The 243,793-nt window shown below is 37.1% G+C and overlaps 1 long non-coding RNA gene across 2 annotated transcripts; it reads right to left on the bottom strand.

Moving 5' to 3' along the window:
- Positions 1 to 1,261: 1,261 nt before the first annotated feature.
- Positions 1,262 to 173,085, bottom strand: LOC110598836 (uncharacterized). 2 transcript variants are annotated; one of them, XR_005737887.2, is made up of 3 exons: positions 172,940 to 173,085; positions 172,594 to 172,718; positions 1,262 to 1,340 (listed from the first exon to the last, which is right to left on the bottom strand). It is a non-coding gene; the product is annotated as an uncharacterized LOC110598836 (long non-coding RNA). The 2 variants fall into 2 exon arrangements; XR_013423999.1 differs by lacking the exon at positions 1,262 to 1,340 and adding an exon at positions 135,431 to 135,538.
- Positions 173,086 to 243,793: the final 70,708 nt, after the last annotated feature.

The raw sequence follows: 243,793 nt of genomic DNA, 5'->3' as shown, positions 1-243,793 counted from the left end.
TATTTACACAATTAACCATTTAATTTTGCTCTGGTTCTGCATAACATTATAAGTAATGGTAACTAAATTTTGTCTCAGGGCAAGCATGAATTCACTCATATAGAAATTGGACACACATATATATATAACAGACCTGAAAAAGGATTTAGATGAGGTTTTTACACAGTGGCATTTAGCCATGCTTTTTTTTTTTTTTTTTTGAGGTTTTGAAAAACCTCAAAATTTAGGAAATTTAGTTAAACTAATTGTGTAATTTTTAATTTTGGAAGAAGTAAAAAAAATGAACCACAAAAATTTTCATACTTTTTTTGTAAAATAGTAATGTCCATGTTTTTCATGGAATTACCATGTATAGCTGTTCATTACAATAATATCAATATATATTCCACTTTAGCAAACCAAAAAAACATATTTAAGAATATTTAGATAACATGTATTTAGTGCAGATATCTCCAGGGACTTTGTATTTACACTATATAAGTGAAATAAATTTAAGTGTTCTGATGTAAAAAGCTACTTTATTATTATACTTTATTCAACTTAAATAAGTTACTAATAAAACTTTGAAAGCTTGAACATTTTTGTGAGTCAATGAAATCTTTCTATAGATACAAAATCTACGACATCAGAAACTCTTAGCAATAATACCCTAACAAAGTTATGTCTTAAATGTATAAGTCAAAACTTATCAGAATAGTGATTCCTTGCAATCCAATTCTGAAAAGTTACAGGGAATAAATTATCACCTGAAAACTTATAAATTTGGTACAAAATTTGGCAAAACAATACTTAATACTTATAAAGAAATCCAGATATTCAGAGCTCACTGAATAGAATTTTATCTTTTAAGATTAAACATTCAGCAAAAAACTAGGTCAAGTTTCTTTATATAGGTAATAAAATAAATAAAATATTTTCCAATAATGTCTACAAAGAAAAAAATATATTCTTAATTCATAGTTTGAATGAAAATAAATAATTTAAGCCAAAAACTTATTAAGTAAATCTCAATAGGGTAAAAAATAAAAATTATAACTAAAAATGAGGAATAAACCCCAAGATCTCAATAGTTATTGAACTTTCATATAATTACTTAAATTATAGATTTTAATTTTTTAACTTAAATGAAATTAAATATTTCTGCTTATAGAAAGTTTACTGGAATTCTAATATCCTCTTTTGATAACTACCAATTAAACTCTGCATAAAAGTCAATTTAATCACATATACTTAATATACATTTAATGTTTGTAACATGTTACCTCAGCCTTGATATGAGCCCGCAGCCAGATAAAATGGAATTGACACAACCTTCAAGGAATCTCACAAAATATGGGGCTCTGAAAGTGAAAACAGAAGAGAGAATTCTGTATTGGTAGAAGCAAATCATAGGAAGTGTGCACCATGATACTGGCATGTCTGTTTACTGTCTCAAACTCTAAGGGCAAATTCAGAAAACCAAACATGTATACCAGGGGCTTTGCAACCTTACATTATTTAATTTTCATATAATTTATAAAGCAAAATGTATTTCCCACTTTCACTCTTGGCCCCCATCAAACAGACCAGGAAACTGAGGATCAGAAAAGTTAAAGAACTTATCCAAGGTCACAGATTAAGTGAAAGAACTTGGTTTCAAACATGAGAACTCGAGAAGGGACTTTGTGTCACTCATATGGCACTTGTAACAACTGCCTTATTCTCTAGAATATGTTTTATTGCTCTCGTTAAATGGTGGATTCTTAGGTATAGGAAAAGTTCCAATATTGCCATAGCACTTACTACAGTCCTTTGAACCAAGTAGTTTTAATACTCATTTATTAAATAAATGAATTGAAATAAAAGTTCAGTAATAGAAAGTTTTTTTTCTATCAATACAAATCAAAATTTTCAAATTTCTTTAAAGAAGTAAGCTATACAACAAATAAAACCAGGTGAATTTTCTTACACTAAACAACAACACAACAAAAACCTTTCAAATACAAGACTAGAAAACTAGTTTGCATAAACCAAAAGTAATGATCTGTGCCCTTTAATCTTAATTACAACACAGTGCTGTTTTGTTTTGAAGAATAACAATTATGTTTTTGTGAAAGTGAGTCCACTCTGTTTTATCCACAGAGGTGCAACTTACTGACTTAGGTCAAGTTTGTACACTCTTTGCTGTATCAGTGAGAATGGGAAAAAGATATTTATAGCCATTCAAATGGACTGTGTGTTTTCTGAAACATTCTCTCCTGCATTAACAGGATGAACACTAGCAACTACAGACAAATAAATTATAACACACAAGGTTCAGATTAAAAATGTTCAGCATAGAAAGATAAACTAATATATTTATAATGCCCAAAAGAGTAAACTAGTTGCATAACTCTGCCCTAAACTAATATTGTTAGGTAGCAATTGTAGCGATTTTCAGATGGCTTGCTATTCCATGACTCCTAAAGGCATGAGGATGGGATGACATTAGAAAGATCTCAAATTAGTAAAATCAAAATACATCTTCCCCACAGAGATTTCACTTGAAATGAACAAGGCACTATTTATGCTATCTTCTTTATGAAATTTATTTCCTTGTGAAATCCATTATGAAAAGAATACTTCAGAGTTTGAAATATATATTGTACACTATTCACACACACAGAAAGTCCTAAACACATTTTATAAGTAAAAACAATGTTGGGAACACATTTGAAAGAGCAAAAGTACTTCAAGACAAAAATGGTAAAGTACGTGACCTCTGATCACCCAGACTATATCATGAACCTATATTATGAATCTCTCATGAATATTAATGAGCTATTTATTCTGTATCAAAATATTTCCGTATACTTATATAAATAAAAATGTTCCACTGTAAAGAATGCAAGTTAGCAAACTGATTTCTATATAATAGACTTTTAATTCATGAACAGATGATTATAAATGCCGTTTTAATATCAAATGACAGTGCCTTCAAAAATTGAATCTTGATGATATTATGAATACATCTATTTGAAACACCACAATTAGGATAACAATACTTTTTTAATGTTTTCAATGAGATTGTCAAGAGTTTATTAAACCGCTGACAACCCACTTAGCTGACAGTTCTTAGAATAAAATATTTAATTTACCTGAATGTCTTGTGACAAAATCATCCTCTCTTGAACTAAACATCCTCAGAACACACACATCTAAGGCAGACAGACATTTCAGCAAGGCAAATAAGACTTTCTGGCAACTTCCTGCTGCCATATTTCTCTAAAAGGATCCTGCAATGTTACACTTCAATACTGCAAATGCATTTTTTCCAAGGGAAACAGCCAATGCTGCTTCAGTGTCAGATAGCTTTGATTTTTCCCCAAGTACAGCAAGCAAATAACCACTAATCCTATTCAATATTACAGACTCACAGCAATGATTTTATTTCCAGATTTGAGAGGACCGAAATACACGAGGAAATGAAGAGCTTTTATTTTCTTGTTTTGTGGTGTTTGATTGATTGATTTTTAAGATACTGATCAAGGAAATGGCTGTCCCATATAGGATGTTAAATATCTATGAGAGGCTGGGACAATTTTATATCATCAAGGATGAACTTCACTGTGTACATTCATGCCCTCCGTTTCCACTATCTTTTATAAGCAGTAGGACAAACTAAAATCAAAGTTGCCTCATGCATTTGAAAGTTTTCAAACCTGAACCCACACCTGATAGTAGTTATTTGTGAAGCCTTCTTTCTCCCACAAATAGCCTACATGTCAAATTCATGTTCTCCTAGCCTTTTGGGTACACTTGACTTGAAATTTACAAACTTTTGTGAATCGGCAAAACAAAACAACAATACCAACAGAATAAGAACACTGATCACTGAAGCAGTATTTCCAAAAGTGATAGCAAAATCCCTTCATCCTGACCTACTTGTCGAGAAAGGGACTTTCGGCCCCACGGTTAGGCTAAGATTTGTTCTACTTTCTCCCTAGGGCTTAATTGCCAGACTGACTTACCGGTGCCTCCTAGCCTTTGTTCTGCCTCTCACGCTGACATCAGGGAAGCAGTGATGTAGAATAAAGCAGGGTGGGCTAGGTTAGTCCAGTGTTTGTGTCGTTGTGTGGTGTGCAGGGACACTCTGTGATACTCTAGTGAGCTGTAAGCTTTTTTTGTAGGCTTTGTGTCATTTACTTAACGACCAATCTCATTAGCTGCCAGGGTACAATGGGCTGATGCATTTTCTATGTACATACTCCACACAGTGACCCTCAAGGTTGCCGAAGGTCTATTTAATCAGTCAAATGCTGAATATATTTGCAGTAAATCACTAAAAAAAAAAATAAAAAAATATGGGACTACCGAGGTATCTTACAGACTTAATATTTACTCGTGGTTATTCACAGGTAATAAAATGCATGCATATTTAGTCAAAACAAGTGTACAGCAGGTGGAGAGAAATTGTCTACTTTGCACTGATGACCTTAATTTTAGGAAACTTTCAGAATCAGAGGTATTTTCTTTTAACTAGGGATCCAAAAGGGGGTTTAAATTTAATTTCTGTCTTAGTTTAATCATATTAAGCACAACAGGAAGAAAAAAAAAAGCATCGTTTCCCTGAGCAGTTTTCCTTGCTCCTAACTCTCCCCCCCCCCACCTCAGTGCTACCCCCTGCCCAAAGCAGCATCAGAACTGGCAAAGTTACATTTCTGCCCCCTTTGAGTTCCAAGGTAAAAACCCTTTTAACTCCTATGAAAAATGAAATGCTGAGAGCACTATGAATGACGACAGCTGTCCATAAGTATCAGGGAGAGTTCTATTGTCCAGCTTGTCCCTGGATAAAATGAATACTTTACAGCAGAGGCTGTTCAGCTTGGCTAAAGAGTGTGGGGAGAAGGGGAGGAGGTCACTGGAGATTTCGCACACTAATTTAATCTGGGAAAAGGACAGGCTCTGCATCTCCCTTGAACAGACTGGCAGCAATCTGGGCCCCCACAGAACTATCTCCTTTTGCCTGTGCTCTATTTATTCCTTATCTCTGTTTACCAACCGCTAGGTCCCTTTCATTCACACCACGAGGCCGTTTTCCTACTATCAGTCAGCAGCTGACACTGTGGAAGAGCCTCAAAGGCAAAAAAAAAAAAAAAAAAAAAAGAAAGAAAAAAAAAGATCAAAACTAAACCAAAGCTGTCTAAACAATGCAACAGTACAAGTAAATGCATAAACCCTGATTCTTAACCCAACCCACAGGGTGCAAACAGAACCTTTATAGTAAATCCAACAAACCCACCACCGGTGAGCTGTGGGCCACAGAGAAAGAAAAGTCAAAACACCATTCATGAAATCACCATCCAAAAAAGAATGGCTAAAATGTACACATGCTACTGAAGCCTTGCTCTCGGGGATATTCTTATCTCTATCACAGATCAATTAACTGGCAACCAGGAAACATTTACCTTGCTAGGAAAGGTGAGCTATACATTTCTAAAGGAAACCTCACTCCAATTAAAATGCTAGCAGTTAAAACATTTCAGTGACATGATTACAAGTTTTTAAAGGGGATACAACAGCATCAACTTTCTGATCCCTCATCACATTGATTGAATGTAAGTGACTCAAGAAACTTGGCATCCAACCTCCATTATATTTATATAAAGACACTAAAAAGCCCTGTACAATCCAGCCAATTAAATATTTTTTTCCATGACTTATGAACTGTCCCTTCTTATGCCAAAACGCTTGTAGCAGAGGTATTGGGAAAACATTACTTCAGGTACAACTTTTTAATAATTTGAAACACTCTGCAGGGTGTGACTGAAAAGAGACTGGGCAAAGACTATGCAGTGTAGAAAGGGGAGAAAACCAAACCAGGGTAATTTGTACCTTATAACCTTTGAGTAAATATAAATTTTGAATCTAAGATATGATTTACTTGTATTAATGCTAATTTTTAAATAATGTTGACGATTTCAACAAATGGGAGAGGATATCTACCTAATATAAACGAAGTGAATATATATACATATATATGTATGCACATGTACAAATTATAAGCACAGATACACAAACTGTCTCTCTATATAACATACGCCAAATGAGAATGTGCATAATTTCTAATGCTTAGAAATTAGTTCCCTAGATTAAAAACTGAGACTTTAAATTTCCCTGAGTTTTTTTTATCATTGAAATGATTGAAAATGATTGGTTATTGTCATAAAAATCAGCACCGTATTGACTCAATCACTAAGACCTTTACCAAAAAAGGCAAGACAATGTAGCTCATTATCTGGGATGATCAATTGGACCAGATTTCAGTTTGTGTTTTCACCTATATGCATTATGAGCAATGAAGTCTTTACTACTTGGATCCTTTTTTCCAAATGAATTAATGAATTAAATTTATCCTTTCACCAGCTGCTAGGCAGCAGATGGAACCATTTCTGAAGCCTTGTTGAATTCAATCCATAAAACTCATTTCCTAGGATTAGCAGTCCAAAGTTTCTTTTAATGTTTATATACCGCTTGGGATTTTGAATTTCATGATGTTAAACTTTCAATTTAACAATTCTTTTTGCATTTCATATCAAACAATTATGATCTTTTGGATTTCTATAGCAGACATGGCAGGTCACGTAAGGACAAGAATTAATTTCAAGAGCAATAAAGTCAAGCAAGTTACATTTTTTCGATATGTTTGTTCACATTGCTCTACTACCATAGAGACTATTTGCACTGTGCTTTTATATTAATGTCAACCTAAAGAGTTATGTATTTAACAGCTATGAATTTTGTTTATTTACACGTAAATAGTTTAAAGCTGCAACCAGGAATTCCCATTAACATGAAAATTTAAAGTTTTGCTAGGTTTTGCAATTTGATTCTAACTAAGAGTAAGATTCTTACATTATCTGTGAATAACTGCTATATCTTCCAGGTTAATTTATCTAATAAGAATTTAATCTTGACCTTTAAAAATGGTGATAAAAACAATTACACATAGCATGTAGATGTGCATTTTATTACAGTTAACTTTTAAGGAGTGGGCTACCATGGACAGCTCCAAACATTTGTATTTTTTTCTAGGTCACTTGCAGTTGTTTAATGTAAGAAAAACCACAAAACTTTAAAATCTTGCTGGTTAATGTTGTAGCAGAATAGCAAGAGCCGCTCTTAAAAAAAAAAAAAAGTCTCCTTTAAGCCTAACTAAATGAGATTCTCATAAAAAGTTCCAGTGTACTTTGCCATGTTTAAAATAAAGCTTCCCCTACTCTCTAAGGTACAGTATATCCAAATTTAAAATATAAAAGCTTTTAAGCTTAAAATGATGCTCTTGCTGTAACATAAATATGACTAAAAAAGAGTGAATCACTCTTATGTGCAACAGTGATTTCCGCTAATTTGGCACAAGAAATCTATATTAATCTAATATTGTAGTAAGCCAAGAAGGCCACATAATAATCACCACTGAGTAATTGAATATTTAGAAGAAGGAGAAAAGAGAACATTGATAATCTTAAGTTACAAACATAAAAGTAGAATTCTATGTGTATAATATCTGCAAGAAAATTTTAAAAGTTATGGAAAGTCTAATTTCACTCCTTCTTTAGAAATCTAATGATTTCCTAGAATATATTTATTCCTGCATTATCTCTTTATATTAAAGATTTGTCCTTTATTTTTTAATTTACCAGATTTGGTAATGCTATTTGTTGTATAAGATGACTTGATGTAACTATTTGTGACATTAAACCATTTTTCTTTTAAAAAAATCATGATTAGAGAAGTTACATGACATAGTTTGCCTATTAATACTTTGTACTTTGATATATAAAAAGAGACCATTACACCCCTTTAGAAAACTTTGATTATTCCCATGTATATTAACACAAGAATCTTTAATAAATGCTTTACACAAAAGAAATATGAGGCAAAGTATTGTTTATCAAGGTATTTAAACTTTTTCTGTGTCCCTAAAGTATATTTTTTCCCAAAGTAATATTTCATTGAAATCATCTTTCTGCAAAATTTTGTCAAGGTTAGTATTAAGTCTTTTCTCATTCTTCAGCCTTTCCTAATATTACTCTTTAACTTTCTGAAGAGTCTACTGACAACTACATCTATCAAAAATGAACAGTATCATTTTTTAAGGAGACTGCTCTTATTCAATGTTCTAAATATTTAAATACAAGATTTTATATACCATACTCATCAATTTCCATTTTGGAGGGACTTCCCACAAACTCTTTCCAGGATTTCAACTTTTAAAAAAAAAAAAAAACCAGAAAACTTCTTTTTAACAATGACTGTTTATGTAAAATTTATTAATAACCTATCCCTTCAACCCTCCCTGCAGGATCTCAATTCTAGAGAGATGTCAGACTTGGGATCTCATTGTTAAATTTTGTGATTTCAGAAATTAGTTCTACTTTACTTTTTTTTTTTCAGAGGAAAAAAGTGTACCAAGTCCCATATCAAATACACTCTGTTGCAAATTCACACATTTCAAAAATGTATATCAACAAAAGCGTTACTGATGCAGTATAAATGCAATTGCACCATGACATTTTATTCTGAAATCCTTCTCAAAACAGATACAATAACATTTTTTTCCAGAGACAGAGAGAGAGAGAGAGAGAGAGAGAGAGAGAGAGAGAGAGAGAGAGAGAGAGAGAAAATGAATAACATTTAAAATAATGTCAAGTATACAACACAGCAGAGAGCAAAAACAGAAGTTCAAAATAAACATCAGAGAAACCATCCACACACTTCTGAACTTCAACCTTTGGTAACAACCCACCCCATCCCTCCCCCTCGAGAAACAAAAGTAACTGTTAGGACTCAAGCCATGAAAACTTGCCCACAGTCGGAGTGATCTAAACACCAGCATTAATAGTATGCAGTTCAAAAGTTTTAAACTTACTTTTTTGTGTGTTTCCAAAACTTATATTTCTCTCCTCCCTTGTGTGCTGGAAGGAAACACTAAAGCTCTTTCTTTGAAAGGTAGTTCCCATGATATGACATCCAGGGCCTTTGACTGCTTAGAGATAAGCACCTGCGTGTAGCCCTCCTTACGTCACACCTCCCTATTCAGACCTTCTCAATATGATTCACATTTGCACATCAACAGCCTCATGCGCATACACAGATTTTTTTCGGCTCTGGGCCCAAAACTTTCACTTTAATTTTCATCACATGATTGCTGTGGCATATGTCCTTCCAAACCGCCCATATATCAGTCATCATGCAAATGAGATGGAATATCACTCCTCTGCAGCAGATGGCCAGGGATGATAACAATGGCTCAACAGAGGAGATTCAATGTCCCTGACTTTATCGCCACGGCAACAACAACCTAAAATATATGTAATGGAAGTGGTGCTTATTAATTTTGCAGGCTCGAGTGTTCTGATTTTGTGAGTGAATGGGCTGAGTTAAAAAGGGGGCTGTGTCCTCCTGCCTCTAGAAGACTATCTATAAAAGCCAGGGACCTGGAAATTATTTTCAGTGACTAAGAAGGCAACAGCCTAGCAATTATTTGAGTAATTAGGTGTAATTCCTCCCTGTAGGCCTTGTACCCTCCTGTGCTTGCTTCACAGAAGCTCACGAATTAGACAGGCACAGATACTGAAAAGAAAAGTGCCTCAAGATACAGCGGGAGAGCTTGCAGGAGTCCTGTCACTTGGCCTCCACCAGGCTTGGTAAACACAAGCCCCAAGCTATAAGTAAATAGAGGCCCCACTTCACAAACACAGACCAATTAAAATGACAAAGGCAACCACACTTCGGGGTGGAGCTTCAGAAAGCTTTATTCTGCACTGGGCTCCATGTGAGTTGCACACAGAATGGGCTCTCAGTTCAGGGCACCTAATGCTGTTTCTATCACTAGCTGTCGCGATTGGACAGGAGCGCACACATCCCTTTGCAGGTTGTGCCATTTTCACTGGGGATCCCCCCCACCCCCACCCCATGGGTCTACTTTTATACCTGACTCCAAGAGGATATTATTAGATTACAATACTCCCAATGATTTTTTTATATTAAAAAATGGAAAAAACAACCAATCTTTCAAAATTTGCAACAAGCCCTTTTATGTTTTAAATAACTAGCCCACTGCCAGGACCAGTGGGAGCTTTTATGAAACATTACAAGGATGAAAAATGGAGTGAAAAATTTTGTCTCCAAATATTTTCCTGGAAACTCTTTTGAAAACACTCCTTTACAACATTTTTGTAAACAATTGAAAATCATTTTTTTCCTGTAGGGCTGAATTACATATTAACATTGTTTGAAGTTTGAATCTACTTATTTTTCACAGCTTTTAAGAAAAGCCATTTTGGAAGTATCATCTTATAAGACCAAACTAAATTCTAGGTCTATAATGGGGAAAAATAAGTAGACATTCAGAAGAACTTATTGCCTTAAAAGAGGACAGTTGTAAAAAAGAGAAAGTAAAAGGAATTAGACCCTTATCCTTCTCACATCTTTTCAGCATTCAACAAACCTCAGACCCAGTACAAGGCTCTCTGTACAGATGAAGAATATAAGATAAAAGATCTTAGTCCTCTCTCCTAAATAAATGCTTCAATCTCCTTCACCCCCTCCCCTGTTGTTCTCTTGCAATGCGTTGGTTTTTTGAGAGGTGCCCCCACACAGGATGATCACAAGGATAGGAAATTCCCTATCCTGGGATGCTGATGCCCTCCAAGTCTATACTGATAAAAAACAAACTACTTCTTTCTTAAATTGCATACGTGATTAGATGCTTTACAACCTGACTTTAAAAATAGTTGCATTTCTCAAGTGAGGGGGTGTATACACTGACACTCACTTTCCTTCCTAACATTTGGGTTAGTATCAATTCATCAATGTTTTGCAATACATTTGGCATCATAAATAATAACTTGCCTAGTGCAAAATTTCATTGTGCTATTTAAAGGTAAAACTCCAACGCAAGGATAAATTGGGAGAAGCAAATATCCAATGTGAAAATTCCCACACTAGAAATGTACAGAGAACAAACTCCACTCTATTGAACTCCCATCCTGAGTTCTCAACTAAAGCTTTAGTGAGCTTGTACAAGATGCACATGTTGTTACTACAGGTACAGTGTAGCAATAACACAATTTCTAGCAAATAGTCCAGTCACTTGATTAAATTCAGTAACTTAAAAAAAAACTTTTTTTATTTGCAGATGGACACAATACCTTTATTTTGTTTATTTTTATGTGGTGCTGAGGATCAAACCCAGTGCCTCACACATGGGAGGCAAGCACTCTATTGTTGAGCCACAACCCCAGCCCCTAAATTCAGAAACTTTAATGCACATTATTATAACTGAAATAAACAGTTACTTATTATCAGGAATTTTAAAACAGTAACTTTTTTGAGACATAAATAACATACCATACTATTCATCTATTTAAAGTGTACAATTTGGTAATTTCTAGTATATCCATAGAGTTGTATAACTATTACCAAAATTTTAGACAGTTTTCATCACCCCCTAAAATAAGTCATATCTATTAGTAGTCACTCCCCATCCACAACCCTCCTACTTCCTAATTTCTCCCCTCAGGCCCAGGCAAACACTGATCTACTTTCTATCTCTATAAATTTACCTATCTGGGATTTTATAATAATAGAATAATACAATATGTTGCCCATTATTACTGTCCATGTTCACTTACTACAGTATTTTCAAGGTTCATTCATATTGTAGCATATATCAGTATTTCATTCATTTTATTACTGGTTAGTATCTTGTAGTATAAGACTATATCCCATTTTATTTATCCATTTATCAGTTGATGAGTATTTGTGAATAATGCTGCTAAAAATATCCATGTACAAATATTTTGTGGACATGTCTTTATTTATCTTGAGTGTATACTTAGGAATAAAAGTGCTGGATTTTTTGGTAATCCTCATGTTTACCTGTTTGAGAAACTTCCAATTTTTTTTAAAAGTGTCTGCACAATTTACATTACTATCAGCAGTGTATGAGTAATCCAGTGTCTCCACCACCACTTGTTACTGTCTATCCTTATTATTGGAGAACATTTTAGTATGGAGTGGTATCTCAGTGTGGTTTGATTAGCATCTCCCTAATGAGAAATGATACTGAGCATCTTCTGATGTGCTTATTGGTCAAATACCTGTCTTCATATTTCCCCCCTATCTTCAAATTGAATTATTTTATTTTTATTATCAGATTGTAGGAGTTCATAAAGAACCCAGGGGTGCTTTATCACTGAACAACATGGCTAGTTCTCTTAATTTTATTTTTAGTATTTTATTTAATTAATTAATTTATTTTTGTTTTGAGACAGGGTCTTGCTAAGTTGCCAAAGCTGGCCTTGAATGTGTGATTCTCCTGCCTCAGTCTCCCAATCACTGAGATTACAGGCTTGCACCACTGGGCCCAGCAGAGTTTTTTTTTTTTTTTTAAACATTTATGTTTTAGTTGTAGTTGGACACAATACCTTTATTTTATTTACTTACTTATTTTTATGTGGTGCTGAGGATTGAACCCAGGGCCTTGCACGTGCTAGGTGAGTGCTCTACCACTGAGCCACCACTCCAGCCCCTCCAGCAGAGTTCTTTACTCATGTATTCTAGATATAAGTTTCTTAACAGATACAAAATGTTATTGCAAAATGTTTCTCCCATTGTGTTAATTGCCTTTTAATTTCCTTGATTTTTGTCCTTTAAAACACCAAAGGTTTTAATTTTAATAAAGTGCAATTTATCTATGTTTCTTGGTTAATTGTGCTTAGGTGTCACATCTAAGAAACTGTTACCAAATTTGTGGTTACAAAGATTACATCGACATTTTCTTCCAAGAGTTTTGTGGGTTGTTTTACATTTATGTAAAACTTTGTTTTATGTTGAGTTAATTTTGAATATAGTGTGAGGTAGGGATTCCACTGCACTCTTTTAACCTGTGAACACTCAGTGGTCCTTGCACCATTAGTTGAAAAGAGGGTTCTTTCCCCACTGAATTGTTTTGGCATGCTTATAGAAACTCAGTTGATCATTGACATAGGATTTATTTCTAGACATTCAATTCTATTACATTGATCTATATGTCCAACTACACGCCAATACCACACTATCTTGATTATTGGGACTTTGTGGTAAATTTTGAAATTAAGATGTGTGAGTCCTCCAACTTTGTTCTTTGTCAAGATGGCTTTTGCTATTATGATTTTCTTGTCTTTTCACGATGAATTTTATAATCAATTTGTCAATTTTTGTAAAGAATCCATCTGGGACTTTGACAGAGAAGGCATTGGGTTGATATATCATTTTGATTAGAGTTATGGTTTGGATACAAGGTGTCCCCAAAAACCCCTATGGTTAATGCAGGGATATTCAGAGGTAAAATGATTGGATTGTGAGAGCTATAACCTAATCAATCCATTGTAATTTGAATGGACTAACTGTGTGGTAACTGAAGGCAGGTGGGGTGTGGCTGCAAAAGGTGGATCACCCTCTCTCAGTTTCCTGGCTGCCTTGAGCTTAGTAGCTTTGTCTCCTGCTCTCTTCTGCTATGATAGTCCACCTTACCTTGGGCCTGGAGCAATGGAACTGCCCAACCATGGACTAAAACCTCTAAAACTGTGAGTCCCAAATAAACTTTTACTCCTATAAATTGTTTTTGTCAGATATTTTGGTTGCAGCAACAAAAAGCTAACATAGTTTGCACTGCAATGGCAACAATTTTACAACTATTAATTCATGAACATGTTTTCCATTTATTTAAAATTCTTTAATTTCTTTCAATAATGTTTTACACATTTAACATTTATCTTGTGAAATTTCATAAGTATTTTATTTTTTGAAGTTATTGAAAATAAAATCTGAGTTTTACTGTTTCATTCGCACACTGCTATTGTATAGAAATACAGTTGATTTCTATATGTTGATTTTGTAACCTGCCATCTTGCTGAACTTGTTTCTTAGCTCTGATAGCATTTTGGGTGGATTTCTTGGGATTTCTAAATATGCACCTATAGCAAAGATTATGTCATCAGCAAATGGAGATAGTTTTACTATTTTCTTGCCAACCCAAGTGACTTACATTTCATTTTTCTCATCTAGCTACCCTGAATAAAATAGAAGTGGCAAGAGAAGATATTTTATTCCTGATTTTAGAGGGAAAAAATTCATTCTCTCACTACCAAGCACGATGTCAGCTAATTTTGAAAGTTCAGTGTAAAAGCATTTTTAACTTAAAAGCTAATTGCTGCTTAGCACAATAACCTGCCCTCTGTTGGTATAACCCCCTAGGGATGCCAGAAAGAAATCCTCTACTCTTTAAATTTTTACAAGTAGCTGGTATGGTTTCTCTTATGGTATTAGCCAGACTTTCTCCCTAAAGGGATAGCTTCATCCCTAGCTGTCCCTCTAAGAACTACTGAGATATGGATAGAATATTCTGATGCAGGGAATTCACTATCTCTAGATTAGGCTGCTTTGGTGGCTTGAAGTATACTTGAGAAAATCAGTATAGCCTATCAGAACTAAATGACAGAGTTTTCCTTTGAATATTTCAAGTTCTGGAATTACAGGTCAGCTAGACCCCAAGACAAGTGATGCTACAGAGATCAAACTACAGGTTGGATTTGTAGGTCTTCCATTTTCACACCAACATTTATGAGCATGCTCTGTCAGGATCATGTTTAGACAACACACCTAGATTCCATCTATATCTTCAGGTTAAGTCAAATAAGCTTAAGGCACAAGGGTATTGCCTATCCAGCTGACATTTTCCATATTTAATCTCTATGTGAATTCTGGATATTTCTAGTATCTATTTGCAAAAGTAGTTATGTTTATAACTACTAAGATGCAGAAAAATGAAATTAGATAGTAGAAAAATTGTAAAATCAGATGACTTTTTTTTTTAAGAGAGAGAGAGAGAGTGGGAGAGAGAGAGAGAGAATTTTTTAATATTATTTTTTAGTTCTCGGCAGACACAACATTCCTGTTGGTACGTGGTGCTGAGGATCGAACCCGGGCTGCACGCATGCCAGGCGAGCACGCTACGGCTTGAGCCACATCCCCAGCCCCAGATGACATTTTTGATTAATAAAACACTGCTTCTTTTTATTATATTCATTCAGTTCCATATAACAATTACTTGAAAATTCTCTTGAAATATAAAAAATTGACATTTTTATAATGAATGAAAGAAGAGATATCTCTGATGCAGGCATATAATAGATCAGATATTTCCTATAATAAAGATGACAAGAATAATGATGATATTATCAATAGTAATGATAGCTAACACTTATTTTAGAGCAAATCTTATGCAAGGCATTGTTCTAAGTGCTTTTCGTAGATTAATTTGGAAGCAGAGGCACTAATGTCTAGCTAATTTTTCCCAAGTACATATATATTGCTAGTAAAAGTTATCAAGGTAAGATCCAAGATTAGTTGATCTGCCTGAAAACTCCATGCTCAACTTTGAAATACTGTAGTGAAATACTGCAAATTTCACTTACAGATGTATATCATAACAGATCACTAAAAACTGTCATCCATTTCATAAGGACACTCTATTGAATTTTTCAGTTAATATTTTTCTTTAGTCCTTTGTTACTCTTACACAGAATTGATACTAGTGATAAGTGGTTTCTAATGTTATCTCTTCTAAATTTTTCCAAATCTGTCATCATTCATAAAGGGAGGTTTTCTTCAACTTGATTACATCAGTAAAAGTGTTAAATAGCTTTCTTTTATCAGGTCACAGGGGGAGCATGCCTGTACTCCCAGCAGCTCTGGAAACTGAGGCAGGAGTTTGGTGAGTTCAAAGCCAGCCTCTGCAACTTAATGAGGCCCTAAACAACTCTGTGAGACCCTGTCTCTAAGTAAAAAATAAAAGAAGGGCTGGGGAATGTGCCTCAGTGGTTAAGTGTCCCTGGGATCAATCCCTAGTATCAAAAAAACACAAACAAATGAACAAACAAACAAAAAACCCCCCACATGAACTCTAAAATAAATAGTATATTATAGTAAGGAGTAAAATATTTGCCAAGAAGTCTGGGGTAGCTATTTTAATTTCTGTACATCCATACTTATAACTATACTTACATTTATATCTATACTTGTCTCTAGATCTATTGTATCTAAATCTGTTATGTCTCTATACATTCAACATGGTCTCGATATCAGTTGGGTGAAGATTTTGTCCTCCAATAAGCAGCTGAATTATACATAGTACGTGCATTGTTGACATCTGTTCACTAGCACTACCTGCCTGATTCTCATTTACCAGGCAAAGCATGGTGTCACATAAAATCTGTATTAAGATCCCTTTGCACACTTTACAGGTATGGTGAAATGGAGGCTATGGATTAGGGAGTGGTAGGTGATTAGAAAGGGTCACCAGGTAATATGCTTATCTGCTTCATCCCTCAGCACTCTTGATCCTGCTGGATCATATTTCCATAGCTGAAAGCCCAGCTCTGGCCATACATTGAGCATGTGTGAAGTCATTCAAGCTACAGAGGACCTTAATGTATCATTTCTCTGCACACTCCCTTCTACACCCACACATAGACAGACAGAGAGAGAGACAGAAGAAGGGTGGGGTGGGAGGGAGAGTGAGCACAATTTACTCTACTTAGATCCATTTGTGCTTAAACTAGGTTTATTCCTATTTTCATAGGGAAGCAAGTAAGGCCTATTAAGACCCCACTTAGCAAAAAACTCCACATTTTCTGGACAATAATTTGAGTTCCAGGTGGCCTTCTAGCTGTGATTTGACATAGTAAGCCATAGTGTCTCAAACAAAACATTCTCTGCAGTTTCAACAATTAGTTTTGTAAAACCTGTTTTTTTAAAAAAAAAGTCTTCATGATGGAATTGTTAGCATTTAAACAACAAAAAGAAAACACAGGAGAGAAAGAGAAAGGATGGTTTCAAAATGGCCCAAGCAAAACGAACAAGCCTGTTGGCCGACACAAATGTTCTGGGATTGGAGGTGAGGATGACATGGTGCTCTGCATTCTCAGTCACTGCCCCTGACTTTTAAAGAGGTGAGAAAACAAAACACATCTAAATAAATCATTCACAGAGACTTTAAAAATGGGCAACATGTTTGCAGAGATCACACAATATTTTTCTTACACTTTGCTGAACAGACAACATGACCAGAGGCTATTTTGGACCAACTCCCAGGAAACAGGCAAAGAGGACAAATGATGTGATTTGGGGGCTTTTCTCGGATTTGGTGAATCTCCTGTCACTCAGTATTCGTGTCTGATCTGCACCATAGTCAAGGGCCCTCAACAATGTGGCAAAGTCCAATTCATTGATGAGGTTGCTCAGTCATTTTGATGGTCTAGGATTCAGGGGTACTTTTTTCATTTTCATTGTTGGTTCCATGATGAGTTAACCCCAAAACCTAAACTTCCTCAAGCTTTGGAGCAAGTTCATATTTTAAAGTCCTAGTCCTAATGAGTCACTGGCAGGTCACCTTGCTGAGAATTACTTCACATGCTTCCTATGTTGTCTGTAAAACATACACCATGTGCAGGACACCATGCCCAAACAAAGCCTCTACTATGGTCGACCTTGCCAAGACCCTTCACAGACCCCTTTAACTATGTCTTTCCAACCCTATTTCCAAGGCCTTGTTCCAAGGTCTCAATCTCCATTATCTGGGATCTTAATATACTCTAGGATTTGATCTCTCTGAAGTGCGCAAAAAAAAAAAAAAGTGCTTCCTTCCAGCCCCCCGTATTTTTATTTATAATGCCAATCAAAATCACAGCTACTCAGGAAGCTAAGGCCAAACGATCATGAGTTCAAGGCCAGACTGAGCAACAAAGTGATACTCTATACCAAATCCAGAACAAAACAAAAATCTATTTCTACTACAAAGCAATCTAGCCATGTCCATCCTTATGGATTTCTTATGGATTTCTTTTCTTCCTGGACAAACAGCCAGACTCTGTTCTCACCCTCTTTTGAAGTTAGGTGTGGCTGTGTACCAATACTGGGTAGCAGTATGCTATATCTGTCGCTTCTGTTCTGGCCCAAAGGAACCTCCCAAACCAATCTCCAAGCCTTGTTCCTTCTGCCAACTGCACAGAAATGGCCTCCAAAGTCACATGCTGGAGATGGTAGAGCCCCCATTAGTCTGAGCCCTGAATGACTGTGTGGACTGAAGCACCAAACTTCCCTCGAAAAATAAAAAAATTTAAGACATTTAAATGATCAAAAATTAAACTGCTCTTGTATCAGAGTCACTGTGCATTTTTGTGCTGATAAAGCTAAAGTTATCCTAATAAATATAACTTCTACCTAAAAGTCTGTGTTATGTATAGATTAAGTTTCAATTTCCTGGTGCTACTTAGTCTTTCTCAAATTTGTCCCAGAATGCTTTGTGGGATTACCTGATAATTACCTGATAATTTCTCCATACTTAATAGCTAACTTCTCACCATTTACTATAGGTAGCATGTTCTTTGTGCCTAGGAATGTCTTTGTTTCATCTCTAGACATCATTGGAGAGGCATCAAATGTGTCTGTTTTTCAGAACATTCCTCTCAAAAGGAGCCAACACCTTTCCTACTGCTCTACACAGCCTATAATGATAGTTTCTATTCTTCTCCACATCTACTAGTTGGGCTTCTAGTTGCCCCAGTTTGGTACTGTCACAACTTGCAGTTTAAATAATGTGCTGGAGTCATGTGTTTTCTCTCATATGCAGAAGCTAGAGAGAATAAAGAGAAGAAAAGGGACCTTATGAAAATACAAGTGAGACCAGTATAGTAGAAAAAGCAGTCAGTGGGAGAGAGAAGGGGAGGATGAGGGGATATACAGGAAAATAAAATAGACCAATTTATGCTGTGTACATGTATGAATATATCACAATGTATATCACAATATACAATAATACGCACTACTATATATCACTCTATATTATTAACATAATATTAATATACTATAATGATGCACTATTTATGCAATTACAATGCACCAATAAAAAGTTTTTTTTAAATTATCTAGAACCAAATGGAAGTTTGGTTCACAAAGTTTTTTTTATAACTTCTGCCACGTAGAGACCTAGAAATTCCACTTAATAAAATAATGTCTATAAAACAAACAAATAAAATCTATACTGTGCTGGTTGCCATTTCCTCCACACAACCAGAGTAGGAGCACACTCCAATTTGGGTAGAACAGATTCTTCTATCACAAAAGACAGAAGTGTGGTTGTTGCTGGTGCTCCCCCATCTAGATTTTCTCCTAGGTAGATATATAGGTAACTCAAAATAAATTCTGACTTTGTAGAGAAAACAAACTAAATCAAGCAATCTAAATTTATGATGGATTTTTAATTATTATGATGAGTAAATTTGGTGTTAACATTTGTCAGTGCATATAGAATCCTTCTAATTTCAGATAATATTGTGTAGATTCTTAGAAGTAAAATCACTATAGTTTTCTACACTTTTTTTTTTTAAAAACAGTGATGTTTTCTAACTGAATTTATGTCCAAGTACTTTGGGTGGGGATGTCTTGTTTTTTGAACATTAGAAAGCAAGATATTAAGGAAATTGATAGTCTTAAGACATTTATAAACAATAAATCTCCACAATGTCTTCATCAGTGGAGAAGGGAACATTCATCAAAGTGATCATTCCCATTAGGTCTATAACATTAAAAGTTTAAAATTTCAAATCTACTGATCCAAAAGGAACAAATGAAATATAACACTTGCTGAACTTCTAGTGGGAAACTATTTTTAAAATTTTTAATATAACTTGATTTTCAGAGCATTTTTAAATTCACAATGAAATTTGGAGGAAGGTACAGAGGTGTCCCGCATACCTCCTGTTTCCGCACATGCATAGCCTTCCCAATTATGAACAGCTCCTGCTAGAGTAGAGTGGTAGCTCTTTTTTACAACTGATGAATCTGTAAGGACACATCACTAATCACCTGAAGTCAACAGATTACACTGGGGTTCAATCCTGGCATTATACATTCTATTAATTTGGACAAATATATAATGGCATGTACACATCATTAAGTGTCAACTGGTAGTTTCACTGCCCTAAAAATCATTTATGTTCTACATATTCATCCCTACTCTCCCCACCCCCCACTTCTGACAACCACTGATCTTTTTATTGTCTCCATAGTTTGCCCTTTTCAGAATGCCATGTAGTTGGAATTATACAGTATACATGATGTAGAGTTTTCAGATTGACTTCTTTCACTTAGTAACATTCATTAAAGTTTCCACCATGTCATCTTGTGGATAGTTAGCTCATTTCTTTTTAGTACTGAATATTCCAATGTTTGGATGTACCACCGTTCACTTTTCCATTCACATACTGGAGAATGTCTTAGTTGCTTCCAAGTTTTAGCAATTAAGAAATATATGCACTGTAAGTATCCATGTGCAGGTTTTTATGTAGACATAAAGTTTTCAGCTCCTTTGGATAAATTTTAAGGAGTGTGACTGGTGGATAAAATGATAAGAATGTTTAATTTTGTAAGAAACTGCCAAATTGTGTTCCAGAGTGGCTCTGTTGTCTTTCACTGACAACAGCAATGAATGAGAATTCCTATTGCTACACATCATCTCTAGTATTTGGTGTTAGTGTTCTGAATATTTTCAATTTTTTAATTGCTAAATGTTTGATTGCTTACAAACATCTAAGTTTCAGTGAAATCCAGGTCTTTAAGTCAACAGACTTAAATATGTGTAGGTATATATCTAATCTAGTTTATGTTTTATTTCATTTGCTATCATCTTGTCATCAAAGTAATAGTATAAATTATATTAGATGTAAGCATTACGAATAAACTGTATGTAAATATTACAAACTTTTGATGTTCCTAATGTCACTTATCACAAAAATACTGAGAACTGTGTATTCCAATCTTCATCACACTTGTAAGAATCTGAAGTTTCACATGGAAGAGAAAATGTTTGTTCAAAGAGAGTAATCTCTTCACTAGGTTGAATCAAAATAAAAAAAACAGGGGCCTAGCTTTGGTAGTCAATCAATAGATGAAATTCAACCAGGCTTTGCCCTTAGTTTTGGGTTCTATAATTGAGGTAAACAAATGGAGAGTGCAAGATATAGATGAAATAAAAGCAAAAAAAATAAAAAAATAAAAATCAACAATTTTCAGGATTGTCAAAGGAATTTCTAGGTTTTAAGACAAGTTAGATTCAGCCTAATTTTCTTTCCTCATCACATATTTATCATTGAAATGGACTTTAAGAAGAATAGCAGAGGCTGGGGTTTTGTGAGGCTGGGTTCAGTGATAGAGTGCTTGCCTAGCATGTGTGAGGCACTGGGTTTGATTCTCAGCACTGCATATAAATAAATAAAATAAAGGTCCATTGTCAAAAAAAAAAAAAAGAATAGCAGGATAACATTATGCCTCTCAGGGGGTCAGAAGTGGGAGGTGCCACCAATATGCACTTCTCACAGTTGCCATCTCAGGCTTAGAACAGAGTTGGAGCAACAACACTCAAGCCAGACACCATGGAACAAGTCTCAGCAAAGTTGCATATATTCAAACATGTACTGTTTTATCCTCCCAGAATGACTGACATTTTTATATGGAATTTTTCTTTTAACCATAGAAATGCCTTATTTTTATATTTTATATTTATAAAATATAAAAATATTTTATATTTTCTTGTGTGGAAATCACTGCAAAATCATAAAATTTCACACTTAGGATTGGAATAAATAGTTATGTTGACCAGTTAAAACATTTTGGACTTGAACTCTGAGAAACCAAACCTTAGTCCTTCATGGGTGGTTGAGATATAAATCTGAAGCTGGAGAAGAAATGAAATATAGCTGAAAATAATGAAACTTGTTGACACAAGACAGAGGCAGAAAGGACATTTTATTTTTTCCTGAAACCCAAATAACATTCCTGTCCTGCCTACAAGATGCTACTTTTGCTCTCAGGGTTTGAGTTATATTTTTGTTAGCATGAACAAGAGTCCTTATGCCTACACAGCATTCATTTTGTGGACAAGAAACTAAGTAACGTTCAAGAATAGCTTTCAAAAATGAGAGAATTAACACGAATATTTTAAGAGTAGAGTATTAAGGATAAATCTAGATGCCCAGAGTATCTGATTTTAAAAGTGCTCAAAGAAGTAAGACACTGAATAGAGCTGAGAATCTGGTTCAGGGAGGATGTGAGAGGGTAGCTTTCAAACATGAATGATGTGGGTGGATTATCATCTATAACTGTTCATTTTCCAGAAAACACTTTTATCTGGCCCAGATCCTCTTTAATCTCTCAATGGAGAATGAGACAAGGCACCTGCCATCATGAAGCCTAAATTCTAGAATAAACATGAAAGCAAATAAGTACAGATGATGGCCATGCATGAAATAATGCAGTTGGTAAAACAAAGTCAATCTATCAAGAGGGGATAGTCAACCTACCCCCTATTAAGAGTGGGATTAATTGTGGAAGGATCACTGGAATACAGTGGTTGAGATGTAAAAGTTTAAGGAGAGGTGGCAAGCAGAAGATCTGAGGGAAGAAAGCTAAGCAGGGCACAAGGCAAGGACAAAGACCTAAGGAGACAAGGAACACAGCAGATTTGAAACAAAATAGGAAGGGCCTATGAGGAACAGAGTGAGCAAATGGGAGAACAGCAGATGAGGTAAGAGTCATGGCAAAGGTCACACGATTCAGGGTTCAAGGCCATGGCAAGGTGTTTAGAGTTACTGTAAGTGCAATGAAAAGTTACTGGAGGTCTCTGGCTAGTGAAGAGGCATAATTTGACTTGAAATTAAATACCACTGAACTAATGCAGGGAGCCATATGGTAGCTCTTGTTCTGGAAGGGTTGCTGTAGAGATGGAGAAACATGATCAGATTCAGGAAACAGTTTGGAAATAGAATGCATAGAATTCGTGAGGTTGGACTTCTTATCTGGGGCTTGAGTCACTGTAAGAAAACAAGTTCATTTGATGACAAAGGGAAACTAAAAGGAACAAGTCTTGGTGGGGCCAGGGAAATACAGAGTCCTCTTTGGTCACATTAATATTAAAACCTCCATTGGGAATAATTCTGGACTCTAATGGAAAGTCCAATTTAGAAGACATAACTATGAGAATCATAGCTGTGTGGGTAGTACTTAAAGCCAGAAGGATTGGGCAAAATTAGATAGAGTAAGTATAGCTGAAGAAGACTAGAAATCTAAGGACCATGACATAGAATTGTCAAATATTTAGGATCAAGAAAAGAAGACAAGGCAGTAGAGTAGACTGAAGAGCTGATGTCACAGAAGTCAAGAGAAAGGGGTTAAGAAGGGACATGTGGTCAACGATATCAAGTACTAGTGAATGTCAAATGAAGACAGAAAAGGCTACTCAACTGGCAACTGGAGGTCAATAGTGACCATTAAGAGTAATTTTCTGAAAAGTTAGAACAAAATAGCATGGACTTAGGAGAAAATGGGATACATGGAAATGGTGACTCATGTGTAGACCAATCTATCAAGATGTGTTTAGATTGACAGGGACAGAAGCAGTTGCATCTGGGGGTCTCCAGTGCAATACAATGAAGATGGAGAAGATGGCCAGGTCACTTTCAATGAAATGTCCTGAGGAACTGTGATGCATGTAGCTTGTAAAAGAGAGGACAGTAATTACTGTAGATCCTTGAGAAAAGCAGTCCTTGTATGACAATAAGGTCACAGGTATGACATTAAGGATGATTCCTGAGGTGGGGAGGATAGAGGAAAAGATCACTGGAAGTGAGTAGGATGAGAAAATAAGAGGCCAAGGTATTGAAGGGTGAGCATGTTGCCAAGAATAGATTGTGTTAAAGAGGAAGATCACTGCCTAGGACTGAAATCATCCATGGATATACTGGAATGGCAATGAGGAGCAGAAAAAGGTAGTTAAGAAGATGTGAACCTCCAAGAAAACTGGAATTTTGGAAATTTGAAGAAGAAAAAATAGACTGTTAAGTAGAAATAGAAAGAGAGACCATCCACTCTCCCTTCAAACTCAGAGGTAAGTAGAGACAATGATAAAAATAAACTTAGGGATGACAGTGTTCTTGGAAGATGGTATATTAGAGGTCCCATGTCCCCAAGGGTTTTTTTTTAAATGAGTGGGAAAATACATACATATTATTAACCAACCAAAAAAAAAGTCATGTAGAATAATTACTATGCAGGCTGTATTTAAGATGGGTTACACATTTTCTTTGCTGCATACAAATATTAAGCAGGTTATGCATGTCAACACACCTCACCTGGGAATCCAGAGGTAACACATGGCTGTCAGGCTCACTGGAAAAAAGAAGAAACATCGTCTGGCTGCCAGGCCCTGAGCTGATCTTGGATGCACTCTCTTGGGGATTTCCTTTACTGCTGTCTCATTCCTGCCTTTCATCCCCGTATCTAATTCACCTAGGGATAGACATCTGAGATCAAAGTGAGATTCAAAGCCAAAATAGGGAAGCAAATTAAGTGTAATTTTCATAGCTCCCCCTCTAAATATAAACTTGGCAACTCATTCTAATCTGTAAGTTTCCTTTTGGGCATAATAGGAAATATTAAGAATCTCACTAGCTATCTGCTGATTATGACAATATTCAAATGCTGAGAAATATCAGAGACCATTTTGGTCCAGTGTGAATGTGTGCATGTGTTTGTACATCCTAAAACAAATAGGCAGGGGATATGGCTGAAGAATGCAGAGTATAGAGTCCTAGTCTCTTGCTGTAGTTAGTCCAGCAAGGATTCTATAAGCCTCCAAGCAGGCAGTGTGTAGGGCCAACAATTACCTAGCTCACAGTCCTTAGGAGATCACAGCAGACCCACTGCACAGGAGAAGTGCAGCAACTAATGGTATGAAGTCCTCTGGACATCTGCCTAACACAATGGAGAGTGTACTCAAAAGCATCCTCAAGGTACCCACAATGACCTGATTTTGCTGCCCTTCAGTGTGATTTGCTGACATCAAGCTAGAGTGCATGGAATCCAAACTGAATTGAGTTTTACTGCTATTAATTCAATGTAGGCAAAAATTTCATAATATCTAAGATATTCCTTCAAAATACCACTAAAGATTGTTTATATCAGAGGTTTCAACCAATGTTGGGGGATGATGACTTGAACACTTGAATAAATGACCAACCTTCCTCCATTTGTATGTGAACTAAAAATTTATACCTATGAAAACTTTCTGATGAACTTTAATGCACAGATGAATGGGTGAATCATTCTTATATTTGAATTTGATGAGTTTTCTCTGGAAAATGGTGAAGTCAGGTATAAACAGATACCCAATTCTAGGGGGTGTGATTAGCGTAGTTGTGGGGAGACCAGGCTTATGGAAGATGTGAAGGCTGTCACTTAATAGGATGTTAAAACTACATATACACACTATCTGTATCACTACCAAAGACATTCCTGAGAAAATATCAACTGTCTTTTTAGGCCACTGACCATGGGGTTGGGTATATGTTCCATAAGAATAAGGTTGGTTCAATGCAACTAGAGACCTTATGTTGTAGTGATGTTTGGGAAAACTGGAGTACATTATGAAACTGCATGATTCTCCTCTGAGTGACTGTTCCATCCAGAGTTTCGGTGAAAGTGTCTTGTGTATCTGGAGGAGAGGGACCTTTTCCCCTGCACTGACAATATCAGGGTGGAATCATGTTATAAAAATGGGTGATGTTTAAAGGTTCTGAGAATTCTCTGAGCACAGTTCTTCATTTTACAGAGAGGAAATGAACAGAAGTTGGTTTTAGCCAAATTCTAAACTATGTATTGGATCTTTAGAACTTCTTTCTTCCAAATCCAGTGATGGAGACTATCAACTGAGTTGTTACAGGCTCTTAAAAACTTTTATCATCGTCATGGCAAAACCACAGCTTTTTCTCATAACTGATCTGTATTGTTAATTGTAATGGTTAATTTGAATTGTCAACTTGACTGGATTAAGAGAAGCTGATGATTAAGAGAAGCTGATGATAAAGAGGCTTATGGGTGTGTCAATGAGGGTATATCTAGAAATGATTGGCATGTGGGATGGCCAACTGAAATGGAGACCTTCCCTAAGCATGGGAAGCACCATTCTATAGGATAATGGCTTGGATGGAATAAAAATTGGAAGAACAAGGAAGCAGCAGCAGATGCAAGCTCAGTTCTTCTTGAACAGTTTCTTGATTGCTGCTGTGATCCTCTGAGGATCTTGGGCTCTCACTTCTTCACTCTTCCAAAGCAGATTCTGCCAGTGATTCTCCAGAAGCCCTTGGTCTCAGACTAGGGTAGCACCATTGATCCCTCTTGTTCTGGGGATTCAACCTCTTGGACTGTGCAGCTATTGGTTTTTCCAGTTCCCCGGCCTGCAGACGGCCATTAGTTTGGCTTACGCAACCAGCTTCTGGTTGCGTAAGCCAAACTAATAAATCCTCTTTTTATAATTATACTTCCTATTGATTCTGTTCCTCTAGAGAACCCTAATACATTAATGTTTGTTTTTCTCCTCCACACATGTAATATGTGTCTAGAGAAAATTTGAAAAATAAAAAATGTAAAAGAACAATAACAATTTGTTTTATTTTCCTCTAGAATTTTTCCCATGGAGAAAAATGTTTATTTCTTATTTTACATTATTATGATGATATTGCATATGTACAATTTTGTCCCTTAATAATTTCACTCAACTTCATAGCATAAGTATTTTATAAATCTTCTAAATTCTTTGTAAAAATCATTTGAGTTAATGAAGTTAACAGACTTAATTTCATCACATTTATTCCATGATATGTTTCATCATTCCTCTGCTGTATGACAAGGACTTCTGTGGTTCTTCATTATAAACAATGCTGTGGTGAACATCCTTATACAAACACCCTTTTCTCTTTTTTTGTGTGTGGTGAAAACACTTAAGATCCATACTCTAAGAAAATTTCAGGCATATAGTAAAATATTGTTACCTAAAGTCACCATATTAAATATGAGATTTCCAAAACTGGTTACTAGGTGAGGAGATAGGTATTTTAATTAGCTTGATTATTGTGACTGTTTCACAATGCATATACCACATTATCAAGTTGTACACTTCAAATATACACAATAAAAAGTACACACCCTCCAGAAAAGAAAAAGAAAGAGAGTGGTTGTTTAGGGTAAGGGGTTGATAGTTAAAGGGTACAAACTTTCTTTTTAAGATGAAAATGGTCTAAAATTAGAGTGATAGGTTACGCAACTGAGCTATACTGTTTCAGGAGGCAAAGTATATGGTATGTGAATATAGCTCAATACAGTTGCTACTGTTTCAAGTCTTTCATTACCTTAGTTAAGGTTTTTAACTCAGAAAAGAGTCTCAAAAATAAAAATATACCAAAATGTTTGCACTTACTTAAAGCATTTGATACCTTCTTCTAGCAAGATCACTTTCCACTACAGTAGTAGCATTAATTCAAGAGAGCCCCTTTCCATTTTATGTTTCCAATAGTCAGTCAGTAGTGCTGTTGAATATTTCTTGAATTTCACCAAGACTTGGCTTACCAATATATACTCAGATTTACCACTTAATATCTCTTTCTTCAACTGTCTGTCCTTGAAATCTCAAGGAATCATGAAGTCTAAGGTTTTTATAGGAATCAGATCTTACCAAAATCAAATGAATAAGTACTCACAAATTTTATAGCAATACTTACCCTTTTAGGGTCTCTGTTCTACATCAGCACATTATTAATAAGACTATTCTTTTGCTATTTATCTTTCTTTTATAGCCTGTTTTTCATTAAGTTATATTCTTTCTGAAAATAGGAACTACCTTCTACACAAATGTAGAGCTTAGTACAGTGTATAATACTGAGCAAGTATTTGTGGAATATAACAAATATTTGTGGAATACACAAATAATTGAACAAATGCTTTCTTAATTGTTACAAAAATGTTAAAATAATCTTTTGGTCTGTTAACTTCTTAAATGCTAAATTTAGCTTTACAAATTCAGGCGTAAAATGGAAGGGAGATAAAAGGACATGCCTAAAGTTCTACAAATTAAGTCAGGAAAATATAATAAATCTTTTAATACATGATTTATAACTTCAGAATTATCTAGAGACACCACACCCAAAAATCAACTTAAAAATCTACTACTTTACCGATTGATCTTCTTTCAAGCTGCAGTGTGTGGACAATGCTTAATCAGTGTATACATCAGAAAATAAACATAATCCTAAACATAATCATAAAAGGTATTAAAAATTTAAAGTAAGACCAGAAACTGTACAATTCCTAGAAGAAGGCATAGGGAAAAGCTTCATAGCACTGAACTTAGCATTAATGTCATGGATATGACACCCAAAACAGGCAAAAACAAAAAACAAACAAACAAAAACCCCTAAAATGAGTAGGTGGGATGATATCAGACTAAAATTTTTCTGCATAGCTCAACAGAATGAAAAGGAAACACAGAATTGGAGAAAATATTTAAGGAACTCCTAGAACTCAATAGTTAAGGGGGAAAAAACCCTAATAGCTTGATTTTTTAAGTGGGCTAAGAACTTAAACAGACATTCTTCCAAAGAAGATACACAAGTGACCAACAGATATATATAAAAATGTTCAACATTGCTAATCAACAGGGAAATACAAATTAAACAATTAGATATTATCTCACAACTGTTAGGATGGCCATAATATTAAGAAGAAAAGACAATTATTGGCAAAGATGTGGAGAAAACAGAACTCATGTACACTGTCAGTGGAAATATAAATTTGAACAGCCATTATGGAAAACAGCATGGTGGTTCCTCAAAAAGTTTTTTTAAAATACTGTATTATCCAGCAATCCACCTCTGGACATTTATACAAAAAATTGAAATCACAATCTCTAAGAGCATTCCTGTGTTCACTGCGTTAAGTGTGGATTCAGTTTGACATGACTGCAGCCATCTTGAGTCTTAACTGATATGATTGCCCCTAAGTAATACTAGCCCATTTTTTCTGCATAGTTCTCAGCATACTATAAGTAGATGAAATTATCAGAGGGTGTGTGGAGCTTTATAACCATACCTTGGCTCTAGGAATATGCCTGTTTGACCTAGCCCAAGATAACGAGGTACAATTCCAACTAGGATAAAGTCACTTTTGTCCTAACCCATTAAGTACATTCCTCTTTCTGACCCAAACTGCAGTGATGCAACTGGTCTTGATGCTGCCCAAGATCACACTTTCATCAGAAAGATCCTCAATAAAGTGTACTCTGTGTAATCCTAAGATGTGTGTCTTTCTTCAGTCTCACGGGTACCTTGGGGCTGGTCATTACACACTAGGGCTGTGGGTTGTTCTGAAAAATAATAAAAACTAAGATGGAGTAACAACCTAAATGTCCATCAACAGAAGAATAGATAAAGGAAATGTGGTATATGATACACACACACACACACACACACACACACGATACTGCTCAGTTTTAAAAAGAAAATCCTGCAACAAATGAGTAAGGAGGACATTATGCTAAGTGAAATAAGCCAGTCACAGAAAAGCAAACACTGTATTTCATTTATGTGAGGTTCTCTAGAATAGTTAAATTCTTAGAATCAAGGGATGGTTAGTTGGCGGGGGTGGGGTGGGGTGGGGGTAGAAATGAGGAATTACTAATCCATGGTGTAAAGTTGCAGTCAAGCAGGATGAATATACTCTAGAGATCTGCTTTATAACACTATCTAAGGTCAAGGATAATGTATTGTACGCTATAAATCTATTGAAGAGGGTAAGTCTCAGGTGAAGTGTTCTCAACACAATATTTTTTTAAAAAGAGATGATCTATATATGTTTTCATAAAAACACTGGTAATGTTCTAAAAAGACCCCAAAAGTCTATCTGAACTTCTCATACAACATCCACATCTAAGTGAAGCTGTAGTGTGATTCCTTCTGTGACATCCATCTGACACCAGCTTGAGCTGAAATCTAATCTGGGAATTATGGAGAAAGAGGACAGGCTGAGCCCAATTTATATTAACACATGGTCAATAAGTATTTATTGGAATCAATTTAATTTAAATATAAAAGAGAACTATCTGGAGAATTTTAACAAAACAGAATAAAATCCACAAAACTTGTAATCCATAGGAGATTGTAATGAAAACACTGAAACCTGGCACTGACTCTCCCGAATGCCATAAAAGCATAATGAGTTACATTTTTAGAGCACAATAGAAAGATTTAACTCAAAATACTCCACAATTCCTTATGCCTAAGAGTTATAGTTGCCTCTGACATCATATGCATTCAGATTTTTAATCACAAAAGGATATAAGGACCTATCACCAGAAGTCCTTTTCTTACGAGAACACTGTTTATAATGTGACACTGGCTGCTCCAGCAAAATGGGTTCTATTAGAACTAATTTAATTGTACATAAGTTGATCTATTTGCATTTGAGTCCCCAGTTAGATGACTAGGTACTACTTTACAGATTGATCTTGTTTCAAGCTGCAGTGTGTGGACAATGCTTAATCAGTGTGTACATCAGAAAATAAACATAATCATCAAGTACACTAATTAAGCCTAGAAAATGTTGCAACATGCATACAGTGTATGGATTAACAAGGCAATTCATTAAAATCTTAATTAGGAATACTATATTTCTCATACATTTTATTCCACAATGCTTCAGATGAGGTCAGCAGTTCTATCACCTATTGACACTACTCTCTTAAGTGAATTTCTTTTAAATCGTGACACATCTGTGTATCCTCTCTATAGAAATAACAGTTCTTGACTTAAACCAGATTACTTGAAGTCCTTTCTTGAAGCCCAAGAAGAGTAAGTCAACTATTAGTAGCATATGTTGAAAATTATTTACATTAAAATATGGAAATGTATCAATCACACTAAGTAGCTGATTCTACACATTCACTCCTGAAAGGTAATGATTAATACTTCCCTGCTAGACAACATTCCTTTAGAAGAAAATGTATCAAAAAAGATTAACTTAAAATATGTGGATAAAACATATATTTGTGTATATGTGTATTAAAAATATATATGTATGCATGTAAAATATTTAATTATATGTAAAATATATACTTTCTTTACCTGCAAACTTAGCTTCCAAGATGTTAATTATTTCTCAAATAAAAGTCCATTAATTAGTTTAACAGAAATAGAAAAGAAAAGAGTTTTGTGCAGTTTCAGTAGCAAAATCTTTTTTATTCTGTAAAAAAATAAGTCATTTTCCAATATTATTAATAAATGGGAGATGGGAGGGATGGAGTTAAATTTGCTTGATTTTCTTCAACACCTTTACTATAAACTGATCTGGTCTCACAGTCATATTGAGTTAATGTGGGAGGTCCTTTGAGATTGAACATGCAGTTTTGGTATATAATAAATCAATTTCTAAGAAACCTCCACATTAACAAATAACAAGCCAAGTTTTAAAATTTGTCCAGACTTCAGCCATGCTTTGAAGTGTGTAAAAGACAGATAATCTCATGATCTAATAATTGGCCTTTTTCTCTTTCCCTAATTTTTTACTTCATAGAAACTATTTACCAAAGAATGATACTTTGTTTAAATTTTATATTCTTACTTGTCTAAGTGTGGGAAATACATCAAAAATTGTTTACATTTTTACCTTTAGTCAAGCCCAAACACAGAGTTTTATAATATTTTAACCCTGATGTTCTTTTATTGAACATGTTATGTATTCCTCCAGATTGAAAATTTGCCAGCATTGGCAGGTTTGGTTTCTGTGTGATACATACAAGGTCAACACCTATATGTATGTTAACTGATATAAAATTTAAATGACAATAAATTCAAATACTAAAAAATAATTTAATGAGAGATGTGTCTTTTTTTCTTACAAATAAAAAATTAAAATAAACCCTGATATTGATCCAGGAATCAGGGAAATTGTATGGTTAAATAACAGCTTGTTGACCTCGTGAATAGGAACTGCATTATTTTCCACAGCCTAGATTACAATGTAGTCTATTTTATCCTTTTAAAAACGTAAATTATAACTTAAATGAGACAGATGACTTTTGCTAAAGTTCAGTTCAAGTTTAAATTCATTTGTTTCAGTTTATCAACTTCGAAGCCATTTACTTCAGCACATTTGGTATGTCATATCATCAAGCTTTGCCAAATTCAATCCATCACAGCTGAAGTCCAAACAATAATCATTTCTTCATTACTGAAATGCAAGTACAGTGCAAGTAGATGTTTATCGGAGGTAAGTTATTATCCTTCTAACTAAAAAGTTGGAGGGGTTTAGAAAATATGCTGTGATTTCTAGAAACTAAGCAGACTTATCTGTAAGATGAGATTGTTCTAATAAATCACTTAATATTTTTAGGAGGAGGGCATCACAAACCATTTTGTGAAGCTGATAAAAGCTCTGAACCTTGTTCAAGAGCAAATCCATATATATGAATTCACGAACACTACAAAACACATATACACACCACACTGGTGTATGTAGGGATGCATACATACCTACCACATGTACACACACCGACACATATACCCATACACACGCATACCACAGACATACTCACATATCATACCACACACACTGAACCACACACACATACCAAAACATGCACAGACACCACACCACACTACACATAGCTTATATATATACCAACTCACACACATACCTACAACATATACACAAACACCACACATGCATGTATATACATGCCATTTGCACACAAGGGACACAGCACATGCACACCATACCACATACCCAAACACCACACCACAATGTACATAACCACACATGCACACACATATCACACACTCACACACATATTGCACACCACACATACTATACACTTCATAAATATACATAGATGCTATATGCCACGTAAACCACACACACATATGTGTAATACATACACTCACATCCCTCTAAAAACAATGACCTCCAAGAAACCCCCAAACAAAGCTATTTTCCCAGTTATTTTGGGTAAATCATGCTCCACTTTCCAGGATCCTACATTTTGTGGCAGGCAACCAAGGCTCTGCCCCAGTTCAGACCTGCACTTTCCCTGGTCCCTCCTCCAGGTTCTCTCTCACACAGTGCACCTCCAAGGCCACCATAATTGTCAGCTCAGATCCTACCAGCAAAACCAAACCACACCCTTTACCCCATAGGGAATTACTAATCTATTCTGAGAGTGGACAACAAATGGTCATTATGTCTAAAGCTATAAAATTTCTGATGTGTGGCTATATTGGAGGCCTTTTAGATCAGAGAGCATCTGAATGAGCAATGAAGGTAGAGAGAAGTGAGGGACAGAGCTTCACTGGAAGAGCAGCTTAACTTTATATTCTTACTTATCTAAGTGTGGGAAATACATCAAAAATTGTTTACATTTTTACCTTTAGTCAAGCCCAAACACAGAGTTTTATAATATTCTAATCCTGATGTTCTTTTTATTGAATATGTGATGTATTCCATACATATACTCCATACGTATTTCATAAGTTCTACGTATGAAAAGGAGGTTAGCAGAAGACACATCAGATTTCTTTCCTGCTCACCCTGAGTCAGGTTTCTCAGCAAATTGCAACCCAACTGAGTTCCTTCTGCTTGGAGCCCTTAAAACCATGGAAATCATGGATTTTTGTTTATCCTAATATAAAATAATAACCATAACAGCAGAATGTAGTACTTTCTTCCACGCAATGTAAAAATTTCAAACTGAGAAAAGGATGCCCCATTTCATAAAGTTCTTAAACTTCAGAACAAATGTATCAAATATCATTTTATTTATGCTTGTGGTTTTGAGTATACATAGAATGAGTATATATATGAGTTGGAAACAGTAATGAATATGATTTTAAAACATGTTAAATGAATAAAACATTATATTCACCAAGATTAAACTAGCAAGTTAGAACTTCAAAACAGAAACAAAATTAGTAGATGATTAATCTGATGAGGAGGTACATTCTTGTAATTCCAGCTACCTGGGCGACTGAGGCAAGAGAATTGGAAGTTTGAGGTCATTCTGAGCAACTTAGTGAGATTCTGTCTTAAAGCAAAAAGGGCTAGGGAATGTAGCTCAGAAGTAGAATACTCCTTGGTTCAATCATCAGTACCATACATGTAAAAAATATCAGTAGATGCTTAGCCACACCATCAGTGATATATAGCGATACTCAGAATACATAAAATCCATAGCAATTCCATTATTGAGACCAACTATAATGTACAGAGCAGATAGTTGAAGTGAATATAACACAACACTGGGTTTTGTACAATATATAGACTCAAAATATTATCAAATTGATTATTTTTGTAAAGATACAATATGTTCTAGGAGATAGACTTCATCTGCTAATGACTGTGACTTCTATAAATTTTGGATTACTTATTTTGAGGTCCATGATATAGATTTTTATCTAAATGCTGATTGCATTCTGATTTCAGGGCAAGAATAAGCATAATAATTGTTCCCTGGCTTCATAAGTTCTGGAAAGAATTTTTTTCATCAAAGAAGATAAGGTTTAATGGTTATTTCATATGCTGTCAGTATGTTGAGTCAATGGTGCAAAAAAATAACACCTTACCATTCAAAAGGAAAATATGGAATATTTTAAACAAAGACAAAATGATCAAATGGCAAATAAGTAGCATATACATGTAAGTAAGAGAGGATGTTAACCAGACATGCTGAGGACATTTGCCAATTTCTGATTCTCTGAAGCTCTGATTTTAGTCAGCCATGCAAAGAGAACGAAAACAAAGCTCAAGCCTACGCCATTTGGATATACCACCTCCTGCCCTTTGGGAAGCCTAGGGCCATGGCAAGAAAGGCCCGTGATGAAGAGAGAATTAAAAAGAATGGCAACCAAGGATAACTGAAAGAAACTTGCATGCCTTGGGGAGAATATGGAATGTCACCTACCTAGATGAGCAGGGGGGAAATACCATCTTCAAATGATAATAGTAACTTGTAATAACAGTTAGCCCCTCACATGGAACCAGCACTAGAATTCACCTGTATTGTGGGGACTAAAAAAGCCAAGTTTAGTTGAAAGTGGTCTGGGTTTCCTTCTGGTGGAAGCAAACACAAATCTTCTGGAAAGAACAGACCTTCCATTAATCCTCAAAGGGTCCAATGCATATGCACATATCATCCTTTAAACACAATAAAATGAATGAGGAAATACTATGTTTTAAACGAACAAATGAGCTTGGCGCAGTGGGGCAGCAGCTTGGGAGGTTGAAGCACGAGGATCACAAGTTTGAGACCAGCCTCAGCAACCAAGGGAGACCCTGTCTCAAAATAAAAAATAAAAAGGGCTGGCAAAAATATAGCTTAATGGTGGAGCACCCCCTTGGTTAAATCACCAGTACCCACCTTCTGCAAAGAAAAATGAACAATGAGTGAGAGATCGTAACAGAAGAAAAAGACAACAGCATCAGACACATAAAGATTGCAAATTTATAAAAATAATTATTATAAAAATATAAAAAATATTTAGCATAATTTAGGCAATAAATAAATACATCTAATCTATAAAAAACTACCAGTTAGATTTGATAAAGACTTAAGAATAATACGATGGAATGAAAAATATTACAAATAAAATAAGAACCTTGGTACATTTGAAGAATTAGGAGACAGACCTGAAGAAATTACTCGGACTGTAGCACACAGAAAGATTAAAATATTATAGTGATTGAAAGAGATGGAGGATAGAATGGGAAAGCCTAACATACAACTAATAGAAATCCAAAAAGGAACTACTAGAAAGAATCTGGGACTGCAACATTTAGTGAGATACTGAATGAACATTTTTCCTCATATTTCTGAATAACAATAAATTCCAGCAGGAATAAATAAAACAAGATCTATGCCTTCATATAGTACGGCAAAGATAGAAAATACTTGGTAAATAAACAGTAATTACTGTTTGAATTTGAAATTTGAAAAACAGAGATTACTTGAAAGGAAATATAGTGCATTGATATGTGCCTTTTTTTCCACCAAAAAAGTCTGGCAGGGGTTGGTCAGAAGATTAGCATCTCCTAAGAAAGGAGAAATTAAGAGAAAACAGTTATTAAGCTAGTGACATACGATGAGCAAGTCCATCTTCAAAAATGGCAAGAAAAGTAAACCAGTTTCAGATAAACACAAGCTGAAAGATCACTAGAAATATGTCCTCCCAAATGGAGGCTTCTCAAAAATGCATTTCAGAAAGAAACCAAGCATCCAAAATGAATGACATACAAAAGCCAGGATATAGAGAAGAGGGGTGACATGCATTAAATAGACACTGATATGTTAAAGCAAAAAGAAGACCCTTTGATTTGGAGAAGTACTAACCTTTAAAAAACAGTCTTAGGAGTCAGGAGAGGTACAGTTGAGTTAAACAGGCTCACAGTTGTATTTCTAGAGAATACTGCAGGTATTGACTCATTTTAAACTCATTAAGTAAAATATATACACGAACATTTCTAGAGTAACCACTAAAAAGAAATGAAATATTGATAGAAAAATAACTTGGTTCAAAAAAAGACAACAAAGGAGATGAAAAGAAGCTAAGCAAAGTCAAATTACAAGATTAACAAAAATAAATTCAAATACATAATTATTAATGATCTTATTGGGGTCCTTATAGAATGGTAAAAAAGTGGTTTAACAGGAGCATATAACAATTCTTGACTTATAAGCATCTAGTATAATCTCTAATGTAATCTCAAAACATGTAAAGCAAAAATTAGGAGAACTTAATAAAATGGGCTAATCTGCTATCAAAAAATTGATTTCCTCAATAACTGACTGATAAATCAGACAAAAATCAATAAGGTTGCAGATGATATAAGAGTATACAAACTTAACCTAAAAGATATATTGAACCCAGCAGTCATTAAAAACATACATAGCCAGGTGGGGTGGTGCATGCCTGTAATCCCAGTGGCTTGGTAGGCTGAGTCAAGAGGTGGCAAGTTCAAAGCCAGCCTCAGAAATGTGAGCACTAAGCAACTCAGTGAGACCCTGTTTCTAAATAAAAAAAAAATAGGGCTGAGGATGTTGCTCAGTGGTTGAGTACCCCTGAGTTCAATCCCTAGTACCTACCCCAAAGTTTTTAAAAAAATTTTAAAAAGGGCTGAGAATGTGACTGACTGATTAAGCACCCATAGGTTCAATTTCTGTTACCATAAATAAATAAATGGATTTATGAAAATGACTGTATATTGCTAATAATTTCAAACAACACCATAGAGACCATGCTCTCTAAGCCAAAGTTAAGTTAGAAATCAATAACCAAGAGTAACTTAAAAGGAAAACATAACCTAGAAAATTAAGAGTTAAAATGCTTAAATGACTTAAGAGTTTATGACAATCAGAATATTTTTACAAAAAGATAACAAAAACATTAGGCATTAAAACCTGTGGGATATAGACAATGCTCATCTGCTTAGATATCATGCAGAGCCTTAAATATATATACATAAGTTTTATTAAAAAAAAACAAGAAAATCTGAAAAATAATAAGTAAACAGGCAATTTAAGAAATTACAAAACAAGAGAATAATCATAAAGCAAATTTAAGTACTGGGCATAGTGGCACACACCTACAATCCCAGAGGCTACAGAGGCTGAGGGAGGAGGATTAAAAGTTCAAGGCCAGCTTCAGCAACTTAGTGAGGCCCTAAGCAACATAGGGCCTTGTTTCAATAAATAAATAAAATGGGATGGGGTTGTGGCTCAGAGGTTAAGCACCTCTGGGTTCACTCCCTGGTACCATAAATAAATAAATAAATAAATAAATAAATAAATAAATAAATAAATAAATAAATAAATAAATAAATAAATAAATAAGTTAAGGAGCTAATAAGCAAATGAAAACCACAGTAAAATTGAGGGGTATGACCAAGTCCAAAAAAGGTTCAAAAGGACTCACATAAAAAGATAAAAAAAGAGCCGGGCACAGAAGTATGTGTCTAATCCCAGTGGCTTAGGAGGCTGAGGCAGGAGGACTGCAAGCTCAAAGCTAAGATCATAATTTAGCAAGTCTCTGAATAACTTAGTGAAACCCTGTCTCAAAATAAAAAATAAAAAAAGACTGGGATGTGGTTCGGTGTTTAAGAGCTCTGGGTTCAATCTGTGGTATATATATAAAAAAGACAATAAAAGAGATAAAAGTTAGGAGAAAAGAATCAAAAAAGAAAAGTATAAGTAATCATTATTAGAAATGAAAAAGGGGAACTACTCATAGAAACAATGGGAATATGTAATAGGAAAAAATTTACATGTGAAGAATGAAGGAACAAACAAGTTCCTCTGAAAACAAAGATTTAGCCCAACTCAGAATAATATAAATTTTCTGATGGTCTCAGATCATTAATTAAATTGAAATGGTACATAAAATTTTCTCCTGTAAAACAAACAAGTAGTTTCAGAAGGTTTAAGGAATGAATGCTAGCAGAGCATTCACAGACAGATGATTCCAATCATATGCAAACTCACATGAGAACAAAGAAGGAACACTGGAATTCGTTTTATGAAATCAGAATGAATGATAACAAAATGAGTCAGAAAAAAGAAAAAAAAACTGGACAAATTCCAGAATAATCTTACTTGTGAATATAGGAGCAAAATTGTACACAAAATATTAGTAAATTTATTTAATCATGTTTTAGTCAGCTTTTTTTGCTGCTGTGACTAAAAGACCCAATAAGAACAATTTTAGGATAGGAAAAGTTTATTTGGGGTCTCATGGTTTCAGAGGTCTCAATCCATAGACAGAGAGCTTCATTCCTCAGGGCTCAAGGTGAGGCAGAACCTCATGGCTGAAGAATGGCAGAGGGAATGGGTCACATGGTGATCAGAAAGCAGAGAGAAAGTCTCTACTTGCCAAATACAAAATATATACCCCAAAGGCACACCCCAAATGACCCAGGTCCTCCAGCCACACCCTTCCTACCTACAGCTACCATTCAGGTTAAGGCTCTCATAACCCAATCATTCTCCTTTGAACTTTCTTGCATTATCACACATAAGCTTTTGGGGTACACCTCACACCCAAACCATAACTAACATTTCCCCCCTGGCTACCAAAAGCTCATGACCATCTCATAAAACAAAATACATTTAGTCCATTTCCAAGAGTCCCCACAGTCTCAATAGTTTCAAGATTGCCCAAAAATTCAAGTCCACAATCTCCTCTGAGACTCAGGGCAAGTTCATACCATGAGCTGCTGTAAAAATCAAAAGCAATTTACAAGTATCCAATGTATAATGTACAGAGTAAACATTTCCATTCACAAAAATAGGGGCATAGAAAGAAGGCATGGGACCAAAGCAAGACAAACCAGCTGGGCAAACAAGTCCTGTAGTTCTGTGTCTGGCATCTGGAGCACACGGCATCGTGATATTCTCTCCAAAGGGCTTGTATAGTTCCACCCATGTGGCCTTAATGACTGCAGCCCAAATGGCCTTTGTAATAGCTGGTTTCTGGTCAATTCCTACAGCTTTCCTAGTATGATGTCCCAAGTTACTGGCAGTTCTTAATGTTGGGGGTCTCCACTGCAGCTTTGGCTTGTCCTCACATCTCCAGACTTTGTCCTCTCAGGAACTGCCTGCAGGGACTCAGACCCTGCTACACTTTGTCTAGCCTCCCAGGCCTCTCTTTGAAATCTTAGTGGAAGCCTCGGTGACCTCCTAACTCCACCATCTTGCATTCCTGCATAACCAGCACCATGTGATTGACACCAAGGCCTGCCACCATCTCTAGTAGTAGCCAAGCCTCCAATGACCAGAGTTATAGCAACCTCTTGAGTTCCTAGATGGCTGAGCATTTTGATAAAACTTCTTAGGCCCCCTTGGGCAAGAAAGGTGCCCCACAGGTCTCTTCTCAGGATAATTTTTACGTTTACTCCCCTGAGCCTGAGAGGGGTATGGTTTTGCCAATTCCTGAGATGCCCTCAAGCCATCTTTCCTATTGTCTCTAGGCAAAGTATTTAGCATTTATTTAGTGGCAGTAATTTCTTTAACAACTGCAACTTCCTTAGCTCCAGTTTTATTCCTGCCTTTCAAGTCCAAGTTTTTCAAACCTTTGCTCTGCTTTCTGCTCCTGATTATCACAATAAATTTGGCTAAAAGCCTCCAGCAGTATCCGAGCCACGACCTGAATGCTATGCTGTCTAGAAATTTATTCTGCTAGATTAAGAAATCTATTGCTTTTAAAATGAGCCTCACAGAAAGTCTCAGGACATGGGCAAAATGTAGACAACTTCTTAGCCAGAATATAACATAAATGGCCTCTATTCCAAATTCTAATAGAGTCCTTCTTTTTTGAACCCTCCTGAGCCCTGTCTTTACTGTCCACAGTATTACTGGCATTCTGGTCTTCTGAGTTCTTACCAAAATTGGGCATTAAGTCCTAGTTACAACAATATAAAGTATTTCCAGCTTGCACTGCTACACATCTCAAAATTCCTCCAACCAATTCCAAAAAGCTCCAAAAGCTTCTTGACCACATGGTCAGGTTAGTCACAGCAATGACCCTACCCTTGGTCCCAATTTCTGTTTTAGTAAGCTTTTTTTACTGCTGTGACTAAAAGACCCAACAAGAACAATTTTAGGATAGGAAAAGTTTATTTGGGGCCTCATGGTTTCAGAGGTCTCAATCCATAGACAGGCAGCTCCATTCCTCAGGAGTTAAGGTGAGGCAGAACATCATGGCTGAAGAATGCCAGAGGGAATGGCTCACATGATGATCAGAAATCAGGGAAAGAGGTTCCCACTTGTCAAATAGAAAATATGTTCCCCAAAAGCACACCCCAAATGACCCAGCTCCTCCAGCCTCACCCTGCCTACCTACAGTTATCACTCAGTTACTCCCATCAGGGGATTAATGCACTGATTGGGTGAAGCTTCTCATAATCCAATCAGTTATCCTCTGATCTTGCTTGCATTGTCTCACACATGAACCTCTGGGAACACTTCACATCCACACCATAACAAATAATCTACCAAAAAGATAATCCTGATATCCCAAAACCATCCTCCAGAGCTTAGTGGGTGGCTCTGGGGGGGTTCATTCTCAGGTGAGCATGGGGCTCCTACATCATCTGCCATATAGACAGGAGAGCAGCAAGCAAAGACACTTTGAGAAAGCAATGTGTGTGGTGTGTCTGGGGTTGTGGATAGGTGGATGAGGTGTAAGGCCTGGGGTTGTAAGAAATTGGCCTTTACATCCAAAGAGATGGTAAATCTGGTTAGGAGACTGGGCATATTTAATGTATGCTTTAAAAAAGGGCTCTGGCTACTAAGCTGTGAAAATTCTGTAAGAAAATAACAGAAAAAGCAGGAAGACTGATTTAAAGGGTACAATCCAAGCAAAAGGTGATCACAGCTTGGACCAGGGCAAAATGATAGGCTGTGTATGTGTGTGTGTGTAACTAAGGATTGAACCTAGGGTCATGAGCCTGCTAGGCAAGCCTGCTCTACTACTGAGCTGCATTCCCAGCCCTTTAAAAAAAAATTGGAGACAAGATCTCACTAAATTGCCCAGGCTAGCCTTGAACTCGTGATCCTCCTACTTCAGACTTGTGAATATATGGAATTAGAATTGATGATTTGACATGCTGTGAATGGATAATTATGAATGTAATGCATTCCACTACTGTCATGTATGTAAGAAATTTTAAAAAATAATTGATGATTTGATAGTATATTAGATATAGAAAGAGAGAGAAAGAGAGAAGTCAAGAATGGCTCTGAACTTTCTGACTTGATAATGAGCTGGAGACAGCTGCCATAAACTGGACAGGAAGATACATCAAGGACAAAGGTAAGGAGCTCCTGTTTGGCAAATTATGACCAAATTATCAGACCTGAAACAAAGATATTAAGGATTCGTGTAAGAGTTTAGAGATCTGGAAAAGGGGTATCTTAGTCAGCTTTCCATCACTGTGACCAAAGTACCTCACCCAAACAACTTCAGGGAGAAAATAATCATTTTGGTTCATGGTTTCAAGTCCATAGTCAGCTAGCTACCTTGTTCTGGGCCCAATAAGGCAGACATCATGGTTAAAGGCATGGTAGAAGAAAGTTGCTCAGTACACAAAAACTAGAAGAGAGAGGAGAGATAGAGTAAGTATACAAAGAAGGAGAAAGAGACAAGCGATAGTCCCCAAGAACATACCTCCAGTGACCTCCTGCTTATCTGCCCATAGTTCTACCTCTTCAAAATGGTTCATTCAAATTATTAATCTATCAAATGGATTAATAAAATGAATTAAACCATTGATGAGGTTATAGTCTTTATGACCTATTACCTTCCCCAAAACTCCACTCCTGAACATTGCTGCATTAGGGACCAATTCTTCAACCTTTGCAGGGACATTCCAGATCCAAACCCTACTAGAAGAAGATTTCAATGTGAGGATTGGCAGTCTAGTGATGGTGTTTAAAGTCACACGACTATTATGAGGTGATTCAGGGTGTGACCTAGGACAGTCTACAAGTTCACAGGTCAGAGAATTAACAAAAATTGAGCAAAGGAAATTAAGAAGGAAAATCCAGAAGAAAACCAAGAAATGCCCACTGTGATAAGTCAAGTAAAGAGGAAACTTGAGATCTGACCACTGGAGACAGCAACACTAAAGTCACTTTTGGCCCTCACAAGAGCAGTTTGCATGGATTAGGGAAGCAAGTCTGTGAGAAGAGGAGAGGGATTGGGTCCAGGGAGAACTGTTAAGTTCTTTGAGAAAGTTTGTTAGAAAGGAAAGCAGAGAAGTATGTCAGAAATTGAATGAGGAAGAACAGTCAAAAGAATTTGTTAAACTACTATAAAGGAGGAAGAAATGACAGGATGTTTCTATGCTAATGGACATGATCCAAGAGAAAGGGGAAAATCAATGTAGAGAAAGAATGGGAGAATAATTAGAGTGATGTGATGCCCAGGAGCCCTAGGAATGGGATCAAATGGGGGTGTGGGTGGGGATTTTGATAGGAACACTGACAATTCTGGCAGGAAGACAAAGTGCATATCACAGTCCCTGAAAGGTGTGTGGATTGGAGCTTACAGGAATTCTCTTCTGAGAGTAGCTGTTTTCCTAGTGAAAGTTATCAACTAAGAATAAAGATGGAGGATAAGTTGTGGAGGTCTGAGAAGACCAGAAAAGATATGGAGTAGTTATCTCAGTAGAAATAAGCAAACAAGGGTAATGTAGTGTGATGGCCATTCAGAATCAGGGCTGAGGTGTGTGGTCATGAATTTAAAATCATATCAGTCATCCTGTAAAAGGAAGGGATATCTAATTTTATTGTTCAATGTGTCCCTAGGACTAGGCATAACCTTTTCCTAGTAATTTTTTCCAACTTGTTATCAGTCACCTTTTAATATTAGTGACTTGATTATTACTCTTAATAATTATGAAAAGCCAACATAATTTCTTTAAAGAATCAAAAAACACAAAAGTTAGTCATTGTAAAATTTTGAGTATATACATATTTATATATACTTCATTCATTGCTAGGGATTGAATCCAAGGCTTACCACATGCTAACCAAGTGCTCTACCACTGAGCTGTATCCTAGTCCCTAAATTCTATTTTTTAGCAAATATTTTAAATCATAACATTTATAGCCAAAGAACTAACCATATTTTATGTTCTTTTTAAAGAAATACTAATTATAACCCTCATTATCATTACTTGAGGAGGAAACCAAACAGAAGGACTAAAGGCAGGGCTCTACTTTTTATTTTATGCACTAACTGGGTCATAAGCACCAGATGTAAAGGACTCTCTATACCCTCTGCATCTAGACATCTCCCTTTTACCCAACAGAATCCAGCTCCAGGAAGTCTTCACCAACACCTGGTCTCCACCATCTTCTGCTCTCTACCAGGCAGGTTAGGTCAGGTTAGGACTTCATGAGTTCCTGGGCTTTTTCCCCTAATGTCTTCATAACCACTCTACTTGTGTTCTCTACTACCTTGTTTCCACCATAGGGCTCTGTACTGGCCATTCTCTTGGATGAACACTGAGCTATAGATCTTCTGGGATCTGGTAAGTGGTAACTGTCCATCACCAACTTAGGAGGCATCCCTTCAGTGAAACCCCCATGTTTGGGTCTCCACTGGAACACAGTTGATCTCATCATAGTACTCACTGCTGCCTGGCAGCCTTGTTCCCTGCCATGTCCCCAGTGGTAAACACCTTGTGTTACCAAACATTTGCTTAATGAACTTAATGTTTTGACATCTACATTTTCCCCAGGAGTGGGTTACTCATGCTGCTTCTGAGCTTATTCTACCTAGTGCCCCAAGTGGCTAGCAAGGCATACAACCTCATCAGTTTGTTGAGACACCAAATGAAGGTTAAGGATTATTTTGTTGTTTGCTTTAAAAAAGCAAAATGAATCTCCCACCACCTTTAGCTTAACCCTTTAGCTTAACCCTTTAGCATTGAAGTTTTAGATTGCTAAAAACTGTTAAGTTTAACATTACAGTGATCTTGAAGTTGTTCTCTTTTGCAGATTAATTTAATAATATAATTGGTGAGGACTTTACATGAAATATAATCCATATAAATTATTTCACTTGAAAGATCTGGAATTGATCATTTTTTCCCCAAAGTATATTCCTACATTTTCATCCTTGAGTTTAGAAAAAAATTCTTAATGTATTACATCTTCTCTCAAATTCTCACTTTTCATTTTCATTAATAGATATATCCTCAATTCTTTCAGAGTATTCTTATAATGGATAAAAGTTTACATAAACTTGACGTTAACAAAAATTTCTAAATTAGGTATTACTAAGTATTCTTTGAGAAAAAATATTTAACTTGAAAAACTTAGAAATATGTTCACAGATACCACTTTTAACACTCCATGTATTAATGCTGAAAAAAAAACATTTATTTCTGCACAGTGCTCAAGAACTACTTATTTATATGCCTTAAAAACACAGTGTCACTTCACTTACTCACAGTATTGCACTGATGTAAGAGGTGCTGGTGTTTGGATGCCAGATGGTACTACATCATATAACAGTACTAAGACAAATAGAACTGGTTACATTGTGTGTGTGTGTGTGTGTGTGTGTGTGTGTGTGTGTGTGTATCAGCGGAAGAAATGTTTGATTAAATATATTCTGTGCATATAAAATTTCTGCTAGGAGATGTGGAGACACCAGAAGTACATGCTCTTAATGCCTAAATAGCCTCAGGTGTTTGCCTATCAAACAGAATCATCACACTCTGGACCATAGCATATTATTAGCATAAAATGAATCAGCTACTGACACACCATTCTATAGGGAAAAATCTTGGCTCAGCCTTCCCCTCAGTAGTCCCTGGGAATACTGAAGAAGGCATTTAACTCCAATGCGTGTCTATTGAGTTTAATTGTTTTTTTTTACTTTTATTCATATTTACAATTGAGTGTTTTTAAATGATGGGATTCATCTACAATTCTTCATTCCACAAGCAAACAAACACAAAGCCTTGGCTTTGTAATACTAAGACACTAATGCTTAGAAATTAGGCTGTCAATCAATTCTGTCTCATCCTTTCAAATAACAGTTGAAAATTTCAGATATGGGATCTGTGTATAATGAAGTTATTCTGGCTTCTTTCCTATGAACAAATAGGCACACAGAATTTGTCAAATTAAATATCGTCCTATGATGGCCTCAACTCTATCTGTAGAAGGTTGGAAGTACTTTCCCTCTGGACCTTGAATTCTATGTGGGTAGATGTTTATGCATCCAGATGAATTCCCCAAAATGTGGTTTTGCTACATGTGTGAAGTCCCCAAAGCCTCTGTTATGGTATATTATATAGAAAGGTTTGGGTTTTTAATCTTACTTTCACGATTCTTTAGAGTGTTATTAAAAACTGATGTGTTATAGCCAAGGGGACAAAGCTGCAAGTCAAAGGAAAGTCTGGCGCTCTGTTCCGCAGGGCCTGGCTGGGTAATGCAGAGGAGTCCTGGACTGCCACCTGGACCAGAGCTGGCTAGGATGACTGATCTGAAGGGAGAAAAGTCAGGGCGATATGGCATACATACAATATGTGACAGTGTGATGGGTAGCTGAGAGAATGCATGCTTAATGCTAAGGGTGTCCTTTAATACCTGCTTAGTGTTAAAACAGTTTTTTCCTGCTCTGAGCTCTAAGACAAAAGTAGAAGTGGTGTGCTTTTATTCTAATATTTCTGTCCACTGGATCAGTAGCCAGCAGAACATTTGTTATAACAACTTTCCCTCTCATTTCTTGAGTCCAGAATGTGGCTTCTGCTGACTTTTTTTACATGGAAAATAAATAATTTTTTAAAAATTCTCCTGTATTTGCTTATTTTATTTTCTCTATGAAATTTAGTTACACTTGTTGGAGATACCTTCCTACTATAGTTATTAAGTGGATTAAATAATATTTATAAATAGTATTTATAAATAATATATCATTATTAAACTACAAAGCACTGCATAAACATTAGTATTTTTTTTTGGTAGGGGATTAAACTCAGGGGTACTTGACCTCTAAGCTAGGTCCCCAGCCCTATTTTGTATACTATTTAGAGACAGGGTCTCACTGAGTTGCTTAGTGCCTCGCTTTTTGCTGAGGCTGGCTTTGAACTTGTGTCCTCCTGCCTCAGTCTCGTGAGCCACTAGGATTACAGGCATGTGCCACCGTGCCCAGCTAACATTAGAAATCTTTTGAGGGGCATTCCAAGGCCATTTGTATTATTTCTTGTCCTAGGATTGAATCAGAGATCTTATCTCCAAGTGGAGAAAAGTCACTTCCTTTAAATTCAGACTCAAGTGACACTTGAAGCCCATGTGGGATTTTCAGCAGTGGCCCATAGACTGGTTTTCCATGTATATTTGCATATGCTGGCCACCTCATTGCTGTACCTGGCTCACAGGCTTATGACTTCTAGTGTCCAGTTAGCTAACTGTTTTGGTGGATTCACATGCAATGCAGATAGGAGCTCCAGCCCTATTAGAGCTTGCCCGTGGCCTCTGTGAATCACAGGGAAAAGATACCTTCATGTAGTTTTTTAAGTGGGATACTTTTAAACAAATTTGCTATGGATACAGTGAGAAACATCGCTGGCTTAAGATGAAGGCAACCTGAGATCCTTCATTTGCTTCTGACCCTGAATCAGAAAGGAACTGAAAAATTGACTGGTTGAACTCCCTGAAACAAATGATGCTTGAGTGGTTTCATGCATAATAACTGCCTTGGATGTAAATGGGGCCATCCGTCAGCAGCCACATCTAACCTATATTTCTACAAGGCCCTTCACAAGGGGACCAAACCCCCAGGAACTTCCTGACTTGACACAGTTCAGGCCCTGGGTTCAGAGCCCCTGACACATAGGGACTAATCCTTCAGAGAAGACTCTGGAAAAGATGGAAAAGAAACACTGGTCTGGCAGGCTTAAATCCTGCTAATGAAAAAGTAAATAAAATTCTGTTTTAATGAAGTCTAGGAGACAGTGGTAACTTTCAATACTACACTTTCTTCAGCCTTAGTTCTGCCTCTGCATTGAGTCAGCGGCCAACATAAGACTATATCATTTCATCTCTTATATGAAACATTATTCTTGAATGGTGGAGCCCCCATATTTAGGCTAAATCTTTGGACTCCATATTACTTTGCAGAGTGAGAAGTGTTGCCAGAAAATCCATGCATACCTCTCTGCCTGCTCACATATATTAGCCAGGTGCTATATGCTATTGTGCTTTATTTCTTTTAAAACAAATATATGCTTATATGCTTGCAGTTTGTATGATGAACTTGGAATGAAAATAAAAGGAGATGGATAGGAGTCATTTTGGGACAAGATTTACCTCTAAGGAGCCTACAAAGCAGCAATTCATTTCATCACCTCTAGCCTGACAAACCACTGACATTAAAGCAAAGGCATGTCCTAATCGTCACGCATGTAACCACTTTTTTTTCTTTTTTTCACATTTGTATGCTAATCACGAGAAGCAAAAATAGACTTAGATTGGAAATCAAAGATTGGTTGTATACAGGTAATAGAGTGCTTGAACGCTTTATTTAAAGATAGAAGGCTCTTGAACCAGGCTTTATTATTGAACTAAGACTATCTATCCTTTTTGACACTTTTTAAATTAAGTTCTTCCTCTAATTTATGTTTTTGTCAGCTTTCTTCCCTTACCTGGTTTTAAACTGGCTTTTTTCCCCTCTCTCTCCAAGTAATAAACTACTCCAGGGCTCAGAAAAAAAATTTTAATGACCCTCGAAATTCAGATTAACAAAATGGATCATTTGTATACAGCCATAGAATTATGAATCCTTCTGAAATATCTGTGCAGAAATTTTGCCTGATGCAAAATTTCATTTTCTCACTCCTTGACATATCTCTGACTTCCCCCTTTTAAAAATAGAATGGTTATAGTATCTCTTTAGAAAGGTCAAACACTGGAGAGGAAAAAAGGGTATTTGGGAGAAATTTTTGAGGCTCAAATGAAAAGGCCTTTTCTTTTTCTTTTTGATTTAGGGGAGATGAGCTCCAACAATGTGTTAGCATATCAAATAGAAAAGAGTTTGTCTAAGCTGGACTTCACCACGGGATCTGCCTGCCTCTTCAGTGGATGCTCAATCTGCCCCCTCACTCTTGGTAAACCAGCCTGCCTCCCATCTGACTTCCGCAGAGTTCTACAGAGCTTAGGACAAACAGAACAGGGGAGCAGCTGCATGGTGATGAGTGATGGCAGCCAGATAATCTACTTCTGTGTCTTGAAAAAAGATTTGGAATAACCTAATTTCCCCATTTACCACAACCTCTATCCAGGAAATGCAAGCTAAACTTAACATGCAAATTCTTCTGTCTTTACCCTTGTGTGTGTGTGTGTGTGTGTGTGTGTGTGTGTGTGTGTGTGTGTGTTGATTGGGGGAGGATGGTAAGGAATAATGCATTGCTAAGGGAAGCAGAATTTTAAACTTCTTAGATTAAATAAAATAAAATGGGATCAAAATTTATTTAAAATATGATTTGGTTACATATTTTTCCCAAAAGTTACGTGATTTCTTTCATTGGAATTTTATTAACTTCCACAAACGGCATGCTTCTGCTTTTTCTACATTAGGGAAGCTGCTTCTTCTGCCTTAATGTGCTTTTACACTTTCTCTATGTCTCCCTGTATTTTACCAGTTCTCCAGAACTGAGCAGAATCCTTACATTTTCTTTAGGAATTTTAAATACATCCAATTTCAATACCTTATATTCCAACAGGGCACAAAGCATGGTGAACACAGAACATACTTGCCCAAGCCAGCCATCCCAGGCTCAAATCCTCACTCTGCCACTAAGTGGTGGTGCGACCTGTCTTGAATCAGTTCCTCCACCTTTAGAATGGGGCCATAATAGTTCCTGCATTACCAAGTTGTTATATGTATTAAAATAAAGTCTGGCACATAGTAGACACTATACTAATATGTGTAAATAAATTAAATTCAATCAGTATAATCCACTGTAAAGAAATTAAATCAGATAATGATTTATTGAATAACCTTGGGAAATCACAGTGTGAGGGATTCAGATAAATACTCCAAGTCTTTAAAAAGGTTGTAGATCAGTACAGGATTTAAGACAGGTGTGAACAAAAGCATTTTATAAAATAAAATGGATATTAAAATATTAGAATGAATTAGAATTTCCAAGAATGAATTTCAAACGAAAATATCAATAGGGTACAATTGAAATTCAAAGAAAGATGAAGCAGCAATTAGTTGAGGAAATGTTAAAGACTTAGTGAAGAATAGCATTTAATATAATTTTTTTGAGAATTACTAATACTAAATAATGAGATAAGAACACATGAGCCAGAAAGATGAGTGGGACAGAACTGATATCTCATGAACAGACCCCAATTCATGTAAGCATTTATGTGCAATAAAGAATTACCTTGAGTTTACAGAGGTCAGCCTTGGATCTGTGCAATGAAGACATGGTACAGTAGGGACCAGACAGTAGGCTGTGGGTGTGGAGTCAGCGACTGAGGCTGGGATCCCAGCGCCCCCACTTCATAGCTCTGCCACTGCAGAAGAGATGCTGAACAGATTCTCAGCTTCCCTTCTGCATTTCTAGGATGCTAATAACAGTATCATCTCACTGGATTGTTTTAAGTATTAAATTAAGTAGTGAATGTTGAGTAATGAGCACTTGCTCAACAAACATGCAATAAATACAATTTTTTTACAGTTTTTGAAATGTTAATTTAAATGTTAATTTCAAACCCATAAGTATGACATAATAAACTCTATAATAAGGTAAAAATTTAGTATAGAACTTAAAACCAGTCCAGAAAAAAAGTTTGTTTGATCTGGGCTGGCTAAGTTCTTAGCAAAAATCAACAGAAAAAAATGAGAAACAACAAAACAATAGGTTTGACCTCACAAGATTTAAAAATATTAAAGCATCTGCATCAAATACATCATGAATTATAAAACTATCCATAAAGTTTGAAACGTTTATAATATGCATGCAATATATAACCAAATATATTTCATAGATAAATAAAATAGTATTCTAAACTAATCAGTAAAATGGCAAAAGCAAGGAAACAATAAATAAGTCACAGAAAAAGCTAACTAGATACGTTTTCTCAAATGTCTGCTATGATTTTTCCAGGAACATGTATGCTTATTATAAACTATGAATAGGTAGCTCCCTGAGCTAAAGAGAGCTAGATGCCCTTCAGTAGATGAATAGATAAAGAAAATGTGGTATATATACACAGTGGACTACTACTCAGCAATAAAAGAGAATAAAATCATGACATTTGCAGGTAAATGGATGGAGTTGGAGAAGATAATGCTAAGTGAAGTCAGCCAATCCCCAAAAACCAAATGCCAATTGTTTTCTCTGATATAAGGAGGCTGATTCATAGTGGGGTTGGGAGAGGGATCGTGGGAGAATTAGATGAACTCTAGATAGGGCAGAGGGGTGGGAGGGGAAAGGATGGGGCATGGGGGTAGAAAAGATGGTGGAATGAGATGGACGTCATTACTGTAAGTACATGTATGGGTGTGAATATACTTTGTGTACATCCAGAGATATGAAAAATTGTGCTATGTGTAATATGAATTTTAATGCATTCTGCTGTCATACATAAAAACTAGAATAAAAAATAATCTAAAAGAGAGCTGGGTTTCTTGTCTGAAATTTTTTAGCAACAATACAAAATCTTTCTTTTGGGGATGTGGGGTACTGGGGATTGAACCCAGAGTCACTCTCAAACTGAGCTACATCTCCAGCACTTTTTATATTTTGAGATAGGGTCTCACTGAGTTGCCCAGGCTGGCTTCCAACTTGCTATCTCCTTGCCTCAGCCTCTTGTGTCACTGTAATTACAGGCATGCTCCACCACACCCAGCTTAAAATTCTTTTTTATTTTAGTATTTATCCTAAATGATACACACACACACACACACACACACACACACATATACACACACTTGATTCATATGTCCTCTGGGCCTATCCCTCTACTTCTAAATGGACATCAGTAGGAAAAAATTTAGACCCTGAATCAAGGCCAGTAGGGCTTCAAGAGTCTTCCACTGGACCTGGACATCCTCTAGAGTAGAATGCTAGGAGGTATGTCAGGGCCTGGCTTGGAGATGGTATATTTAGGTTCTTACAGTTGGCCCTCTGTATCTAAGGGCCCCACTTCCATGAATTCAACCAAACACAAATCAAAAACATTTTAAAATATATGCATTTGAACTAGATGTGTACAGATGTTTGCACTTGTTATTATCCCCTAAACAACATAGTATAACATTTATTTATACAGCATTTACATTGTATCAGGTTTTATAAGTAATCTATAAGATGATTTAAAAAATATATAAAGGAGGGCTGGGGTTGTGGCTCAGCTCTAGAGCTTGAGTAGCATGTGCAAGTATTATGTTCAACTACAACTAAAAATATATATTTAAAAATATATAGATAAAGCTACACAATTTTATTTAGGCACTTGAGGAGCTACAGATTTTGGTACCCACAGATGTCCAAAACCAACTCCCCAATGATACTGAGGAGCAAACAGATCTCACTGGACAGAAGAGTTACTGGCCCAAAATTAATGATAGAAAAACAATCTGTGCTCAGAAAGAGGAAATTGGACTAGATGGTTTCAGCTACATTAGATATAACTGAAGGATAGAATATTAAGTAGCCACATAAAGTGATGTTTCCAAATAACACTTGATGTCACAGTAAAAACCTCATTTTGTAGTTGTGATTCAAAAAAAGCTGGATCGTATAATCGGCATGACTCTAATTAAGTAAAACGTATAAATAACATATCAAAGTATTAACAATTGATAAACAATGGCTATTTTCCATTGCTCTTTTCCTTTTTCCAACTGTGTGCAACAAGCACACATTACATTTATTTAAAAAAAATTGAAGAAAGAGAAACTTGTTTCAATGATGGAGACTTGAACTCAGCATTCAACTCCTCCTCCAAATTATGAAAAATAGAAACACATGGATCCACAAACCTACATGTATGGAATCGTATCTATGTATTTATCACTATCTTCATACATATTCATTTTCACATCTTATCTTTTCCAGTTGAGATACTGTTTTATCTGAATTAAGTAATAATTGTCTTATTTCCTCTCAATCTTGAGATACCATTTTTCTGGTCTGTCCCTCTCAATACACTGAAGACCTTATTCTTCTTCTGACTTGCATTGTTGGGGTTAGAAATTCAGCTGCCTGTCAAATTTCTATTTCTTTGCTAACACTCTCTCCTTTCTAACTGGTTATTCTCTTTGGAGGTCAGAATTTATATTACTGTGTAAAGATTTCTCTATATTTTATTTGACTTTGGAATTGCTGGTTTCTTGGATTCAGACCTTGGTATTCCTTGATAATTCAGTGAAGCTCTCCGTCATATTTTAGAATATTGCCTCACCCACCCTCATCTATTTTCTTTCTTTAGAACTCTGATAAATAATATGTACATCTAAATATATGAGTTTCTCAGGTATTTAATCTCTGTGCTACCCTTTCATAGTTTTCATTTCTTTGTTTCCCTCTGGGTTCCATTTTGAATAACATGTTGAGAACATCTTCTATTTATGAATTCAATTATCTTTAATGAATTCAATTATCTTTATTTGTTCTTTACCTCTTGAAAAAAATTCCAATCACATTTTCATTAGTAGTTGTTCCATTTTGACTTTTTTTTTCAAATCTTCAAAGTCACTTTTTAAATATCATGCCTCAATTGCAGTCTCACCAGCAAATGTATGAGTATACCTTTTTCCCCACATCCTTGCCAAAATTCACTGTTACTTGTATTCAGATTTTTAAGCCCATTTTTCTTTTTTTAAAAATTTGTTCTTTTTAGTTATACATGACATTAGAATGTATTTTGACATACTACACATACATGAGTATTACTGCACTGGTTGTTTATTTCTATATAAACATAAGAAAGTTATATCTTATTCATTCTACTGTCTTTCCTATTCCCATCCTTGCCTTCCTTCTCCCCACTGTTTCCTGTCCAATCTGGTGAATCCCCAATCCCCACCTATTGTAAGTCAGCCTCTACATATCAGAGAGAACATTTGGCTTTTGTTTTGGGGGGATTAGCTTATTTTATTTAGCATGATAGTCTGCAGTTCCAATCATTTACCAGCAAAAGCCATAATCTCATTCTTCTTTATGGCTCAGTAATATTCCATTGTGTGTGTGTACCATATTTTCTTTGTCCATTCATTTGTGGGAGTGGAATCTAGGCTGGTTCAATAGTTCAGCTACTGTGAGCTGCTGTAAACATTGATGTGGCTGCATCACTATAATATGCTGATTTTAAGTCCTATGGTTATATGCTGAGGAGTAGTTTAACTTGGTCAAATAGTGGTTCCATTCCAAGTTTTCTGAGGAATCTCCATACTGCTTTCCAGAGTGGTTGCATCAATTTGCAGTCCCACTAGCAATGTATAAGTTTACCACATCCTTCCAAAATTCACTGTTACTTGTATTCTTGAAAATTGTCATTCTGACTGGAATGAGATGAAATCTCAGTATAATTTTAATTTGCATTTCTCTAATTGCTAGAGATGATGAACATTTTTTCAGGTATCTGTTGACTGATCATACTTCTTCTTAAGTGTCTGTTCAGTTCCTTTGCCCATTTATTGATGGGTTATTTGATTTTTTGAGTGTTAAGTTTTTTGAGTTCTTTATATATCCTGGAGATTAATGCTCTATCTGAGGTGCACATGGCAAAGGTTTTCTCCCATTCTGTAGACTCATTGTTCATGTTCTTGGTTGTTTCCTTTGCTATGAAGAAGCTTTTTAGATTGATACCATCTCATTTATTGATTCTTGATTTTACTTCTTGTGCTTCAGGAGAATTATTGAAGTCAGTTCCTAAGTCAACATCACAGAGATTTGGGCCTACATTTTCTAGTATGTGCAGGTCTCTGATCTAATGCTTAGGTCTTTGATCCAGTTTGGTTGAGTTTTGTGCAGAAACCCATCTTTTTTATTTTTAACCTTATTAAGCCTATATTTATTTTATATTCTAAATCTGATCATTACACTACCTAAACCATGTTCAGGCTGAGTTTTGTTATTTCTGTTATTACCTTTGGAGACCTTAAAACGTGAGTCCATGTGTCTTGTGGAAATGTTTTCAGGCCTACCTGAAGTAGCATTGTTTTGGGACAGGTTTTTATTTGCTTTCTACCAAATACCTGAAAAATATTATCAGCCTAAAAACTCTTTAAATTAAATGATCACTTTCAGCTTTTCAAATATATAGGCATATGAACTCAGGTTACAAGTGGGTGTGAACCATAAGGACAGATATGCAAATACTCATATAGGAATTTATTTTTCTCCCACAGAGCCCAGTTCAAGTCCTGCTGTTTTAACTGAGTTCACCTTTCCTGAGGGTACAACCCCTGGGAGCCCTCACTCTGCTCTGAGCACCCTTCATGGATTCCTTTCCTCCTGGGCCTTTCTAGACCTCTAAACAGAAGCTCAAGACCACAAAGAGTTGGCCAATAACCCTCATGGAGCAGAAGCTGCTTTGATATTTTGGATAAACCCTTTGAGGTCCCTGATTTTAAATGGTTTGCAGCCTTCTGCTGATTCCTTCTGCTTATCTAGCTTAGTGGTATCCTTCAAAGCACTATGGCTCCTCTGGTTGGTAAAATGGTTTGCACTGGACTGTAAATAAGTAAGTCTGGCTGCATTACTGCCAAACATGGAAGTCCTTTTTCCATTTGTGACATCCTCCTACTTATTAAGCCAGGCAATGAGGACATAACTGGTGGTTATATTAGCATACAGATTTTTGTATACTTGCATATTCATCAAACATAATAAAAGAAAAACCTAAAAAAATTCAAGAAGATAAAAAAATCAATGAGACTAGACAGAAGGAATAACTAAATTTTTAAATAATTTACAGAACAAATAATTAGATATAGATATGATAAACAAATTCAAGTGTTTTTTCATTTGTTTGTTTGGGCTTTTTTTTCCTTGCCCAAATCTCTGAAAAAGACTAGGGGTTGGCAAACTATGGACTACAGGCCGGATCCTGCCTGACACCTGTTTTTGTATGACACTCAAGTTAAAATGTTGTCTACATTTTGAAATAGTTGGGGAGAAAGATGGAGGATAATATTTCATGACACATGAAATTCAAATTTCAGCATTTATAATAAAGTTCTACTGGAACCCAACAACACTCATGCATTTATGTCCTGTCTGTGGCCAGCTTTTGTGCTGCAAGAGCAGAGTTGAATAGTTCTGATAGAGACCATATGGCCCACAAAGCCTGTATATTGACTCTTGGTCCTTGACAGAAAAATGTGTGAAGTCCTGAGATAAACAAACCTCTGGTTGAATTGCCAGAAAAGAGAGAGATGAGAAAGAAAAAGAAGAAGGAAAGAGATACATGACAATACACATCTTTTTTTTTTAAAGGAATATAATTACAAATACAGAAGAGATTTTAAACATTATCATTCTCTTTGAAAATAAATTTGGAAATATCACTAAAACAATTTTTTATGAAAATGCACATTGCTTAAGGGCTATCAGGGAAAAGTAGAATGTCTGGATAGATTTCTAACAATGGCAGGAATTCTTAAAGTTGTCATAGAGATAGAACACCTTCCCTTCAAAATGGCCACATGTGCTCAAGCTTTACAAGCAGGCTCCCTCAAATCAAATAATCTCCATTGTATTTAACCTTCTAAGCATGAATTAGAAAACATATCTTTTCAGTTTATTTTTCAAAAAATTAGTATAGCCCTGATACCAAAATATAAAAACACCTGAAAAATAATCCAATCTAACCATGTAGTTTGAGAATGATGTGGTATAAACAAATACTGTAATTTCCAAAAAAGGTGGAAATTTTTTAAATTAATTTTTATTAATTTATATATAACAGTGGATTACAATTCTTATTACACAGATAGAGCACAATTTTTCATATCTCTGGTTGTATACATAGTATATTTACACCAATTTGTGTCTTCATACATGTACTCTGGATAATAATGACCATCACATTCCACCATCATTTCTAACCCCATGCCCTTTCCCTTCCCCTCTCACCATTCTGCCCTATCTAGAGTTCATCTATTCCTCCCATGCTCCCCCTCCCTACTTTACTATGAATCAGAAAAAGCATTCAGCATTTGTTTTTTTAGGATTGGCTAACTTCACTTGTCATTATCTTCTCCAACTCCACCCATTTACTTGCAAATGCCATGATTTTATTCTCTTTTATTGCTGAGTAATATTCCATTGTGTATTTTATGTCACACCTTTTTTATCCATTCATCTACTGAAGGGCATCTAGGTTGGTTCCACAGTTTAGCTATTATGAATTGTGATGCTATAAACATTGATGTGGCTGTGTCCCTGTAGTATGCTGTTTTTTAAGTCCTTTGGGAATAGTCCGAGAAGAGGGATAGCTGTGTCAAATGGAACTGTGAAATATGATGTATTAAGAACTATGTAATGTTTTGAACGACCAACAATAAAAAAATTTAAAAAAAAATGGTGGTTCCATTCCCAGATTTCCAAGGAATCTCCATACTGCTTTCCAATTGGCTGCACCAATTTGCAGTCCCACCAGCAGTGTATGAGTGTTCCTTTCCCCCCACATCCTCACTAATACTTATTGCTCTTTATTTCATAATAGCTGCTATTATGTGGAAATGTTTTGATATTAAGATATTAGAGCTAGGGTTGTAGCTCAGTGGTAGAGTGCTTGCCTTGCACATGTGAGGCACTGAATTCGATCGTCAACACCACATTAAAAAAATAATAAAGATAAGGTGTCCATCTACAACTAAAAAAATATTTTTTAAAAAAGATATTTATTAACATATCTGGTTCTGTTAGTAAATCATAAGGGAAAAGTCCAACTGTCTTCTCAATATATTCCAAAAATGCATTTGATAAAATTCATATTTATTCTTGATAAAAACACTATATTCCTGATATAAGAAAATCTATCTCCAACCATTATCATTCACACAAAATTAAAATACTAAAAACATTTCCAATCAGTAAGAAAAAATATATTATCCATCCTCACATTATTGAGCATTATCTTAGAAGTGGAATTTGATGAAATATTAGAAAGTCAGTGGAAAATCCATAATTATTTGTAGATGTCATTAAAATTTGCTTAGAAAATCTAAGAAAAGCAATAGAAAAATTCTAAGACATAGAGTTCCTTTTTTCCTTTCTGCCCCCCTCCCTACCATCCTGGCACTATCTAGTCAGACCCCAAAGGAGTAAAGGTGTCCACTGAAGGAGTTGGCATGGTCACAACCCAGCAAGACTACTGGAGCTCAGGAAAACTGAAAGTGGTATCCACACAAACATACAGGGATCAAGAATACTGGGTGGGATGTCAGAGATCTGGTGGGATGAAGAGAGCTTCTCACAGGACTATTGCTGTGGCCCAGAGGGCATCTTTGCAGAGAAGAGCAGTAGCCTGACTTTTTAAGAAGTCATTTACATGGGTTGCAAGAGAACTTTGGGAACAAGAGGGTGGGGAATGGAAGGAGTGACAGATTAATCAAATAGGGATGGTAAATGAATAAAAATACATACAGCAACCTAGGAGTGCAGCTCAGTGATAGAGTGCTGGCCTACCATGTACAAAAAGCCCTGGCTTCATCTGATCCCCAGCAAAGCAAAAGGAAAGAAAAGATGTTGAGGATATTCAAAGTCACATCTCCCACTACCAGAGAAGTAGTTACAACTTTGCAAAGGGAGAAAATTAAAAACTAACCTCATGGTGCTGAACTGGAATTGAAGGTATAGAGACTGAATCATCATTTTTAATAATAACATATTTATAAATAAATATAAATTCACTGCTATGTGCATGCCTGTATTTATTGTCGCGTATTCATCCATACAGAAACATATTTCTAATATTTTCTGAGAGGGGCGTACAAGCAGCAACCCTTCCACAGCAATGGGCACATATACCTCTAAGATCTTGGTCTCTAAGTGCTATTCTCCACTAATGAATACTGGGCCTACTGAGAGAATAGCTGCATCCTCTGCTGGAGCAAGGGCAAAAGAGTAATAAGTGGATCTGAACATTCTGTTGTGTCAGAGAATCATGAGAATATGTCAAAACACACACACACACACACACACACACACACACACACACATAGACAACTTGTAGGAGTTCTGCTGGCCATACATGCCTCAATCTGAGCATCAACATTAATGACAGTAAAATTATTCTTTGAATAATAAAACTATGTAGATATAAAAATTTAAAAAAAAATAGCTGGAGAACAACAACTCCTTCAGAGTTTACTGTCAACAAAAACATGTGAAAGGAATAAAGCCATTAAAAAAATGATTTGGAGTTCAGAGAGTGGACCCAGAGAGCCCTGAGCATGGTCCTCAGTCACCATCACCATTACCACCACCAGGAGTAGCAAAGCTGAGACTCAGCAGCCAGCCTTCCTAGGCGCAGCCCACATCCAGCCTGGCACCTCATCTGGCGCCACCTGCCGGCCAGGACAAGAATTATTGCAACAAAGGTTTTGGTAACAATGAAATGGATGGATGTAAGTAATAGATGATATCAATAGGAAGGACATAAAAGAAGAAGTATTTGTACACCAAATTGCCATAAGGAAGAACTCAGGAAGTACCTTTGCCATGGAGGACATGGAAATACTGGAGTTTGAGGTCGCTGAAGGAGAAAGGGTGCGAATGGGGTCAGGTCCTGGTGGATTTCCAGTTGGAGGCAGGAAAGATGTAACAGTCTTAAACATTAGAGATGCTATCCACTTGGGAGGGGAACTCCTCCTAATTCTCAGCAGAATTACCAAAACACAGGAAAATAACAAGTGATCAGAGCACAATCCTGAAGGCTAAGAACCAACAAGGCAGGCCTTACTACAGGTGAAGTTTACTACCCTCAGAGACCCTATGGGCAGCGAAGTCTCCCAATCCTCCTTGCCAGGGAGAAGCGATGGAGTGTGAGGATAGCAGGGCTCAGGAGAACAAGGTAGACCAAGGAGACAGAATAGGAAAGGTGATCAGACACTACTATTTCCACAGGAGTCCTTCTTCTCCAAGGCATCTCAGAGGGGACCACGATGAAAAGGACTAAGACCAGCGAGGTGGTCAGGCCTGGGTCAGCAGCCACCTCTGCGTGGTCCATCCACAGCTTCAATTACCTGGCAGAAACCCCCAAACTACAGGATGGCAGGATCAAAGGCAGTGGATCCCCCAACTGAGAATTAATTCATCTTCTCCCAAAGCTGAGCCGGGTGAGACAGAGTAGACATCCAAGAACAAATTAATATGAAATGCCAGCAATAAAATATAAGCAAAGCATTGGAACTGGAGATGTTACTGTGCCCACTGACCAGACAACTAAAACTATTTCTGTTATATATGCAATATGGGGTTTTACTATTTTTACCTAAATATGCCTGTTTGGGGTGACAGCAAACACACTTAAAAAAATAACCTTTTTTCTCAATATACATTTGAAAGTTTTAAAATTTTTTCATATCTGGTCAAGCTGAGATTTATTAAATACTTTAATTTGTAGTAAAAGTTTACAAACCGATTTTACCAAAAAAGTGACAAACTATTGTTAATAAGTTTTAAATAATTGTAAAAAAAAAAAGGTTGATCATCACTTGGCAATTACAATAGACAAAAAAGATTGATCATCATTTGGCAAGCCAAAAAGCATCAATGGATGCCAAAAACTTATGGTGAAAGTTTGTATAGGAACTTTATTACTTAGACTCAAAGGATCCCCTTTCCCCACTTCAAAAAATACCTCATATTTGTTATAAAGGAAAAAGAATAACTTCATTGTAGAGGAACTTGTAATATGCTACCTTATATTAGTTTCCTAGGGCTGTTTTAACAGATTACCACAAACTTGACTTAAAATGATACAGATTTATTCTTAACACCCCTGGAGGCCAGCAGTGTAGAGTCAAGAAGTCTGCAGGGCTCTGTTCCTTCTGAAGGCTATTGGGGAGAATTCCACCTCACACCTTCTGGTTTGTCTCCTTTGTCACATGGCCTTCCCTTTGTGTGTCTTCGACTCTCTTCTCTTGTAAGAACACCAGTCACTGGATTGGGGGCCCATGCTAGTCCAGTATGACCTCATCCTAACTTGGTAACTTAACAAAAACCTTACTTCCAAATAAGGTCATTCTCATCAGTTTCAGGTTTAAGACTGATGTATATCTTTCTGGGGGACACAATTCAATTTATAGTACACCTAAAGAAATTAAAGAAGACGTCATCACTAATGGGACCGAGAAATTATACACGTAGGACAGGATGCAATGAGAAAAAAGTGCATCACTTCTGAGACATTCCTGGTGGAGATCCATAAACTGAATGTAATCAGGAAGAAACTCAAATCTATAAAGACATTGTAAAAAATGGTCTATGATATTCAAAAATATCAAGTCATGGAAGATAAGGAAACACTTAGGAACTATTCCAGATTGAAGGAGTTCAAAAAGACATGACAATAAATACAATGATTCATCCTGGATTAGATAATTTTCCTATAAAAGACATCATGGGAACAATAGGCAATATTTGAATGGGTGTAAGGATTGCATGGTGACAATCTAACAAGTTAATTTCCTGATTTTGGTAAAAATTTACTATATTATGATTGTCTTTTCTTTGAGTAATTACTAAAGTATCTGGGGTGATAGGGCATCACATTCTCACTTTCATATAGTTCTGGACAAATTTCCTTTGTATTATTCATACACCTTTTTTGTAAGTCTGAAATTACTTCAAAATAATAATTACTTTGGCATAAAAAAGAAATAAAGGTTAAAAACCAGTGGAATATATAGTTAACTTAGTTCAATAAAAAAGAATACTATGTCCTTACATACAAACAACCTATATATTTAAAATGAAATTTTCATATCAATTTTAAGCAATTTTGATTAAAATAACAGAAGGATTTTTTCAGGCCAAGAAAATATAAAGAAAAAATTTAGTGTGTCAGTACACACACACAAGTAATGAGAAGAAAATTAATATCTGAGAATTAAAATTCATTATAACATATTAATTTAAAGGTGGAGGACTAGGGAGGTATCTCAGTGGTAATGCACTTGCCTGGCATGCATGAGCCCTTATGTTCAATCCCCAGCACAAAAATAAATAAATAACTTACATGGAATTCTTTCAAATCCCCTGAATCCAGAAATATTAATTCCAGAAATTCATGAAAGAAATTATTTTATGTAACTTAATAAACACATAAAAAGAAACCCATCAAAATGATGTTTATCATATCAAAATTATAAACAAGATATATGAACAGTTATATTCATACTGTTGGATTTAAAATGATAATTTTTGTTATACTTTGTCTTAGATCATTCAGTAATTTTCTATAACAATTTACAATAAACTGCTAACATAAATAACAGAAATTTGTTTTTCATAGTTTTGAGGCTGGGAAGTCCAAAATAAATGTATTGGAATATTCATTGTCTGGTGAGGGTCCTCTTCCTGGTTCAGAGGTACCTGTGTTCTCACTATGTCCATATAACATAGAAGGTGTACCTTTGCTCTCTAGGGTGTCTTTTATGAGAGCACTAATCTCATTCCTAGGGGCTCCACCCTTGTGACTTGATTACTTCCTAAGGGCTCCAACTTCTAATGCCATCATATTGGGGGTTAGCATTTCAACGTATGGGTTTCAAGAGGAACAAAACATTCAATTTAAAGCAGGCTTTACTTGTATTTAGCCTTTTCCTAAATATAAAATATTTAGATAAGTCATGTAGTTAAAAACTTAAGAACCCCTTCATTGTGACAAAATGCTAAGGGCTCATTTATTTTATAAATAATAGCTTGAACACTGGTAGAACATTTGGGAACTTGTCAATGCTCTCTAGTCTGACCTACTTTAAAAATGTATATATATATATATATATATATATATATATATATATATATACACACACACACACACACACACACACACATATACATATATACATATATGTGTGTGTGTGTGTGTGTGTGTGTGTGTGTTTGGTAATATCCAAGTATATTTCTAGAAATGTGGTTTATGCCAAATCAGATAGAGGCATTTTATTTACCAGGTCATGTCTTTCTTTTGGTGAAAGTCTTTCACTGTGACTTTCTAGAAAAACTTACTTGGTTTTGCTGCTAGCTCAGTGGCCACTACTGCTCTCAATCTCCTTTGCTCAATGTCCTCATCAGTTTCAGTTTTAGCTGTGGGAGAACACCAGCGCTCAGTTGTTGGACTCCTCTTTCCTTACTTGCATTCCTATGTTGGGATCTCATGGCTTTAAGTATGACTGGGCTAATGACTCAGAAGTTATGGCTCCAGCTTGGATCTCTCCTCTGAACTACACCCTTCTACAATGGTCTACTTGCATTTCCTCTTGAACTTAAAATAACATATCAGTTGTAACAAGTCCAAATATGAACTTCTCATCTTCCCTTTCCCCATACTTGCTCCTCCATCCCAACTAATGACAGGCCATCCTTCTAGACACTCCATATGAAAACCAAGAAACCTCCTGGGCCTCTTGTCTTTCTCTTACTCTTCACATCCAGTCCATCAACAATTGCCCTAGGTTCTTCAAAATCTCTCCAGGTAAGACCATTTCTTACTGTCTCCATGATGATCAAAACTCTCCAGATAAGACCATTTCTTACCATCTCTTCTATCTGAGTCTATTTTCTGTTTCTAATAACATAAGACCAGTGTCTGAATACGTTAATAAAAATAGAGAGATGTATTTGAGCACATGGTTCTGGTCCAGTTGAGGAGCTCATCTGGTAATGACCATCTTACTGAGCTGGTGGCAGAAGCACAGGGAATCATATGACAAAAGAGACAGCAAACAAAGATCTAGCCAAATTGGTTTTTATAGCAGATCCACTCTTGAGATAATCCATTAACCCATTAACCCATCAGTCACATGAATGGATTAATTCATTCATGAGGACATAGCCCTAATCACCATTTAAAGACCTCATCTAGTCCTACTATGTAATAGCTCTTTTTAAAAAATTTGTTCATTTTAGTTATACATGACAGTAGAATGTATTTTGATACATCATACACACATGGAGTATGGCTTCCTGTTCTTGTGGTTAAACATGATGTGGAGTTACACTGGTCGGGTATTCATCTATGAACATAGGAAGGTTATGTCCAATTCATTCTACTGTCATAATAGCTCTTAATGGGGATCAAATTTCAATGTGAGTTTCAGAGGGGCCAAACCACCATCAAACCATAGCACCTGCCTACCACTGGGTGCAAACACCATGAAGTCTTATGTGGATTATCCAAAATGTTTCCTAAAAGGTATTCCTGTTCATACTATTGCCTCTTGTTTCTCAGCACTGCATTCAGCATGTTCTTTTTTAAGTGTTTGTCAAATAAATCACATGTCAAGTCCTTCTGAGCTTCTCTAGGTTTCTCAGAGGGAAAGTCTCATCCTCTAATGGCATTAAATCACAGACCCAGTGGCTCAATATATTTTACAGATCTATACTACATTAGATATATTATTAGATTTGTAAATATGGAGTAATTTAGGCACATTTAGACATTATATTTATAATAGCCTAACATTTATCTGAAGAATAAGATTATTTGAGAATGTATGGTTCCCAGGCACAGCTTTCAAATTGAGATTTTTTTACTTCTAATTATGAAAGGTCAAGATTTGTGTTGCTGGCATACTAACTCAAGAAGAAGAGGGGATTCCTGACCAAAAATTATATGACATTGCCAGTGTCTATAATATGACTCCATAAGTCAAGTTCTTTGAATTAGCCCAAATGTCAAGCTACAAAAGCTGATGATCTTAATGAGATCCCAAGGGGAAGGCAAACAGTAAATAAAATGTAGTCTTTTTAATTATTAGAAGAGGTTTTTTTTTTCATTTTAATCATACTTTTGGGTTAATGTCTCTATAAAAAGTAATTCTAAGTAACTAAGTAACTCAGGAACACATGGACATTCCATAACACAGTATTATTCATTATTAGAACCCCAAATTTTAATTTTAAAACATTTCCCTCACTCTTTGCATAACTTAATTTTAATAACTGTTTTTTTCTGAATTATAAAATCATTAAGTGGACATTTGTGAAAATTCTGGAAAAATAAAAATAATCACCTCTGATCTTATCAAATAATTACTATTGATATTTTGCTACATCCCTTCCATTTCATATGTATGAATAAATGTGTGTATACAACATCCACATACACAGCTTTATGTCCTGTATATATGTTTGGTTTTTTCCCATTTATTCTAATAGCATAAGCAACATCCTGTTGCTAGAATTCTTTTCAAGAATTACTTAATGGTTGTCATTTCCTTTGCATGTATTATCATTTGCTTGACCACTCTAATGTTGGTTATACTGATATTTTCCAGGTGATTTGAGTCTTCACATTTGTAAAATGACATGAAAAGAGAAGAAAACAAACTTAAGTAGCATGAATTGTCACCTTGATATAAAAGCATAAAGTGTTTTTTCTTAAAGAAGCCTTTGGAGCCTTTTGTTTTCCCACTGATTCCTGACACTGACATACCTCACAACAGCTCTGAAGGTCACAGAAACTCTGCCAGGAAGACTGGGGAGAATGAATGAGCATGCATCCACCTGAACTTTGCCAATTCCAGACATATTTCTGTAAACATTCACTCTAGTCTGCTCTTCAACACCAAGACTGGCCCCAAAGCACAATACCACAGAAGCAAACAAAGTCACACAGGCTGTGAGTGACAGCACCCTGACACTAAGCTGCACATCTCTCACTTTTTTTAAAACACTAACAAAGAAAAAGGTATTTTGGTTGTGTGCATGTGCCTCTCAAGGGTCCATGTGTTGAAATTTAATTCCCATTGTGAGGTATTAAGAAGGTAAAAACAATCCAACTATGGGGTATACAGGTGGGTCCCCTGGGAGATGATTAAGATTAGATAAGGTCACAGGGTAGAGCCCCTGTGATTGAATACTGGTGGCTTTATAAGAAGAGAAAGAGAGATACCTAAACATATCCATACTAATGTGTGCTCCCTGTCTATTGCCAATGTGAGGCTCTGCACCATCTTGGGACTCTGCCAGCCACATGTGGTCCCTTGACCTTGAGCTTCTAGAACCATGAGTCAAAACAAATCTCTTTTCTTTATAAGTTTCCCAATCTCAACTATTTTTGTTATAGTAACAGAAAATTGACTAATACAGGTATTATTTGCATTTTATATTTTGTAGAGCATCTTGTTATGAATTTCTCATTGAATTTCAAAATAACTATGAATTTGGTAATAGAAGCAATTATTTTATAATAATTTAGCAATTATTTCGCATTTGGTGAAGATGGGCTCAGACAGGGTAGAGAATCTTCTTTAAAGTTCTTACAGAAAGAAATAAGTGGGGCCATGGCTCGAAGACAGGCTTCCTCATTTCTTCCTAGTGTTCTCTCCATCATGTGAGTTCAGAGGGGAAAATGCTTGATTATAGGAGGTTCTCAAGTGAGAAATATTTCCAAGACAACTTTCATTGAATTTCATTGAGGTGTATAAGTCCCACACCCCCTCCAGGAAGGAAAAGTGTACCTAGGGTGTAGGTGGCTTTGGCCAGTGTTTCTGAACTCATCCCAGAAAAAGGATTAGAACCATACAGAACCAATCATTTGCCCACTCCCTGAAGCAGTGAGCTGCAGAGAAGATCCTGGTGCTTGAGAAGCAACCCATACTGTCCCAACCATACTCTCCACACTCAATGCCTGTGGAGGCTTGGAGGGATTGGGACCACTGGATGATCAATTTCAAAGTCAAGGTTTTAATTATGAGCTACAGATCTGCTAGTGCTCAGCAGGATATGTACATGGGCATATCTTATTTTTACATGACTTCACTGGACATTAATTAAGTGCCTCATGTGTTCTAGTCACTGTATTAAACACAAGAGAAGACTAAGAGACCAAACAAAGTTCCTGTCTTCAAAGAATAAAGATATAAATATAGATCTAACCTAAAGTCAGGTCAACAAGAAAAAATAAAGCAGGAAAAGTGCTGAGGGAGTGAAGGGAGATGGGTGGCAGTAGCTACTCAAGGTAGAATTGTCAGCTGTGTGTTCCTTTTAATGGTGGCACATATACAAGTAGTGCATTGAAACTATGAAATATGGGTATGTTCACTTAGTAGGAGACTAAAGTTTACTTGCTTTAAACTGATTTTGTTTAAGTAAAAATACTGATAAATAATAGAAAAATAATGCATAGATATAAAATAATTAAGAAGGTAGTACCCATCGACAGCTATCTAAGGCTGGGTGTGGGTGAAGCTGTATGACATTATCTTCTTCGTTCTCTTACCTGCAGACACCTGCAGGCATTGACCACTTGTGGCCTGGTCAAGTTCAGGGCAAGATGGAGTCCTTGGTCAGCAGATGAATCCCTTGCAATAAATTATTTAACTCTAACCACTCAGACTCAGAAACAGAAGCCCTTAATATAAGAAACTGGATGTCAATGCCATTCTTTTTCTACCTGCCTACGTTCTACATGATGCACATAATGTATATTATCTATGAGGATGACGAAAAGAAATCCAGGAGTGCTAATTTTGCATCCTGAATTCAAAGAGGACATTGGTCTGGTTGCTTAGTCATTCAAAACCTCACTTAGTGTTTAATCCATCTATATTTCTATTCCTTGCTTTTTGATATGTTCTGTACCCATGGTGCTGCAATGCTTAAAATATGGATTAGAGAGAGAAAATGAGAGACCTCATTTTTCATTCACACAGTTTAATGGGAGTAGTGATGGCATGAAAATTAAGCATCTTGGTTGCTATTGCTGTCATCAGCTTTAGGAATAGACAGAAGACAGATAAAGCAACTGAAGGACTCTGCAACACCAGGTCTGCTTTTAATAATAAAATTGCAATGGCGCCACAACTAAGTCGTTCACACACCTACATTATCATTGATGCCGAGTCACTAGTGTGTCTTTGCTCTCCCTGATCCAAGGTTGCTCAATATTTCCACCATACACCTTGCTTCAGTGAAACAGTATTTCTCTTTTGGTTTTGAATTGGAATTATGTCTGAATTGTGAGCAGGCAAGATGGAGTGAGGATGTTTGATTGGGGTACTCTGTGCTCTGTTTTATAGGAAAAAATAATTTCTAGAGAAAGAAATGAATTCTAAGGGGCAAATAAAGGTAATTGTAAAAAGTCAATTTTTTTTTAGGCATCCTGTACTCCTGTACTTCAGTAGTTATGAATGTCTCCACAGCCTCACACTCCTGCTAGTGAATCCTTAGCCATTGCTCCTCTCCTTGTCTTCATGTAGTCTCCAGTTTAATCAGACACAGGCAGGTGGGCCTCTTAGGTCATGTCAAGTAACTTGAATTTTATTCCAGGTGAAGCAAGGAGTCTTGGGGAATTGTGAGCAGGGCAGCAATGTGACCCAAGTTATACTTTTAAAGTGCCTGGACTGTTGGGATATACAGCAGGAGTCATGTATAAAGACACAGCAACAGTCACCAGGATAGTAAGCCAGGCTTAGGTATCAATGGTCATCTTCAAGACACACTATGGAGTTAGGGCCAGACTTCCTAATGAATCGTACCTGAAGGAAGACAGGAAACTCTGGGTTTTCTCCAGGCCAAACAGAAGACTGTTGAAGGCTGGGGGAAGCAGGTAGGAAGGGTAGTCACCTAAATTTAATTTGTGAAAGTTTCTGTTTGAAATGCTCATCAGACCCTCTGGGAGCTGCCACTTGGGCAGCTGAACCTTTGCATAGGATTCTGTGGAAGGAGCACAGTAGGATATTTGAGGACTTCTTTCCCAGGCCTACTTGTTAAAGGGTCTTCTTTAAAGTTTAAAATCCTTTAATATTGATGTGACCTTAAACCTAACATTATCCTAGCCCCTGGCACCTAGTTAAGATCCCTCCCAAGGAATCATACTGACCCTGGCTCTCCCCTTCCTGTCTGTGCAATCCAGGCCAAAAGTCTTCTCCCCTGTACAGTTCATTGTCTCATCAAAAATGAGCTCCTGACCCCAATTCAGAGACTTTAATAAAAGCACTGAGCAAAATACCTAGAAATAAAAACCATCACTGACAGCATTGAGTGACTGGGTGAAACACAAGCAAATAGAAATAATGTCTTGTCAGTGTACTTGTACTATTTAAACACAAGTCTTTGTATTTATCTCTCATAGACTCTCATGATATATGTTATGATTTATTATCCCATGTTAATAATTCAGGAAACCAGTGGAAAGATGTTTAATACCTTCTCTAAGTTAAAGAGCTAGATAGTGACACAGGCCCAAACAGCTTTCTCCCTCCAGCCTATGTTCTGTCCATAGTTGATCTAGATGAGCTCTCAAGTAGTCAGTCCACTCCCTGAGGTATAGGGCCCACACAGATATGGACAGGGTAGCACTCAGGACCCTTTAGGAAAGAGCTCTCCATTCATTTTGTTAGAAAGGAAGTTAGCAGGCTGACTCCAGTAGCCAATGTCTCCACAATGCCACATCTTCTTAAAGGAATCTCTTTAAGAGACACCACAACATTTTCCACCTTCTGTCACTGTGAAGGAAGTCAATCAAAAACAGTATTAGGCCCAGGAGAGAAGATAGGGTGGCAGATATCAGCACCATTCAGGATCTCAAGGATGCAGAATGCCATTTCTTAACACCTTTACAGTAAATTCACCAGTATGAGTCCTTCAGAAACCAGAGGGATATTGAAGAATAGTCTTTGCTAAAGGGGATCAACATAGCCTCAGCCACATGGTATACAGGTATTGATTTAGAGAGTATATTTTTTCACATCCCAATCAAAAAAAAAGGGGGGGGATTAGGAACATGGAACATAAAACAGGTTTTTTTTTTCATATAATGCTGCTCCAGCCCATATACCTAGTAGTGAGAAAGAAAGCCAGCTTCAATTGGGGCCTGGAGCAGGACATAGCTCTGCAGAGGTCCAGGCTGCAGTCCCAGAAGCTCTGTTGCTTCAGCCATATATATGTGCTGTAGGCCCTCTGATATTGGAGGATCAAAGAGATGCAAAATAGGGTTTAGAAAGATGCAATGTGATTTCAGTTCAGCCTTAGGGGAAAGAGACACTATGCCAGGTTCTAGAATTCTAAAGGATGAACCTGCTGTCTACAATAGAAAACTCTGCACGTTACAAAACCAGTTCCTAGTTATTACATCCAGGCCAAGGTCCAGTTACCAAGAGACCCCAGGTATCTATGCATCCTGAGTATCCCACTTTGAAGTGGGTCCTCAAAAGTGGACCCTGAGTGAGACCTAAAGGCACAGGTAAGCTGCAGAATCAAGTGGCCCAAAGCCACATCACCCATGAATCATTCAGGCTGAAGGACTTCCAAGTAAAGGAAAGCTCTTGCTTTTTTATAAGGTGAAGCAGGAATATTTTTATCACTGGAGCTAAAAGAATATGTGTGGGATTCTATTTCTCTTGGCACTCCCCCTTGGCACTCCCTTGCCTAAGCGTGACTCTGGAGAGACACATGTGTTTGGACACCTCAGGAGGGATAGCCAGGGTTACACCACAAGTGAGCTTACTGGGACTGTTGGGATATACAGCAGGAGCCATGTATGAAGACACAGCAACAGTCCCAGGATAATAAGCCAGGCATAGGTATCAATGGTCATCTTCAAGACATACTCTAGAGTTAGCACCAGACTGAGTAAGACTGACAGAGGTGATGGCTGAGGCTCAGAGGATTTTAGAATGGAGAGTGGCTTCCTTGAGGCCAACTGCAGAAATGGGAGCTGACTTTTCTCCAACCCACCTCCTTCTTGGAAGTTTCTGACCAGAAAAAGAGGCCACCATGTCCCTGAACGTGCTTTCCCCAACTGTGCATTGAGAAGTGGAGACACATAAAACAGGCATGGTAGCCACGGGCTAAGCTGCTCAGCTCCTCTGGAGTCTGATTTGCTGACAGCTCCACAGTGACCACCCACTTCAGTTCTGAAGCCAAGGCCAGACTCTTCCCTGGCAACCGCTGTTGCTAATGACAGTACCACAGGGGACCAATCATGCCATCCATGCCCAACACAGGGTGTGCAAGATGGGTGATCCTTGCTGTGAGCTCCTGCTGGTTGGCAGTGATGGTGTGGTCTGAGACTCTCCTTGCCCTGTCCCCTCCTTGTGTCTCTCACAGGGTTTAACTCCCAGTAAATTTCTTGCCCTCCTAACCTAGCTCCTGTTCCAGAAGTCCACCACAGCATAGTGTCTCTGCCTTCAGAACATAGGCACAATATTGAGAGCTGGTAGATGGATAATGATATGGACTGGACAATAGGACATTTTTCAATGGATCCCATAGGCTGAGTCCTTTGATTCTATAAGCAATTTTTTAAATATTTATTTTTTAGTTTTTCTAGGAGGACACAATATCTTTATTTTATTTTTATGTGGTGCTGACAATCGAACCCAGTGCCTCATGCATGCCAGGTGAGCACACTACCACTTGAGCCACATCTTCAACCCTCTATAAGCAATTTTATTGCCTTTATATATGGTATGTGACATCCAAGGTGTCTCATTGTCTCAGTTCTCTGAAGAAATTACTATACCTATTTCCTTCAGAACTATCAAAAGCACTGCCTCAAATTCAGCTCAACAAGTATAAATTCCAGAGTAGATTAGATTAATAGCTGATCCTGCTCTGAGTCTTGTTCGTGTGTAAGTCACCTAGCTCTGCTTTTGCCCCAGCCTTTTTTGAAGTGTATTGAAAGTATCTATGACTTTAGACCTGTGAGCCATCATAGCCATTGACAGCTTCCAGAATTCTCCAGACTCATCTTTTCTTAAATTGCCAACCAACCAGAGCCTAAATGGCCTAGCATTCACCTATGTCTGCAGCCATTACACTTTTCCTCTCACCTGTTGCAAGACTATCTTTGCTTTTTTTCTGGGTCCTCCCTCCTGATTCCTAAAACTGCAGAGACCAGTGTATCTGTTTTAGTGGTGCCTCACAAAGAGCAAGAATTCTACCCTGACCAACCCCACTAACCCTGATTTTAAACCAAAGAATGGATCTCTTATTGTGTTAGTCAGTTTTTCATCTCTGTGACCAAAATACCTGATGAGAACAACTTAGAGGAGGAAAGATTTATTTTGGTTCATGGTTTCAGAGGTACATGGTCAGCTGGCTCCACAGCATTGGATCTGAGACAAAATATCTGGTGGAAAGGGCATGCCAGTGAAAATTCATGGCAGCCAGGAAGCAGAGAGAGGAGCCATGAACAGATAAAGTCTGAAAGACCACACCCCAGTAACCTATTTCTTCCAGCCATGCCCCACCTGCCTGTAGTCTTCCCCACTTCCAGTAAATCCGTTCAAATTATTAACCCATCAAATGGATAATCCACTGATAAGATTATAGCCCAAATGATCCAGTTGTTTCACCTCTGAGCACTGAGGCATTGCCTAACACATGAGCTTTTGGGGGACATTCAAATCCAATCATAACACTTAGTAAGTACTACAGATCTTGTTCTCTGAAAAACGGGGGAGCCAGGAGACAGGGGCACACATATTGGCCTCCACTGAATATGATCTGGTTTCAAACCACTTTTCCTAATCTTAAGGTACTCACAGGAATGCTTTATTTTGAAGAGAAACCAGCTCTCCTCTTTCATACATGCCATTTCCCTGATTTTACATTGCTTTTCTAGAGGTAAAATAAACTGAAACCATCAAAATAGTGTTTGATTTCATTATATTCTATTTTCACCCTTATACAGAACTAAATAGACTCTATTCAATAAGGGAATTCAACAAGGCTTTGCCTTAATTCCATGTGATCCTTTGTTCTGATGTGGTATTAAATAGAAGAGGCTATTTATTAAAATCCTTCATTGTAAAGACAATACATTTTAAATTAGGCACATATAACAACCCCTCATTGACCCACTAACCTTGGAAAATGAGTTATATAGCCAATGCATCAGATATTTGCATGGCCAGTCCTTCACATTTCCAAACCTCTGCTCAGATGTCAAGCTTTCAAGGAGGCCAACCTGGATATCTGTACTGAAAACTGGACTCTACCATCTGTCTTAATTTGTTTGTTTTTGAGTCTACAGTACTTATCATCTTCTAGTGTTAATTTGCTTATTATCATTATATTGTCCTCTTCATTTCACAGAAATTTACGCTCCAACAGAAGAGTAAGCTTCTAAGCTTTTACTGCCTTTTCCCTGGAACAAATACCTACAATGGTACCCAGATTAGAGCAATGCAAATAAATGTTTTCTGAAGAAAGTCTATGTTTTAGATAACTGCAAGTTAGTTATATTCCTGCCAAGCACATTTAAATTCAAACCATATTACTAAAAATATCTTTCCCATTTTCTTGGTGATACACATCCCCATTATTTGTTCTTCCTTTTGTTATTTTTTTAACTGCTGAAGTAAAGAAAGAAGAAATTCTCTTTATTGAAATGACTACAGATAACATAAAGTTTGACATCGTCCTGAAATATAAGCACTATAAGAAATTTGTTGTACGGCCTTCCAGAATCTTCTCTATTTACTGATATATGCATAGATGGACTCACAAATATGACTGTGGTGTTTTTAAGCAAATAGTATCACATTGTGCATAGTCTACAACTTAAATGTTTTACTGAACTAGAATAAGATCACATAAATCAACTTTATTTTTATTTTTGGTATTGCTAGAAAAATGCATGCTATAGAAAAGTGCTTATTATCATTGTATTGTATTTTAAGTTCCCATGTCAATGCAGCACTATCCAGAGCTGAAATCATTGTACTATAAGAGTTGTAACCTCATCAGTCCATCCTAGTTTAAAGGTACTAGCTCAGTGGTAACTCTTGCCACTGAGGAAGAGGGTCACTGGGCGCAGGCCCTGGAAGGGTCCACCTTCCCTGTGACCTCTTCCCCTCTCTCTGCTCCCTGGCCTCCAGGAACTGAGCAACTTCCATCTGTTGCACCCTTCCACCATGATGTTCTTTCTGTCTCACCTTGGGCCCAGAGCACTGAAGTGGGCCCACTTATGGACTGCAGTTCTGAAACTGCAAAATAAACTGTCCAAGTTGTTTCTGTCAGCTATTTTGGTCACAGTGATGAAAAACCAACTAATACGGTACTCTATCATTAGGCTACATCCCCAGCCCATAGGTCAATTTTAAGTTGCTAATTAGAAACTTATAGTGTGAGTATACCAACATTTTCTAAGCATTCCCTTCATGATGGACAAAGAGAAGCATATTAGATGAATATGCCTCTCTTTGTTCATTTGCATAGCTTAAGAGTAAATATCAGATAGTAGAATTTTCAGGTAATAGAATATACATATGTTGAATTTATATCATCACTGAAAAAAATGCCACCTAGGGCTTATACTGATGTGGACTCCCCTAATAGTATATAAGAGCATGTGCTAACATCCTCAGCTACTCTAACATTAGCAAACTTTCTAATTTTTTAAAAGTTTTTTTTATCATTTGTGTAGAATTGACAGTTTTATAATACTGAGCCTTCCCATGAACATGCTATAACTCCACATTTATTTAAGTTTTATTTTATGGACTTCATTAATTTTTAATAGTTTTATCCATAAAGACCATGAATATTTTGATTAGATATTATTGTAGATACTTTATAGTTACTGTTACTATTTTGAATGTAGTCTTTTTTTACCCTATTCCATTTTCCAAGTCCCTATAGCTTTTGGGAGGAAATCTAGTCATTATTTTTCCTTGCTGATTTTGATATCTTCTTTTTTAAAAAAATATTGGTATAATTTTACATAATAGGATTGATTCATCATGCTGTATCCATACATGGTATCTTTTTTTTTTTCAGATTTTCTCCCTTGGTTGTGTTTGGCTTCCCAGTGCTTGCTCCGATTTATTTTTCAGAGTTTACAAAAGATTCATAAAATCAATACACGCACACACACACACACACACACACAAAAAAAAAAAACCCAATTTTGGAAAAAGCAAGCCATGGATATTAGCAGTCAATTCAGTGAAGAAGATAACCAAATACTCAAAACCAAATATGCTCAATTTCACTAATAATAGACAAATGCTGACACAATCATGAGGTAGTACCAGATTGGTAAACATTAGAAGTATCACAATACCAAATCGTGGTGAGGATGCAGAAAATGAAGTTCACACACTTCTATAAATGAATACAACTTTGAAACAATCTGGTAATTCCTGGAAATGTGAAAGATACATTGTTCTTCTGACTCATATCTTCAGCTACTAGAGATGCTGCCTTGAGCCACTCTAGATTGTTCACAAAACAATCACAACAATGCTCCTGCTGTATTGCTTATATGATTGGAAATAAATAAATGCTCATCAGTAGGGACACAGTGACATAGATTCACACAAGGCAACATAATTAAAATATTTGGCTAACTTACCTTGTGGCATCATCTTTCAACATGTTTGAATTTAAAAAACATAATACACAGTGAGAAATTTCAGGTTGCGGAAAGATTGCTTTGGAATCAACAACTTCTGAAATCACATAAAAGCAGTGCAGTACATTGTTTATCTATATGTACATATGGAAAAATACAAAAACCTAGCCAAGAAAGATATATTTCCAGGATGATTCCCTTGGGGAGTAAAACAAGGCTTTGGGATCAATGGAGAGCCCACAGGAGGCTCAACCTGGGTATGACCATTTTAATATCTTAGAGAAACAAAGATCTGAATAAGTCTAGAGAAAGAATAATATTTGTAATATTTGGATACTGTGTTTTAAATGTTCACTCTAGTTTTATCTACACCTTTCTCTCAATGTGAAAAATGTGGATGATAAAAAACCACAAAAAATTTTAATGGCCCTATAAAATTGATCACTGAATAAATAATAATCTAGACAATTGCCAACATGTGCAAACAATTCATAAAATGTTTTTGTTGCTTTGTTTGTTGGGTTTGCTGCTTTGGGCCAGGGTGGGAGAGAATTAGCTGCAAATAGTAAAAGAGAATAATCTTATTACCTATTGTTAACAGGAATCATATTTTTGTATATTTCTAGAACTACAGACTGATGCCAATACAAGCTATATTACTTACAGGTCATGATTCCTGTCAGGGAGAGTGGCCAAAAGACAACGTTTCACATATAAAGATTCCTTAAAAAACTAAAAATGGAAACAGCAATGTACCGGGCATACACCCTATTATATCAAGGAGATTCCTAAATTCCCATATTCATTGCTGCACTATTCGCAATAGCCAAGGCTTGGAATTGACAAAAGTGTCTGCCAGAAAATGAATGAATAAGGAAAACATGGTATGTATACTTAATAGAATATTATTCAGCCATAAAAAAGAATAAAATTCTGTGATTTGCAGCAGTATGGACAGAAGTGGAGATCATTATGTTAAATGAAATAAATCAGACACAAAAAGACAAATACCACCTGCTATCACTCATTTGTGGAAGCAAAACCACTTGATCTCACATAAGAATGGAGTAGAATAGTCATCACTAAGAGAATAGGAAAGGCAGATAGGAAGGACAATGGAAAAGAAGTTAAAGGGCAGAAAAACAATTAGGAAAAAGGAGTTATTTCTGGTTTTCTATACCACAGTAGGGTAACTAACTACTGGTTACAACAGTCTAAAATAGATCAAAATCACCAGAAGAGCATGAAATTCCCAGCCCATAGACATGATTAACGTTTGAGGAGATGGAAGTGCTTATTACCTGACCTGATCACTACACATTGCATACATGTATCAAATCATCTCATCAACAAAATTTAATATTGAAAGTTTTATAACAAAATCTTCATAGAGATTTATACAGCAAAAGTAGTTCCTCATCATATCATGAGACTTCTGAGTTGTCATGATATCATGTCATTAGAATTACATTAAATAGAACCAGTAGTTTCTTTGTCTCTAACCCTTCACCACTAAACAGAAGATCTCTATCAACTTCTAAATAATTAAGTTAAAACCATATTTTTGAAGACTTGTTAAACTAGACACATTTCTTTTGTTCCCTGTCTCCTCCCTCCCATATGGTTACTGTGGGAGCAACCATTTTCTACAATACAACTCTGCTTTCCTGGCAATCTTGATTGGATCAGAAGTGGGAAACTGATGAAATTGCATCAATTAGGATTCTTTTCTGAAATTTTTGGAAAAAATTTATTCTATAATGAGAAGGGACTATGAAGCCAGCAGAGAGGGTGGGCAGGAGGGAGGGAGAGTCTTGGCACCTTGTGAGCTCCTTTTCCTGTTTTTGCTTCAATCCTCGTCCGTTCTGTGGCTTGGCTGTTTTGTGTTAATATTCAGATACTCTCTTTTTTTTATTGGTTGTTCACAACATTACAAAGCTCTTGACATATCATATTTCATATATTAGAATCAAGTGGGTTATGAACTCCCATTTTTACCCCAAATACAGATTGCAGAATCACATCGGTTACACATCCACATTTTTACATACTGCCATATTAGTGACTGTTGTATTCTGCTACCTTCTAGTAGATCCCTCCTTCCATTTATATTTACTTAAGTTATTTCAGATAAGATTCCTTTAACTTGCAAGGAAGAGCGGCTTTTGTGAATACTCTTACCAGCTGTCATTTTTTATATGTATAATCAATTAAAATAAAATTATAAAAACTCTGACACTGATATCTATCTGATCTATTTTTCATTAAAACACCTTTAATGAAATAACTGTTTCAATTATGCAATAAATTATAAGTTCTACAAAATGGGGTTATTTCCTCATGTACTCTTTTCAATAAAATATTACCCAAACTACTCTAAGGACCAATTATTCGCCCTGCTTGTCCAGAGAGACAGTTCAGTGTGATTATAAAGCTGTGTCTTGCTCCTTAACCTGAAGGCATTTCTCTCTAGCAGAGTAAATCAAATAAAGTGCTAATAGTTTTCACATCCAAAGAACACAGAATCTCCTTTGTCATCTAGCTCATTTTGGTTAAAATCAAAACAATAAACATAGTGAAGTCATACCCTCAGGCAAAGAAAATACTGGAATTCAAGAATTTATTTTAAAATGATACTGATAGCTACAGTCCATTATTTGGTGTGTTGGAATATATTTTGAAAATACTGCATTTTCAAAGGAATCTGTAGCTACCTAGAGGTGATTAAACTACAGAGAGCCCTTCTCTGAGCATGACTGGGCAGTGAACTTTGTGTTAGGGACTTTAGAACCAGCAAACAGGTGGCACTGGGTAGCTCCTTGAAGGAGCTGTTTAATTAAGTCACATTCTCCAAAATGACAACTGCAGTAACTGCTGGATGAGAATGGGAAAAGTTGAGTTGTAGACACCAAAGCAAGATGCTTAGATTTATGAATTAAAAAAAAAATCACATAAAGCTAGAAGAGGCCAGGGGCTAGGGTTCCTGACTCCTACCTTTAACCACAAGTATTGCCTTTGGTTCACTTTTTATCTGAGATTCAATGAAAGACATAATTTCAAATAAGTGTGACATCATTAAAATGTACACTCAGACACTGCCATGTCGAGACTGGAAGAAATTAAGCACACCAGCTTTCCTGGAGGAGAGAACTGACATATTTATCAAGGAGACACATTTGTCAGAAGTTACTGGTTGACGGTGTTTACTCCACCGGCTGAGGTGTAAACCTAAAAGAATTTCCTTTCTCATGCTCCCCTTCTCTCCCTTGCTAGGCTGGTCCAGTACTTGTTTTACTTACTGGTCACAGTATGCTATGCCATGGTAAGGACCAGAAGGGACCAAAACAAGCTCAGCTACCAAAAGGGTCTGAGAGCATTTCAGACTTGGTCCTGTTTGCTTTAAATGCTAATTTCAAAACTTTAAACTCACTGTCTCCCATCCCAAAGCTTCTAGAACATTCCATGGTAAAGTCTGTTGGGCAAGGTGGTTTCCTCTTGCACATCTTCCCTTCCAATCTTTTTCAGGTGCTAGCTCAGCTCAGTTTTCCAGGCAAAGGATAAAACAAAGAGTAAAAAGGTCAAGTATGACCTCTGTAAGGGGAGAGGTCAAAAGAGTTCTTTGTTCTACTGAACCTGGTTGTTAAAGAGTTTGTTCACCTTCAGGAAAGGTCTCCAAACACCAGGGGCACACATCCAACCAAGAGATGAGACCACATCTGCCCTAGAAGTTACAGGGCTTAAAACCACCCTGTTGTCCCTTGGCTGTGGGGAAAGAATGTACCCCGGCCTCTGCCATGAACAATGTGCTCCCAAAAGAAGAGTCACCTAGCTAGAAATGGGACTGTGGCTGGTGTGTGAATCCCTTCTGAGCTGGTTTCTCTTACAAAGCCCTGTGGAGAGGCAGCATGGAGCTTGTTGAGGTCTCTGGTGTCCTTGAGCCTCACAGTTATGACTGTCTGAAATTCCAAGAAAACAGAAAAAAACTATTTTTGTCCATCACAGATAGATTATACAAGGTAGACATAAGAATAAAAAATAGGTGATAGTAGAAGGATGGATGGATGGATAGACAGAGACAGACAAATGATAATAATGAATAGCAAGAGGTTCAAAATGTACAGTGTAGGGAGTAAGAATTCTCAGGATAGGGGATGCAGGTATAGCTCAGTGGTAGAGCATATGCCTACCATGCAGGAGAGTGTGGGTTGAATATCCAGCAATAAAACTAAAAATGAATTTTGAGGACATAAGGAACTTTATAGATAGGTAAGGTCACACAGGAAGGGTCCTAGAAAGGTACTTCAGTGGACAGTGGACAGATTATAGCAGGAAGGCAAAGGTTTTCCAGATGCAAGGATCCATGTAGGCAAAAGCATGAAGATAGGACCAAATAACTAGGAATTACATAAAATGCTATGATTAAGCCTTTCCTGGGCTTACATTAGGGCCAATAATATACTGCATGCCTTACAAAAAATCATTTCATTTAATCCTTATATTGACTTTGTAAGGTACACATTATCAATGTCCTTCAAGAGAGGAAAAAAAATAATCAACACTTTTGGTGATTATGCTAAGCACAGAAAAAAGAACCTGAGGTGCATCCTCTCATTTAATCCATGAAACTGTCAATGAAATCAGTCATATTTTATGGCAATAATGATAGAGATTGTGTAATTTGTTCACAAAGCTGGGCTTAAAGCTTAGATGTGTATGATCAAAAAAAAAAAAGACAGTAGAAGGAATCTGACATAACGTTTCTATGTTCATATATGAATATAACACCAGTAAAACTCCACATCATGCACAACCAGAAGAATGGGATCCTTATTAGAATAATTATACTCTGTGTATGCATAATACACTCTACTGTCATGTATCTCTAAAAAGAACAAATTTCTAAAAAATTAAAAATTTTAACAAGAGCAGTCAAGACCTCCTTTGTGATAGTTCTGGGAAACAAGTTTGAAAAATTAAGGGAAACATTGTTTTATAAAGTTTTAAATGCCAGTGGAAGGCTGGGAGAATTAATTTTTAATCAACAGAGAACCCACTGAAATTTTGAAGAGAGCAGTTGCAAGATCAAATGTTTCTCTATGAAGATTAACCAGCTGCAACGTTTAGAGCAAATTGTGAGTCAAAGAAACAGGAGGGAGGGAGGGAGGAACGAACATAGAGATGATCACAAAAGCAGAGGTGCTGGTGAGGGGATGGAAACAGAGAGAAAAAAAGAAGAAAAATATGATTGAGGTACAAAGAAATCATTGAAACACTTAATGGCCAAGCTGAAGTAGTTCAACTCTGGATAACTGAGGAAATGATGGCACCATTGAGAGAAACTGGAACATCCCAAGGAGATCAGTTGAAAGAGAATTAGTTTATTTCCTAGCAAAGAATTTAAACATGCCTGATTCCAGACTGCTTAAAATAAACAGAAATGACTATGTGTGCATTATATATAATCTAAGAATGGTCAATTTCTGGTATCACTACACACCAATGATATATTCCCTATAATTGTTATAGATTTTGAGTACAAAACTAGAACAATGTGTCTATATTGCTATAAGTATGATCATTCCATACTAATAAATTACTATACGTGCAGTTTTCAAAAAGGAAACAGTGAGCAGAAGACAGAGAATAATTTTCTGTGTTTTATGCTTAGAATGACCCTTCTTCCAATCTTCAGTATTTTTACACTAACATTCATATTTATAAAATGCTTTGTTTTTAAATTTCTGCATTCTCAGACACCATTGGGTAAGAATCTTTGCCCAGACCCTCTCCAGGCAGGATTGTGAGCTATATTTTGCTGCTCTAATTCACCCTTATTTTGGAAAATCTGAGGATCCAAAAGAAAAAAAGACTACATAGGCCCCTCAACTTCTCAAAACCAATTACATGTAAAGAACTGGAACCTGGTCACATGATGCTTTGTTGGAAGTCCCCTTACAAAACAACACCACCTTAAATTTCTCCCTAAAGTTCCATTTCAATATGTTAAGGTACTGACCTACTTCTGAGAGGGCTATAAAGAATACCTGGTTCTGTGTTAGAAAACTTTTGGTTGCATCCAAATCTGACTTCAGACTCAGTGTAAAAATGAAAAGCCACAGATAAAAGTTCAGAAACCCCTGTACCTCTCAAAATACAACAAATACATTTCCAACCATTTATATTCTAAAGTGGTATATAAATTCCAAAAATGAGGATAAACTTTGATTGGAAAGCCTTGATCTTAATCTCTAGTCCTATTTTCATGACAGTGACACTGGATTCAGCCGTAGCAGTAGGGAAAAGGGAATTTACAAGAATAGGAAATGAGAAAATTTACCACACAGGCACAGAATGCTAAAATCGAGACTCTCCTGGCAACTTTAGGTGCCCATGTAGGAACCATTTATGGGTGTGACCTTTGGTTTAGTGTGTGAAGGTTCATATGACTGGGTGGGGAAATCACAGTTGTTTGGTCCTCTGTTGCTTCAAATTTTCAGAAATGAAAAATGCATAGTAATGAAGCTCATTCTGTGTTTAAAAGGCCATAAGCTACCTCTGTATTTAGCTAGAAGAGGCTAATAGGCATATTACAAATCAATAACAGAAGTCAAAGTCAGAAGAGTGCCTGTCTTATCCCTATGCAAAAAGTATTTATTTTAAAGATAGGAAGTGATAATCATGGAAAATTTATGGGTGGGATCTCTGAAAGGCAGTTTAGAGGGCTAGAAGCCACAGGGAGCGCATGATTTCATAAATACTGAAAAAGAATTATTGCAAATCCCCTACTGAGCCCATTATATGTGTCAGAACTCTGGAAATTTGAGGAAAGTGATTTAACGCCGAGATAGTGACTGCCAAGAACAAATATGTCACAATTCCTCACAGGAGTGAGGAAACTGTCACAAGATCTGGTAGTAGCCAATCAACAGCCTACAAGGGATACACTGGCCCTGACCACAACCAAGAAGCATTTCTGGGGAAGCCACAGAAGCACAGCTCCAGGGAAGCTATGTGCACCTCACCAAAGGTTGCTACTGGGGAGGGAGCCTCACAGTTTCCATTTGGTTTTATAGTTGTTTGGACCACTGTTGCTTACAAACTCCTAGGGCCATATAACTTACAAGCAACAAAGAGCCATACAAGCAAAAATAACTACTACACTTTGTAAATATCAGAGCAATTACCTTACTGGTCAAGTCTACTCAGTATTTACTCATAAGCATACCCAATGCTCCTTTCAATCACCTGTGAGAATCTGCATTCCCCCCAGACCCTTAGGATGATTTTTTTGGGTGGAGATAAGAGATGCAGTAGGTATTTTCAGATCTTTGTATTTCTTAGGTGGATTCATATACAAGCCGGGTTCTTCCTTGAATTCTGTCCAGTCATCTCTACTCAACAAAAGAGACTGTGAGTAGAGCCTACTGGACTGGGCCTTTAGCTGTCCGCTTGTGAAGGAGGACACTGTTGAAAATATATCATAGAGGGTCTTTTTTTAAAATTGCCATCTTAATGTAATCAAGAGCAGCAACTCAAATTTCCAGCATCTCCTGTTAAACTCTGATATTCCCAGCAACTTGCTCATTCCATTGTAGAACACCACTGTTTCATGTTTTCCAAGCAGCATTTTTCTCCATATTGTTTTAGACACGGTGCCATTATAATCACTTGCAATTGACCAGTAATTGTTGCAGAAGCAGGCCTCCCTCTGCCAGTGCCACCCAGTTGCTGGACTACACCCAGCTGAGTGCAATAAGTTCCAGAATCCAATCAAAGCTAAGCCCCATCAGTATCCAGGTTTCTCATTATGAAGTTGAGCCAACACTTGCTTCCATGCAATACCTCCCTCCTACAGGGCACTCACAAAGGCACTCCATTTCAGCTGTGATTCAGGTCCCTGAAATACCTCTGCAGGAAAATGCAGAAGGAGAATCAGTCGTGTTCACTAATTTATATTTGCAGATCTTGTGGTTGCAATTGGTTTTACAATTGAGATGGATATGGTGCTGATATCCCGTCTGGAAAATGGGAATAGTAACCTTTTCTTTAAGGAATGTGAGAGAAATATGAACTCAAGAAAATAAAGCCAAAGTGCATCCAATGACCTTTGCAAAGTGAGAGAATTTCCCCAGGAAGGCAAGTTCTCTGAGTATTCATCCTACACTTGGATTTTGATTAAATTTGAATCATTCATGGAAAATACAGACATATAATCCTACACTAATTAAGCCTTAATAATTTTTCTATCTTCTAAGCTATTGAATAATGAGCATAGTAGGAAAAAAGGAACAGAACAAGAACTTATTAATAGGGTAGAGTTAGCCCAATTATATAACCTGCTCTGTGTAAAATGGTATCTATAGGACAAAGATCTTCATAACATGGCCATCAGGCCATGACACAGTAGGTACTCAATGCAACTTTGCCCCTAATATAACCTCCACCCATCTATTAATATTAATAATTACATTTATTGCTACTGAGAAATAAAAACATGGATGTGTATCATGTTTCACATCCACCATTTAGCACATGATAGTCACCTCTCCAGAGTTTATTCAATCCTCAAAGATTTTTAATTTCAATATAAGCTCCATCACTCAGGCCTCCTGGTTAGACAGCACCTCATGGCATGTGCTCATAATACTGACACCTCCAGCCTACTGCTTAGAATATTATCTTGAGCACAGGAGACTCCCTATATACCTAAGGATGATGACAATTGAGAAAAACATTTCAGAGATATAAGATTTTGAGAGAAAACTTATTAGAGTTCAGTTATTCCAGTAAAAAATAAAATCAGCCTTTCCAGCAAGTGGACTGAGTGTGGATGAATGCCGGGTGCGTGGTGATAAACAGGGAAGTTTCAGTCTGTTGGGTGAAGATGTGTCATATGTATCTGCTGGTGTTGGCTCCCCGCCAAGTTTTCTAGTCATTCACATTGAAACTTGGGGATGGGACTGTTCATGAAACATAACTTCCCTTCCCACATCTCCTTGCTTCTCTAATGCCACCTTTGTGCCCTTATAATTCATTTATGTAAGTTTGTTTTTAAATTTGCTATTCATTTTGCTTTTTTTCACAACATGCTCCAATGTCTAAAAAGAATCTTTTTTAAAGGGAGGCACTATGTGTATGTGTGCGTGTTTGGATTTCCCCATCTGTATGTGTATTTCCATGCACTTTTCTGTATATGTGAATTTCTGTGCATGTTGCTGCATGTATTTTTCTGAGTGTTTCTATGTGTCTGTCTGGGTGTATTCTTGTCTACATATTTCCGTGTGTATACTTCCATGTGTGTTTCTATGTAAGTATATAGGTGTGCATTGGGAGTAGTATGCAAGCATGGGCTTCATGGAGACATCACATACATGTAGCAGATCCATGGATCAAACAAGATCTTTGAATCTAGAAGATTTGTGACAGAGGTCTTCCTAGGCAACTTCCTTGTTTATAAAATCTGGAACTCTCTGATGAAACCAAGAAGAGATGAATCCAAATCCTATTGTTATTAATGCTTCCCCAGAGGTTTAAAGAGTTTGCAAAAATATCATTTCTCCTACTCTATATTCAAAAGGTGGAACCACCTTCTTTCCTAGATAACAGTGAGTTGCTAGTGAAACGTTTGTGCCATGCTATGGACTGCACCACTTGGCTCCAAGGGCTCTTTGTCTTGTATGTTTACATTTTTATAAAAGATTGGGTATAACAGAGCCCTGATCATCTCAGGATTTGTACTGCACCATGAGCAGCAAACATTAAAGCTAGTCTTAAAATAAGCATTTGTTCCGGGATCCAGAAGGAATTTTATACCATTTTCTTTATGTGTCTAGTAGATTAATATTTCCTTTATGTTAATAGATGAGTTTATTATTCTTGTTATCTTCATTTAATGTCCTAAGGAACCAGGTGAGATGATTTTGCGAGTTTAATGATCATTGGCAGAAAGTACACATGGGGGTCACTCAGGACATGCCATCCTTTTCAAGGCATTTTGCCAAAAGAGCCTGGAGTTAATTAATTAATACTGGGAAATCCCCTGCCAATCCCAGCTTTGAGGAAAAAAAAAAGAGAGAAAGAGAGAGAGAGATAAAGGAAAGAGAGACAGACAGACAGGCAGGCAGGCATTTCTAGGCTGTAGGCCAAAACACCTCTTTTATAAAAATTAAAAGCCTAACCAGAACTCTGATATTAAATGTCCCATTTCAAAGATTAGCTAATATAGAATTCATTATTTGGGATAAAGCAAAAATAAATGGTTGGCCCACTAACTTCCTGATATAATATGTAGCATCCACATCATTTACTATCATCAATCAAGTTACCTTCATAGCTATGTTGGAATTTATGTAGCTATAATACAGTTTCCATGGATTATGATGTCACATTAAATACATATAGGTGACTCTGGGCATGTCTTGTGCTCAGCTGGCATGTAAAGGAAGTGTGCAGCCTGACTTTGCCTTGCATGAACACTGTCAGAACAATGGGCAGAAAGCTGGAGAGGATGAAGCAATGAAGTATCTCTCATCTGCTTCCACAGACAGTGTGTGTGTGTGTGTGTGTGTGTGTGTGTGTGTGTGTATGTGTGTGTGTGTGTGTGTAAATGTGTAAACCTTAGAATCTTAGATGCATGTATTGGGGGGAAAAAGGCAAAGAGGCAGAGACCAAGAGGAAACAACAAAGAGGCTAAAAGGAAAAGAAGAAATCAAGAGACAGAGATGCAGAAAGAGGGAGAGAGGACAGAGAGAGGGCAGAAGGAACATGGGACAGGGCAAGGGAGGCAAGCACTCCCTGGTTAACTCATTCCTCTGTTTATCGGCTGCTTCTAGAGAACAGTTTCCCTGGCTGCAGTTGCTGTGCAACTGCTTCTTGCAATTAACCGACTTTATTTACTTTGTCTAGTCTTCCCCTTCCATTAACCTCTTATTTGCCAAGCCACCACCTTGAGGAGTCACATCCTTGGCTGGAAGAGGTAAGTTCATATTAACACACTATATATCTTGTCAACCTGTGCCCACTTGGAGCTCAGAAATATGTAGATATAAACATATGCATTTCCATATTACATTTATAGATTTATATTTACATAAAATATTTACATGTTTATTTGTATTAATAAGCAATGTTTATGTTATACAATATGTACATATACATATACATGTACACACACACATAAAAATCTCTTAAGTCATTTTAAATTCCATAGGACTATAACAGATTTATCAATAGGTCATTTCCAGATCATTGTACATATCTATACACATACACAAATAACCAAGTATGAATGTATTCAACCTATTTCCGCAATGAGAATCACAGAGCAAGAAACTTAGGGTTGACAGAGTTTGGGAGGGGACATTTAAATCTACATATATTATAAAGTTTAACAAAATGACTGAAAAAATTAAAACTACATAATAAACTTTAGTGAGTGTATGGGAGAATGACGACACATCATCGTAATTACTAGTATTGTAGACTGAATGATTTGACAGATCTTCTGTGAGAGACAAGTGTGGATCTTAAAGGGCAAAGCCACTGTGAGACATACATGGGGTCATGGTTCTATGCAGTGAACTACCTTATTTAATTTATTAATTTATTTATTATTTATTTATTAATTTATTATTAATTTAATTACAGATTTGCAAAACTTTTCTTTTTAAATCCTCACTCCACATCCTGGAAATACTTTAAAAAGGTCTCAGTGACTATGCTGGAGGCTTCAAGAGAGAAGGAAAGTCTCTTCGTAACACATTTCAATATCAGAACCATCTCCTCAAAAGTTTACACTTTTGAAAAATAATTCTATGTTAAAAATATATGCAAATATTGTCCAACAGAAAAAAATGTGCATTATATTATAGTAAGATTTCATTTTACAAATGCCAATTAGGTTAAGTTGAATCATAGTACTGTTCAAATTTATGTTATTTCTTACTTGTGTATAATGTGCTTATTCTATCAATTATTGAAAGGAAATTATTAAAATTGACAACTATAATTGTTTATTTGTTGATTGTTCATCTTATCTGTCATTTTTTAAATTATTTGAAATTGTCTCATAATGTACTCTGTCTTCAAGTCCTTTTTTCTAATACTCATATTAATGCTTTCTTATGATTAATGCTTGCATAGATCATATTTCAATTGTCTCTAATAAACAGTATATAATTTGGTATGTAGTCACATATTTTTTGTAACTTTATCTCAGAGGCCCTAAGAACACAAATAAAGATAAATTTTAATCTTAAAAAAATGAAAAAAAATGCAAATATATGTGTACAAAAAAAAATAACCAAACTTGTTTTCCACTATGAAGTTTAGCTACCAATTGCTGCATAGTATATACTAAATTATACTAAATAATATACAACACAATCAGATAGTAACCAAAATTGATCTGCTATTTTGGAGAAACAATATTTCTTATGGGACAGAATGTTTTTGTCTTTTATGGTGCTTTGGATAAAACCTAGGTCCTTGCACTTGTTAGCTTAGTGCTCTACTACTGAGCTACACCCATCCCTGCATCAAAAATACTTGACTGATTGATCTTAATTTTAAGTATGGTTCCCCTGGCACTGTCTTGATGTTATTTTTCCTCCTCCTCCTCCTCCTTCTTTTTCTTCTTCTTCATTTTTTATTTCCAAGATCGCAAAATTTTCTTGAAGGAATATTTTGAAATCACTAAACTTTGCTGAGGGTTTCTTTCCATATTAACAACTAAAAAATATTTTAAAAAATAAAAGCATATTCACTTGGACCCAGAACTCATTCATTCTTGCTGCTATTAGAATGCATGATTAAAAAAATATATTTCTTCAAATTCTCCAGGGACCCTCCTGTATAGCTTTCTTTACAGAAAATTCAGTGGGCTATGCCTCTGTGCCTGGAATGTAATAGTAATTATTTAACGGCAGTAGAGATCCTTATTATTATCACCAATTTACAAATGAGAAAACTAGTTCTTGGTGAGGTGGGACAATTTGTATCAGAACATAGAACAACATGTGAGCAACAGAGGCAAAATTCAGACCCAGGTCTTACTCTAGACCCTAAGTTCTTACCATGAAGCTAACTGTCACCTGCTCCAACCAGAGGAGAAAATCAACTTTGGTTTAAGCCATTGATGCAGGAAATATGTATTTGAAGTATTAAAGAGGAAATTCTTCCAACTAGGTTATCCTAAATGTTTCTCAAGGGAAATTCTTCTGCATTTTCTTATGTAACTAATCATTCTACTAGAATAAGACTTGCATAGCATTTTCTGTTAAGAAAAAGGAAAAAAAAGTTAAATACAAAAGACAAGTGGCTGAGAGGACACCATTGAGAATTCCTTAAAGAAAGTGAACAGCTCAGTGGGGGCACCTATATTTAGCCAATTAGTCAGACACATTTCTTGCCTAGGAAGTCAGTGGGCTCAAGGAGCCTGATTCCTATTGAAATGGGAGAACACAATTTGAAAAAGAAAGAAAAGAACGCTGAGAACAATACATTCTTGAAAAGAGCCAACTGCAGAAGGTAATGCCAATGTAAGTTCAAAGAAAGACATTTAGGAGGAGAGGAGAAAAAAGAAATCTATATTCCAGAAAAAGAGAAACAACACTCTTCTAGTTGTGTTCTTGATAGCTGATAAACTTTGAAACTGTGCTCACTTTCCCCAAAACTAATGTGTGCAAATATAAATCTTTGAGTCCTGGAAAACTATGAATCCTTTGCTACTGGAACTTACCTACACCAAACAGAATATCTTGTTTCTACATTTATTGATTATTAATAGCAGCATGAGGACATGATCTTTATCAGAACAAATATAAAAATTTCTGCCAGGTCTTGGAGAAAGCTAAGAGGCTCCACTTCTGTTAAAGGGAGTTGTTCCTGGGGAGGGAGTCAGTCTCATCCCAGGAGAAACCATTATGTGTCTCAGGTCCAACACTCAGACGTTCAACACTAAGGCTTTTTGCTTACTCATGTGAGGCAATGAATATGCAGTTTGAAGACAGACCACTGTACATTTAAAATTCTGTTTTAGTTGGATGTGGTGAGATATTCCCATCATCCCAGATATTCCCATCATTCAGCAGGTTGAGGCAGGCCAGCATCAACAACTTAGGAAGACCCTGTTGCAAAATAAAAAATAAAATAGACTACAGATGTAGCTCAGTGGTAGAGCACCCCTGGGTTCAATCCCAGTACCACACACACATAAATAAGTAAATAAAATAACCTTGGCAGGATATTTGATGCCACAAAATACCTAGAATAGTTGAAATAATTTGAATCCTTCTACTCCACTTTAGTTAACAATATTTACTTATCTCTATCTGCACACTTCATTCTCTGATTCAATAAACACATAGGTAAATAAAAACTTTTCACCAAAAAAAAAAATAACATTTGACAGGTTTTGTTTTCTAATTCTAACTTATTTCAGTTGATAGCTCTGGTTTAAAATATGAGGGCAAGATATTACTTCCCCTTATTTACATTGTTCTCAAATTATATTGTGTTCAAAGCTAAAAAGGAAAGTACCCACAAAATGTGTAAATCACTTTTAAAATTCTTCATATGAAGATCACTCTCTCTCATAGAAATCTGGATCATGGAATTATACCGCTGGAACATTTAAACGGAGGCAATGAAATACAGACAAATACTGAATTTAGATTCAGTTTTTTCCTGGTCTATAGGACATTTTTGTAGGAAAACATCTTGCCTGGTTTTAAGGATCTGTTAAAATATGATTCCAAGGATTGAGTAAGCTTTGGAGGGACTATGGGGCTTTTTGCTCAAAATTCGAACTCAATATTATGCCTTCCAAAGGGAGCTGTGAGAAAACATGTTTTCCCTTAAGCTGGCTCTATATTTTCCCTCCATCAGTTGTTATGATTCCAAGGTTTAGATCAAAACAGTTCACCTGTTCTCTGTCACTTGTTGCCTTCAGCTGTTCCAGATAAAGCATGAAGAATCCTCCATCTACCAAACTTCCCTTTTCCATATCCTACCTCACAGATTCGCTTCACCCACCCTGCTATTCCTACCTTTATTCCCCCCCCCCAGAAGTTGTAACAGAAATTAAAATGTTGCCACAGTTTATTGGAAAAATAACAAAATTACAGTATTTGGAAGGAGTGTCTTGAGAATTGAATAGGTAATCTCAAATTTCTCTGATTTTTTTTTTTTTTGGCCTTACCACTGTAGAAATTTGTTTCTAGAATTCTACCTTATTTTCTTCACTTTTTCACCACGTGATAAAGATACCAGCTCTCTGATATCTTGTGGTTTCCAAAATGAACCCCAAATTCCTAAACAGAGCTTCAACTTTGCCATTCTCTTCTGCTCCACCAAATCCAAAGAAATGCCACCTCCTGCCTAGACCTCAGAACACTCTCCCACTGTCCTATGCTCTTTGTTTTTCCTTTAATCCACTCACCCAGGAACTCCTCATAGCACAAAGCCTGTCCTTTTACCCCCAGGCTGACATCCTTCCCAAATCCTCCACCTTTGTTAGAACAGAGAAAAGGATCTTAAGTGGCTTACAAAGTGTCACAGGTTAGACTTCCACTGTCCTTGATCCTCACTGTCCCTGCCCCTCTTGTCCCATCACCCTCCTAGTTTGTTGGAGCTGACCTTGTCTTTCCCAGAGACACTCTTCCCTGCCCTCTGTACCTAGCTGACTGCTATCTCCAGAGTCACTGATACACAGAAATGCAGTAGATGGAATTTATCACTATTACCCTTGTTTCTTGGGTTATTTAGGTGAAAATACAAAATAATTAACAAAGCCATCCCAGGAGCCAGATCTGAATTTTCTGATCTCCCACAGTCAGGAAGAAAGATGAACACAGCCAGCCAGATAGAATCAAGGTGCCAGCATTAACCAAAGAGGAATCAGGGAAAAGCTCTGATGGTTGTCTCTGTTCCCAGAGGTTTATAGGGGTATGGGGAGCAAGCAGATCTAGGGAATTCTTGCTCCCTACCTGTCAAGAACATATGTAAATTTATCATGAAAGAGTTTATAAGCACTGGGATATGGGCTAGAAATTACATTTATGAATCTTTAAGCCTTTGTCAGATTTATCATATCATAATATAATCTTCAAGGATTTTTTGGTAGAATTCTGAAATATTTAACACCAATAAAACTAAAGCAATGAGACTTGCTTTCAAAATCTAAAGAAAAGAAAAGAAAGAAAGAAAGAAAGAAACACTTCTATTTGTCAATTAAAAGTAAGTAATTAAATTTTAAAAAAGAAGCTGCTTTTTCTGACATAGCACAAAGCCTGTCCTTTTACCCCCAGGACAATGTATGTATGTGATAAGTCAAAGCCCCAGAGTGCAGCAATCCTTACCATGCCCCTTATAAAGTCTCTGTCACAATCCTCAGAAGGCATAAAAATTGTTTTCTACTTTTAAAATAATCGAAATGCCATCTATCTTCATTTGATACAATTTTGACACCAAAGTAAGGCAACCAGTTTCTAAATAAATAAATCAACCAGAGCTTCCAGAATAACCAGGACTTTTTCACATGCCTACTGTAATGAAATAGGGGGAAATCATTTTCAGAAATTCTTTTATTCCAATTCTTTCAAGAACCAAGGGAAGATGTTTGTTTTTTCAAAAGGTTGCTTAATGATCATTCTTTCTGACATTACATGATGGAAAGTCAACAATGTGACATTTGCCATAAGAAAAACAGAAAGATGGGGCTGAGAAACACAATAAGGGCTGCCATCGCAGCAGCCAGTAAGTCTGGGATGATTTTTCGGTGCAATTTGCTTCTTTTAGCCTGGCAAAGATTTTGGCTTCAGTTTCATGTTCTTTGATTATTATTATGCCTGTCTACTGGTGGAAACTGCAAGTACTCTCTCTGTCTTTCCACCCTGGAAGAGTAAAAAGAAGATATGAGCCAAAACAGCTTTGAACACAAAAGAAAATTATCTCGTTATTGACTTAAAATTCTGAAGGATGATTTATCTATATAGTCCCGTTCATCAGACAGTTCAATTATTTATTTTATCCCTTACGTATAGAGCAAAGCCCCCGGCAAGCAGTATGAAGAGAGGGGGGCTAAACCCAGAGTCTCTTGAAACGAATTTGCTTAGGCTTAAGTCATCACCTTTAGTGCTGAAAAAGTGCGCATTTCTTGGGGGTGTCAAATGTTCCCTAAGAGTTCACGTATTTAAGGTTTGATCCTCAATGCAACAGTGTTCAGATGAGGAGATGACTGCATTATAAGGTCTCTGATGTCATAACTTAGTGGGTTTATGGGAGGTTTGGGAAACTTTGAGGGGTGAAGCCTGGTTTAAGAAAGTGGACCACTGGGAACATGCCTTGAAAGGCCCACTTTGTCCCCAACCCCTTTATCTCTCAACCACCCCTCCTGTCCTTTACTCTATCACATGTCTACCCACAATAATGCTGTGACTCACCACGGGCCCGGAAACAACAGAACCAAGTGGCCATAGACTGAAACTTCTAAAACTGGGAAACAAAATATGACTTTTTTGTTTGTGAATTGACTGTTCTCAGGTATTTTGTCACAGAAAGCTGATTAACACAGAAACTTTCTTTATTTACAGAGAATTCACAAAACTGTATCACAGAGCACTTTGCCTCTGGTACAGTAGATTGCAAAACTATGGTTCAATGGGCAGTGATCTTTGAATAAAGACGATGTGAAGAAACCTAACTAGCTATAGCCTTCCAAGTTTTTCTTTTCTTTCTTCTTTTGTCTAAGTTTTAAGGCCAAATTGACTTAAAATTATATTCCATGCCCTTTATTTTTGGTCTCAATAGCAACAGGGGTAAGTAGCTGGGATGGGTTGGATAACATCTTTCAAAACAAAATGCCATTCTCTGGGTGAATTTTTTTTAAAATATAAGAAATAGAACTGCAATGATTTCAAGGAACTTTATTTTTTAATGACATCTTCTGTTGATTCCTAATGTACAATCAAGACATATAACTTGTTTGAAGATATTTTATAAATTACTGTTTGAATTCCATTGATGAAAATATTTCTTTATATAATTACCCTAGAAAGTGCAATTGTTTGTGCATGTCAGTCATAGCATAACCAATTACATAACTGTAGCAGCTTACAGCAATGCAAACATATTGGCTCAGGGTTCTTTAGGTCAGAAGCTCATGTATGAGTGGCTGAGTTCTCCCTGGAGGGTCTCACAAGTCCAATATCAAGGTGTGGACAGAATCCAGGGTGGGGACATTGTCCAAGCTCTTCTAAGTTGTGATGGGATTTAGTTCCTTGTGGCTACAGACCAAGTCCCTTCTCATGTGCTGGCTTTAGTCAGGCAGCTCTGAGCTCTGACAGGTCATTCTACATCCTTACCATGTGGTCACTCCACCTTCAGAGTCAACAATAGGAATTCCTTACATTAAAATCCTCTCTTGCCTTGAGTCCCTGACGTCCTTCTTCTCTGACCTATATATAGTCCCATATAGAAAAGGCACATCGGATAAAGTTAGGACCCTGAGGATGAGCCCTCTTCTTAACACCAACCATGTAGTATAACCAAACCTAATCATGGAGGTCATCTCCTTTCTATTCACAGCCCTAGGGAAAATGCAGGGAATGTAGAGCATTGGGTGCAGATCTGGAGGCTACTTCAAAATCCTACCTCCACACAAAGTTTTGTATTTTATTAAGGAATCCCTGGTTCTGCAGATTTATCTATTAGCTCTTCCCTCCAAGGAATCTGACTGGGACACAGTGTGATGTGGGCACTGGCTGAGGTCCATGGTCTAGGTCTAATGGCTGCTCATCTCACTCCTTCATCACCATTATTTCATGTTCCATTGGCTCAGGGCCAGCCCAAGGACACTTACTGATGGCCACATGGAGGGGTCTCCAGAGGCTACTGCTCTGAGCTGTCATCTCTCCCTTCCTCCATCACCTCTTTGCTAGCTCTATTTTAGTTACTTGGATGTTACTCATTTTTGTGGATCTTTTGACACCTTTAATTGCTCTTCTCTTCCCATGCCTATTAAGTTTTCTCACCCTTTGATATTGGCATTGGAACATTTTAAATAATTTGCCAAATAATGTTTTACCACTGCTGTTTTCTGTAAGTTACATTGCTTTGCCTTTAACCCTGAATTAATTTTTGATGTAAAGTGATAAGCAGCACAGAGAGCAGGGTTATTTTACACACAAGATTGAAGGGCTCCTCAGAGACCAAGTCTTTTTTCTTCTTATGCCTATTAACTCAAAGTAGAGGCAAATGAATATTGAAAATTTGCTTTGAAACTTGAAAACCGACTTGTAAAAGCAATTTCATCTTTTGGCACCCTTTCAGGGTGTGCCTATCCAGTCAGGCCCTGAGAAACAGTTCTAAGATGAAGTTACAACATTTTTCTGACATTGAAATTCTTTCAAACTCTTCTAAAAGTGAAGCATGGAACTGTTATCACAATACCAGAATGACAATTCTTTGAGCCCTGTCACGAGTCCTTAGGTTCACTTTTGAAGTATTCCAAACACTTGGAATTGTCTGATTCATAGGAATACAAGAAAATCCTCACTCTTCTCTCTGGTCCTCACCCATGTTAGAAAAGCAGAGATGTGACTCTAACCACATGGACAAAGTAGAGAAGAGCCACATTTTTATGTTCCCCAAAGTCTACTGGAAATGTTTTCATCACGAAACTGTAACCTGAATGTGGTTTCATTTCTATTTCAGAAAAGAAAAGATGGATTGATCCCATTACTTCTCCACCAACACCAGCAACTAGTCCCTCTCCACTTAATTATCAGTCCTCATCCCAGCCACCCCACACAGCTTTGCAAAGATATGCTCTAGTGCTTTCTACTCCCGAAGGAAGGGTGCAATGAGGTCTCCACTTTCTTTCAAAGTACAACTTAAAATCCATCTCCCTATTGTTACTCAGTGTGTCTTAACTGTGAAGTGAGAAAAGAAAGAAACTGTGAAGTTCCCTGGGGTGAACCTTGAAAACAGGAGAAGGAATGATCTGGAAAGTACTCATGAAGGATTTTGGAAATGAGTTTCTTTACCTTTCTCCTGAGTTTAAGATAGGAACATTGAAAATATAAGACTCCTCAGATCCTTTGGCTAAAAGTATAACAGGAATGGCTAAGACTAGGTAGTTACCCTATACCATACTAAGTACAAAGGATGAAGAATCAAGAATCTCCTCCAAACCTGACTTCATTTTATAGCATATAAACAAAGTCAGGTTGGGTTTTATAGCATATGTGCCAAAGCGGCAGCTTCTCAGGACATCCGAGATTTATACTCAAAATGGACTGTAACCCATCCCCCCACCAAAAAAAATAAAAAATTTCCTCCTTTTCTTTGGATTCCCCAAAGTCCAACTAGCAGGAAGAGATGCCACAAAGATCTTTCATCTGGCAAATTCATTAGGTTGATACATTTGACTACAAGTTGAAAAGGACACAATTGATTTTAATTTTCTAAAACACCGAAGGAAAGAATCTTAAAAATATCCAAAAATTTGCTAAAACTATTAAGACCTTTTCTTTTCCCCCTTTGTGGTAGGTGGAATAATGCCCTCCTTAAAGAGGTCCATGTCTTAATTTCTGGAATCCATGAATATGTTACCTTAACATGGCAAAAGGGAATTCGGGTTTTGCAGATGGAAATTAGGGATGTTAATGGGCTGACCTTGAGATGAAGAGATTCCCCTGAATTATCAGATGGACCAAATGTAATCATATTATGAAGGTGAGAGAGGCAGAGAAAAAATCAGAATCATGCATTGTAAAAGGACTTCACTCACTCTTGCTGACTTTGAAGATGGAGGAAGGTATCACGGCCAGGAAATGTGGGCAGCCATTAGAAACTTGGAAGAATAAGGAAACAGAGAATCCAAGAGTTCACAAAAAGGAATACAGCCATTCCTACACCTTGACTTAGCCCGGAAAAAAACAGACTTCCAACCCACAAAATTACAAGAAATATAAGCCACTAGGTTCATAATAATTTGTTTGATAGTAACAGAAAACTAATACAGCACATAACACATCTTGCATTAGTCAGTTTTCTGTCACTGTGAGCAAACCACTGATAAAATCAATTAAACAAAGGAAAGATGAATTTTGACTCATGGTTTCAGAGGTTTCAGTTTATTGTCAGTTGACCCTATTATTTCTGGGTTTGTGGTAGAAGGACATAGTAGAGCAGAGCACAGAGAGGAACTGTCTAGGGACAAGATATAGACCCCAAGGGTATGCTCCAAAGATGGACTACATTTAGCTAGGTCCCACCTACTATGGTTTCCACCCCCTTCCAATAGTCTGTTGATCTATGAATCCATCAACACATTGATCTATTGATGAAATCAGAGCCCTTATGATCCACTCACTTCCCCCAAAGCCCTCATCTGCACATTGCTACAATGGGGACCAATTCTTCAACACACCAGTTTTTGGGGAATAGTCCAGATCCCCAACACATCTTTACTAATGCAGAACTCTTACTAGAATTTGTGAGAAAGAATAGTATTGACAAACTATATAGAATTGACAAACCTTAATTGGTCCTGAGCAAGAACTGAATGCCTTATATTAACCAGTAGGTTAGCACAGCAGTTTGCATTAATGATGGCAAAAAAGTGTATATATCTTAATTCCACCTTGTGTCTCCTAAGAGGGGCCATGTTCATGTTTGTAATCTATGATCCTCTCTAATTTATGATTCTCCAGGGATCCTGAAAAATAGCAAAGCCAATTGTTCTATGTGTCAAAGCCTTTGCTGTGGTGGAATCCAGACAAGAATCTAGGATTCCTGCTTCATGTGCTATTCTCCAGATTTCTTTACAGATAAGGAAATGTGTTTTCTTCCTATGGTAAATTCCAAGATCAAAATGCAGTCTAGCCACAGAAAATCTCCCCTCAATTTGCATATTTCACATTTAGACATTTGTCTAGATTTTTTGATTATTCCTGAAAAAAATCTGTGGCTAGAATATTGCTTTACAGCAATTTATATAAGATGACAGATTTAGTGTGTTCTCTGAGATTCATTTTGATAGACTCTCGAAACTTCCCTCTTTCTACCCTTTGCCGCAGTTCCACACACAAGACCTAGGGTTCATGGTCAGACCCTCCTAGGCCCCAGTGCAGCCCCAGAGCTTTGCTGCTGGACTTGGATCAACCCCTGCCCCGTAGGGTCTCAGCTCTGCCACTGGCTGACATAGGGGAGGCCACTGATGATGAGGGAGTGTCCCCTACTGTGATGCAAAAGAGTATCCACTCCTCTTTTACTTAAAGAAACAGCTTTCCCAAGAGTGTGTTCCTTAGACATCTGTTGTACTCAGTAAGTGGAAGCATTGGAGAGATGGTGGTTAAAGGACACAGAATTTCAGTTAGGAGGAATAAGTTCAAGAGATCTATTGAACATGGTGACTACAACTAATATCATATATTATATTCCAAAAATCACTGTTTTTAATTTTTCTCACCACAAAAACGCATAAGCATATAAGGTAATGCATGTTAAACAGCTCTCTTTAACCATTCCACAATGTAGATATATATCAAAATATCATGTTGTACACCATAAATATAGACAAATTTTCTCTGTTGATTAAAAATATATTATTTAAATGCAATCAGGAATGTAGTGAAAGGAAACTCATACACTATTCATAAGAATATGATCACTATAGTCATTAAGGAAAATAGTATAGAGGATCCTCAAAAAAAAAAATCTACCATATGACCCAGTTATCCCTCTACTGAGAATATATTCACAGGAAATAAAATTTTCATATGGAAGAGATATTTCCACTGTCAAATCCTCACCATGTTGGCTTAGGATCTGACTTCCTTAACAAGATTCCTAAAGCATAAGAACTAAAATTAAGAATCAAGAAATAGGATGGATTCAAACTAAAGAGCTTCTTCTCAGCAAAGGAAACAAGTAAGATCATGTACAGAGAGCCTCTACAGAATGGGAGAGAATCTTTACCACATGCACCTCAGATAAAGCATTAATCTCCAGCATATATAAAGAACTCAAAAATCTTAACACCAAAAAACCCAAATAATCCAATCAGTAAATGGGCTAAGGAACTGAACAGACACTTCAAAGAAGAAGAAATAAAATCAATTAATAAATATATGAAAAAATTTTTAACATCTCTAGCAATTAAAGAAATTCAAATCAAAAGTAAGATTCCATCTCATTCCAGTATGAATGGCAATTATCAAGAATATAAACAACAATAAATGTTGGTGAGGATGTGGGGGAAAAGGTGCACTTATACACTGCTAGTGGGACTGCAAAGTGGTGGAACCATTCTGGAAAGCAGTACGGTGATTCCTCAGAAAACTGGTAATGTAACCACCATTGGAGTTATCCCACTCCTCAGTTTATATCCAAAGGTCTTAAAATCAGCATATTTCAGTGATGCAACCACATCAAGGTTTCTATCAGTTTCAACTCACAATAACTAAAACTATGGAACCAAACTAGTATTTCAATAGACAAATGGATAACGAAAATGTGGTATCTATACATAGCAGAATATTATTCAGCCTTAAAAAAGAATGAAACAATGGCATTTGCTGGTAAATGGGTGGAGTTGAAGAACATCATGTTAAGCAAAATAAGCCAATTCCCCAAACCAAAGGCTGAATGTTTTCTCTGGTATGAGGATGCTAATTCACAATAAAGGGGTTGCATGAGGGAAGAATAGAGTTACTCTGGATTATACAGAAGGGAATGAAGGGTCAGGGATTCGGGGGTATGAGGGTAGGAAGGATAGTAGAATGAATCGGATATTATTACCCTTCGTGCATATATGACTATATGATCAGTGTGTTTCTACACCATGCACAACCAGAAGAAAGAGAAGTTAAACTCCACTTATGTTTGGTGTGTTAAAGTGCATTTTACTGTTAGAACTAATTAGAACAAATGAAGAAGAAGAAGAAGAAGAAGGAGAAGGAGAAGGAGAAGGAGAAGGAGAAGGAGAAGAAGAAGAAGAAGAAGAAGAAGAAGAGGGGGAGGGGGAGGAGATATTTCCATTGTCATGCTTATTGCACATTATTCACAATTGCCAAAATATGGAATTGATAGGGTACCCATCAATAGATGAATGGGTAAATAGTGATTTATATACATAATGGAATATTATTCAGTCATAAAAATACTGGATTTCTGTTGTTTACAATAAAATGGATGGAACTAGAGAAGTTGAATAAAGGATACCAAAATATAGTTAGGCAGGAAGAAATAAGTTCCATAATATTATAGAAATATATAGAAATGTGTTCTATAACACAGAAGAATAATTAGAGTTTACAACAATTTATTATACATTTTATGAAAGACTAAAAGAGAGGAATTCAAAGTCTCCAAACACAAATAAATAAGAAAATTTTACAGATATGGAAATGTTAATTATCCTTATTTGATCATTATACATCATATATATGTACTGAATGATCACACTGGATGATGAATTTAGACAATTATGTGTCAACTAAAAATAGAGGAATAAGGGATTGGGCTCAATGGTAGAGGGCTTGCCTAGAATGCATGAGGCCCCAGATTTGATTGCCAGCATTGCAAAAATGACAAATAAATGCACAAATATATGTTGTATTAAGAATCAAAAAAGAAACAATAGGATACAGTATTCATAAGAGAAATCTAGAACAAAAACAAAACAAGAGGGAAAAAAAGAGAAGATTCCAGGATGTTATATGGAAATGTATGGAACTCTCTTCCTATAAATAGTACAAAATCATCTAGGAGATAAAAAGCTATTGTGAAACAGTGGCTCAGATCTTCTGTTTCTTCATCTAACAAACATCATGGGGTGCTTATGACATTCTAGACTCCTGTGAGAATGAGAACATGAGTTTTATTCTATTACATTATGAGATTTCTCATCAGAACTGACATTTCTAGAGACCATTTTCCATGAGACAGTGGGCTGAGGCAGGTATCTCCATAACCTGCATGAGCACAGCCCTCCCAGGGTTCCTTCTCAGGAAGATGCTGATCAGGTCTGGGTGTTTCCAAGGGGCTCCCAGAAGATGTCGAAGCTGTTCATCCGGGAATGGCACTTTGCATAGCAAAGATCCCAGGACTCCTGGCCCATTTTACCCACCTCATTCACCACTGCTCTTCCAAAAACATTCGATAAAATCCTGAAGACAAGGTATTTTTCCCTGTCACTACTTCTCAATGACATCAAACAAGGCAATAACCTTTTTAATGCCGACCTTTGTCAGTGTCATCTAAAAGTGGCTGGTAAAATGAAAGAACAAGGTATATTTTCATCTTTGTGAGTGGGGGTGGGGAAGACATATGGATGGGGTAGCAATCTGGAAATACTTTGCCTAGATTCATCAAAATAGAATGACTCAAAATGTCAACAGCTCTGAAGCTCTTGAACTGAGGGAGCAAGCAGGTGCTGTATTTGTCAGCAGGATATGGAAACAGTGCCTATCATAAACAAGGGGTTGGAGGATTCAGAAGCAGTTTTCAGTGAAGGAAAGCTCTTTAGCCAGGGCAGAGGTAGGGGCACAGAGTGTAAGTGAATGCCCCGTGCACAGAAATAAACCAGGCCATTACTAACCCGCCAGATAATAAAGCTTCGGGAGAGTTGGGTTTTACTACCATATTTCACAAAGCACCGTGCCTCCAACTGCTCCCAGATGCGCAGTTCAGGTTCATGCTCCTCATCTCCCCTTCCTACTTTATATGAGGCGATCATATCTTTTACTCACAGAGCTGGGAACAATGTCCTTGAATGTACCAACCATAGACATTTCTGTCATTAAAGCTTGATTATAAAATCTCCCCGAAGAACAAACGGTAGGGACCGCACTGGCTTTATAAAAGTTCCATTAGTCCTAGGAGCAAAGTCTCCATGGCCCAAAATCAAATCCCTCACACACAGTGGGAGCATCGCTGTCCATAAAGGACAGAGCAGGGACGACCTTTCACACAGAGAGTCATTTGTAAGTGAATTAAAAGTATCACAAAGGATTAAAATGGTCTCTGTAAATCAACAATTCTGATACAGGGATGCTGCTGAGCAAGCTAAGAAGTTAAGTAGAATAATGGGATTACCTTATTTAATTACAGATTTGCAAAACATTTCTTTTTAAATCCTCACTCCACATCCTGAAAAATACTTTAAATGTATTTTAAGTAGCCAGTTGCCTTTTCAATTAAAAGTGTTAATATTTTCTGCTATGTTAAAGGAAATACTGTATTCTATTGGGAAGGTGTTCTCAGCTAACATAAACACACAGTATGGATATGCTAATAAGTATTTCCAAGCAGAAAAAAATTACCATTTTATGCAGATGATAATGTAATGTTTAACCAGTAAAATAATTCCCTCATTTATTATAATAGCTGTAATTATAATAGCTGTATCATTAATAGCTACATAATAGCTGTACAGCTATTAATACTAAGGTACAAAATCAATTTCAATTTAGTCAGAACTTTTGTTATTATCAAAAAGTTATTAAGACTCCTTTTATGTGTAATTTTATGCAGCCCCAAAGCTTTCTAAGTACTTCAATTAATAAAGAATGAGAAATTATAAAAGAACTTTATTTTTTCACCAACTTAAGTAACAAAATATAGGACTCAACTTTTTTTTGTTAAATGTGAAGAAATGTTGAAATAATTTAACTTACACAAGATGCTTGGAGACTATCTTAAATCCCTAAAAGTAAGTTTTCTCCAGAAGCATGGAGAAATAAAATTAATGTAATGAATATTTGAAAACTTAATAATAAAAAAGTTACATTTTTTCTAGTTTTTTTTTGAGAATCAAAGACTATGTTATAATTACATGTTGTAACATGTACCATGTAATTATGGGAAAATTCCATAGAGTAACTCTCACTTTTAATAAAAGAACACTTTAATCGATAACATCAGAATAGACAGATCCCTTGAAATTATTACTTTCATACATATAAACTTTACTTTAAAAGTAAAAAAGAATTTGACAAAAATAATAAAGGTAAGATTTATGAGAGAGTCTACCATGTGCCAGGGACCATGTTTAACACTTTATATTTATCCTATCATTTAATCGTAAGGTATGTATTATTATCATTATTTTTGTTCCCACTTTACAAATGAGAAATACAAGATACTAGAATGTAAAAAGAACAGAATTTCTTAATTTTGGATTTAAGTCACTCTGATACTAGTGTTTTGTTTTGTTTTGTGTATCGGGATTGAACTCAGGAGTACCTCAACCATTGACCACATCCCCAGCCCTATTTTCTATTTTATTTAGAGACAGGGTCTAACTGAGTTGCTTAGCGCACTTTACTTTTGCTGAGGCTGGCTTTGAACTCATGATCCTCCTGCCTCAGCCAGTGTTATGTGCTTAGCTAATATGCTACACTTCCTCAACACATACAATTCTAACATACTTAATAATGGTCCCAAAGTAAAAGTGTAGTAGGGGAAAGGGGGCACCAGGGCATGTAAAATAGAAAGACAGATGAACTCTGGTATTATATGGTAATGTCATGAACATAAAGAAAAAACCAGTATATACAGGGTTCAGCACTATCCAAGTTTCCAGGAATCTACTGGGGGTCTTGGAAAGGAAAGAGTATTATTTTAGTTCTTCTCTATCCTCTGTTTAATTTGGTTTTGGTGTGTGTGTGTGTGTGTGTGTGTGTTAATAACAGCGTCTCTTCTTCTTCCAGAGCACCTAATCTAGCTCATTTTTTGAAAAGGGTCCATTTCCTTAGACCACTTACACGTTGGGATGGTAAGGGGTGCATAAGTCTGTTCTCACCTATGAAATATAATGTGTCACTGGTTATGAGCAGGTGGACCTTTTTCATTCTCTTGTCTCTTTTTCCTCCTGCCAGTCTGATAGAGAGAACTCCGGCAACCAAAAGGGAGGAAGGGAACGGGCCTGGGTCCCTGAATGACTTATGGACAGAGTAGCCCCTCCATACAGACAGACACACACATATCACCAACTCACACTTGGATGGTGATATGAAGAAGAAATCAACTTTTATTGTGTTAAATCAATACAATGTTGGAGCTATCTGTTATAGCAGTGAATCTACCCTACCAGCCCACAAATGGTGGAGATTATAGTATTACCCACTACCCACTTGCCCTTTCTTCTATAGCAGAGACCCACAAACTATAGTTCATAAGACAGGTTTGCACTGAAGCCTATTTGAGGTAATCCATAAAGCTAAAAATGGATTTTTTACATTTTTAAAGGACTAGAGGAAGAAGGAGGAGGAAAGGGCAGAGGAGAAAAAGGAAAGAAAGAAATAGAGAGAGGGAAGAGAAAGGAGGAAAGGAAGGAAAAAAGAGGAGGAGAAAGATGTTGCATGTGATCCAGAAAACTTTAAATGTTCTTAGTCTGGCCCCTTATAGAAATGATTTACCAATCCCAATTCTCCAGCTTCTATAGTGGGAAGCTGGCCAATGGATGCCCAAAATTGAGACCATTTCTCATCTTCATTTGTAACAAGTAAGACCATGAGGCTTCTCTGTGATTGAAGTACATCAGACTGTGGAATGATTACATCTGGTTAATGAATTACCTTACATAGCTACTGTTTTTGTGATAGGAATACTTAATATCCACTCTCTTAGCATTTCTCAAGAACACAATATATCTTCATTAACTATATTCACTGGGCTATGCAATAGATCTCTTGAATTTACTTCTCCTAACTGAAATTTTGTATCCTTTGACCAACATATCCCCAATTCTCAACCCCAGGCCCCATTCTTACCCCCAGTATCCACCATCTTGCTCTCTGTTCCTATGATATCAGCTGTTTTACATTCCACATATGAGTGAGATCATGTGATGTCTGTCTTTCTGTAACTGTTGTATTTCATTTAACATAATCTCTTCCAGTACCTTCCATGTTCTCAAAAATAGCAAGATGCCCTTCTTTTTTACGACACTCTCCCTTCTTTGCCTTCCACCCTTCCTACTGAAGGAAAATGATTGAAAGGCTGTCTCTGGAGGCTCTATGAAGCAAACCTGCCATATTTGTCCTGAACTGCCACCTTTGGACTTTTATGTGAATTACAGACACACTTCTGTCTTGATTAATCACTGTTATTTCAGGTCTCATTATTCTGAGATAATATTTCTGCTAATCAATGAAAATGTTAATGTGTTGCTCTGATTTTTTTTAAATGTAACCAACTCAAAGATATGTTTCAGAGAATTTGAGTCCATCCTAAAAAGCCATCCCAAAATAGATCATGACTTTGCATTATAGAACAATGCAACTGCAGAACATCATGTTAAGTGAAATAAACCAGACTCAGAAGTCAAAATAAAATGACCATGTTAAATAGTCATTCAACTGTTTTCTGGGGGAACACGGATTGATTTCTATGTGGAAACCAATCTGACTTATGGAGGCCAAAAAAAAAATTTTTTTTTCTGATTTCTAGTAGTAATGAGTAGCTCAACTCACTAATCTGGTTTCCTTCTGTATCCTTCAGAAGATCCTGTTAGGAAACAGATGGCACACTCTAACCAGGTAATGTGAGGATTGTTTAATAAAAAGACTGCAGAGTTGTGAGCAAGGAGGGTAAACTAGCAAAGAGGGGAAAATTCCAGGCAGAAAAAGGAGGGGTGGCATATAGGGGAGCTGCCCCTGCAGTTTCTGAAAGGCATACTTCTTCCCAGGCAATCCCTCAGGGAGTAAAGAGTGTCGAACACATCAACTTCAGGCCCTTCCTCCTGTCCTGTCTTCTGCAGGGCCTCCCATCCACAGAATTCAACCCGAGGTCAGAGGAAAGAGCAAGTGTTGTGATGTGAAGAGTAGGTTTGGAGGAGCCGAGGGAAAAGATCTATTCAAGTTCTTCCATGTAGAAAACCAGGAAATAGTATTTTTAAACATAGTAGTTCCATAACTTGGATCTTGTGAATTGTGCTGCTATAAACATTGATGTGGGTGAATCACTAGAGTATGTTGATTTTAGTTCTTTTAGATAAATACCAAGTAACAGGATATCTGGGTCATATGGTGGTTTCATTCCTAATTTTGTGAGGAATTTCCACCTTCTTTTACAAAGTGGTCTCACTAATTTGCACGCACCAACAGTGCATGAGGGCTGGTAAATGGATGCAACTGCAGAACACCATGTTAAGTGAAATAAGCCAGACTCAGAAGTCAAGGATTGAATGTTTTCTCTCAAATGTGGAAGCTAGAGCAAAAGGAAAGAGGAAAAGGGGACAGATCCATGAAAAGAGAAGGGAGGTCAGTGGAGCAGAGCAAGGGGATAGAGGAGGAAGGAGGGCTGGGAAAAGGAAGTGTGGAAAGAAATGAACCAAATGATGCTAAGTACATACACAAACATACCACCGTAAATTGTGCCTTTATGTGTATCTATAGAGTACCAATAAAAAGCAATAATAAATAAACAGAAGGAAGACCAATGGAGGAGGGCCGACTGGAGGAAAGAGGAGGGGAGGGAAAGAAAACACACTGGGGATTGCAATGGAGCAAAGTATTTTCCATGTATGTATGATCATATCAAAATGGAAATCTGATACTATTTATAACTCTAATGCACTAATAAAAACATTTTTAATAAATACAGTAGTTTTCCCTCTTCCAAGAGGGATACATCCCAAGAACTCCAGTGGGTACCTGAAACCCAGGATAGTACCGAAACATTTTTACCTGTTTTTATAAATTATAATACTTAACTTATAAATTAGGCACAGCAAGAGATTAACAACCATAACCTATAATAACAGAATAATTATAATGATATACAGATGCTCCTTAACTTACCATGGAATTATGTCCTCATAATCTCAGAGGTTAAAAAAAAAAACAAAATCAAGCTTGTATTTCATACATCTAATCTACCAAAAGTCATGGCTTACCTGTGCTACCTTAAACATACCCAGAACATTTACAGTAGCCTACAGATGAGCAGAATTATCTGGCACAAAGGCTATTTTACAATAAGGTGTTGAATATCTCACTTAATTTACTGAAAGAGAAAAACAATAGTTGCATGGGTACACTTTTTTATTATAAGGCTGTCTGCATGGTGATAAAAGGTATGTAAATGAAGGCTGTCAGACTGTCTCTCAAAACATCTTATTGTACTGTACTCACTCTTTTCTGCTTGTGATGATGTAAAATGATAACAATAGCTATGGGGATCCCCAAGATGGCCTCGAATAGAGTGCATCACACCCCGTGTACCGCGCCACTGCGCGGGTGAATAACGAGTTAGAACGACAAAAAACTATCTTGTAAGGAACTTACAGCAAAATGGGGGTGCACCGAAACCTAGAGGAAGGATTTCCAGCACTGAGGTCCGGTAATTAAGTCTCATACATGAGCCAACTGTGCGACCGGAGATCCAGGCTGACTGATCTGCGCGGCCCACCCCGCGGCTACAGACAGTGCGGAGCCGCCGAGAAGTGACCAGCAAGCAGGGAGATTGCTGCAGATTCTGTGGAATCCTGCCGCCTGAGCACTCACGGAGCCACGGGCTGAGTTCGGGATTTCAGACGGGGAAGGAAACGGGACAGTTCTATCCCCCACAACAGAAACTCCACCAAGGAAACCAGTGGCCACCATCTTGGAGAGCTGAAGTAACCACCGCCACTCTCTGACAGATTGCAACAATAAAACAGGTTTGTGTTACTCAGCTCATCTCCCATACAGCGGGGAATTCGCATAAAATCTCTCCTAGGCTCTCCGGGGGAGGGATTATCAGAGCAAGCCTGCATAAAGACTTGGGGGGAAAACTAGACACACCCGACCTTCAACTCCCCCTCCCATCAGCAGGGAAAACGAAACCTGTATTGCCAGCGTGGGGGGAGGGGCAAGCAGAAAAAATCAAAACAATAGAGTGCGGGGGTGGGGGTGGGGTGGGGGTGGTGGTGTCTCAATAGCCACCCTCCACGCCCAACAAAACGCAGGCCCAGAGTACAGTTTGAACTGCCAAGAGGCATCACTCAGGGGAAATCTGGTCTAACAGGAGAAACCAGGGTACTAGAGGCCAGGCCCGAGCAACTGGGCGGCTGGAATCTGCCCCCCACCATCGACCGACCACACGACTGGGCAGCTAGAGATTGCCCGCCCACCAGCAACAGCCGGCCCATTGCCCCTGCAACTGGGTGGCTAGAGACCGCAAGCCCACCTGCAACAGCCGGCCCATTGCCCCTGCGACTGGGCGGCTAGAGATCGCCCGCCCACCAGCAACAGCCGGCCCATTGCCCTTGAGACTGAGCGGCTGGAGACCGCATGCCTGCGGGTAACCGATCGCCCCACTAGGCGGCTAGAGATCGCCCCCACCCACCAGCGACAGCCGGCCCATTGCCGCTGCGACTGGGCAGCTGGAGACCGCCCGCCCGCCGGAGATAGCCAGCCCATTGCCCCTGCGACTGAGCAGCTGGAAACCACCTGGCCCGCTGGCATCCGGGAGCTGAAACCAACCAGAGACACTCCAGTCCCACACCTCCATTCAGACACCCCAGTAAGGAGCCTGGGGCCCGCCATAGCAGAGAGGTGACGTCACTGGAGCTTGGCCGTCGGAATTCCTTCCCAGCGGAATCCACTTTAGCAAGCATAGTCTACCAACACAAAGGAGAGACAACAGAGATATAAAAAACCAAAACAAATTTATAGAAGAGAGCAGAAACACAGCAATCAAATAGAGCTGGAAAGTAGCTTCAACATCATGAAAAAAACAAGGGAAAAAAGGAGTACAAACAATGCAGGACAACTTAATTCTACAGGAGAACCTAGAAGCATCAGAAACAGGGATAGGGAAAGAACTCAAGGCATACCTAACTCAGATGGAAAGGAATATTAGAGAAGATATGAGACAGCAAGTCCAAGCAATAAAAGTATATTTTGAAAATGAATTAAACTAACAAATTCAAATGGCAAAGAATGAGCTTTACCAGGAGATAGAGATCTTAAAAAAAATCAAACAGTAATCCTAGAAATGCAGGAAACTATAAACCAAATTAAGATCTCAAACGAGAATATTACAAATAGACTAGATCAAGTAGAAGTCAGAACATCAGATAATGAAGACAAAGTTATCAACTTGAAAAGAATATAGTCAGCACAGAAAAGATGCTTAAATCCCACGAGCAATCTATTCAAGAAATATGGGATGTTTTTTTATGACATTCCATTTTTCTTGAATAGATTTGAGAGTCATCGGGATAGAAGAAGGCATAGAGAATCAAACCAAAGGAATGGACAACACATTAAATGAAATAATTCTAGAAAACTTCCCAGAGATGAAAGATGGAATGGATTGCCAAATCCTGGAAGCCTACAGGACCCCAAACATTCAAAACCATAATAGACCAACTCCAAGACATATAATAATGAAGATGGCCAACATACAGAACAAGAATAGAATATTAAAAGCTACGAGAGAAAGGAGACAGATTACATTCAGGGGTAAACCAATTAGATTAACGACTGATTTTTCATCATAGACTTTAAAAGCGAGAAGATCCTGGAACAATGTATTTCAAACGCTGAAAAATAATGGTTTCCAACCAAGAATACTGTATCCAGCAAAATTAAGCTTCAGATTTGACAATGAAATTGAAATCATTCAGGATAAACAAAAGCTAAAAGAATTCGCAGCCAGAAAACCAGCATTGCAAAGCATTTTGAGCAAAATACTACAAGAAGAGGAATTGAAAAATAGTGCCCAAAACTAACAGCAGGAGGTATCTCAGTAAAGGGGGAGGAAAATAACCAAAAAGTAAAAACTAGCCAAACTAAAATAAATAAATAAATAAACATGACTGGAAGTACAAATCATATTTCAATTGTAACCTTAAATGTTAATGGGCTAAACTCACCAATCAAGAGACATAGGCTAGTAACCTGAATCAAAAAAACAAATCCAACAATATGCTGCCTTCAGGAGACTCATATGATAGGAAAAGACATACACAGGCTGAAGGTGAAAGGTTGGGAAAAATCATATCACTTACATGGCCTTCGGAAGCAAGCAGGAGTGGCCATACTCATATAAAATAAAATCAACTTCAAACCTAAGTTAATTAAAAGGGATGAAGAAGGACACTATATACTGTTGAAAGGAACCATCCACCAACAAGACATAACAATTATCAATTTGTATGCACCAAACAATGGAGCTGCAACATTCATAAAACAAACTCTCCTCAAGTTCAAGAGTCAAATAGACTACAACACAATAATTATGGGTGACTTCAACACACTGCTCTCACCATTAGACAGATCCTCTAGACAAAAGCTGAATAAAGAAACTATTGAACTCAATAGCACAATCAATAACCTAGACTTAACCGATACATATAGAATATATCAACCATCATCAAATGGATACACGTTCTTCTCAGCAGCAAATGGATCCTACTCAAAGATAGACCATATATTATGCCATAGGGCAACTCTTAGTAAATATAAAGGCATGGAGATAATACCATGCACCATATCTGATCATAATGGAATGAAACTGAAAATCAATGATAAAAGAAGGAAGGAAAAATCCTACATCACATGGAAAATGAACAATATGTTACTGAATGATCAATGGGTTACAGAAGACATAAAGGAGGAGATAAAAAAATTCATAGAGACAAATGACAATACAGACACAACATACCGGAATCTATGGGACTCAATGAAAGCAGTTTTAAGAGGGAAATTCATTTCTTGGAGTTCTTTCCTCAAAAAAAGAAAAAAACCAACAAATAGATGAACTCACACTACACCTCAAAAAACTAGAAAAGGAAGAGCAAAACAACAGCAAATGTAGTAGAAGACAAGAAATAATTAAAATTAGAGCAGAAATCAACGAAATTGAAACAAAAAAAACCATTGAAAAAATTGAAAAAACTAAAAGTTGGTTCTTCGAAAAAATGAATAAGATCGACAGGCCCTTAGCCATGCTAACGAAGAGAAGAGAGAGAACTCAAATTACTAACATACGGGATGAAAAAGGCAATATCACAACAGACACTACAGAAATACAGAAGATAATTAGAAAGTATTTTGAAACCCTATATTCCAATAAAATAGAAGATAGTGAAGATATCGATAAATTTCTTAAGTCATACGATCTGCCCAGATTGAGTCAGGAAGATACACACAATTTAAACAGCCCAATAACAAAGGAAGAAATTGAAGAAGCCATCAAAAGACTACCAACCAAGAAAAGCCCTGGACCGGATGGGTATACAGCGGAGTTTTACAAAACCTTCATAGAAGAATTAATACCAATACTTTTCAAGCTATTTCAAGAAATAGAAAAAGAAGGAGCTCTTCCAAATTCATTCTATGAGGTCAACAGCACCCTGATCCCGAAACCAGACATAGACACTTCAAAGAAAGAAAACTACAGACCAATATCTCTAATGAACTTGGATGCAAAAATTCTCAATAAAATCTGGCGAATCAAATACAAAAGCATATCAAAAAAATTGTACACCATGATCAAGTAGGATTCATCCCTGGGATGCAAGGCTGGTTCAATATACAGAAATCAATAAATATTATTCACCACATCAATAGACTTAAAGACAAGAACCATATGATCATCTCAATAGATGCAGAAAAAGTATTTGACAAAGTACAGCATCCCTTTATGTTCAAAACACTAGAAAAACTAGGGATAACAGGAACTTACCTCAACATTGTAAAAGCTATATATGCTAAACTTTAGGCTAGCATTATCCTAAATGGAGAAAAACTGAAGGCATTCTCTCTAAAATATGGAACAAGACAGGGATGCCCTCTATCACCACTTCTATTCAATTTAGTTCTTGAAACACTAGCCAGAGCAATTAAACAGACAAAAGAAATTAAAGGCATAAAAATAGGAAAAGAAGAACTTAAATTATCACTATTTGCGGATGACATGATAATATATTTAACAGACCCAAAAGGATCTACAAAGAAACTGCTAGAGTTAATAAATGAATTCAGCAAAGTGGCAGGATATAAAATCAACACGCATAAATCAAAGGTATTCCTGTATATCAGCAACAAAACTTCTGAAATGGAAATGAGGAAAACCACTCCATTCACAATATCCTCAAAGAAAATAAAATACTTGGGAATCAACCTAACAAAAGAGGTGAAAGATTTATACAATGAAAACTACAGAACCCTAAAGAGAAAGTTAGAAGAAGATCTAGAAGATGGAAAAATGTACCCTGTTCATGGATAGGCAGAACTAACATCATCAAAATGGTGATATTACCCAAAGTTCTCTACAGGTTTAATGTGATGCCAATTAAAATCCCAACAGCATTTCTTGTAGAAATAGATAAAGCAATCATGAAATTCTTATGGAAAAACAAAAGACCCAGAATAGCAAAAGCAATTCTAAGCAGGAAGTGTGAATCTGGAGGTATAGCGATACCAGATTTCAAATTGTACTATAAAGCAATAGTAACAAAAACAGCGAGGTACTGGTACCAAAACAGGCAGGTGGACCAATGGTACAGAATAGAGGACACAGAAACCAATCCACAAAATTACAACTTTCTTATATTTGATAAAGGGGCTAAAAGCATGCAATGGAGGAAGGATAGCATCTTCAACAAATAGTGGTGGGAAAATTGGAAATTCATATGCAACAAAATGAAACTGAATCCCTTTCTCTCGCCATGCACAAAAGTTAACTCAAAATGCATCAAGGAGCTAGATATCAAATCAGAGACACTGCGTCTGATAGAAGAAAAAGTTGGCTACGATCTACATACTGTGGGGTCGGGCTCCAAATTCCTTAATAGGACGCCCATAGCCCAAGAGTTAATAACAAGAATAAATAAATGGGACTCACTTAAACTAAAAAGTTTTTTCTCAGCAAGAGAAACTATAAGAGAGGTGAATAGAGAGCCTACATCCTGGGAACAAATTTTTACCCCTCACACTTCTGATAGAGCCCTAATATCCAGAATATACAAAGAACTCAAAAAATTAAACAATAAGATAACAAATAATCTAATCAACAAATGGGCCAAGGACCTGAACAGACACTTCACAGAGGAGGACATACAATCAATCAACAAGTATATGAAAAAAATGCTCACCATCTCTAGCAGTCAGAGAAATGCAAATCAAAACCACCCTAAGATACCATCTCACTCCAGTAAGATTGGCAGCCACTATGAAGTCAAACAACAATAAGTGTTGGTGAGGATGTGGGGAAAAGGGTACACTTGTACACTGCTGGTGGGACTGAAAATTGGTAAGGCCAATTTGGAAAGCAGTATGGAGATACCTGGGAAAGCTGGGAATGGATCCACCATTTGACCCAGCTATCGCCCTCCTCGGACTATTCCCTGAGGATCTTAAAAGAGCGTACTATAGTGATACTGCCACATCAATGATCATAGCGGCACAATTCACAATAGCTAGACTTTGGAACCAACCTAGATGCCCTTCAATAGATGAATGGATAAAAAAAATGTGGCATCTATACACAATGGAGTACTACGCAGCAATAAAAAATGACAAAATCATAGAATTTGCAGGGAAATGGATGGCATTAGAGCAGATTATGCTAAGCGAAGCTAGCCAATCCTTAAAAAACAAATGCCAAATATCTTCTTTGATATAAAGAGAGCAAATAAGAACAAAACAGGGAGGAAGAGCATGAGGAAAAGATTAAACAAAGTCGAGTGGGGGGAGAGAAAGGGAGAGAGAAGGGAAAGCATATGGAAATGGTAGGAGACCCTCAATGTTACACAAAATTACATAGAAGAGGATGTGAGGGGAAAAGGGGCGGGGAAACAAGGGAGAGAATTGAACAACAGCAGATGAGGTAGAGAGGGATGATGGGTGGGGAGGGGAGGGGGGATAGTAGGGGATAGGAAAGGTAGCAGAATACAACAGTCACTAATATGCCATTATGTAAAAATGTGAATGTGTAACTGATGTGATTCTGCAATTTGTATTTGGGGTAAAAATGGGAGTTCATAACCCAAATGAGTCAAATGTATGAAAGATGATATATCATGAGCTTTGTAATGTTTTGAACAACCAATAAAAAATATAAAAAAAATATTTGAAGCATGAGATACCCTTTGATGTTCATAAACTTGATATGTATGTATAGGTGAAACTATATGCAAACTGATGCTCTGTACATTGCTGTTGAAAATGTTAATTGGTATCAACAATACATAAGCATTTAGAATTTGACATTAAGATAAAGATGGTTAAGGTCTATGAGGAAACAATTTAACTTTGAAGTGTGTACCTTAAAGAAACTATGGAAACTCTGTTAAATATGCTTGGATAAGCATTGCAAAAGTGTATTTTAAAATATTATTTGTAATGGGGGAAACAGCAGTAGTTTAACTTTATGTGATATAATAACAGTAAATTTTGAAATAAAAAATTATTGCATGTTAAAAAAAAACAATAGCTATGGGAAGACATGAAGTGAGACTCAAGGTTTTCTGGTGCAACATACTGTCCACTGGAATAGGTTTCCCATTCATATCATCCACCCCCCAATTTAATGTCATTTTTTCTTAACTCAGATAAAATGTGATCAGAACTTTTGTAATTTGAGGCACCACATCAAAACTGGCATAAATTTCTGACTTCCTTCTTGACAATTTCACAGAAGATTTCTTCTTACCACAGATTGCAGCAAACTTAACATAAGATTTTTTTTTCCTTTATTAAATTGAGAACTGTCACCTTTTCACTGACAGGACACACTTTACAGGCTCTCTTTGGCATATCTGAATTTCCAGCATCATTGCTCTTGAACTTTGAAGCCAATATTAAGTAAAATAAGGGCTACCTAAACACAAGAACAGTAGAACCACAAAAGTTGATCCAAAATGACTACTATGTGACTAGTGGGTGGGTAGCATATATAACCTGAATGCACTGGACAAACAGAGGATGCCCATTCCAGGTGGGAAAGAATAGGATGGCACAAGATTTCATCAGTATACTCAGATTGGCATGCAATTTAAAATTTATGAATTGTTCATATCTGAAATTTTCCATTTAACATTTTCAGACTACAGTTCACCATGGATAACTGAAGCCACAGAGAGTAAAATAGTGCATCAATGGACACTACCATTTCCCCTGAGTTTCCAACTTAATGAACTATTTGGCACATGAAAACTAGCTATGCTGTTAGATGTCCTTATTAAGTGTCCCAGTCCTTGCCATCTTTTAAGAACAAAAGAATGTAGCAGATTGATGCAACAGAGCATTTTAAAAAAAAATCCTTGGGGACACGAACTTCTGTGATGTGTCTGATCTTCAGACAAACTGACCTGTTTGTCTATAACCTGGAAATAAATACATGAGTTCAGATTCTAAAAGTGGAGGCTCCCAGATAGAAAACTTGTTATCACAGCCCCAAACATCAAAGGACAGTCATGACCTTAATGTGAAACAGCATACAACCATCCTGCATTTGGAAAGTGCAATCACAAGCCAACCACAACCCTTTTCTAGCTCTTGAAAACTCATGTTTAAAGTTTTAGACAAAGTCAAGCCCGTGTGTTCCCAGAGAGGGATGAAGAGGAGTCAATAGAAGCTGGTCTTCCACTTTCACCGTAACACCTTCAACCATTTTTTCCTTATCTATTCTTGTATCTGTTAGGTATACTCAAGCCAGGTAATGTGAAGAATGATAAATAAACAGTCTGCAAAGTTGGAAACAAGGAGGGAGGAATGAGTAAAGCAGAGTGGTATATTCTAGGCAGGAAAAGCCTGAAATAAATGCCCCCAGTAAATGTTATTATTTTAATGATAGAAAATGGTTCTGTCATATGGTATCTCCTATTCGATATTTAATAAATGTTAAAGGAACACCAAAACAGTCATTTTCTGAGGCATTATTTATTATAGACTTAGTACAAAATGAATAATTCAAACAGCTTGGTGCCACTTTTGAGTTTATCAGCACATGATAAGAAAAGAAAACAATAAACTCCCATTTCAAATGGCACTGCCCCCAGGAAGCCTTCCAGGATCACTTAAAGTGATGTTTCCACTGAATTTCTAGAGTATGTTGTTTTACCCTTCAGATCTTATTAGTAATTCTTCCTACTTACCTTTTATTTCTCATTACCAAATAATTATTTACATATTCCTTGAAGACAAGGACTAATAGCATACCACCTTTCTCTCACATAGCACATATAAATATGAACTGAATCTGTAAAATTGAGGTATATTAGAGACCCTCATGACATAAGAACATCTTTTCTGTTTGCCATATTTGTGATATTATCAGTGAAGATTTTGGAGCAACTTATTTTAATTTCAAATTATAACTCCATTGGTCTAGCTTTGATTTACTTCAGGGACATGACATATGAGTAGTTCACAACAAAGACTAATCAATTAAAAATCTAGAATCTAAATATCAGTTGGAAAAAAAGCAATAATCTTTATGTTATATTGTCACAGAGTCTGAGAAGAATAATTCAATCCTTGGTCTAAATATGTGTCACATACACTGGAATCAATTTTACAGGGATCCAAAAAAATGTATGCAAGTAGCTGAAATGAAAATTCAGAACAATGTACATGTGACTTCGATGAAAACCTAAACCTGCAGTGTGCCTGGAGTTGGAAACCGGGTGGATGAAAGAGCCAGAAATGCAAAGTGTAGTCGATTTGGCAGGTTCCAAAGCCAAACAGCACACCTGCCCCCCACCTCTTTGTACACCCATATACTTTGGCACCGTGTACCATGTCTGCTGAGAGTGACTCTTGAGGAGTGAGACGTGACTGACAGACAATAGAGACAAAGTCAGGCTCGACTGCACTTGGCTCAACAAGGCCACGAGCCCCCGCTTTCTCTGGGCACTGGAATCACTTGCATGTTGTGTGATATAAGGTTTCTTCAATACCCAAAAAACAAAGTGAGCACAAAGACAAATATCTTCAAGTGAGGGCCTTTCTTTTTTAACAACAAAAACATGGTCATGCAACCCAGAGGGTATTTAGAGTTTTAAAGATCCACAGTACTTATTTTCCCCAGAATCTATGTATGTGCAGCCCCTTTCTATATATTTATGACTGCATTTTAATTTTTCTTTCCTCTTCTCCACACTGCATGCTCCCAAAAAACATGCATAACACCAGTGACCCAGGATCAAGGAGTCTGTCATAAGTTAAAAGGAGGAAGCTATTGTCAGCTTTCATTTACTGTAACAAATACCTGAAATAAAAGGTTTATTTTGGCTCACAGTTTGGAGTTTTAGTCCATGATTGATCAGCCCTGTGGCTTTGGGTCTGTGGTAGTGCATCATGGTGGGAGCACATGGGGGAGCAAAACCATTTAAACATTTACCTCATGGCCAGGATGCAAAGGGAAAAGGGAGGAGCAGGCTGGGGTCCCTGTATTATCATCAAGGTCAAGCCCTCAGTGACTGGAAAACTTCCAACTAGGCCTCACCTCTTAACAGTTCTACCACCTCCAACAGTGCCACGGGCTACAGACCAAGCCTCTAACACATGGGCCTTTGGGGAACATTCCAGATCCAAATTATAGCCGATGTAGATGTAAACAACAATTACATAAGATAGAATTATGTGCTAACAGACAAATAAAATGTGCTAATGTGAGACTCTTCATAAATAATAATAATACCAGTTTTGTACATTTAATAATATACTTAACCATGTTCTAAACACTTTATTTGTTTTTAATCTAGATTTTAAAAAGTATAAAATAAGCATAATCTTTCCTGGGTGGCTTACTGTAAATAAATTATTTGAAAGCCCCCATAAATAATGTAAGTGTCCTGAGACAGATAATGTTTTTAAACCACTATAAATAATATTTATAGAGTGCCCATTGGGCACAACAAATAGATACTAAAAGAAATATAAGGTATTGTCTTTTTTTTGCTAGAAAGTTTCTAGTCTAAATAAAATACACTTTCATAGACACAAAAAATACATGACCAGGTAAGAATTAACATGGAGAAGTCATTTACATAAATATTAATCGGAGGCAAAGTGAATGTATTTTGATGGAAGTAAGAGTTTTGATCAAGTGATTTAAAGCACTTCTCAGAGAAGAACTGAAAGATAAGTATAAGTAAGAAAAATGGATTGAGACTATAAACAAACAAGAAGGAAGGATTGAATATAATAAGATAATTAATGCAACTCCCCTAGGGTGGTATCCAACCAAAAGGAAATGCCCAGTGATAAATGCCAATTTCTACCTCTTCCTTCACCACTGCTTTAGTTAAGGTTTTTGGAAACAAGAGAAAAAAAAATACAACCACATCTGTTTAAGCCAAATGGGATTATTTATTGGCTTATAGTTCAGCTGCAGAGTTAAGAAGATGCCTCTCCATTTATCAGTCCCCTTTCTCTGGAATTTTCTCTCGGGCTAGCCAACTCCATCTGCTGAGCAGCTTCCTCCAAATCCAGGTTTTCAATCCCCCATCTCAAAGTCCAGCACCAAATAGAGAACCTATCTTTCAAAAGCTGGAATCACTATCATATACAAGGTTTCCACTAGGCAGAACGGGTTATGTTCTCATGCATTGACTCCTAGAAGGGCTTTAGTTTTCACTATAAATGAAGGGGAAGCCCTTGGAGGCTTGGGGGAAGAAAAGAGGGAATGACCTAACTTGAGTTTACAAGATTCACATTTGCTATAGTAGGCAAAGGTGAAACATGAAAGCCCAGTCAGAAGCTCTAGCAGCAATCAGAAGTGGTACATTCAACCAGGATAAAGGTAGGGAGGAGTCATGAGACTCCTCCAGGGCACTGTCTTCAGTTCAAAGTCAAAGATAATTTCCCAGTTGACTGGCTATGATATATAAGAGGAGTAGAGGATAGTTTAAACCTGAGTAACTGTAAAGATGAACTGACCTTCACTGAGATGGAGCAGGTGTCTTCTAGTTAAAGTCAAGATGTCTATTAGACATCCAAGCAAAAACATTGAGCAGGAAGTGGGTATACAGTGTTTGGATTCACAAGGGAACTCTGAGATGGAGATCTAATAACATGAGTATAGACAGAAAAGAGACAAAGACCAAGGATTGAATTTTGGCATCTTCCAATATTACATGGTGAGAAAGAGAAGGAGAAATATTAAAAATCAAAGTTAAGAAAATTTACCAGTGAAATAGCAATAAACTTAAAAGAGTATGGTGTCCTGATGCCTAATGAAAAACTATATCAAGAAAGAGAGGGGTCAATAGCCTCAGACTTCAGACAGAACAAAACAGACATAGCTCCTTTCTAGATAATATTCTGGTAAGTGGGCCCAGGAAATGTCTAATGACCCTAAACCTACCTTTAGGGCAAATTTGGTCTCCTCTTAGTTTTATCCTCCAAGCCTGTGGCCCAAATCTCCAGAGTATTCCAAAGCAACTGTTTGCAGGAATGCAGAGAGAATAAGAACATGCAGGTGGGGATGTCCACATTTCTGTACCATTTAAGAAAGGTGACATAAAACTAGAGTGAAAACAGCAGAATTAGGATTTTCAAACTTCATTCCTCCACAAAAGCAATTAATGAGCTGACAAAAAGTGGCAGAATCAACTTTTACAGAATTATGTAATCTTCATTAGTAGATCTGCCCTATAAAAAAGTTAGTAGCAGTATACTTTTAGTTTTTAATGCCTCTTTTTTCCTATATGACTTTAAAGACAAATGTGTAAAACAGCAATTACAAATCTATATTAATGGGTACAAAATACATTAACATGAAATTTATGACAACTAAAGGGAGTAGAGTTCTAAAGGAGTAGAGATTCTGTATACTACTGAAACTCAATTGGTACCAGTTATACTTAACTTTTGGAAAATTAGGATATTAACTGTATTCTCCAATGCAACACTAAGAAAAATCATAAACATACACTGAAATGGGAGAAGTACTAGGGAGTGATATTGGCCAGATTATATTATTACATAGTATATGGTATGCATGTATGGATATGTAACAGCAAATCCCATGAGTATGTACAACTATAATATACCAATAAAAAATGTGGAAAAAATGTTTTAAAAAGGGACAAGGAAAAATTACACTAAAAAGAAATATGAAGAAAATCAAAAGAGTACACTAAAGTGAGGTATTAATGAAAGAATTGAAGAACAAAAATTTAAATATTTATAGAAAAAACAGCAAAATGGCAGAAGTCCTTTTTATCAGTAATTAATTATAAATGGATTTACTACTCAAATTAACATAGAAAAAGAAAAAATTGCTAAGAAAAAATGAGACCCAACTATATACTGTATAGGGTTTAAATCCAAAAATGCAAATGAGTTAAAATGAAAGAATAGGAAAGGATATTCCAAGAAAATAGTCACCAAAGTAAAGCTGAGTTTATTGTACTAATATCAAACAAAATAACTTCAAGGTAAACAGTTTCACAATTGACAAAAAATTACAGAATACATCAACAAAAGAGTCAATCCATGAAAAAGACTTAACAACCACATTTACACATAAGGCCTGAAATATGTTAGACAGAAAGGGACATATGAAATGATAAATAACAGTTTTACAGTAATATTTGAATACCTTAATACCCACTTGCAATAATAGCACTGGGCAGATCAATGAGAAATAGAGGACTTAAACAACATTAGAAGCCAACAAGACCTAACAGACACTATAGACACTCTATCTTCAGCAGCAGAATATACCCTGTCTGAGTGCATTTAGAATAGTCTCTAGCATAGGCCAAAAATTGGGTCATGAAATAGGTCTCAATAAATCTGAATAAATCAAAATTTTTGTAAAAATTTTTTGTAAAAACATTTGTACAGCAACAAATCAGAAAACCTAGATGAAATGGGCAAATTCTTAGAAACATACAAACTACCAAAACTGACTCAAGAAGACATAGAAAACCTGGGAGAGTAGAAAAGATGGTGGATTAGCAGAAAGTGGCTTTTCTCACAGCTCTGTGGCTTGGGACTCAAATAGCAAGAAAACTACTTCTCGGTGAGGGGAGTGAAAAAAAAAAAACATTCCACTGATACGCAATATTGGACAGAGAGCCTTGAAGATTGCAAAATTTGGGGTACATCAAACAAGCTAAGGAACAGAATTGAAGCTGAGCTCCTAGCAGGAACGGGCAAAATTAATACACAAAGTCAGAAAAGACCAAAAAGTGCTGAGAAAGTCTTGGCATAGGGAATCCCAGGATTAGAGGGGCAGCCTGCTCTGGGCTGACCCAGAGGCTATTCAGCTCATTTAACTGGTGCACAAAAGTCACAGTGAGCCTGCCATGCACTGGGAACCCAAATGGGAGACATTTTAGAACTTCTGTGCAACAGTGGCACAAACTCAAACAAGGAACTTAGATCCCTGAGTTCAGAGCTGAGACCAACACATGAATCTGGCAGATGCCAACTTCGAGATCTAAACTGAGCCCAGCAAATCAGGAGACTCTCTTGCATGGAGAATTTCTGACTTGGAGACCATTCTGCCTAAAAAACAGAATCCCTGAACAAAAGGACCATCAAAGAAGAACCAACTGCCCCTTCCCATGAGTGATGCTCTGGGGAGAGTATTAGGGTACAGACATAGAAATGCATTGATTCATTAACACCAGAAAACTCCCCATGCAATAGAACACCCCGGCAATAGAAGACCAAATCCCTGCCCCTGGGAGCTTCACTTGCAGAATCTCATCTCATAGAACTCAGCAGCATTTTTACCCCAGAAGTAAAGCAGAAAGTGTTTTCCACAGCTCCTCACATCATCCTGATGAGAAGAAAAGATGAAAAATAGAAAGGTAGTCTGGCACAGAGAGAGTTAATATAGTCTCAATGACTTTTGTTTTGTTCTGTTTTATTTGTTTTTGAATATACACTGGTTGATACATGATGGACATTTCTACATTTGTAAACATACAAATTTGTTCCTGCTCTTTCATTTTTAGCATTTTTGAAGGGACCTATTTTTCCATGCCCTAATTTTTGAAGGTTACGTTTTGGTTAGTATATTTTGGATTGATTTTCTATTGTCTCTTTCACAACTCTTCCCTTTGTTTTTATATCTCTTTTATCTTGCTAACAGCCAAATTCTATTGTTCTTTCACTTTTCCTTTAATTCTTTTCTTTCTATTTTTCCTTTTACCACCTCATAAACACATCCTATGTCATCTTTGCATTAGTCCTATTCACCTTTTGAATCTACAAACCCTTCTTTTCATCTTTCTTCTTAATCAACTCCATCTTTAACTGGATATTTATTCATATCTGTTTCTTTTTTTGCATTTCTAGCATTTTTTTGAAGGCAGTTATTTTTCAGGGATCAATATTTTGAAAACTAACATGTTTGATTAATAGATATCAATTTTATTCTTATAATCTTTATTTATTCTTAGCAATATAAATAAATAGAGATCATACCTTGCATTCTATCATACCATAATGGAATGAAATTAGAAATCAATGATAAAATAAAAAATAGAAGCTACTCTAACACGTGGAGACTAAATAATATGCTACAGAATAACCAATGGATAGTAGAAGAAATAAAAAATACTTAGAGATAAATGAGAATAGTAATAAAACATATCAAAATTTCCAGGACACTATGAAGACAATTCTACAAGGAAAGATCATTGCACTGAGCTCATTCCTTAAAAGAATAAAAAGTCACTAAGTAAATAACCTTACAATACACTTCAAAGCCCTAGAAAAACAAGAACAAATCAATACCAAATACAGTAAACAATAGGAAATAATTAAAATCAGAGCATAAATCAATGAAACTAAAATAAAAATAAATAAAATTAAAAAGTAGTTCTTTGAATAAATAAATAGAAGTAACAAATTAGCCATGCTAATGAAGTGAAAGAGAGAGAAAATTAAAATTACTAAAATTCATGATGAAAATGGAATATCCCAATGGACACTACTGAAAAAGATAAATAATCAGAAACTATTTTGAAAACTTATACTCTAATAAAACAGAAAATCTCAAAGACATTGAAAAATTTCTAGAGACATATGACTTACCCAAATTGAATCAGGAGGATATATAGAATTTAAACAGATCAATTTCAAGCAATGAAATTGAAGATGCCATCAAAAGCCTACCAACAAAGAAAAGCCCAGGACCAGATGGATTCTCAGCTGAGTTCTTCTTTGATGAGGGCATCAAGGAAGAACTAACATCAATCCTCCTCAAATTATTCCACGAAGCAGAAAAGGAGGGAACCCTCACAAATTATGAAGCTAGTATCCCCCTGATACCAAAACCAGACAAAGACACATAAAGGAAAGAAAACTGCAGACAAATAACCAGATGAACACAGATGCAAAAATCCTTAATAAAGTACTGGAAAATCACATAAAACATATTAAAATATAATAAAAACATATTTCAAAGTAATGCACCACAATCCAATGGGATTTATCCCAGAAATACAAGGTTGGTTCAATATACAGAAATCAATAAACATAATTCATTGCATCAGTAGACTTAAAGACAAGAATCACATGATTTTCTTAACAGATGCAAAAAAAAATTTGACAAAATTCAGCATACTTTCATGTATGAAATACTAGAAAATACTAGGGATAGAAGGAACACCTCAATATTGCAAAAGCTATCTATGTTAAACCCCAGGCCAACATTATTCTAAATGGAGAAAAATTGAAAACATTCTTTCTAAAACCTGGAACAAGACAGGGATTCCCTCTTTTACCCCTCCTATTCAACATGGTCCTTGAAACCCTAACCAGAGCAATTAGACAAAAGAAAAAAATTAAAGGCATACAAATAGGAAAAGAAGAACTCAAACTATCCCTATATGCCAAAACATGCTTCTGTATTTAGAATAACCAAAAAGAAAACTCCACCAAAAAGCTTCTAGAACTCATACATGAATTCAGCAAAGTAGCAGGATATAAAATTGACACCCATAAATCAAGTGCATTCCTATGCATCAGTGAAAAATCCACTCAAGAGAAATAAGGAAAACTCTTCCATTCAAATACCCTCAAAAAATAAAATAAAATACTTGGGAATCAATCTAACAAAGGTGTGAAAGTTCTCTACAGTGAAAATAAGAGAGCACTAAAGAAAGAAATTGAAGAAGAACTTAAAAGATATAAAGATCTCCCATGTTCTTGGATATGCAGAATTAATATTGTATTGTCAAATGGCCATACTACCAAAAGTACTATACAGATTTAATGGAATTCCTACTAGAATCCAATAACTTTCTTCATAGAGACACAAAAAGCATTCATGAAGTTCGTTTGGAAAAATAAGAGACCCAGGATAGCCAAAGTAATCCTTAGTGTAAAAATTAATGCAGGAGGCATCACAATACCAGACCTTAAATTATACTACAAAGCTATAGTAACAAAAATAGCATGGAATTGGCACAAAAACAGACATAAAAACCAAGGGAACAGAATAGAAGACACAGAAACATACCAACATACAGTTATCTTATACTAGACAAAGGTGCCAATAAATGAATGGAACTGGAGACTCTCACGATAAGTGAAATAAGCCAGTCCCAAATAACCAAAGGCCAAATGTTCTCTCTGATTTGTGGATGCTAACCCACAAATGGGTGGAGGGGAGAAAAGAAGTTCACTGGATTAGACAAATGGGAATAGTAAAGAAAGTAGAATGAATCAGACATAACATTCCTATCCTTATATATGAATATGTGACCAGTGTAACTCCTCATCATGTACAACCACAAGAATAAGATCCTAATTAAAATAAGTTATACTCCATGTACATAAAATATGTCAACAGTCAAAAATACACTCTACTGTTATGTGTATCTAAAAAGAATAAACAAACAAACAAATCAACAGATAAATAAATAGCCTGCATAGACCTTTTACAAGTAAGAAGACTGAATAAGTTGTTGTGTTTCTGTTTTTGGTTAGCAAAATAATTTGTTCCCAACAAATGTTAATGCAAATGGAGAACCAATCTATGTTAATGCTATTCTCAACCATTTAAAACACCTTCCTCAAAAATATTTACTAGGATATTTTCAGATGAAAGAAATCCTAAAGTAGTTAAGATTATACTCACCAATGGTTGAAATAAGTAATTTTAAGAAAAAAATTTAAAGAGTCCCCCAAAAAGAAAAAGGCAGAACTTCACTTATGAGTTCTACAAAATATTTAAAGAATTAACACCAAATCTATCTCAATCTCTTTCAGAAAAACAGAGCAATACATTCTAGCTCATTCTGTGAGATTAGCATTATCTTTATACCAAAGCCAGATGAAAATATTACAAGAAAATTCTAGATCAATATCCCTTATGAATATAAATGCAAACAAAAATCCACAACAAAATATTAGCAAACCAAACCTAGCACATATTAAAAGGGTGAAACACCAAGACCAAGTGGGATTTATCCCAGGAATGGAAGGGTAGTTCGACATACAAACAACAAATCTATCAGACTGATGTGAAATCATTAAAATGGAGAAAAACTCACATGATGTTCTCAATTGAAAAGCATCTGACAAAATCCAATACCATCTCATGACAAAATACTCAACAAAGTAGGTGCAGAAAAGAACTTCCTCCACATGATAATGGACAAGTAAGTTAATAGATAAAGGTGATGACTGCACAGTATTGTGAATATTCTAAATGGCTCTGACTTTTATACTTTACATGGTTCATTTATGTGCTAGGAATTTTACTTCAAGTTTAAAAATCAGAGAAGAAAAAAGAAATAAAGAAGTCAGAGCCACCATCATCTTGTTGAGCTAGACCAATGGGGGCTATCTTCTTAAAGGTCTTTTAATTCTAGAGCAGCAAAGAATTAACTAATATGTGTTGAAAATCTGCTGTGACCAGGCACTATGCTAAGTACTTTGATCACAAAATTATGAACTCCTCAAAACTATCTAATAAAATAGTCTATCGTCTTTTTATTAATCAACAATGCATGCTAATAACAATATATAATGAGGTTCCTAATTTCTGATCAATCCAAAGAGTCTAGGATGATTCACTAAAGTCTTGAGGGAGATGGCAAAGCATGAGGGATATCAGCAGATTGATCTAGACATAAAGAAAGCATAAAGATGCCTGAGAGCAAGAAGGAGAGAACAGACATTTAAAACAAGGGGCTACATTGATCAGTCCATCCATGGCCAATAAACTGAAAAATACTGAGGCACAGAGAGATAAAGTCAAGTGTCATAAAGTAGAAGAGTGAGGATTTTAAACCAAAGAGTCTAAATTCTGAGATTACATACGTAACTATGATACTACATAGCGTCACAGCTGGAGGGAGAAGCAAATTAGGGTATGAAAGACGGCATTGCTGAAATTCATGAGTACCCTGCTGACGTACATTTTGATCGCAATAATTAAGTTTGGCTGTTACACATTAAGATTGATAAAAGCACACAGTAACTAGTCTGAAGGGTTTTAAGAGAACATGAAATATTCAACTTGGCTTGCATCCACTTGAGATCAAGAATAGATAACAGCAACAAATAAAAAAACAAATCCAGTTAAAATTCACATTGTTAACCATAAAAATCACAAGTAATTTTCAGACTTCATGTTGGAATCAGACTTACATAAAATTAGTATAAGATGAATTTAAATATTATCAAGTCCACTTCCAAAGTTCCATAGCTAAAGAAAAGCTCTCAGAGAACCTAAATAATTTACTGCTTTGTGCCAGTTTAATTCCTTCAATCTTAACTGAGAGTCTTTCTAGTATATTTTATATATAACTACACAGATCTACCTATCAGATTCCACAGAGTTGATTTCCAAAAATTTACATGAAATAATTAGGCTGAACTTTTTATAAATAGTTATACGTTTATAATATTTACATATATACTTCATTCAGACTACATAATTAAATGTAAATAGAATATGATACATCTTTTCACATTTCAGTTTTTGTGTCTTAAAACAAAATGTTGCAATATTTGAATTTCAAATACTGCAAAAAATTATCCGGAAAGGAACACCTCCTCAAAATATAAAAAGAGATAGTAATAAGAAAAACAGAAATAAGAGCTAGGAAATCCTAGTACCTTGAAAAAAATCAAGTGAACTCAGGCAAATTTAAGACATTAAGTTTTACAAAACCCCAAACAAGTGTTGCTAAGTATTTTTCTATTTATTTTATACCCATGTGTCTGAAGGGAAATGTCAACCATATGTGTTTAATTCCATTTTACTTAAGCTGAGAATAATATAATTGTTGAGGAGTTATTTTATGTCCAGTAAGTTTTATAAGTTTTACAAAGCTTTCCTTCTTCCTCTGAACAAGCAAGTGGTGTTTTGCCAGCACAGAACAGAACTTGAAGAGGGGGCAGATTGAGTTTGGTTCTAAACTTAGAGCACACAGATTTGACGGACTGCCAATCCTGCTGAAATGTGTTTTCTCCAGTCTTCTTAAACTGTGTGAGGATTTTCAAAGGAAAAATTGTAAAGCTTTCCATTGTGAGTTTTCTCTTACCATTGAACTGAAAATCACATATTATATATAACATTGTGATGCATTTTATCAGGTCTTGTTATCGGTGTATTTCGCTTTAGTATCTCCTCCCCCTCTCCCAAAATGCCATCTTGCAATATTTTTAAGCCTTTCTGTTAAGTAGATACAGAATCAATTACCCCTGGCCAAATTAACCTACCTTCAATCACTAAAGGAGAAGCAAGAAGTGGACTTGGGAAGTATTTTTGTTTAAAAAGAAAACAATACATAATCAATAAGGTTCCTAATTTCTGATCATTCCAAAGGGTCTCAGATGATTCACTGAAGTCTTAAGGGGGATGGGAAAGTATGAGGGAAATCAGCAGATTGATCCAGACATATGGAAGACATGAAGATGCCTGAGAGTGGGAGAAGGGAGAGAAAGGACATTCAAAACAAGGGGCATGTCGATCAGTTCACTCACTGCCAACAAACTGAAAAACATGTCATGGAGCATTTACCATTTAAATGGGATGACATTTAAATAATTCCTTTTGTTCGTGTTTTTGAGACTTCTCTATAATTCTTAAGATGGCATGAATTATTTTGCATATTTCTATTCCTTTGAACAACTTTTTTTCACCTAATTTCAAATCCTAACATTCTACATTACAGCTAAACTCTGCTAACAAATATTAAGGAGGATTATAGTGGAACAAAGAGTTAAGATCTTAAAGAATAAATTCTGTAATTTTGAAAAAATTGGTATCTGGGATCATGCTGAGAGGTGGGATTTTATTTCTAGATTTTGTTTATTAGTGATCATTTTATCTGATTAAGGATCAGATCTTTATTTTCATCCCTTCAATTCCAAGCATTTGTTGCTTTCACACTTCATTTTTTTTTCTTCAGGATGAAACCCAATATGTCTGAAAATAGTTTTTTGATAGGATTCAATCCTAAGTTAATTATTGGCAAATCTGTACTGTTTACACTTTGAAACAATTATCTTTGTTCAGAATTTTAAAATACTGCCTAGCTTTTAATTTATCAAAAGAGGATGACGATAAAATAAGTTTTTATTGCATGCTATTTGATTGACCATGAACTTGGAATATATTCCCTGTCAATTCAGATCAGTTGATGGTCACTTCTGCAAATAATGTAATATCATTTCTCAAACACTTAGAAATTAATGTTGAAGACTGATATGAAAGGTATATTGTATAAATACAAATAATGTAAGATATTATGGTTTCAAATGTCTATAAAATTAGGCTTATTCAACAATTTTGGCAAGAAATCAGATCAAACCAAGAAATACCTAATTATCACCCAGTAGTTCTAGACAATATAGTTAGGTGAGGGGCTACTGCTTAAACGCTCCTCGGTGAACTGCTTAAATGCTGTTTTCATCAATTCATGATATCAGGTGTGTTTATCTTCTGTTGCCTAGGTTTCCTCATCTAAAAAATTAGACAACCTGCTGAGAGGATAACTCAGTGGTAAAGCACATGCTTTAGCAAGCTCAAGGCCCTAGTTAAATCCCCAATTCCCAAAAAAGAAGAAAGAAAGAAAAGAAAAGAAAAGAAAAAATTAGGCAATCCTAGTAAAACTTCAACCTACCAAAAGGACTATTGTGAGAATTAAATTAGTTAACACTTACAGCAATGCATGATACTCATAGCAAGAGTTCTATCCATTCCCAATCTGAAGTCTTTGGTACCCCAAAGCCACATCCTTTGGACCTCAACATCAGGCAGGTATCTTTCTCTTCTGATATTCTCCTTCAAGGACAAATCCTACTAATTATTAGAGAGGTGTATTAAAATTTTCCACAATGGCTGAATGTTTGTCTACATTACCTATACATTCTGCAACTTTTTTTGGTTCATATATTTTGAATCTATGATATTGAACATACATTTAAAATTTTTATATCTTTTTTGGTAAATCATCCCATCTTTGAGTTAATGAGTGATTTGTTTCCTTTTATTCTTTTACATATATATATCTCGTGCTCAGCCTGTTAATAACAAAACAACTGTATAGGACTGGTTACTATTGTGGGCTCTGTTTGGATTATACACACCATAAAGAGTTCCATGCTGTGTATATTTAAGCAGGCCATTATATTCCTGGATGGTTAAATTGGCAAAGCATTATGCTTTTCTTGTAATATCAGAATTGCCTTATAATATTACAACTACTAGCGCCTTTTCATCGATGCATTCAATATGTATTAAGCACATTCTGTGTGCTAGGCCTCAGCAAGATGAGAAACACAAATAAGAAACTCCACTGGCCCTCACTTTGGTTACAACCCAATAATTTAGAAGAATACAAGTGGTTTCTTTCCCAGGATTATCATTATTCACTCTATTGTGGCAGACATTATGTATATGTGTGTGAATGTGAGTGTGTGTGTGTGTGTGTGTGTGTCTTTCCTAACTTCAAAACTTTTATAAGAACCATGATCAGATTTATAAAAAATAAAAAATAAAAAGATAAGGCCTGGACTAAATCTAAGTGCTTTGAGCCTGTCTCTGAAAAGATGGCTCTGCAAAGAATGGAAATGCAAGAATCCCAGGCAAAAGTCATATGGCTCAACCACAACATGGGGAAAGTTGGTGTTTTCTTTAAGATCTTCACAACCTAAAATGATCATGGCATCAAAGAGTTGGGTTTTTTTTTTTTTTTTGTAAAAAACTTATTATGTTATTACAGCTCTGGGTACACTTCCCTGACACTTGGGGATTATTCAGCCACATGAAATTATCTATCATTGTTTCTGACAACATATACTTTTTCACTAGTTTGTAAAACAAGAGCTGAAGCAAAGTTTCATTGATGATTATAAAATGATCCTTATCATTGCATGAGTCTCTTCCTTACTTGCAGTCCTTATGTAATTTAATTGTTAATTATTCTTTCTTTTCATTCTCTACTAGATTGCCCCATACAGACGAAAACATTAAAAGAACTCAAAGGGGATTTCATAAAATCAGCTCCACAAGGGAAGGGACTCTGGTTCCCAGGTAAGTTCCAGCCCAGCCTGGGGATCAGCATCTTTCCAGCTGCATTCCAGGACCTTTGAAACCTCTTGCCTAGGACTGCTACATTCAAATGGGTATTGCAGCATGAAAACCTGGAAGTGCTAATATTGTGCATATGCACTTCAGACACTATTTGAAAGAAATAACAGATTGATTTATGCGGAGGAAATTAAGACATTTCAAATGTTCTGTTATCATTATGACCAAATCTTCTGACACCAAATGTATTTTCCTACCAGACACGTTATGGCTGTTAAGTGAGTTTAACCATCTTTTCATGCCAAAAATTTTGGCAGCTGCAATAGCGGTGAGGGGGACCCTCAGAAGAGGGGTGAAGAGTTGGTATCACCATCTCATTCCTGGGAACTGCATCATTGTATGTCTTCAAGTATATATGACTCCCAGAGAAAGTTTCTTTGAGGCATTCTTTTTCTATATATAGGCACAAATATATGAGGGACAAAAAGAAAATACAAACTAATAAAATCCAATATTTACAAGATACTTTGGATAATGTGCCTTTAGTAACTTCTTCTAAATCAGTATTGCCCTAAAACTTTGCAAATGAAGAATATGTATTTCAACAAAAGGTGAGGGACTTGGACTATTGCAAGAACCAGAATCCTACAACTGAATCTTCCCACTCTGTCACTGAAAACCAACCCCCAAATGGGAAATATGTTTTATATCTCTTTAGAATAAAAACAAGGAATTAATAGGAATGTATTCTAAACAGAAGTAAAGGAAATAAAGAAATTCCTGACAAAAATACTTCCTAAAAATTATATGACTAAAAACTATTTTAAACATAGTAATATTATATAAATAGTAATATTATATAAATATTAACTTCCTTATAGTGGATTCTATGCAAAGGTAGAAAATAATTTTTGAAAAGCCCTTACAGTTATCTATTTTCATGACTATACTATAAATCATCAATAAATAATAGTTTCAAAATATGTGATACCATCATCCCTTGGTATCTGATGGAAAATGGTTCTAGGACTTCTTTGGACATCAAAATCCACAGATGCTCAAGGTCACTTATGTAAAATTATTTGCATATAACTTATACAGGTTCTTTAAATCCCATATACTTTAAATCATTTCTGTTTGACTTATAATACATAATACAATGTAAGTGCATGTAAATAACTTATATTCTTTAGAAAATAATGATTTTTTAAAAATCTGTACATGCTCAGTTCAGGTACAATTTTTTTTTTTTTTTGCCAAGTATTTTCTATCCAAGCTTGGTGTGTTTGCAGATACCAAAGGCCAATAGTACTCATGTGCCAAACACACTTTCAATTGTATCTTGTGGATTATTCACTAGTTATCTCTCAGTAGCCTTTGAAGGAGTTACCATCACTGTTCTCACTGTGCACATGAGGTAAGTGAGACTCAGAGAGAGTATATAACCATCTAGATCATTCTGTTACTAAGTGGTCCAGGTGGAACTTGAACCTAGGGGCCCATCTCCAGGCCTTCAGTCAAGTCAGTTCTGTGCTCAGAAGGCTAGCCCTTAGCTCACCTGTTCCACTGTTCCTGCAAGCTCCTGATCACACCTCCTCCTACCTGTCTGGGCCTCCTCTTCTCTGGATGAGCCCCTGAAATACTCCCCAACGTGTTCCCTGTTCCATATGGCCCCTCACACAGACACCAGTCTCTAAAGCAACAGGCAATCTTTTAAAAATATTAATGTTGGGCTGGGTTGTGGCTCAGTAGCAGAGCACTTGCCTAGCATGTGTGAGGCACTGGGTTCGATTTTCAGCATGGCATATAAATAAATAAAATAAAGGTGCATCAATAGAAAGCCTATATCTTGAGAGCAAATTTTTACCCCTCACACATCGGATAGAGCACTAATCTCTAGGGTATATAAAAACTCAAAAACCTAAACACACACATACACACACACAAAAAAAAAATGGGCCAAGGACATGAACAGATACTTCTCAGAAAATGATATCCAATTAATAAACAAATATATGAAAAAAAAATTCATCATCTCTAGCAATTAGAGAAATGCAAATCAAAACTAAGATACTATCTCACTCCAGTTGGAACGGCAGCTATTATGAAGACAAACAATAATAAGTGTTGGTGAAAATGTGACGGAAAAGGCACACACAAAAATTGCTGGTGGGACTGCAAATTGGTGCAGCCAGTATGGAAAGCTGTATGGAGATTCCTTGGAAAACTGGGAATGGAACCACCATTTGACCCTGCCATCCCTCTCCTCCATCTATTCTCCAAGGACTTAAAAACAGCATACTTCAGGAACACAGCCACATCAATGTTTATAGCAGCATAATTCACAATCTAAATCTAAACTGTGGAACCAACCTAAATGCCCTTCAGTAGGTGAAGGGATTAAAAAAATATGGCATATATTCACAATGGAATATTACTCATCAATAAAAGAGAATAAAACCATGGCATCTGCAGGTAAATGGATGCAGCTGGAGAAAGATAATGCTAAGTGAAGTTAGCCAATCCCCCCCCCCCAAAATGACGAATCTTTTCTCTGGTATAAGGTGACTGACTCATAGTGGGGTAGGGAGAGACGGAGCATGGGAGGAATAGATGAACTCTAGATAGGGCAGAGGGGTGAGAGGGGAAGAGAGGGGGCACGGGGTCAGCAATGTGATGAACATCATTATCCAAAGACATGTATGAAGGCATGAATCAGTGTGAACATACTTTATATACAGAGATATGAAAAGTTGTGTTCTATATGTGTAATAAGAATTGTGATGCAGTCCGCTATCATGTATTTAAAAATAAAAGCAATTAAAAAATAAATAAATAAAGGTCCATCAACTATATATATATATATATACATATATAGCTAATATTTAACATATTTCCTCCTCTTTCTCCAGTGGCTTCTCATTATACTCAGAAAGACACCTACAGGCCACACCCTAGACCAAAAGGCCTAACAAGACCTGGCCCCTCTTCTCTTTTCAACCACATTTCCTGTTCCAATAAAACTGAGCTTCCTGCTAGCCCTCAATTTAGTGTGGTTCATTTTCTCTTAGGGACTTTGGATTTGCTAGCACATCTGCCTAGAATGTTCATCTGATGAAATTCACAAACTTGGTTCCTCACTTCATGTACAGACCTACTACTGTCACTTCCTCAAAGAAGTCTTCCCTACCCTTTATGTAAACTACATAAAGTACCCCCCCACACATACACTGCTGCATGAGGAGCTATTTCTTTAACCTGCTCATGTCTTCATCCCCAAATTTAATATCACCTGAATTATTTTATTGTTTATATTTATTTGTTGATTTATATATCATTTTATCATTTAAAAGTAAATCCCATGAGTCCAGAGACTTTGTATAATTCTAGGTCCTCAGGACCTAGAAAAGTGCCTGGACTCATGGGCAATTTTAATAATGGGCCCTGATAATTGTGGATTGAATTAACTGATTAAAGGGTTAAAATATCCTTGAGACAGATACTAAGAAACGATAATCACTACGAGATCAAAGGACATAAATATATAAAGGTCATTAATATATGTTGTAACTTTCTTTCTAGGAAAATTGTCTGATTAAAATTAAATTGCAATTGTCAAAAATATTAAAGAGTCCAACCAAGTAGAGTACCCTAAAAGAGGAGGCACTGGCCTAAGATCATACAACTCATGTACCAATTAGTGTTTTGGGTTCCATCTCCAAGACCACATTGTTTCAATGTGACTAATAGTTGAAATTAATTAACAAGTTATACAAATTTTACTAAACTGGCAGTCTCCAGGGGTAGGGGAAATAACCATTAAAATAAAGCACTTGAGTCTTTAGCCACTGATCACTTTTCATTTCCCAGTCTATGATCCAAACTTCAGCTAAGGACTCAGATCTGTGGGAGGAAGCAAATGACTACAATGTTTTCTTGACCTTGGAAATATTACAATTGACTTTGTAAAAATTATTAGCCTAGAAAAGCTTATTGACAAGAAATTCCAGCTAGTATTTCTGCTGAATTATAATATAATTTTCACTTGGGAGCTTAATGTTAGGACAGGGTCTTGTCTATTTTTTTATGTGATAAGACCTCAGATTTTCTAGATGCATAATATTTGTCTTCTAAGAATAAACTGTAATTTGTAATTCCAATTGTGAGAAATATTCTAGTAACTGTTATATGGAATTCCTGTGTCTCAATGCATACTTAGTAGTTTTTTTTTCATTAAGCATCCCCAACACCAAAAATAGAATGGAAAAAACTATTTATCATCAGAAAAACCAGTGTCAGAAAAACTGCTGTTCAATTTCTAAAAGATGGAAAATAGTCTTAAATGTTTTGACAGAGAACAAAATTCACAAACAAATGGAGAATTTGTGAATAACAACAAAATTTGGAGAAATGTTACAACCCAAAAATGTTCACCAGCTGCTTAGAAATCAAAGTTCTGGTGTTTTTTTGTGGATCATTTAGTTCCACAATACAATGATTGCAAAAATCAATAGCAAATGGGGGTCTAAAAAAGAGCTAATCTATTAGTTAGGGTAGACCAAAGTTACACTAAGTGAAAGATTCCAAAATGTATCACATTGAAATAGTTTTTCTTCACAAAGCCTAAAGCCACATGGTGACTCAGGGATCCAGGGTTCTTCATATTGTTATTCCTTAGAGCCTGGAGCTCCATCATCTGCCTTCGTATGACCCAAAATAAACAAGAATCTGGAAACTTTGCACACAATCACTCAGCCTTACCCTGGACAGAGCACATTTTTCTTCTCATATCCCACTGCATTGCTTGACTACATCCAGTGGCAAAAGGGACTAGTAGATGCAAGAAAAGTAAGTGACCACATCCTAGCAACCGCTGTTCACTAAGATGTGGAGAAACAGATTCTAGTGACCAAAAGTCATCTCTGCCAAAGATAGCAAAAGGTGTGTACTATTTAACAATAACTGCCAGAATCTGAAAGAAAATCCTATTTCCATGATATGACAGAGATTATGAATCATTCCCCAAATTAATGCTGCTTCTTTTTCTGTTGTATTGAGATCCCTAAGTTTTAACCAAACACATAGTCTCCCAGAATAGACACATTTCCCAACCTCCCTTATAATTAGCTACTCTCCTGTCACAAAGTTCTGACCAAATGGAGGAGTATGGAAGCAGAGTCTGCTATTTATGAGTCACACTCTACAGGAAATGGGACTACTATCTCCTTCCCATTAATTTCCCTTCCTCCTGATTGGAATGTAGGAAGCCATCTGGGACTATCTGATGAGGACAACAGCCTCGGTATTATTGAGCAAAAAGATTCAAGGGGCCCAGATTCTGAAAACATCCAGCCTATTTATGCCCAGACAGTTAAATGAGAGAGAAATACACTTCTATCTTGTTTAAGCCACTGGTTTTTATAAATCTCCATTATAGATGCCAAACCTATAACTGATACATATGGCTAACAATATGGAATTCTGTTCATCTTCAATTCAACATTTAAAATGTCATAAAAAGGGAAAGAAAGAAAGGAACTTGGCCAAGGATAGAAAATATAAATGTATTGATTCCAGGCATACAACATGATATGAACTAGATATTAATGGTCTTTTTCATTAAATGTATAGCTACTGAAGGTGACATAATAAAAAATAATCACCATCTCTTCTCAGAGGAAAATGCATCATTATGCTCATGAAAAAATGCTCCATGATTTATTTAAACAATTGCCTGAAAATGTTCTGGAGGGTTTCTCTGTATTCCCCTGGAAATATAATGTGATGACATTTGCCAAAAGAGGATGACTCACCTCATCAAACCAACAGAGACTTTAGATACCACTCACAGTGACTGCCCACTACTCAGTCAGCAACAGATACTTGTGCACATGCCACACAGGTTAACTAAGAGGTAGTATATTACTCCCAACCAAAACAGCATACCTCTGATTTTGCATTTGGGATTGTTGAAAGAGATGACATAGTGTGGTGTTGTTCTTTAGGGCCAAGACGAAGAGTAGTGACAACAGATGAGAGGATTTCCAGTGATGGCTATGAAAGTACAAAAAGAAGGGCCAAAGTTATTAAGCTCAGATAGAAAATCAGAGGATGGAAGCAATGGCCAAATGAGAAATTCCCTCAGCTTTTGACACAGGGGTGAGAGTGTGTGTGTGTGTGTGTGTGTGTGTGTGTGTGTGTGTGTGTGTGTAAATGTGCACACACATTCTTTCAACTAAAGCAGCTTGAAAAAACTACTACACAACTGCCATTATGCCTTAGTCCATTTGTTCTGCTATAACAGAACACCAGAGACTGAGAAATTTATAAAAAACAGAAACTTAACTGCTCATGTTTCTGGAGACCAAGTAATTCAAGATTAAGATATTGGCAGGTCTACTCTCTGGTTCCCAGATACTTCTTACAGCTGTATTCTCTGGAAAAGAGGAAGGTTGTGTTCTCACATGACAGAAAGTGGAAGGGCAAGAGGGAACAAATTCTCTCCATCAAGCCCTCAAGAAGGGCATCTCATCTCATTGATGAGGGAGAATAGCCTAATCACCTCTTAAAGGCCCTAGCTCCTGAAGCTATAATTATATATACATATATATATAATTATATGATAATGATGTTGTGAATATATATGTGTGTATGTGAATCTATATGGTTTGAATGTGTCATACACACACACGTATGTATGTGTATATATATGCAGGAAGAACTATAATACAATCACTGGACAAAGTCCATGAATTTCCTAGTGGCCAGACTTCCAGTAATATGAAGGAGCCACACAGGCATGCATGTTTAAGCTTTTCCGGAGCCTCCTTAGTTAATACATTGATAGAAAAATACAAATTATACAGTTGAGAATATTTTTGAAATAATTCTGTTCCTAGCATAGAACAGGCCACCTTAAGACAGTCCATGTCTGAAGGTGATAGACTCGTTGCCAATCTCTGATTCTGCAGGGACAAACATCTCTTTATCAGCTCCTCTACTCTTAGAAGCTATTATTATCACATGCCCCTTCTCTTTGGGGTTACCAAGAAGTTATTGGTGATCACAAACCCTCTTTATATAAATATGTTCCTGACCAATTAATTTTTTCTTTGTAATGGGCTAAGCAAATTGATTCTGTCACGTGCAAAAAGAGGAATATGTTTCCATGTCTTAACTAATAAAATTCTTGTATAGTGGATCTTAAACAAGTGTTGTTCTTGGGCTCTGGAGTCAGGCGAAAGTGGATTGAAATCCCAACACAACAAGAGTCAGGACTTTTGTGCCTGCTATTTTATATACAAATTAACTCACTGAATCCTCAAAGTGGTCCTGTACAATAGGTTCTACTGTATCTCATTGTTCAGACACAACTTGAACCTGTTTCCAGCCCCTGAGCTAAATTGTTGTTTCTCAGCTCTATTGCTTATAAGACACATATCTCTGAATTCTTAGCTTCCTTGTAAAAATGAGGGTGATCATGGAATCATTTCATAATATTGTTGAGAAATTTTTTATTTTTGCAGTGCTGGAATCAAACCCAGGACCTTGCACATGCTAGGCAAGTGCTCTACCACTGAGAAACATCCTCAACCTGAGAGAACTTAATAAATTAATCCTTACAAAAATTCTAAGAGCAACTCTAGGCATACAGAAAGTATCCAATAAACATCAGCTAAAATATCTATGTCCACATATAAATATTCATACTGAATCCCACTTGAACATTTAACTATAATTGAAAATAATAATAATGATGATGATGATAATAATAATAGAAGGGACATCAGTAAAGTAGAGCAAGCAGATCAGGCTGAAGAACAAGGGAAAGGAAAAGGAAGATACTGGGGAAATGAGAGTAATCAAATTATGTTAGGTGCATGTATGATTATGGCATAGCGAATCCCATATTATGTATAATTATAATCCACCAATAAAAAATTTTTGAGAAAAAGAAAAAAATACCAGTTTATGCAAACCAATACATTTGGTTCTTATTGTTCATCAACTCATTGCTGAATATTCATTGAAGTGATATAGGTCAATGTTGTTGTCAAAGCTGGGTCATGTCATGCATATAAGGTATGTCTGAAAAGAGATCAAGATAGTACATGCTTCTAAGGAATTATTATTGATTGTAGGAATGATTATGGTGTTGTGATTCTAAGAAAATGTTCTCTTCTTGTGATGTATATGAAGTACATTGAGTAAAATGATACAATATACTTTAAACTCCTCCAGTATTCAACCAAAAGAAAGAAAATGGATGAAATAAATACAGCAAAATGTTAGCTTATGGGAACATGAGTGTTTATTGTACAGTGTATATTTAAATTTTTTCAATAAAAAATTAAAATAGTAAAAAAGAACACCATGTAACATTTTGTAGACCCATTTCCTTTAAACTCTCTTCAGTAGAATGCCATGTTTGTTTTAGACCAGGGATCTCTGCAGAGAAGCCTTAGGGAGAGGGGTGGAAGGAAGCAGCACAGAGTTCTTGGCTCTTTGCCCACCTTCAAAGTCACTCCCCTTTGGCTTCTTCTCCGTAATGAATAGTTATAGAAGACTGTGTTTGTGGGGAAGGAGGGATAGGAATTGCACACCTGTGGGGAAGGAGGGATTTGCTTGGTTTTCCCTTTTGCACTTTCAGATCATGAGCTCTCCTGTCTCCCTAAAGCCCACACTTCTGATCTTGTGATATCAAATTACATCACACAATACCTTCAATTTTACTGTCACCTATTATTTCCAATTCATTCCCTCTGATTTCTGGAAGACTTCAGATCCTGGTTTACTGTCAATGTCAGCTTCCTGTCTTAATTTCTAGTAATTCCAACACATGCTCAAATAATCTTTCTCACCCTGATCTCTCAATTTCTAGAGTCCTTTCCTTTAATGAATTTTTAATTTACCCTATCTAAGATGCTCCTTGCTGAAGTCAAAGCCAGCTGACTCCACACAAGCTGGTTTCTTGAATCACCCTCTCTAAACACTGCCTGCTCTCACCTTTCCAACACCCACATCCCAACCTGGACTGATGCTACTGGATGTCTTGCCTTTTCCAGTGAGCTTCATGATCTCGATGTCTTCACTCTCCTCTTCTTTGCCTAAGTTCTCGGGGAAGTTATTTTAATATATATCTTAGATATGCCTGCAACTCTGTTATCTTTCCCTAATTTTGATGTTTTGTTTTGTTTTTGTTTTTGTTTGTAAAACCACCCCAGTTAAATACAAATCTGTGTCTACTCAATCCCTGCATCCACAGAGCAAGCTGGAGAAACACATGCAATGTGCTGACCAGCACCCCTACATTCTGGAACACATGCCTCAAGAAGGGCCTTCAGGCCATAGGACTCTACATCCTCCTGAAGCATACTCTCTTCACACTCCCAGGAAACTGTTCCTGGCTTTTATCTTACTCCTCAGTCTTTGGATGGCTCCTGCCTACTCACACTCAGATCACAACCTTGCTTTCAATTTCACTGAGAAAATTCAATCAAGCTAAGAAAATGAAAAAAAAAAAAAACCTCAAGAGACTCTGTATTGGATTAAAGAACATCCCCCTCAAATTTCACATTTACCCAGACCTATGAGTATGTCTTTGTTGGAAAAGGGTGTTTGAAGATGTAAGTTAAAATTCTATGTTATGGTGGCCCTGAAATCCAATATGACTGATATCCTAACAAGAAGAAATGAGATAGAGCAAGAGAGGACACACAAAGAGAAGAATACCAGTTGAAAAAGAAAGTAGAGGTGGAATGACGTATCTGCAAACCAAGAACTGCCAGAAACCACCAGAGGCTGAGAAGGAGGCACAGAACACTCTCTCCTAGAGCCTCCAGAAGGAACCAACCCTGAAGACCCCATGATATCAGACTTCGGGTCTCCTGGACTATGAGAGAATAAATTCTCATTGCTTTCAGCTGCTAGTTGGTGGTACTGTTATACAGCAGCAGGAATCTCATATGGTCCTCACTCACATGACCATCCATAAGCATCTGCATCCACAAACATTCCCTTCCATTCAGCACAGACTCTCCAGACTTGTAGTTGAGGCCAACTCTTCTTCTTGTCAACTGGATCCTATCTCCTGTCATTTAGGATTATCACTTCTTTCTCACTACCACTATTTTAAAATCTTTGTTGGATGATTCTCAATAGCATATAAACAGATTGTTATTTCTCTCATCTTAAAGTAATGAAATAATCATATAATGAAATAATGAAAACACAATATGCATTGACCGCTCTTTTCCCACAAGCCACCACCACTTTTTTCACTCCTCTTTGAAGGAAAACTAAAAATTTCCTCTTAAGTTATCTCTCAAAATCACTTCCATTACACTTTTGCAGTATATGAAACTACTCTTGCCAAGGCCACCAATGATCTTGACCTGCTTCATCCAATGACCCATTCTCAGGCTTTGTCTTACTGGACCATTAAGCAGCATCTGACACAGATATGACTTTTCTTTAACAACTCTCTCTTCACTTAGGTTTTAGGACTATATACCCTCATTTTCCTCCAACACTGAGTCTTCTTTAATGGTTCCTTCTAAATCCAACCCCATAAGTGTGGAATAGCAGAATAAATAGTCTTAGCTCCCTTTCCTCCCTGCCCATATGCCAATAACTACCAAATTTATCTCTGTAGCCTAGACTCCTATTGACGACCTATTTCTTATCTCCACTAGACAATACACACATACTACATTCTCATGTCTAACTGAGCTGTAGGCCTCTTTGCCCAAAACAAGTTCCACCTGCAGCCTTTCCCATATTCAAGAAGGCAACTTCCTCTTTCCCATTACTGAAAAGCAAGAAGTGAGCATTACATATACTGCTTCTCTCACGTTCCACCTTCAATACTTCAAGAGTATACATTTTTCAAATACCATGTAGGGTGAACCTCTGCTTCTGGCTGGTTTCTGTCAATGTCATAACATACCTAGTTAACTACTTAATCAGAGTACTTTTAGACTATAATATAAACAGTACTTGCATTCTCAAAATACTGTTCTTCCAGTAATTTTTCTATAAGAAAATGTTACATATTCAATGCACCGAACATTCCTACTTTGTTTTCTTAAAGTATCAAATGTTGTACTGACAAGGAAAATAGTCCTATGTGTTATGAGTCAGAACAATGAAATAATTGTAAACTGATGCAAGCAATAATTTTGTGTTCCTCATCATGTTGTTGATTATAACTCCTGTTTTCTGTATTCTCCTTAGAAATTTCACTTTGGATTAAATATTGCTGACACCAAATGAGCCCATCCATCCATTTTTCTTTAGAGTGAAAAGAAAAATCTATATCTAAGGCTAAAATGGATAAAAGTTTATACTAACAGGTGACTGTTGCCTATGTAACATTGAAATCTAATGTTACATTGATCCACAGAGAAACAATGCATCCATCTATAATTCTCCCTATGTATTATTCTATCTTTGTTCAAAATATCAGAGATGAATCCCAATCTCAAAATTAAACACATTTTCTATATGAAATACAATCCAGAGTCTTCTGAAAGTACCTGACATGTCTGAACATGCCAATGCCACATTCATTTTTTCCCCCTCAAGTACTGATTCTTACCCCCACTTTTCCCTAGTCCCTAACGTCATAATTCACAGAGTTTACAATTTGTTATGATCTGGATATGAGGTATCCCCTAAAATGGTCATATGATAAGCAGTGCAGGTATGCCAGAGGTGAAATTATTAGATTATGAGAGATGCAACATAATCAGTGGATTAATCCATTTGATAATAAATAGTTTGCACTACTAGGCGTCACTTTAACAGGTGGGGTATGGGGTATAGATCACTGGGGAATCCCTTATGGATTATATTTGTCCCTGATTCTTTGCATTCAGTCACTCTTTCTCTCTCCCTCTCTTCTTGCCACCATAAGCCCAGTAGATATCATTCACCACACCTTTCTGCCATGATGTGCTACCTCTGCTGGGGCCCAGAGCAATGCAGCCAGATGGACTGAAACTCTAAAACTTTACACCCAAAATAAACTTTTCCTTCTCCAAGTTGTCCTTGTGAAGTATTCTGGTCTCAGTGACAAAAAGCTGACTAACACACAATTCAATAGGAGATACGCATTCAACCAATGTCTGTTGACTGATGAACAAGAGGACCAGGTTGTCTGAGCTGAAATGAGTATAACGAGGGTGACTGCAGGCTGAGACCATGATTGTGGAGTGTCAGTGCTCGTGCATGCTCATTACCAGATAGCTCTCAACACTCTCTACTCTTTTAGGTGTTTTCTCCCAATTATACAAAGACCAAGCATTACAAGAAGAGGTCTGCTACAAGAGTGAACAATATTGATGGGATTTAATGAAGTGACACCAAGTTTATTGATACCAAACTTTTCTTGTATCTGTAGCCAAATTTCCTCAAGTCTCCTTTATTTAGTATTGCAGAGGCATTCGGTGAGGTAAAAAAGGAAAGCTGTCAAGGTGACTCATGGACTAGGGAGAGGTACCTAACCATACAATTTTAGAACGCTATATGTAGCTCCTATCCAACGAGGGAAATCATCCCACCTCTTCCATAAGCAAGTCTTCTTGGATGACCCAGACTTTCCACAATGGGGATAGTCAGCACCATGGAACATGGAGCTCATTTACATAGCATCTTGTGCTTCTCACTGCTTTCTCTGTAAAGTTTTGCCTTCCACACTAGGCAGAATACCCCCAAAAAGAGAGATCTTAATTTTTACCATTCATATTCAAAAACATATTAAATACTTCACAACTACTTAAAAATAATTTGAAAATTGTTTGATTTCCATTAGAATGGCCTTTCATATAACCTATTTTAGTACATACTATTCATACTCTAAACTGGCCATAATGTCTTGTGCCCAAAAGCAAAGATTCTTGGATTCATCTCATAACTACAACATGTTAACTCATTACATTAATAATTATCATACTCTACTGGGCAGATTGTACCAGATCCTGGAATGTAATCAATTAATATTGAGCACTGAGTGTTATTAGTATGTGTTCTTGCTAATCAGGACTACATTCTCCCATCTGAGGCCAACCTGTGAGTATTTTCTTAAATCTTTCTCTAACTGCCTTCCAAACTGGAAATGCTACATTTGAAACACATTACAAACAATGCAAAATTGGTTGTGTCCAAAAGAGCTCATTAATTTTGCTTTTTTCGTTAAAAAGAAAAACTCTTGAAATTTAAAATAATATAATAACTTACTAGTTAATCTTTGAGAGCTAGATAATGCACTTATTTATTTTTTAAAAGTTATCGATTTACTATATGAATCTCTATAGAAAAACCTTTCTAGAAAAACTTAGAATATTTCCTAGGGCATCACGATTCATAGTTAGGGATTCTGATTTCGGGTTTGTTTGTTGTTTCTTTCTTTCAAAGCCCAAAACCTTCTGGCACCCAAAACTGGCAGAATGGTCTATCCATGTAAAGCCTTCTATCAGATTACCAGGACCGTGTGATGTCTCTCATAAAGCTGGATAACATTTATAGCAGTTTGTATCCAGTACAAAGCTTCTCATAAATAAATAGGGCTAGAGGCATGTTTGGATGGCAGAGGGCAGCCTCCTGTTCCATTCTCACTGAAAGGTGGCCCTGGTTTAGTATAGATATGGTTTACTGGCAGAAAAAAAACAAGTAGCAAAAATAAAAACCCACTCTGTTATCTCGTTAAGTGGTGGGATGTTCAGATGCTCCGACATGAAGCATGAAGCTCAAGGAAACATTTTTAGCTTAATCTTGAAGGCAAGTGATTTACTTTGTTGTGTTTCAAGGCTTTTTTTTTTTTTCTTTTTTGAATAGCGAACAGCTTGTTTGCTGGGAATCACTGAGACAAAAAAACATCTTGTCCAAAAGACACTAAGAAGAGGAAGAACAGAGATGAAAGGAAAGAGAAACGGAAGGAGAGACTGTCACACAAAGCAAGAACAATCCGATGAGCACAGACACTACTAAGCAGTTAGAAGCAGGAAGGAAAGAACTTCCTCCAAGGAAAATTACTAGCAGTTTTTCTGGTAGAGATATGAGGCAGATGAAAGTGAAACTCAGAAATTGCCAGACTTTTGAGACACAAAGGAGGGCTCCATTGGAAGAGGTGGCTCCTGGGGGACACAAGAAATGGGCACTCTGTGACTGAGAAACCGTCACTGGGGAAGAGGCACAGAATAAATTTATCCCATGCTTGTCTGTAGCACTAAGTACACACTTTCCCTAAGCCCTTCCATTGAAAAGCAAGAGTTCTTGGGGCTGAGGATGTGGCTCAAGTGGTAGCGCACTTGCCTAGCATCCATGAGGCACTGGGTTCAATTCTCAGCACGACATAAAAATAAATAAAGATATTGTGTCCACCTAAAAAACTAACTAAATAAAGATCCACCAATAACTAATAAAATATATATTTGAAAAAAGAAAAGCAAGAGTTCTCTTTCCCTACCACTGAACCAGAAGCAGGCGCTTAACCTTTTATGTTTTGAAACCCAAAGGAAAGAGTAAACTCAAAAGGAGACTTCCATTCCAGGGTTCAGACTTCAAATTAACTTTACTATATTAGAAAGACAAACAGGCAGGTGCAATTCTAAATGTGCCCTTCTGTTAGTCATTTAAAGAAGAGTGAGCACATTCTATTATCCCGAATGGCTTTCCTTGTTCTTTTTCCAGGAAGAACACACAGAAAACCCATTTAAAAGTCAACCCTGACTACTGAAAAATATCAAACAAAAAGATCTGAGAAAGTGTATAGATGGCAGTCCTCATCTCCATGATTTTTAACTTTCCAACACTATTTATGACAAAAATAAGTTTCTATACCATCCTTAAAATATGTTTGATGCAATACATCCTTAAGATATGTCAAGTCTATAAATCAGAGTTGGGAATTTCAGAAACATCAAATGGGATAGTAATGTCACAAACTGCACATATAAGCACAATTTGACTTACATATATTGCCCATCAAGTAATGTCCCACCATGGTAATCTTTCATGGAAATCAAAGCAAAGTAAAGGCTTGATTTTAGCAGTTGAATCACTTAAGTGTCTGCTAGACATTATTACAATTATTTCTACTATTTGTAACAGACAAATTATAGGCAAATCTCCAGGTCAAAGCAGTCAGGGAGCTCCATGATAAAGCTCCAAACTCTCTTCCCCACTTTATCTCCTACCAATCCACCCCAATCCTTGTTCCTTCTTTCTCCATTTCATGCAACACTCACACACACACACAAAGTATCCTTATAATCCTGAAATTCCAGGGCTGTTAAATCATTACATATAGTTGATTTTAGAACCATGTCAAATGAGCCAAAGTAATCAACTTGCTATAATCGACCCATTTAAAGACCAAAAAGCAATCACAACATCCCAAGATGATGATATTCTCTCACAACATCCCAAGATGATGATATTCTCTTACTATCCTGTAGTTTTCTGCTTCTCAAATTCACACACACACATGCACAATCATCCAACTACTATAATTAAAATAAAGCTTTCTAAATAGTAACACTTGGAAGCTATATCTAATTTTTTAATCAAAGAAAAAAATGAAAGTCTGTCATTACAAGAGAACTTAAGTTTACAGATAAATTCTTTTCTTCTTTCACTTTCCTGTCTCCTTCTCTCCATCCTTCCTTCCCTTCTTCCATTTTTGTATTTTTACCTTCTATCTATAAGCCCAGAAATTTTGAAAATTCAACTGATGGAAAATATAATAGAAATTTCTATTTAGACCTCTCAGCCAGGTTATTTTCAGCATCTTTCCACTTTTCTTCTCAGTTTTCAAGAGTTCAGGAAACATTTTTGATAGAGTTGTAAATGAATCTTATCAATAGCAGCTTGTCTGTACAACCAACAACTTTGTTGTGCTGAATGATCCCCTTGGTTTGGGTCAAACCCAACTCAAAGTTACTATCCTTAATACACATAGCAATGTTATGTCACACTTCTCTAAATTGCCTTTCTCTGCCTTGCTTGGGATTTCCTTCCCTAAAAGACTGCTGTGTTTACAGGCCATGTGTATTTTATAGAGAAGACTACTTCTTCAAAAAGTGAAAATTTCATTTTCCTTTTCCTCATTATTCTAGCACTTTTAAAAGAATATACAAATGCTGAGTTTTCTCAGGGCTAATGTCACATAAGACATAAAAAGTATACACTCGGAGCAGTTTCATGGTTCAAGCAGAGATGACTACACTGACGTGCCTGACAGAAACATCTAGATAGACACTGACAGCCTAAGGTATTTTACAGTCTTTAAAATAAAAAAAAACAGTTGTGAACACAGGTGTATTCTAAAGTTTTAAGTAAAAATGACATGATCAGTGACTAAAATAACTTACTTTTTCAATTAGCTTAGTCTACACTGATAGAGCACCCATTTGTCTATTCACTTGACATGTAATCTCTGACCTCTCTCCTGTGATGGGCATCATTCTAGAAAATACATAACAATGAAGAAATGAGCACAATGCATGCCTTCAAGTAAGGTATATATTTTTTTAATATTTATTTTTCAGTTTTCGGCGGACACAACATCTTTGTTCGTATGTGGTGCTGAGGATCAAACACGGGCCACACGCATGCCAGGTGAGCACACTACCGCTTGAGCCACATCCCCAGCCCCAGTAAGGTTTATTTTTGTGTGGGAGAGAGATGAAATGATTCCCATAAATTTTTATAGATACAGCCCATTTTGCCATGATTCTTTTTTTGAAGTAACAAGTTTGGTCCAACAGTAATTGATTCACTAGGGAAAATATAAGCATACAGAGCATAAGGCAAATTTGTTTTGCTTATGTGCAGTATAATCTGTAAGAAATGCTAGGTTCACAGAAGAGTATTCCTAGCTTTGCTGGGTCAAGTAAGAAAAGGCAAACACTTACCAGATCGTAGTGTTTGCCTTTTCTTACTTGACCCAGCAAAGCTAGGAATAGGTAAGTAGCTTCTCCTGAGAGTGAGAAGCTACACTCACCAGGGCTAATGTCACTTCTTTTCTTCTGATTTCAAATGATCTCCTTCCATCTTGGTACAATAATAAAGACCTCAAATCCCACTCCCAAAAGCAAAGTTCAGATTTTTGTCAAGGTAAATTTCCACATTTATAGTAGCACTCACAGGTCTTACTCATTTGCCACATATAAAAGTGTGCTAGCATTTTACTAGGCTTCTCTCTTTTATTTTAACATGTTACTGATAAAGGTTTGAGTTTTGTTCCTTGACCCCATTCTCCCTATAAGCCTCTCAGTGTTTACTGGATGACTTTACATAGTGCATTAGGGCATAACTGACCACGGTCATGAGTATCACATAGTAAGAATGCTAAAGAACAGGAAAAAAACACACACATTAGGGAAGTTCTTTATCAAAATAAAAACCTAAAGAAGAAAAAAGAATGAGAAAAACTGGTATGAGAGGGAAGGCAGAGGCAGGGCACCAAGCAGGGCCCCAGAGAAGGATCCAGTTGGTGAACCTGGATGAAGACTAGTAAGCCTGACAGTAAAGAGGAATAAAGAGGAGGCAGGAGTCAAAACTCACAGCAGCCAGGACCTGGTGGTGCAGATCCCAAAGGCATCTGTCAGAAGTGTGGACATTAATGAGAAGCACTGAGGTCTCTAAACAAGGGAGCAGCAGATGACACACTTCTGTTAGGAATACTCTGGTGACATACTGGAGAACCCATGGAAAGGGATGGGAGATGGAGCCCTATGAGAAGTTAGCAAACTAGATTTGTTGAACAATTGCTTTTTCCTTGGGCAGGGAAGGATACATTCCAGAGACAGCCTTGATAAGTCTTGTGGACAGTGGAATGTGTCGAAACTAAGAAATGACTCCAGGATATGGGAATCTCACCCTTGCTGGCCTCCATGCACATTACCATGAGTACCATCAACATCAGTATCCACCCTAAAGACTGAACACTTGCTAAGTGCTTTATGTATACCGACTCCTTCCATCTAAGGCATGGCGAGAAAAAGAAGTTGCCTTAAGTCATGGATCCCTAAAGTGGCAGAGCAGCCATGGAAACCCACTGGGTCCCAGACAGCCCAACCTTACCCTGCTCTGCTGACATAGCACATGCACACATAGCATGAGAAGGCCATCCGGAGGAGACGCCAAAGCTGGCTCTGCATGGGCCTTCCATTGTGGCCACTGGAAACCATACTCATGGCGAGGGTGGGGGGGTTCCACTGTCATCTGTCCTGTTTGTGTGCACATGTTTGCACCCTGCTTAAGTGGTCCTAACTTCATCCATTAGGTATAACTATTCCTCAGACAGCTCCAGGGCTGTGGGACAATACAAGAGGCAATACTGGGAAACCACTGACAAGGTATTAGGCACAGGAAACATTTAAAAGTAAGACAGGGATAGCACTAGCCATTATGCATTTTTCTATATATTGACTTCAACAAAATATACTGAATTAAACATTTAATATAGGAACAGACATGTTTTATCTCTTCCCTTCTTATTCAAGTAGACTATTCTCTTTTGAGTGGGGCTAGAGAGGATCACAAGAGTATGATGCTACAAAGAGAGAATCAATGGCCTTGCAAGTTGATGCTGTGAGAAGTCTGGATAAAGAGAAGAGGGGGATTCTTTGGACTCTGACATTGAGTCTATTTATCTGGGCTGAAACAGCTTCAAAGTGTCCCTCCCTTTATTATCTTCATGTCTATTAAGCAAACATTTACTCTGTGCTGGCCTGAAATGTGAGTTATCAATCTGTTAGGAGAAAAAGCAAGGAAACCAACAGGTAAATCTCCCCTAAGAAAGTCCAAAGTGCACTATTTATAGGCATATCACTCCATCTCTCAAGACAAAACACAAGGCTCCCTTTCCATATATCCAGGTACAAGGTAGATTTAAACCTTTAAAAGAATAAAACATAGTCAGGAAGGCTGTCTTTTAATAGCATATTAGATTGAAAAAGTCATAGAAATGTGTCTGATCTCAGCATTTGAGGTGATGCCCCGATCCCCACTGATTTGCTTGCCGTGGAGCACTATACATTAAGGGACAGTAACCTGGCAAGAAAGAGAAACAATGGGCAATATGGGGACCCAAAAGGGGAGAGTTAGACTCTGAGGACAGCAGCTGAACAATGGATGCAGACCTTCCCCAGCACACATGCCCACTGGGCCTGTGCCACAGCGGCAGTGGCATGGAGCATTGCAGAAGGAAAGTATCCACTAAACGGTACAAATACAGCCTGGCCCATCTGTCATAAACGGTAGGTCCAAAGGCCACAGGTGCAGACAGCACTAAAAAGTAAAAATTACACTCAGGCAGAGGCCACTTGATAGGACAGGAAGAAGCAAAATCTAGAATTGGTTTCCAATCAATAAATGGATAACAACAGTCTATTCATCTTCGGCACCTGTTGTTTCTCCCTGTCTCTGATTCACCATGAATAAAACTGTTTTATTTATAAAAGATGTTATGTGTACCCAGGACCAGCCTTTCTCCTATTGTGAACCACGCAAAGTTTGTCTTTGTGTCCTGTCTGGCCAGCTGGCCAGTGCTGCTGTCTTTCTATCCTTCCAGGTGTCAGGGTCTCACCCCAGCTATCTCACCCCTTTCTCGTGGTCCAAACCCAGTCTCAGATTTTTCTCTTATTGTCTTGTGATAATATCATTTGATTTCACAAGTGTTTCTTTAACACCTAGTAGGCAAATCACTGAGCTAAATGATAAGGGAGACTTTAAAAGAACTCAAACACAGTCACAACCTGTACAGCTGATAATACCAGCAAGGGATGCAAATATATACAGGGAAGTAAAGTACAGACAACTTGTAGTAGTCTAACAAATGCAAACAAACTGCCATTGAAGCAACTTGGCAGATGGGGAATTAATTCTAAATGGGAAATTTCCATGCTAAGGACCCTAGGGAAGAGGTCAAATCTAAGCTATTACCTGAAGAATGGGTTGGAAAAGGATGTATTTAAAAAGACAGAAAGAGAAGGAAGTATGCTTCAAGTAGATGGAAAGGTAAAAGCATAGGTATATAGTCTGGAGGATGCAGGTAGTATCTGAAGGGTAACAGTCCACATGTCATTTTGAATTCTGGATTCACCAATGATATTCTCAGTCAGTTATCTGCTGCTATAATAAAATACCACAGACTAGGTAATTTATAAACAATGGAAGTTTATTTGGCTCACAGTTCTGGAGGCTGGAAAGCCCAAGAGTATGGCACTGGTATGTACCAGAAGCCATCATCCAGTGTAATAACATGGTAGAAGGGCAAGCAACCATTCATGATTCAGATAGAAAAGTCAGTTTAGTCAGATTTCCTAACAAATCAACTTTTATGTATAACTAACTAACTCTCATGATAATGACATTAATCCATTCTGCCCTCTTGATCTAATCACCTCTCAAAAGCCCTTCCTCACAGCACTGTTGCAATGGCAATTCAATTTCCACATGAGTTTAAAAGGAAACATTCAAACTACAGAAAATGACTAGCTATTTAATTTCAGAAAATTACTTAGCCTTGATTTCCTCCTCTGAGCAATGAGAATTCATTCAATCAACACATTTATTGAGGTCTTATACATGACAAGATCTGTGCTGGGAATTGAGGTTCCAATTGACTTCATTTCTACCTCAGAAGGTTTTGGTTAGGATTTGGGGGGCGCAGAGCAGGTAGGTGAAGAACTCAGCACAGTATCCTGGCAAGGAGTACTTTGGGTAGCAGTGCTGATCCTAGTGGTGGTGAGGCTGGTGGTAGTGGTGGTGACGCAGATAACAGGAATGGTGGTGACAGCAATCATGAACTGGAGGTGAAGGGCACAGTGGAGAGATTCCGGAGGGATTAAGTGCTTCAGTGTGGTGGGGAAAGAAGCATGTGAGACTCCCGCAAGGCTTAAGAACAGGAGACATTGCCTCAACATAACAGAAGCAATACAGATGTGGGATACATGGCCTTAACTTAGCAGATGACTTCTGATGTGGAATGGACTTGCGTTTGCAAAGTTCTAAGCAGGAATGAAGCCCCAAAAGAGTCCTCAAACCCCACTTGCTGCAGGTTTCCAAGGTCAACACTGTGTGCAACTCAGTCATCTGTCAAAACCGATTTGATTAAGGATATGACAGAAAAATGTTAAGAACAATGTATCCTTCTCTGCTATTTCTGGCAAACATGGTCAGTGCTATCTGATGGTATAGACCTGGCAGAGTCTCCAATGGAGAGGCGAGGCAGAAAAGGGGACAATGCAGGTAGAGTCCCATTACCAGTTCCAGACAAGCTGTCTCAAAATACATTTCAACTTGTAGATCTCAATTTAAAAAAAAAACTGGTGCATATTAATTACACAGAGTGATATATTCACATGCACATAACTTTGTCAGTTTCATTCTTCCATATCCCCTCCCTCCCACTTTTCCCCTTCCTCTACTCCAATTATCCCTTCTACTTTCCTAACATCCCTTTTTTCTCCTTTTTTCTCTTTAGCTTTCACATATGAGAGAAAAGATATGGCCCTTGACTTTCTGAGTCTGGTTTATTTTGCTTAACATGATACTCGCCAGTTTTATCCATTTTCCTGCAAGTGACACGTTTAATTCTTCTTTATGGCAGGAAAAAAAGCTCAGCAATAAAGAAGTGGTGTATATATGTGATGTTTTTGTTAATCCACTCATCAGTTGATGGACACCAATCCTGATTCCATAACTTGGCTATTGTGAATTGTTTTGCAATATTCATCTTTAAAGTATGCTGTCTTTAATTCCTTTGGATAAATACCAAGCAGTGGTATCGCTGAACTGTATGGTAGTTCAATATTTAGTTCTTTCAGGAACCTCCATACTGATTTTCATAGTGGCTGTACTCATTTATAGACCCACCAACAATGTGTAAGAGTTCCTTTTCCCCACATCTTTACCAGTCTATATTATTGTTTGTATTCTTGATAATAGTCATTCTGACTAAAATGACAGGCAATCTCAATATAGTTGTGATCTGCACTTTCCCACTGGCCAAATATGTTAAGCATTTTTCATATTAACTGTTGGTCATTTGTACTTCTTTTGAGAAGTGAGTCTGTTTAGTTCATTTTCCCATGAATGGGTTGTTTCTTTGTTAATATTTTAGTTCTTTTCATATTCTAAATATTAATTCTCTTTCAGAATAGCTGGCGAAAATTTTCTCCCACACTCTACCTTCATACTTTTGTTTGCTTTGCTGTGCTGAAGCTTTATAACTAGATGTCATCCCATCTACCACTTTTTAGTTTTATTTCCTAAATTACAGGCATCCTCATTAGGAAATCATTGTCTGTGCCTACATGCTGGAGTGTTTTCCCTATGTATTCTTCCAGTAGTTCAAAATTTTCTGGTTCTATACCTAGGTCTTTGATCCACTGAGTTGACTTTTGTACAGGATGTAAGGCAGGGATCTAATTTCACTCGTCTGCACACAGATATCCAGTTTTCTGAGCACCATTTGTTTAAGAGGCTGTCTTTTCTCCAATGTACATTTTGGCACCTTTGTTAAGATTCACATGACTGTAGCTGTGTGGGTTTGTCTCTGTCTTCTATTTTATCCCTTGATCTACATGCCTGTCTTTATACCAGAACCATGCTGTTTTTGTTACTATGGCTCTGGAGTACATTTTGAAATTAGGTATCATGATGCCTCCAGCATTATCCTTTTTTTTCCTCAGGACTGTTTTGGCTATTGTGGGTCTTTTGTTCTTCCATATGAATTTTAGGAGTGTTTTTGTCTAGTTCTGTGAAGAACATCACTGAAATTTTCATGGGGACTGTACTGAATCTTTAGATATCTTTCAGTAATATTGCTAGTTCAATGGCATCATTTCTTCCTATCTGTGAATATGGGAGGTCTTTCCAGCTTCTAGTATCTTATTTATTTCTCTAGCGTTTCATAGTTTTCATCGTAGAGGTCTTTTACCTCCTTCTTAGGTTTATTCTTTGTTTTTGTTTTTGTTCTTGTTTTTTTAAGGTATTGTGAATGGAATTTCTTTTTCTGGCTTCCATTTTCCATTTCCCATTGATTTACCATGTGAAACTGGAGATGTGTTCCTCTCAAAAAAAAAAGTAACTTGAAAACAATATAAAACCATACCCAGGAGAATACTAATTTTGCATATTTAAGGGAAATGAAACATGAAATCATTCCTGATAATCTTGCATAATATAATTCACACCTTCAAATACATATAGTGTGTATTTTGTTTCTTCTAACTCTAAAACAGAGATCACAGACTACTACAAAAATATTCTGGACAGGTGTGGTGGTGTACACCTATAATCCCAGCAGCTTTGGAGGCTGAGGCTAAGTTTTACAAGTTCAAAGCCAGCCTCAACAAAATTGAGGCGCTAAGCAACTCACTGAGACCCTGTCTCTAAATAAAATACAAAACAGGGTTGGGGATGTGGCTCAGAGGTCAAGGGTCCCTGAGTTCTGAATGCAATCCTCATCATATCATTTTCCTGTTCACAATCCTCAACAACATCTATGAGGTGTGGTATATTCTCTACCAGAATGTCTAAAAGGTACTGCTTACTTATTCAGCCTCAGCAAAGGGCACCTAGTCTCTAGCCACACCTCTCAGGAGAGTACAAATTCCATCTATCATCAAATTGTTCCTTTGTGGGTAGCTGCCCTTCTATACTCCAATCTTTCTTTAAAAAAATAAATTAGGAAAATTGTGCAATGTGGATCTTCACTGATGTAATCTGGAGGGATTTGGGATGGGAGTAGGCAGTAAGCTGCAGAGCATACAGCCTATGTCTTCAAAACCTTTTTCAGTTCTTTCTCTTTGCAAATCTCACATTTCCTGAGACCTGCTCCAACTTCTCCACCCATTCTTTTCAGATTTCAGCTTGGGCTGGCTCTACTTGCTGAGTCACAGTTCCCTCTGTGAAACAAGCGGATGTTCCTCTGGTGTTCAACTTCTTAAAATCAGAAGCTGAGTTCATGTATAATATTTTTAACCCTGTCACAAAAGGGACACTGTACAAACCCATCATTTGATATGCTGTCTGTGTGCTCCATCATATACCTGACCCACTAGCTGCTTTTCTCTCCCTGTAGAATAAAAAATCCTTAAGGAAAGAGCCCAGAACACTTGTTAAATCAATGAAAGAGTTACTTTTCCCAAAACCTGTCCTCTGTGCTTGGTATAAACTGTTGGTTTTTGGAAATGAACATACTGATCAACTGAAGAGAAGAGAAACTATAGAAATACCGGGAAGCAATGTTCAAGACATGAGAATGGATGAGCTTCAAGAGAATACTCCTGACACCATATGACCCACAGTCCACAAAGTCTACAGTGTGAGTGACTAAGGTAGTGTCTTGCTGGGAAATATCTATCAGAGCAAACTTCTAAACACAATGTCACAGAGTATTCTGGCTGAGCCATAGTAGGACTTCCTAAGCAACTTCCTAAGTGCCTACTATGTGCCAAGAACTCTTCTGAGGACAGAGACAGAGCAGTGAGCACAATGAACAAAGAATAGAAGATACATATATTATGTATGTATGCACACAAAATATGTATTACATCAAAGAATGTTAAGTGATTTTGAAACTAGGGAAATCACAAAGTGAGTAGAGGGAGTAGGAATAGGGCTTGCCATCTTAACAGGGTGGTCCAGGAATACATTATTGAGAAATTAACATTTTAGTTCAGAAGTGATGACATAAGAGAGCCATGGAAGAGCTGGGGAAGAGCCCAGGAATTTCATGGGGAGAACTGACTGAGGTTCATGTATATAGTACTAAAATTGATCTGATGACTATGAAGGTTGATTATGGTAGAGAGAAGCCACATTTTAGAAAAAAGACTTTTTCCTGGTCTATGAGAAAGAACTTACCATAAGGATGAAGAAAATCTGATATACTGATAAAGATCCAAACACAAAAAGCTGTGCTAAGTACAGAGGATAATTTCAAATACTGCCAATTTACCAGCCAAACCTGTTCTTGGGAATGAGTGTACCTGGAAAGAATATTCTCCGCAAAACTGGAATTACTCTCTAACCAAAATATCTAATTTTAGGATTCAAGCAAACTTGATGAACTCAGTCAAGACACCCTTTATCTAAACTTACAAACTAAGCTTAGGGAAACTTAATAAAATTGCTAAAACTAGTGAAATGTTTACAAAAATTGAAGAATATGTAAACACAGAATATGCATTCCCATAATATGTAAATACACAGAAAACAGACAAAAACAAAAATAAGATGGTAAACAGAATTTCTAGCTCTTTTTTAGAATAAATTTTATTGTGTGACATGATATTGTTAGATACATATAGATAGTAAAATGGTTACGTAGGGTAGCAAATCAACATATTCATCATCTTACAGATACTGTTTGTGAAAAGAACAGCTAAACTCTACTTACTTAACAAAAGTCCCTATTACAATACAATTTTATTAACTATAGTGTTCATGTCTTACATGAAGAACTTTAGACTTCTTCATCCTACATATCTGCTATTTTATATTTTCCAACTACACCTTCCTTCCCACTCCCCCAGCCCTTACCCCATCACATAAACACACCTCACATCCAAGCCTGGTAACCACTGTTTTATTCTCCATCTCTGTGCATTTTTTTCCTTTTTCAGATTCCACACATAAATGAGATCATGCAACATTTTTTTCTGTTTTTGACTACTTAGCTTATTAATGTCCTGCAGGCTCAACCATGTTGTGGCAAGTGCAGGATGTCCTTTCTTCTAAGGCCAAATGATGTTCCGTTGTATTTATGCCACAGGTTTTTTGTTGTTGTTATTGTTGTTGTTGTTGTTTTTATCTGTTCATCTATTGACAGACACTCAGGTTGTTTCATCTCTTGGCTGTTGGGGAAAACACTGTAGTGAATATGGCAATGCAGATATTGATTGTACCTCCTTTGGATGTGTACCCAAAAGCCATTCTTATTGGGTGTGAGGTGATATCTCATTGTGGTTTTTATTTGTACTCCTCTGATGATTAGTGATGTTGAGCACCTTGTCATCTATTTTTTGGCCACTTTTATGTCTTTTGAGATGCACGTGTTTAGATTCTTTGCCCATTTTTAATTAGGTTATTTGTTTGGCTGTAAGATTTGGTTGTAAGATTTGGGATACTAACCGCCTACCAGATTTGTGATTTGCAAGTATATTCTCCCATGCTGTAGGTAGTCTCTTCCTCGGTTAATTGTTTCCTTTGTTGTGAAGAAGCTATTTCATTTAATGAAGCCCCTTTTGTTTTGTAGCTTTTGGTATATAACACTGGCCAATGTCAATAAGCTTTTCCTTACATTCTCTTTTAAGAATTCTGTGGTTCATTTAGGATTTTTATCCATTTCGATGTGATTTTCATATATGTTTTAAAACAAAGATCTAAATCCATCTTTTTTAAAAAATCCAGTTTCATTTTCTGCATGTGAAAATTCAGTTTTCCCAGCACCATTTATGAGAAGACAATCTAGTCCACATTGTGTTCTCTCAGTGCCCTTGTCAAAAACTAGTTGGCTATATTATGCTTGGATTTCTACACTCTCTGTTCTGTTCCACTGGTCCATATTTCTGTTTTTAGCCAGTACTAAACCATTTTAATTACTATAGCTTTGTAATATAATTTTATATTAAGAAGTAGGATGCCTCCAAACTTATTTTTCCTCTTCCTCTTAGTTTTATTTGCTATGACTATTTGGATTAGTTTGTTTTAGTTGCATAAGGATTATAGGATTTTTCTTTATATTTCCATTTTTTAAAATACAATGCTGGAATTTTGAAAGGGATTGCATTAAATTAGTAGATTCCTAATTTTTATAATGAGTATTTTTCCATTTTTTGTGTCTTCTTCATTTTCTTTCTTTTATCTTTCTTTTTTTTTTGAGGCATTAATTCTTCAATTTATTTGTTAGTTTCCTATATATATATCATAATAAATTTTGGCTCATGATTTTTATTTAGCATAAGTTCAGTAAGATTTGATCTTGAAATGTTCTCCTTTACCACAATAATAAAGTCTATCTTAAGATAATCCTATATATATAATGACAGGACTTTATTTCCTTATTTTTTATGGCTTTTCTCCAAAGTCTGAGCTAATATCCCCAATTATTTTTTTAAATGTATTTATTTATTTTAATTAGGTATATATGACAGCAGAATACATTTTGATTCATTGTACACAAATGCAGCACAACTTTTCATTTCTCTGATTGCACACAATGTAGTATCATACCATATGTGCAGTCATACATATACCCAAGGTAATGATGTCCATCTCATTCCACTATCTTTCCTACCCCCATACCAGCTTCCCTCCCTTCCCTCCCCCTTGCCCAATCCAAGTTCCTCCATTTTTCCCATGATCCACCCCCCTCCTATTATGGATCAGCATCCACTTATCAGAGAGAACATTCGGCCTTTGCTTTTTGGGGATTGGCTTACTTTGCTTAATATGATATTCTCCAACTTTATCCATTTACCTGCATTTATCTTTTAATGCTGAGTAATATTCCATTGTGTATATATACCACAGTTTCTTTATGCATTCATCTATTACAAGAAATTTAGGTTGCCTCCACAGTTTAGCTATTGTGAGTTGACCTACTATAAATATTGATATGGCTGCAATACTGTAGTATGCTGATTTTAAGTCCTTTGGGTATAGAATGAGGAGTGGGATGGCTGGGTCAAATGGTGGTTCCATTCCAAGTTTTCTAAGGAATCTCCATTTTGTTTTCCAGAGTGGTTGCGCCAATTTGCAGCACCACCATCAATGCCTTTTCCCTCACATCCTCACCAATACTTACTGTTTGTATTCTTGATATCTGGCATTCAGACTGGTGTGAGATGAAATCTTAGGGTAGTTCTGATTTGCATTTCTCTAATTACTAGAGATGTTGAACATTTTTTCATATATTTGTTAATTGACTATGTATTTTCTTCTGAGAAGTGTCTGTTCAGTTCCTTAGCCCATTTATTGATTGGGCTGTTTGGGTTTTTGGTGTTAAGTTTTTTAAGTTCTTTATATATCCTGGAGATTAGTGCTCTATCTGAGGTGTGTGTGGCAAAAATTTGCTCCCAAAATGTAGAATCTCTGTTCACCTCATTGATTGTTTCTTTTGCTGAGAAGAAGATTTTCAGTTTCAATCCATCCCATTTATTAATTCTTTATTTTATTTCTTGTGCTTTAGGAGTCTTGTTAAGGAAGCTGGGGCCTAATTTGACGTGATAAAGATTTGGGTCTATTTTTTTCTCTATTAGGTACAGAGTCTCTGGGTCTAATTCCCGGGTCCTTGATCCACTTTGAGTTGAGTTTTCTGCATGGACAGAGAGGGATTTCGTTTAATTTTGCTGCATATGGATTTCCAATTCTCCCAGCACCATTTGTTAAAGAGGCTGTCTTTTCTCCAATATATGTCTTTGGCTCCTTCAGGGATGCAAGGTTGGTTCAACATATGGAAATCAATAAATATTATTCATCACATCAATAGACTTGAAGATAAGAATCATATAATTATATCAATTGAAGCAAAGAAAGCATTTGACAAAATACAGCACCTTTTTAATGTTCAAAACACTAGAAAAACTAGGGACAATAGGAACACATCTCACCATTGTAAAAGCTATCTGTGATAAACCCAAAGCCAACATAATTCTAAATGAAGAAAAATTGAAAGTATGCCTTCTAAAAACTGGAACAAGGCAGGGATGCCCTCTTTCATCACTTCTATTCAACATAGTCCTTGAAACTCTTCTTCTTTTTCTTTCATCAATGTTTTATAGCTTTTAGCATACAAATCTTTCATCTCTTTAGTTAAATTTATTCCTAAGTATTTGGTGCTGTCATAAATGGGATGTTTCTCTTTATTTATTTTTCAGATTAATCATTATTTACATATAGAAGTGCAACTAATTTGTGTATATTCATTTTATATCCCACAACTTTGCTGAATTCACTCATTGGTTCTAAGAGTGCTTTGAATATAGGATAGTATCATCTGCAAATAAAGATAATTTTAATTCTCCCTTTCTGACTTAGACATCTTTTGTTTTTGATGGCTGGTTGCTCTTACTAGTACTTCCAGTACTATGTTTGAAGAGAAGTGGTAAGAGTAGGCATCCCTGCCTCCTTTCAGATCTCAGTAGAAAAACTTTCTGTGTCTCCCCTCTGATCATGATGTTAGCTATTGGTTTTTCATAAATGGCCTTTACCGAGAGATGTATCATGTCCAAAATTATTTAAGCATTTAGTACGTGCTCAGAAAGTATTTGTTTTAGAAGGGAAAAAGGTGCATACTTTTGAAATGTAGACAGAAACTGTTAGAAGATACACTATTGTCTTAATGCATGATTTTAATTTTATTTTGGTGTTGGGGATTGAACCCCCAGCCTCATACACAATAAACACTCTACGAATGAGCTAAACCCCCAATCCCTTAACTCATGTCTCATAATGCAAACCCTGTCCCCTCCACCACTTATGTCATTTATTGAGCACCTACTATGTATGAGGATCGACCCTCTTGATCTGTTACTCTGTATTAATCTTTAATCCTGCAGCTGTAAAGCCCCAGGGCCTGTGAGCAGATGGAAGTAGTAATAGCATATCACCGCACACAATAAACACTTTTCCTCCACCTGGCACTTTATTCCTGGACAGTCACTAGAAAAGAAATTGCACAAGTTAAGAACATAAATGAAGACAGGTGATAGGATTCAATATAAATCACATCTGACAAGCAGCCCTGCTCACCATCAGCAGCTGCACACATCTGCTCTACCTGGCTCTACATTAGCTCTTCTTTGTCCCACCCACCTTCATCTTCAATCTGCCCTCCTCTTAGACTGACTGTTCTACCCACTCAGGATCCACCAATATTTACAAGTAGGTACTGGGCTGTATAGAAAACAGCATCAAAGTGAAGAAACACATCATTCAGTCACCTCTCCTCTCTCACAGGTCCCCGCATTTCTCCTTCCTACCCTCTAGGAGCACATACTTCTTAAAGACATAAAGATATCGACTTTCCTTCCCCACATACTTTTACTGAACAAAGGACATAAATGTTGGAATTACTGAAACAATGCTAATTATTTGTTATCTCATATCAATGAACTTCTAGTGAATACTATAATAACTGCTTAAATAAATTGTTTATTTCTTATAAAAATTTTTTTAAAATAAATGGCCTTTATTATATAAGTTGAGGAACTTTCCATCTATACCTAAACTAATAGGAGCTTTTATTAATAAAGGATGCTGAACTTTTGTCAAATGCTTTTCCATGTCAATTGAGATGACATGTGATATTTTATCTAGTAATGTGTATCACATCGATTGCTTTGAGTTTGTTAAACCAGCCTTGCATGCCAGGGACAAATTTCACCTGGTCATGATACATAATATTTTTGATGTGTTGCTGAATTGAGTTTGCTAAATTTTATTGGGGATTTCTGCATAAATATTGAGAGATGATAGCCTATGATCTTCTTTTGTAGTATCTCTGAATTGTTCGCTTTTTTGAGGTTAACATCTGACATCATAAGATATGTTTATAAGTATTTCCTCCAGATCTAATTTTTGAAATAGCTTTAAAAATATTGGTAATCGTTCTTTGATAAAACTTAGCTGTGAAACCATGGGGTCCTGGGCTTTTCTTTGTTGAAGGTTATTAAATCCCTTGGTAATTGGTTTATCAAAACTTTCTATTCCTGATTCAATCTTGGTAGGTTATATTTTTCTAGGAATTTATATATTTCCTCTACATTATTCAATTTGTTGGCATATACTTGTTCATAATAGTCCCTTATGATCTTTTTTCTGAGGTATCTGTTGAAATGTTCCCACTTTCATTTCTGGTTTTATTTATTTCATCTTCTTCATCTACTTTTTCTTGGTTAGTCTAGCTAGGGACTATTTATTTATATTTCAAAGCAGCAACTCTTTGTTTCATTGATTTTTTTCCCTTGGTTTTCCTGTTCCATGATTTATTTTTGTTTTAATCTTTATTATTTCTTTCCTATTGCTAAGTTTAGTTTGTTCTTTTTCTGCTTCCATGATATATAATATCAGGCTATTTGTTTGGGATATTTTTTCTTTTTTAATCTAAGCATCTACTTCAATAAACTCCAACTGCTGTCATATACCCACAGGTTTCAGCAAGTTGCACTATCATTGTCATTTATCTCAATTTTTTTTTTTACTTTTTCTTTTGATTCCTTCTTTGACCCATTGATTGTTCAGGAATATAGCTATTTAATTTCCACATATCTGTGAATGTTCTAAGATTGATCTTGTTATTGATTTCCAGTTTCATAGATTTGTGATTGGAAATAGTACTAGATATGATTTTAATGGTTTTAGATTTGTTAAGACTTATTTTGTGGACTCAGATATGGTATGATGGTTAATCTGAATTGTCAACTTGATGGGATTACAAGGCTTCCATGTGTCTCAGTGAGAGTGTTTCTAAGAATTGGCATTGCTCTTTTATTTTTTTATACAGTTGGACATGGAACTAAAGTATGTGGAACTAAAAAAGTATGTGGAACTAAAGCATAGACCTATCCTAAATGTGGACAGCACAGTTATAATAGGAGATTTTGATGGAAAAACATGGAAGCAGCAGCAAACACAAGCTAAATTCTTCTTGAATGGGTTCTGGTGCTGCTGTGATCACCTGAGGACATCAGACTCCAGCTCCTTCATTCTTCCAAAGTGGACTCTGCCTAGTGACTTTCCAAGGGAGTTTCCAGGCCTTCAGTCCCAGACTGGAGCTGCATCATTGATTCCTGTTGTTTAGAGAATTCAGCTTCTTGGACTGAGCAGCTGGTTCCTCCCACTGTCTAGCCTTCAGACAGCCATTGTGGGACTATCCAGGTCTGGCTATGTAAGCCAATCTAACAAACCCCTTTTTTACAAAAAAAAAAAAAAAAGTACGTGGTGTGTATATATGTGTGTGTGTGTGTGTATGTATATATATATATATATATATATATATATATATATATATATATATATATAGAGAGAGAGAGAGAGAGAGAGAGAGAGAGAGAAATAGATAGCTTGATCCAATGTTGGTTCTGTTCCTCTAGAGAACCCCTGACTAATACATATGGTCTATCCTGGAGATTGTTCTATATGCACTAGAGGAGACTGTATGTTCTGGTCCTGCTGGATGCAAAGTTCTGCATATATCCGTTTGGTCCATCTGTTCTAACGTGAGGTTCAAGTCAAGTCAAGTATTTCCTTATTAGTTTTCTGTCTGGTTCATTTATCCATTGTTAAAATTGAGTATTTGAGCCCCTTACTATTATTATCTTGCTATGTTTTTCCATCATGTATGTTAATATTTGCTGTGTATATTTATGCATTCCAGTATTGCATGCCTATATACCAACAGTTGTTGGGTCCTCTTAATGAGTTGACCCTTTTATTATTAGATAATGAACTTCTTTGACTCTTATAACAGTTTTGACTTAAAGACTATTCTATTTCATACAGGCAGAGCCACCCAGCTTTCTTTTTATTACTATTTATGTGAAATACCTTCTTCCATTCTTTCCTTTTTAGCTTATTAGTATCTTTAAAGTTAACCTGGGGTTGTTGAGTTTAATCCATTTTTGCTGGAGTTTATTACTGATAGGTAAAGACTTATCCTGTCATTCGTGAATTGTTTTCTGGTTGTTTTATAGCTCTTTTATATTTTTCTTCCTCTCTTGTTGTCTATTTTTGTGATTTGGTCATTTTCTACAGTAATAAGTTTTGATTCCTTTCTTGTTTGTGTATCTGCAGTAGTTGTGTGATGGACACAACACCTTTATTTATTTATTTATCTATTTATTTATTTATTTTTATGTGGGGCTGAGAATTGAACCCAGTGTGTGTGTGTGTGTGTGTGTGTGTGTGTGTGTGTGTTTGTGTGTTTTGCAATGGCAGTAGTGCCTCAGAGATAAAAGGACATACTAGCCACTAGGCCCAAAGCAAGATGCATTCTAGCAGTGGCTCTGATTTCAAGATGGTGTAGTACTGTAGCAGCTTGGGCCCCTGGGGTTTGGGATGGAGCACTGTGAGCTCCTTCTCTGGAGCAGGGCAGTATGTGAACTCCAGGTAGTTCCCTAAGCTAGGCTCAGGGCCTATGAGGACTGCAAGCTTCTCCAGCAGTACAGACTTCAGTTGCTAATAGTGCTACGGAGGGGCCTGGGGTTGTGGCTCAGTGGTACAGCACTTGCCTGTGCCAGGCACTGGGTTAGATTCTCAGCCCCACATAAAAATAAATAAATAGATAGATGAATAAATAAATAAAGGTGTTGTATCCATCTACAACTAAAAAAGTATTGGGGGAATAAAAACAGTGGTGCAGAGGCTGCTGGGGACTTCTTGCTTATCTTTTCCCTATAAGGTGAAGTACCTCCTATAAGGTGATCCTGACTGGAAGTATGGGGTGGCAGAGAGAAAGTGTGCTTTTGTTCCCCCTGTGGCCATCCTGAGATTCTGTACTCCTCAAAGATTTTGCCACTCAATTACTGTACTTCAGCATTCTCCTTCCGTCACTATAGAAAAAAATAGTTTTTATTCATTGTTTTGGTCTTTTTTTCTAAGGGGACAAGCATTAAGCAATCTCTAGTTGGCCACCTTGCTAACATCACTCTTCTCTAACATTTAATAAGGTTTTAAGGGATTTAAACATCAACAATATCAAACGGGAAACTAACATACATTGGTAAAATTATAAGCTATAAACCAAAAAGTACAGAAACTTTGGCAACCGGGGACCAGGCATGTCTCTCCCAATAGATACCAAACATGCTCACCAGTACAAGAAGCTTCTGGTCCTACATTTTATTTAAATCTTCTAAATACCATTATTATCCTTAATAATCATTTGATTATCACTGTGGCTCTTGGGTAAATAATACTGACTTATCAGTTCTGAAAAGAATCTACTATCATAATTGAAGAAAGAACAATGAAGAGATATAAAAAATTTATGACAATCCCAATAATAAATGGTAATGTTGAAAAAACAAAACCATCATTAATTAAAAATAAGAACAATTAACTACGCTAAATAATCTTTCCACTCTTTCTACAGAAAATATTACAAAGTTTATGTCAATAAATATGCTCAAAAAGGTAGAAAAAAGAGATGATATAGGAATGGTAATCAATAAAAAAATTTTAAATAAATTTTATAATAAATCAGTACCTGGAATTTGTTTTGCTTTCAATATCCATTTGAATTTTTAAAAATTATCCAAAGTTCCAGTCCCCAATATGGGTCTGTGCCCTTATAATTATCTCAAAGTTTGTTTGCAGAGTTTTTCACATTGTTATTACAAATTTGGCCTCCAATTTGACCTTCAGTCACATAAATCTCTCACGATGCTTTGAGTATATTTTCAACTTATCTTCCTGGAGAATCTGTCTGAAAACAGCCTTCCCGCTCCAGTCTGCATGGGTCAGCTTCTAGCTCTGGTCCAGAGCCATCATGCCCAAACTCCTTTATTCACATCCCAGGTACCTTGCTGCTCTGCAATAAAGGTCCTGTTTCTGGCATCCACATTGCTTTCTTTCACTGTGTAAAACCTTAGTTTTTAGAGCACATCTTTTCATACTCTTGAGATAGGGTTCCTAGGAGTTAAGAAGATTTGAAGTCTTGCATATTTTCAGACATCTTTATTCTACCTTCTCACTTGACTGATAGTTTGGATGTGTGTAGAAATCCAGGTTGGATCATTTTCCTTTATCCAGAAATCCTCCAGATGAATCTCAAAAATATAGCACCTGTTACACACTATGCTCCATTTTCCTTCCCTTCCCTTTGTATCTTACTCTGGTTTTCCTTTCCCTGTTTTTGTAATTTTTGCTTGATTACCACAGCATTTCCTTTCATTTTATATTCAATTTGTACAATTTTTCGGTCTTTTGTTCCTTTGAGATAGTTGAGATAAATTCTCTGAACTTAGCATATGCCCAGCTATTGCCAACTCCTGTTCATCTGCTCCTCAGAGCATAAACTCAAGAGTGAATCATTTTGTTTGGTGCAGCCTGGTCAGCAGCAGCTGTCCCTTGGGTTTTGGGTAGGTGGAGTTATGAATGCACTTAAAATTCCTCCATCAGTGTCAGTCAGTCTACATCCTTGGAGGCATATTGGATTTTCCCCATAGTTCAGTAAAGCCACAAGACAATTTGTTTCAGGTCTTCAGGAATCCATTTCAGGTTTTCTAAGGACCATATAGCTCCATTCCTCAAAGATGGAAAAAGAGGAAAATGTACAAAGGAGGTCCCCAGCAAGGGAGAAGGACTTCGCCTTGTGCTCTGGGGCTCCTCCCCTATCCAGCGGGCTCCCTGCTCTGTATAGAACTGTATCTTACTTTCTCTTTTGTTTTCTATTCAGATAACTGATTCAGACAAGAACCATCAATGGATGTTTAAGCTAGTGAGATAAAAATCAGATAAAATAACAGAATATTTACACACTCTCAAAATATCTCTGTACAAGGCATTAACACTTACAAAGATAAAGTAGTAACTTTGTTCTGAAGGAGTCCAGCAGACATCATCTCACCCACATGAGCAAGTCATAGGACAGATCAGCACAAAACCTTCTGACATACTGCACTATAAGGAACACATCACTTCTGTGGTATTCCTACCCAAAACGGATAGCCTGAATCAAATCATGAGGAAACATCAAACAAACCCAACTTAAAGAACATTTGGAAAATTAACTAGTCTCTACCCTTCAAAAATGTCAGGGTCACAAGAGAAAAGGACTAAGGAAATGTTCCAGATTAAAAGGAACTGGAGGACATTTTGTTAAGTGAAACAAGTCAGGCACAGAAAACAAATACCACATGCTCTCACTCATATGTGGAAGCTAAAATGCTGATCTCAAAGAAATAGAGAGTAAAATAGTGGTTACCAGAACCCAGGAAGGAGGGCGGGGAGGGAAGGATAGAGAGAATGGTTAATGGACACAGATAAATAAAAGTAATAACATCGAATGTTCAATAGCACTGTGGGGAAAACATAGTTAGTCGTTATTCATTGTGTATTTCAAAATAACTAGTCAAAAGGATTTTGAATGTTCCCAACATCAAGAAATTATAAATGTCTGAGGAGACACCTATGCCAATTACTCTAATATGATCACTACACATTATAGTCACATTGTACCCCCATAAATGTGTACAATTACTATTTATCAATTAAAAATAAATTTTTTTGAAAAAATAATATGACTAAAGACACATGACAATTAAATGCAATGCATGATCCCAAATTTAGTATTAGACCACAGAATCTCTTTGCTTTATTTATTTTTGTAGTTATTTATTGTTTACTGTAATGAATATTTTTGAGGTAACCAGAATAAGTCTATCAATTATATCACTGCTAATTTGATAATTTTGATCTTGCATAGTGTGTATGTAAGATATAAAAAATAATGTCCGTGTGTTTAGGAATATATACTGAAATATGCATCAGTAAAGAAGCTGTATGTTTATAAATATCACAAATATTTCATTAAAATGTAAATATGGGCATATAGAGAGAAACAGAGAAATAGATGTATGGAATTCTTCATGCTTACAGTTTTTGCACTTACAACTTTTTCTAAGTTGAAATCATTTCAAAATAAAAAATGTAAAATGTCAGTACTAAAGTATGAGCTCCTTAGGGTCTATTTTCAAGGTGGTAATGAGAAAAGCTGTGGTGCAGGATTCACAACCCAACTTTGGCAGTAACTAGGCTCTTTGTGATCTTGAAAATTCTTCCTTGCTTCTCTGAAAACCTCAGCTTCTTCTCCTGAACAATGGCACTAACAGTAACCACCCATAAGGACTCTTGGGTGTTTTTATTTGTATATGTTAAAGATTGTGGGTTTTACTGTGGTATGTTCATATGTACATAAAAGCACAATTTGATCAATTTTACTTGCTAATACCTCTCACACATACACTCACCTCCCTCCTCCTAACCTGTTCCTCTATCAATGGTCTCCCTTCTACTTTCATGACATCTTTTTTTTCCCTGTTTTTTCTTTTACCTTCCACATACAAGAGAAAACATGCAATACTTTTCTCTCTGATTCTGACCTATTTCATTCAAACTTCTGGTCTCTAGTTCCATCAATTTTCCTGAAAATGACATAATTTCATTTTACTCTATAGCTAAATAAAACTCCATTGTGCATATATACCACAATTTCTTTATCCATTCATCTGTGGGAGAACCTATGCTGATTCCATAACTTGGCTACTGTGCATTGTGCTCTGATAAACATGAGTGTGCAAGAATCCCTATATGCTGACTTTAACTTCTGGAAAATGATCAAGGAATGGTGTAGCTGAGTCATATGGTAGCTCGACTCTAAGAGCTCTAGAAAGAACTAAATGAGAGAGCATATTCAAAGCACTGAGACCAACACCGACTCAGAGAAGTGCTCCCATATTTGTTGCATGAATGAATGGTACCCTCTTCAAAGACAAGAGAGCCAAGGCAGAGAGACATTTCCCTGCCCAGTGAGCACATATTCCCTGCATCCTTTTCTAGCTTTGTAACAGCCCTAATGTTTAAGAAATGAAGAGAAAGTGATGTAAAGGATGGAGAATGAAGGAAGAAACAGAGATGTAACAAGACCTGACCCTACAACAAGCACTGTTTTCATGAGCTAACTCTAAAAGGAGACATAGCACAGAACTGTGTGGAAAGACGGTCAGTCAAGTTTCCTTTTCCCTTTACTCCCCCTCTCAGCATTTTGAGAACTTTAAAACTAATTAATCCTTTGATATTTCTACCACACTTCTATATTTTCTCCAAGCAATGAATATCAACTTATCTGTTGTAATTTGAACTGAAGACTCAGTTAAAAAACAAATCCTCCAAAATCCTACTGAAAGGATTTAATGCTCAGACATTTTCCTGTAAGATAAAAACTATAAATATGTACATATTTTTTAAAAAAGAAAATGCACTCCATCCAGATTCTCCCAAGTACTCAAAACTACAGGCAACCTATAACTTTAAGTTATCTCATCCCGACCCAGTTAAAATTTCAACTGGTCTACATGTTATTGTCTCAGAATCATAATTATGTTTATGCCTTTTGAACAAGCTGATGAAAAGAAACATTTGCTTAAGGTTCCCATCAATGAATGCAGAGCTTAGACTAGTCTTTAGTTTATACAAACGTTATGCTTATTAATTCAGAATATTCATTCAGTTATTGAAACATGATGACAAAACTATACAGTGAAAGACTGATTCCCTATTATACATATTAGCTTTGTGCAAAAATCCTTTGGCTTGGGAATAACTGTCCAAGTCTCAGAATTCATATACCTCTTTGAAATTTTTAAACTGAGATTTAGGTATCAAAACTATAACATCAATGCTCTGAATACACAGATAGATTATAAATTATCAAAATAAGTCCATCTGACTAAGAACTCTCCAGCTGGATTTCAGCTTAAGAAATTCTAAAACTGCCTATGTGTAGCCCAGTCCATGCCAACATCCACAGCATCCTTTTAATTAAAAGCCAGTGATATGACTCATGCCACCTGTTTCATTGATCCTGCTAGATCCCCATTTTGGTCAGAGTTCTCTTTTGAGGATTAAAACTTTTATGAAAACAAATAGCAAATATTTATTCAAATTGATTACTATTATTTCATATCCTAAAAACTACATTTTCCACTATAAAATTACATTTATCTATGTGGATTTTAACAAGTCAAGGATTATTCAAAGTAATAATCACAGTGGTGAGGAGGGCCAGTAGCTAAAGTAATTATTATATATGTTCCATATTATATATGCTTTCATATATATAAGAAAATTTCCTTAATAAAATTTGTTACTGACTCACAAGAGACTTTTTTTAAAAGTGCTTACTGAGACATGTTTCAATGGAAAATTCATATCCCAGTGAGTATTTTTGGTAGAACAAAATATAACAAATACAGGGAGAAATGAATGGTAAGAGGTAGGGGGAGGAAAGAAAGGGCATAACTGTACTTTTATGGCAGGATCAAGATGCCACAAAATCAACTGATGGAGCTCTCTAGATTTTAAGTTCAATGTATTACAGAGATTTATGCAGAAGTCTGTCCTTAGATCAGCAATCTGTTCCTATTTAAAGAGTTCCATTAGTAGGATGTGCAGACTATATATCTATTACTTTATTTTTCAATAAGTCTTGTCACTATTTTATTCAGTAATGATAACAAGAGCAGAAGTAAAGGGAAGAGAAGAAAAAATAAAGTTCAAACTCTGCTGTGTGTCTACAAAAGGTAAAATCTTTATTATTTTATCAATGCCCAAAAGCAGGACCCCTCACAAACCACAGGATCAATGATTCCAATTTCTTCCTTCCACTGTGCTTTAAAAACTATTTGGAAGGTACTTAGAAAACTTTCGTCCAAAAAAGGAAAAGAAAAGCAGGGACAGAACTTATGGAAATCATAAGGAGATCAGTAGCAGAAAGGGACCTAGGGGTGACAGGTGGGGAGGGAAGGGAGAAGTGCTGGGGAGTGATATTGGCCAAATCATGTTGTTATATTGTGCATGGTGTGACTGTACAGATATGTAACAACAAATCCCATCAGTATGTGCAACCATAATGCACCAATAAAAAAATGAGGAAAAAAAGAAAGAAAACTAAAAATAATAATTGAACAAGACTACTCCCACCTTCACGATTTATGTAAGAAACAAGATCTAAAACCGTGATTTGCAAAGGTCAATGTTTGTGACAGCAAGGGTCTAAGGAAGGCATCACTCAGGGATTTGGTCATTCCCTGGTAGGCTAGCAATCTGCACCTAAAGGAGCTCTTGGGGGGACTAGGGCAAGAGTTAGGGACTCTACTCTCAAAAGTCAATCTATGAATCATGAGAGCAAATAAAGTCCAACCCAGAACACAGGGTTTGGATTGTAGCCTCTCCCTGTCCCCTACCCATTCAAATAAGAGCTTGACAAAGGGCCAGGCCTAGTGGCACATACTTGTAATCCCTGAGACTTGGGAGGTTGAGGCAGGAAGATTATGAGTTCAAAGCCAGCCTCAGCAATTTAGCGAGGCCCTAAGCAATTTAGCAAGAGCCTGTCTCTAAATAAAATATTTTAAAAAGAGCTGGGAATGTGGATTATTTAACTGCCCCTGGGTTTAATCCCTGATACCAAAAAAAAAAAAAAAAGCAAAACCAGCCAACTCAATACCCCAAGTGGACACTTTTGTGAATACATCCTTCTCTTCACCCACCCACTCACATTAGCCTGTTATATGAATTCTTTGGTGTTTTCCTTCTGCTGCACGCATTATGCCACACAGGGAAGTGAAATGAGCTGAGAGTTCAAGGGCACTTTTAACTGGAACCAGAAGAATTGCTGCAGTTGCCTGGGAAACCTTTGCAGACAACGATACTTGATATGTCAAATATCTGAAGTCAATATGAGCCACAGTCACTCAGAAGGTAAATCCAAGAAAGCAAATGGACATATGGGGGTCACTTGGCTTGTAAAAGTGGTTCCAATTTGTTATGTGCTCATGAACTTTTGAAAAGAGAAAAGAATTTTATAATTCTAATCAGCCTAGAAAAATGGTACTCTCCAATGATGACTTTCAGGATACAGGATAAAATTCAGTATAAAGATATTTAGCTATTATAAATATTTATTCATAGGTCAATGAGTTAGGGTTTTATAATCATCCTCAAATAAAATATAACATGCTTCCAAAAAGTCCTCTAAATTCTTTGAGACTATCTAGTATGTTTTTCCCAGATTTCCAATATATGTCCAACTGTTGAGCATTACGTGTCTTATTATAAAACAAAAAAGTTTACCATAATAATTCTGAAAAGAAAAAAAGTTAACAAGTAGAACAACATGATATTGTTTTGCATGAAGGAAATAGGATCTAATGAAAAACTTCCTAAACTGTTACTTCAAATGTTATATTTGATAAGAGATTCTTCCCTGAATCTGAATTTAGGAGTTTTCATCAGAAATATCATCCTGAAAAATCTGTGAAATGAGACCTTATGCACATTTCTGGTACTAGAAATCATAGTCTTTTGTAATTTCAAAAAAAGAAAAACTGAAATGCAATATCAGAAACCTAAGAGAATTATGATTTTTTCCCTCGTATCTTGACACTTAACATTGTGAGAAGCCTGTTTAAGGATTAATGTGTTGGAAGTTTTTAATTATCATTTTAGACATATATAATTTTGGTAAAAGATATTGTTCAAAAAAGAATACTTTTAAGTAGATATTTTTTCTTTAGGTTTTTGAACGTGTATTTGGGAACATTTCAGAGTTCATTACTCTGCGCTGCCCTCTGCTGGTAAACTTCTGTAAGTGGTTTTCAGAAAACAATCCACCCTCCCACGTCCCTGCTCCCCAGATTAGTCAAGACAGTACTCAAGGGGCATTTCTTATGTGGTACTATATAAAGTTGCATTTCAATTAAAAACAAACAAAGTAAAGATTTATTTGGGGTTTTGGATCTTTGATTTTAATTTTTATTTCATATTAGAGATATAGCTCTTTCCAGATAATCCACACACCACAAACTGAAAATGTTTTTATCTAAAAAGTTTGGTTATCTAAAAAGTTCTGTCATCTAAAAATTCAGTAAGGAGCTAGGCACAGTAGTCCATGCCTGTAATCCCAAACACTCAGGTGGCTGAAGCAGGAAAATCACAAGTTCCAAGCCAGTTTCGGCAACATAATGAAGCCCTTAGCAACTTAGTGAAATCCTGTCCCAAAATAAAATTTAAAAAAAAAAAATGAAAAGAGCTGGATATGCAGCTTGGTGGCAAAGCATCCCTAGGTTCAATCCCCAGTACCAAAAAATAAATAAAAATAAAGTTAGTAAGGAAAGCAGCATATTATTTTGAATTTATTTAACATAGGGTTAATTTGCTAGGAATATCCTTGTATCTCAGCTGCATGAACATGGCTTACATGAGAAGCACTTCTTTTGCATTAAGTATTCTAAGTTGATCTGAAGGGACCATTCCAGTTAATCTGATAGCAATTTATCTGAATTAGTTAGAAAGATCAAGGCTCTGAGTTGTATGCAACAAATGTATCCACCAATTGCTCAGAAATCAGAAGCTCTTTTCTGTCAGAACACCTGCTGTTAGCCTCACTTTCAGTTCCACTCTAGTTGTAACTGCTTTTCTTCACCCACAATCATGAGACATAAAACTGACACAGTCCCGAAAACCAACAGCTTGATTTCCATGCATGCTGGAAACAATCTTGTTATAAAGCTCATGTTATGTATATACAATATGTCAATAAATAAAAGTATTTACTAAGCTTTACTTTAAGAATCTCAAGTTGTATTGGTCATAATGACCAATACAATCTTTGTCCCAAGCTTCATTCAAAACACCCAATTCAAGGGTTCTAAATGATGTTCATTTTTTAGTGAGTGAAAAGTTGCTAGGGATTAAAAAACAAATCTCATTGCTCAAGGAAAGAACCATAAAGTTTGATTTCTCAGTGTCTAGATTCCAGTAAAGAGACATACAGCACGCATATGTTGCAGGTCTCCTATAGCGACAAACAAACGGCTCAAGTATTCAACATATCTTCATATTTGATGCTTATTATATGTAAGCAACAGATGTACTTCTCATCTGAGCACCGTAAAAAGTGATTTTTTTAAAAATTCTAAATAGAAAATGAGTCAGTCTCAGTGCAAATATAAATCCAAAAGTAATTCCATACTATACAAGTAACATTTGCAGTATTACACACTTTGACGTTCTTAGCAGAATATCATGATCTGTCAAGTCCCTTCCATCCCAATTACCATGTTCTCTACTCCTCCACAGCTGACATTAGAAACAACTCCAGGTGACCGCCCATTGGCACAGTGGACATACACAGGGCTACCATGTCCATGCCTATAAGAGGGAGGGGCAAAAGGTGGGCCCCTCCCAACTCCCCACTCAAAAATCAGTCCTGGATGATGGGGTATATTTTCCCCCCAAAGTTCAAACCACCATGAGATGTGATAAAATAACCAAAATCTACTTTTGACAATATTTTTTTTTTGCCTTACCTTTACCTGGTGAATGCCTACAGGTGTGTCAAAGATTATCTTTTCCTGGATATGTTCCAAAATGCTCTTATGCTATTTCTCTTAGGATTTCTCCACGCTGCCCGATTCAGATATTTTATTACTTTCTAAAGAAGAAAAAAAATGTGCACATGAAAATTAACATAAGAAAACCATTGATTTTTACTCATATCTAAACAAATGCCAAATCAATGTAAACTTTGCACAACACTACCAAGCACTTGTTTTTGTGTAAGGTGGCAGAAACCTGCTGTTGTAGCTTTATTAAAAGCTCTATTTTCTGAGATGTAAAATACTCAGTTATCTCCATCAGTTTTTTCCTCCTTACCTCTAGTGTTCCCGTGAGGTCACATTCTGTTAAAAACATCCTGCCCTTCTCCCTACAAAAAGTTTCCATAGAATCAGAAAGCAGAAGCGCTGCAACTTGCTAACTTTGCTCTGTGTTATTTACCAACCGCACAAAGAAAATGCTGTCTATTCAGAACTCATTTCAAAACTCTTTTCACTGAGAGTGAGCGAACAAGCGGGCTCATGTCCCGAGCCACTGTCACATCCCCAGAGGTCCGGTGATGGTGCGGGGCCGGCGCTGAGTGGCACGGCCTCCAGGGCTTCCTACAAGGGTCCCTTGTAAACAGTCCTAGATCTCAGACCTCGAAGATCTGGAGGAGTCAAGGAAGGGGGCGGGGCAGAGGCTCTTTTTACTTTCTCACCTTGTGTTTCTTTGTTTGTTAACCCTGAATTTTTGTCAGAAGCTGTCCTTTCTCCACAAGCTCATTTATCCTGGACATACATGATGTCATCAAGGTGACAAATCCAGAATCTGGTCAGCTGGTATGAGTTTGAAGCCTCAGTCTCATTGACAGAGTTGCAGCCTTTAGATAAGCTATCAAACTCACTCAGGAATACACTTCTTTGGGTTTTATGGTGATAATGAATGTGCATATCTGACCAGGTGTAAGGTGCAAATGACCTAACTCATGGAGAATGCTCTTATGGTGCCTGCAACAGAGTGTGACCAGACTCCAGTATAGCTCTCTCTCTCTCCCCCCCCCCCAAACACAACCAAGGCTCCAACGCTCAGATCTCAAAACAAAGCTTAATACACATTCCCACTACACAGAGGAAGGCCCCCAGAACTTGTTCAACCCTGCTAAACCCCACTGCTTAATTAAGGATGTAGAAAAAAAATATAGGAGACTGCACACAGAGAGCTGTCTCTGTAGCCTCCCCTACCACTGCAAGCAGGCTTTGGAAGAGGTAAGGAGGAGCTGTATAGCTAGGTCAAAATCCAGTTTTTGACTACTAAGACCAAACATGTTAAATGCTTGAAATGAGACTGTGTGACTCAAATTGATCAGGTAATCTTTTGTACTACCTGAGAATGACCAGAAAAGCCCTGGGGCCCTCCAGGTCAGGTATATTATCCAGAGGTGGAAGATTTTGATCCCGATGAATAAAGTTTACAGAAACAAGATTAAGTTGCATTTGGGTTCTGTCAAAAGTTGTGCCTTTTCAAAGTATCAAGTACTTAATTAAGGTACATATGATAGACTCTTCCTTTAGGCTAAAAGCTCCAGGAAGACAGGGACCCTGTATTTTAAGTTCCTTGAGATTTCCTGGAAGACTAACACAACTCCTGGCCCACAGCAGTTGTTGTTCCTACTTGTTCTTATTTGGTTGTTTTACTTTAAGCCATTGCTGTTCATCATGGTCATTCTAGAAAAATCTAAATAAATATATTTTCTCGTAAACTTCTTAGCCAGCTCTAAAATGTTCTTAATACCAAATTATTTTTCCCTTAAATGCACCTTCCCCAAATGCTCTCTCTCTCTGTACCATCTCTTTCAAAGAACCATATATAAATATAACATTAGAAAGCATAAGCTGTTTGGGGTGTTGGTAATCAAAAACTGATCAAAGGACACCTTAACACTCTTACTGGAGAAACCCAAGAGACAACACAAAATCCATCAGCATTTTCTTTTAGGAGTTTCTCTTTGTGGACCAATATCCAGAAAAAGGAAAATGCACCAGAGCTTTTTGTGACCTTTCTATTCCTCCTACCTTCTTTCCCCCACTCCATGTCAATGAATTTCTGAGAAGGGCCTCACTAGCTACTTCTGTATTCTGGGTTGAAAATAAGTTCAAGTATTTTGAATGGCATACAAGAAATTTCTCTTTGGCCAAAAGAGAAACTCAGGGGAATTAAAAAAAAAAATCAAAGGCAAGCCTACTCATGAGCTTCCCAAACTGAGCAAGTTTGGGTGCAGCATATGCAGTCTCAGTTTTGGAAACCACAATATGCCATTTATCCCTAACTAGATGACGGGACAGAAATGTTTTTGCTGAACCAACCAAGGGAAATATGCTTGCTGCTTACCCAAAACAAACTCGCAAAATCCAACTTCTACTGCTTCAAATTTTCAGATGGGAAAATTTTTCCTACATATAATTTTGAACTATTTTTGTTTCACTTGCTAAATGAAGACTGGTAATTTGTGGGCACATTTGGAAAGATGGGTATCTCACCTAATGAAATATGAAAGCCAAATAAAAACAATAGCTGCTTAAGAAATTCAGGAATACCCAAAGAAAGATCTTTCCTTAATGAAACTGGGTAAGAATAGATATAAGTGGAGAGGGAGTGAGCAGTGTCAAAGATACTGGGATTAAAATCCAGGTCTTTGGGGCCTGTGATTTGATTTAGTCAATGAAACACAATCTATCCATTTCCTCTGTTACCAAAAGCCTTTCAGCCATTCATTAAGGAACATTCTATGCATCCTCTACCTTTCTGGGTCTGCAATGGAGAATCTTTGAATACAGAAGCTAACTTTGAGACGCAGGAGTAGAGAAATGTGATAAAGAAGTCGAAGGGTCTCCACTGGGGCCATATACTACATCACAGCCTTAAGAGAAACAACCACTGAGTTTGCCCCTGAGGACAACCTTTCGACTCGGTTTCTTTTTACCACATCCCCATCTCTCCCCTCATTGATTAAATAATAATAATAAAATAAAAATAAAGAGATCCTGTGTTCAGCCTGAATGCAGATCTCAGGTTTGTCCATCAGCACTCTCTTGTCTTCCAAAGCACATCAACAAAGCAGGAGTCTACCAGTACCTATTATTTAAGGCTGGCATCTTTGAAAAAGTTGAATTTTCGGTAACCTAACTATACCAAATAGTCTCACTCTTCAATCAATAAAAAACTGTGCTAGTAATACGTAGGAATGTTTCAGCAAGATGGCAGAATCTAGATAGTATTCTGCAAAATGTGCTGTGATATTTTGAATTTCTGGCTGCTGTAAACTATTTATTACTGGATGAAACAGATATTTTACTGAATACTTGTTTTCAAAATATCCTTGAAACAGTCATATAGTTATATTCTATTCAGTTTGGTGGGGGTGAGGGGTTAACCTAGAATACTACATTTATTTGAATCAGAGAACTAAACAGCAAGGGTTGGCCTAACATTTATCCTAAAATCACATCTCCTGAAGGAGTTGCTATGACAAGGTGATAACCTAATAATTACTGGCAAGAACATCATCATCTCTAAAGAGCTGCACCCAAACAAAATAGGTAACGATTACTCATGCTCAGATTCCATAGCTTTAATTATCAGTTTTCGGAAGATGCCTTTTGGAGTCTGTAGGGAGGACTGGCAAAGATGAAAAGGAAAAGAAAACGCTTTGCTGGCAACTTACAAAGTACCATGAGCACTGTGATAAGCACCGTGCAGCAAAATGCACAGCCCCCGGCAGTGACACGGGATCACAGTTTCAAGAATGCATGCAAGAAGCTGGCCAGGTCACAGTAGCCACGTATCTCCAATGCTGTGTGAACCTAGGACAGGGAACCCACATATTCCTGATTCCTTTTCCTTGAACCATGCCAATTTAAAAAAAAAAAAATCTTTGAGAAACCAGTGGGTGGGCACAGATGGGAAGTGGGAAGCTGCAAATGGGAAGAAGATGGCATTGGAGAGGAGCACAGAGCCAGGCGCGTCTCTCCAGGCGCGTCCTCGCGAACCCATATGGCGCGGCCACTCGCTCCTCTCAGCCTGGCACTGCCACCTCTGCCGCGCCCCCTATTGGCTGCCAGCACCAAGCAACCAGAATTGAGACCCCGCTACCCTAGATTACATCCATTTACAATGCTCAGGGGCCACGGCTCAAAATGGAACCTATGGGTGTTCTTTGCACACAACAAACATTTTTTTTAAATAACAGATTTTTTAAAAAGTAGTTGGATCTGCTCTCCAGTGCTGTAAGACGCTGTTGCTTCAACACTGTTTTATTGTGCAATCGGATGCTATTAATTTTAAAAAGCCTCTTTGTGTCCCACCTTACTGTGAAGCCCCAATTCTGCTTAGAGAAGGGGATATTCCTTTGCACAGTATTAAAGTAAGTATTAAAGCAGTCCTTTCCTAATGAACTCCTGGCAAATGTCATCAATTTAGAAAAAGTTAAGGTAACCTGGAGCTAAGCACAAGCACACCTAAGAGAAAGGTATATTTGCCAGACCCAGAGCTAAATGTTTTCAATTCTGAGGAAGGGCGACCCATACTGATGAACTCCTGCTGTCCTTGCAGGTTAGCTTACATCAGAGAGCTATGTAGTGGACCTTGATGATCAGCTCTGCTTTTGATCCTTGAAGAACACAAATTGAGGAGGAGGAGATTTAGACGACAAATTATTACAACAAGGCAGCCACAGGAAACTGCCTGTTGGCTACTCTTCGAGAATTTTACTCAGGCTCACTTGTTGCTCTCCTGTTGGTGGGTCCTTTCCAGACTCAAGACTTACCTCCCATGGTATAAGAAGGAGTAAACACACATGTGAGGTTGTTGGAGAAAGGACCAAAAGCCATCCTCCATACAGATGAGGCCCAGAGCCAGCGTGTGAAGATGCTCCAAGAAGTTTAGCTCATTTCTCTTTCTCCGTCAGGCCAAGGCTGTTCCCAACTGAGTGTTGCTCTACACATATGCACACACCTACACAAAAACTGTTGACCTTCAGTGGAGGAAATGAAACTTACCTCCACTGAATGCTGCTTGAGAAGAGCCCAGTTACTCAGGCGCACTCTAGTGAGGCAGTTTCTAAGTTTTCATGGCAGCAGATGTTCTCCTCAAATGCTGAACTGTGACCTCAATATATACAAAAGCCAAGTTGCCATGGTAAGAAAGGTGTTAAATTATGGCCCTTTAGAGCCTGACTGAGCCTGACGGCTGACTTCAAACCCAACTCTGCATTTGCTGTGTGACCCTGAACAAACCACATGCCTGTCCTGTGCCTTAGTTTCCCCTATGTGATAACAACCATACTTCCCATTTTAAATTGTCATGGGAATTGAAATAAGGTGTAAAGTGCTTGAAACAGTGCTTGTTCATAGTAAGTACTGGCTACATGCTAGTTAATCTCATTACTACTGAGACTAAAGTCTGTGGAGATGGGAGCCCAGAAAACTCAATTTCTCTTTCACCCGGCAGTAGACCTAAATCCCATCCAAAGAAACCTTGAGCTCTAGAACACGGCTCTCAAACTTGTGCTCTAGAAAAGGCAAAGGTGGAGCTTATTCCACATCCTCCTAGAAAAGCTAGAATCAATGATCAATTTTAGGTTGAGCATTACAAACAGGGGTAAGCTGAACCAATGCTGCTCAGAACAGCATTGAGTCAGAGGCGACCTAGCCGTGGAGGATTTGGGAGGGGGTCAGATAAGCCATGAGATGGTGAAAGCATTCAGCACTACCTAGGGAACAGCACTCTTCCCTGACATAGGGATGGCATGTGCAAAAGTATATTCAAGAAAAGAAGCTCTGGAAAGCAGGTCCAGGATGTGAGGAGGATGGCCACAGAGGTGGGCCACAGGCCCCCAACACCACAGGCCCCCAGCTGTGCTCACGTCCACTCAGTGGCCTCATTTCTGTGACTATAGCTGCCTCATCTTTAAATTTATTTCCATGTTTTTGTCACTATTCCCTTTATGAATGGAAAAATGGGCCTCATGGAATATTTTCAGGAAAAAATTAAAAGCATGTGATTCATAAGTAACACAAGATCCCAAACTCTCCAGTCTACATACAGCACATTAATACACCTGGGATGTACTTCCACCTTCCAGTCACAGCACTCTTTCATAGAAAAGTGAATTTCTACATTTTTCTCTACAGAAAAAGAAGCCCACCAATCATTCTATAATACCATTTTACTCAAAAAAAACCCTTGATTTTCCAAAATAGCTTTGTTTTTGACTTAGCTCCTCTTTTAAATGAAGATCTTTTCAAAAGTCTAATTCAGTCATTCTGAGTAGTGAATTAAGATTTTTCACTCAAGATCTTAACATGTTACAAAATATAAAGCAAATGTGTCATATTGTGAGTTCTAGCCAACCCATAAGCAAACTGAACTAATGAACAGAATTGATAGGAAAGACTCTATATGTCTGTTCTTAATTATACTTATTTGTTGTAAACCCAAGTCATTTCCTTTGCCTTTGAAGGTAGGTAACAGCCCAGATCTTAGTTGAAAGTCAGAACTTGTCCTGTGATGTGGCAGGAAGAGCCTCTCAAGGAAGAGTTCCAGGCCCCTTGCCACCAACTAGCTGGGTGACAAGTTGATTATATGTATGGCTTTAAAAAACAACAACAACAACAACAACAAAAACCATTCATAATTAAAAACAGTAGAAACCAAACAAAAAAACTGACAATTAACCTTAACTGAATACAAAAAGCATTCATTGGATTCACACCCTATGGCCACAGCTACACAGACCCTTCAAGGAAATTACTCCTGAATATCAATGCTTACCCCAATTCACTGGAATGACTCTGTAATGGTTTGGATATTAAACATCTCCCAAAGCCAATGCATTAAATGCTTTGGTTGCCAGTCTGTGGCACTACTGGAAGGTGGCAGGTGGGAATAGTGGAAGGAAGTTAGGCCATAGGAGACATTCCCTTGAAGGGAATACCCTTGCCCCTCCTCTTACCACTACCACCTCACTTTGCTTTCCAGCTGCCATGAGGTCAACAGACTTCCTGTGCTCGTCCTCCCACCGTGATGTACTGCCTCACCAGAGGCCCAAAGCAATATAGTGAACCTACAATGGGCTGAAACAATGAAGCTGTGAGCCAAGATAAACCTTTCCTCCCTCTAAGTTGATTTATCTTTGGTGTGTGTCACAGGATCAGAATCTTGGTTAAAACAGTCTTGGAGCTTAGGAAAAGAAGAAAATTCACTCATTTTTCCTGCCTTTCTACCCTCACTCTCTACCACACTGCACATCTACACAGAAAGAAAAACAAGAATATATTCATTAATTCAGTCAATGCATAAGCCCCCTTCTGCTATGGGCAGTTGATATTTGGATACTTGGTTAATGTCTACCCATATGTTGAACTTCATCATAATCACAGAAGGAAAAATGTGGGGAGGAAGAAAGAGGATGGGAGGAGAGCTCTTCGTGGAAGTGGTTAAATTCTGCAACACACTCTGTAACCACAGGGGAACTTACCCCTGGAGATGGTATCATCCACAGCAGACTGAACACTTCCTCCATGCACAGAAGACCTGGCATTCTGCCACTGCTTATCTGTGTCCCAGTACTACCTCCAACTCAAAGGCACCCAGTGGTAAAGGGAAAAAGGCAACCATATCCCTCCCACCATATTTTTTAGAGGAAGGACATTAGGAACTAGTGAATTTATTTTTACTCCTCATAAAAAGGATGATGTGAGGTTTTTAAAAAACTATTTTAATTTTAATGATAGGTTTAACATTTTTATCTGGATCACAAACATATACACACACCTGCACACTTCAATACATTCATAAAAACCCAAGAGCAATACAAAGCCTTGAATAATAGCAGCAGCTGGCCTACATTTTTTTACTATTCTTCTCTCAAAACATAGTCTTGATTGTTTACAGATAATAATGCATGTTAGTCACCTTCTTACCAGAAAATTAAGAGAGTTAACTAAAATACATGATTTATAGAGCCATTCCTGAATAGAAGAAGCACTCACATTTATGAAAAATAGAACCTTTAAAAATAGAATGAGGTACAGATATTTCTCATTTGAAAGAACATTTCAAAACCTAATAATATCAACATAATATTTTATGGTCTTTGAAGGGAAATTTCACATCTGATTTACCCTTGTAAACCCACAGAAGCTAGCAATATTGTTTGGTGAATATTAGTTAAATAAGTAAATAAATTCTCCCAAAAGTCCCACCTACAAAATAGGAAAGGCCACTGAATTCTGGGATCAAAAACTAAGAGAAGGAGAGTTAGATAATTCAAAAATAATTCTGGTACTTCTCCAATTTTTGTGAACATTAAAGCCTCTGGAGGGGTAATGTTATAATAAGGACTATACCCTCTTTCCCAATTCTCCAGGAATTTTGACTCAGTAAGTTTGGTGCTGATCCCAGGAATCTGCATTTTAATGAGGGCCCCCAAGGATTTTGACTATAAGTTCAAAAGCATCACTTTAGGGACTGTTCAACAATGCCTGGTGTGGTTGGCTGGCTACAATGCCTGCCTGGTACCCAAATGCCTGGGTTTCCACTTCCTGACCACATCGGTGGGCAAGTACTTCACCTTTGTTTGCTTCCCTCAGTATCTGCAGACTGAGCATAACAATAACACCTAACTAATAAATTAGTTATTACAAAGGCCCTAACATAGTACAGGCATGAGTATTAAACCATCCTAAAACTAAAACATGAAGTCACTGTAATATGTTTATAAATCATTTTTAAAACAAAAATATTTCATGTGCCTATGTTATAGACTGTATTGTGTCTCCCCAAAATTCATATGTGAAGTCCTACCCCTAGTACCTCATAATATAACTGTTTTTAAAGATAGGATCATCTTGGAGATAATTAAGTTAAAATGAGGTCACAATAGTGGGCCCTAATCCAATGTGACTGGTATCCCTGTAAAAAAAAAAAAAAAAAAAAAAAAAAAAAAAGTCTGAGCACAGACAGGTATGAGGGAATTCTGTTAAGATCAATTCTTTTTTGGGTCTCCGTTCTATCCACCAACTGTCACCATCTTGAGCCAATTCTTTAAAAGACAGATGATTGATAGGTAATTAGGTAGGTAGATACATACATACATACATACATACATACATACATACATAGATGATAGATGAATGGTGATATATAGAGACACATATTATTGATTCTGTTTCTCTGGAGAACCCTCACCAATACAGCCCTTAAAGATAATAGAAACGACACTTGTTTAATACTTCTAGTCTCTCTCAAAGTAACTAGACTCCAGAAAGCCTATGAGAGTAGAAGGTGGGAACCCCTGAGCATCTGAGTCCCTGGGCTACTGGAGACTCACCAGGACCCCACTCAACTCCTAATTGCTATGCTGCAGAGTTTTGCTAACTTAGTCTTCCTCGGCCTTTGGAGTCTGTCTGCCTGCAGGTTTCACTGCAAATGACTCCACTAGAAGTCAAGGTGAGGATCATTTGCCTTTCAAGGGTTCTGTGTGGAGCTGAGCTGTATGGGGCCATGCCCCTCCATTCTAACTACTCCACATTCCCTCAACACCCAACCCAAGCCACCAGGGCCAGTCTCCATAGATTTGAGGTCTTGTTACATTTACTTTTGAAACCGAGCTCTTTTATTTTAAAGCAGAAGATCCTGGTTATCTAGATGGATTTGTTTAATTCTGAATCAGCCTGAGCCAACATCTGTTCTTGCCTTGTTTGAGGAGGTCTCTGCAGCCCCCTACCCCAGACACTGTCCTCTGTGCAGATGTGTCAGGCTTGCCTGTCCAGGGTAGATCTGCCCTAGTCCCAAAATTAACACTCTAGAAAAAAATATTTAAATGGTAAAGTAGTATAGGTCATTTTTTTCAATGCTTCTGGGGAGTCCTGTAGTGACATCACTTTGCAAACAATGGCTGTGACTTGTTCACCTGAGTAGCTTCAGCATCTAGCTTATAGTGAGTGGATACTCAGGAGTGAGGGATGAGTGGGATCTACCTCTGCAGTTTTAACACACCCTATAAGCCAAGAGTAAACTGAGTTTCTGCTTCTTTTTACTTCTTTTCAAGAAGGGACCTCATCATGTCAGCCAGCAGATCAAAATTTATGGGTTCAAATCATCTTCAGAGTAGCTGGGCCTCTAGGCATGAGCCAGGACACCCAATTTGCTTCTATCCTTTGGAGTCCAGAATGCTGTCATATTTCCCTATTTCCACTACAGCAATTAATAGGTAAGTGGCCTGTCTTTTTATCTGACAAAATGGCATATATTAGGAGAGCCACGCATTACAAAGACTTTTCTAAAGTGAGCATAATCATATAGAATGAACACCTACCTGAAAACCATATCAAAAAATAAAATCTCATTAGAAAAATGAAAAATTATACCCCAATGATTTAAATGTATGAATTGCCAATATCATTGTAATGTCATGTGTAGCTAATAAAAAATTAAATTAAATTAAAAAAAATAAAATCTCCACTATAGCAGTCAAGCAAACTCCAGGTTTTAGCGTGTTAACTTTATTTTTTAATAATATGCTTTTGTCTGGACTAGAACACATATTTCTTTCAGAGGATCAACTTTATTTACTATATTTTTTAAAGAATAATGATTTGTATCACTAGAGGGAGACACAGTTTGCCAAAAAACTATTACCAAGCAAAACTGAAACTTTCCAGTTAGGAATAAAACAAGTAAAGCTACTACATATTGGTTTACATATTCATAGCATTTTGTGAATTTAACAAATTCACACTTGTTATTGAACTGATGGGGATTTTTCCTTTCTTAAATAATAATAAGCCAATAAATGAAAAGATAGAAATGAAAATTGTTAAACTCTAACAAAACAGCAGCATTCAAGTATGATTTTGAAAAACCATATTTTTTCCCTATCTGAGGACAATAAAAATCTATACAAAGATTGTGTCTATGTGCTTAATTATCTTCCTTTGCATACAGCAGCTTATCCAGCATAATAACAAATTAATCTAAATCTCTCCAATTAATTTGAGGAGTCAAAACTGAATTCTGTACTTGCCTCACAACAGAAAATGAGAGACCTGATTTTGAAATCTTGGTCTGGAAGTCAAATGTCAGATTTCTAGTTCTTCATTAAAAAAACACCAATGTCTGTGTATGTGTGCACAGTTTGTGTTTAAATTACAGTTTAGTAAAATGTGATTGTTTCTAGCAATTGAGTTTGTTTTGTTTTACATAATAACAGCTTCACTCTTGTTTCCTCCCACCAAAGACATTTAAATTATGTCTGTTCTAAAAGTTTATGTTTTGGAGTAGCTTAGCATCTGTAAACAAAGTCAATCTACAAAAGGAAAAAAAATAGATAAAAAGTGAAAGCAGCCAAGCATGGTGGCATCCACCCGTAATCCCAGTAATTCAGGAGGCTGAGTCAAAAGAATCACAAGTTCAAGGCCAGTCTGGGCCACTTGGCAAGGCCTATCTCAAAATACAAAATTAAAATTAAAGGCTAGGCATATAGCTCGGTGGTAGAGTGGCTCTGGGATCCACAGTACCACTAAATAAATAAATAAATAAAGTGATAACAATCTTCTGATTGTCCACAACCCCGGTGGACAACTGGGTATAGTACTGAACTTATAAAATAGTTCCAACTTACACTTTCTTAGAATGGACTCTCTCCTGCCATTCCTCATCCATAACTCTCATCCCTTCCTTAACACCTTTTGTGAAAACTTCTCCTTTCTCTATACCTTTTCTGTTTTCTTTCTCTCAATTTTCTAGTTTCACTGCCCCTTCAGTACTTAATGTAATTAATTTTTAATCATGGTATTTTTATAATACCATGATCAGAATGCGTGGCTCTCCTAATATATGCCATTTTGTCATTTTGTTCTACTTATTGAGTACAGTATGATATTCCATAATCATTTAAAAGTAATATTGGTTAGGCATTTAGTAGGAATTTCTCTCCTTTTATGCAAGTTGCATCATTTTTTTATACTCCAATCATTCAATGACCTTTAATTAAAGCTATTCCACCCCTCACCCTACCCATGCCTTCTCTTCCAAAATCCTGACCATCATTATTGACATTCAGCTTGTCTGCTGCTAGTATCACTCATTTGTCTCAGGTCATTCTATTTCCAGGGAAAACCTAGAATTAAATGCAAGGGTTTAAGAGGTGCAAATCGCACCTATTCACTGCAGTGAATGTCACTGAACACCTTGGAATTCTATATGAAGGAACTGATGCAAAGTCCTTCCACCCAGAAGCCAGACCTAAGAAATGCCATTCTGTAACTGGAGCACTTGAAGCTGGCCTATGAGAGTACAGACCCCCTGGGTGCCCTGTCACAAGTTCTACAAGGGAGCAGCTCCCTTACCAGGCATGAGGTGTCTTCACTGCCACAGAGAACACATCCCTTGATAGTTCAGGACACTGATGCTAGGTAACATTGTCAGGGTCCCCACAGCTTCAAAAATAGCTGTGAATCTTCCCCAAGGCTGTCATGAGAAAGTCAAACTTGCCATAATGTCACTGTACAAGGTAATGACTTTACAGTTTATGTTCTCTGCCACCTATCACAGTTGGTGATTCCAAAGCACAAAAAGAAAATGGAAGTTGGGAAATGCCCTGGGCAATATTACAGCACAGGCTGAGTCCTAGCTGTAGTAGTCTCATTGAAAAGTGCTTTCTCAGTTTTCACAATGAGCCCTTGCTGACATTGTCAATTGCTAAGATGTGACACTGCATGGATGGCCCTTCCCTTGTGACCTCACAGATATTTGAAACTTCCTGCTGTCACTTATGACTATCACCAACCTCTCTAGTCTCCAGAAATGGTGATGCCTAACACTTGACCAAAAAGCAGATGAAATTAATCATCAACAAAATTTTCAAGCACTGATATTTTTTAAAAATACCAAGGGGAAGAAAACTCCCTGAGTATAAAAAGTCAATATAAAGTCTTAGTACCATTATATTAAAATTACTCCCCCTTTGATAGTTCACTGGTGATGGCACACTTTAGACAGGGAAGACAAAGGGGGCGTGTCAGTCTGTAATACAGTCATTTAAAAATGATTTCTTGTCTTCTCTGGGAAGTATTCCAAATCAGAAGTCAAAGGACAGCTGTTTTACCCCAGATGTTTTTGGAGATCGCCAACATACATTTAGACTGAGAGTCAAGACCCAGACAGGGATGTTAAAAACATAAAATAGCACTTTTATGATGCGTTTAAATTAATTTCTCTTATCATTTAGAATAAAATGAAGAACAGATGGTGAAGACTTAGTTTAGAGTGAGAGCCATTAAAATAATCTTAGCTGGAAAGAGTTTTCCATAACAGAAATTCATAAACCATAAGCATTTAGGCAAATTTTTTAAATGGTCCTAATGTAGTAAGAGAATCTGTTTCATGACAATTATATTCCATACACTAAACCGATACGTAACCAATGCATTCAGGATTTTCATATTACATTAGACTACTAAAAATGATGAAATGTCACCAAAAGGTAACTGGAAAAATATGCATCTGCATGTCATTGTCTTGAAAAATATACTCAGATTTTATAATTGTTCAGGTTTAGATCTCAAATTATTTGTCATCATTTTTATGTAACCTGTATATGCCTTATATTCAGGGGTAGAAATATAATACCTGGAGTATTTGTGTGGGGTAGTGGGGATTGAATACAAGGATGCTCTACAACAGCCATATCCCCAGTCCTTTTTATTTTTTATTTTGAGACAGGGTCTCTCTAAATTGCCCATGCTAACTTTGAACTTGGGATCCTCCTGCCACAGCCTCTAGAGTTGCTGGGATTACAGGTGTGTGCCACCATGTCTGGCCTATTCCTATACTTTAAATATAATAATGGTATTTGTGGCTTCTAGGTTTTGAACTCCTAGTTCATTTCTCCTGCATTTTTTTTACAGATAGTAATCAATTCAATCTCCACTGCTAAAGGGATTGCTCCCTCCAAATTCAGCTGAACGATTCCTCAGAAATCCACAACCATTTTTCATTGTGTAGGTACATAACTTAACATACACACATACTGTATACACATTACTTTGATACACACACAACACACACACACACACACACACACACACAACTGCGTTTCAGGAGTCCTCCTGAATGACATAAACTCTGCAGCTGTTGAACTTCAAATGCTGAGTCAGTCATTTTTGGCTAACAGATTCTGACAATAGCTATAATCTTATTGATAACTCCCAGTGAAAAAACGATTGTTAGTGATGGTAATGGAGCCAGAGTTTGATGAAAGAGGTTGGGGTTGGTCCAGTAATAATAGCTGAGGCATAAAGTTTAAACCTCTTTATTGTGTAGCTGACCCCAATTACATCTCAAGACAAATAACACCCTTTACTCAAACACCTGGTACCAAATGTGGCCACTTCAAATTTCTCCCTCATGGGAGCCTCTAATCATTTCAGGACCATTCAAACAATGAGCATTAATTGCCAGTCTTATATTTGATGGGCTTCACCTCTCTGAAGTTGAACAAATTATTTTTAAAATGCTTTGGCTTATAGAGAATGATTTGTAAAAGCACTTTCATTTACTAATGCTTTGTAAAAAAAAAAAAAATTAATGATGCCACAAGCCAAGGTGGAGATTAGGCACATGACAGACAGTTCATGCAAAATGCAGTATGCTCCCTAATGGCACCTGAATGCCCTAGTTGCATCAAAATAGAGCAATGACTGTGTTTACTTCAAAATGATAAAACTGTTCAAAACATGAGGAATTGCTACTTTGCATTAACACTGCAAAATTACTTGAGACTAAAGCATAGAAAACATTTTAAATTCACTTGGGACTTGTGGAAGGGAAGCTCCCAGGTCACTTTTTTCTGTGATGAGAGCTTACATAAATAACAAAGATATGGGATCTACCTCTGGAATCAGCTGACAGAGGATGCAGTCCTTAGCTAGGTAATTTGGGCAAGTTACTTATCCTTGTTAATGCTTAGTTTCTCATCTATAAAATGGATTAATAATAGCACCTATTTCAAATGAGTTAATGAGTGTAAGAAATCTGTCACTACATCTAGCCCACAGGAAGCGTTAATCTATATTTTTACTAGGATTATGGGTAGAAAAAATGGCTCAAAAAACATCTCAGCATTTAAGTATATAAAACATATTCATCTTTAATGAAGTAATGGGACAAACTTTGAAAGGATTACTATGTTATATACCTATTCGGTTATTTATTCGTTTACTTAGTTACCAACCCAAAACCTTTATGCTAGATTCTGGACTAAATACATATTCCTCCTATCTCTAACATCCTTATAGAGGAAAAAATAAGATCCTCAGTGAATTTGTGCTGTAACTGGGGTGTGGAGCTGGGCATAGAAGAAATGAGTTTAGGCCATCCTAAGAGGAGAAAAAAACAGCTCATCAAAATCAAATATCATCTTATGAGCAGGCAGATGAACCACTGCCAAATAACTTGTTGCTCTCATCATGACAATTATTAGTACAAAACTATACAACTTGTTCAGTCATTATTTTCTAGATTGGAGCAGGACTCACTAAATTGGTAGTCCATCTTGGCCCCTAGATTTTTTTCTCCCATTTAACATCCATTTGCTTTTTCTCTACTTTATTTTTCTCTTGCCTATTTTGATCCTGCCTTAAGTTCCACCCTGAAAAGTCCTTGAGCTGTGTAGAGCTCAACGCCTTAAATTTCAACCTAAGTAACCTCTCCTTGATTTTTTTGTTTGTTTCCTAACAACAAATACTGTCAAATAGGATGAGATAAGCAAAGAAACTGAGAATCATTTTTTTTTGGTCTTACCTGAAAGCAATATCAAAACACAGGATGCATTCTCAAGAAGCATACTGGTTCTATAATGCTACAATTGTCTAAGAAGCCAAAGAAGATAAGGGACCTGAATAGGAGAGTGCTAGTATATAACCAAGTGCTAGAAGACCTCTAAGCATTGGGGTGGTGAACTCCTACTGGGCTTGCCAAGGACTTTCCTGGTTTCAGCATTTCGCACATCCTAAGAATCTCCTAGTCTAGTCCCAGGCAAACCTGGAAGACTAAAACACATATAAGCGTACTTGTCTCTTTTCCTTGGATATTTTTTCCTTACAATAGTACTGTATTTTGTTCATTCACCTGATATTTACTAGTGGCTCCAACATTCTAGGTCATCTTCTAGGTGCTTCAGATGCTTGCCCCTAATTTCACAAAGATTGCATTCCAAGAGGGAAAGAGAGAGAAAAAAACTATCAACTAACTGAAAAAGGTAAGTGCTATGAAGAAAATTAAATCAGACCATGAGATGGGGAGTGAAGTCTACAAGTGGAAGTTGGAGACAAAAACTGACCTGAGCCCTGGCTGACAAGGAGCTGGCTTGGGAATACTCAGGGCAGGACAGCCAGTGGTGAAGAGGAAGCTGGAAAAAGCCCACAGCAAACACTGACCAGAAGGAAAATCAGCAGGATCCGAGAGCAATGGTGAGGAGCAGAGCACTAAGAGAAGCTCCCAGGGGTAGGCAGGGCCAGATACCTGGTGGTGCAGACTGGTAAAGGGCTTTGGATTTTCCTCGAATTGTGCTGGAAGCTCTCTAAATCCTGAAAGCAGGAAATAAGAGGGATATAGAGGTTCATCTGATCTAATTGACTTTTCTGAAATCTGACTGGCAAGTATAATGAAAAATGGAATGTAGAAAGATAAAGCAGGAGAGAACAAGGAAGGCAACTGGTTAGACCAGTAGGTCTCAAACTATGTACCTAAACCAGCAGCTTTAGCATCACCTAGAACCTACCAGAAATGAATTTCCGGCCCTACTCTAGAATAACTGTGTCAGAACCTCCAATGTATTGTTTGCCAAGCCTTCCCCATGATTCTCAAGCAGGGTAGAGTGTAAGGATCTCAGATCTAGAGCTAGGGCTGAGAACACATACAAATCCACCTGGGAAACATTTTTTTAAAAATCAGTGCTATATGAAACCTCAATCAAACTAAGTCAGAATTGTTGAAAAAGAGCCCTGTGGTGAGAGTTGCTAATAGACTGAAATGTGAAAAAAAAAGAGAAAATACTCAGGAATGATCTTAAGCAAATGGATGGCAGCTGGTGAATGTCTATAACTGCTAGTTAACTTCCTATTGCCACTCTATTCTATACCAGTTTATTTTCCTGTTAAGTCACACCCTCTAAGATGCAAATAGAATTGGGTCACTCAGCTACATAAATACAGTTTTTCTACTTTCCAGGAAGTCTTGCACTCTGGTATTCACATAGCAAACCCTTAATCCTGAAAATTGTAGATACAACCCAAACACCAGAAACCATGCTAGATGTGTCAACAGAAGGAATTTAATGCAGGTGATTCATTTCACAGGTATTATATTAAAAGGCTAAAGTACTATAAGAGCCCATAGATAAGGCCTGTAAAAAGCAGCTTCCCTGCCCTAGGCCTGCAATAACAAATCTTCAAAATTGAGAAGCTCAGAGGTAGCACTGGCTAACTGGCCAAGTGTTTCCTTGGGTTGCTGCTTCCTGGGGGTACACCGGGAGCACAAAGTTGGACCTGAGACAAATAAGGAGGGGTATATTTTGCCTTTTAGGGGATGCTGCATGTGGGTAATTTCAAAAACACCTGGGAATTAAAGCTGTTAACTGCCACTCCCAGGGAACACTGACAAAAAGAAGCAACAGTCTCTTCCTCCTCAGTCCTGCCTGCCAGTCTCACTTTAGTGTCGCCTACTGCAGAAGCTAACAGAGATCACTGTCAGACTACCAAGATGGGTAGGAATTGCTGGTACCAGCATCCCAAAGCAGATCCTTCCAGAGAAAGTATGGAGCTCTCATGACTAGCACATGGAATACAGGACACTTTCTCTAGGAATTCTTTCCTGATCCTTACCCTAGATCCAAGGAAGTTCTGTGCATGCCCTCCTGCACAGAAGACACTGTTGACCCCTTCCATCCTCAGCTGCCCTCCTCTAGTTGCCTGTCTCCTCCACAGGACCACAGGCTCTACAGGGCAGGGAATGCATCTGATATGCTAGTCAGGGTCTTCTAGCACTGCTAGTGTCTGGGCACATTAGAGGAGTATAAATAGGTGTTAAATGTAGCAAGCATTGTGCCAACACTGGAAATATGAGATAAATACATGAAAATCCTTTCTCTCCAGTAATCAGTAGACTATTGAGAAAAAAAAATGTGTGGTGATCTTTGGAAACAACACCAATAAGCATTTTATTTTGACAGCATTCATTAGTGAAGTTTTACTCATTTAACACATAAAAAACTTGACAAATGAAAGGTTCTCATAGAAAAGCTGAGATTCTAGAATCATGATGTGCTTAGGAGTTCCATAATGCTATCTAAGAATTTAATACAGCAGGCTAACATGTCAAACGAGTGATCATCTTCCTGGACCACAGCCATACCCAGGACTATCCCATGGCCAATAGCCCAAATCTCCTTTCTTCAACTAAGCATTCACAATTATCTACAAACAGTCTTGGATCTGCAACACCAACCTTGTTTTTCAGAACTCTTGATTCTAATCTCAGCATACAGTCTAAATGATTTACCTGTTACTCTCTAGACATTTCAGGAACAATCCCATTTCTTTATATGTGATATATAAATTTTTTTGTCTAGCAAGAATTTATTTTGATATAAGAAACAAGATAAATATCAAAATTTATTGTACCCAAATATCTAGACAGTTACAGTATAAACAAACTTCTCTTCCCCAGGAATTTTAAATATCCTTTAATATATTCTTAATTCTCTCTTTGAATCCATGTCTATTCTGAATGTTCTATTTTGTTCTATGAATCATTTATCTCCTTTGGCATAAGTGATAAAAAAAAATGTTTTAGTTGCTGGAGCTCTCAAACCCTAAGATGCTTTGACACTATCCCTTACTAAGGGCCTTTGGGATCTTTAATCAGATATGTTGTTTGCATCAGTATTAACTAGAAAATCACTTGAAATCTCATAGGTTAAACTGCAGCAAGGGTTTCTTCTGCAACTCATAATTTTCCACCTCTAGTAGTAAACTAAAAGGCAAAAGCCATATTTTGTTCTCTCCTGTGTTCCTCTACAAGAGCCATACTCAATGAGAATGCTCTCACCTGTGAAAGGACAAACTGAAAGGCTATTGGTAAAGGGTGAAGCTCATCCTCCACAAGCAAGTAAATGAAGCAGGTTCACAGAGCAAAAAAAAAAAAAAAAACTACGGAAGGAAGTGATGGGGTGAGGGAGGTCCCAGTAAGAGGCCTTTATCCTACCCTGTTGGAGTGCTGCTTGATCTACAGCTGCTCTCAGAAGCCCTAACTAGAAACATCATCTTCCACTTTTTTATCATTCATGAATTACACACACACACTCACACACACACACTCTGCCATTTCTACTGTTGGGAGTGTCCTAGTTCAATGACTATGACACACTCAATATAACTTGAAATCTAGCAAAACACCACTTCGATTCTCAGCAAGGTTGAACTAGGTGACTATGCATTGTTATAATTACATCTACACGTGTAGGGACTTTTATATGAGCAGTTTCAGAGGTCGTTTTGCCTCCTATACCAGAGCAACAGAGGCTCTTTTCTCTAATATCCAAAACAAACAGACCATGACGGTCATTGGTCACTGCAAAGCACATCCTGGGTCTTCAGTATTATTTCCTATAGAACCCTTTTGGGGAACCTGAAAATGCAAGAGAATTTCTATCTTCCCTTAATTCCAGGATGTCACTGGACACCAAGATGTCTGATGACCTACTTAGAGTTCAGTTGTACTACGCAGCCCAATATGGTGACCTGTGGTCCATGCAGTTTTGGTACTGGAGATATAGTTCAGTCAAATTCAGAGGTGCCATAGGTGCAAAATATACACTGGATTTTAAAGATGTGGTGTGAATAAATAAAGTAGTTATCTCATCCTACCTAATTTTTATGTTGATTGCCGATATGCTAATATCTTGATAATACTGAGTTCCATATTTTAATGTTATCTTTTCCATTTTCTTTTTTAATGTGACTAGTAAAAAAATTTTATATGACATAGGTAGCTTATGTCTGTGGTTCACATTATATTTCTATTGTACAACACCTATCCACATGGTTGTCTTAACCATCTAGGCAGAGAATTGCATTAGTCTGTTTAACAAGACAGGCAGTTAGGCAACATTGAATCGTCCCTCCATCTGAGTCCACACAGTGTATCTGATAAAAAAAGAGCTGTCCATCTGACTTGAGTCTTCTTTTAATTCAAGTAATAAGTCAACTTGCTTCAAATAGTTGAATCTCATGATACATAGCACAGAGTTCACAAAAATCCCTGTCATTTCAGAAAACAGATTTGCCTGTTTGGTGGAGTGGCTAGGAGAAACCTGTTCTCACCAGGGTTACCCATGATTACTTATCTTCACATAAAGCTTGTCCTCAAAGACTATAAACAAACGCTGTGACAGATGGATTTCTGATTGCCTCTTCAGTTGGGCTCTTGAGGCAGGAGAGTAGAGGACAAAAGTAGCTCTAACTCATCTCATTTGGGTGACCTTGGATGAGGTACTTAACTCTTCCAACCCCCAGTTTCTATGTCTGCAAAATGAGATATAGAAATATTATATCCATCTATAGTTTTTTCATGATTAAATAAACTAATCTTGTCAAACACTCAGAATAGTCAACTATTATTCCTTAAATTATACCTTTATTACTTTGTCTAGAATAACAACAATTATTGATTTGGAAGGATCAGAAAATGATACCTCGATTCTAAACAGTCCACAAATTTACAGAGTTAAAAGGTGAGGCTATGTTGGTCAGTAACCTCCTTATTTTCCCTTGTGTCCAATAATGCATTCTGTGTAGAAACTCAAAAATAGACTTCAAGGTAACGCAACACAATACAGAAAAAGCCCAGTACAAATAACTTCATATGTTCTTTCCTCATCCTCTTTTCTTCTATTTCATTTAGATATTTAAAAAATTAACCGAGATACTTTGTTATTTTGAATATGTAATCTGTATTAGTTTCCTATTTCTGTTGTAACAAACTACTATAAAATTTAATGGTCTAAAGGAAAATAATTGTGTTATCTTACAGTTCTGGAGGTCACAATTTTAAATTCAGTTTCACTGAGTTAAATCAAAGTATGTTAGATCTGCTTCCTCCTAGAGGCTCTGAATTGGTTTCTTTGCCTTTTTCAGCTTTAGTGGACACCTGCATTCCTTGGCTTGTGGCCCCTTCTTCCATCTTCCAAGCACATTACTCCAGTTTCTATTTCCATTATTACATTTCCTTCTCCTCTGACTCTGGAGACTCCTGCCATCCTCTTATCCATGTAAATAAATACATGAGGTCCACCAGGATAAATCCCCACTCGAGATCCTTAACCTAATCACAGCTGCAGAGTGACTTTTGCCATATAAACTAACATGCACATTTCCAGAGATTGGTCATGGACATACATGGGGAGACCATTATTCAGCCTACCACAAACTCCAAAACAGATTTTTTTAAGAATTTGTGTTATTGTTATGATATGGCACTGAAAATAAACTGTCTCTCTTGAGCATGAAATGTTCTAATAAAAAATCAAAGAGGCAGGCATTAACACAGCTCTATTAAAGTCACTCCCCAGTGCTTTAATGACCCCCCTGCCTGCCTCCCCCGCCTTAGCCTCTCCCTGTTCCCCACCCTTCCATACACCTTCATTCTACACCAATTCTCTTCATTCTCTTATGTTTTCATGCGTGTGCTCTCCTTAGACCAGTCAGCCTATTTCACCCTTTACATCCTTACATTATTTTATCTCTTTTATGACATCCCATATCTTCTGCCTCCTGTTTATCTGAGTGTATTAGAGAAATAAGTGCAAATTTTTATTTTTCTTTCATTCTTGAGTGCTCAACCAGACATCTAAGCTTAGCATGTACTCAACGAGCATTTGTTGAATTTCTTAGTTCATCAGCTTAGTATGTGAAGCAAATTATCAGACACAAAGCATATAATAACCTCCTCTTCTGGCCAAAATTAATAGCAATCAGATTTGTCCTTCCACCTTAAACAACTAGAAACCCACACAGAGCACAAGAAATAATGTTCAGACAGAAGAAAACAGGTATGCAGGGCAATGATACGGTGAAAAGCACTTTCTGAACCTCCAGATAGAAGCCTGAGAGTTTGGCTTGGCCGAGAATACAGAGTTCTGAGTCTGAAAGGAGGTGAGTAGAATTCACCAAGCATCAGGAAGAAGGATACTCATGGACACAGTTCCTAAGGTTTGCAGACTTAAAACTCCCCTCAAATCCTCAGTTGAGTACTGATCCCTACATGAGACGAAACTATACAGAACAGTACAAGCAGTTAGAAAGCTGAGGGCTGGAAATAAGTTTGTGGTTCCACTAGCCAAAGTGGAAAGACTTCCTAAAATCTGAGCAACATCCTTAGAAAAGCATTGCCTTTGAAATGGGACTAAATTAGCCCTAAGCAAAAGGCTGTTCTAGACCCCCCCCCTTACAAAGGTTAAACGCAATCCTTGAAAGAATCCATCTGGTTATAAGAAACTGCACCCAGAACCCAGTCCAACACTACTTAAAGATACACAACAAAAACCAACACCAAACATCAATCACAATGACTAACATTGCCAGTCACAATGTAGACAGTAATGGCTGACATGCAATCAAACTTTACCAGGAAAAAAAAAAGAAGGGTAATATGTCTGGGAGATCAATTAATCTAGAATCGACTCAGAAATGACAAAGGGGATGGAATTAGCAGATAAGAATGCTAAAACAGTTGCTGTGTTTCTTATACTCAAGAACCTAGAGAGAAACATGAATGTAATTTAGTGAGCAAAGAAGATATAAAAGACTCATAGAATTTCTAAAGATGAAAAATACAACATCTGAAATGAAAATACACTGGGTGAGTATAAAAGACACTGTTGTGATCATTACTCAGTGCATCATTCTAACTATTAGCTATATGTCATTGGACAATTTCTGTTTCAATTTTGTAGAGACAAAAGCTCTACAGAGAAACAACAATAAATAAGTGCATGGTTGGAGGTATTTTTAAGCTGTAAGGTTCAGGGCAACAACTCTGTGCCATGAAAACCTAAATACATTCCAATTTCATGGACATCAATGCTATGGATGATTGAGGCATGATTGTGCATGTCATAATCCATGAATTTAATTAAAGTTATGATGTGAACAAAGAGTGTCTATTAAACAAAAAGAATTTGGTCTTGGCAAGTGATATTTGCATCAATTTGCTTAATTAGATCAGTACTTTTAAAACAATTTGTACAGCATAGGATTAAAGGGCTGAATTTCAAAGGATTTAGCAGAAGCCACAATCATGGTTTCAAACAAATCATCTGCAAGAAATTGTAGGCTGAAAATAGCAATTAGCAGCCCACAGAAAAAAATTTTAATGGATACCATTTCTATCAATTGAATAGCCATGTATAATATGGTTTGGCTTGAATCACTGATAACTTAACCTTCACCAAATTTTTCAGAGTGGAAGCAAACTGCCCCCTCTTATTTATTTTACAACTACATTTCAACTAAAAATTAATGCCAGGTGCAAATATACTCTGAATTATTTTGGCTTTGAGGGAAAAAAAGGGGAAAGGCAGGGATGATGAAACTCAGTCCTAGTCTCAACTCTACAAACTTATGTTTTAAATAAGCAAATGGGATCCCTAAATACATGGAATCAGTCCATAGACACTGACTTAATAAATCTACTTTCAGTTAAAGTCATAATTCAAAAGTCCATTGAAAATATATTTTATTTATTCCAAAACAAACAGCTGAATCAATAGCCCTACCCATTCCTCTTCCTGAAAGAGAAAAGTATTTGGGGTGGGAAAAGAATAATTCTAAGAAGATGAATTTTTTAAATTTTAGTTTAAACTGAAGGATATGCTTCCATTTGCACCAAAACTTGTTTCGGAGGCATTAACAGAACAGTTTAGCAGTCTTACCATTATCTAGTTTCTCTCACTTAAACTTTCTCTTAATCCTTAATCAATTAGTTCTGCTATTTTACAATAACATATTTCTAAGACACTGAGACTCTCCAAAATCCTTGGTAACTCTCCTGATCCAGAGTGAAATGCTAAAGAAAAATACTTGTTTTTTAAAAATAATGCACATATGTCCATCCCATTTTTTCTTCTACGCTTTCTGTGCACGCTGTTATCCAGTTAAGAGCAGGATGCAGAGCAAGAGCATACCATAGTTATTATAAATGCTGATAGAAATTCTCTTCCTCCAAGTGAAACCTCTCAAACAGAAAAATTCACAGCACAATGAAGAACTTTAATCAAAATTAAACTCAACGTCTCCCAAAGAGAGAAGTGGATTTGCACCTTACAGATTACCATTTTCCAAGGCTTTAGTTGAATTCTTGGAGAACATTCTCTATGCCTACCTACACAGGATAAATACCCTAAAAGCCTGTGTAAGTTCCTGTTAGTGGCTTTTTTGTTTTGTTTTGTTTTTGTTTTTGTTTTTAATTTGGGGAGGGAGGGCTGCGCAAAGTAATCTAGTTTCTCATTAATCCCCTGTTTGTCTAAACAAAGACCCATAGGATACATGGGTCCTTGAATCAGTTTGAATATAATTTTCCAGGCAAATGAATGTGAGCTACAATCAGCTTATTAACTTCACCAAAATATCAGACAGTAAAAGGGATTCAGAACATATTTTAAAATGCATGTGCATTTTGCATGTGGGTCGACCATACTACTTGAATAACTAATCAGCACTTTTTTCTTTCATTAGTTCAGCATTGACTCTTGATCCACACACAATTCTCCCACCCACCCACCCAAATCTTCTCCAGGTTTCTCTTCCAGGAAAGGCAATTCCATTATTCCAGAACTTCCTATCACCTTTGCATGCTCATATTCAATGCCTTGGAAAATTCTGTTGGCCCTGCCTTCAAAGTTCATCCCTACTCTCACCTGGTTGACGCTTCTCACTCTTCCCCTCTACCCCGCCTTTCCCCTCCATTTGAGGATGCACTAAACAGGAATCCTTCCTGTCGCTCTTGAGGCCAACAGTCCCTTCGGTGCCCACATGCACAGCCTGGAGTGTTCCCCCTGTACCCCAGCCCCTGCGCCCCTCCTTCAGACGCCACATTGTCACTGAGGCCTTCCTGGTACTGCGCCTGCACCCGCAGCCCACTCCCACGCCTACCTGTTCTGGAACTCTCTGTGTGCACCGCTCTCTGCCTTACGTCAGACCGTGAGGTCACACGACAGGTCCACCAATGGCTGTCTTCCACGTATGCTCAGCACCACGTGACCTGGTAACAAGCTCCGCCTCTGTGCTCGTGGATTCCGCGTCAGCACATTCAACCAAACTTGGAAGGCAAATAGTTGCCCGTAATACAACGATTTCCGTATCATTTATGTGGTATTATATACTTCACGCCATCTTCAGAAGACTGGACGTGTACAGAGGGGTGTGCCCTAGGTCATGTGCAAATACTAGGCCTAACCCAGTATGAAGGGACTGGCACATCCCTGGGTTTTGGGATCCTTGGCAAGGGTCGTGGAATCAACCCCACCCCTCAGTGAGGGTCAACTGTATTTATTTATTCATTTACCTTCTTTCTTCTCCCACCAGCAGGTAAGCCACACCAGAGCAGGACTTTGCACTGTCCTTTTTCCTCACTAAAAAAAAAAAAAAAAAAAAAAAAATCTGGCAAGTGGTAAGTGATCAGTCAACATTTATTGAAAGAAAAATGATGCTGTGGCTTTTTTAATTAGATTAAGAGAATATATTGAGGACACGTGTAAGACTCTCAGTCTTATACTGATTTTTTCATTCTATGTCTTCATAATATCTTCGATTGGACCACTAAATCTATCTGTTAAAACATCTAAAATGCACGTTGATGGGGCCACAACTTAGCAAAGCAATGCCCAACTCTCATTCCTAATCGTGGATTTAGACCTCAGTGTGGTGCTGCTCACAGTGACTAGTATCCTTCTTGAATTGAATGTAGTCATAGTACCAAGGCATTTTTATAAATAAGGTATCATGGAAATATATATTATATATATCATGGAAATATATGTATACACACATGTAATATACATATGTGTATAACATATGTACATGTATTACATGTTACATATAATCATAATATACAACAGTATATTATATGTGCATATATGTACATTACAAATCTATATTATGCATATATGTATATTATATGTGTATATACATATAATTCCATGATGTATTGGATATATGAATACATGCATTGTCCAGTGTGTGCATTCATACATACACACACATACATATGCACGCTGTCTTAAGGAGCTTCTCCAATGACTATTATTCCATAGAACATACTTACAAATGTCAAATCAAGGCAGCAGAGCAGCAGATCAGCATATTTTACAGGAGCAAGGATTTCTGACCCTCCAGTGGACACTCTCCTACATACCCCTGTGATTCCACACAGAAACTCGGGGGGCTCAAGGAATAAGGTCTTGTTTCATTCTTGTATATAGTAACTACTGGATGCTGCTATGTATTTTAACTCATTCCATAAATAGATATTGGGCAGGCACTGAACTCAATGGATAAAAATCTTTCCTGATGCTGACATTTTAGTGGATAAAATATCCCTATAAAAGCTAAAATAGTGAAATACGTTATATGTGAGGCCATGTGCCTGCTGAGCAGAAGGGAACAGGAAATGTCTGTGGAGGGATACAGTGTGGGTATGTGGTGAGGGTGTGTGTGTGTGTGTGTGTGTGTGTGTGTGTGTGTGTGTAGGGAATACAGGGTGTGAGATTTGTATTGTTTGGGTGTGCCTTTGTACATGGTATAAGTGTGGGTGTCTAGGGTATATGTCTTTGTATGGGTGTGGAGATGTGTAGTAATGTATGTATATGTATGTGATACATGAGAGGTATGTAAGGAGCTGTATGCATGGGTAGTGTGTATATGGTGTGTGTGTGTGTAGTGTGTGTGGTGTAGGGGATAAGGATGTGGATGATGTGTGTGTGCAGTATAGGGGATAATGGTGTGGATGGTGTGTGTGTGTGTGTGTGTGTGTGTGTGTGTGTAGAGTAGGGCAGGGCTGCAGTTGTATAGATGCCTTTTCAGGGAAGACCTCAGGAAGTATGTGGCATTTGCATAAAGAGACTCCAACCACAAGGATCTTCTGGAACAGGAGAATTCCCATAGGGGTAAGATAAAAATCACTGGAGGTCATTGCTGACATGAAGAAGGTGTAATGGCACAGGGAAGCCAGAGAACAAAGGGAGAGCAGGTCATCAGTTTTATACTTTCTGAGGAATTCTCAATGAGGCATTTCTGAAAGGCTTGATCAAGGAAACATCAGGACTTGACTCATTGCACCAGAGGTACACTCACTGCCCTGTTTAGATTCCACAAGAGGGTGAAGAAGCAATGGGGATCATGGTCATGGTCATGGTTTGGATATTGGAGAAGAGCATCGGGGCACACCCAGAATCTGGACCTGAGAATATGAGAGAACAAAATCACCATGTCCTAATACGGGAAGACCAAAGGAGAAGACTGTGGCAGGAAGCAGCATATTTGAAGCTCATTTGGGACATGTTCACTTAAGATCTCTCTTGTCATCCAAATATAAATGTCAAATCAGGACACAGAAAACTAGTCCAATTATGATACACCAGTAAAACCATGCTAAGAGAGGCGGCTGGGAAAAGGTAGTATTGCATCCTGCTCCAACCTCATGCCCCAGAACGTGCAGAAAGTACTCACGCAGAATGACATGACCAGAATTTCATGTCAACAATGCCCTGGTGACAATATGGAAGAAAAGTTGACAAAGTACTGTACAGGCAGCAGATATTTCCATGCTTATAATAGGAAGACTTCAGCATATTTAAATATATTCAGATTAAATTGCAGAAAGCCCTTTATGTCATTTCAGATAATGGTAAATTGTCCCAGAACAAACAAAGGAACTGATATGCCAGTGACTTTGGATGTGCTTGAATGCTATCACCCCTCATGGGCTTGGGAGTCCCTCCTGTCCCCCCTGCACCACACATCTACTGCACCTCTGGGAAATAGCCCCAGTCAGAATGAAGACATTTTTAACAAAGAAAATTTAGTAAATAAATTTACCAAGATATTATGTACACCTTACTATTCAGAGACACATTTAATACAATATAATCCAGCTCCAAAAAAATAAAAAATGGTCTTCCTTTCTCTTTCTTGAGAGAAAACAGCACACCTTAGCAAACAAAAGATAAAGTTCGTCCTTAAAATTTTTTTTTTAGAGAGAGAGAGAGAGAGAGAGAGAGAGAGAGAATTTTTTAATATTTATTTTTTAGCTTTCGGCGGACACAACATCTTTGTATGTGGTGCTGAGGATCGAACCCGGGCCGCACGCATGCCAGGCAAGCACGCTACCACTTGAGCCACATCCCCAGCCCCTTAAAATTTTTTAAATCTGAATTTTTAATCCCAGACTAATCTCTGTACCTACCACAAACTTTTTTTTTAATCTTAAATAATACAGGACTGTTTCATTACAATACACATGGTCATTAGAATTACCAATAATGAAAATGTACCATAGCAATGAATAATTAGAATCCTTATTGATTTTAGGGTTATGAAAATGTGACCAAAACTCTGTGCCTAGAAGAATCATGAGTGATGATTAAAATAATTAGTGGAATTTCAACAAAAGCCTTATACCCGCAAAATAACCTTTTACTTAAATGTGTAGATTCACAAAGCAATTCAATATGTATTACTTGATTTCATTTTCAAAATAACTTTGAAAGAAGTTATTATTACTATTCTTATTTCTGTAAGAACAATGAGTGGCCAGGTGACAGGGCAAAGCCTTGTGGAGAAGGAGCTGTAATATATCAGGATCATGCTGAAACTAGCAATGAAAAAAAAAAAATCCCACCAAAGAAAAATAACCTTTCTACTCACTGAGTCTTTTAGGCTAGCATTTTGAGAATTATTTTTTTATTAGTTCACTTTTTATTGCTATAACTAAATACCTGATGCTGGGTACTTATAAATAAAAGATTTATTTAGGTAACAGTTTTAAGAGGCAGAAAGGCCAAGATTGGGGTCCACCTAGAGATTTGACCACCTGGAGAGAATGGCATAATAATGTCAGGAGTGAGTATGAAATGGTCACCTGGCAAGACACAAAGCCAGAGACATTGGGAGGCCAGGCTTGCCACTGTATAGTGAACAACTCTCCTAGAAAGAAAGAAGGCACTACACAAGACCATCATTAATCCCCTCTAAGAGCATCGCTTCCCTTGATCAAATTACCTTACTAATAACCTTATTAGGCCCCACCTCTTAAAGGCTCTCAACACTACCATACTGGAAACCAACATATAAATCTTTGGAGGACACACTTAAATCATGTTCAGATCATAGCAGACTCTATTATGCATTGGGTTTTCTGAATAACCTCTTTCTCCTAATGATATATGCCTAACAGACAAAAGAATAAAGTGAATACCATTTCACTTTCTTAAAGAGAAGAATGTAGCCTGATCGCCTCATCCCATTGATCAGATGGATCAAAGAGCAGAAAAATAAAGCTCCAACTGAATTCATTTTGTAGAGGAACAAGACAGTTTATGAAATTGTGAAATACACCCATTCTGTCACCATGCAAGACAGCTTCATTCAACTGAAGAGATAGAACAATCAGAAGGAGACCAAGATTAAATGGGAAGACTTCATGTTTATATAGTACTCATCTCTTTTGTTTTCAGGAAAATGTATTTTCAAAACATTTATAATGTTGATCAGCTTCAGAAAATATTACCTATGTTTTTTTCTTTCTTTTTTCTATTTTTTTTTTTTTTGATACTGGGGATTGAACTCAGGCGCACTCAACCACTAAGCCACATCCCCAACCCTATTTTGAATTTTATTTATTTAGAGACGGGGTCTCACTGAGTTGCTTAGCGCCTCGCCATTGCTGAGGCTGGCTTTGAACTCGTGATCCTCATGCCTTAGCCTCCCAAGCCACTGGGATTACAAGAGTGCACCATCATGCCTGGCTTATCTATGTTTCTTAAAGAGAATATCTCTCTTTTTTTGTCTTGCCCTGGAAACTTCTCATTTATCCCAAATAAGATTGCCATAGTTAACAAATAATAGTTCAGGACACCCAGTTATGTTTGAATTTCAGATAAACAATAAATAAGTATATCCTAACTATCTCAAGGAACATAAACTTAAAATATATTTATTGTTTATCTGAAGTTCAAATTTAACTGGGCATCCTATGATTGATCTGTAAGGGTAAAAATTCTAAGCTGATTCTAAGCTGCAAATCCTGAGTTAAAGTGTAAAAGACTGGGCATTGTAAAGTTTTGTAAGCTACAAGGCCTGGGTTAAAAAGTAAAAGACCAGGTATTGATAAAATTCCTCTGCTACCCCCAAAACCTGTAATTCCTGTAGCTGTTAGGACAATACTGGAACTGCCCAGTAAATATTCCCATTGACTCCCTGGTTGTCTAATAACCTGGGACTCTGTGTAGTTTGTCAAGTAGTTATTTAGGCCCTAAAACCAATCAGTTTGAATGTGTACCCCGCTTAGGAGTGACCAATCACCCCCGTCCAATCTGTTCCCGCCAATGAATGTACTAATCATGTCTCAGAGTTGTTGTTCAATTTTCCCGTGCCTCATGATGATTTGTTCTGATGTATGCCAAGCCCCCCGCCCTCCCCAAAAAGTGTACTTAAGCTCTGCTTGACCTCTTCTCTGGGCTCTGCTTTTTGAGCGAGCCTGCCTGGGGCCTCAGCGCGCTGAATTGGATCCTCAATAAACTCCCTCCTGCTTATTGCATGAAGCCAGTCTCTTGTGGTCTCTTCCTCCGACGCTTCGCCAGACCCTTACAGATCTGAGAAACTTTAATCCCAAAGTAATCAAAAAAGAATCTCAAGGGGGGGATTTTAATTCCCTAAGTCATTGAATGAATCATGAAAAAACTCACCCGTCTGGCATCCCATTGATAGCAAGAGGCTGAGAAATCCTTTAATGAATTGGAAATACTCAAACTTACAGGTATCAGAGAAACTTTGGTTACTACCTCTTTTAAACCTTTCATTTTACCTTGTTATGGTCCATTCAGTGAATGAGAAAAACTCTCTGATCCACTGAATTCTTGGTTGGCTCCCACAGAGATCCACACATTTCAGGACTCTGATTCTGTGGATGACCTGTACTTCATTTCCTCACTCCAGCTTGGAAAACCAGAATCAGTTTCCCAAGTGTCCAGAAATATCTGTTGATGTTTAATTAAAACAGAGTTGAATATATAGACTAATTTGAAAAAAATAACATCTTTTCAGTATTAGTTATCCAATGCACACCTATATTATAATATATACTAATGTAAAATATAAGACTACTATAGACATTATTTCATATCTTTCTAAATTGTTTTAAAATAGATTTCAATTTTTCCCCCACAGATATAGTTATTTCTGTGATAGGTAATTTCCAAGAAACTATTGTTTTTTTATTTTAATATATAAGTCATTTTCCTAGATGATTAATAGCATTATGTATGTTTTAACCCCTGCTTCCTTCCTTGTGATTGATAGGGCTGCCTGTCACACAGTAAACTCCTGTATGTCACAAACATTTGTGTCATGACTGAGACATTTTGTTTGTAAATGTATGTATGTATACCCTGTGAACAGCAGCCTCAAAGCTGATTGACACCTGATAGTTATTCTTTATGAAAATGCCTTCAGTGTTCCTGCCTCACCCAGTACCCCTGGCTCTGTGATGTACCTCTACAGATACCCAGTGGTCCCAAAACCGTATTGACCCACATAAGGCCCACCAGAATCCTGCTACCTACTGCTGGAAAACTTGACCTAACATGAAATTTCAGAACTTAATTTCCACTCTGTGTTCTTTCTTCATTTAGCTCAAAAACTTCCTTGTATTGGGCATATACTTTTATCACATGACTTAGGAAAATGACAATGGAATTTTTTTCTTTATCTTCTTTTTCTTGCTTTTAACAGTTTCAGGGCCATCTGTGTCTTTACTCTGATGTTTCTGAACAGAACGTCTCTAAATATCTAGTTGCCAATCCATTGTTCTACCTGTCTGCTGCTGTCACTGGCGTTAAATCACCATGGGTGGCGACTGCACACCAGACATCCTCTCCTGCCCCAGCCAGTCCACTGACTACAATCTGGGTAGTCTTTTTTTTTCTTTTTTTTTACTTTTTTTTTTTTTTTTTTTTTTTTTAGTTTTCGGTGGACACAACATCTTTGTTGGTATGTGGTGCTGAGGATCGAACCTGGGCCGCACGCATGCCTGGCAAGCACGCTGCCGCTTGAGCCACATCCCCAGCCCAGGGTAGTCTTTTCCTAAAATACAAAGCTAATCAATCGCAGTCCTGTCTGACTTTGTCCTGGGGGTAAACAGACAACTCCTCCAGGGACTAGGCTGGCGGGGACTGGACCCATCTCTTTTCCTCCCCCACCTTCCTCTGCCACCCAGCTGGGTTCTACACACTTGGTCCTCCACACACTGCCCCTACATTGACCTTCTCTCACTTCCTCTAATATGCCAACCTCTCTCTTAGCCCTTCTTCCTGGGTAAGGCACCCTCCATCCCTTTTCACCTGACTCCCACACATTCTTCAGATGACTCCTCCAGAGAGTCTCCTGGAACCTGTATCCTACCCATTCTACAGGTGCTCCAAGTGAGGGAGATACAGAGGGGCTTAGGCACAGGGCAAGATGGCGAGTGAGGAGATCAAGGAGAGGGTCTTCTGAAGAGGTCAACTTCCTATTCGATGCAATTGCTCATGAACATACGCAGGAGACCCAATCAGATATTTCCATACTTGTGCTCCTAAATGGGGATCCAATAGGAAAAAAAAAAAAAGATATGTGGACAGAGGAGACACCAATCAATAATAGTGAGGAGCATGTGGACAGAGGAGAAGATAAGGAAAGGAGGAGACTCCAGACACCATACAACATAAAAAGAACAAGCCAAAAGTTCCCCACCAGGTTGCCAGCTCTGGGGCCCCTTCTCTTTGGAGAAGTCTATTTTTGTATCTCTGTTACGTTTGAAATAAACCTACTTCTTGCTTGCTATCTCTGTGTCCTGTTCTTCGATTCTTTGCTGAAGAGAGACAGTGAACCCAGCACTTTAAGATGGTAACACAAGTATCATGCATTTCCTGAGACCACACTATGTGCTTCTCATTATGCTGGTTTCATGGGCTGTGCTCAGAAGACAGTTGGCTGAGTGTGACTATCAAGTGGCTCTCTAGCTTGGAAACCTTCACATTCCAAGGCCCAGAGAGGGACTGGCACGTTGTAATTAGCAAATGTGTACTGAAGATGGAGTAAGCCACCAATATACCAGGCCCTAAAGATGCAGAAATAAATAAAATGATTTTCCCCAAGAAGCTCACATTTTAAAGATATAAAATATAGATTATGTGATCATGGCATTTGCAGGGAAATGGATGGCATTAGAGCAGATTATGCGAAGTGAAGCTAGCCAATCCCTAAAAAACAAATGCCAAATGTCTTCTTTGATATAAGGAGAGCAACTAAGAACAGAACAGGGAGGAAGAGCATGAGAAGAAGATTAACATTAAACAGGGATGAGAGGTGGGAGGGAAAGGGAGAGAGAAGGGAAATTGCATGGAAATGGAAGGAGACCCTCATTGTGATACAAAACTACATATAAGAGGAAGTGAGGGGAAAGGGAAAAAAAACAAGGGAGAGAAATGAATTACAGTAGATGGGGTAGAGAGAGAAGATGGGAGGGGAGGGGAGGGGGGATAGTAGAGGATAGGAAAGGGAACAGAATACAACAGACACTAGTATGGCAGTATGTAAAAACGTGGATGTGTAACCGATGTGATTCTACAATCTGTATATGGGGTAAAAATGGGAGTTCATAACCCACTTGAATCAAATGTATGAAATATGATATGTCAAGAGCTATGTAATGTTTTGAACAACTAATAATAAAAATTAAAATTAAAAAATATAGATTATGTGAAATCTGACATAGAAAAATGTGGGAAAGTCCAAGAAGCATTTTCTTTTTCAAGCAGTACATTTGACACATATTAATACAATAAAAGAGATAAGTTTTAAAATGCCTCTACTTGGAAAGTTAAATGATTATACTTAATAAATCCCAAAAGAAGTTAATGTCTCAGATGACTTTGCAAAAAGAATCAGGACCTCTAAGGTTGGCTGAAGTCTGCTTTGCAGCTGAAATTCAGCTCTTTCCTCCCCAGGTGAATTTCCATCATGCCTTAAACAGCAGCATGATGCAATTTAACTGTTTGTTGTCCTGGAAATAAATAAATATAATATATATAATACATATTTAATATGTATATAAAATATATATGTGTATATATATATTTATCCCAAGCTAAATTTAATAACAGGTTTCTGGTCATGTTAAATCCTGGAAGTTTGTTTTGTAGAGGTTTTAAAGGTCAACTACAACCCGAAAAGGATCCCAGTAAAATGCGCTATAAATGTGCTACACCAAACCACCCCTGAAAATCTCCTGCTACCACCATTGTCCAAGCTGTATTCTGACTCATGGACTCTGCTTCTTGCCAAATCAGGGAGTGCGGGGGGACCCTTCTTAACTCTATGAAAGTCCTTATCTGACTCAAAATATGAGCTAGTCCCTGAAAATAGAGGAACCCAAACATCTGGTTTCAATAACATCTATTTCACATGTGGCTCCATCACAGTCTCTCTCAACTTCTCATTAAAGTAACTATTTTAAAAAGGAAACAGAAAATATGAAAATTATGCTATCTCCAAAACCTGGTACCAGAATCTTAGAAGACTACTCATTAAAAAGACTTTCCACCAAAGACTTATTTTTCCACTGAAAGTAATGTTGAGGAAAATTAATTGAAAACACACACACACACATACACACACACACACACACACACACACACACACACACACCACGACACAAATGAAGGCTACTGGAAGTAGAATAATCAAAAAGTATGTGGTGAGAACTATTTTCCCCAAGTAAGACCTGGATTTATGACAAAGAGAAATATTCTCTACTCCTCTTTGTAGGGAAAATTTGAGTATAAGAAAGATCCACCGAGTTTTTTAAAAAAAGAATTATAACTCCAAGATATCATTATAGTTATGTCATCTCTCATGTGTGGATGGGATAAATTTCTAAGAAAGAATTTAGAAATCAGTGATTTTACTCCCAAATATGTATCCAAGAGATAGGAAAAAAATATATCCACACAAAAATATGTACACAAAGGTTCATAACAGCATTATTCATATTGGCCAAAGAATGGAAATAACCCAAATGTCTATCAACAGAAGAATGGAACACAAGATGTGGTATAGTAATGTTGTTCTGTAATAAAAAGGAATAAAAGTATGAGACATGCTATAACATGGAAAAATCTTGACAGTATTATGCTAAGGAAAAGAAGCCAAATATGAAAGGCCACATATTATATGAAATGTTCAGAATAAGCAAATCTGTAGGAATAGAAAGTATATTAAAAGTTGCCAGGGGTTGTGAAAAAGGGAAAATGAAAAGTGACTACATGTGGATACAGGTGTCTTTGTGGATTATTGGAAATGTTTTGGAATTATATAGTGATGATGGTTGCCCAACTGTGAAAACTACTAAATTGTACACTTTGCATGAATTTTATGACAAGTGAATTGTATGTCAATTATTCAAAAGGGAGGGTCTTTAAAAAAGAAAACATACCCCTGATAGGTTGTTGAGATTAAAATATTTGGAAATACATCCAACCAATTAAGATGTAAATCAAAGAACTGAGATTTCATCATATTAAAAATATGGCTTTAATTAAGGTAATAAACATTACAAGATCCTACTTATCCTCTGGGATAAAGCAGTAATGACCACCCTGTGTATGCATCACAAAGTTCTCCTCTGTCTCCCCCTCCTCTGTTCTCCTCTGTCTCCTCCTCCTCCCTTCCATATAGTTTATGCACAACTATCCCTGAGGACCACGAACGTATCAGAATCTTTGAGAATGGTCTATTGATAGATCAGGTAACATTACTCTGAGGAAAACAATATTGAATTTTGGTATAGTAGTCCCCCTTATCCCAATAGCACAAAGCTGGGGACCAAATCTTTAACATATGGACCTTTGGGGGACATTTAAAATCCAAACTATAGCAGAACATGTATGAAGAGCCTCCTGGGTTAAGGATAATGTTCTCTTTGGAAAAGCAGGAACATATGGTTTTCAAAAATAAACTAATACACACTTTTGGAAATGTATGTGCAAATTTTTCCATTAAAATTATAATAAAATGTTATTACATAATAATATCCAAAGTGTATTACAACAGACCATCTCTATATTATCTGTGTTATATTTGCTATATTATTATAATGCTGGTTTATATTGAAAATTATAAATTTTGAACTCTAATGATATGAAGTATTTGGGGATAAGTGTACAAATGTTTGCAATCGACTTTGATGGATGGAAGGAGAGATAGGTGAATAGATGTGTGAATAGATACGTGAATAGATAAAACAAGTATAACAGAATTTTAGTTGTATATTTGTGGACTTTTGTTATAAAGTTCTGTTATCTTTGACATATGCTTGAAGCTTTTCAAAATACAAAGAATTTATGTGAAATAAATGTATTTTTGAGGGCATTCATATACACAGTATATTTGCATATATGTGTGCTAAACACAATTTAGGGTACTCAATGATAAAAGTAAGAAACGTTTATGGCCACATTCTAAGTTGCAAAAGCCCCAAGAGCCTTATTTTGCACTGAGTATGTTTTTCCTGAGGAAACCTCTGACCCTTTTTTAAAGATCTTCCTTAAACCAGCTGCATAGGGAGATACTGGTTCAAATGTGTACTACCCATAAGCACCTCACTCTTCAAAGAGAAGTCTTACCACCATAGTTGATAGTCAAAGCACACAAATATTTTGCTAACAACAAAGTAGCGTGTTTTCCCCTCCAGTTTCTAATAAAAGAAGGAGGAAAACATGATTCACTCATTGAAAGATATGTTTTTCCTTGGATCAAGCCAGATCATCATAGATCTAAATACATTTTTATCCAAATAGTAGATACGATATTTTTAAGTGTCTTCCCAGACCTGGTACCAAGTTCTAAAACATGTACTAGAAGAACATTGCAAGAACAGTGTAAGAAATTCAATATTGTTAATATTATAAGGATGTGATTGAAACCGTAGTCCAATATCATTCACTGCCCCCATTATAAGAGCCTGAGATAGCCATTTCACTGTTTTCAGTATCAGGGGAGCTTTACTTATGTAACTGGCTCATTTTCACATGGATCGTGTGAATATTACAACTACCTGTTTACTAAGAAGAGGCTCAGACACATCTATAGTGCGCTTCTAGCACAACCCTCAGAGAGCACCCTACAATACGGAAATTCCCCTGCCTGTCTTTCTCCTTTGCCCATATTTCTTCTCTGCATTTTTTATTCTATAGTCCTTCATGTCCTTCATGGTGATGGATCATATCCTCTATTTGGTTATTTTTAACTCAAATTAACGTCAATGATAGTTTTCATCAATAATACAATTAGTGATTATTTATCACCAGGGTCCCTCTGTTCATCTAGTTACATATCTTTGACTCTATGTTTCTGTTTTATGAGCCATAAAAATAATTTCGCGCAGTTCTTTTATATAATTAAAATAAACCAAGTAGGGAACTTAAAGAAGGAAGAGGAGGAGAAAGGAAATCAAAGAACAATCTAAAAAGGAAATCAAAGCCCAACCAAAAAAGAAGTAAAATATTAATAGATGCCACTTTTATTAACTCTCTGAAATCCAAATAAATACAAATTCATTTAAATACCTGCATTCAGCAACAACCACTAATCCAATATTTCCATAACAAATGAGGTCTGAGCAGATTTAAGGCTTATTAATAATGAATATCAGTGATCATCATATGGTCTTTGCCAACTAGTTTTATGGATTTTCATTTTAAGGGGAAAAAATAGTCACACCTTTTCTTTTGTACAATAAATAAAAGATTGGAAACAGTTTTTGTCACAGTCTACATGGATCGTGGGATAAATACATCATCAAAATCGAGAAATTAATAAACATAAAACATAAAAACCATCTTAGGATGCCAAAAAACAACCATTATCTCCACAAATAGACATTTGACTTCACTCAATGCACCAGAACAATCTGAATGCTCATCATTTCGGGATACTTGGTGAGGGAGGGAGATTTGCAAGTAGAGAACACAGATTTTGTCCCATGAAGTTCTTGAGTTTAACTGAACAGCCCAAAACCAGATCTGTGAGATGCTACCGTGGGCTCTGTGCTTCACACCCTATCATTGAGGGGAAGTGGGTGTAGGGGATCAGCTCCCGGGACAAGCCTCTGGCTGTCCTTTTTACCCCGGAGATGTGCTGGTGAGTAACAGAATAGTTCCATCAGGGCAGAGTGACTCACTGGGATTTGGAAAATACCTATATTTTTCAGAACTTAATAAGAGTAGCAAAAATCTTTAAATATATTCTCTCATCCCCTGTCCCCAGTGTGGCTCAAGGCTATCAAATACCAAATGCATTTCAGCCATTTCCATCTAGCTTTAATCATCATCTGTTGTAAACAATACTGAGGCTTTTGACAAGGTAACCCAGAGTACGTTCCCTTTCTAAGCACAGACCAGTCAAAATTAACAAGGGACAGGGGAAGCATCCAAATACAATCGCTCCTACACTAAAAAGAAAGAACATTTTTCTCACAGGCAGTAAAACCTTAAAAACATTCTAATCAATTGGTATCAGAGAGAAAATGAAAGTCAGAAAGAGAATTCTCCATAATGAAACCACAGCAATTCTTTCATCTGAATGCTGAATTGAAAACCAAGTAGGCAATTTCTTTAAAATTGTTTAAAATCTTACTTGTGAAAGCAGTTGGTATACCAGATCCAAATCAGCTGAAGGAAAATGTAGTCTGACAACTCTGAAGAACTTCCATCTAAAACCTTGACACGGACACAGAACAACAACAAAAAAAAAGGATAAAAACTTTCCACAAACTTTAAGCCACGTGACTCCAACTTTAGACCCTGTAGCAACTTCTCCTTTTCCCCTGTTTGCTCATATTCAAAACTTGCATGCTAATGTACACAGGTTTATGTAGTATAAGCAGGTGGTTTGCATTTAGTGCTTCTGTTTAAGACTGAACCAGAAATTAAGTAATATCTTTTCATGAAAAAAATCCAACTTCTTTTCTGACTTTCTTAATTACTGTAAAGACTATAATCTGCCGTCTTATAGTGAGGCTAAGACTATTTTAATTGCTATTTGATATCTTTGCCATGAGTTTCACCTAATTCATTAAAGGGTATCATGGTTCAGTGATATAAACAACAAACAAAAACCTAAGAAGTGAAAAGTAAGAAAGAAACTCTGGTTTCTTTCTGATACCAGCAGAATCTTCTTTGGGGCTTTAGAAAGTCTACTGGGGGCAGGAGGGGGGTATGGAGAAGAAGAAGAAGGAGAAGGAGAAGGAGAAGACCAAAGGATTCTTTTATAAATCATTCTTTGGTACAATATTTGACATTTACATTTATAGTTACCTAGTTACTTAGCTACAATTTTAAAAGCAAATTTCATACATTTATTTACTAATTTTAAATATGTGGGGCCCAAATGCATGAGGTAAGTATAAATTCTTTCAACAAAAACTAGCATGCAAAATAAACCCCACGCTCAAGTATTATGTCTCTGAGTTCACTATTTCTCAAATTAGTTTTAACTATGTCCTACTTGAATCAATGTAGAATCCCTTTCTCTCTTACCTTCAAAAAGAACTGATATTTATATAGTTATGAGAATAATCAAGAGAAAAAAATTATTTCTTTTTTTTCCGAGAAAGGATTCACAAGTTTACTCTTCTGGTTAACAGAAAGAGTGCATGTGGATTAATGATCAGGTGAACAATTTTCAAAAATGTGAAAAAATTATACATAACACAAAGCAAACTAATCTGTTTCTTTGATCATTCAAACTTGTATACAGTAAGTACATTTTATAACACAGATTATAACTATCTAAATAAATTTAACCATCTAAGTAAAGATTGTTAGCCCCAATCCAAATATATTAAAATGTGCAAAGAATTTCTTGGGGCAAAAAGTTAAATATGCATATCCCCTTCACTTTTGTTTTAAAGCAGAGAATTTTTTGTTATAAACCCAGCCCATTTCCTAGAGTCAATGATGGAGTTAAATGGCAAATATTTATCAACATCCTCAGTGATATTTACTGATCACATTTATTTTTTAAAAAAAGAATCCAAGACAGCTTTTGAAAAATGATTGTGAAAATTATATCAAATATGTTTTTTTAAAAATAGTTTTTTTTTAAGAAACTCTGCTTTAACTACAACAATAATAAGCAAACAATCCGGAAGGTACTAAAACTCTAAATCAAAGCATTTAGCCTGAGGTCATCTCATTAGACTTCAAGCCATTCAAGATAACCATCAATGTCAAACAAACTTAAATTATGTAATTTCTAAGAAGATGACAGTAGAAAACTATCCAACAACAATTTCAATCATTTGATAGAACATTTTTAACTAGAGGCAAGATTCATTTTTCAAAAGTACAAGGACATATTTTCCCTCTGTTCATTTATGATTTCACTATTGTTCTTCTTATAAAATTTAGAAAAAAATAATACCTAGTTATTGTTAAAGCGTAGGACAGGTGCTCATGATTAGCTTTAGCACAGTTTGGTCCTCACTGTGGATAATATTAATACATGTAACCAAATATATTTGAAAAACAAATGCCCAGTACCTTGTTGCTATAGGAATAAAAGGAACAATAACAACAACAACAACAAAAATGGGATTCTCTTTCAGAACATCTGTGCTGGGCTTTTTCTTGAATGCCTTACTTTTGCCTTAAGCAACAGAGTAGAAAAGTGAATATTTGTGAAACTTTAAAGTTCAATTTTTATAGCACTTCTTGGTAAGATTCAAATCAGTTCACACACTATTATAAATTCTGAAATGTGGCTTGAAATTCTGAATGAATTTTGAAATAGTCTTTGAAACATCTATCAGATAAGAATTTTTCAGAAGATAACAGATGTTATTTTAGAATCAAAGAACAATACTTTGAGGCACGTCAAATCTTGGGGAAATTTTCTTGGAACCCAAATTCCTCAATAAAACCAGAACAAGGAAAAACAAAACAAAACCAACAACCAAAGTAGCAGTCAAATTAGTCAGAGCAGAGCCATAGTCTAGTAGTTTCAAAAAGATTTGCATGAGCAACTTTGCATTGGTTTATATACACAAAGTTGTTCTCCCAGCCACGTGGTTAGGAATGAGAATTTCATCATAAACAAGAAAATAAATATGAAATCCAATAGTCAAAAGAAGCCTTCATTACGTTTTTTTTGCTCAGTTCAAGAGAATTCTAGACAATGACGACATTGATAGAGACATGTTGAAATGGTCCAAGCTTTAAGGAAATATGGAATTAGCATAATGACTCCTAAAGAAATTAAAACAAGTTAAATTTGAAACATAATCTGATCTTCTAGGATACGGCAGAATATTTTGTATCATTTGGATAAATTTGGTAAAATTGTCCCTATCCCACTTAGCTAATAAACTATACAGCCTATTTTATGCTCTCCTCAATTTGTTAAAATGCTATGGATGCTCAACAAATATTGTCCCAGTTCAAAGGCAGAGCAGTATTTCTTCATCAGGGAGGGCTGGAGGAAGGTGCTTGTGCTTAGCAGTACTTGCAGAATGAGTGATCACAGGAATGAGTGAGCATTACTTTGTCATTTTGTCAGAATGCAACACAGGCTGTTGGTTTCTGTATTAGTGCTGTTTGAGAACAGCACTCTTAGAAAGATTTAAATTACATGAAGGGACTGGGAATGTAGTTTGGTGGTAGAGAACATCCTTAGCATGTACAAAATCCTGGGTTCAATCTCAGTGCTGCAAAATACATATGCAAATATATACATGTAAAGACATAAATACCAAAAAATCAACAAATCTTACCTGATGATGGACAAGGCAAAGATTATGTGCAGCTGTTCAACAAAAGCTGCTGGTTAAGCTAATGACTCTCACAGGACCTGATCTAAACTTTTATCCTTGAGTTAGATAGACCTTTGAGGTTGCTAAATTTCTTAATCTGGATAAAGAAGTGAAATACAATGGAGGAAGTGGCCCAATGCTGACTTCAGTTTAGATTGAGTTGTTAAATGTCAGTGCTTGTGGCTTGTAGCACTTAAAACTCTTACCCTGGTACAGTGGTACATTGCTTGTGTGTTTATGTGTTTGTGATTTTCCCATTAGTTTGCCACTCTCTTCTCACTCCTCCCACTTCTCCTGTTATGGTGATAATATCATCTCATCATGCACTATGCACCAATTAAAACCACCAAGAGGTTTCAATGCTTCTTTAAAAAAAAAAAAAAAAAACATTGCATTAGCCATAAAATCCCACAAATTTCATGCATAAAGTGAATTTCTTTCAAATATTGCTTTCCTCTCTCTCTCAACTGCTTTGATTCAAGATTCTTAATCTCTTGCCAAGACTTGGCCAGAACCTTTGAATTGACCTGCTAACCTCTGACTTTCTACCTCCCTCCTCCAGGAACTAATGATGATTATAGGCATGTCACTTACCTGGAGAATAAGATTATCTTTTTATGAATCTATTATTATGAACTTATTATGAATCTAGTCCATAATCTGAATCCAGTTTATCTTTCTAGACTCTTCTTTCACTACATATCATCTATCCTAGTCCTGGTCACAATGACCCCACAGCTCATTGACACCAAATACTTTATCCCTGTGCTGTGGTTTGGAAGTGGTTTGTCCCCCAAGGCTTGGTTCCCAGGGTAGTGGGGTAGGGAGATAGTGCAAACTCTGGGAGATGGATCCTAGTGGAAGTCCTTAGAGCAATCAGGGTGTACCCTCAAAAGGGGTCAAAAGAAGTATACCTTCAAAAGGCGGTAAGGAATTTTTCATGGAGCCCTGGCCAGTTATAACAAGAGGATTGCTATAAAAGCTAAGCCCTCCCAACTTGGTTTCTTTCTTACTTCCTGCATAGACATGTGTTCACTTGCTCTCTCCTTGCTCATATATATACTCCCACTACTGCCAGTCACATAATGTGATGCAGCAGAAAAGGTCCATCAAGAATAGGGATAATGAAAATATCATGCCTTTGAGCCTCCAAAACTATGAGGAAAATAAACCTTTTTTCTTCATACATGAAGTATTTGTATGAAGTATTGAGTATTTCATCATAGTTCAAAAGCTGACTAATACACAATGCCCCTGTGCATGCTACTTGAGAGTCTCACAAAGTAGAAAAAAAAATTGCCATACACACACACACACACACACACACACACACACACACACACACACATATATATACAGAATACTTGTTTTTGCCTGAAAATAATGAAGCAAATAAAATGAAACATATATAACACACTAAGTATAATGTAGGTTATTTTTAAATACTTTATAAAATTTAGACTGGAGAGAAAGGGATACATTGAGTGATTTTTAGGAGTTCTTCTCTAATTCTAGTTCATAAAGATCACTATTCTTTCCTCTTTGCTGTGCTAGGGATCAAAACCAAGGTCTCATGCATGCTAGGCAAGCACTCTACAACTGAACTATACCCCCAGTCCCAAGTCTATCTATCTGCCCTACACAAAATTTTCGAAGCAAAGAACAAAATAAAATAGATTTAAATTGCACCAAAATGCAGTTGGACAAAAGGAAGAATGTTCAGGAATCAATATTTAATAATAAATCCATTAGTATTCAATAGTTAAATAAAGATGCAAAGCATAATTTACAAAAATCTCATAAATAATATATATTAATAAAACAGAAAAGCATTCTGTCTAAATAATTGTGTATGAAATTCAGGATATAAAATTACCATCAAACTTAGCGTGAAGATTTCTAGGTGTATTTGAAAGATTTCACTGAAAAATGCAATCCTCAATATTTCTTTTAATTGAATACTCTTTCTCATAGAAGCTGACAAAACTTAAATAATTTTAGGCAAGTTACCAAATTGTCTCTTTGTCACTTTTATTTGGTAAAGAAGTTAGGCATCTAAAATCTTCATCAATTAACTGAATTTAGATGTACTCAAGAGCAATGTTTTAGTAGTAAATTTTTGCCAGTTTATTATCATATTATAATCTTGAGCTAATATTATCAATTCATATTTCCTTATGTTATGAACACAAACTAATTTACAAAAGGAATTGAGTTCTAGTAACAACTTTAAAGTTTGCATTTCCCTGGGTTTTTCTTTAAATTTCTATCAATTTTGAATCAAAACTTAGCAGAAGCTGATTTTAGTTTGAAAATGAAAAACACCGTGCTTTTCATTTGACCAGCTTTATCTCTACTTCCTCCATTTGGTTTATGGCCTCAAAAATTTTGTGATGACACACACTCTCCATGGTCAAGCTCTCAGTCATTTGAATGGCCTGTACGAATTTTAAAATGTAGTACTCCTGGGAGAGGAATTTTAAATTTGCAATAGTATAGAAAATTGTCACTTACAAATTTAATTGCAGTTCTATTGGTTTATGAATTATGGACAGTTAAATTATGTGTAACATGAGTATTCTGCAAATACATGATGTTTTTAAAAGAGGTTTGGGCTGGAGGTGTCACTCAGTGGTAGTACAAGGCCTGGGTTCAAGTCTGGCACCAGAAACAAGAGGGAGAGAAATAAAAGGGTTTTCTTAGTATTTTAAGTTGTACCATGCTTAGATTTTTTTTTTGACAAAATAATTCTCAAACTATGATAGCATTGTTCTTAAATGTAATCATTTGCACTCGGTCCACTTGAACTGTATAAGTGATTTTTCTCTACTTTTCCTTTTTAAAGTGGTTATTTTTCTTAAAGCTAAAAAAGAGAGAAAAGAAAGTAAGGGTTTCTTGTTTCTCTCAGAACAGCTGAACACTTAGGTCATTTGCCTGAGAGTCACTTCCCTACAGAACAAAGGAAAACTTTGGACCAGACAGATGGCTGTATTTACTTAGGTAAAGTTCAGATCTGAATAGCTTGCCGGACTTGCAAAACCACATTGTCCAAATGAGACTGCCAAACAGTGTGGCGGCCCACGGAAGCCACAAGGTCTGTGTGTGCACACTGACCAGGTGGCACTCACACACTCCTCCAGGGTTCCCCCTCCCCCCACTCCATTCTCCTGAGCAAGTAGGCTAGGCTCTCCCCTGAGCAGGGAGAACTGACCACTGGCCCTGTACCAGGCATAAGGGGTCATGTGGTCAGAGAGCATCCCTCCTGTAATTCATGAAAACTCTACCTCACAAAGATCCCTTCTGGTTTATCTCCTCCTCACGGGCATTTCTTTTCTAACAGCTTGGCATTGTTTGTCAAGGAGGGTTTCTGCTGCAGGAGTGTGGGGTTTTTAATTACTTCAGACTGAGGGCACCTGGCCACAACAGCGTCAACGTCAACAAGGGTAAGTGAGAAAAAAGCTTTCCAAAGAGCTGACTCCTGTACTGCATTCAGAAAACTGGAACAAAAGATTAATTATGCACACCTGGTGCTGCCGGTGAACTCACAGACCAACAAGTTTCCCTGACTGTTTGCTAATGGACATGCATTTCCCACTGTGCTCGCTCAACTTCTGTGTATCTCTGCTCTGGCGTAGAGTCAAGTATATAGACATTCAATAAGCAAACATTTTTCCCTGACTCAAGATCCATTCATGATACACAATAAGTAGAATGTCCTTAATTATATGTATTTAACTGAGATGCATTGTTTAATTATGGCTGATCAGTTGCTGCAGCAATTGTTTCCATTTCTGAATATGACTCCATTAAAAGAAAAAAAAATCACAACCAATCTAGTTTTGCATCTCTTCATTAGCTTTATTTGCAATTCTAGAATCACATAGCAGCGGGATCACACAGTGAGGCTACATTTATATTCAGAAAAAAAAGAAAATGACATAAAGAAAACTAATGAGGTTTAGATGCAGTTGATTAGAGCTCCCTTTGTCTCACTGGAACCCTGATTTAAACAGTTGGCCACGTGTGATTGGCTGAGACTCTGCTCCTCCTTATGAAGTTACAGTCGGTTTATACATCAAGTTAGGTTGCAGTTCAGCCTGTAGGGAAAAAAATGTAGGCCAACCTCAACATAGGTACGGAGTCAGGTTTAGTCCAAATAATTCAATTTAATACTTCCTAAGAATGAAAATTATGGGGCTGGGATTGTGGCTTAGTGGTAGAGTGCTCGCCTAGCATGCATGAGGCACTGGGTTCGATCCTCAGCACCACATAAATGTAAAATAAAGATATTGTGTCCACCTAAAACTAAAAAATATTTTTAAAAAATAAAATTATGAAAGTACTTTTGGTTGTGTTTTTTTTTGTTTTTTTTTTTTTTTTTTTTTACTTTATTGTTTAGAGTAGTTTTAGGTCACAGCAAAATTCGGTATAAGGTAGAGATTTGTCATACACTCCCTGCTCCAATACTTGCACAGCCTTCCTCATTATCAACATCCCCCACCAGAATGGGACATTTGTTACCACTGATGCACATCTACACTTGACTCTGCAGTGTACATTCTAATGTATGATGACATGTATTCACCATTATATTATCATACAGACTAGTTTTGCTACCCTAGAAATTCTCTGTGCTCTGCCTCTGTGTTTATCCATCCCTCTTTTTTAAGCACTGAGAACCACTGATCTTTCTACAGTCTCCATAGATTTACCTTTTTCAGACTATCACGTAGTTGGAATCTTACTCTACGCAGCCTTTTCAGATAGGGTTCTTTCAGTTAGTGATACGTAAATTTCCCTCCATGTTTTTTTCATGCCTCAAGATCTTATTTTTTTTCAGAACTAAGTAATATTCCGATGTATGAATGTGTCACTGTTCATTTATCCATTCCCTGACTGAAAAAATCTTGTTTTTTTCCAGTACTGGCAATTATGAATAAAGCTGCTATAAACATAAATGTGGAGGTATTTATGCAGATATAAGTTTTCAACTTGTTTGGATAGATACCAAGGAGCTCTATTGCTGGGTCAAGGAATAAGAGTGGATTTAGTTTGCAAGAAACCGGCAATTATCTTCCAAGTAACTGTACCATTTGGCATTCCCACTAGCCATGAATAAGAGTTCCAGTCACTCCACATCAAATTTGGTGTTGTCATTGTTTTGGATTTTGGCCATTTGGTTAGCTGAGTATCAATATGCCATTGTTTTGATTTGCATTTCCCTGATGACTGTCTAATATGGAGCCCCTTATGCCAATGCTTGGCTTGAGTTGTCTCGGTTTATCCCATGGATTAGTAATCTTGACCTTTGTTGCATAGAGGAGGGAAGACAATGCCTTGCTCCTGGTCAAACAGGTGGTTTGTGGTAGAGCCTGGGAAACCAGCTGGTTTATGCCATTGGTTTGTTCATTCAATCTCCTGTGCACAGTAACATCCATGATCCCAAACTGATTCCACATTAATGTATACTCTATCAGCTCTACCGTAGAAATGGTTACAAAATTCAACTTCTTTCTACCATCTCTACTGCCACCAGCTGGACCCAGCCATTGTCACCATGCTCCTAGTTAGGACAGATGCCTCCCAGCTGTCCCCTGCTCACTTTTTTTCCATTTACCCTGTACACACCTGCCACAGGATCTATTAAAACAAAGACCCGTCCTGATATCCTTCTGCTCAGGACCCTTCTGGGCCTCCACGGTACTTTCAGGATCCAGTCCAGAGTCTTTGCCATAGCCTGGAGAGCTCCATCTGTCTGATGACCTGTCTTGACCGGTCCTATCTCTGCTCTCTCCCTTCATTCTTCAATGGAATGGAAGTTTCACGACAGCACCAATTTTATCTGTTCTGTTCACTGCTATATTTCCAGTGCCCAGGGTAGGCCCTCCATACAAACGTACTGATTGAACGAATGCGGCCACGTTTCCGACCTCAGAACAACTCCAAGGATTTAGTACCTACTCGAGGGGAAGTGACCCACTAAAGTGGAATCCCCAGCTTGTCATCATGATGCTGACCTCATCTAGAGATCCACATTTTTCAAGAGCCTATGGGACGTGAGTAAGTGGACTGTGGTCAAATTAGTTTTGGAAAAACAGGTTTAAATGCAATTAAGTAAGCGTGTTAATTGCAGGATTTTGTAGCTATTTGATGCACTAATTGTGTTGATCTTATACAGGAGAAGAACAACACATGCAGCAAGTTACAAACTGAATTGACACCGGGATTTTTGATGCAGGCCACTAATAATCTGATGCATTCTACAGAATGCTATTGCAAATCAGGCTAATTTTTTTTTTTTTTTTTTGTACTGGGTATTGAATTTAGGGATGCTCTACCTCAAAACTACATCTCCAGTCCTTTTTGAGACAGTGTCTCTCTATATTGTGTAGGCTGGTCTCAAACTTGTGATCTTCCTGCCTCTGCCTACCACGTAGCTGCCTACCAAGTAGGGGTGTACCACTACACCAGCCTAGGCTAATTTTTTTTTCAGATAATGTTTTTGTTTGTTTGTTGATAAGAACTTATTGATCAATAAAGATTAAGTGTAATTCCATTAGTAATAATCATCCTACAAAAAAGGCTTCCTAAACCTTCTAGGGACTGACTCTTGATGTAATCAACCCTGATGTGGTTTGCAGAGTGTCATGAGGCTGCCACTTGTCCCTTGTGCACCAGATGATGCACCATCTGTAAATCTGCCTCATCTTTACTGCTCTCGATTTTGGGGCCTCTGGCTTACACTTGAGGCCTTGGGCCAGCTCGTTGGACCAGGTTTCCCAGCACAACCAGGCCTACCTTCAGATATCCTTGGTACCATTAGAATCCCTTTCTCTTGTCACTAAGTCTGGGGTTCTGGGATCTGCTGCACTCATCCAATTAATATTCATAACTAAATAACTGATCAAAATTCTTCCCCTCACAAGTCATTTCAGTATTTCTGCCAGCATGTTATAATGTCTGAACAGAAAGGATTGCACGATGTGACTTTTGAGCCCAGAAATAAGCTATGTGGAAAATACTTCATTGGAGACAAAAGGGATTTGTCATCCCTCCATGTCTATGGGGAACTGTTCTAGGGCCTGCCACAGATTCCAGTACCTGCAGATGCCCAAGTCTCTTATATAAAATGGTGTCGTCTTTGCATATAGCACACACATCCTCCTGTAAATCATCTGTACATATAATATATAAGACAGAATAAATGTTATATAAATAGTTGTTACACACTACTGTTCAGGAAATAATGACAAGAAAAATAAATCTGTATGTTTTCAACACAGATGCAATTTTTAAAAATATTTTTCGTCTGAGGTAGGTTTAATTCTCCAATGTGGAACCCATGGGATATAGAGAGTCAACAGATTTTACATTCAAATAATCTAATATATGAGTCCTTACTCTTCTGCCAGTGGCTGCAGTAAGCCTTTGTTTTTTGTAGTCTCTTGAATTCCTATAAGAATCTCCTGTAAAACTGATATTTCATCTCACTTCAATCAGAATGGCAGCCATTAAGAATACAAAAAAATAAACCAAAGGCCAAATGTTTTTTTTCTGATAAGCAGGTGCTAATCCATAATGGGAGAGGGTGGATAGGGAAGAATGGAGGAACTTTGGATTGGGCAGAGGGAAGTGAGGGGAGGGGAGGGAGTATGGGTGCAGGAAAGATGGTGGAATGAGATGGACATTATTACCCTATATTCATGTATGATTGTACAATTGGTGTGACTCTGCACCTTGTACAGACAGAGGAAGGAGAAGCTCTGCTCCATTTGTATACAATGTCAAGATGCATTCTACCATCATGTATAACTAATCAGAACAATTTTTTTAAAAAAAAGAATACAAATGATAACCAGGCCTACAAATAATATGTCTGTAATCCTTATGGCTAGGGAGGGTGAGGTAGGAGGATCACAAGTTCAAAACTGGTCTCAGCAATGTAGTAAGGCCCTAAACAACTTAGCAAGACTCTGTCTCAAACTAAAAAAATAAAAGAGGACTGGGGATGTGGTTCAGTGATTAAGTACCCTTGGGTTCCATTCCCTAATGCAAAAAAAAAAAAAGTACAAATAATAATAATTGCTGAAGAGAATTTGGGGAAACAGGAATACTTTTACACTGTTGGTGGGACTGTAAATGAGTACAACCACATGGAAATCAGGATGGAGTTCCCTCAAGAGACTAAGGATGGAACCACTATATGACCCAGCTATATCACTCCTTGGTATTTATCCTAAAGAATTAAACTCATGTTTATAGCAGCTCAATTCACAATAGTCAAATTATAGAACCAGCTTAGGTGTCATCAACAGATGAGTTGATAAACAAAATGTGGTATATATGCACAATGGAGTTTTATTCAGCCATAAATAAAAATGAAAGTATGTCATTTGCAGGAAAATGGCTGGAACTTGAGTACATTGTGTTAAGCAAAATAAACCAAACTCAGAAGGTCAAGGGTCATATGTTATCTCTCATATATGGAATCTAAAGAGAAAAAATAAAGGAAATGGTAGAGGGATCTCATAAAGATAGAAACAAGATCAATAGAACAGATGAAGAAGGAGAGGTACTGGGAATAGAATTGACCAAGTTATGTTGTTTATATTGTGTGCATATACAAACATGCCACAGTGAATTCCACTATTATGTGCGATTATAATGCCCCAATTAAAAATAAACCCTCTGTAAGTATTATTACACCTATTTTTCAAATAGAGATTTGGAGGAATAGAGACAACTTGCTGGGGTTCACACAGTTGATATGGAATTCTGAACCCATCACCACCTCACTTAAAGCCTTCTCTCTCCCAGGTACATGCAGTCCTCCTGAGGTATACACCACCAGTAGGAGAAACTTGTCACAGGCCAGCTCCTGCACAAAGCCCTGTAGCCACTCTCTTGAGCCGCATGATTCTTCAAAGAGTGAATACTGATAACTAGTGAATGAAGACATTACCTCTGACCTAATTGTTCCCATATGTGTAAGGAAACTGAGATAACAAATGGCATAAGGAATGGTGACAAGAGACATGACAACATCTTTACAGCCTCACAGGGTGTAGCCTATTTTTGAACTCAAAGTAATGGTTGCATAGATGGATGGATGGATGGATGGATGGATGGATAGACAGATGGATTTATGTAAGACTAGTTCTGCATCCTAGTCTCTAAAATGTGAAGATCCACCTGTTTTGTGATAAACTGAAATTAAAAATCAATGGGAACCTTTAATGAAGTCAAGAGGAGCTCTTCATAAATAATCTTTAATATTCTTAATGAATGCTCTTAAATTGTCCTCATTTCTTTTTCTTATGTATTTGCATCTTTTTTCTTCCCATGTTCAGGATATAAGAATAATTTCTCTCACCTTTCTGTTTCCTGCTCTATTGTATCCATGGCATTTTAGCAGTTGAGGAATATTCATTAAAGAAAGTCAAATCACATCTTAGGAAATGTGCAAAAATAAAACCTATTGAAAGGCATATGTAAAGAATGTTCCTATTCCCATGGTCAAATTGCTACAAGTAGAACACTAGAACTAACATTATATTTTCCAGGACACTAGAACTAACATTATATTTGCCAGAACCTTTGGTTCCAGCCTGGGGGGGGTCTGATATTTTGGGGCTTTGTTACTGACTGAGTAACAATTCTGAAGTCCAGGTGACAGTGATGCTCAACAGAAATGGAAGGGATATACATCAGACTGTAATACATTTCTCCTCTGCTTGTTTCTTGTTGATTTGCTGCTGTAGATCACATCTTTTCTGGAAAGAAATATTCATTAAAATAAAAATTGGACTGACAAGAAAATTAAATTTTACTGTCAAGAATTATGGAAGCTTGGGGCTAGGTAGAGTGCTTGCCTCTCATGCACAAAGCCCTGGGTTCAATTCTCAACACCACCACCAAATAAAAAAAAAAAATCACTGGAAGCTAAGTAACTGAGCAGACACTCCCAGAAGAAGATTTACGATCAATCAACAAATATATGAAAAAAGGTTCAACATCTCTAGTAATTCGAGAAATGCAAATCAAAACTACCTTAAGATTTTATCTCACTCCAGTCAGAATGGCAATTATCAAGAGTACAAACAACAATAATGGCTGGTGAGGGTGTGAGGGAAACAGTAGACATACATTGCTGGTGGGACTGCAAATTGGTAGGGAAGAATGGAGGACCTTTGGATTGGGCAGAGGGAAGTGAGGGGAGGGGAGGGGGTATGAGGGTGGGGAAGACGGTGGAATGAGACAGACATTATTACCCTATGTATGTGTATGACTGCACAAATGGTGTGACTCTGCATTGTGTACAACCTGAGAAATGAAAAGTTGTGCTCCATTTGCATACAATGAGTCAAAATGCATTCTACTGTCATGTATAACTAATTAGAAATAATAATAATAATAAAGAATCACTAGAAGCAGCTGGAACTTGCCTGTACTTGATGACAAAGCACCCTTGTCATGATCACCTATTCATTTTGTAGGTCATCTGCTCCCCAGCACCCACCAGCCAGATAGCTCTCTGCCTTGTCTCAAACACCACTCAGAGTTCAAATGGACCAAGCTCTTGACAGTGGATGTGCTATGGATATTTGCCCTGTTCCACCCACAACAGGCACATTTGATAAGCTATGGCTTCTCACAGACACCATCACACAACCACCAAGTACATATTTAAATTGTATCATTTATCTTAGCAAAGTAATAGAGGGGAGAGCTTTAAGAGGATGCATTGCAATATAATCTCATCCACAGGGTTTCCAAAGAAGGCTTTAAATGGCCCCTTTTAACAGTGCCAAATATGATACGTAAAACAGCCTAATAATAATAAGATAAAGTCACTACAAAAAGTCAATTACATGAAAAGTCAAGAAGAAATGTCTTAGGTAAAATAAGTATCAATCACAGCATATCAGGAGAGGGCTCTTGTGGATACGGGCAGTAGGTAAAAGATGGTTTTGGTGGAGCCCATGTTCAATGTTCCCTGTTTGATGCAGATCCGCTCACCCTAGCCACAGCCTGCTTTCCCATGCTCTTCTCTGCTAAGCATTACCTGGTTAATAGTACCTCCCTCACCCAACACTAGCAAACAACACTGCCTAGGCCACCTGCTGGAACCCTTCCCTTCCCAAGGGAAGTTCTGTCCTCAGAAATAGGGAGCTAGGGGTGGGGTACTGGGATGTCACTTAGTAGTACAGCACTTACCTAGCATGCATAAAGTTCTGGGTTTGATCTTCAGTACTACAAAGCAATGATGATGATGATGATGATGATGATGATGATGATGATGATGATGATAGAATTGAAGGTGCTAAGCATAAGGCCTGGCCCATTTTGATCCTTCAACAAATGATATCTAATATTGAGCTCTTTTGAACCAATTTCTGGTCACTGTGTAAATAATATAAATAGCAGTATAAGACCCAGTTGATTTCTGTGTTAAAATTCATTGTAGATATGAATTAAAATATCTATAAAACTTCAAGGAATTCAAGCCATTTACAAGGCATTACCCAAAATTTCTTGCCCATAAAGGATCTTGCTTAAAGGACATCAAACTCTTTTCTGAACACATGTATGATATGCCACTGTGGTAGCTCTAACACCTGAAAAAGTGCCTGGTACACCCTGAGTATACAATAAATACTGTTAAATGGGTATCCCTTGATCAGACTACATGCAAACATCGAAGAATTGTTGCAACAGAGGATTACCTGGTCTGGTGGCCTATAGTATATGGCAAAAATATATGAGCTTATTAAAGATAATCACTTTTTTGTAGGACATAACAAAATAATATGAACCAAGACTTTGCATGGGTCTCAGAGAGTCACTTCAAAGGAATTAGAGACGGAAGATTTCTTTTGCTGTGTCATATCCAAGGTATTTCCAGTTACCAGGAATTTTGCTAAAGGGTATCAAATTATATTTGGTTGTACTTATATTTTTCTTTTAGCTTTACAATGATATTCTTGAATTTTCCATAATTATCCCCACTTCACAAATTAGAAAATGGAAACTCACTGAGATTAAGTAATTTACTAAACATTATGTTATTTATAAGTAGAAAAAACAGGTTCAAACCCTGGTCTGTCTGATCATATCTGAATCATATCTGGAATCTCTTTCAGTCTTTGGAATTCAAATTTGTAATCAGTGAAAATCCTTAATGTTTAAATTAATTTGAGTTGAGTTCTCTGTTATTTCCAACAAAATCACATTGATTGACTGTTTTTCTTTGGAAGACTGTTCCTCCATCATCTGGTAACTATTCTAAATTATTATTGTTCCATAGACAATAAACAGGTTCATAAAATTGGAATTTCAGAGTCAGAGAGGATCCATCAGAGCTCACGCTAATGTCCATGAAATGGAATGTCAACTGAGATGTGCCATATTTAAAAATTCTCTGTAGATCTCCTCAGTGTCCATTCCTCTCTCCCTCTTTCTAAGATTTGTTCTCACTAGTCCCCGTGCAGTTCACGTGAATTCAGGAAGCCAAATCTATCCCAGGTCTGAGATGGACCCAGATTAGTCTAATCCAATTTAAGTGAATCCATGGGTCTTGTTGGTGATAGTTGTAGGATTAGGGTTATGATGTAATGAGAGCCAAGTAGATCTGAAGAAGGGCCTTGAAGTATCATATAGTTCTTTTACAAAAATTTCAGGGGCATCCCTCCTTTGGATGATCTTAGATCTTCCTGTCTAAGATCCTGGAAGTCACAGGTAGAGCAATGCTGGGGTTGGCAGAATGGAGAGTCAGGAGACAGAATGGGGAGTCTGGTCCTTACACAGTGCAGAGGCCCTGGATGAATCATATCTGGAGTCTCTCTCTGCCTCTGGAATTCAAATTTGTAATCCAGTGAAAATCCTTAATGTTTAAATTAATTTGAGTTGAGTTCTCTGTTATTTCCAACAAAATCACATTAAGATGCTACATAGAATTTTTAAATTCTATAATCTGACTGTTGCAGGGAATATAAATAATTACAATTTGAGGATTGTTATACTGACTTGGAGAAGAAACACTAAATGAATACAGGCATAGCACTACTTGAAGAGCATTAAAATAGCCTCAGGAAGAGAATACTTTTTATATATATAAACAAATGTAATTCTGTTAGGTGTTTAAAAATTGAGCCGGGTAGGGTGGCTCATGCCTGTAATCCCTGAGGCTCTGGAGGTTAAGGCCGAAGGAATGCAAATTGAAAGCCAGATGATGTGATGGGCCATTATTTTTCGGGAAGAAAATAATCTTCCTGAAAATAATGGCCCCTCAGCAACTTAGGGAGGCCCAAAGCAACTTAGCAAGACTGTCTCAAAATCAAAAATAAAAAGGGCTGAGGATGTGGCTCAGTGGGTAAGCACCCTTGGGTTTAATCCCTAGAACAAAAAGAAAAAGAAAAGAAAAAAAAATTGAAGTAGTTGACACTGTCCTTGCAAAAGCAGGTAGAATCTAAAATGCATGTTTTGTTTTCCTAAGATTTTGGATTATCACATATAGTATACAAATATAAAAATAGAAATGGGAAATGTATGTGACTTTGGATATAGCTATGTCCCTCTGAGACTCCAGTTGAGTATGTTGATAAAGCTGCATAAACTACTGGGTAGACTGCAGGCCTAAACCTGTCTCTGACCAGCTGACCTTGAGCTTTCTGTACCTGAGAAGAAAAGCCAAAATACATGCGCAATCTCCTTAATGAACTGAATTGAGGGTCAAAGAGAAAATGTCTCTTGAAGTATCTGTAATTGAAAGGGTCTCAGAAATACTGAAACTTCCTATGCAAGATTGTCTGCAGGGCTCCCTAAATCCAAAATTCTACCCTGTTTTGTATTAAGTATTTATTTTTCTTTAGGGCCAAGTTCTAATTCCCAAAGGGGCTCCAAAACTACTTACTTCCTCTCACGACAGTCTCTGATGGTTCTTCCAGAAAATAAATGGCCCATCACATCTTCTGGAAGCGTCAAAGCCAAAGTCAAGTTTGAGTTCGTCCCCTTCTTTCTCTTTCCCTCATCCCTGTGGCATCTCAGATGCATCTCACGGTCAGGCAACTCGTGATGCAAAATCCATAAGCAGTCAGGGCTTGAAGTATACTCACAGACCAGGCACAAGTCAAAAGACTGTAGCTTTGAGAAAATTACATGTTTTAGTTGCTATTTCTGCAGGCACCAGCCTCATTCAAATAAGTCACAAAGCAGAGCAAGCAGCACAAACAGGCTCAGTGAATTCCTCAAGACCAATGAATGAAGCCGGGCGAAGTGGCACATGCCTGTAATCCCAGTGGCTTGGGAGGCTGAGGTAGGAGGATTGCAAGTTCAAAGCCAGCCTCAGCAAGAGAGGTGTTAAGCAACTCAGTGAGACCCTATCTCTAAATAAAATACAAAATGGGGATATGGCTCAGTGGCTGAGTGCCCCAATACCCTCAATCCCCAATACCCTCCCACCCACCAAGGGGGAAAAAAAAACAAAAAAACAGCAAATGAAATAAATGGCCCAAACCTAAAATTCTGATTCAGAAAAAAATATGAACTAAACATTTTATGTTTAAAACACTCCATCCTTGTTTCTCCTCAGTGTACATGCAGACTCCTTGGCATCCTGGGAGCCATGGGGACAGGTCCTTTGCTGCTTTCAGATCCAACCTCCTAAGTGCCAGAGAGGGGCTTCAGAGTGGGCTCACTGTCAGGGGACCCCTTTTGATGATGTTGGTTCATTTTAGTCTTTTTGTTTGATTTCCATGGTGGCAAGTACAGATGACAATTCTTCTGAACAAGAATGAACAGGGAGAGAGTTGCAGCTAAGACTCTAAAAGATTACTTCTCTGCTCAGTGATGTTGCTATTATTATCCCTGGCAAGAGAAAATTACTGATTTCACAATTTTAAAAAATGGTCATCTCTACCCAAACACAATCTAAAAATATCATTGGGGGCCTCAGTGGAGCAGGGAATGGGCTTTATCTGGGAGACACTATCCTCTTTGAAATCAAAATGCAATCTTGCTGTCATGTGTTTTATTTATTTATTTATTTGCCATGGTTAAGTAGCATCTTTCTCACTCTTTTGAAGATTACAGCTGAACAAATGAGACTGAGAAAATGAGATTGGCACTTCACACGAATATCGTTTTCCTGAGTATAAGAAAAACAAAAACCCTGACATGGCTACAACTCTAAATTTTATCCTCTCCTTTGATCTTAATAGGTAGTTACACCAATCTTGTGAAAAGAAACTAAAGCTTAGGGAGGATATACTTTCCTTAGGGTGGAAATATTCTTGATTCAATACATTTTTTTAAAAAATTGTTTCTTCATCTCTTTCCAGTCCCAAATTTGAAAATAGAATATAATTAAAAGTAACCCTAAAATCATTTTAGAGATGAGGAAAGCAAGGAACTGGCTCTTGAGAAGCCTGACCCAGGTCACAAAGCTGATGTGCAGAGCTGGTTCTAGAACAAGCTGAATCCAAGCCCTGGACTTCTCACTCCCTGACCTGCAACCTCACGTCTAATGACTAGTGAAATAGCCACTTGCACACACACTCTGAGATGTGCTTCCCAATGGAGTTAGAATGGCACTGGCAAGAATCTTACATCTTTTGCTTTTTCTATCATTTGAATATTTTTCAGCTAGAACACATTCATTCATTCTTGGTTTAAAAGGAATAAAAATGTTTTTTTTTCCAGCTTTACTGAAATATAATTGAAAAAAATTTGCAATTATACTATATAATTTTAATTATATTCTATTTAGTTTCTTTTCACAAGATTGGTGTAACTACCTATCAAGATCAAATGCAGTGATTGATATACATTGTGGAATGAGTCCTATAATCAAGTTCACTAAACATATCTATCACCACACATAGTGGTGGGGGGGCAGCAATTTCTAGAATACAATGCAATGTTATTAACTATACTCCCAGTGTTGTACATTAGAGCCCAAAACTTAGAAAAATATGAGAACATTTTAATAATCTGAGGACTATTAAATACTAGGTAACTATAATGTGTTCTTGTTCATTTTATTATGTAAATGTGTTGTTCTGTTTTTCACATACTCCATATGCATGATTTAATTTGGTTCACAAAGTAGCTATACCATAAAACACCACACCCAAGAAATGGAAGGAAAGAAAGAGAACAACTATCCAATTCAATAATAAAATAATATAACTTAAAGATTAGTAGATTTCCATTTTGTGTACTAATTGTTGAGCTACCCAAGCACACCTCTCTCTTCCTTTGCTGTCTTTTGTGGACCACATAGTTGCGTGACAGAATACTCACTCACAAACATTTGTAATTCCTTCATACGTTTCTTTTTTCTATTCCTTCCCAATGCTAGTGAAGAAATTCAGAAAGTCACAGGGAAAGGCACCGTTAAAATGTGCGATTCCCAAGAATGGGGAGTTATATTCCATGTATGCATAATAAGTCAAAATATATTCTACTGTCATGTAAAACTAAAAAGAACAAATAAAAAATTTTAAAAGTTAAAAAAATAAAACGTGTGGTCATCGATTCAACTGGATGACCATCACCATCAGTCCGCCATTTTTCTTATCCTTGGTTTGTTTCCTTTCCTGATGCAAATATTCCAAACCTTGACTAGTTTCCTCAAGATGCCAGAGTGGTCCCTTCTTTCTTCACTCTCTGAAGATAAAATTACCTGTAATTTTGTTAACAAAATAGAGGGACCCGGAGGTGGAGATCCCACACTTCTTTCACTGTATGCTTTACCAATGGCCAAACCCACTTCAAGTTTGATCAGACCCCATCTCTGCCCCCTCACTTCCTCCCCTGCCCCACGGCCTCCAGAACCTCATGGCCCTTTCTCTCCTGTGCTTTTACTCTTTTTCTTGTCCAGCCCTTCTCAGCCCATGAATATGCTTAATTACATCACTAGTCTTTGCAAAGATTTTTCTTCAGGTTACTGCCTAAATCATCCCTTTCCCTTCTTATCCAAACTTTCAAAGAACAGTGTTTCCTCTTTTTTCCTCTTCTTCTCCCCTCAACTCAAGCCTTTTCTCCATCTTCCCCCAGCTCTGCTGAACAGTACACTCGCATGCATGTTCAATGAACTAATCTAAAGAGTCAGAGAATCTCTTCCAGTCTCTTGTCTTATTTCTTGTCTTGGCCACACAGTCCATCAGCCCCTTCTTAGAGAGTTGGACCACCTCACGCTACTTGATTTTAGGACAAACCATCCTCCCTCGGACTGAGCCTTCAGGCCTCTGCAACTCCTTTGTGACAGCTGTCCTGGTTGTCCATCCTCAGCCATAGAGGACAGGCAACCCATTCCCTCTCCCTGGGTGCTCTCATTCACTCTCCAATTTCCAAGTACATAACAATAGCCAGAGCTGCATAGAGTGCCCAGATCTGAATATTACAGAACTTTTGCACCTAGATATTCCCTAATGCCACATTGAGATAAGATAGAAGAAACAAGGATGGGTAGAAAGGAGGCAAACAGGGAAGGAAAGAGGGACGGTAGTTTTAAGTCTAAAAAAAAAAAAAATCCATGAGCACTCTCACCTTCATCCCCTAGACCTATTTTTCTTCCTGGTTTGAATTCCTAAAAATAAATCTTAGAGTGCTGTAAGTCCAGTTAATTAGTGTATCTTTATATTAATTAAAAGAAGTCTGAAGCCAGGTGCTGTGGCACAGCCTATAATCCCAGTGACTCGGGAGGCTGACAAAGTGAAGAAAATGAGACGCAGGTGGACGTTGTGCAATCTGTCTTGGCGAGATTCTGGTAGCAATCACAATCCAGGAGCACCAGCAATTCTCAGGCACTTGTTAGAAAAGCATATTCTCAGGCCTCACCAGGGCCACTGACCCAGAACCCCCAGGGGTAGGCCCCAGACAGTCATATTTTATTGAGGCTTCACCACTTCTGTTTGAACACCATGGAGATGGAGAAAAATTGGGACAGGGAAATATCCTAAGGCCAGACTACATTTGGTACCTACAGAGGACACTGGGTGATATATTAAGAGTAAAGTGGGTTATAAAGAAACTAAACCAATAAATGACTCTGCCAAATAAATCCACGACTTCCTGTGGCAGTTACCTATCATGCATGAGCCTTTTGTCCTGTTGGGATTGCTGGCCGTGCGTTGTGCTCAGGGTCATATCCTGCTAGTGAAGCAATGAGTCCTATCGAACAGTTGCTCTGAATAGTTTTGTATTTAAAACATAGCCATCTGAATTAATCATGATGGATATGTAAAGACCACCCTATGATGGTGCTATGTTTTACAGTGTTTGTTTAGTTTACATTTAGCATTCCATCTGTACCAATTAAATCGTCAATTTGTTTGGATACTGGAAAAAAAGAGAGTATATTCTTTGAACATGATAATCAGCCAACAGGTTTCAAGGCTGTAATGCCTAATAAACTATATGCACATCCAATATGTTACATGTACAGAAGGATGGATCATCATTAAAGAGGAGTTGTAGTTACTAAGGAAATATATGAAAATTGTGTTCATGGAATTGCAGGATAGAGATACATTTATCACCCAAAGCTTTATTTCAGAAAACCATTTTCACTGTTGAACTACTAAATAAGAAATAATTTGAGGCAAGAATGAGGCTTACAACTTCTCTTATTGCAAACCGGTGGGGTAATGTCATGTACTATAATTAATCTGTTTGTAAGAACAGAAACAAGGAAGCACATACCCCCGCCGAAAGGCCTCTTTAATTTTAGGGAGCTGGAGGGACGTGGCTCTTCTTGTAAGTCTCCTTTTATTACTTGTAACACAGAGTAGATGACTAGACAAAGTCAGTGGATGTCTACCTTGTAATAATGTCAAAAACTAAGTGTTTTGCTACTGGAGAATCAGATACTGAAGGGGGAAGGGAGTTAGGGCTGGGATGTTGTAAAAAAAATACAGAAGTAAATTGTGGAGCCAAAGGACCCATGATCTTGTTTGGAATTTTATTTCACATGTATATTTAGTAAATGGGATTTTAAAGAAAATATCCAGGAGAGAGTTCTGGGGAAGAAGCCAACCAGGATCCAACCAGCAAAGTAAGAAAGAACAGGGTCTGTATCATTCTGACAACTATAATTACTTATCTTCTGCTACTAAATTTGCTGCTTTCAAAATAAACAGAATTTATTAATAAACTAGAATTTATCGTATATACAATATTCTCTTAAGTTACAAACTTTAATTTGTTGACCCTGTGTTAAAAATCTGTAATTTGACATAACTTTTAAAAAGAATTTTTACTATTTATTGCCATCAGCAAGGAAGTGTCTGAAGTGTGTAGGTTTTTGACCAAATAGGGATTCATAGGGGTTAGGGGTGTAGCTCAGTTAGTAGAGGACTTGTCTAGAATGTGAGGCCCTGAGCTTGATCCCCAACACTGAAATAATAATAATAATAATAATAATAATAATAATAATATATTTTAAAAAAATAATTAATGGGGCTGGGGTTGTGGCTCAGTGGTAGAGCGCTTGCCTAGCATGTGTGAGGCACTGGGTTCCATTTTCAGCACCACATACAAATAAATAAAAATAAAGATCCATTGACACCTAAAAAAAAAAAAAGAAAAAAGAATTAATAGTCATTATTTATGTACTTTTTTAAAAAATTGAAATTTCTCTATAAGTTGACCTATAACGGTTAAAAATAACTTTTTATCAATTTTACAAACATCAAGAGAAAACCTACAACAATACTAACATATTCACTTATTCATAGAATTGTTCCAATTTAAGTTGCTGTGATTACTGATATTTGCTTTATGTATTTTTAAAGTTCTTTCAGTATTTCCATAATGGCATAATAAATGTTTCTACACCAATGGTGAGAGACATCAACTACTATAATGTATTTTTTTTTTTTTTTTTAAAGATAGAGTGAGAGAGAAGAGAGAGAGAGAGAGAGAGAATTTTTAATATTTATTTTTTAGTTCTCGGCGGACACAACATCTTTGTTGGTATGTGGTGCTGAGGATCGAACCCGGGTCGCACGCATGCCAGGCGAGCGCGCTACCGCTTGAGCCACATCCCCAGCCCTACTATAATGTATTTTTATTTCATGTCGTTTTCTGTTTCTCTTGTCTTTTTCTGCAATGTAGTGATTCTCAGAAAGTCCACTAGGCGGAGTTCTTGCTACAACTATAAAACAAAAGACAGCTCTCAGCACTCATTGAATGAGACCTTTACCATTTTCCTTAAATTTGTGCACTTGTAGTAGCAAACAAGATGTAGCCTCCACCGACAGCAGATGCAAAGATGAAGACATTCCAATAATATCTTATTAATTACATGAGGCAAGGGTGGTAATAGAAGCCAACTTTTAGAAATTTGTATTATCTAAATTAAGGCAAAAAATAATATGTGCTTCTGCAGACAATCCCACATAACCTTCCATTCTTCAAAAGAAGAATATATTTTCACAGGAGGATAAGATCATGAGTTTTTACAAAACATAAATTTGATATTCCTATTTTTAAAAAAATTCATTTGTATTTGCTGACAGCTGTTAAACTCTAACGATAAAATGTGTTCCTGTCAAACGTTTCTATAGAACGCAAATCTGACCTGCAAACCCTTGTCATTTTACTCACACAACATTGATGCTCCATGTTTTCAATGAATTCCTCTCTCCCTCACAAGTGCAAATGATTTTATTTATCATGAATTTTACATGAGCATTTATTAAGGAAAAATAAAGTATGCACCTAGATGGCTTCACAGTTTTAGCAAAACACGGGTTTGTGCGTGTGTGTGCACTGTCACGTTGGCACAATAACATTAATGGAAAGATGGTCCTTGGGATTTCTTTTTCTTTATTTGAGCATTAGCAGTAGACTTGGCTCCACGCTGAGGAAAGGTTGCACGGAGTCCTCTGTGACTGAGTGGATAAAAAAGACAGCAAACGACCACACAAGAGAGAGCACAGCCACATTTTTAACCTTTCCTGGCACCAGGAGCCTGACTTCCAGGCCTTGTGAAGGAGCCAGGCCACCATGAGCGAGGAGCAGATGGAACAGGCAGTAGTAAGACATTATAAACATTTTTGAAAATGATTCTACAAAGCCAAGTGGCCTGTGGAGTAGCAACGGGGAAGGGGAGGGGGAGAGAACTGCAACCTGACTTTGAGATTTGTCAGCAGGTGGCAAACACTACCAAATGATGCTGGTATTAAAGCCGCGGAGCTGGGGGGAGCCGGCTGGAGCACTGTGAGAAGGAGCAGATGTTCCCCAGTTCCCTAGTCCTGAGTCTGCCTGTGCGTCTGGCAGCCATTTTCTACACTGCACCCATCGGTTTAGCTCCAATTCTGAGCCAAGTGCTACAGTGAATCCAGCCTCGCCAAAGGCAGGATGTTCCATGGAAGGACCCAAGATGCCATTCAGACTGGTACTAAAATCCTCATTACCTGCAGGATGCAATCCAACTCCTTAGGTTGACATTCAGGGATCCCCACAATCCTGTCTCAGGTGATCTTTCCAACAGAGTCTCCTACTGCTTCACTTCCCCAAATCCGTACTCTTCCAAGGTAATCTCAATCTGCACACACAGGGTGCTCCTTCTTCCTACCTCCTGACCATCCCTCCTTCTGAGATCCCTCGTGCCTGCCTGTTGACAGCCTCTAAGGCCCAGCTGAGAGGCTATCTCCTGACAAGGTTCCTCCCATCCCCTCACCAGCCCAAATTGCTCTCTAGTGTGCCCCAACAGCACTTGGACTGTTTGTTCAATACATTCTTCAAGTCCAGATGTTTATCTTCCCTGTTAGTAAAACCTTTAAGAGAAGGTACTGTGCCTTCCTCACTGGCCTATTTGAATTCCACATAGGAACGCACCGCAACTTCTTCTACTTATCATCTATGTGCATCATCTTATGTAAATTTTGCTGCATTTGAATCCTCCATTCACCATCACCATCTGTGCAACTTTGGGCATGTTGTTTAAATTCTCAGTGCCTCAATGACTCCATCTGTGAAATGGGTTAAAACAGCCCTGCCTTGACAGATAACTGTGAGGACCAAATTCCTGATCACCTATATAGTATGTGGCAGGTTAATGCCCACAGTAAGGCTCTATACCATTATCTATTATTTTTATTATTACTGCTATTGTTATTATTTACTCTACATAGTGACACTAAATAATAAGGACCATCTCAGCTCTTTCTCTAAGTCATACAACTGGTAAAGGTGAAGTCATGATTTAAAGGCAGGTCTACTCCAGAGTCAGTGCTTTTGAGCTCTCCTGCCTGATCATGACATTTAATTTTATTGCTTAAGACAAAAGAAACAGGGGCTAGGATTGTGGCTCAGTGGTAGAGCGCTCGCCTAGCACAGGTGGGACCCAGGTTCGATTCTCAGCACCACATTAAAATAAAGGCATTGCGTTGTGTCCATCTACAAAAAAAATAAATAAATAAAAGATATTCTCTCTCCCCCCAATCTCTCTCTCTCAAAAAAGAAAAAGAAAGAAAGAAAGAAACAATTTTGGTGGGTTTATTAAATATGTAATGAATGAAGTAAAATAACTGTCAAAATGCTTCAGGTTAAAAACATTAGAACCTGAAAATACCTCCGATTAAATCTAATCTTTGTCCTTTACAAATGAGGCTATTTGTATATTTCATGTTAGAAAATTTGCTGAGCATCTACTAAGTGTGCATCATTAGCAAAGGCATTGGGGTGAGACTACTTAAAAAAAAAAAAAAAAGTAAAGCAAAAGATGAAAGATGCTCACCTAAACCTGAGAGAGGCAAGTTGTGTTAAACTTGTTAGTGACATTCAAGACTCGAATGTCTTGACTTTTTGCTGAGAAAGCTCTGCATTTTATCACTGCATTCTAGTGTCACAGTAAAATGAACAATCCAGCCTAACATGGAAATTTTTGTAGATAAATCTTGGCCACAGCCTGCGTGGGGAGGGATTAGGTAACTAGTGGAGGTGTGGGATGGCTGGAAATAAAGGTTAGAAAAGTGATATTACAAAGTAAACTCAGCAGTCAAGGAGTATGTGTTCAAAGCAGGGGCATTGATGGGTGGAAGAGACCTGATGGATCTGATCCTAACAAACGGAAAAGCCTGTGAAGGCTTCATTTATAGTGAAACACACCAAAGGGATCCAGTGAGGAGCTTCTTCAGGAAGACAGTGTGGAAATGGGGAAAAGAAGTTGTTTGGGGCTCCGCTGCTCACGCCCACCTCCACCTCTGGGCAGCTGTGTTTGAATTTAGGGCTGTGAGCGAAGGCAGGCCACCGGCATGATCTGGGCTTCCTTGAACTGGGAAATTTCACCTAGAAAAGCCATCTCCCCACCTGACGAAGGCTCAAGCAAACCCATAATTCATCCGCAGCTTCCAACAGATAAATGTTTTGCTTTTAACAACTCTCGTATCCCAGAAATTCATCTCTCCCTTAGAAACCTTGATGGCCCTCAGCATGCCTGGAAGAAGTCATGCTGTTCAGGGTCAAATATGCAATCTACCATCTTCCCTTGTGGAGTTTCAGATAAGATCACTGGGCGGCCAAATGGATGTGGGCAACAGCCTTAAAAGACCAAGAGTGCCCTTCCCTCCTCTGCTTCGCCTTGAGTCCTTCTTCCTCTGTAGATTCCTTATGAGTTCATGTCCATGGCCCATCGCAGTGGAAACACATGAAGGTGAAATAAAAGGAACAAACAATGAAGAAATGACAATGTGAATAAGTCAGTAACAAGTGTCGGCTTCCCTAGAAATGGAGGGCAGGAAATGCTCACCGGTACCTCTAGCTGACCATGACCGTATCTCTAGGGGCCTCCTTCAGATTTATTCAGCAACATCCCCCCACGTCAAATGTAAAGTTAGGTTTTATGCTCTCTTCTGAGCGCCTGTCAGACTGGAGTACACGTCAGAAGATGGATATTAAAAGGTCTCTTTAGAAAAAAAATTAGAGTTGTGTCAGCAAAACTAGGGACAACCCGGGACCATCTCTCCCCCCAAATACTGAAAACCTTGGCAAGAACTCTCAGAATCAACCTCTGCAGAACTTTGGAAAATATTCAAAGATTTACATCAAACAAGTGACAGCAGCGTAGCTAGGAGACAGGTGGCTGCAGCAGGGTGGGAGATCTCTAGACAGTCTCTTCTCCCTCCACTTGTGACAGCAGTCTGCATTCCTGGTGTGGGAATCCTGGTTCTGGAGATAACACAGCAGGGCCTGTCCCAAGGACCTGCCTTTGTCTGCTTGGATCTAACTTGGGTTTCCCCAGAGAAATGCTGCAGAACTCTCCATGTTTTGCCTAACCCCAGGTGTAGAGCTACTTGGCTCTTGGAAATAATGAAAGCTAAATGACTAAGCTACAGCCACCCACAGCAAAAAGCAGTTGGGCAAGCAGTAGAAATGTCAAAAACATGGGAGAGAGGATCGGAGAGTGAGATTTGGGAGAAGGTTAGTTTTATATAAAAGCTATAATAATAATAGTTATTGCTAAACATAATTTTTCATCATGTTTTTACCAAATATCTATTATTAGAAAGTATGTACTTGGGATGGGACATACAGTGAGAAAAGATCAGACGCTTTTACCTCTGGGTTTTAGGCTCAGAGTGATGTAGAAAGTACAGAATAAGACAAAGTTATGAATAAATTTCAGTAAGCATGAAAGTAAGCATCTTCAAATACCTGGAGAATATTTTTCCTTTCTTCCTTTTAGTTTTCTTGCTTTAGTTTCCCCCCTCCTCCTCCTCCTCCTCCTCCTCCTCCTCCTCCTCCTCCTCCTCCTCCTCCTTCATATCATAATATTAAAATTGTCCAGGGAAGTATCAGCAAGAATGAAGTTATGTCATTTTAGGAAAATGGATGAAACTTGAGAACATTATTTTAAGACCCTGATCCTGACCCTGACCCTAACCCTAACCCTAACTCTAACCCTAACTCTAAGCCAAACTCAGAAAGTGAAGGGTCGTGTGTTTCTTCTCTTATGTGTAAGTCAGAGGGAAAAACAGCTGGGGAGGTGGGAGGAATCTCATGAAAATAGTTGGGAAACCAGTAAAGTAGAGTCAAAGGACCAAGGGGAGTAAAAAGGAAGGTACAGGAGAATGAAATTGATCACAGTGTATTGCCCTACTGTTTGCATGTACAAATAGGTAAGAACAAATTTCACTATTAAGTATAATTATGATTATAATGTACCAATTAAAAATTTTCAATAAAAAGAGAAGATGGAAAGAGCAGAAATATATTTGAAGAAATAATGGTCCAAAACTTTCCACATTTTATAAAAGACACAAACCTACACATTCCAGAAGTTCAAGGTACTCCAAGTAGTATAGATTCAAAGAGAGCCACAGCAAAGCAGTTCGATATTATAATCAAAGTGTCAAAAGCAAGAGAAAGAGCAAACCTTGAAACCAACAAGAATCAACTCATCCCATACAAGGGTTTTCCAATAAGATGTACAGCCAGTCTCTCTCCAGAATCCATGGAGGCTTAAAAGTGCTCAACAACAACAACAAAACTGTCAATCAAGAAGTCTATATCCAGCAAAGCTGTCCTTCCAAAATGAAAGATATTAAAATAGTCTCAGATTAACAAAAGCTGTGGGAAGTTATTATTGGTACCCTGTCCTACAAAGAAAGTTAAAAGGTGTCCTTTGGGCTGAAAGAAAAGGATGCAGTAACTCAAAGCCTTTTGAAGAAATAAAGAACACCAGTAAAGGTAATGACAAAGGCAAATACAACATTAGTATCATCTTTTTTTTTTTTTTTTAAGAGAGAGTGAGAGAGGGGAGAGAGAGAGAGAGAGAGAGAGAGAGAGAGAGAGAGAGAGAATTTTTAATGTTTATTTTTTAGTTCTGGGCAGACACAACATCTTTGTTGGTATGTGGTGCTGAGGATCGAACCCGGGCCGCACGCATGCCAGGCGAGCGCGCTACCGCTTGAGCCACATCCCCAGCCCCACATTAGTATCATCTTTTTGCTTTGTAACTCTTTTTTTCTTTGTGATTTAAAAGATAAATGCCTAAAACAATAATTATGAATCTAAATTCTAAGTAAATTAAATATGAAGATGTAATCTATGATGATTGCAATATAAAGGTGGATAAACAGAATGTACACCACTTGAGCTAACTTGGTATTACTTCAGGCTGAGTTGTTTAAAGTTTAAGAAGTTCATTGTACCATCATTTCTATGATGGTACAATGTACCATGCCCCCTCCCTCCCCCTCCCACCCCTCTGTCCAATCTAGAATTCGTCTATTCCTCCCATTCTCCCCTCCCTACCCCACTATGGATCAGCCTCCTTAAATCAGAGAAAACATTCAGCATTTGTTTTTTGGGGAATGGCTAACTTCACTTAGCATTATCTTCTCCAACTCCATTTACCTGCAAATGCCATGATTTTATTCTCTTTTATTGTTGAGTAATATTCCATTGTGTATATATGCCACATTTTTTTATCCATTCATCTACTGAAGGGCATCTAGGTTGGCTCCACAATTTAGCTATTGTGAATTGTGCTACTATAGACATTGATGTGGCTGTGTCCTTGTAGTATGCTGTTTTTAAGTCATTTGGGTATAGACTGAGGAGAGGGATAGCTGGGTCAAATGGTGGTTCCATTCCCAGTTTTCCAAGGAATCTCCAAACTGTTTTCCATATTGGCTGCACCAATTTGCAGTCCCACCAGCAATGAATTGTAATGCATTCCATTGTCATTTGTAAATTTTAAAAAAGAAAATAAATAAATAAATGGTAGTGGGAAAAAAAAAAAGAAGTTCATTGTAAAGTTCATTGTAATCCCAAAGCAGTCTGAAAGACTAATTGGAAATATATGGTAAAGAAAATAAAGATGGAATCCAGAATGTGCACAGGTGTAGAGATTGTGATCACGAATTCGTGCTTCTTGGGGACTGCTTAGCAGAATGCAAAGTGACCACTTACTGGAGTTTCTGTTGGGGGTGATGAAAACTCTCGGGCACTAGGGATTGGTGATGGCTGCACAATCTCATAAAAATACTTAGTATCACTGAATTGTACACTTTAAAATTGTTATGATAGCAAATTTAGGTTGTGTGTGTTTTGCCTCAATTAAAAATGGGAAGAGAAAACCCTCTATTGGCTTCACTCAGGGACCACACAAACTGCTACAGGACTTGGTGGTGACCCATGTCTGATTCTTTGCCCTAGAAGCTTTAACAAACCAGTGGGAATGTATCCATGTCCTCTTTCTCAGAAGTCGGCTGAGTGCACCCTAGATAACCTTTGAGGTCATAGGGCCAGCCTGGCCAGACACCACACAAAAGAAGTCAAAGATATTTGACTGTAGTGGTCTGGGATTAACAAGATGGTAATTTATGATAATGCACAATTTTTTAAAATTTTTTTGTTTGTTCTTTTTAGATATGATAATACATATTTGTTAATAACAGCAAGGAAAACACACAGTCAATATCTACTTTGTTGCTTTAAAGTTTTACATTTCATTGTTTAGCATCAATACTAACCTTTCATTAATTCATTAGGAATCTGTTTTCTTTTCTAGATGATAGATTTTTGGAAAGAAAGAACTTCTCACAATTGCTCCCTGTATGGAGTAATACCTAGAACACAATAGATTTTCAATAAATATTGAACAACTGAATATATGACTATCTTTGCAATATTCATGGAAAGGAGTGTCTCATTCCTAAAGAAGTCAATGGATGAAATTTAGAAAATCTTCACCAAGAGACTACATCCTTGTAGTTGGGAAGTCTATAGATTTTTATGAATGAGAGTGTCTTGACATTCAAGGACATATGGTAGAGACTGTATATGTGGGTAGTGCTGTAGAATTAATGACAATAGCATTAAGTTCACATTTGTTTTGTTTTGTTTTGTTTTTCTAAGCTGTAGATGCTTTCCTAGCCCCACTGAATCTTGTGACTAACCTCAATTTTGTTTGGTTTCTAATGCTTACAAAAGGCAATTAGTTATCTGTTTTTGTCTTGAACAGATTTACCGGGTTAAGTAAAATAGAGTTCTTTGGCAAAAGAAAAACAAAAAGAAAAATCAGAGAGCACAGACTGAGAGGGACATTTGTGAATTCCACTTTTTGTCGCTTGATTTATTGTAATCCCAGCAACTCAGGAGACTGAGGCAGGAGGGTTGCAAGTTTGAGGCCAGCCTCAGCAATTTAGTGAGACCCTGTATCAAAATAAAAAATAAAAAAGGATGGGGATGTATCTTAGTGGCAGAGTAACCCCGGGTTCAATCTCCAATATCAGAAAAATAAAGCCCAAACACTCAAATATGTATGTATGTATGTATATGTGTGTATATATATGACTGTGTGTATGTGTGCGTTGTATATATGCATACACATTAGTATATATAATAGTAAATACATGGCATATACATGTACATTTAATGTGTATATATTATATACATGAAATATACATATGTACACATACTTATTTATGATTATTAATATTGGCTCCAAATATTAGCAAAAGTGAATGATTCCTTGTGCTTTTTTCAGCTCGTTTAAACTTGTTACTATTTCAGGAGATTGCAATAAGCTGAAATTAGGATCCCACCGTATAATAGAAGAAGAGTCTTAGTATTGACTTTGCAGGGTCAAGTTTTCACAGAATGAGCAAAATAAGATCTTAACTGCATTTGTTGTTGTGATGTTTTTGAAATTCAGCTAGGGAAAGTTAAGGTTGAGATTCATTGTCAGGCACCGTGCACACACCTGTAATCCCAGCTACTGGAAAGGCTAAGACTGGGGAGCTCAAGGCCAGTGAGCAACTTAGACCCTGTCTCAAATTAAAAATAAAAAGAACTGGGGAGGTAGTTCAGTGGTAGAGCCCCTCTGGGATCAATCACCAGTACTGAGGGAGAAAAATAGTAGGGATTCATGTATCTTGGGATTGGTCGAATGCATTTGTAAGGTTAGCACCACTTCTGTATAAATAAATAAAG

This window comes from Ictidomys tridecemlineatus, chromosome 7, assembly GCF_052094955.1.
Source record: "Ictidomys tridecemlineatus isolate mIctTri1 chromosome 7, mIctTri1.hap1, whole genome shotgun sequence".
NCBI classification, from domain to species: Eukaryota; Metazoa; Chordata; class Mammalia; order Rodentia; family Sciuridae; genus Ictidomys; species Ictidomys tridecemlineatus.
The sequence above is the reverse complement of the archived record's forward strand: the minus strand, read 5'-3'. Positions and strand labels throughout refer to the sequence as shown.